The sequence below is a fragment of the Corvus cornix genome, chromosome Z, assembly GCF_000738735.6.
Source record: "Corvus cornix cornix isolate S_Up_H32 chromosome Z, ASM73873v5, whole genome shotgun sequence".
Lineage (NCBI taxonomy): Eukaryota > Metazoa > Chordata > Aves > Passeriformes > Corvidae > Corvus > Corvus cornix.
This window is the reverse complement of record NC_046357.1, coordinates 28731432-29018336: the sequence shown is the minus strand read 5'-3', so window position 1 is coordinate 29018336 and position 286905 is coordinate 28731432. Positions and strand designations below refer to the sequence as shown.

The window sequence follows — 286905 nt, the reverse complement described above, 5'->3', positions numbered from 1 at the left end:
TTTCCTCTCTTTCAGTTTGTACCCATTACTCCTTGCCCTGTCACTACAGTTCCTAACATTGACTCCCTCTCCAGTTTCCCTGTAGTACCCTTCACATACTGGGAGGTTGCACAACCTTCTCTTCTCCAGGATGAACAGACCCAACTTCCTCAGTCTGTCTCTGTAGGGAAGGGGCTACATTCCTCTTACCAACATTGTGGCCTCCTCTGGACTTGCTCCAACAGTTCCATGTCTTTCTTATGCTGAGGGCATCAGAACTGTGTGCAGTAGTCCAGGTGGGGTCTCACATGAGCAGAGATGGGGATGATAATCTCCTTTGACCTGCTGGCCATGCATATAGTTCATTGGCACAGCAGAGAGGAGAGGGGAAAATATTGCTGTAAGAAAGAAGAAAATTATGCTGGCAGCCCTCAAGTTGGTGCAGTTGCTGCAAGAGGTACTTGTTTAATTCTTTTTACATGTTGCCTGTAAGTCTGTGTGTATGTTTCATGAAATATTAGAGGTAATGCCATCCAGGCTTATGTTATAGTCCCAAACAATAGTCAAACTTTTCAGAAGGAGGCCACATTCAGAGGAAAATTTAACTCTGAAGGACAGTTGTTTCCCATGTGAATTTAATGGTGTGAGATAAACCACATGCTGAGTTACACTGTTTTCCCCCCGTCCCTATCATTTGCTAGGAAAAAAAGCACAAGTAAAATCCTGTAGTATGGTAGAGAGCTCCCTTCACCTCATTTAGTCTAATAAAACATGTGCCTAGTTTCTCCTATGAAAACTCAGAATCTGGTATGGCAGGAGGCTAGACTTTCCTGAATTTTGTCTCCCATAGAAACACAGCAAGGTTATTTATTTTACATGATGTCCAGCTGCCATGGAAAAGCTAAAGAACTAAAAATAATAGCAGAAAGCAGGCCCCTAACTCACAACAGGAGACCATAAAAATGAAATGCCATCATGAAGCATATGCCATGCTCTCACAGAAACTTGCTGACTTTGTTCCACAAGTTTTGCTAAAAACACATTCCCATGTTCATTTTCATCATTCTTCTTTCCCTATATGTAAATAAAAGTAATATTTATTGCACTGCTTCCCTTTAACTATGAATAGTGAATTTTGGATGACAGTCTAGCTACTTCCTCTTTTGCTTTTCCACTGCCTCTTAGTCCTCTGGGGGATTTCTGATGACACAAACAGAAGCAGGACATTGTGACTTAAAATGAAAAGCAAATCTGGTTACTTGCTTGTCTAAAAACTGCAGAATGGGGATTAAGGCATTTGAAATATAAGCAGAATTACAGTGTTTTAAATGGTCCAAGAAAATTATTTTCTGTGTTCCATCAGAATGAGTAACTGAATGTTATTTGCTTTAGATGCAAAGGAAAATACAGTGAGCCATTAGATATGTTTTGATGATGCATTCAAAAACTTGTATGTTACCTATAATTCAGATGCACCATGAAGTGCTCTTGCACTGACAAAGCTATTATTACTTTCTTGTTTTCTTACCCTGTGAAAGAAGTCCAGATACCTCCTTTTCTAAAGGCAGGTGTTACTCCTTAGAGAGTAGTACAAAACATAAGAGTAGAATACCCTTTGTTTTTCATCCATTATGGTTTATTGATGGGTCACACTGGGGAGAAGAGTTTATTACAGAAATACTAGATTAATAAACCCTCACGAAAATATGAAAAGGTAATCAGGCTACAAAGGAGCGTCACGATTTTTTCTGTTTCTCTCCATTCTTTGAAAGATGATGACATTTAATTCCAGTTTCTATATGTACTGAGATTTGCTTTAGCAGTAGTTTAAAAATATGTTTTCGAGCATTTATGAAAATATGGGTTTGCAATTCTCCAATTCCAACATTAAGAAAGTCATTGCAACAGGGTAGTGGGATTTCTCTGACTCTTTCACGTTTTTTATTTAAGAAATTAAATAATTAGTAGAACAGATGTTTCTAGAGAAAAAAAATTGAAATGCAAGTCCTTACAACATTCTGTCAGTATGCAAATAATAAAGGCATTGCACAGCTGTCATCTGGAGATGAATCACTTCTCAGGAAATCTCTCTTAACTAGAACCTCCCTGCCCAAGAGCCCGCAGTTAATGGCAAGTAGAAGGCGAGAGAACATAATGGCTCAGTCCAGTTCCATTGAAATCAATTAAGAGGTTTCCTCAAACTCCTGATGGCTAGTGACTTTCAAGCTACAGACAGAAGTTAGAAAAACCTCCCAGCTTTTCTCTTACAAGAACCTAGTATTTATAACTAGACTCCTATATCAGAAAGATGGTCCCTACTTGGGGTCAGATTGCCTCTCCTTCATAAGGTACAAGAGCCAAAAAGAACTGGTTTGAGAGGCACATAACGCTACCAGTATCAGTCTGCTCCACAGCAGCTACCCTGCACATCACTTCACATCAATCTGGAAGCTCCCTCAAAGCAGATTTGTAAAGGTCACTGCACATTCACTGACTTGGGCACTCAGAGCTACAATTAACAGTTCTACTAAATGGGTTTATGAAGACTAAAGCCCACAAAGAAAACATTCGTACACGTCACTGCCATTCAGCTCAAGCCCATCTGCGCTACAGACTCATGCTGCAGCTGTTCACCTTGTTTTGATGGTGCTGGATTTAAAGCTGAGCCACGGTCTATAACTCCTATTGACACTAGCAGCTTAAATAAGCCATCTGCCTCTTCTACCTACCTAGGAAGACCAAAGAACAATTCACCTATTGAGACAATAAAACTGGAGACATGTTTATTGCTACAACCCCCAAGAGAAGTCAGTCTTTAAATATAGGTAGCTCTCATCCCCTGAAGAAAGGCAGTTTTTTCATGAGAGAGGCCTCTTGGGTACATCGAGTTACCAGCTAGGCAAGAGGGTTTGAAGTGGCCCACCCTTACTTCACATGCATATTGACAAACATGTCTTCTTCTACAAGACCTCCAGTACCACAGCAAGACACACTGCTTTCAGTTTATCAAGCTGATTTGCTGCCATGAGAATTTAATTAGATGGGGTAATGAAGAGATGCTGCTGGTAGTGTTCACATTGTCAAACATAAACATCCCAAGATAAGAGGTGCAGCTGCTTTCCCAGGAACACCCAGTAGTAAGTAAAATAAGAAACATACCTACAACTAAAAAACAAGTGGTGCTCTGCTGCTTTTTTGTTGCTCCTACAGCTGTATCTCTAATCATCACAGCTGTGCATGGTATTCAAACAGAATCTGAGTAAGCAGAGCATAGACATTGTTCCCTACTGAAGGGAAGCACAGAACTGCACAAAGATGAAGAGAGTGGAGGGATAGACTGTCAGAGCAGAACAGTAGGAAGTAATATAACAAGAATAGTATAAAGAGGCAGGTGTGCAAATACAGGGCCAATATATTTGAAATTACATGAATTATAGAGTAAGCAATACCATAAAGGTAAAGTCTTGCTAACATTTTCAATGGATAGAGTGGGCCTCTCCTTAATACAAAAGATACTTCAGTCCTTTAATAATCTTTGTTGTCTTGCCCTGGACTCACTCCAGTATGTCCATGTCTTTCTTGTTCTGTGGACCCAAAACCAGATTCAGCATTCCGGATGTGTTGAATGCAGAGGAAGGATCATTTTCTTTCACATGCTGGCAGTGGTCTTCCTAGTGCAGCCCAGGATGCTCTTGGCCTTTTTCACTGTGAGGGCATATGCTGGTAGATAATAACCTTCTTGCTCCCAAAGACCCCAAGGCCCTTTCTTGCCAAGGTATTCTCCAGCTGCTCAGCCCCCAGAATGTACTGATGGCTGGAATTATTCTTACCCCAGTGTAAGACTTCATGTTTCCCATTGTTGAGCTCTATGAGATTCCTCTCTGCCTGATTCTCCAGCCTATCAAGGTCCCTCTGAGTAGCAGCACAACCCTCTGATGTAACAGTCACTCCTCCTGGTTTTGTATAATATGTGAACTTGCTGTACAGCTCTCTGTATAAGTATAATGCTACTGAACTGGCTTCCAGCTTGATTTTGTGCCACATTTCACAAGCTCTGGAGATGATTGTTCAGATAATTTTCAATTCACCTTACTATCCATTTATTTATCCCATACTTTGTCAGCTTGTCTTATTAGAACATTGTGAAAGACAGAATTAAAACCCTATTAGAACCAAGGTAAACGATGTCTCACTGCTCTCCATTCATGCAGCAGGCAAGGCAACTCACTGTGGAAGGTTATCAAGTTGGTTAAGCATGACTTCACCTTCATAAGTGCATGGTGGCTACTTCTGATAACTTTTTGTCCTTCCTGAGATTGGAAACAGTATCCAGGATTAGTTGCTCCATCATCTTCTCAGGGGCTCACCTGAAGCTGGTTGGCCTGTTATTCTGTTGATGTTCTTTCTTGACTTTCTGGAAGATAGGTGTGACACTTGCTCTCTTCCAGTCTTGAGGAACGTTCCCAATTGCCATGGCCTTTCAAAGATTATCAAGGCTGGACTCCCAAAGACATCGGTCATCTTTCTCTTTGGTGGAGTATGTAAGGTCTATTTGTTTATGTGCACCTTAAACTGGTCCTTCTCCACCCAGGGTAAGTTCTTTGCTCCAGAAAATTTCTCTGGTCCAGCCTATTCCTCTGTTGCAGAGCCTTGAGATTCTTGAAGGTTAGGATTATTTTATTGCTACAGACCTAATATGGTGCTCCAAATTTACTCACAATCCAAGCTGCAGAGTTTGACTTAGGTACATACAAATCCAGTATAGAGATAGGTGTCTCTCTGATAGTTGAATCAGTAGTATGTGGCTCCCCATGGATCATTACTTCCTCAGGAACACAAGAAAACTAGAATTAGATTTTTGATGCCTTACAATTTGTTTTCTTAAGAGCATCTGGTGTGCTAAAAGGAATCAGAGGAATGCACAGGGAAAAACTCTTATAGCACGTTGCTTTTCCATAAAGGTGGTGACGTCAACATTTTTATGGTGTTATGAGAGGTGTATGAAATAACAAGGGAGAATGTGCTGGAAGGGTCCCTTTTAGTTCTTGGTACAAAATTCATTCATTATCAGGAATAAAAAGCACTACATAGGGACAGAAGAAAAAATTACCTATTTGCAGGTATGTCTGGAACACATTTGCAAGCCAGGTCATTGATTCCCCTTTTCAGGTTAAAGGCTTATTACCAAGAAGAAAAAAAATGTTACCATGCAGAACTGAGGAAGCCTGCAGGAAGCCTCAAATTCATGCCTTATTAAATTTGCTTAATCTACTTTTGTCTGGCATGAATGCCAACAAGGAAGATGATTGGTGTCATTGTGAGGCCACTCAATCATCTTTGAAATGTCAGTTGGGAGAGTTCCTTAAGCCTGAATATGGGCAATTGCTATTCATATCTTCAAGAACAAGTTCACAAGAAAACATTTTGAATTCCTCACTAGTGAAAGATTAAACAGAATCTCTGATTCCACAAAGCAGTGACATGTATATTTGACTTCAGTTTCTTATTGTTGTAGAATGTCCTGCATGTCAAGTTCTTACATCCAAAGGAAGACTTGTCAGCCTGCCTGAACTGACGTGAGAGAAAAATTGATTTTCCACAGATGATAACTTCCTAGCATGTCTGATCAAACTGATTGCAACTGTGTAGGCAATAAGCATTTTTCTGTTCTATAACATCAACCCTTGACTTCTCTGACATAACTGAAGGGACTTATTTAATTTACAGCAGAAATGGTAAATTCCCTCAACACCATCAGAAGTATTCAGTGTAAAGTTTTTCTTCAGTAGTATATTTGAAAATGTATTGAGTAAATTAGTTTACATCAAGTTGTCTTGGACAATCTCTATTACATCTTTGTTCCACAGTTTGGATTCCTGAGGGTACTTCACAATACATGGTCTTAGTCCTTCAGTATCACTTCTAAATGTGGAACTTTCGCAACTCCTAAGGTAGTAAAATGAATTGAAACATTAGCAAATAATCTACCACTTCTTTCATCCAGAAAAGTCCTGTTGGCTTCCTTAGAAACAATAAAGCAGTGGCCTTTTCTGGATTTGATTTACAGACACAGAGACATTTCATGAGGTGCAGCATGAGCATTTCACCTTGCCCAAACCCAACACAGGTCACAAAAAGTTGAGAAGAGTCTGACTGCATAGAAGCAACTAATGCAAGGATGCACAAATAAAAGTAACTCTTTATTTCTACTGTAAACTGCTTTTCAAAGTGAGATTTTTTTTTTTTTTAATGGTTAAATTGAATCTGAAATAAATTACAGCCACTTGAAATACAGGGATCGTTGAAGTACATGCTGAGTAAAAATCATAACTTACTGCAGACTGTTGCAAGGTAAGAAAGTCAAGTTAAGAAGGCTCTGGTAGAAGGGAAAAGCCGTTCTATATTGACAGGGATTTTTCTTTTTATCTTTTTAATTAATTGCCATTTTTAGAAGAACTTTGAAAGGTAGTTTGGCTATATGGAAAACTGTGTAGTCAAGAGCTTGAAGGATCTGCCAAGATTTTCTCATTTCTCTCCTAAAACAGCAACGGATTTATGATTGAATTCAATACAGAAGGTGAGGTATTTCACCGCTTTCCCCATCTAAGTGTCAAAGTAATCTACATTCTGAACACATAGAAAGCACCCATTCAGCTGACTTGTCACAATATAAATTAACTTGACTTTTTTTCCTGGGTAATCAAGGTAGCAGCATCTATGGGAATGCTTATTTTTCCAGCCAGAGTTCAGTTTTCATTCTAATACTTGCAAGTGTTAGAGATCTATTTCCTTGCAACAGCACACCTAGACTGATCTGTTGGAGGAAAGCAACTGGGTCCAGATGCAAAATGTGCCTCTTACAGTGGGAACTTGTGACTAACACATATATGGGTTTGCCTGTGATGTGACCTCAGCCCACAGATTGTAGTGATGAGCAGGTCAATGATGAACGATGTCAGCCAGGCAGGCCAGGAGGCTGAGATGTAGACTGGCACTCCTACAGAACCACTGAGGCAGGACTGACAGCCCCGAGCTAAGCTGACAAACAAGCATTCTGTTTATTCTCACTGTTATGTGAAAGGGGAATCACAGGTTCCTGCATCACACACTTTTCAACTGTTCCTCTGACAACAGATGTATTATTTCTGTCCTATGGCTCTCCCTTGTGCCTTTTACAATAGTGTGGAGGCTTCTTAAAGTAATAATTTACATTTACACACCTCTCAGAAAACTGAGAGAGTATTATTCCTCTCCCTCTCTGCCCTCAATTTACAGAGTATACTCTCCTCCCTCCTCTGCTCCTACAGAGTGGAACTGAAGTACAACCAGATTAGAGTGGCATTTATTCCAAATGCCAATTTAGAGATGCCAAAGACCTGGTATTTTATATAAATATTGTGTTACTTCAGTGCATTTCTCATACTGATTTGTAGCTGCAAGAATTGAACAGATCTGTCAACTAAACAATAATGCCTTGAATAAGCCAGCTGTAAGAATTCAGTTCAGCAATGAGATGTGAAAAGCTTATTTTTGTGATTAGCCCAGTACCATCCAGCAACTTGGTGGCAAAACCAGTGAATCAGAGCTGGTTGATTTATTTCTCTTCCCTAAAGCTTTGGTCACTGTCTCCCTGCTGTCTTCTAAAACACAGGATATACAGACTAGGACAGTCACCTCCACTATATTTGATATAGTCTGGGGCAAGACTGCTCTCGAGGGGTGTGTTTTACTGACTGTTCATTAAGTATGGAAACGAGGCAAAAATGACAACTGAAAAATCTTTAAACTAGTAGGCCCTCTCCTTTGAGGGTTGTATAGCCCTAAACCTGTGCTTTGTGTCATAGCGCTAATCATGTGTATTGTCAAGTCAAAAATTGCAAGTCAGTGCATCCCAGTGATACACACAGGGTTGGAACATAGAGATCTCTATTCCTTCAGCTCAGGAAATAACTGAAGGAGAGAAGACAGCTCTGCAGAAGGAGGGAGAAAATATACTGATGGTAGGCCTCTAGCTAAATTGTAAATCTTTTTTTGAATTTTGAATATGTTCTAATGGATCATAGTCCTTCACTTGTGATTTTTTTAGGAAAAAAAGATGGTGTTTAACATCATCTGCCTTTTTGTCATGCAGACCCCTTATTTCTAGCTCCATTTGTCTCATATTCCTCATAGCACTAGGGAAAGGCTCTTTTGAGTTTCATGACTCAGTCCCCTCAGCTGCTGTTTCCAGCAGCATTTCTCATGAAACCAGTATCCTTCAAGTTCCCCTATCCCCCAGCTTTCAGTCCAGCTTCTTATGCTCCTCAGCTTTTGGGCTTCACAGCATTCTCAGCAATCCACTGGCCCAGTATCAGCCAGTACCACTTTATTCTGTCACTGTTCCCTAATTTCTCCTTATATCGTTCCCCTTCTGAATCCCTTCCTGCCTCTGTAACTCTTAATCACTGTTTGTCAGTAACAATTGTCTCATTCACATCATCCCAGCCACCCCTCCCAAATATTGTGTGTAATCTTGGCCTCTCACTTCTTCCTGTGGAAGCCATTTAAACAGTTACTTAAACTCCACAAGATCTGGTGAAAGTCAATCCATTACTATAATTTACTGAACAGTTAGCACATGCTGGACTCATTCACAATACACAGGCTTGCTCTCAAAGCTGCATGAGAAAGTTGGTCAGAGCAGAAGGGAAACATGCTGGTCTTCTTAGCTTGTCAGAATCTGTGTGGAAACTAAAATTCATATGCTGGGCTGAAATAAAGAAGATCTGCAGAAATCAAATTCTTGCTGTCACCACCAGGAGATGTACTGCCTGTCACTATTGTCTGGATGGCCCAATAAAAATTATACTGTCATTGCTAATAAGAAACCTAATGCTAGCATTGCAAGGCCATAAGAACTGGTGGGGTGTTAGGTTTGTTATCAGCTTGAGTGAATTTACTCAGTGCAAACTGAAGTTGGGTTCCAGGTGTCTTTTGTTATGATGTGGAGTTTAAGCGTGGGGTAATACTTGAGACCTTGAAAATACGTGCACAGGCTGAAAACAAAGGCCACAAGAGTATAAACATCTCACCGGCGGTCAGCTTCTGGTTCTTGAGGAGTTATAATCTTAAGCGCTGAGAACACTGCTTTAGACATAAAAAGGAGGACAAGGAAAAAATCAAACAGAAGAGTAAGACAAATAAATTGGTGGCCATGGGAAGTTAATACCCCCAGAATTGCAGAGTATATAGTCCCAGGAAAGGAGACCAAAGAATTAAAATTCACTGATAAACTCAAGAATTTTCGAAATGTGCTAGATCTTGATATTTGAAAGGAATTGCTGCTGGCAAATGTTTGTCATTACTGGATCATCATGGAATTTTCTTCCTACAAACTATGTCAAAGCTGCAAGCACATTACCTGTTTCAAGGACCAAGAATCTTAAAACGTCTTTTATCGTGCCAGTCAAGTTTTAGGGCTGTATACAAGTCTATGTCTGAGTGCATAAACTACATGTACTTGTTGTCTCAAGCTGTAATTCCTGAATAAAGCATTATTGCACATAAATTCAGTTTGCCTAGTGTGAAAACTATCAGTGTGACAATCACACAACCATCAACCCTGAAATGGTCAAGCAATTGCACTAAACAATCATTGTAGGTCCCTTCCAGATGGAAGTATTCTATTGTATTCTATGTATACTTCTCATTATTGTCTGTACATACAGCCATTAAATCCTCAGGCTGAGTTGGCTCTCCCACTGAAATAAAAGACAAACCTGCAACAGAACCAGGTTTTTAGGCATCACACAGGAGCACAGAGTTTCTTAGAATACAATGTTGGAATTGGTGTGGCCAGACCTTCATTAGGAAGTGTTAGGGAGTATAAAACTGCCTGGGTTGGAATAGTTCACAGGTTTTGTACTATTATTATTTGTTTCTTACTTCTGCACTTTATGTTAGAAATATATATATATGTATATAAAACTGCATTTCGTCTTATCTTCAGTTCTACTGCTTTAATACCGGATAATTAAAAGCACTGGATAATTAAAAGCACAGGGGCTTGATCTTCTATCATTTTTGGGCTATAATATGCAAAGTGTTATTCTGTCATTGCAAAATTATTCCAGAAGTTAATTACCTGTGTTCTGGAGGCAATTTTTTCCTTCTTCTTTACCTGATGATTGAACAAGGAACTTGCCCCAGGAAAGAAGGGTGTGTCTGTTCTGTGGAGCTGGTGGTAAACAGTTTGTGCAGGAAGAACCTAGAGCACCTAAGGAGCTACAAGGAACAAGCCGGGCATTTGGCCTCAAGCCATGTAGTTTAGTTGGAGAAATGTCTCATAGGGTTGTATACAAAAGTGTAAACTAAACTCCAGTGAGACATAGCTTATTAGAGGCTTGCTTCAAACATTACAATTAAGAAACCCTTAGTGAGCTGCTTTTTCAATCAGCGAATTTTTGGGGTAAACTTTGTTTATAATTACTCTTAGTGTTTGTATGCATGCAGTATTAAGGTTACATTCACAAATTGTTTTGCATAGCCGATATTGAATGTCAGGTGTTTTAATAAATTGTTAGTTAATTTTTAGTATCCTAAAGTTCAACAGATTACAGTATGGCTTTCAACTCTATGCAATTCCTGAAATTATGCTGTTATAGCCCATATGGGGTATATCAGTAATACCTGCAGTATAGTTTTAACCTTTTATTTTTTCTCTGGAAAATTTTCATAAAAACATGAAGTATGTATTACCCATTGCATAAATGCAACCATTTTTATAGGGACTGTATTTTACTCAGATCTCTTTCTGTAACAGTCGTTCAGCACCCCTAAAAAAACTATGCCTGCATTTGTATCCACCTGTGACTCTAGTCAATGTAATTGACCAGTAGAAATTATTGGCATGAATTCTGTTGTCAGGAAAGTTTCTCGTCTATGAGACAGTCTCAGACAACTGACCTATTTCTAGAGAATTGGCTGGGTTTATGCAGATACAAACATTTTATGTGGTCTGCAATTCTTAGTCACACATGCACAAAAAAATATTTATACAGTGTCCTTACCATAATTTACAAAATTCAATCCTTTGTAAAAGACAGCATCCTTTTTGAGAGCCACTGGCATATTTCAGTATGTCGCTCATCAAGGCCATTTCTGATTTGAAATTGAGGCAATTTCTTAGGCTATTTCTCATGTAGTACTACACAGCTTAGAGTCTGCTGGTTGTGTTCAGCCAGTCACTGCAATCTCTCAGAAGGATGCAATTTTCCCTTGGGAGAACAGCCAACACCAGCAAAAAGAATGGCTGTACTGTAACTGCAGTATCTGGTGCTAACATTGTGTGTTGATGAGATGCAAGTCAGTTTCATATCCCTCACCAAAACAAAACTAAACAATCAGATAAAACAAACAAACAAACACCAGACATGTACCACAAAATCCTAACAATTGAAATTACTGATTTTCAGTTCCATTAAAAACCTAACAGATAGGCCCAGAATGTCACAAGTGTATCTTCATGTCTGTCACAGGAGGATTTTGGAGTAAGATAGTCTCAGAAGCGGCCTTAGCCATTGCTTTACATTTTACCATTTTTTCCCATGTATCATTGAAAGTTTTGTCTGAACCAAGTCTCTACAGCTCCTGAAAGGAGGGTGTAGTGTGGTGGGGGTCGGTATCTCCTGCTGCGTCTGCAGTGAGAGGACAAGAGGAAATGGCCTTAAGATGACACAGGGGAGATTCAGATTAGATATTAGAAAAAAAAGTTACCACTGTCAGGATGGTCAGGCACTGGAATAGGTTGCCCAGCGAGGTGGTGGAGTCACCACCCCTGGAAGTTTTCAAGAAGCACCTGGATCTGGTGCATATGATATATCCGTATCAATGCACAGTAAGGGTCTCTCAGGTGGAGCTCCCGGCTGGTGTGTGTTTCCCGGGAAGCCGCTCCCGTGCGGCGGTGGCGATGTCGCCGCGGGGATCGCTCCGCGGCAGGAGCAGCACGGCAGGCGCTGAGGGCGGCAGGCGCTGAGGGCGGGAAGCGCTGAGGGCGCAGTGCCACGGCGCCCCCTGCCGGCCGGGAGGTGGCCCATGGGGCGGGCCAATGGGGGAGGCGCCGATTGGCTGCGGCTGGGAGGGGGCGCGGCGGGGCCGGGAGCGGCGGCGCAGTCGCGGGCGGGCGGTGCTGCTGTCGCCATCTCGCCATGGCTCGGGAGTTCCAGCTGTGCCCCGGGCGGCGCGTCGGCGGCGACCATCCATGCTTCATCATCGCCGAGATCGGGCAGAACCACCAGGGTGACCTGGACATTGCCAAGCGCATGATCCGCATGGCTAAGGTGCGCGCGGGGGGAGGCGGCTGAGCGAGAGCGCCGGGGCGCGGCCGGGGGACGCGCGGGAGGTTTATTCGGAACACAGAGTGTCTGCAGGAAAACCCTTGCATTTCACTCCGGTGAAGGGTCTGGAGCGCTTGTCCTGTGAGGGGCGCCTGAGGGAGCTGGGGTTGTTTAGCCTGGAGAAAAGGAGGCTCACGGGGGAGCCTTATCACTCTCTACAGCTCCCTGAGAGGAAGCTGTAGCCAGGTGGGATTCGGCCTCTTCTACCAGGCAGCCGGTGACAGGGTGAGAGGACATGGCCTCAAGCTGTGCCAGGAGAGGTTCAGGCTGAACAGCAGGAAGAATTTCTTCACAGAAGGGGTGAACAGACATCGGAATGGGCTGCCCAGGAGTCGCTGTCCCTGGAGGTGCTTGAGGAAAGACTGGACGTGGCACTTGGTGCCATGGTCTGTTTTGACAGAGTGGTGTTCGGTCACCTCAAGGACCCGATAATCTCAGAGGTCTTTTCCAACCTAGTTGATTTTGTGATCTTGTGTCATGGCTGCAGCCCCGCAGGTGGGGCCGGAGCTCACGGGGAATTTGGGAAGTATCAGGCAGCTGCTGAACCATCTCTAATTAACCTCCAGTTTGACTTGGTTGACATTAGGGATTTACTACAGTAACACTTGTGTCATTCAGTAAGACAGCCAAGCTCCTGTGAAATTCGATGTTATATCCACTAGATAGAAAACTGCACGTCATCACAGCTCAGGGCATGGTGTATTTAGTTCTGTGACTGGGGTGTAAGTGCAGACTGCTCTAATGAGTATACATCTTCACTGTTTGTGTGACTTCAAATGAATTACTATTCCTGGAGGTGTTCAAGAGGTGTCTGGTGCTGGTGATGTGGTTTAGGGGTTACAGTGGTGGTGCTGGGTGGATAGTTGGACTGGATGATCTTAAAACCAACCTTGATGAGTCTATGAATCAGATTCATACTCCTTGTTCCGCAGAATCCTGTGTCCTTTTTTAATGTAAAATTGTCAGTGACAGCTAATCTGGGAAAAACACCACAGAAGTCAACTCTTGAATAAGCGCTATGCATAGCAAGAGACTAAGTAGTTTTGTAGGTTTACTATGATTTCTCTCCAGACTACTGCTCTATGAAATGTATAGGCACTCTGAAATAAAAGGGTTTGTGTGTGTGTAGGTCCACAGTCACTCTGTGTTCATTACCATTTCTGTGACTGCTGTGATGATAATGTAAAAACTCCACAACAGATGGGCACATCAGTTACTAACTCCTTGCATTCAGACTTAGGATGAGTGCAGTTTCACTTGCACTTCCACTCAGTGTGCACCAGCTTGTCTTGCAGGACTGTGGAGCAGACTGTGCTAAGTTCCAGAAGAGTGAACTGGAGTACAAATTCAACAAGAAAGCCTTAGAAAGGCCCTACACCTCTAAACACTCCTGGGGAAAGACCTATGGGGAGCATAAGCGCCACTTGGAGTTCAGTCATGACCAATATAGAGAGCTAAAGAAGTATGCAGAGGAGATTGGCATTTTCTTCACAGCTTCTGGCATGGATGAGGTATGTAAACCATACTGGAATGACAAGGGGAGTCTGGCTGTTGTGTCCATTGGGTATTACTTAGGTGTGATAGTTCTTACACGAAGAGAATATATGGACAATGAATTTCTAAGAGACCTAGAGTAATTTGCTAGTTCACCTGTGTCTCTGTAATGGTTGAGTAGATGGCTGAATATTTTGGAAGACTTGCCATGTGTGCTGAGATACTTATACACAGTAAGTAATATTAGGGGCAAGGCTTCATTTTGATATTCATAAACAATTGAGGCTTTGAGAGTGTAGATCAAGATGGCAATCAGACTGCGCTCCAGTGTTGGTTTCAAGCATACCAAACTTCCTTCTGTATTTAAACCAGATTCCTTTCTTCTAATCCCTGATATTTCCCTCTTTTTTTTCCTCCTTCCTTGTTGTTTACTAGACCCCTGTGGCGTTTCTAAGCAGCAGAAATGTTTATGCCCCTATTTCTTTTACTAATCTCATGGAGAGGCTCAGCACCTTGCCCTGTTACTCCTGAATCATTTACTCATTTTTGCCAGTGGGCTCTTGAACAGTCAGTCACCAGCTTCACAACTCCATGAAACTCCTGCTGCTGTTTCCCCTTAAGACACGTGTATTTGTAACTGTTGCATGTTGCCTACCTCAGAATGATGGTAGTGACAGTATTAACAAATGCAACATAAAATTGAAATGTGTAAGCTGGAAAGGCCAGGTAACACTTGAACGTCAGTATAAATGAGAGATTGTATAGATTGTTTTACTTTTCTTTGAGGCCTAGAAAATACAAAGAGCCAAACTGAAAGAGACCCTACGAGAAGTAAGCTAGCCACTCTTGCATATGGCCAGCACAGCAATGTCCCTGACTTTCTGCAAGTAGACATATCCAGGATGAGACTAGGATGTGATTTACTTAGTCCTTAAGGTGATCTGTTCATTGTCTCACTCTTGCAATCGGAGAAATTACTGATATATCAGTGTTTTTCTTCTTTTCTTACAATTTATTCTCCCACTTAGTGTGATGATAGACAAATGTGTATGTAGCAATAGCTCAGTGCCATGGATTCTGAAACAGATCTGTGAAAAGAGAGAGTGGTGATGTTTCTTTTAGTGCTATCTTCAAGTCTAGAAGACCTGCTGAGCAACGTGCACTCCTTTAAGAAAGGAGTATATGAACCCAGGAGTCTTGGACTTCTTTATCTGGGATCTTAAAGACCCATGCGCCTTTGGGGAGAAAAAAAAACCCCACGTTCTTTCTTTGATGTTAAAACCTCTGGTTTCTAAAGGCTGTAGTGCAACACAGAACACCTTTCACAGGCAGCAGCTAAGATCACTTTCTGCTGCTGGGATCCCTCTTTTTCTCTGCTGTGCTCCTTTGTACAGCAGATACAGAACTGATACATGTTTGTGCCTTTTTTTTTTGAGCACTAATTACATTACACAGCTCCTAAGATTTCTGGTGGCATTTTTGCAAGACAGGGGTTTGGAACTCAAGGAAAATATTGCATAAATTAACATAATAAATCTTTGAGAATATATTAACTTCAGTAAATTTAATATATCTTTGGAAGTCCAGCTATGTCAAAGAGGTTAAATTTTGCGTTTAACTATATGAGGAAACTAATGAAGTGATGTGTGAAGTAAACACAATGGCTATGAATAACTTCTTTATCTATTCTGTTCCAGTGTGTACTGGAGACAAAGCAGGATCTCACTGAACCACTCCCTTTAATGTCATTCCTGTTACTTGAAATTGCTTCCTGGTTGTTGAATCTCTTAAAGAAAAGCTGCTGGTTTTCAAGAGATATTTACCTAATGAAGAGTGGCCTTAGATACAAGGTCTACCTGTCATATTTAATTTTTTGCCATCTCCTGGGATAAGATCTGTGCCTTTTTAATAGAGAGTACTCACTGTCTTTATGCACAATGCATCTGAATAAACTATGTTAAATAGTTTATTATTAAATTAAAGAGATGTTATACATCTTAGGTACAAGAAATGGAATCTCCATCATACTGATGGTGGAAAAATTAGACTGAATAAGATGTGATTCTCTTCTGGACGTTAGCATTCTTGCTCTGGCACTAAGTAAATTTAACTGTAACAAGGAAAGAGCTGAAGAAATTAAAAGTGTTTGTGGGTGGTTGACAGGGGACAAAGGTAACTATTCCGTTATTTTCCCCAGAGGTGAATGGAGGCTTTAAATAACCTCTTGCCTGTGAAAGGTTTGGAATTTAAATTTTCTTCCAATAAAGTACTAATTTTTAAAAGGCCACTTACTGATGTAATACCCATTTTCAGAGAGCCTCTAATAATTCTTGAATTGTCTTCAATATAGCACACATATTTTTAGACAAAGGCAGAGTTTAACTGGCATTTGAATAAACGGTTTTATAGTCTTTGCTTCGGCATATTTTGTTGTCTAGTATCTCTCCTAAAACCAAACTCATTTTGGACTTCCCTTTTTGGGCACTTTTGGGTTTTTTCCTAGTGCTTATTTAATACACTCGTACAAGTTTTCAGTGTGGCAAATCTATTCTACTGCCTGTAGTTTTAAACACTGTGTGGTTTAATAGTTCTGACCTGCAGGATGTGTGTGGCAGGAAGACAGTGTGCATGCTTGTAGCACATTTCTTTTTCAACAGGCGAACTCCCATCTGCAGGTAGTTGCTCTCTCTGGTAGTGTTTAAAAAAAGGAAAAAAAGCAAGAATGCTATGGTATGCAACTTCGTCTTTAAGCTGAGGTGGAGCTCACTTGAACTAAGCAGCAGAATGTACAGCTGGTGTGACCAGCTGTGGTGGGAGGCCAGAGACTGCCTTGAGACAGTGATCCTAGTCAAAAACCTGCACAAAAATAGAAGTATGAAAGAAGACACCATAATGATACTTCACCTGGAGGGAAGTCAGAAACTGATACTGTCAGGATAGCAAATGTTACTTCAGGAGCAGTGGTTTTTGGGGAGATGTCCATAATATCTACCTGTTTAATCAAGTTTTGGGTATGCTGTTTTGAAAGGTTGTTTATTTCCAAGCACAGTAGTTCTTTATCCCTTGATCCACCTGAAGTGGAGTGTTAAAACACAGTGATTTTTTTTTCCTTGTAGATGGCTGTGGAATTTCTACATGAACTGGATGTTCCATTTTTCAAAGTAGGATCAGGAGATACAAATAATTTTCCATATTTGGAAAAGACTGCAAAGAAAGGTAAGCATTTTATTTGAGCCATCTTGGTGAACATCACCATTTCTCTGTAGCTCAGTTATTAGATTTTTCCTCCAATTGATTTTTGGGAAAAAATCTGAAGTTTCTTTAAAAGAAACTCACCCTCAGACTTTGAAAAAAAAGTGTTTACTCAGCATTCTTTTCTAGTTTTACTAATTTTACTGAATTACTGTACTTAAAGAATTTAATTTAATATTGGGTAGGTTTCTTGTGGACGTAGCACAAAACTTGTGCATATTTTCTAATGGCTAGGTCGCCCAATGGTGATTTCCAGCGGGATGCAGTCGATGAGCACAATGCATCAAGTTTATCAGATTGTGAAGCCCATCAATCCAAACTTCTGCTTCCTGCAGTGTACCAGCGCATACCCGCTTCAGCCAGAGGATGTCAATCTCCGTGTTATATCGGTCAGTGAGTAACCCAGAGCATGCCATGGGTAGGATAGCAGAGAAGGGCTGTGCCCTTTTATGGAGAAACACTTCCAGATCTTAGGCATGCTGGAATTCATTTCTGAGAGTTATGTCTCATGTTCCTCTAAATTACAATGCAAGCATTGAAGTAAAAATATCCACCGGATCTTTTTTTAGTAGAACTCATCTTTGAGGAATAGTTTAAAGGATATTGCTGGAGTATTCACAGTTCGACAGAGGAAAACATGACATGTAGTTAACAGGTTAACCCTGTGCTCTGTTGTGCAAAGAAAAATCATGTAGACTGTTACCGTTAAGAAGGTGCGTGAAGTGAGAACATAGTTCTAAATAGGGAGCTAGACTGGAAACTTCATGTGACTATCAGAGCAGTGAAGAAAATTGGTTATACCCTAGTATAGTTTCCTTCATTGGAAATATTATTTGAATATGCCAAATACTGATGTAAGAAAGTTTTCCCAAACTGACCAGTGTTCAAGCACTATCTTAGATTTATGCACACAGAGTATATTATTTTTAATAGAATGCCGCATAGCTGCCTTTAATTGCCTTTAGAATTTGGTGACTGTCCTCAATGTATGGATTAAAAGATTGCTTCAGATTTTGAATACAATGTTGAAGAAAACTCTTTTGGATTAAGTTCAGCCAATCCACTGGATTGTTGGATGAAAATAGGATACTATTACTTTCACTGATACAGGCTTCAAAGACCTTGAGTAGCAGAACTGAATTTAAAGGAGAAACGTAAGTTGTAGAGGAGGACATGCTTCCTTTTTCTTGTCACTATTGATAATATTAGTCAGATTTGGAACGTGGTGATTGGTAATGCAGTGTGACTTCTTGAATTTACGAAGTTGCACTCTCTGCATAACCAACTGCTTGTTTATGGCACAGTATTTGTCCATTGCAGTTATCACTCTAAAATTTGCTTTGTCTTTGAAACTGCTACCTTGGTAATTCAGACCCACTCTGTCATGATTTAAGGCATATCAGTCAGCTTTTCCTGATATCCCCATTGGCTATTCGGGGCATGAAACTGGCATAGCCATTTCAGTGGCAGCTGTTGCTATGGGTGCTAAAGTACTGGAACGCCACGTGACTCTCGACAAAACATGGAAAGGAAGCGACCACCAAGCATCTCTGGAGCCAAATGAACTGGCGGAGCTAGTGAAAGCCATCCGTACTGTGGAAAAAGCAATGGGTTCTCCAATCAAACAACTCTTGCCCTGTGAAATGGCTTGCAATGAAAAGGTAACTTCTGATTTTGGTTTGTGTAAACCTGCAGCTAATTTAGATCTCTAGCTAATAACTCCATATTCAGAAAAATAGCTTGCAAATTGTTTATTGCAGTAGTGTTTCTGCCTCTGCACTTAAAAAATTTCTCACTGCATAGTGTTGGCCATTTTGATTATAATGGAGTTTTATATTTATCATCCAGTGGTTACCTAAGTTGAGAAGAAACATAGAGTCATTTAGGTTGGAAAAGACCCATAAGGTCATTCAGTCCAACCACTAACCTAACACTGCCAATTCCAACCACTAGTGTATGTTCCTAAGTGCCATGTCTACACATGTTTTAAATAACTCCAGGGATCATAACCACTTCCATGTTCTAGAGTGTTTGAGTGCTTGATAACTTTCTGACAAGAAACTTTTCCTAATATCCAATCTAACCCTCCCCTGGCATAGCTTGGGGCCATTTCCTCTTGTTCTGTCACTTGCCGCATGGGAGAAGAAACCAACTCCCACCTGGCTACAGCCTCCTTTCAGGGAGTTGTAGAGAGTGATAAGGTCCTCTCGGAGCCTCCTTTTTCTCCAAGCTAAACACCCCCAGCTCCCTCAGCCCCTCCTCATAGGACTTGTGCTCCACACCCTTCACCAACTTTGTGGCCCTTCTCTGGATTTGCTCCAGCACCTCAATGTCCTTTGTGTAGCGAGAGACCCAGAACTGAGCACAGGACGACTTGAGCTGTGACCTCACCAGTGCCAGGTATTTGGTAATAGTAGTAGGAACAATATGTCTCCGTGATTGTGTGTGAGCTGCTTTTACACTAAGCTGAAATACCAGTTGTTCTAATCAGATTCTCTCCACTGTGATTTTGAAAAATTTCAGTGAGCCACTGTCCAGTTTCAGGAAACATCTGCATGTTCCCGGCAGCCTGGTTACAGTGAAAGCTTCCATGCTAACTTAATCTTCATTTGGAATAAGTAGTGGAGAGGGCAGTTCTACACATCCTGTTCTCAAATAACTGCAAAATACTTTTTACCTCCTTTTGTTAGACTAATCCTAGCAATGTGTTTAACTTAAACATTTTTTTCCTCCTCCCCTGTAGCTGGGAAAGTCAGTAGTGGCGAAAGTGGCAATTCCTGAAGGTGCAATATTGACACTTGACATGCTGACGGTGAAGGTGGGAGAGCCTAAGGGATTTCCCCCAGAATCCATCTTTGATCTGGTGGGCCAGAAGATTAAAAGAAATATTGAAGAAGATGAAACCATCACTGAGCAAGTAGTGGATAATCATGTAAAAAAAGTGAAGTGCTAAACCAAAGCACTCCATATTTCTCAGTGTAGTACTGCACAACGTATCTAAGTATAGCAGCATGGCAGATTAGAAGAAAGTGGTGTAATTATGAGGATGCAAACAGAATTTTCAGGTTCTTATTAGCAGGACATTTCAGAAACAAGGGGATATAAATTATACAGATTTTATTAGAAACTGTGTAGTATTGTGCCTAGAAAATACCATGATCCTCTCTTCTCCATTTCACTTAACCTGGATCAGTTTGGAGTTTTACCAAATGTAATACCACACTCTGCTGTTTTCCAGTTTCCCTTTTCTGTTAAGAATACAGTAAATCATGAGAATTTTGTCTACACTTTGAATTGTTCTAGCTCTGTATCTTTTGATATTCCTCTCTTTTCTGCCACTTGCCTAACCCCTCTGATAGCAGGACTTCAGTTGGAATTGAATACAGATAAGTGAAAGTTTACATACACTGAACAGAAAATTACAAATGCAACCTGGATGGATTTTTTTTTTTAAGATGAAAGCCTTAAAAGTGTCATGATAAAGCAGTGGTTGCAGGAATCTGCACTCTGTGGGAAAATGGCTTCTTGAGAAAGCTAGGTTCTGAAGAGACAGTACCAGGAAAGGAAGCATACTGGATATTTAGAAAGGTCCCATTTAAGGGGCAAGAGAGCCTTTTGTGAACTGAAAGGCAAAAGGGCAGGCCAGAGAGATTGAGCAGGGAAGAAAAGTAGATCTGAGATGGATCAGAGCTTAACCTATGCTTCAGAAATTGTGAAAAGCATCTATTGCAAGTTGAGTGAAGTCTGGAATATGAAGTCAATTCTGCAGAGCATTTGGATGCCACTGTTTGGACCTGGGGGGCAACTTCTCAGGTAGGAAGCCAAATGCTGGTGAAGTTCGAGCAGCTATTTTTTTTTTTCTAACCAGCAAATCCTCTGCATTGGGGTTTTTCTCTCAACACTGGTGTGTGAGATGGCTGAGGCTGATTGCCTGACTACATCACACCACTATGCTTCAGCATGATGGTCAGTGCACCTTTTGTGTGCTCTACTCTTGCATCCCAGCTTCTCACTTTTCAAGTAAGAAATGCAATCCCACTCCTATCACCTGCTGCTTTTCCTTTGGACCAGTAGGGAACTGTATAGCAGCAGCAGCTGCTGCAGACCAGTCATTCTTCAAATACCTTGCTTAGCACAGAACTGCTTTGGTATAATTCATCTGCTTTTTTTCTGTGGTGGAATCATTTGCTAGTGATGGTTACTTGGAACTTGCTACCTTTGGTCATGAGTTGGTGAAGTATCTTAAATTTGGTGGTGAGTGCTTATGTAACTATGAGCTCTTTCAAAATGTTTACCCTTGTGCAATTCTGAGAAAACTGTATTCATATCTTTAAATGGGGAAGCAGAGGTTGAATCATATACATGATCATATGTGAGCTGTGACTGATGCAGTATGCTTGCTTTACATTAAAAAACTACTCAATTGTTAAAAGATTTTTTTTAAAACTTCAAATTTGAAAAATAAATCTAGCTTATAAAACAAGCTCTTGTTTCTGCATTTCCGGCTATGGTCAGACCTTGCCTTTGTCAGCACTGGTGATGATTCCAGGGCCTTTAGTATTTGAACACTGTAAGATTACCTGGCCAGTTTAAAGTAGCAGTGGTTTTTCACTCTAACAGGGCTGGTCCTGGAGACTGCTGTAAGCAAAGGCTCCAGAAGTTTCTGGGACTTTAATTAAGGTATTGGTGGGGGGAGAAATATCCATATACAGAAACTTGCAAGCTGTGTCTCCTAGTTTTATGTGAATATTGCGGATTGGACACAAAGATAAATGGGGTACAAAAGCACCACTGGCCTAGTGTTTTTATTGCACCTGTGGACCCTGCAGACATTTCATCGTCTATTAGGGGTTGCACACAGCTATTTCTCATGCTTCCACTCAGTGGGAAGAATAGGGCCACCCAGAAGTCCAATTCAGAGTTTCTGTCACATGTAAGACCAGCTAATGGCTGTTAAATGTGACCAAAGAAGTTCCCACTTCAGAAGGGACCTTTCCAACAGTCAATGCCAGTCTGTGATTTTTCCAAAATTACACTTAAATATGAGCTAATTCACTTAGTGCATTTATTATCCAAATCTGATCTTGTTGATGATAACAATATGCAATATATAATCTTGGAGGCTTGAACCAAACTAAACCTGTTGCCATACACAATTGCAGCCTCTACAGGCCGATGAGGGAAGGAAGTTCATTAAAAAAAATCTTTTTTAAAAGTCAATATCCAAGTTCCAGTAAGTTGTAATATCTTTCAACCGGACTTCTTCCATTTTGCAAGTTGAAAAGTATTACATAGAGCACTTTGGGTGGTGCATCAATGCCATTTATAAAAGTCAGATCACCTCCCCCCATTCAAAAATACATATACATTGAAAATTACAGTTGGTTTTCTTGAACTTATTCTTACAAGTTGAAAGAACTACAAAAATAGGACATGTGGCACTTCCAGTGGTACATCAACATCATTTATAAAAGCAAGATCACCTTTCCTTATTGAAAAATACATACACATTAAAAGTCACAGTTGGTTTTCTTGAACTTCTTTTACTTACTAAAAGCATCATAATTACAACTTTGATACAACAGAGATGAATTCGTGTAGATAATTGCTGAAGTGGCATTCACAGAAAAAGCATGAAAGAGTAGGCTTTATTTTGCTTTTTTTCTTATGTTAGTTTGCATGTTCTAATGGACCCTTCCCAGAGTCTCAGGGCTGGATAAACTGGTTCTGTGAACTTGCAGCGGAACGTGTGCAAATGAGACATGCCATCACTAACATTGTAGAAGGAAAGGATTCCTGCTTCGTAATCTAGAAAAATGCCAATGCAATCAGGATCATCCTCTATCAGGATGGGGATTCTCTCTCCCTTGTGAAATGCCCAGTATTCAAAATCAAACTTCTTAAGGCACCAAGATGCTCTGTTCCACCCAAGTCGACAGGCTTCAGAATCTCCTTTCCTGCCAATGGTAGGGTAGGCTGCGCCAATCCACCATCCTGCTCCAGCATGAAGCAGGTCAACTTCCCAGTAATGGCTCCCAGAAAGGAATGCGTCTCTGCTTAGCACTTGCCATAATTGATCGAACCTCTGGGGACCACAGGGGTAAAATATTCTCCTCCAGCTACAGCTTACTTCAAGACGGTCATCAGACAATTTCAGTCTCGGGTGAATGCTGTCATATTCCCAGGTCGGTGATCTTGCATCTGCAGTCAAAGCCGTAAACATAGTTGCTACATTTATCATGACACCTGCAAAGGAGCCCAGAGCCGGCAGTGTCTTGGGACAGTCAGAACGCCTGCAAGTCCCAGGAACGCAGGCTGGAAAAGGCGTGCCAGGGGGATCACAACAGGGTGCTAACATTGCTGCATCCACACCTGGGTCAACCAAGGTGATGGGGACCTCAGCCACAGCACCAAGGTTGCTTTATGCTTAGGGTTAGGGCTCAGACAGAAATCCCAATGTCCAAGGACACTGGGTCTGGAAAAGGCATTCTAGTGTGAGCAAGGTGGGGCCACAACATTGCCAACTCTACACTTTCCAAATCTGGGTCATGTATTGTGATGGGGATGCCAGTTGCAGCACCAATGTTACATTAGGTAGGGATGGAATTCAGCTGGCCACAGAGCCTACAGCTCCAGGGACACCAGGGCTGGAAAATGTATGCCAAGCGCATAAAGCAGTCCGCCAACATTGCTGCCTCCACACCTTTCTAATCTAGGCCACCAGAGTGGTGGGTACCTCAGCTGCAGCACCAAGCTGCCATTTGGGTTAAGGTTAGGATTCAGAGAGCCACAGCCTACACCTCTGGAGACTAGGTAGGGACAGCAAAAGGCAAGCCAAGGGAATCACAGCAGGGCACCAACACTGATGCCTCCACACATTCCTAATCTGGGTCACTCATGGTGATGGGATAAGGAGAGTTATATATAGAGAGTTACGGTCACTTGGTCTGTTCAGCCTGGAGGAGACTGAGGGGAGACCTCATTACAGTTATAGCTTCCTCGTGAGGGGTAGAGGAGGGGCAGGCACTGATCTCTGCTCTGTGGTGACAATGACAGGACTGGAGGGAACAGTCTAAAGTTCTGTCAAGCAAGGTTTAGGATGGATATCAGGAACAGGTTCCCAGAGGGTGGTTGGGCACTGGAACAGGCTCCCCATGGAGGTAGTCACAGCACCAAACCTGACAGATTCCAAGAAGCGCTTGGACAATGCTCTCAGACACATGGTCCTGTGCAGGGCCAGAAGTTGGACAGTAGTGATTTTTGTGGGTCCATTCCAGCTTAGGAGATTCTAGGACTCCAGTATAATCATACTTACGTTTTAAGAAAAGCAGCCGATCAACAGGAGTCATGGTTTTTAGCACTGTCCCAGGCTCCTTCTTTGCAGTGGGATTCAGGCTACTGAAAACATCTGGGCAGAGATGAAAAGGGGCAGTTTAGGGAGTCTGCCAGTTTTTCAACTATCATTTTCCAACTTCATGGACAAACTATGTTACTTTTTTGGGGGAGGGGATACTCACTCTGTATGCTTTTAACGTTATGTTCTTTGGATAGCATGGAGATGCTGGACTAGTGTTGCCAAAGAACTACGCAACTGAAAAGAACTCCAAGTAATCACACCTGATTCCTTAAAAAGTAGCCCCTTTTAGATGAAAATAGTCTGGCAGCTGAAGATAGCTGCAGATGCTTGCTGCAGAGCACCTCCACAATACTTTCTAGCAATCCTACACACATCCCACAGTGGCCTTTCAGATCAGGTCTGACCATTTGCCCCAGAAACCTGCTACTCTCTTCTCAGTGGCAATTCTCAGACAAGGGATTATTAAAAGGCAGCTGGGTGAAATGTGATGGCCAGTGTTGCCTGCTCACTCAAAGAGCAGCAGGGTTTCCCCATGGTTATTTAGCTTTGTGGCTCTGTGTCCCATTTGGAAAAACTCCTTGCCTTAATCATGACAAAGGTCACTTAAGGATGAAATAGCTCAAAGACAAAAGGATTTCTAAATAAAACACGTTAGCTCATCTTTACCAAAAATCATCAATTTTTTTCAGACTGAGGCAGATCACCAGGTACATTAATTAGAAAAGGCTTTAAAATTCTAGAGGTACCCCAGTGCCAGAGCACTTACAATGCCAACAGTAACTCAGAGAATAGATACATTCTGTAAGTGTGATGGACTACAGTAAATTGTATTGAAGTATCTGATAGAACTGGGGGGAAAAAAAGCAGCAGACAAACCAAAGATCGTTTTCAGTGTTGAAGAGAGACCCCTTACATTCGTAAATCACCACTGCTATGGCGGCATTACACCCATGCTGTCAGAAAACAGTACCCATGCCTCAAACACTTCTGTTTCTCCAGATGATTTGGTTAAAAGTCCTGTTCTTACTTTAAAAGCACACTTAATTTGCAAAGAGAGCAAAAGAAAGCAAAATCCAGAGCACTCTCCCAGGTACCTTCTTTAAGCCGGGCTTCCAATGGTTTCTCCAGAATGGACTGAATAACTTTGATGAAGTGTTTATAATGGTTAAGTAAGTGTTCAAACGAGAGAGGTATTGGATGCCACTCTTCTGACAAGTGGCTGGATTCCTTAATTTCCTTCTCAATTGCTGTGTAGTTCTGAGGGCAGAAAGCCAAATGCTGTAATTAGCAGAGGCTGTGACATGAAAGGATTCTTCCCTCCCAGCTCCCATACACCACAGAGCAAGGACAGCTTCATCACTAGGTAAACCTATGGGCCGTAACAGGCAAGCTTTGCTGAGTTCAGCCTGCCTTTTAGCTCATTAGCCTGCCCATTACCACCTCCTGCCGGTGGAGCCAGTGGCCACTCCAGACATGGAGAACCCAACGGCCATGGTTAAAAGAGATCCCTCCAGGATGGAAATGGGTTTAGCCTGGCCAGGGTCCTTTGTGGGAAATCCCATCAGTGGCAAAGTCAAACCACTAAGTTTTAAAAGCATTCTGAAGAATAAAATCCAACCTCCCCCACAAGAAGATCACCACAAAATCATGAAGAGCAGCTCCTGTGTGGAGGTATGTTGCTAGCCCACACAGCAGAATGCCAGGGCCATATCACAGCAATGGATACTCAAGTATACATTGCTGTGAAACTCAAGTCTGCCACATTGTAAGGATGCAAAAATGCACCAGAGGCATCTTTTGGCTTGTATCAGGGCATAACCACCCTTCCAAAGGAAGGTGAAGATACTAGGAGAGAGAAGGAGAGAGAAGCTGATGTTTATCTGTAGGCAAAAAGTAAAGTGCTGCCCCCTCCAGTGAAGTGATGGCTATTGCTTATGATGATTAGGATTTCTTGCAATAAAATAAATTACACATTTTAACTTTCCTCCTCAGGTTTCCTGAGGCCTGCCTTTTCTTAGACCTTCATATTACACTGGACAAGGAAAGACTTGATATAGCATTTGTCTTCAAGATTAAGAGACACATATCTGTCTGTTCCATATTTGTTTAAAATTAACATGAATTTCATACAGACCTGAAATCAATGCTATATCAAGAACACCTCATAGCTCAAAAATCAGGAACCAAATTTGTTTGCCAAAACACCAACACAAAGCAAATTAAAAAACAGTTAGAAAGACGCTGCTTACATACAGAAGGATCTGTAGAAGAGATCATTAGAGAAATTTACCAAGGGCTATCACGGTAAGAGGTAGAAAGAGACCATACAATACCACCTCCAGCAAACGAATAGGATCACTGTCCTGTTGTATTTGTCTGATTTGAAGTGTGAGGGTCTCTAGGGCTGCAAGCTGTTCTTGACAGGACTCCAACTGCTGATCATGTGCTCCCAGGGCTTGCTGAGTCTTTTCATCAATGAAGTTTTTTGCCAAACTCTCTTCTTCCCGAAGAAGTAACTGAAGTTCTGTCACTTTTTCTGACAGCTGCCTTTTGATCCTGTCAGCATGTGCCTATAGATGAAGCAGAAGAGTGTCTCCTCCCTGCTCAACAGACCATAAACATTTCAGACATTTTTCTTTCAGGCTTTCAGTGCTACATTTTGGTTGAATTTTACTGATTTTCTGCATCTCTTCAGAAACATGTGTCTACCACTTAAAAGAGGGCAGACATGGTTTACCTGCTGATGTCTGGATGGAAAAGCTTGAGGGAAGATTCCAAGATGCCTATTTAGGCAGTAAATTCTGTTTTCAGCTGGAATTAACGGGGTACAAATTGCAACAAGAAGCAGATCTGGTCCTTCAGTAGCAAGACTTTGACCCCTTTCAAAGCAAGCTAGAGAGAAGTAGCTGATAGGAAGAGAAAGCCTCCAAAACAAAGAGACATTAAACCAAGTCTCTAAAGGCCCCTCAGGCTCTTACCGACATTTCTGTAAAAGAACTGCTTGCAGATGCTCCTCAGAGCAAAAGTAATTTCATGCTCTATAAATGAGGTGCAGCTTAGCACACATTCCCGTTCTTGAGACATAATCAACAGAGCTCTTCTTGTGTTTAGTCAACTCTGAATCCAGGCAATTCAATAAAGCAGTTCAGTGCAATGCAAGATACATTAGTGAAGCCAGAATAACGTAGGCAGGTGAGGCTACCTGCTATTCCTCTGCACAAAAATTTCAGCCTTGATCTTCCAGAGGTGTTAAACTGATCAAGGAATGAGGACCAGGTCTTTGGAGACTCTCCTCTTCTCTCCCTTTGACAGTGTAACATACTGTGATGGATACAGGGGATACACTCTTTTCCTGAGAAGGAGTAGGTGTCTGGGTCTTTGAATAGCTACAGAGAAAACAAAATGTCACCCCTTGGAAAATTACCATCCAGTGGAAAAGGAAACCACACTTTACCTTCACATCATTTACAGCCTGCACTATGTTCCTTCTGTTGCCAGCTTCTTGCTCTTTTCTCTCTTCTAGATTCTTCAAGCACAATGCCATGAGTTCCTACACAGCAGTGAAACAAAATAAAACACTGTTTCGTAACAACATCTGTAAAAAACAAAAATAAGTATCCAGCTTGTTTTCCATATAGGGGGGTGTATCACTGAAATACTCTGTTTCAGAATCATAGAATAATAGAATATTCTGAGTTGGAAGGTACAACTCTTAAATGAATGGACTTTAATGAGGCTTATTAATGCCAGTATAGTGATGAAACATAAGGATCTCCGCATTTCACCTGGTGGTTATACTGCTAAGGTTTGAGAGCTGTGCAAATTAGCACCATCTTCTTAAGGCACAGAGAAATCCAAAGCAAAAAACCATTTTCATCTTTAAATATGTGGTGCTGTGCATTTCCAGACTACATGCTAATGCATTTAGTAGCTGAAGGGCAGCTAAGTAAGTACTTTTATTTAGAGGATCAGTGGGAGGCTCCATCTAGAATCAAAATTCAGTCAATGTTCAGGATGCTTCCCAGTGTATAAATGACCTATCAGATACCCAACTATCACTACAGTGATGCTGTAGTTTGAATGTCTACAACAGCTAATTGTGTCAGGATGGCTGGTTATCAATCACAGTATCTGTGACACTTGTGGTGTTCCCAGCACAGCATAATCAATGTTCTGCTTATGTCTTGCTCCAGTTTCTCACCTGCAGCCCTCTGAAATTGGCTGCCTTCTGCCCAGCAGGTTGAACAGTCTTGGTGTACCTGCTGATGCATTTTTGTCATTAGTACCATGAAGGATACAGTCAATGCTGCCCTGCAGTCTCCACGCACTGGTGCTAAAACAGAGGCCCGCAGTAAATACCAGGTAAGCTAGCTCCAGCTGTAGCTGCTATCAGTGTCCTCTTCTGCAGCTGAGACCCAGTCAAGAGCATCTGCATGCACATGTACCAGTTCACTGCAACAGCCCCAGGGCAGCACAGCATTTATACTCTGCAGCATGGACAAACAGAGCATAAAGCATTGCTTCATGAGCAACAGTTTGCATTTCTGATGTGTGTCTCCTTAGAAAACACATGCAGTTTGTCATTGGATTATGACAGAGTCAGAAGAAAATGGGCTCCAAGCAAAAGCCAGAGACTCCACATCTGGAAGGCCCTTGGCACAGATACATCCATGCAAGCAGATAAATATTCTTGCATAGAGAAAGACATGCTATTTATTCCAGCCACAATTTTCCAGTCTTGTCCCTGAAGAACCAGAAGAGTTCTACACCACTAGAAGATTCAGGACTTCTACCAGATACCAGCCTTCCTTAGTTTATTTTGCAGCCTACACCTCATTCCCTTCCTAAAAGACTGACAAAGACCACAGAGAAAAAGACAATCTTCCTTCTTTGCTAGTAACAGACATCACTTTGTGCACTCACACCCTCACAACAGTGACCATATGCAAATACTTACATCAATCCCAAGCATTTCTGGTTAAGCATTACCTTCTTTACAGAGGTACATGAAAGAACTCCTTCCTAACGATTGAAGACCCTGCCAGCAACCCATGTCATTCACCCTGAGGAATCAACTCCAAAAATCTTCCTTTAGGGATTGCCTTAACTCATTCAAGTCTAAACACTGTAAAAGCAAGGATTTCTGAGATGACACTCCTAGCTCCAGTCAGGCTCACAGAACACATACCAAGTGCAAAGAATGGTGATCCTGTGTGCTGCATTCAAGAGCACAGGGAGTGTCCTTCTCAACTATATTAAACAACCTCTGCTCCAGGGATGAAGCAGCTGATGGACCTCACACAACAGTTCCCATCTCTTCTCAGCACTCACAGCTAGGATTTGTTGAAAGAGCTGTGGAAGATTCTCAGTGGAAGAACTGCTGCCTGGCTGATGTCACATCACAAGGGCTATACGGAATAACTGCTCCCAGCAAACAAAATCACTAGTCAAAATACCGTCTCTTAGGCTGTAACTATTGATAGTTTGTGCATAAAATCTCTGCATCCCTAAGCCAGTAGATGTCAGCAGAAACCGCCTAGGGATAGAGGGTCACGTGGGAGTACAAGTTTCTACCCTGCTCACTTCCTGATTTCGCGCAGAGACAACTCTTTATCAACAGCACGTGCTTCCCTGTATCCATCAGACCCCCAGGGTAGCAGCACAGCTTGTAGCTCTGTGCACTTTACTTTGCCTCAGATCAGGTTGCCACTGCACAACACCTGTATCATCCACACATTGCCGCTCTGGCCTGAAGGGAAAGCAACACTGTAGTGAGTTCCCACTGCAAGAGGGACACTTTGGATGAAAGCATACCAGCAGGCAGCAGCCATGCTCTGCATCGCTCAGACGTCTTAAATGGTTTTACCTCTGTGCTGCTGTTTGTGGCAGCCTAATGCACAGCCCTCTGCCCTTGTAATGCTCTCTAACATGAAATGCAATAAAATGCTACAAGGGTTTATCGTGACCTGTGTACTGGCTCACAATCTGTGTGAACTTCCAAGCAGGAAGTTCGGTAGGAACTGTTTCTTCCTAGTGTTTTCTGTAGGAAACCTCTAAGTAACTCTGCTCCAAAATATCACAAAAGGAGTAGGAAGGAACTTTCTGAAATTGTAGCTGAAAAAATAAAAATAAATAAATAAATAAATAAAGCTTCTGAACATCAAACCTCTGTGTTACAGCATTTTCAGTCTCCCAAGTTCAGCACCACAGCATGCAGGCCCCAGTGAGCCTCCTGGCAGGGTCTCCAAGTAAAACAAAGCACAAGCAGGAGTATTGGCAAGCTTGCAAATCTTCCTGAGGATATTTGGTGGACAGCTACACTGGGATGAAGAAAAAAATCTTAAAGACCCGCGGGGCTGGTTGCGGCTGGGATGGAGCCAGTTTTCCTCATAGCAGCCCATGTGGTGCCGTGTTTCAGATGTGACTATACTGTGAGTGCACAAAAGGCTAGGAGGGGACACAAGCAGAAGATGGCGCCTACTAACCAAAGAGCTATTCCGTACTATATGACATCATGTTCAGCAATAAAACTGAAAGTGGGGTGTCTAGGTGGGTTTGCTGTCTTTTGCTCAGGAACTGTCTGGTGAGTATCTGCCTTTGTATCAGTTTCATTCTTTTTCTCTTCACTTCTCTTTCTCTTATTAAATTTTTGTCTCAATCCATGAAATTTCTTGGTTTTAGTGTTCCTCTTCTTTTCCCTCGTCCCACTGGGCAAGGGAGGAGAATAAGCAGGCAGCTGTGTTGTGCTTAGCTGCCTACTGATGTTAACCCACAACAACCCCTGCTCCCATCCCAGAGGAGTTATCAGAGAGCTCTGCATAGACAGTCACTGTGATCTAGCAAGCTACAACGGTGGGGGCAGAGGGTAAGCGGAAGTTACCTTTCCCCTGCCCCTGAGGCATCTGTGTTTCTGTCAAAGGTACTTCCAGCCTGGCAATAAAAACACATTTTCTGGGGCAACCACACTCCTCTGATTCCACGTACAAGGTCTGAGGATAAAATGCTGCTGCATGTGACCTAACAGTCAAAGCCACTTCTTCCTTGTCCCCTGATTTATACACCTGTTTTGGGGACGTTTGGGTGTGACTGATTAACTCTTTCTCCTCGTGCATGAACCATATCCTTGTGCAGTAGCATCAGGCTGACCCTGTCTGTATGGGGTCTACAAAGCACTTGCTGAAGTACAGAAAGTACAGAAACTTTGTTCTGCTAGTCAACACAGCCTACAAACCTTGAACTCCACAAGGTGTTTATAAGGCAAGCAAAGCAAGGCTGAAGGCTGAAGATCGGCTTAGTACTGTGGCAATTCACTAATACTCACAGCTACCACCATCACACCCTGGCAAAAGAACACTCAGCGGCACAAGTTTCAGAAACGAGGGGAAAACCGGCAAGATATAAAACCAAACCAGGAAGTTCTTGGCTCAGCTCCCGGTTTATACCCCCTCTCCACGGCTCCCGGCACTCACCTGCGTGCGGCGGACGGCGTGGGGCAGGAGGCAGGCGCGGTGCCCGCGGTGCGCGCCCAGGACCGGGCACAGAGCGCACACGCAGCACCCGCAGTCCTCGCAGAACAGCTCCAGCGGCCGCCCGGCATGGACACCGCACACCCGCGCCCCCGGCGCTGCGGCCCGCGGCGCCCCCTGCGCCATGCCGGAGGCGGCCGGGACGGTGGGGAGGAGAAGGATGCGGGGCAGGCAGGCGCAGGGAGAGGCGGATGCGGGGCAGGCGGGCGCAGGGAGAGGCGGATGCGGGGCCGGCAGATGGAGGGTGTGCGCAGAGGGCGGCAGTGCCACACTGGGCCGGCGAGCCGTGGCTGTGGCCGCGGCTGTGGCGGCGGAGGGCGGCCGCTGCCCCGCCGTGCCTCTTGCCCCCTCAGGGGCGGGCGGGGAGCAGGGCCGGCCCGCGTCACTCGCCGCCGGAGAGGGGACCCGCAGCGGGGGTGTCGGGCAGTCAGTGCCGCAGGAGCTGTGCCTGGGAGCGGGAGAGCCGGGACCGTGGGAGCTGCCTCCGTCCGGCGCCCGGGATGGAAAACGGGCTGATTTGTGGAACTTCAACAGCGTCGATGAGGGGTGGGCTTCAGTGTCGTGGCTGAGCTAAACACTTACCTGATACAAAAATGTGGGGGAAAATTGTCTTCAGGGCATGTTTTGTCGCTTTCTGTTTTTCAATTAGAATTTTGTGCTCTGAGAAGTGTCATTTACAGAAATCAAAATAGACTGCTCGTGCTCTTACAGAGTTTGCACACTTACTTTCATTGGCCAAAACTCCTACCTACATTCAACAAAATTCATTCTTTTTAACGTGCTTGGTTCTTTCTGTGAATAAAAACAATACAGAGTATTCACACACACACACAGAGACGTGATGTGAAAAGATGGGAAGATATTTAAAAACCAAGCATTTTGGTGGAGCATTTGAGAGTCAGAATATGTATTAGTATGTGAGAACATGGAGCACTGAAGAACAAAGGCAGTCATGCTGAAATCAGGCAGAATTTCATGCCTGCAAAAGAGCTGCTGACAAAATCAAGGATTTAGAAAGTGCCCTGTACATAAAAAAGTCATGTTTTTTTCTTGGGAAGTGTTTCATGCAGACCCCACACTACCGTCATAGGAATCTTAGGAATCATTATAGATATCTGTACATTGTTTGCTCTTGTTCTACACACACAAAGAAAAGTACTAATGCCTGCTTTAATAAAATAAGAGTTTCACATCCTCTTTGGGACCCTGTTCTGGTGTTTGACCGTCCTCAGAAAGAAAACTTTTCCTACTGTCAATCAACATTTTTCTCATTACAGCTGGAGCCATGTTGTTTCACTGTGCCTTTCCAAGGGGAGTTTCAGTCTCATCTTCTCAATCTACGCCCATACAGGAGCTGTACAGCACTAAGTTCTCTGACAGAGGCTGAACAATTCCAGTTCCTTCCACATGTGTTTTGAAATGCCCAGCTTCAGCTCCAGTACCGTCTTTGTGGCTTCTGCAGGGGGGTTTGCCTGATAGAGTCAGTCTGTGTCTTGTCCAGAGGAGTGTGTGTGAGTGTGTGTGTTAAGTAAACGTTCCCATCTGACCACTCAGGAGCACTCTGGCAGTCACACCACCAGAGACTGTCACTGCTGGGACTGAAGCCCCTTCACAGTGACAGCTCCAGTGAAGGGTGCCTGCCTGACTCCCTATGCACCCTGCACCCACACGGTAAGACAGGGCTTCCTTTAGCAGTTCAACACCAGGTTTCCCATAGCAGAATCTGAGATCTCTGGATCCCTGAGGAGGTTTATTTACAGTTCAGTAACAGTATCAGCTCCAGCTGGTGCCTCAAGGAGGAACCCTGAACAAAGGATTATGTGGGCTTTTATACCCTCACAATCTGTGTGCCAGAAAGTCTGGAGTCTTCCTGCTGAGTCCTTGGCTTCTGCTGTGTCTCAGTGTCTGCTCCCCTGGCTGGATCACAGGTCCCTGTGCCCTTTGTTGTGCCAAGGGTTGGCAGTTCCTGACCTCTTGCCTCTGGCTCCCACCCAGAGCTCAACCTGCAGCTCCCACTGCAGCTGCACCCTGAGCTACCTGCACTGAGTGTTCGTCCCTTTTCTTGGATTGAGCATATGTGCTAATACATAAAAAGGGAAAAATAAAGCTTTCACAGCATCTTCCACTGCCCTTACGTACAACATTATTATAAGTAACAGAATGAAGGCTAACATTACTGTCATAGGGCAGAAATTATTGTCAAGACAAGATCATGAAAGATCCTTCAAACTCAGTTATTGACCCACTGGTTTATCATTCACTACTTGTTTGATATGAGACTGGTGTATCCAGTTTTCCTAATCCAAAATTTTAACAGCAAAGTAAGAACACAGTAAACCAGCATATGGTCCCTCCCTTTTAGGTCCTAATTTGAATTTTTGTGAGATTATCTTGATTAACACTACAACGGCAGGTTGTATATCATTTACTTGTATTTCAAGTGAGACGAGATGTTATTATTCTGCATACTTTCTCCATTCCTCAAACCCTTTCTATATTTTATATATTAAGTACTGGGTCAGGCATTCATTTCCATCCAAAAATGGGCAGCTCCAGGAATTTATGCCACCACAAAAAGAATAAAAAATGGCTTTCTAACCTATCAGAAGTTCTCAAGCATCAGACCAAGCTCAGAGTTAGGATGACTAACTGTGAACCTACTTCACTTTTCAGCAAATATAAATAGCCTCTGTGGACACCTATGGCTGGGTGTAAGCATTTGCTAGTGATAGGAGATCAGCTATCAGGCTAGGCAGTAGCCTTCCCAACAAAAAAGGAGAAGAAGAAAAGGCCTTGGCTAAAAAAAAGGTATACCTAGATACAGGGTTCCAGAGTCAACTGAGTCAGACATGGGTGCTCATTTTACAGCTAATATAAACAATCAAGTAGTGTAAGTCTTTGAGAATAGAGAGAAAATTACATATAACTGTATCACCCACAATCTTCAGGACAAGTAGAGGGGATGAATAGAACATTAGAAGAAAAAGCAAAAATATGCACATGTCGGAGTCCCTCCCCCCCTGCCATGTAGCCCTGGGAGAGGGGCCCTGGGGGGACAGACACGGGGTTTCCCTGTCCCTGCTCAGCCTCGTTCCCATTGGTTGGTTTGTGTTCCCTGGTGTGGCCAAGGACCCTCGGGTCCTGTGACTGTGAGAGCTCCTCAGCAGAGCCCCGGCCATGTGGCTGGAGAAATAAACATCTCTGAAACATCTAGCAAAAATCAACCTATACATATTTCTTTTCCACGGGCCGCCTTGTTCGATACGTGTTACAGTAATCCCCACTGTAACATGCACATGCACTTATCTGAATGGCCACAAGCCTTAAATTTGTCGCTGCAGAATGCTTGGAATGTTCCATCACAACCCATAGCACTGGCAGAAATTCTCTTTGGAAGGGACTCAGCTATATCAGGAACTTATGTTCCAGCTAAGACCAGCCTTTTGGATGGAAATGAATGCCTAACCCAGTATTTTATCTATAAAATATAGGAATGGTTTGAGAAGTGGCGAAAGATGGTGCCACAGGTCCCTGTGCCCTTTGCTGTGCCAAGGACTGGCAGTTCTTGGACTCTTGCCTTGGGCTCCCACCCAGAGCTCAACCTGCAGCTTCCACTGCACCTGCACCCCGAGCTACCCACACTGAATGTGTTCCTCAACACGTGGCCAGTCTTCATCACCACAAAGCCACACAACACTGATGGAAGACACTCAGCCCAGGACCCTGGTTCCTTTTCTGGCAAAGTCAATCCCCAGCCTGTTTGTGTCCAGACTTAATCGTTGCTGAGTTACCTTATGGTTTGGATAAGCCCAGATGCCTGTCTTGATCTTTGTGAGGTTCATGCTGGTACATTTCTGCAGCACCTCACAGTCCCTCAGAAGACTGACTCTGCCTGCCCCTTAATCTTTCCTCATCCCCTGCTTCATCCAGTCCTTGTTTGTAATGACAGCAAACGCTCTGAGGGAGTATCCCATCCTATTGCTCTGGTTGCTGTTAAGAACATTAAGGCACATTGGGCTCAACATCTGTCCCTGGGGAATGGCACTAGAATCCAGCTGCCACTTGGACTTGGTACATCTAGTGACAGCATGCAGTGTCTAGCAGTTCAGGTGTTCTAGCCTATCTATCCAAACAACGTCATGAGTTTGTCTGTAAGGATATTTCAGGGCCCATTACTTGCAGCATTAAAATTTGCACATTATTAGTACCTAGGGCATTTCCCGTTACAAATGAACTTATTGAGCTAGATTCTCTGTGCTTTCTAGTGTTTTAAATCATTAATTATGGAGAAGAAAGTTGTGATAAAACTAAATAATGCTTGTGTAAATACTACTGGATTACCAGGTGCTGTTGCAATGCACCAATTTAAGATGTAATTTGCCCCCAGGACTTTGCTGTCCAACACTGGAGGGAAGTGCTGCTGTACTGTGGTTGTGAAAGGTCTGAAGATTTTTTTTGCATTCAGCTCCCACATTCCTCTCTCTGGAGGAAACACCTTTTGTCTTTCAAAACAGGTTTTAAATGCCTCAGAGTGTGCCTCAGGCTGTTTTTGCCAAGAATAATTATCCTCCAGCACAGGCAGTGGAGAGAAGAGTTAAATCAAGAAGAAAACAGGAAGTTATAATGTTTTCCTAAATCAGCACAGTCTCAGCATGAAAGCCAGATGAGGAAGACGTGTGGGTGGAGTAATCTGGTAGGGTCAGAATGGGTTTGAGTCTTCATCTGCTAGTTTTGAGGTGAAATGACACTTTCCTTCTCCTGACTTGGATCCAACAAGCGTTCTGCAAAATAGGGTGCATTTCTGCCAAGTTTGTGTGTGAAGCTGTGTCACGATCCGCTAATGCAAGCAGGGGTCGTGATGGTTCGTTTATCAATCTCAGAGTGTAAAAGGACACAAGAGATTTCAGTTTTAATCAAAACAGTGCACCTTTATTAAGTGCCCACAACACAGTAATGCAATAGAAGAGAGTAAGAGAGAGAGAGAGAGAGAGAAAAACAAAGTAGAGAGGGGGAAAAAGAGGGGGCAATAGCTACCAACAGATGAGACGAAGTCCTCGTGGTCTTCCGCCAATAGATTCGTCTTCTTTCCGTGGGGAGATCTCCTACTTGGTTATTTTAGAAGGTCCCTTTATAGTCCTTTTCAGAAGCGAGGGGCAACTGGCCAAGAGGTTGGGAAATCTACAGCCGTTGTTATGGGGCCCGTTGCTTTGGGAAACAGCTACAGGACAGGCGTACAGGACAGGTGTACAGGACAGGTCATTCCTTTCCTCATCAGCGCAGTCCTTCCCGCCTGGGCAGCAAGAACGGCGCAGTCCATTGCGACCTGCACTAATTTCCTCAGGAATGCGTACCAGTTCCCAGTGGGCACACCTGCAGGCAACACTTGGCAGACATCCCACCTCAGCCAGGCCAGGACTGCTGTGTTCAGTCTCTGTCTTCGGCGATGATCGTGAGGCAGATGAGGGATTTTCGGACCGTCTCTTACAAGCTGCCAGCATGCAATACACAGAGACCAGGCTTTTGTTCAGCCATAGCATCCTCTATTTCTTTGTACAGAAAATTCCTAATACAAGTTCTGACTTCATACTTGCGTGTAGGGGTAAAGGAGGGAAGTCTGGTTTAGTGTACAATTTACAGGTTTTGGCACAGTTTTGGACTTCTTTGCAACCATCTACAAAAAACCAGCCAAACAAACAAACAAACAAATCAAAACCAAGTGGAATCACCACTTCAGCAAAGACATTGAGGATTGCAATTTGAATGGCACTGATACACAATGTGTGTGCACTGAACAGCCTTTAGTCCCTGCCACACAAGGGCTGAATGTTAAATACGGCTGAACTCAAGAATCCTGTATCAAAGTGGGTTGTTTTCAATAGACGTCACACTTCTCACTGGCTTAAGAAGATAAATCATTTTTACTGCGGAAGTCAGAGTTCATCTTGGTTTGGTTTGCCTCAGGGTTACCCATTTCCAGAGGGCCATGAAGCGAACACCTATTTTATTCAGAATCAAGAGAACCTTCCGGAAACATGCATATATGTGTGTATTTTAGGTATTTCAATTTTACACTTAGAAAAATGTTTTAGCAGGGCTACATGAGCTCAGTTTTCATGTTCAAGGGTTTTTTTCCTGAAAAACAAATAAAATTTTGAAACTCCTAGTTTTACTGGCACTGAATGCTCGTTCTCTTTTGACATTTTCATTAAGAAACTAAATGAAAGTAGGAATTCTTCTGTGGCTTAGCTACCCACTATTTCATTTTAAAAGATATTTTAGGCTCAAAAAAAGAAATCAGAGTATGTATTTCTTTCTAATTTTTAGAAAAATATGCTTTCAAACACATACTTTTCAAAGTGTACTTTCTGCAGTATTGTGAAAAGATAGTATGCATTAAAGAAGGTCAGAATTATTTCACACTGACATGAAAATTTTGTCTTTCCTTGTAGTGTCACTGAGTTGGCTGTGTACTGGCAAACCCTTTCAACACACACATTTTAAAGCACTGAAAGTACCCCAGACAAATAGGGATAAAGAAGAAGTAAGCATATTTGAAGCTTTTTATGCCTCAGTTTTTACTAGTAACAATAAACCTTGTGTTGCCTGGTCCTCAGAGTTGGGAGGAACATGACAGTGGGAAGTGACTTTCCATTTGTGGTCAATGAAATTGTCAGGGACCAGCTGTAGCAGCTGACTGTTCATAGGTCTTGTGTGGCCAGATGGGTTTCATCCCAGAAGGACAAAGGAGATGGTGGATGTTCCAGCAGGACCCCTCTCAATCACCTACCAAGGTCTTGGGAGTCTGGAGAGGTGCATGTTGACAGGCAGCTAGTCAGTTTTATTCCAGTTTACAAGGCCATGAAGGATGACCCAGGGAAATACAGACCTCTTAGTCTAACCTCAGTACCTGAAAAAGTTTTGGGGAAGATCATACTGGGTGCTGCTGAAAGGCATTTAAAGGATAATGCAATCATCAGCCACAGCCAGCAGAGATTCACATAGGGGGAGTCCTGTTTAATTAATGTGCTGTCCTTCTGTGATGATGTCACCCACCTAGGGGATGAAGAGAAGGCAATGAATGTAGTTTTTCTGTCCCTCACAGCCTCCTGAACAAGTTTTCCAGCTGCAAGATGATCAGATACGTGGTGTTCTGCAGGGGTCAGTGCTGGGAGAAGTGCTGTCCAACATCTTTGTTGGCAACATGGACAGTGGGATTCAGGGCATCCTCAGCAAGCTGGCCACCGACACCAGGCTGTGTGGGGCAGCCGACATGCTGGAGAGAAGGGATGCCACACAGAGGGACAGGCTGGGAATGCACTGCTCTCAGGTTGTTTACTCACCCACCTAATACCTTTGTCTTCCTTCAAGGCTGAGCTCTGACGCTATTACTTTAGGATGGGTTTCTAGAGGAAGACAAATTCTATTTAGGCAGCTCAGACTACAATTGTTTTCCTGGGCTGTAAATGCACATTGCTGGCTCATATCTAATTTTTCATCTACTGATATCCCCTGGTCCTTCTCTTCAGGGCTGGTTGCAGTCCATTCATCCCCCAGCCTGTACTGATAGGAGGGACTGCTTCTTCTTTTTATTTGCTTGTATGTGTGGTTTTTGCTTTCCCTGTTATACCGTCTTTATCTCAACATGAGTTTTCCAGCTTTTACCCTTCTGATTCTCTCCCTGATCCCACTGGTGTGGGAGTGAGCAACTGCGTGGGGCTTTGCTGCTGGCTGGGGTTAAACAAAATGCAGGGTAAGGTGCCCTCTGGGACAAGCCAAAGTGGGCATAAACATGGTTACAGGCCAGGAGAATGTTCTCTCTGGGGTAACCACAGCCTCTAATACTGTACCATGAATGGATGCTGGTTGGACTGCTGTCCTTCCCCAGAGTTTCTCACTAATCCTAGTCCTTCCCTGTCACAGGGGAACTGTGTTCACCTCACGTGTTCACCTTCACATGGCATGCAGAATCAAAGCGGTTTACTGGTTTCTCGATTACATGCAATTAGCTGACAACGAGCTTGCACTTCTAGTCTCCTGAGAGGTCTTGGGCTGCAACTGGGCAGGGCAGTTGGGCAGGCACCACCTTAATTCGGATCCTAGAGTTCTCCCAGAGGGGATCAGAGCTCAAGGCAGAGCAGGAAAAGAAAAAGGAAATGCCATTGCTCCCTGTGGCAGAAAGAGAACAGACTCATGGTCATTCTGACCCAAGTTCAGCTACCCCTTGATAACTAACATAGAGAATAGAAATTTTCAGCTCCTGTGAAGCTGCTGAATAGCGCTTAAAGACTAACTGGCAAAAAAGAGAAAAGGATGTAAAGGTATGCACACAGGATGATAAATGTAGCTGGAACCAGTGGAGAAACAGATAACGAGGTCTACAGTGGTTTTTTAGCAAGTTATGTAACAAGAAGCAACAGCTCATGCCCAAAGAAAAAGTTTGACGAAAGGTCATCTTTAATATTGAAGTATTCAGTGAATATGACCAGCAGAGACCCCTCTTAATGAATCTGCAGGACCATCAAAAGACTTCCAGGAGGAGGTGAATGCATGGAAACTCCTTCTAGGAAAGTGATTTTTGTGTATTAGATAAGAAACAGATTTTAATTGAGATAAAGAAATTCAGCCAATTTAAATTTAATAAAGAAATATATTTTATTCCGTGGCCGAAAGACCGGTCACACAGAAAGCCATGATCGAGGAAATCAGCCCCGAGCCTGGGGTCGGAGCTGGGTGAACACTCATAGATCTGATCTCTATCACACCAGACCTCCCAAGTTCACGACTGCTGCTTCGGCTGGTCCCTTCTTATACAGTTTTTGGGCAGAGTCTGAATTAATTCTATTCTTCTTGCAATTTAGCATATTCATGATGTTTTCTTGTCCCAAAGTTGGGCTGCACAAAAGCCTTTCCTGGGTCTGATGAATTGTCCATCCTGGGTGATGAGTGGGCCATCTCTGATGATGGATGGGCCATCTCTGGTTCCTGGAACAGTTATTTTTAGTTCCCGGAATGTCCGATTCCTTATCAGATGAGATGTAGATATCAGAAGATGGTGATCAAGTCTTCATAGTGTTAATGTCCCAGTGACAAGATCCAGCCCCACCTGGGATGGAATCCTCACCTATTGATTACATCTGTGCTGAAAAAACTTCTTGTTCAACTGCTCTAGTGTTGTGAAATTTTCCTCTCAGCCAGGTTGGTGGGGGGGGGGTGGTTTAAACTCTGCCTCTGCATCGTTTTATTACATTTCAGTTTTATACATAATAGCACGAATTACATACTTTATTTATAACATAATGAATATGTATGATTATGATGGATAAAACCCCTGTTGTGAAGTTTCACAAGATGCACAGAATAAAGAGATATCCTCTGTGTGTCCTGCAGATAAAGAACGTTTACTTTCTAATGCTTCAAATTGTGTTAAAAAATTTATTTTGGCCGATTACAGTATCTGCCTCTGCTCCAGAAGAAGTTGTCTGCTCATGAGGGATGGGAAAGGTTCTTCATGTGTTAGAGGAGCTCCAAATACAGGCTCCTGGGCTCAGGGCAGGCATGCTGGTAATCAGGCTTGGCAACTGCTGGGAGATGTGGGAAGCAGGGACAGGGTGCTCAGCAAGGGCACGAGGGTGGGCGCAAAGGTCTGCTGGGTACAGCGAGAGCAACTGGACTTTTCCTTGCTGTCAGGGCTGGGTCATGTGGCCACTGCAGAGCCCCAGTGAAGTCCCTGGCAGCTGGGAGGTCTGGGAGATGCATGGTGGCCCTGGAGCAAACCCCTAGCATTGGATGCTGAGCTGCAGGTGACCCCTCAGCCAACATGAGAGGCAGCTCTGCACAGCCCCAACAGCACCAAGTTTTGCCTTGCCTTTGGCTCTGTTGGGGCAGGGCTCCTCTGGCTTTGGAGAGACACACAAGGACCTGAGAGCCTGGGGCTCTGCAGGAGGTGCTGTTTTCAGACTTGCTGGTAGGGCTCCCCAGAAGGCAGTGACCCCTGCAGCAGCACGCTGGCCCTAGCTCTGGCCCTGGCTCGGGGACCCTGCAGCTGAGCCCATCTGGAGAACAGGGGGCATTTGTAGCCGGAGCCAGAGCCCTGATGCATACCTCGCAGCAGAAGAGATGTATTGTGCACCACAGCCAGGTACTTGGTGCTTGCAAGCACAAACGGATTTTTGAAATTAAATCTCCTTCCCCTCCTGTTTGCTACCTCCAAATAGGTATTTGCTATGCTGTGGCTCCACAGCAACCACCCTTAGTCATCTTAATGGCCCTTTCTGGACTCTCTCCAGTATGTCCATATCTCCTTTGTACTGGGAAGCCCACAACTCAGCTCATTAACAGCTCATTGAGCCTTTTTGTCCATGTCCAGCGGCCTCACTGAGCTGCTTCTCTGGCCGCTTGTACAGAGACAGGTCAACACCAAAGCCTCCCAGTTTGCTGAATACCATGAGATGGGAAACATTGCTGGAGACTTGAAAACGTTTCCTTTGAAACCTGAAGCCCCAATCCATCAGCTGGTGGGGAAGGAAGGGCAGAAGAGATGGGAGTCTTCCTTCAAGGATGGTATTTCTCCAGAATAACTTCTGGGGAGGTAGTAGCCCTGCCTGCACCTGCAGTCAGCCATCCTGTCTGGGAAAGGGTTCCCCAAATGCACTCTGACATGCCAGCACTTCATGCTCATTCTGGGTGGCTGAGGGCTGAGAGCAGCTCTCTGGCAGCAGACTGGCACCTAGGAAGGCGTTCTTAGGTGTTATGTTCCTTACCAGCTTTCCCTGAAACTATTAAAGGCCGAGGCATTCACAATATTGTCCAACAAGATTTTCTCAGCCCTGTCAACTGTTACTGGCAGCACAGGGACCTCAGACAGAGGACAGGAGATAAAGACAGAAAAGGGGCAGAAAGAGGAGGGCCTGGGATTAGCCCCTACATCCCTTGGGAGGCAGCGCACATGCAGGGAATAGGGGCACACTAGCAGCCTCCACTGCAAACCCCTTCGCTTTCCCTGGTTTGGGGTCTGATTAAAAAAAGCCTTCCCAGCTAAACTTAAGAGGGCTGTGTGTGCTTCAGGTAAGCTCCTCTCCCTGTGGAGTGGTTCCTCTCCCTGCAAGAAGTGGTCTCTTCACCAAGCCACACAGTGCCATTAAAAACAGTATGTTTCAAAGCATTCCTCTAAGCAAAAAGATTTTGCCTGCAGTTCAGGCTGTTACTCAGACAGCAGCAGAGCATGGCCACAAGCAGCCCCTCCAGAGAGTTAACCCATGGCTTTTCACAAACAGGTGCCAGAAAAGGATGCATATGCCTCCCCACCTGCTCCCTAAAATAGTGCTGTAAGTCAAACATAAAAGGAGGGGTGAAGGAACCGTCCTAGGTTTCACTGAAGCAGGGATAGAGATAGCTAAGAGATAGTTCCCAGTTACCCCATCAAGCCAGGCTTTGCTCATGTCCTCCCACTGGTGTCCTCACAGCTGCTCCATCCTGGGCTACCTGTGCCTGCAGGGGTTGGGTTAGCTTTTGGGTATCCCTGAGTGTCCCTAGCCTAATGTGTTCAGCGTCTCAAAAGAGCATCTCTTTGTAACCCTGCTGCTCCTCATCCCTCTTCTTGCATAAGGGACCTCTGTGCTGACAATGGACAAGTGAATATCTCCTCTTGCCCCTGGGCTGCAGTACAAGCCATGGATTTGGCCTTAGAAGCATCTATCAGAGTTTATCCATGGCTTGTGCACTGAAAGCCTTCAGAGCAGGAGGAGCACCATCCCAGACCCCCTGTGAAACAAGGCACTCAATACTTACATAAAATAGACCAATTGTAATTCACTGATTTACTTCAGATTTATTGCTGCAAGCAAAACACTTTTATTACACAGGCTCTCTGGTCTCCAGCCACATTTCAAAGCATGATACCACAACTGAAGACTAGCTGACAGGAGAGAATTAAAGTGCAACTGGCTCCTTCCTCTCCAGTCACATGCTCTTGCTTTCCACATGACACTCCCCCAGCACCCCGGCAGACTTCCTGCTAATTTGCCTTTTGATGACAGGCAGGAGTTTCAGACCCACGGGACCGCCTGCCCACCCCGGTGCAAGGAGTGCTGTGTCAGCCAAGTGCCTCATGTGGGCAACCACGGCCTGGAGCACAGGAAGCAGCACCACTCCACCGACTGATGTGACTTGAGGGCTGAGGAAGATGAGGTTCTGCTAGGGGCAAGTCCCAGGGTCAAGGCAAACAACTCTCAGCAAAGCCCTAGTGATGGTCAGGGGTTACTGCTTTCACAGGCAGGAGAGGGATTCTCTAGTGCCTGGTGTTCTAAGTCCCAGACAGGATCAAGGCTGCATATCCAGCATGGAGATGCTCAGATCAAGCAAGACTGGTTTCATGTGGTTTGCTTGGAAGAAGACAGCTAGGAAGAGACAGCAAGTTTCAATGTAAACACACAGTCTGGATATGCAACTGAGAGAGTGATTGCCATTTGGGGCTAGGAAATGTTGTATTTCTTCTTGGCATTCTTATCTACGCATTTCACATGCCCGCTCTCCCAATTTTGTACTGATTTAATTTTGTTTTCTTCTTTTCTCTCACTGTTGCTGCACTTCAGCCATGGATTCTTTCTGTGGTACGTTCTGCTCACTACAGACAATGCTCTAACTGGCAGTAAGGCAAAGATCTTTTTTTTCTGTATTATCTTTTCCCATCTACCTCTATTTATGACAACATTCTGATTTCACTTTCTGTTTTTCTACTTTGCTTGTCCACGAGGTTATTGATCAACTGTAGCATCAAAAACACTCTCCTAGGACAGCCCAGCAAATGTAGCACTGAAATCAATCTGCACTCATTGGGAACCAAGATTTTCTTAGAATAGTTGTTCTCTGTGTCCTCTGCCCTTTGCTTACCCATGATATTATCCTGGTTATCAGTCCTTTGTAATACTTGCTCAACACTGCCAATCACAGAGCAGGTGGTTCTTGCCTGAGTAACAAACAGATGGTTGCCCTTCAGGGGCCAAAGTACAGCAGCTGAAGTTCCTGCCCAAAAGGCACGTTACACATTTCCAGGGAAATAGAAACTGCCCCACTAAGATGTGGTAGATAACAACCTGCAGAGCAGATTTTTGGAAAAAGAGTCCAGGAATATCAGCAGGTAGGTACCATCTATGTACCACCTGAGGTGTAAGAGGTGAATTACTATGTAATAATGTAATTATTGAGGAGAACACCACTCTGTGTCTCATTCACCTAATAGCAATGTCAGCAATATCTCTGAGGTGGAAAGGTATTACCTAATGTCATGGCTGTGCCACAGAGCTTCAGCAGGACTGTAACAGATTCAACACTTTCTGCAACATTCATAGCACACACAACAGCATCTATGAAAGGGCTTAGAGACCGCTTTCCCCCAGCAGTACCACAAGGCAGCAAGGCTGAGCTGTCTGCACAGCTCACAAGGAGCTTTGTCACATTGGCAGTAATATTGTCCTTAGCTGTGTCTGTTCTGTGCTGTTGTTGTCACAATGGGCAGGAAATTGGTTCAGTTTGGCAATAATCCATGATCCCTCCCACTACTGAAGGGGAAACACGCCATGTGGGGAGGTGGGGGAAGACAAAAGGGAGGAGGAGGGATGGGAGTATGTAGAACTTGCACTGTGTTTGAAGGTTTTGTGTTATAAAACTGCAGCTCTGAGACACAGCGAGATGCACAGGGCAGTGAAGGGAATGCCCCATGCAGAAAGAATTAGTTGTTGAATTGCTGCCATCTGCAGTTCATAGGGAGACTGGAAGCCTTCTGCTGGTTAATGCATTCTGCCTCATCCAACAGGCACAGTGCAGCAGGGGCTTGCTGGGCTTGGCTACAGTCTTCTCAACTCTCCTCGGCTCATTTTTTCCTCCAGGTCCTAAAACAAGAACAAAATGGAAGTGTATCTTTCCATTTCCACTCTCCGATAGAGCCACCTACCTAATAGTCCATGAACTGAGGGCAGTAATTCTAGCCACCAAGCTGTTGTGTATCAGCAACAGACTCAGCAGTTTCTGAAGTTCAGGGACGCTGTGATCTGTAAGACAGTTGATGTTGAGATTCCCCTCGGCATCAGATCCTGCAAAATCCATCAGAACCAAAATTATGGGCTCACTACGACAATCCCCAGGAAGGCCAGAGCCCAGGGGTGTTTGGTATTAATGGATTCCCAAGGAAAAATCTCCTTAGTCAGCGAATAGTCTCCTTAATTGAGCAAATCTTGTCTGTGCTCCAAATTTCTCATACCCTGAGAAAGATTCACCAAAGCTGATCATTGCTTCTTTTCTTAATGGATTCAAACAGATTGCACCTTTTGATTTACCAAAATATGAATATCGATCTAATACCGATATCCAACTGAGACGGACAAAAACTCTCTAACAGTTTAGAGTTAGAAAGTGTATGTTTTATTTGGCGTCAGGCTCTGTGTGGGATAGCTCCCTAAGACTCAGGGCCCTGATCCAAGCAAACACAGAGCTTTTTATTTACAAAAATTATGAATATCCAAAATACAAATGTATATTCATAACATTAACACCTCCCATTCTCCACTTGTATGTAAATGAGCTTACATGTCATTAAGCATGCGTAGTGTGTGTTCTGAATTGAGTCGGTGGTCTTGAATTGGGTCAGTGGTCCTAAAAAAGATGAAGTAACTCATCTTCCTCATTTTGACCTTTTTCCCTTTCTGAGTTTTAACAATCCTAATTACTTTAGTGACCTCTAAGTTTCTTCTTGCGTGACTTTTGGATGGGTTCCCACAAAGGGAGAAATTGGTGATTGCCCTTGTTCCCTACACCAACTTATCAATGTTTCTACTCCTCATTCTAAGCACAGCTAAACAAACATGCAAATGACAGATCATCAGTTATTTGGTAATCAGTTACTAACATCTTAAAACCCATTACAGGTCCAGCTCTCCTAACTATTTTAATTAACTCTCACTGGGCCCAAGTTATTTCCTATTCCAACTAAACACAGCTAGCCTATAACTAAAATCTTCATGTTTCTTCTAAATCTATGTTTCACTTTCACTTCAGGTATGGAGTTCTGTCAAAATAGCACTCCTACCTGCTACCCCAGGATGAATTTAACAGCTAACCATTCCACAGTGACCTTCAGTTAACTTGAAGGTTTGTGCTTCTGGCTCTCATCCCTAATCCCTCCCCTGCGGTAAAGTGAAGTCACACAACAATTCTTTATTTGTTTCACTCTTCTTCTATCAGTAAATTGATGAAACTTGACTGGTTGAGGATGTCACAGAAAAATGAGGGTATGCAGAATGGTATGACCATACAAATTCATTACTGTGATTGTGTTCCCTGTGACTTCCTCAGCATCTGGAATTGATATTCATCAGAAAATGTCAAACCCCATAGAAGTTTTACAGTTTCCTGTCCTTTCGTATGCAGCTAATGATTGTGCATTGTAGAAGCACATTCATTTGTTGAATGAGACCCCCATTTATAACAGACAGATGGTCTGGTGATAGAATTCATTTTAGTATGTGAGTGAGCAATCATCCAAGACTGAAACTTTGACATCTTTATTTTTTTTGATGCTGTGTCACTTGTAGTATTCAACTGCATTTACTCCTTTTGTGTCTAATGGATCATTCTCCATGCTGAAGTCTTAAAGACGAAGCACAATCGCTTCTTTTCATGCTCTGCAATCTCCTTTCCCTGCTCTATTTCCTTAAATCTATCAATACTGGCTCAAGATGCAATGGTGTATGTCCTGGGTTGCAGTGTATTCTATTACCATCCTCAGGAGCTGTTGAAACCAGGTGGGGCAGTGTTTCCTTGCCTCCTCCCTCTGGACTATCTTCTGTTAATGAGCCCATCAACGCCTGGCCTCATGACTCATTACCCCATTGTGAGATGCTCCACCCAGAGGGGAGGAACCAAGCATCCCATCCTGGATATAATCTGAGATTCCAAACACCACAGACACCCTTTCCACTGGATTCCCAGAGGACAGGAGCTACATAGCCACCACTGGACCTTCCGAGGAAGAGCAGACCCTTCTACAGGATCACTGCTTTGACAGAACCACATCCACCACTTCAGGAGGACTGCAGCCACCATCTTACCGGACTGCTAGCACCACCCTGACTAACAGGGTGTCGGGTTGTATCCTGACTCTGTCAGTTTGAACCAGTGTTTTCTGCCTCTTTTTTTAATTTCACTATTAAATTGTTATTCTGACTTGGTGCCTCCCACTGGTTTGTTTTCAAACTAGTACATATTTTGGCGCCCAATGTGCAGCTTGACCTGAGAGAAAGTCATAATTACAATTTTGTTGTAATAGAAACTTATTCACCATGGTGCTCATCTTGTCTATATCGGTACTATATCTTGCTCTCTACATTTTTCCTCACATGGGGAACTACCTGCCTGTTGTGTTACTCCTGTTAAAACCAGGGAATGGTATGAGAATTGCTTTATTGGTTTATTATGTCTATAGCATAATAACGTGAGGCAATGAATACCATTCGGAATATATATGCAATTTTGTTTGGCTGTCCTAGTCTGGGCTTCTACGTCTGGGATCTCCTCAACAATCGCACCCAGCCCCTGGTGGGAAGTGTAGAGAGTGGTTTCTCCCAGTCTTTCAGGCCAGGCACAGCAGTTTTTGAAAATACTGAGCTCCCTCTGGATGTTAACGACAGCATAATCTTCTTGTCTGTTCTATCTTCTTTTTTCTCTATGACCTGCACTGTGTACACCATGCTGAGAAACAGAGCACTACTTGGTGTGGTGCAGCGTCCGCTTAAGAAGGAGGAAAAAAAGAGCAAAGCAACAAACACCATGTCTGTACAGACTGCCACAAAGAAGAAAGGAACCAAAAGCAAAGCAACCGCGTCCATGTCTATGCAGACTGACACAGAGGAGAAAGGAACCAAAATTGCAGTCAGTGTCACCACACAAACTGTCACTGAACCAGAACAGCCTAAACCGATTGCAGTTGCCCCTGTTCAGAAGAAGAAATCAAAAAGCAAATCAGTCCGCATAGTGACTGACGAGGATGCAGCAGGACCTTCGCACCCAGCAGAAGAGGCAGAGCCAGAGATCATCACTCGGTCGCTATCCCTGGGTGAGCTGCGAGACCTGCGGAGGGAATTCACCCGCCAGACGAACGAGTCTATCCTGACCTGGCTGCTCCGCATCTGGGACACTGCAGCCAATGACACCATTCTGGATGGAAGTGAGGCCAGGCAACTGGGATCTCTGTCCCCAGATGTGGTCATTGACCAGGGGATCGGGAGAACCCAAGAAACCCTCAGCCTCTGGCGGCGACTGCTTACAAGTGTAAGGGACAGGTACCTTTGTAAAGAAGACCTCCAGGTGCACCAAGGAAAATGGAGCACAATGGAACAAGGTATCCGGTGCCTGAGGGAATTGGCTGTGCTGGAGATCATTTTCTCAGAAGACGAGAGATTTCCTAAGAGCCCAGATGGTGTCCAGTGCACGTCACAGATGTGGTTGAGGTTCGCACGCCTTGGACCAGAGCTATACTCCCGTTACCTGGCAACGCTGCAATGGAGGGAAGGCGAGGACAGGGTGGGCATCTTGGTGAACAAACTGAGGATTTACGAGGACACCGTCACAGCCCCGTTTCGCACCCATGTCTCATCCGTGGAAACAAGGCTGGCTGAGCAAGTCCGGAGCTTGATTGAAGAAGGCCATCAGAAATTGAAAAAGGAACTTAAGGAAGAGATTTACCACATCTCGCCAGAACCAACAAGAGTCTCTGCCATTAGGAGCCGGCGTCCCCCAACCAGGGAGAGAGGATACACTCCATGAGGTAATCTCTGGTTTTTCTTCAGGAACATGGAGAAGACACGAGCAAGTGGCATGGAAAACCCACCTCCTCCTTAGCAGCCCAGGTACATGAACTAAAAAGTGGGACAACTACCACAAGAAGCGCATCTAGAGTCAACACTGCTCTGGTCTCTCGCACACAGAACTCCAGATGGTATAGGAATGATAGTATGACTGATCCTCTTGAAAAAGGACCTCAGGAACGTATTCACCAGAAGGGAGCAACATGGAACATGACCAGGAATAGAGGGGCCCTGCCTCTAGCCAGGTAGAGGAAAGGGATAATCAGGTCTTTTGGACTGTGTGGGTCCGATGGCCTGGCACATCTGACCCACAAAAATACACGGCTTTGGTTGACACCGGTGCTCAATGTACTCTGATGCCATCAAGGTATGTGGGAGCAGAACCCATTTCTATTTCTGGGGTGACAGGAGTATCCCAGCAGCTGACTGTACTGGAAGCTGAAGTGAGTTTAACTGGGAACGAGTGGCAGAAACACCCCATCGTGACTGGCCCGGAGGCCCCGTGCATCCTCGGCATAGACTATCTCAGAAATGGATATTTCAAAGACCTAAAAGGACATCGTTGGGCTTTTGGGATAGCTGCTGTGGAGACAGAAGATATCAGACAACTGAGTACATTGCCTGGCCTCTCAGATTGACCCCTCTGCTGTGGGACTGCTGAGAGTTGAAGAACAACAGGTGCCAATTGCTGTGGATACAAAAATGCTGTTAGCAAGAAATTTTCCTGCTTCTTTCTAGGCCCATGAGATACTTTTCTCTCTCACAAAGATATTTGCAGAGTTCTGTAAACTATGAACACCTGCAACTTTGTAGAACTACGTTTATGGTACAGTAGAAAAATATTTTGACAATGGATATTTTAGGATTCTAGCCAATCACCCCAGGGGGTGGCTGATCCTTTGTCCAGTTAGACTATGAAGAAAAAGGTCTATAAAAGAGTTTGTAAAATAATTAAATACATCAATCTTGCTGCACAATTCCTGCCTGCTGGAGCTCTCTCCTCCTCCCTACTACTGCAGGATACAGTGATAAATCGCCAGAGCAACAGTGCCCTGCTGGCAGTACCGCACCGACAGAGACTCTGTGGCTCCCATCCATGAGATGATTTGTGAGCTGGAGAGCCAAGGGGTGGTCAGCAAGGCCCATTCACCTTTCAACAGCCCTATATGGCCAGTGCGTAGGTCCAGTGGAGAATGGAGACTGACAGTGGATTACTGTGGCCTGAATGAGGTCACGCCACCCCTGAGTGCTGCGGTGCCGGACATGTTGGAACTTCAGTACGAGCTGGAGTCCAGGGCAGCAAAGTGGTACTCCACCATCTATATTGCCAATGCCTTCTTCTCCATTCCTTTGGCAGCAGAATGCAGGCCCCAGTTTGCTTTCACCTGGAGGGGTGTGCAGTACACCTGGAACCAACTGTCCCAGGGGTGGAAGCACAGTCCCACCATCTGTCATGGACTGATCCAGGCTGCACTAGAAAAGGGTGAGGCCCCAGAACATCTGCAGTACATTGATGACATCATTGTGTGGGGCAACACAGCATCAGAGGTATTTGGGAAAGGAGAGAAGATCATCCAGATTCTCCTGGAAGCTTGTTTCGCCATCAAGAAGAGCAAAGTCAAGGGACCTGCTCAAGAGATCCAGTTCCTGGGAGTAAAGTGGCAAGATGGACAACGTCAGATTCCCACCGAGGTTGTCAATAAGATCACAGCAATGTCTCCACCAACCAACAAGAAGGAAACTCAAGCTTTCCTAGGTGCCATAGGCTTTTGGAGGATGCATACTCCTGAGTACAGCCAGATTGTTACCTGCAAGAAGAATGATTTCCACTGGGGCCCTGAACAGCAACAAGCTTTTGCCCAAATCAAGCACGAAATCACTCATGCGGTAGCCCTTGGCCCAGTCAGGACAGGACCCAAAGTGAAGAACGTGCTCTATTCTGCAGCCGGGAGCCATGGCCTGTCCTGGAGCCTTTGGCAGAAGGTGCCTGGTGAGACTCGAGGTCGACCACTGGGATTCTGGAGCCGAAGCTACAGAGGGTCTGAAGCCAACTACACTCCCACAGAGAAGGAAATCTTGGCAGCCTATGAAGGAGTCCAAGCTGCCTCAGAGGTAATTGGCACGGAGGCATAACTCCTCCTGGCACCCTGACTACTGGTGCTGGGGTGGATGTTCAAGGGAAAGGTTCCCTCCACACATCATGCCACCAATGCCACATGGAGCAAATGGATTGCTCTCATCACACAGCACACCGGTATTGGAAACCTGAGTCGCCCTGGGATTCTGGAAATCATAACAAACTGGCCTGAGGGCGAGACTTTTGGATTCAGCCTCTGAAGAAGAGGAAGAGCAAGTGACCCGTGCTGAGGAAGCCCCACCATATAATGAGCTACCGGAGACTGAAAGACATTATGCCCTCTTCACTGATGGCTCCTGCAAAATTGTAGGTGCTAACCAGAAATGGAAAGCTGCAGTATGGAGACCCACATGACGAGTTGCACAAGCTACCGAGGGACAAGGTGGATCGAGTCAGGTTGCAGAGCTTAAAGCCGTCCAGCTGGCTTTGGATATTGCTGAACGAGAGAAGTGGCCAAGGCTCTATCTCTACACCGACTCATGGATGGTAGCTAATGCTCTGTGGGGATGGCTGGATCGCTGGAGAAAAGCCAACTGGCAGCGCAGAGGGAAGCCCATCTGGGCCGCTGAGATTTGGCAGGACATCGCCGCCCGAGTAGAGAAGCTGACCGTGAAGGTTCGACACGTGGATGCGCACGTACCCAAGAGTCGGGCTAATGAAGAGCATCGCAACAACGAGCAGGTGGACCGAGCTGCCAAGGTGAAAGTATCTCAGGTGGATCTGGACTGGCAGCACAAGGGAAAATTATTCCTAGCTCGTTGGGCCATGATCCCTCTGGCCATGAGGGGAGAGATGGAACATACCGATGGGCCCATGACCAAGGGGTGGACCTTACTATGGACAGGATCTCACAGGTCATCCGCAGTTGTGAGACTGTGACATTTAAGTAAAACCTTACAAAAGGAAGGCCTTGTTGCCTTTGTAAAATTATGGCTCAGGCCTGTTACTTTGGCTAGACAAGGACTGTGAGAAAAGTTCGTGAGAAGAAATACAATTAGTTTTTACCCATGAGACTGGAGTATCAACAGAAGCATGAAAGTTAAACAGTAAAAGGAGAAAACAGCAACATATCTGCACCTGTTATTTGACTGAATGCTTGAATGCTTATGCTATAGGTAGCCAATGGTAGTATATTGAAGTTAATAATAGCCAAGGAGTCTATTGTAGTAGTTTAGCAGCCAGTGAATATGTAACATGAATGATAACATACAAAAGGTGTATAAAAGAGGCTGCTTTGTTTAATAAACGGCTTTTTGGCCCTTGAAAGAGGCACTGTCTGTGTGTGACCCCCCCCAACAGCGACATGAGACCTGTGCTGCAATCAAACAGGCCAAGCGGGTGAAGCCTCTGTGGTACGGTGGGTTATGGTCAAAGTACAGGTATGGGAAGCCTGGCAAGTTGACTACATCACCCTTCCCCAAACCCACCAAGGCAAGCACTACGTGTTGACCATGGTTGAAGCAACCACTGGATGGCTGGAGACCTACCCTGTGCCTCATGCTACAGCCCGGAACATCATCCTGGGCCTGGAAAAGCAAGTCCTGTAGAGACATGGCACCCCTGAGAGAATCGAGTCTGACAATGGGACTCATTTTAAGAACAGCCTCATAAACACCTGGGCCAGAGAACATGGTATCGAATGGATATATCATATTCCTTACCACGCACCAGCTGCTGGAAAAGTTGAACACTGCAATGGACTACTTAAAACCACCCTGAAGGCACTTGGTGGGGGGACCTTCAAAAATTGGGAAGTGAACTTAGCAAAGGCCACCTGGATAGTCAATACCCGAGGGTCCATCAATCGAGCTGGTCCCGCTGAGTCTGAACCCTTGCACACAGCGGATGGAGATAGAGTCCCTGTGGTACACATGAGAGGTATTTTAGGAAAGACTGTTTGGATTAATCCCACCTCAGGCAAAGGCAAACCCATCCGTGGGATTGTCTTTGCTCAAGGACCTGGTTGCACTTGGTGGGTAATGCAGAAAGATGGGGAAACCCGTTGTGTACCACAAGGAGACCTAATCTTAGGTGAGAACTGTGTGTAGGGTTTCATTGTATACATACGTGTGTGTGTGTGTGTGTGTGTGTAGAGTTTAAGGTACTGATTTGGGATGATGCAGATGGTAATAGAATAAGGGGTGGATAATGTCCTGGGTTGCAGTGTATTCTATTACCATCCTCAGGAGCTGTTGAAATCGGGTGGGGCAGTGTTCCCTTGCCTCCTCCCTCTGGACTATCTTCTGTTAATGAGCCCATCAACACCTGGCCTCATGACTCATTACCCCATTGTGAGATGCTCCACCCAGAGGGGAGGAACCAAGCATCCCATCCTGGATATAATCTGAGATTCCAAACACCACAGACACCCTTTCCACTGGATTCCCAGAGGACAGGAGCTACATAGCCACCACTGGACCTTCCGAGGAAGAGCAGACCCTTCTACAGGATCACTGCTTTGACAGAACCACATCCACCACTTCAGGAGGACTGCAGCCACCATCTTACCGGACTGCTAGCACCACCCTGACTAACAGGCTGTCAGGTTGTATCCTGACTCTGTCAGTTTGAACCAGTGTTTTCTGCCTCTTTTTTTAATTTCACTATTAAATTGTTATTCTGACTTGGTGCCTCCCACTGGTTTGTTTTCAAACTAGTACAGTGTCCAGAGGAAGATGACAAGCAGTTTGCAGTAACCATTTTTTTAATTTGGCCTGGCTCTTCAGAAAGAGGAGATAAAGCAAAATGTCATAAGGCCAAGCAAAATGAAATCGTACAGGCCCAAAGTGCTCCTGGCTTTGCATGTTGGACTAGATTTAGGTAGAAAGGAAGCATATGTTGCATAGACTACCAATAACCTCTGTATGCAGAAGGGATATAGTCTATGATCAACCGTAGGTCAGGAAATTGCAGAGCAAGAGCAAGCTGTAAGAGAACCATTACTTTTTGGTATTGCAAAAGCATGTGTTTTAGCAGAACCAGTATGCATAATTACTTCTTTCAATTAGCATGATTAAGAATTTTCACAGAAATAATTTTTAATTACTGTGCAAAACTATCACAGCTACTTGGTAAGGATTTTTAAGATAGTAGACCATATAAACATTATGGTCTGTGTGCCTCATTTTGTTACTAGTCTGTTGCACATGAAAAAAAGATTTCCATTCCTTGTTTTGAGTACAGTTCCTTCTTGTTTCTCTTGTTGAACTCACAGATTTATATTCAGGTTTTGAACAAGACTATATGATGGCCCAAGAACTCAAATGAGCTGTGAATTGCTTCTTAATTTCTCTCTCCATATTCTTCCCTTAACTGCCTCTCAAAAAAAATCAGACATTCTCCAAACCTTAGCAAGCATGGCTTGGTGAACATGATTCTCCTGCAAACACAAATCTATGGGAAGAAACAGTGAGATGGAGGAGCTTTGTCAGGTATCTCCCAGGACATTTATCATGGAGGACTTTGCTGGCTTGGGCATCTGCACAACCATTAACTTCAGACTCTTCTGCTGGTGCCAGGATGAGCCTCTCCAAGATGTCCATTCCAAAATGAAAATTTGCTAAATTTTGTTCTAGGTAGAAGTCTGATGGTACCTGAATCCTTTCACAGCTGGAAACTGCACTTTGGGACATACTGATGTGTTAAGTGGCCCAGTGCAATACACTGCAAAAAGCCAGCATGTGACACTGTTTTGCAGAACTCTGTATTTCAGAACTCATGGCTCACATTTTTATTTGTGTGTTTGAAAAAGCACAGAGCTTTGTGGGTGCAGTAATTCATACACTCAGAGAATTTGCTGAGTTGAAAAGGACCCATCATGATCATTCTGCCCAACTCCTGGCCTAGCATGCCACCATCCCCTAGAATCACACCATGTACCCAGGAGTATTGTCCTAACCCTTCTTGAATTCTGCCAGGCTTGGCATCATGACCACTTCCTTGGAAAGCCCATTCCAGTGGCAAACCACCCTCTGGGTGAAGGACCTTTTCTGATAATCCAACCTAAACCTCCCCTGACTCAGCTTCAGGCCATTTCCTCAAGTCATGTCACTGGTCACGAGGGTGAAGAGATCGGTGTCTGCCGTTCACTTGTGAGGATATTGAAAACCACAATGAGGTCTCCCCTCAGTCTCCTCCAGGCTGAACAGACCAAGTGACCTCAGCCACTCCTCATACGGCTTTCCCTCAAGGCCCTTCACCATCCTTGTGGCCTCCTTTGGACTCTTAACAGCTCAACATCTTTTTTATATTGTAGCACACAGAACTGCCCCCAGCACTCGAGGTGAGGCCACCCCAGTCCAGAGCAGAGCAGGACAACCCCCTCCCTTGCCCGGCTGGTGATGCTGTGCCTGATGCACCCCAGGACACGGGTGGCCCTCCTGGCCGCCAGGGCTCTGTTGGCTCATGTCCAACTTGGCACTAACCAGGACGCCCAACTCTCATTCCATGAGCTGCTCTCCAGCCTCTCGCTCCCCAGTCTATACACGCACCCAGCTGCCCTGTCCCAGGCACAGAATCTGGCACCTTCCCTCATTGAACTCCATACAGTTGGTGACTGCCCAGCTCTCTCATTTGTCCAGGTTTCTCTGCAAGGCCTCTGAGGGAGCAGACAGCTCCTCCCAATTTAGTGTTGTCGGCAAACTTACTTAGTATCCCTTCCAGTCCTGTGTCCAAGTGGTTTATGAAGATGTTGAAGAGCACAGGGCTGAGGATGGAGCCCTGTGAAACCCCAGCAGGGACAGGTCGCCAGTCTGATGTCACCCCATTCACTGTAACCCTTTGCACCTGACCCGTGAGCCAGTTGCTCACCCATCCCATGATGTGTTTTTCCAGCTGTGTTGTTCTGTCCAGAAGGACACTGTGAGAGCCACTATGGAAAACTTTACTGAAACCCAAAAAGATTACATCACCTGGCTTCCCTTGGTCAGCTAGGTGAGTTACCTTGTTGTAGAAGGAAATCGTGTTTGACAAGCAGGACTTTCCCCTCAGGAAGGTGTGCTGGCTGTGACTGATGACTGGGTTGTCCTCCAGATGTTTTTCAGTACTCCCAGAGAAATCTTTTCCACAATTTTACAGCCACCAAAGTGAGACTTCACTGTAGTTTTCGGGGTCTTCCTTGAAAATTAGGATGTCACCAGCTTCCAGTCAGCTGGAACCTCTCCAGATTCCCAAGACTGCTCAAAAAGCATGGAGAGGGGCTTTGTGATGGTATCAGCCAGCTCTTTGAGGATTCCTGGATGAACCCCATCAGGCCCCATAGATCTGCAGGGATCCAGCTGGAGCAGCAGATCCTGCACAATGTGAGGGTCAACTGGGAGCTGATCTTTCTCACAGTCATGGTCCTCCAGCTCACGGCACTGAGACCCCCTTGGTCCATCACCCATGTTGAAGACTGAGTCAAAGAATGCATTAAACACCTCTGCCTTGTCCCTGTCCCTGTTTGTGAGGTGACTTTCCTCATCCTGTAATGGGCTGATGCTATTTCTACACTGCCTTTTGTCATTAATGTATTTGAAAAGACTGTTTTTATTGTCCCTGTTTCCGGCCAGCTTCAACTCTGGGTGAGCTTTGGCCACATAAATTTTCTCCCTACAGTGGAAAGCAGAATCTCTGCATTCTCCTTGTGTTACCTGATCCAATCTCTGATTGGGCAGACACTTTCCTTTTTTGCCTTATTTCCAAGCCAAGTTGGCCTCCTGCCTCACCTGCCTGACTTCCAACATTGAGGAATTGCCTGCTCCTGTGCCCTTAGGAAGTGATGTTTAAAAAGGGACCAGCACTGATGGACCCCAGCATCTGCCCGAACATTTTCCCAGAGATTTTACTTACTAGTTCCCTCAGCAGTCTAGAGCTGAAGTTTTGCTGGCATTTTCCCTCCCATCAACAGAGATTTTAAATTCAACTGCTTCGTGGTCAGTATGGCAAAGACGGATGCCAATCCCTGCTCACGAGATCCTCTCTGCTGACAAGCAGCACAGCAAGGAGTGAATCTTTCCCAACCACTCCCTTAGCTTTGACAAAGCTGTCACCAAGGTTTTTTAAGAATGTTACAACCTGGGCTGTACCAGCTGTGTGATGCTCCGAGTTGATTTCTGGCAAGTTGAACTCCCCCATAAGGACAAGGGCAGTTGAACTGGAAGTGTACCCCAGTTCCTCAAAGAATCATGGATAAGGGAAGATCCTTATGCCATTAAATAAAGCCATCTAAACCTACCAAGGTTAGCAAAGGCTAGAATTGGACAAAAGCTGCAGCAGTGCCACTGCTCCTGAAAAGCCAAGCCCATCTACTGCACATGTAAGACAAAATAAGAAATGAGGAACTCCATCTGTTCTTAAACAAGCTGTCATTCCTGAATCAGTTGATAAGCACTGTGGGCATGCAAATCAAGGATCAGTTGCAAGGAAACACCACACCTGAAAGTCACATGGTCATGCGCACCACACTGTGAGCTGTGGGGGAAGGAGGGTTACAGCAGACACACAAGATGGAGAAACCAGAGCTGTAGCCAGTAGTTGAAAGCAAGACAAGAAAAAAGAACCACAGAAGAGTACATAGGATGCAGTATCTGGTGGCAGTGATATGATTTACTAGAACTTAGCAACAGAAAGCTGATTTGCCAGCTAATTATCGAGAACACCAGGAGACTCACAAGCAGGACCAGCAAAGACAGACACTGCACAGGCTAAGCAAGAGAGTGAGATGCTGTGACACAAAGAGGGTGGGAGCAGAGAGCAGATCAGGAAAGAGGAGGAGGGCAACTCTGCTCTTCAGGCTAGTCATGGCCAAACTACTGATGATCCTGGAAGCTGCTCTGCAATATACTTGAGTGCAAAAAATGTAGCTTTGCAAGTATCCGAGCTCACAGATTGACACCTTTCTCTTTTCCAGTGTCTCCCAAATCCAAAAGTTATGTGTGTGAACCTGCATAAGGATTCTCAAAAGCACAAATGAATCTTCAAATATGTCTGAGTACCAAGAACGCCTGCTATTGATGCAGCTATTAAATGTCCTGTGCAAATGAAAACCTCTTAAGTAACTACACCTGTCAACTTAGTTTGCATTATCTTAAAACCAAAATCACTCAAGTTTTTTGTTTTGTTTTGTTTCACAACCAGTTTCTCATGTGACCCTGGCTAATAAAACCCATTATAACTCAGGATGCATCATTTACTACTGTTAGGGCACTGCAAAAGTTAACACATCTTCAGCTGATACATAGTGCCAATAGTACAGCTAAGGAGAGCCTTCATCCCTGCAAATTTTTTCTGGCAAAGTAGTATCTTTAGAACGCTGTCCTTTTAGGCAAGGCTTTGAGTACTTTGAGTTCTCACATTCTTAAAAATATGGTACAGGATTTCACATCAGTTTCTTATGCTCAACATAAGATTAAAAAAAAAAGTTGTGTGCTACAGTTAAGGGGGCAGAATGTCCCCCTACAACACAAGTGGCTGTTGCCAATAATATTTCAATTTGCATGATCATGCGCAGAAATATGCCCAGTAACAAAAGAAAACAATACATCCCTCAGAGAAAGAACAGGACAAAATTGTGTAAGTGTACATCATACATTTATTACTGAACAACTCTCTCAACTCCAAAATTGGGCACAGGGATTAAAATAAAAATTCATTGCACTACCTAGTAAAGCATTACTAGTAACTCTCATAAAAAATGTACAAATTTTGTTAAAAATTTATCAAGCCTTCAAATGATTTGGTTACAGATATTTATAATACATTTAAAACTACATGTTAAATGATACAATAGCATATGATTTAAAGAAAACACTTAACAAAATGATTCCAACAAAAACCATAAGCTTTCATAATAATTAGCAAGTCTGAAACACAAGTAGCAAAATGAGGTAACAATGTACCAAAGGAAAAAACCACAGCTTTTACAAAGGCCCAAAGATAACTCAGTTGAAACTGTTTTCTACAATTAAAACAGTTGGTAAATCTCATCCCAAGTATTATGCATTGTATTAACAGCTCTGAAGTCACATTCAAGACCCTGTACATAATGACATACAACACATGGCCTTACTTCTTCTTCTAAAGAAAGCCAAAAAATGAGACACTGGAATTATCTGTAGGCCTTGATATCCACTAAGACGTCAAATTAAATTGACAGTTGATGCAAAGAAAACACAGCAGTGCCAATATGATAAAGCAAACATATTAGAGGTTGGATGTTTTTGTTTGTTTTTTGGAGAAAAAAGAATCAGTGGATGGCAGAAAGGCAATGAACATAAAAGAAGTGTTGCTGAATTCAGGTGCTGTCAGGCACCATGGCAGCTGTGCATAAGACATGGCAGTTAAGAGCTGAACAGAAATCCCCTGCCCTTGACAGCCACCACAGACGATGTGGTTGTAGCTTGTCTGAGCTGATTGAGAACATAAGCACGTGTGCTGTTTGTACACACTAACCACGGGAAGCAAGTCCACATTCATCCATGCAAACCAAAGAACCATTCCAGAAGAGATGAGCCATAAGAGTGCAACAATTAATTGCAGGATTCTACCAACTTAGACCCTCAATCTCCTAGATCTCCCACTGTCTCACTGAATTTTAGTAGGGGGAAAAGGGACATTCCTCTAGTTCCAGAAAGAGAACTACTTTCTCTTGGCTTCAGAAGGATGTGTCTTGTTCACTTGTATCAAGTTTAGAAAAAGTACCCTTTTCCATGCTTTGAACTGAATACTAAACACAGAAATGTTAGTCATTTTTAAATCTGTACACAAGGAATTTTTTTTCTTTTGCAGTTATATAAAAGAGGCTAAGTTTTGTAAGACATATGTGGCATATGCTTTTTAAACAACATGATTTATTTGTTAAAAAAATAAATTTTATTAAATGTAATTTAACCTGCTAGGCGCTATTGTGAAAAGCCTATTCTTTAACTCCACTGGAAGAGAGGAGAAAGAAATTCTAATATTTTGAAGTGGATTTTTATTTATTCAGTGTTCCTAAGTAAGGATAGGTATGGAAAGCTTCACTGTTTTTGAGAACTATCTGCATTGATGCCATGAAGATTTTTTTGCCTTTTCTTTTATACCCCTGTTATACCTTTTTACAACTTCTGTATTCTTAGTGCTTTTTGCCTACATTCTTGGACTTGTCTGTCCAGCTAGGAGACTAAACATTTTAGAAGCCTCATAAGTAAGGGTTAGTGTGCCCCAGACCCCAAGGTCCTCTCCAGATCACATTCTGTAAACTAAGATAGAACCATCCAGGGGAAGGTTCCTTGGGGATAGAACCATCCAGGGGAAGGTTCCCTGGGGAGGGGGGCTCATTCAAGCCTCTCATTGGGGAATTTTTGATAGATATGCTAATTAGTAAGACCTATAATGTTATACCTGATCTTTGGGGGGGGCATTGCGGTGTGCATTGCGGTGCATTTGACCTGGATGTGCACTTTCAGCGCACCTAAGGATCCTTAAAATAAATAGCAAGGTAAAATTCCTTCTTCCCTTCTAACCATGTTTGGCTCTTGATTTTAAGACCAGGAAAAGGCATCAGCATAACTAAACAGACGGAAAAACATCTGAAACAGGGCAAAATTGTGCTTTTATTTAGCTGCACAAAGAGCTGTGACTGGTTTCTCAAAGAGAAAAACCAGCATGGAGAACATCTAACACTGTTTGAAATTGTAACTGATACTAAAGCATAGCAGCATACAAAAGCATCAGAAATGATAAAGAAGAAACTTAAAGCTGAGACTGGCAGCAAGTTGTAGCAATACTGGTAATTGTGCCACTTGTGGTGCTGCAACCAAAGTAATGACACTGAATTTATGAAAAGAGTTTAATTGCAAAAAGTGCATCCTTTTAGTAACTGTGGTATATGCAGACCTAAATATTTTGCTAGAATGTATCAGAGATGTTAACAGTGTGAATGTTAAAAAGAAAGCTAATTTTTTTCAATGGCCCAAATAAAATACTATTCAGAGCACTTGAATAGACATTATCCCCTCTATTTCACAGCACTGTTCTGGAAAGTATTCCAAATTTCTCCTATAGTGGAGTACTCTGGAAACTTGATTGCAAAAACCAAGGGAGTCCCTTCTTCCTATTACACTCATCATGAAATAAGGAAGGGAAAGAAGCAGCATCAGGGCAACTGAGTTCTGCGGTTAATGACCAAAACCTACCTCCTCTTGAGATATGGTGAAAAAAATATGAAATTCTACTTCTCTAAGAAAATGCTAAAAATTGTATTTTATTCATGAAGTTGCAGGAATAAAATTGTAACCTTTTACAAGTTATTTTAGTTACATACAAACTTCCTTGTAGATGACAAAGAATGTATGTGATTAAAGCCAGTGTTTATAAGCTAAAAGATGATGTCCTTAGCAAGTACAATGGCCAAAAGTTAAGAGCTGTTTCACAAAACCAGGACACCCTCAGTGTACTTTCTGCTTCCTTTCATGGAAGAAACACACAACTGGTAAACCCAGCTAGAAAAATTTAAAAGGAAAACAGAAAAATATTGATATTCATATTAGCAATTGAAAACATTAATATTGCTAAATGCGATATTGCAACTCTATATTGATAAAATAACTTGGAAATCAGCCATTAAAAAATCCAGACTTTGTAACATATGATAAAACCCCCAAGGTTACTCATGTATGAACAATCAATGCATTCTTTAGTGGTACACACTTAAAGCCTCCAATGAAGGGGAAGCGTAACAGCTGTTTGAGTAGCAGTAGGTAGAAAGGTCTTTACACCTGTAAGTACGTTGGGGAGGAAATACTAAATGTCTGTAATTGCTGCACCCATCGCATTCAGTGTGCAACTGCAAACACAAGGAAAGGAACCAGTGTACAGTACTAGTACTGTTTAAATAACACACAAGATTATACATTGCAGCATAATTATTACTACACACATACGTTCTCAGTACATGCTGGTATATAGGTTCTCAAACACGCACGCACACCCTGTCACAAGCACACTTCACTCACCCTCTCACAGCCTCTCACACTCACACCGTTCATCCCCACTCACAGTATCTGAAGGCTCTATATAAGGTAGATTGCTATATTGTTTGGAGCTACCACTTTTTTTTTTCTTTTTCTTTTATATAAAAGCACATGCTAAAAGATCACATCCACAGTAATCTCGCAGCAATACTCGGAATGATCACACAAAACCCAGGGAATGTTAGTGCACACACAAAATTAAGCTAAAAAAAAAAAAAATCTTTGGAGTTCCACTCACACTTGTTAGTATAACAATCCCATAACTGTGAAGACTAGTTATAAGCTTTATAATTGATTAAGTCACACAGTGCAAAGTAAGGTCCACTGACCCTTTTGTGTAAAGGGTAGGCTGGAAGCCACATGGGTAGATAAGTTCAATAGAGAGTTCATATATACAGGCAACGAGAAACACCCAAACCAGATTTGTGCTCTTAGATCGGTCATTCTGAATCACGATGCACTTCTGAGGCATCAGCTCTACAAATCGGGCAGGTACGATTCGCCTGTAAAACCAGAAAAACAAAAGAGGGTTAAAGAGGGTTAAGACTGACAAATACAATGTAATGTGTATGTGACACTGACATCTGTGACCACTGAAGACCAATTCAAGAGAAGACAGATGTGCTTAGGCCTTTTCTTAGTTTGTTTTGTTATGTTTGGTGTGGTGAGTTTGCCAATTCAAAATTACATTTACAAAAAGTAATTGTGCCTCTTATCTTTTAAGACAAAGCAAGACAACAAATTAGGCTCTAGCTAAGTGATGGTGGTTTTATTAATGCAGATTCACAGTTACAGTATATTGCAGTCAGATGGGTGGAACTAACAACCTGTACTGTATGCTGTAGAGAAAGCCACCAAAACAAATTGAGACATCTTGGGCTGCAAATAAACATCCTGTGTGAAGACGTCATGTTATCACAAACCCTACCGATCAGGAATGACATCATACTTTGTTTATTCCGTTATCGTCACACAAAATCATCATACAGATTTGGTCAAAGCTGAAAGCAAACCAGGGAAAAAGGGAGGGGGTTTTAGTAAAGGGGAAGGGGAATAAAAAAAAGAAATACAAAGAAAGAGAAGATGACCTGACCAAGCAGGTATTCAAGTAACACACACCAGCAGGTCTAGATTTAGCTCTTCACTAAAGCACACACTGAAAATTAAGTCCTGTGACTTGTTTACTTTTATAGCTTCCTTAAAAAGTAAGACAGATAAGAAGTAGTATTTCTTAAGCTACGGGGAAAATATTTCTGCTTTCTCATTCCCCTTTTCAAATAATGGCTAATTTTAGCAAATGATGAGAAAAACCCCCAGACAATTATGTAACATCTGTGAGTCAATACTTCCCTTGTAAGGGGAAGAGTGAAGAGAACTCTTCCCTGTCCCAAATTCTCTATTTCATAGCCACCAAAACTGCAGGACCAACCACTGTCTACAGCAAGTCTTCTAAGGAAACCAGATTTTTCAATGAAAATACAAGCAAAGAGCATCAAGAAATATGACTCTATAGGCCAGAATTCTTTATCAAATATTTTAAATCCAAACAATAACTAATCCAATGAAAGTAATACATTATTTATTACTGAAAAACATTATTCAGTAATGGAAGTTAAAGTGAAGGTTTATTTTTCCTGTCAATTTTCCTGCTGTCAACTGTTACCATTGTCCCTAATTTTTTAATTTTAATTTTTGTAAATCATGGATTGGAGTATAAATTAAGATTTTATTTCTCTCTCTTTCACTAGCAGTTTCAAAATATACTTCAAAATGTCCTTACCTGGTCATTTCATGTGCATGATTTTAAATATAATCTGGCTAATATAATGTTTAAAATAAAAAGGCGTGTTATTCAACATTCAGTGGATTAATGAATCAGGAGCTATTCACTTAGATTGATAATGAAGTAACAACCACTTGCACCACAGAACAGCATTCAGTAGGAGTAATTTCCTGATAGGAACTGCAGAAATAGATCTACTGTGCCAGGATAAAATGAATACTTATGGGCACCACACCACTGCTTTTCAAGGAACTTTTCAAGATCCTACATGAACATGTGCTTTAAATTTAGTCACATTCTTGTGTCTTTCATGAAATTATTTTTCCCTTCCTGGCATTTAACATGACTCTTTCATGCCAAAAGAGGAGTAAGGGGGACATAATATTGTAATATTGACCTTCTAACTTGCCACTCTTCCAGGCAGACTTAATTTTGTACTGTAACTAGAGAGTGCTGCACAATAAATGGATTTACTGTTTTATATTTTTTATAGAAATTTATAGTTAAAATGAACTGCATTTAGAATAATGAAACTATAGGACTACTAGAATCCTCTAAAAACCATTGCACTACTTTGGTGTTAGTCCATCAGAAATAAGCTGAAGTATAGTTACAGTTTGTCTTTTCTCATATATAATACAGCATTTCCTATTAGACTGCTAAATATAAAGGCAAATTGTCCTTTTAAGGTTGTTCTAAGCCTTCAGGCTGAACACAGGTCATGGTGTCAAGCTCTCCTTTGGAATGATGACTTTTGTTTTATAGAAGAACACATTTCTCATGTATTCATATTTGACTAGAGGATATAGGGTAAGAAGCAGCCAAATACTGTGAAATACGAGAATTAGGAATACTACAAAAAATAAAAGGATAACATCCCTCTTTTTAATTCTGTTGTTTCCTCCACTGTATTACATCTTCTCTCCTTAAGACTTCAACCTTGCTTAAACAGGGAAGTATTTTAGCTAAAGTGGGCAACCAAATGCATTGTAATAGAACATTTCCTCTTACTTGCTCAAACTACCTAAGAAGATAGTACTGTCAATTATCCATGCATACAAGCCACAAAACTTTTTTTAGATAGTTTCTTTGCTCCTCCATCATCACCAACAGGCAGCCCAAGAAGAGTATTTTTTAAAGTAATGAGATTGAATCACTAACTTTTTACTTAGATCTTTCACTAAAGTGACATACAATGAAACTTAGAATCAATTTGACTCCATAGTTCTAGAAATAGTCCTAGATAGCAAATACTCTCTTCAAAAAAATGAGATTAAATTGGTAAAAAATAGCAACAAACCAGTAATTTTCTTCTTTTTCTATCTTGTGGAATAACAGTACAAGTGCTGAAAGCCACAATCTTAACCTTCCCTTGCAGAATTTATGAACATGATGTTGACTGGATGAGATGAATTAAGTGGATGTGGACATAATTATACAATCAAGATACATTTAAAAAGGTTTTCAAATTCATAGATGAATGAACAGAAGCAAAACCAAGGCACAGAATACTTCCCAGTTATTATCACTCCCAGATGTTGGCTTATTAACTGTGACCAAGTTTAGGCAGAGGCTTAACTAAAATAGACTGGTGTTACAGGTAATTCGGTACAGCTTGCAAGCAAAATAATCTTTATTTCCATATACCATCTTTGTACCACTGTAACTGAACCCACATGGTGTAAAAGTATTGCCTTATTCATCCTACACTAGGATGGTTTAACCTTGTCTATCTTACTTTGTACTCAGCTCTGGAATAATGATGTCAATGCAAGTTTTAGTAGGTTTAACTGCACCTCCCTAGATTTTCATTGTGTATCTTGCACCTCATTCTGAACACAACCTTTACAAAATACCACATGTGAAGATCTGTTAGAAAATGCAGTTTCTAAAATGGGACAAGAACATCAGCAAAACTATTTCACCGCTAGAATAGTACACTATGATTTTGAAAACAGACTAAACTAAATCTACTTTTTTCACTTTGTGGTTCCAAATGCTATTGCCATTGAAAGGACTAACTCTTAACTTTAAACATACTACACTGAGTCCCAAAAAAGCTTAACTCGACATACTTGTCTGATTCCTGAGTGAGATGTCAGGTAAGAAAGAGCATTAAGAACAAGACAAGCATGCATCATACTTTCCTGACATGTTCTTCTAACTTCCAGAAATCTGCAGATCAGGGGTTCTATGAATCAGAAGTATATTTTTTTTTTTGCATCAATAGCCTGAAAAGAGCTATCTTTAAAAAAGTCCACATAATAAACTTATAGCATCCACTATCTCACAGTCTGGGTCAAATGATATTTTCTTTAGATAATACTATCCCTGGATACTCACTTTCCACACCACAATTGAGTTAGAGAGTTTCATGCAATGACGCTGACACATGCAGTGTGAACGCTGCTCAAGAAGAGGAGGGGATGCTGAAGAACACAACTTTGATACATAAAGAGTCTACTCTTAATTTGTAGTAAGAGAATAAAACTGCATACATCTAGCAGAGAGAAACTGCTAATATTATGTGGGGTGTGTGCATGTGGGTTTTAATATGACGATATAACAACCAGGTATTTAGTTCCTCTTGCTGATTCTTGAGCACGTACGTGAATTCAGATATTTTTGGACCACTTCTACCAAAAATTCTGAGCATTGCTGTAGAAATAGTTTCACTGGCCCTAGATTTTGTAGAAGCTTTAGACATAGACTACCATGGATACTGTAGCCAAACGGCAATTTCATATCCCACCTTTCAAATCCTTCTCGTTATTCTTCATATCTTGTTAGCAAAAAAAATACCATCAATATTAATCTGATTTTTTCATTCTCTGCACATTTCAGCACTTGCCTAAGACATGATGCCATAAAGGCAAGGTGTTTTTATTTCTTTTTTCAAAACAACAAACAGCATCTGTAATTCTCTAAGGACCATATCAACATAGTATCATTGCAGTTTCCAATGTTCTGCACAACAGACTAAATAGATTAAAGCTGAATAGAATAAAATAGTAAAAAAACTGAGGCAAGATGGTAATCAATATCTTGCTGAAAGTAGATCTGGCTAAATGCAGCTGGTAGAAATGTCTGCCATAATTTACTTGTATTTCTTGTTCTTCTCACCTTCTGCACAGCTGCTATTTCACCTATGCTCTTACTGGGCTGCCCTGATTCTTGAGCGTTTCTTTTTTGTTCAGATTCTCTTAGATGGGTAAATAATTTTGAAAAACTGTAATTTCTATTTGTATGTATTACATTTTTGTGTATATGCATACACATAAACATACACATGTAACCCACTTTATTTGCCCCAGAAACTAACATTAATAGCAAAGTGGGGAAGGAAATGTGTCGGTACTCATTCTTGCCAGACAAGCTATGTAATGGTTGAAGCCACCATCATCATCTATGTCATACCTCCTATATTATTTACTTTTTTTCAAGTATTCTCTAATGTCATGTATTACTCTAATGCACAGTTATTGTTTTAAGCAAATGGAAAACACAGCAAGAGCTGTCCATGAAAATAATTGTATTCACATTCATTTTCCCTTGTGCCAAAGATTATGAAGAAACAATCTTTGTCAGTTATTAGAATAATATCCTATCTAAGCAATGCTTCCACTCTGCTGGCATTTCTAAGTATCAGAAACATGAAACAAGGTGAAATGAAGTGCAACAGCAAAATATCCCCACCCTCTCCTATAAAACTACATAATCAATTTCATCTGAGATAGGATTTTTCCTTACCTTCAGCCATTTATCAACACACTTGGCATGGAACTCGTGGTTACAAGGTAAGACTCTAAGTAGCTGCCTTGACTCAAAATCACACATGCACACCACACATCTAAAAAACAGAATGAAGTTTAAATGTATCTGCTATGTAAGAACAACAAATATGCAATTCCATACAAAACTTTACAGGTATGATTGCAACACAGCAGCTATTTTACTCCTTCAGTAGCTACAGTGATTGACATCTGACAATGGAAACTGAGAATTGACTCTGTGGGGTTTTATGGGTGTTTTGTTGCTTTTCTTATTTACTGTGCTTTCACATTGCAAAGCACGTATTCTTGCTCTTCTGACCTAGCTGTGACTGCAATTTAAAGAAACGAAAATCAAACCATCTAAATCACAGATCTTTGAAAGAGACCAATATACTTACAGTGTCTGCTCTGATTGGTGATTGTTTGGATTGAACCTGTAGGATGGAAGCTGCTCAATGTCTGCTTTTGTTAATCCCCGTGGTTTGGCTTCTCCCAGACGTTCCGCCAAATTCAGCAGTGCCTGCAAAACATGGAAACTAGACATTTAAAAATTCACTGATCAAACAGGCTCTGGTTCTGTTGGTGTTGGGACTGCCATCACATCTTACTACCCCAGCTGGTAGTACAAAACACCCTTCTATTAAGAAATATTTAGAACTTTAGTTCTCCCATACAGTACAAGCTCCTTGGAAAGTCCTTCCGAACTTAACCATCTTTGTAATTATTTAACGTATTATCTTTGGGATTTCAAAACCCACTCCAAGGACCCAATTTCCAATTACTACTGTGACTGCATGTATAGCTCAGTAAGTAATTTGCTTCTGAGGGATCCCCTCACCCTGCTATGAAATGAACAAATGCTGGTAAACCAGAAAAAAATTGTCAACTAATTTCCTTCGTAAGAATATTTGAGTCTGGTCTTGTGAGAGAAATCATAAATTTAATGGGACAGTTTATGATTTCCACTCCACATTGAGGGCTAGTTGAATTAAAATATGGAGATTTTATCCTCAATCCGGAAAACAAATGCATACTATCAAACTTTAAGTGCTTTTTTTGGCTGCTAATTTTTATGTTAATTTTCTGTAAGCCAAGCATTGCAACTAAAATCCTTCCATGTATATAATTTGCAGTCTGTCATGTATTTAACTCACACTCCTTCATGAGGGGCCTAAGAAACGTGTGATACAGAATCAATGCACAGAAAAGACCCTGTGAAAGCTGCAAATGGTACTGATTTCTTACACTGCTGAAACTAGGGCCCAAATTCTCAGAAGACATTGCTTCTTCTGAACCACCACAGAAGTTATTACAGAAGTGCTCATTGTTAAACTGAAGATGTACAACTACACAGAGATCTTAAGGGGAGCACAGGCAAAGAGATGCAAAAATCAGGGTTAATGATGACTAACTCAAGAGAAATCAAATGGAATCCATTAGCTTCAGAACCAGCAAAGAAACAACAATTGGAACAGCCCCATAATTATCTAGGGTATTTAAGAGGGTTCTGCATCTCTAGATGTGAATTACCATCCCCTTCTGACGGCAAGAAGAACAGGCAGTAAGGCAGTTTTATAAACATTACATTTAGATTAATTAATCCTATGATATTAAAACTATTCTGAAAGTTACACTCATAAAACCAGTAACTTACCCTTTTTGAAAGTGTTTCACTTCTGTCTGGTATTTAAAATCAATTAAATTTTGAAAGGAGAAGAGTAGCAGGTAGAACATAAAAGTTGAACAATTTAATGATTACTAGCCTGGAAAGGTGAATTCTGGGGAAGAGCAATAGACAAGAAAGAAAGCTAAACACTCTAGTATCCAGTTTTACAAAAAGAATGTGGAAGGACTGTTTTTGGATTCTGTCTTCACAGTCATCACATTTATTTGAAAGACAAACAAGGATTAAAAGCAAAATATAATAAAATTTTATCTATTGCTTGAGCTAACATCTGTTCTTTAAAGGTAGTTGTAGTTCACACACCAACCTCATAGTTTTCTACCTCTCCATCTTCCACATCCAACTCAAAGCTGAAAGCTGGTCCAACTGCCGGTGGAACTGGGAGCATTGATCTACCACGAGAGCAAACAAGGATAAGGTTCAGCATCATGCTGAAGGAAAGCAAAGAAACATCTGGCAGAGGTAAAGTAACCTTTCTGATGCCTCTCTAGTCAACATGTTCTCAGAACTGGCAAAAATGTTACGTTTGAAGTCAAGAACAGACATTTGAAGTGAAAGAGTCACAGAAAAAGCTTTTTCTGCTACTTTCTGATATTGGGAGTGCTGACTTTTTAACTGCATGCACATTTCACTTGGTACTTTTAACCAAGCTTAGCTTTATTACAAAAACTAATGTCTTAATTACCACACACTATGGAGAACTAAAACTGACAAAAAATTGACATTCTGGTTTTAAATGTATTTCTTTAAGTGGATAAAAGACCATCAAAGAGGAATGCTAAGTTCATTTAGGTCTCCAACACAAAAGTCTTTCAAGTTCTGCAAGCCTAAAATACATGATGAAGATAAATAGGATTTGCTACTGGACAAACTTCCATACTGAAGGCAAGCACAAATTCATTTTCTCATGTACTGTGATGTTGGTTAAAGCCGAACCCCTTCAAACTGAGAGATCAGAGAGATGTTTTTCTGCTTGTATTTTTACCCCCCAAGACAGTACAATGGGTCAAAACTTCATCCACACACACGGAAATGACAAATTCAAAGCACTAATATAGTAGAATCAGGAATTACTGTGCCACATCATGTCCACAATGAATAGGCAAGAAGCTATGACATTACTCTCAGACTGCAAGATGCAAAGCTGAACAACTTTGCTGAATCAGATTTCTGGTGCCATTTTCATGCCACGTCTGACACTGCGCACAGAGAAACTACAGATCTGGTGTCAGTGTTTGACCATTTCCTTGTCAATGTCACCTTTGCCACCAGAAACTTAATCTTTGTTTTCCAAACATTTAATTCTTACTTCCAATACAGAACATTAGATGATAATACATCTCATGTCATAGACCCAAACTCTTCCAGAGAGTCTACCATAACACACTACAGATAATTCCTAAATGTTAATTGTTCCACATCTTTTCCAGAAACAGCTAATCAGAAGCAGAACAGAAATGTGACAGCTGTGACAGAGTAGCACTTCAGCCAATAAAGAGTAACACATCACAGAAGCTCCCACCCTTGTATTTTATAAGTAAGAACCAAACCAAATTAATTTATTCCATAAGTGAAGACTCCTACAATGTGATCCTACAGTGTAACCATGCCTCTGTAAGAGTATCACAGAACTATGATTTAAAATCTGTTGAAGACTTTACCAAGAGTTCAGAAACCAGAGGCTACTGTGCCTCAAAATACCTGCAAAACTACACTGGACAAAAACTGTTCACTTGTATTTTATCTTGCTCAGTGGTGTAGGTCATTCAAAACAGGCTGAAAAGTTTACACAGAAATGGAAGTTTTCCTCCGAGACAGGTGAAATATGCCTGGTCTCTGGTAGAGTCCAACCATAGGAAGTGCCAAGATGCTTGCTGCCTTCTTAATAGCCTACATGGAAGCAAATGTACTTTTCACTTACAGCACATAAGGTAATAGGCTGGGATGGTAAGGGTGTGGTGGTATTGGCTGCTGTGATCGGTATCTGCTGCGCCCTGTGAGTCTTCGAGGCATAAAAGGTGGGTAAGGCTGCAAGAAAGAAGAAAATAAGCTTCAACTGAAACTTGTGGAACTGGAACTTGTGTCCAGTTTTGGGCTCCCCAGCACAAGACAGACATGGACATACTGGAGAGAGTCCAACAAAGGGTCACTAAGATGGGTCTGGAGCATCTCACATGTGAGAAAAGGCTGAGAGAGCTGAGCCTGTTCAGCCTGGAGAAGAGAAGGCTTGGGGGGGGATCTTATCAAAGTATATAAATACCTGAAGGGAGGGTGCAAAGAAGATTGAGCCAGGCTCTTTTCAGTGGTGCCCAGTGGCAGGACCAGAGACATTGGGCACAGACTGAAACACAGGAGGCTTCATCTGAACATCAGCAAACACTTCTTTACTCTGAGGGTGACTGAGCACTGGCACAGGTTGCCTAAGGAGATGGTGGAGTCTCCCTTTCTGGAAGATACTCAAAAGCTGGCTGGACGTAGTCCTGGACACACGGTTTTAGGTGGCCCTGCTTGACCAGATGATCACCCTTCCAGCCTTCCAGTCTGTGAGCCCACGATTCAACATTTTCTATCCTTAATCTCCACCCTCAATAATGAAATCCACTTTCAGTAAAGCATTATTTAAAAAATCCAGCCTCTGCTAAAATCCAAAAGAACCTCAGCCTCAATTTGAAATTACTATTCCCATCTATAATACACAATCAGACCAACCTGTGCAAAAAGTAGTAATATACAACAGAACTCCTTGGAAGTTCTTGTGTTTTGGTCTACAGTCAGTATAGTTTGGGAAACAGGACATGAACTGCTGAGCCTGTTGTAAATATAAAAGCCCAAGGGCTATTATGCAAGCTTCCACACAAGCAGTTGAGTAAAGAAGCCCTTAAAAAATTCTTTAAAATGAAAATTTTTTAAAAATATCTTTAAAAAACCTCTAACTTTTAAGCAGTGGTATATATTTACATTTAGGCTTAAAGGCTGGAAGCCTTTCAAGTGTATGTGGAAAGTTTAATCAGTACAGTTTCTGCAGCTGACCACACCTAGAGAGACACTCAAGGTGAGTGTCACTCAAGGTGAGAAGCTTCAATGCATTCATTCCATGGATAAATCAGGGCACTTTCTGTCATCTTTTACTAAAAATTGTTTTGTATTTTCTACAACTGAAATTCATGTATCTCTATTGAATTCATATTTGAGGGCCTTCAGACCTTATTTTTGAAACAAAGACCCTAAGTCTTTACAAACACGTTTTTCTTCTTACATGTTTGAAACTGGAAAGCACCAAACCCCAACAACCCCAATGACTAACCTAAAATTCCCTAATTTTACATTATGATTAGGTAGCCACAGTCACACATAAAATTAACTTATGAATATAAACACAATGCAAAAGAGCCAGGTTCCTTTTGGTTGAAGTCTTAAACTAGGCATAACAAATATTAATTTTACTGCTTTGCGAATTCTGAAATCCAAAAACATAATTAGAAACTGTTGTGTTCACCGAATGAAAAAGAATCAGAAATGCAGCTATTCAATTCTAATGTTAATGCAAATAAAGCTTTATAAAGATTTAGTATTACTTTATAAAAGGCCACGTGGTTACTTGTAGTAAGTCTCTATTCTACTCCTTAGCAGTAAACAACATGGAGCTGAAGCATCAGAGAGGACACATGCTACTACCTGCAGAAAATGGTATTATGTTCCCTACCTATTTTAACAACTGAACTTAAAAATGAGGGAAGTCTGACTCCCAGCAAAACATGTATAATTTGACTAATGCATCGAAGCATACAGAAGCTTTCAAGTGTCCTGGTCTCCAGAGTGTCTCATAGTGACTGAAAACTTCATTGAAAATCTGTGCATCTTTAAATTAACCATAAGTTGACCACTTTTTAAAATGGTGAACACTTACGTGAACCTTTATAAAAACTGCAGCAAGCATTTGATCAGGTTCTGTGATTTCAAGGAGATTAATTAAAGACAGATATCTGTATATTCTGCAGCTGCAGGGTTTAAAATTTAATTCTTATTTAAAATTTAAATAATATGCCTCTAAAACACTGACAACTTGATACACATGTCAAACAATAAATAATATCAGCACCCATACTTGGGATCTAGCTATTTCTCCCAGCATCACACAGGCAGGAGAGGTTTTTTGTTTGTTTGTTTTTAAAAAGTGACCCACACAAAACAACAAGAACAGCAACAACAACAAACCCCTGACCCATTTCAGGACTAATATAATTGCAGATTCAAGTACAAGACAAAGATCCTATAAGTAGCACCACTGGACACACCACAGAAACACACAATTCAACAAAGTTCAACACAGACTATCCTGCACCACTTTTAATTTTATTTTGTACTGCTGCAGCTGAACCGCCTGTAGATCACCTGAAAGCTGACTTAAATCAAGGTTTGTAACATGGCTATCTTTATAGTATGTATAGTATAGTATGGTATGTTGTGGTCTAAATTATGGAAGCACTCTACAACTGCTTCAAGAGAAGAACGGTTTTTAAAGCATTCTGGCTTTCCTGAGCTGTAGAAACTCAACATATGATGAAGAATTAACAAAAGTGACAGCAGTTTTTCTAAACTGCACTAATTACTAATTACTAATTACTCCCTGCAATAGAAATCATGGACTGTGTGACAACATGGAAAGTTTTCTAAGTAAATGCTGCTGCACTCCGCAGATAACGTTACTGGAAATAATTTGCTGGTGTCATTAAATTATCCTTAACTTGATTAACACATGCTTAAAAGAAAATACCACAGTATGCAGCTATTCCAATAACGGAATATGATTGCAAAAGTGTGACTTTTCAACAAAATGTACTACTAGAATAAAGATCAAGAATGTTAATGCAGCATGAAAGAGAACGTAGCATAGAAAACAATACTTACTACCCCAAATGACATCTCCTGGTGTAATGGATCATGGGCTAAGAATTGAAGAGGAGCTGAGGGAGGCAACGTTGGTGGATGGGCTGAGGGAGGGTATGTAAAACCTCCTACAGGAAGGTGTTCTCCAAGCAATTCTACGTCATTTTCTATCCTTTGAAGTGGCTAAAAAAAAACCAGAGATAGCCTTTGTTGCAGTAATAGAGATGAAATTTTTCCCCAATAAAGAACTGCAGTCCCACTTGTATATTCTGTGCTGCTGTGATCAATTTTGTAGTAACTCTGTGAACAATTCCTAGGTCATTAACACTACCCAAAAAAGCAAAGACAACACTACACATTTGATATAAATTCACCTTTTCCAGCTAGCCATGCTTATAGACCAGGAATTTATGAGATCTAGCAAATACAGGAGTGGCTGTAATTTCCTGTATCTTGCATTTTTCAGGAAAAATATTTGCTCTCCTTCTTGCCAGGCTCCTCTCACTGTATAACTATGTGAGAGAAAAAAATAAACCACCATAGACAAGAACTGAAATTGTGCCAGAAAAACTGAAAATCAGGAGAGGAAACATGGTGGTTCCAGTACATGAAACTGATAATGATGTCCAGTAATCAAGCAGAGGTTTTCCTAGGAGGGTCATGCAAGTAGTCCTAACAAGCAGTCCAGAGGTTGCAGAAGCATGAGATTCCAGATTAGTTTTGTAGCTAGTCAAATCTATTACATCAGTCAGGTCCAAAAGCGCCCAAGAAACAACCAGAAATTCTCCCTGTTTCATAAATACATCTTTCTGTTACTGACACTGAATTCCACCATTTCAAGAAATTCAGCTAAGAAAGCCACCTTGTGGAACCAAAGGAATATTCTGTTTTCCTGTTATGCAGAACAAACAAGATATTCTTAAACCACTACAATGCAAGCTTTTTGCCAGAGCTGAAAGTTGACAGACAAGCGTGGGTAAAAACCTAAGTAAGCAACTCAAGCTAAAACCTGAGTCCACACATTTTGTAAAGGAAAGTCTTATAAAGATTACTACCACAGAAAACCACTTTGTTATGATGATGGAAACTGTTTTCCCATGACTGTAATGAAGTGATTACAACCCTATCCACACCTGAGACACAGCATGAAGGAGTCTCAGCAGTGTTTGCAACAATAAAGCTATATCCTATTTCTGCATTACTGAAATATCTGCATCTTCTACTTAGTGGGGCAAACAAATGGTCCAGTACTCAGACAACCACACAGAAAGTGTGGTAGGCCAAAACTGTAAACCTGGCTTCCCCCTAAATCCAAAACAGGGTCACATTTTCCCATGTTTGCATAGTCCCTATCACTAAGCCAAATCTGCTTAAGCAGACAAGATCAGTAACTTTTGTAAGTGTGAAAAAAAGCTCCAGGAAAAGGACTGGTCATTTAAAAATTAATCAAGAAGTAATACAAAAGAAGCATGTAATTAAAGTAACATTCAGTACTTCTTTCTCTGCTGAGCTTTTCTCTGACATGCTTACTATGCTTACACAACCTCCTCTGGATTCTATTCTGCTTCCTGGGAAAAAATACCTGATGGTGAAGAAAATACCCATCTTTCTGAGAGAAGTAAAAGCGTATGGAAAAACAGCACAGACAATGATGAAATCTGAAGCAAAACACTGAACTTCAGAAGTATTTTTTCATCTTTTTCATCAACCAAGTGGTTACAGCTTGGAAGAAAATCCTTGTTTCCTCAATCAGGTATCAGTACTGTGTACCCATCCAGCCCACCAGGTCTACTGAGAGTGGGGTAAGAAGCATTACTTACCGACCGTGACTGCTGTGCTTGGAAAGGAACAAATTGTCCTGGAGGAGGTAAGTGAGGAGGGTGGTGTGTAGAGATATGAGGAGGATGCAAAAGGAATGGGTCACTAGAAATGAGGGGTGGAAATGCTGCATATGGTACAGGTAGGTGCTGGACTGAGCATGCCTGAAGCATCTGAAACAAAATGAAAACAATATATTTTTGTAGCACAAATATTCCCTATACAATGTTCCATATTCTATGTATTTATTACGGAAAGGTATCCTTATAAGAGAACAGTTCTTTTGCCTTGTTGAAAAAGCCTCCAAAATACACATAAATAAAAACTCATTCAAATACCCAAGGAACAGTGATGAGTACAGAACAGGCTCTAGGAAGTAGCATAGTGTGACATCTGCTAGGTGCTCATGAGGTCAGCAGGAGTTTGGATTTTCGATACTCCAGGATTAGACAGGCTCCTAAGTGATGAGAAGATACATTTATCCTAGTTCATTTTATTTTTCCCACATATCACCATCAAAATAATATGCCAGAGCAATCATCTTGCAATCACTTCAAGCTCTAGATGCAGCTGAGGGACTCTCAGCTGTCAGACTGTACCTAAAGACTTCTGCTGCCTCATGTACTATGAATAATTCCTACAGTCTGCTCGGTTTTGCACTTTTGGGTGAGTCCTATGCTCTGAAAGCAGCTCCCTAGTGACAGATACTATGAGAAATAGTTCTTTTTCTCTCCTTCTTTAAAATCCTGACATAAAAGCAACTTTGGGTACTAAAGTTTGAACAATAAAATGATGAAGGCACTGCAGGGCAACTGGAATGTGCTTGATAGCACTGTTCAGTTTTACTTCCACCTTTCTATATGGCAGAGCAAGGAACCTCCAATCTCTTTTTTGTTACGCTTTGATCCATTATGAGAATGTCAGGTGTGTCTTTTACACTTTTAACAATTAAAACAGCATTTAATTAAGATATTCATTATCAAATCTTGAAAAGAAACACTACCCACCCAGTTTTATATCTCACTTTTTTTTTCTTATTAGTCATGTCACACAGCATACATTTGCATATTGACTATAAGAGCACAAAATGGTAAAAGGAACCAACTTAAAATTAGATTTCAGTAGTGGAGGCGGAACTATCATCTCAATTTGCTGTGACCATGACTAAACATAAATCTTCAAATGCACCAAAACAGTAGTAGATTAATTTGATTTGACTACTATTTTTCCTTAAATGCTGACTATTCTTTTCCCTCAGTTACTGCATCATTTTTCTAAAAAACAAATACTGTAGGCAAGTGTTTCTATGGTTAAAACATATTTTTATTGTATTTTATTAAGTTGAAAACTGTCCTCTGAAATAGCTGAAGATAATTTTGCAGCTAGAACATCTCACAGTCCTCCTCAATACATGAGATTCTTTGGGAAACATCAAAATAGGATTTTATGCGGTAAAGAGTACCCTAGTTCCTATATATATTTGAAATGTTTGATTTGTGCTATGCCCATGTCACTTTTTTAAGTTAGAGCAAATGAGGCCACCTAGCTTTCAAGCAGAAAGAAATAAAAATTACCTGTTTATTCATGCAAGCTTTTAAAAGAGTTTTTCTGTTTGGACATATCACGGAATGACAGAATGGGTTAGAAGGCACCTTAAAGATCATTTTGTTCCAAACCCCCTGCCTTGGGCAGGGACAACTTTCACTAGACCAGGTTGCTCAGAGCTTCATCCAATCTTGCCTTGAACACTTTCGGGGATGGGGCATCCATGACTTTTCTGGGCAACTCATTCCAGTGCCCCACCACCCTCATAGTAAAGAATTTTTTTCCTAGTATCTAATCTAAACCTACTCTTTTTTAGTTTAAGGCCATTCCCCACCTTGTTCTGTCACTACATGCACTTGTAAAAGGCCTCTCTTTGCCCTTCTTGTAGGCTGCCTTCAAGTACTGAAATTAGGGTGCCTCAAAGCCTTCTCTTGTCCAGGCTGAACAAACCCAATTCTCTTAGCCTCTCTTTGTATAGGAGATGATCCACCCCTCTGATTACCTTGGTGGCCTCCTCTGGGCTCACTCCAACAGGTCCCTGTCCTTCCTGTGCTGAGACCCCAGAGCTGGATGCAGTGTTCCAGGTGGGGTCTCACCAGAGCAGAGCAGAGGGGCAGAATCCCCTCCCTCCCCTGCTGCCCACGCTGCTTTGGATGCAGCCCAGGGCTCGTTTGGCTCTCTGGGCTGTGAGTGCCCATGGCTGGGTCATGTCCAGCCTCTCATCCCCCAGCACCCCCAGGGCCTTCTCACAGGGCTGCTCTCCATCTGTTCAACCCAGCCTGTGTTGATGTGACCCAGGTGTAGCACTTTGTGTTCAGTCTTGTTAAACCACATGAGATTTCACACAGGCGCACTTCTCAAGCTTGTCCATGTCCCTCTGGATGCCATCCTGTCCTTGGAAGAACTTCTAAAACTGATGAAGGTATTTACTAAATGGCATTTGTTTACTTCATAGCTACACATGCAGTGAGAGAGACAAATATTGTGAAAACAACAAAAGGATACTGGGAAGTTCACAGATTAAGCTGGTGAGCAGGTGACATGCTGGAGGGCACAGGCTACCTTTGAGATGAATTTTTATACGCTGGAGAAATTGGCTGACAGAAACTATGTAAAGTTCAAAGGCAAATGTGAAGTCTGGCACTGGAAGAGAGTAACTCGGTGGAGCAGGACACTCTGAGACTAATTGGTTGCAGTCAGATTTGCAGAAAAAATATTGGGGTTGTGGTGGACATGTACACAATACCCACAGTCAAAAAGGCTTATGGCATGCTGGGTTGCGTTGCTAAGAACGCAACTCGTGAAACCAGTGAAGTGATTCTGCCCCTCCATTCAGAACTTGTGACACTAATCTCAAGTCCTAGGCCCAGTTTTGGGCGTCCCAGTGCAAAACAAAGACAGTGACAACATGATGACCAGGAGCTTGGAGGAAAAACTGCATAGAAGAAGTGTCAGAACTAGACTTGTTCTGCTTTAAAAGAGAAAACTAAGCAAATACCTTACCACTGTGTCTAACTACTTCTCAAGAGTGGACAGGAACAATCCAAATCCTCCTCAAGAAGCAAAGTGAAAAAGCACAAGCACCAATGGGACCAAGATGCAGCAAAGAAAACTCAAGCAGACATACAGAGGAAATTCTTCATTACAGGAACAGTCAAACACTGGAGCAGAAGTTCAGAGGCGTTGTGAAATCTCCATACTTGGAAATTGGTACTGCAGCAGGTGACCACCAGACAATGCCCAGAGTCCCCTCTTAACTTAAAAGTGTTCCTCAGTTTTATGCTCTAACAGAAGAAAGCATAAAGTCTGCTTGCTGATGCTACAGAAATGTAACTGTTTATATCCACTTGTACTGCATCTATTCTCTCAACACACTTATTAGCTGTTGTACATTCAAAATAAAAACTAGAGCTTTAGTCCTATATGTATTAAAAGGACAACTGCATCATTGAATTAGAAAACATTTTATGAATTGCACAGATAATATACCTATTCAAAGCAGAGGGTAAGATTGTTAGTATCCATTGGATGGATTTCCCTAAGGCCCAATATAGTTTCAGATTTTTCTTTGTTGTTGTTTCTTAGGACATGTTGCTTTCTTGCCTTGCTGAATTTACTGTGTAAGTATTGTTCCAGTCTCTGGGTACTCATTCTGAGATTGCTTTGCTACACTAACACCACCACTAAACAGAAGAAAAAGGCTGTCTCTCATGTTGCCTCAGGGATACACAGCAGTTTATGTAACAGATTTTCACCAACTTGGCAGGTAAGGGGAATTGATTCTCACAAATACTCCAGACTAGCCAGCAGTATGCTGCAGACCTTGTTGCCTCTCATGGGGATAAACGGCACTTGGACATGATAAACACAAATTACCTTTACTCTTCAATAAGCAGCTTAAAGAAATAGATGCGTCATATCGAGGGTTTTGTTTCAGCGCCACACAGGCTTATTCATGTCACAGAATGCACCACAGGGAAAGCAAAGTCACACACTGCTGGCAGAGACCAGCATTACACCAACATCAAAAATGTTCACCAGACGCTGTATGAAGTACTGTGCATGACATTATAGATTTATACTAGAAAAAGATTGAAGCAGCTGTAGTTACAGAGACCCACTTACTGGGGGAGGCACACTGCAAACTGGAAGGTGCTGGCCACTGAAAACCACTGAGCACCCTGGGACCTGCTGCGCGCTGCAGGCTGGAATGTGCTGGCCTGTGCAAAGTGGTATCCCATGTGGAGCCACAGTTGTCACTGTGTATGAAACAGGAACTGTGCCCTGATGGATCTGCAGCAAAAGGGGGAAAAAAAAGTATTTAATAACTTACTGCAAAGTCTTAACACTAACACAGCACAGTACGATTAAAAGCTTTTACTTACATTTCAGAAAAATAATATATTCACAAAGAAAGTGTAAAAGAAGGCACACGGTTGTAATTTCTGTTCATTAAAATGTTTTTATCAATGGAACGTTATTTATTGATTGGAAGTTTCTGGGCAAGAGGGATCTCTCAGTTTAAAATGTTAAAATTTCAGTGGCACCTTAGTCACTCAGAAGTATGTCAGACCTGCCCACCCTCCCTTTTTTCCCCCAGGTTAATTTTATGAAATAAGAAGGTAGTAACTCCCACATAAAAGCTAATCTACAAGCAGTTCAAGTTATTTTTTTTATTTCTGAAGGGACTGATTCAGTATTAATTCAAGAGACTTGTATCTTTAAACAACAAAACAATTTTAAAGATTTTCTTTCTTCCAAAGAGACTGCTCTCTTGATTCACTTTCAGGACAACATTTAAGCTAAATTCCTAACCTAAGTAACAGAACAGCTAACCAGGAAGCTGAAAAGGAAAAGTTAACATGACTAAGAGGCAGTAGACCCTAACTATCCAGATTCATATTAGGAAACCATGTAACCCAATTCTCTAACTAGTGGCAATCCCTAAAATTTAATCATCAAACTAAGATTCAAAGATATTCTCAACCAACAAACCACACGGGTTGTTCTGCATGTTTGAAATTTTGTTGTTGGTTTTGTTCTGTTGGATTTTTTAACACTAAACAATCTTTTAACACTAATAAAACTGAAAAGACTTAAGAGTCAGGCAGCACAGATTAATTGAAAGTAATTATTTCAAATCTCTCTCTTCCTTAATGACCAGCCAAAATAGAACCTGCTTGTTTAAAATGGAAGAACAGCTCCTCAGGAAGGTGAGAATGAGTAAAGAGAGCTAAACTATCGAACCGGTAGTGTACAGCCAGACAAACAGAACACAGATCACTGAACAGAGGTTAAAATCTCAACCTGTGTATCAATGACAGAAACCACTCTCAGGAGAGACAATGAACTTGAACCAGTTCTGGCTCTGCAACAAAAGTTGGGTGTAAGTGCAATGCTGTGCATGATCCTGGAATGTTTATTGGTCATAATAATAGTAGAAAATGACTTCTCAAAATATTCATGCCCCTGAACTGTAAAGTAGCACCATGGAAGACCCCATTTAGTCTGGAAATACTGACATCTGAGCACAGATGGTGTGTGGCAGTGGGATGGAAAACTGTTCAGCCAGACTTGTCATGATGTAAGCTTACAACATAAAGCAAGAGCATTATCTGATCTGCAGCAGAAGAACTGTTAAAAATATAAGTTTGTGAGATGGCTAGAATGGCATTGGCTTCCATCCTTGCACTTGGTCCCAAAAGCAAATACTTCCCTGCTGAGAACTGCTCTGCACACATCATATGACACATCAGTGCTATGCAACTGCACAGAATGCAAACCACCATTTAAGCAGGGATGTTAGAGCTGCATTCTGGGCACATGCAGCTTCAGATCTGGACATCCACACAGCCAGGTCTAGTCATGGCTATGTAGCAACTAGTGTACTTGTGCTGCAGCCTGTTAATTTAGCAGACAACAACAAAGGTTACCTCAACAGGATCACAGAATCATTTAGGCTGGAAAAGACCCCTAAGTTCATCAAGTCTAACCACTAACCCAGCACTGCCACTCCTAAATCATGTCTGTAATTGCCACACCTATGTGTCTTTTAAAAACCTCCAGGCATGGTGACTTCACCACTTCCAGCCAGTTCCAACATTTGACAATCCTTTCAGTAATTTTTCCTAATATCCGATCTAAACTATCCCTGTGCAATTTGGCACAATTTCTTCTTGTCCTGTCACTTGCCACGTGGGAGACCAACCCTCATCTGGTTACAACCTCCTTTCAGGTAGTTTTAGAGATTGCTAAGGTCCTCCCAGAGCCTCCTTTTTTCCAGGCTAAACCCACCCAGCTCCCTCAGCCACTCCTCATATGATTTGTGCTCCAGCTCCTTCAAGAGCTCTATTGCTCTTCCAAGGACATGCTCCATCACCACAATGTCCTTTCTGTAGTGAAGGGCCCAGAACTTCTTTTACAGGTCCTCATTACAGAATTCTATACAAAGTGCTGTCACAGAGAGGAATTCTTTACTTTCTGGACCAACTATGTATGTAACTTTTTCATAAAATTTAAGGAGGAATTGACTAGGCTTGAATGGTTAATTTAGTTATGCAACAAAACTGCTGTGAGTTCTGCTGTTATGTAGCCAACCAACAACAGGCATTGTGAATTCTACTTCTAAATAATACATTTTAACAATTTAATGACTCCTAAGCTAAGGTGAGGTATTTCACGTGAAATCGAACACATAATTAGCAAGTACCATCTCACATCCTCATCACAAGAAACTAATTACGAAAGCAAAATAACTGATTTCAAAGGTTTTAGACAGAGACCTAGAGAAATATGCCAATTAATACATTGACAAATTGTTAAGTATGAATTATTAAGTATCAATCTTCTTTATTAGAAGAGTGAACTTTCTTTTTGGTTTTTTTTTTTTATTGCCTACTGCAATGCATCATTCACATAATAGTCAACAAAAACCACCACTCTGTAAGAAGTCAAATAGAATTTAGTGCTCTGTGACCTTCATTGTCAACTATGAGGTGAAGTGAACTATTTAGTGAGGAGAGGGTTCCTGAAGATGTTGGGAAACTCCCCCAAAACCAAACACATCTTGAACAGCCTTCTGTTTGTACTCTAAAAATTTTACCTGATCATGAATGTCAACCATCACTGCATTCTGCTGTGGTGGGTGAGCGGCTGGGTGCAACATACGAGGAGATACATTCGGTGGGCGAAAGGCTCGAGGCTCTTCTATTGCTTGCTGCTGTCCATAGGAGAGATGGTGATAGTTTTCATCCTGGCTAATAGAATTATGTCTAGACAAACGATCTCTCCTTGTTCTCTGACGTCGAACAGGAGGACTGGAAATGCATTAAAAAAATTAGAGGTTATATAAGCGACACAAATCCTTCTTAATAACTAAAACCTCAGACAATAAAATACCAAGAAAATTTTAAACTGGAAAATTTTACTAGAACAAGCTTATTAGATTGGAATAAAACTTTTACTGACGGAACTGTTAGAATCCTTAAAAATGATAGTTTTTTCAGTATGGAAACGCTTAACATTGCATAGCTTAATGCTGTTAGGGAAACCAAGAGAAGAACTCCTATGTAAATATTACCTTGTTAAAAAATATGACACTTGGATTGCCGCAGTTGTGCTCAAAAGTCAAGACAGCAATCTTCATAGTATTTCCATGCCTTTATTCTATCTAGGTAAAAATCCTTCATTAAATGATCACAGATTTCCCCAGGGTCTTTGTTTCAACCATGCCACAGAATGATTGCTTGCTTAGTGACAGCAGAAAAAACAGCAGACTTCTTTGAAGAAACAAATTAATTTTTCAGCTCTCACATGTTCACTACATAACTGAGTGCTTTCTAAAACTCTCTCCAGAAGATCCCAGGAAATCATGATTGCAGTATTTTTTCTTTCTTGGAGTGGAGAACTTCTGTAGATAGACAGATTTAGACCAAAGCACATACCTCTTTTGAGCAAGTGATCTACAGGTGTGTAAGATTTGATTATATATTCTTATATAAATGTGTGTATGTTCTGGGCAGAGCTGCAAATACCTTGAGCTGAAACTTACATAAATCAGAGACCAGTGGCTCAGGTTCAGCACTCAGAAAATGATGCACAAAGAGGTGATAAACTCACTATAAGAAATTTTGAACAAGTCACTTCTCATTTATTTGGAAGGGGAAAGCACTGCAAGCACAAAATGATCTTGCAGTACTTCCAGCACATGCCTTCCAATCTCCATGACACACACAAGTTACAGGTCCCAGAAGCAACAGCAAATTAAAGCTACATGGGGTGAAATGGTTTCCCATTTATGAAACGGGCTAAAGGACCCAAACTGCAGAGAACAGACAAAAATGATCTGTGATCATTATTGGAACACGTCCTCTCCAACAGTGCATGGAACAGAACTTCTGCTATTACTGAATAAAAATCAAATAAACCTGAAACCTGTTGGCAAATCCCAGGTCTTTCTCTGGTTGAGTCCAATTTTCGTGCTGCATGAAACAGACATACTCCGGGGAAGTGAGATCACTTTACCAGCTATCCACATGCTACTGTGAGTATATGATACAATGTCTCAAGCCACTATTTTTCAACCCTACTTCACAGAGATTTTATGACATTATTGCCTCTGGAACTGAAACAAATGCTAATTCTCAAGAGGTCAGATAGAAGGCATAAGGCCAGGCTGTAACACAGCAAAGAAAAACCCAAACAAACTAAAAAATGCATAGCCACCGTTATTTTTATAAACTACCATAGCAGAACATACAAGCTGAGTTTTCTTCTAAGCATCAAGAACCTAAATTTACATTCTTACGAATGTACTTTTCTTAAATCCAGTTTTCTTTCATTAAGTTTTTGCTGCATCCTCTATTGCTATATTACTAATATGATACAACTGCTACATTCTCCTTAGGTAAAATTGGCATATAATTTCTAACCATGGAACTAGTAATGCAGAAGATGTTCCTGTTTGGAGTGCTCAGGTTGTTTTAAATTTGCTATTTCCTGCTATGAAATAGAAATGGTCTGAATATTTTAATATAAAAATGTCTGTGTGAGGATTTTTCTTTGGAAAAGCTCCAAAAATAGAGGAAAGTTACGAAAGCACCAGTGCTTCAGAAGAACAGAAATTCTCTTGACTGCCACCAGCACTTAGACAAGGTGGCTTCTCAGACAAGGTAGTTCTCATAAAACTAGTCTTGCCTCTGTCTTGGTTAAAAGGCCTGGCTTTACTTTTCTATGAACCCAGAATTATGAAAATGCCAATAAAAGCTGGCAAAGTTTCTGGAATGACTTTTTAAATGAAAAAAGAAGTATCATTCTCTGGTAAAAAGCAAAGCTGTATTATTTCCTGTGCAGAATTATAAATTATACTATACTTTCAGTCAGCAAAATTCAGAGCATCAGGATACATAGCTTTATTAGCTTCTGAATTATTGGAAATTACTTCAGAATAATTGTCAAGTCATGGGTCTAAACTATTATTAAACATCAGTAATGAACTTGTGTTTAAAGTCTTTAAAAAACAGCCACCAAAAAAATCCTCTGTTACTACATGCACATTATAAACATGGTAAATGCCAGGTTAAAACCAAGAGACAGGATAAAGTGGTGAAAAAATTGCAGGAATTCCTACCCTCAGGTAAGAACAGTCATCAAAAGGTACCCATAACTGCAGAGTTAGTATGTGCAGATCTTAGTATTTCTAACAAGGGTGATTTCTTTGCAGTAAGACATTCTTGAATCCTTTTAGCTCAGAATTACATTCAAGACAAGGAGGAAAGGAAGCACAGATGAAAGATAAGGCCCAGCAATGCAACAGATCCTCCCATTTCACAATGACTGATAAATTGGAATGGCCTTCTCTGTTTCATATGGGCATACATCATGCTTTTACATTCATAATTTATCTGTACTACATATAAGTATCTAGACAAAAATAATCTTTCTGCAAATTTACACCAGAAGGCTATCTTTCTTAATGCAGTATGTATTTGCTTACAATGAATCAGAATAAAAAACCCACAAAAAATTAGGGCACTGTTATGTTAGGCACAATACAAAATCACTGATACCAAGACGTAAGGTCTAAATAGTAAGCCAGGTAGTTAAAAAAATCCAGGTAATAAAAAAACCCAAAACAATCTGTCCTGACCAATAGGAGCCAACTGGTAGGACGGAAGAGTTAATGCTGATGACATTGGGGCAGTGATGTCCACACTAGACACACTTCATAGGTTTTGTCTGCACTTGCCCTACCTAGCCTGTTTCCTTAAGCTCAATGACCATTTGCAGCTGGAGTGCACCTTTCATCTTATTTTAACCTGAAAACCCGGTGAACTCTTGAAACCACTCTGCAATGAGAAGAGAAAACAAAGCAGGCAAAACAGGAAATTTGCTTCAAAAGCATGTGCATAACCTCACCTAAAGCATTAATAACAGATGTACTCATAATGATCTTAAGAAATCAAACTTTTGTTCCATAAGAATGGCTATTAGTTCTGATATGACTCCAGAGCATTCTTAAGACTCAAAAAGACTCCTGCAAAACAAGAAACACATATGTGGTGTTCTCCCTAAAAATCCTGGTTCCTGAAGAAGAAACTGGGTCCAATGCTATTCTGCAACTGACCTAAAGATAGCTCAAATGCAACACTGCACCCAAGCTAAAAAATGCCCTGGCTCAAGTGCAGGGAAACAAAGTACTGACACATTCAAATGTCTCTGATTAGAGCAAAAACTTGTGTTACTAGCCAGGAGCAGGCGAGCTGGCCCTAGAAAGAGTAACAATTTGTGTCCACAATGCTGCAGCCAACCTAACAGCTCCTGTCAGACTGAAGATGGCTTTGCAATGAGGTGTCTTGCTGTTTGCAAATGGCTTACCTGCAAAAGCCACAGACTACTACCTTAGTGACACTTGACTGCATCTGAATGTCAAGACACTTGTCCCATGCACATTCACCCCTTACACATTTCTGTTCTTATCCTCCATCCCACAGTATATCCAAACTGTTGAGATTCTGCTATCTAGCATTTATCTTGTTAAGCACAGTGCTTAACTCTGCAGATGTTAATGAACACTGCGAAGAAATTTGTGTAAGCTGACTGGACACCAAACAAACATGACCAAATGCAAATATTCTAGGCATCTCAGTTCAAGACATTTGATGTCAAGATAATGTTGTGGACCAAATGCCCCTAACAGAGCATCCTTGTACCAAACTATATAAAATGTCTGATCTTCTGTCTTCACAACAACGCTTTTAAGTTCACAATTCAACCTCTTTCCCAAGTCTGACAAGCTGCATTGAGAGCTGCATATTTTGCATGCCACTGACAGAAAGCTTTCAAAGTCATGAAGCTGAAGCAAAGATACCAAACTAGTAGGTTCTAAAATTCCTTGCTTCAAAATTACTGGCTGATCATTGTTGACAAATCTGATTTGTGCAATCTGAAGAAAAATAGTTAAATATATCTTAAGCCTAAATTTTATATTCATTAAAAAGCATATTCACTTTTTTTTTTAGTACAAACCAAGCCAAAACATTTCTTAGAAGCAAACAGAGACAGTGTGTTTTAACTTGCATAAGATGACTCAGTATTTTTGAGGCAGAATGTGAGGAAATGAAAGCTTCTGTTTTGGATAATTTGCTTAACTGGAATAGCAAAAAAGTTCGTGGTTTTATGCTTTGCTAGACTGTTATCTGTCCAGGCACCAGTTCCAATCTCTCTTCCATGACCACTGGAACTTATTCTGAAAGCTCTGCTTTGAGAAGTTAATGAGCCACAAGGTAAAACCAACATGAAAATCTATATCCTGTTACACGTGAATCACCCACCTCAGCAAACATTTGACACTATGCTAACCTCTTCATCTCCCCAGCTAGTATCTTTCATCTTTATTTTGATTGGTTTTAAGTACAAATATAACTGTGACTTTAATGAAAACGATGGTATTACATGAGCAACTCTTTAACACCTTTAAAAGTACCCAGATGAGAAAGATTTTTCATTGCACTTTTCTACATGCTTTTTGCCTCAGTGCAGAGTAATAGAGAATTAGATTCATAATAAAACACGTTTTGAGCACTCTTTTCCTCAAGTGGACTATTCACATAAATTACATGATGATGCACAAGCCTGAATTACTTCCAGTAACTTTTTAGTCACAAATGCAGTATCTTACAGCCCAGGAAATGTTAACATGTTTACCACATTTAATCTAGTCAGTGCTGCCCAAAATACACCTTCCTTGAGGTAAAATCAGAAAGAATAAGAACTTGTTTCCCAAGCTACACAGCTTGCTTACCTCCTCCTGTTTCGTGCAGGTGTGTTGCATCGTTCCCCTGAGAAGTGGTGTTGGTTGGGTCGAGCCAAAGGAGGCTGCCTATTTGATGTCATCTCCCATGGTCGCATTGGTGGTGATGGGGCTGGTGATGCTGCTGTGTAGTCAAAGACTGAATGGGAAAGGCGTTGTCGCTTGGGACTAGGACTGTCTTCGCTCTATGCCAGTGCAGAGAAAATCAAAACAAAACAAAAACAAAACCCACCTCCAGATGAGTGAATTACAAGCCATACTTCAGTTATTGCTTCACAGCTAGCATTAGGAGTGATTTATTGAAGACTTAAACACCATGAAATTTATCACCTGAAAGTATTCACCTTTATATTGTGTTTATAAACACAGATTTTTGATGGTTCCCTAACCCCTGGAAGAATTACTACTAAATTATACTTTAGTAGCACTAAAATATAAAAACTCCAACATCCACACAAAATCAAAACTCTATCAGAAAAGAGTAACATGAAGAAAATAAGGCATCACCTATTTTACATTCCTCCTGCCTCAGCACTTACAGGCTACAGAAGCATGGAAATATGTACAAACATTTGCACATATGCACAGCAATGGAATCCGTAAGGTCAGTAAGCAGCTGCCACACAGAGCTTGCTCTCTGCATTGCATCCTTCTCCTATCAGGTCTGTACTTAGCTAGTCAGACATTTGCTCTGTACTGTAGCCTATTTTAATTCTGCTATCTCAGCACAGAGATGCTTCATCCATCTAGTTATTTGTGTAATAATAGCCATTCATACACATAACCTGAAAAAAACAAATCATCAATCTCTGGTTAAGTCTGTGTACTTCATTAAAATTCCACAGGTGTGGAATTCCTACATAGTGCCTGAAGTTTCCAGTGCTAGTGATGTGAAGGTCATTCACCTCCAAGGAATGTTTTCCCAGTTGGTTATAAGCACAACTCCTTTTCCTCTTCACTGTGTGTCCATGCTATTGAACAATTCCATAAAGCTGTCATTCTTCTCAGAAGTTCCCACCAATGCCTATGAAGCCATCAGCAAATGCAATAGACATCCCTCCCCTCCACCCCACTATTCTGCCAAAATTAAAACACATCATGCTGTTAACAGGCATGGCAACTGAAAGTATAGAAAAGTACATGTCATACTTCAGAGATCACCAACTGAACAAACAAAAACTAGAAACACATGGAACCATCCTTGAGTCCAAACATCATGTGAACTTCTCTGACAGAGTTGCTTGTGCAAGCAAACTTATAGTATTTAGCTGCTCTCCAGCTTGTCCACTCACTCGAACACTTCTGTTTCAGTCCACCACAGCACTATTTCCATTACATTTGCATGTAATTGCAGATAGCTGAAGCAGAGAAAACAACTTGTCTGCAATGCCTCTGGGTTCCAGAACTGCCTCCTCCCCCTAGATTGTTAAGGGGTCTCATTTCAGACTTAGTTCTAGACTGGACTGTGGACCTCTCCTGGCTCCTAGCTTTACAGGGGCATTTTGTTTTCTGAACTCTATTAAGATGCTTCTTGGTAGGTTTCCACCACCATATAAGTTTATATTCCAGCATTCTTTCCAGTGCAAGGACACTCTTTTTAAGAACTAGAAATTTTGTCCAGACGTTCAAGAGAAAAAAGGTATTTTTCCTCTCTTTGACTTGTGGCCATTTTAAACAAAATTTTAGAGCTTTTCAGTCTCTTGCTTTCAAATGCTTTAACACAGATTGTAGTTTTCCCCTACTGTATCTTACCTAAAGCAATCAGCTTCCCTAGGGAACCAGCTTGATGATGCATCTGTTTGTTGTTCAATCTCTTCTGAACTCCTTAATCAACTGCACTTTAATGTTTTAGAGAAAAATAGGTGAAAAGGCAGGTCTGCACCTGGCAGTTCATGACAGTAGATGTCCAGGCAAAGGGCGACTTTTCCAGAAGGCTGCTTGCCCTCAGAAGCTCAACACAAAAAAAAAAAACCAAACTGGAAGAGCTAGCCAATAAGCACCTTGAGAGCACAGCTTCTGTGAAAACACATATTTTATTAGACTTCAGAGAACACTAACAAAGGACAAATCTTAAAGGAACTATGCTACAAGAATAACAGAAGGATGATTTGTGGCCCAATTTTTTGCACCATGATGACTAAGCCTATTCCCAGAAAAAGACAGGTAATAAAAATGCTGGTAAATTGGTATGCTGGGATTTTGTGAGTGCAAAAGAAAATGTCAAATGGAGGAAGTAAAAAACTGGATTTAGTGAAGCTATCAGAAAACAAAACCTTGAACTAATCAAATAACCACTCCTGTCCTAATACGGTCTACACATACCTGGGTGGGGATCTCCCATTGCTACTGCCCTAATTTAAATGTGACACCTTTCCCAAGCATTAACACTAACATACTCTGCTCTGTAGAAAGCAGTCTACTTTGGAAAAACAGTTCTTTTATTATTAGCAGTAGTATTATTACTATTTTCCTTTTGCTTCAGGAGTGCACCATTTCAAAGACAGTGGAGATGCAAACTGCTAAGTGGTTTGCCTTCATCATCACTCCAGATTACTAGCTCTCACAGATATTTCAAATTCTGTAACTGCTAACTGCCCTCTGCAGTAAGCAACAGTAATTTTAGTCAAAATTGTTTCCCATCAGCAAGAAAATAAAACTAAAATAATTTCTTGGAACTACATGTACAGAGACTTAAAATGTAATAGTGTCTTTTTCTGTACTGAAAGTACAGAAATGACCTAAAGCTAAGTCCAACTTATTTGCAAACAGATATTACAAAAAACCCCAACACAAACCTGAATTCATTGAAGACTTGGTGTTTTGTCTCAGCATTTATTAAGAAACCAATTCTCATGTGAACACTGTATCAAGGTAATACCAGCATGCAGGAAAGTACAAGGAACTAATAACAGACGTAAATCCTGTATAATTTTGTTTTTATGTTATTTTCAATCAGCATGTGGAATAACTATATATTGACAGTATGTTTTTTCATTCTACTCTATTATTGTGGAATACAATACTTTCCACAATGACAGGAGCTCTCCAAATCCCAAATCACTCTAGTTGTTTCTTGTTAGTATTCAAAATATTTTCTGGGACTACTGATACTTTATCCAGCCATATGCTAGTATTTTTCTCATGTCCAACAGGCAACAAGAAGAGACTGGATGACAGTTATCAAGAACACTCTATCTAGCTTTTAACTAACAAGATAAACTCACTGCCCTTCTTTAAATATACACTTAACAAGAAGAGCACGATGAGCAGGAACACAGATTACATCATATTTAAAGGAAGCAGTATCAGGACAAAGTCATCAGGTTTTTAATAGTAAAAGGAGCAGTATATGTCAGACTACTAAAACCTACAGTCTCATCCCTAAAAGTCAGCATTTCACTGACATACCCAGTACAGTTTTGTCTCATTCTCATCTCTGTACCCTATAAACTCTCACAAATGTAATGGTAACAAAAGTGAATAAAGAATATGGCTGCTTGTAAAACAGTGTTTGTTCTATTTCTGTATACATTTCTTGCAGTAATGTTTTATCTAAAATCTCTTCCATTTTATTTGGGAAAAACTACGTATTCTCACCAAGACAACACCCTTTGAGGTGTATCTTTTTCACTGTCCTTTTCCAGTAAAATTATAAATACTGCAGCCACACACTGATTATCAACCATCACAGAAGGGTACTATTACCAAAGTAATTCCTGCAAATATCTGAAAATCACTTTCCAACTCCCTGTATATTCCTACTTAATGGTCCTGGGAAGCACAAGCACCTTCTCCATACTGTCCATCTCAAATTCAGAGAATAAACTACATCTATTCTGTAGCTTGCAAAAGACCTGTATTTGAAAAGTAAACTAATACTTCAGGAGTATTCTCAAGCACAGCCCTTTCCTATAGAAGGCTTTACACAAGGACAATCTGATGGGTATATGCTATCAAACCCTACCAGGCCGACTAGAAATCTGCAGCTGCATGTTTCCTCTTCGTGAGTGCATACTGAAAAGGAAACTATTTTTCCTCATGATATACACTGGTAAGCATCAACATTTATAAGCATTTTCAAATTTAACTACAAGCATCTAATCGGCTAGTAAACTGAGTACTCTGCATATCCTATCTGCTCCAAGAATTCTAACAACTGTAATTTGAATTACATTTCAACACTTCTATTAGTCTGATTGTACCTACAGTAACAGTAAATTCTTGGGCTGAACAGATACTTACATTCAAATGCAGTGGCTTATTCATAATCCAAGACCTTGGCCTAGGTCTAGTAAGCTCTGTAAGAGCTGTGCCCCACAACCCTAAAACCAAGACAAGGGAAATTACTTATGTGACTAGATGGAGCCATTGCAGCCCAGATGGCTTCATGAGCATTACTGCCTTTTTGCATCTCTCCCATTGAAAGCAGCAGAGGCAGAAGTTTAACTTAGGTGTGGCATTACAAGGTACAGTTTATAAGCTCACACAAGTCCCCTGTAGCTAGCACTATAGATACAGACAGCTACAGCCCCCCCAGCTCCTGCAACCAAGAGCCTCACTCCCTTCAACTGCTGTCACTGCAAACCTGGTTGGTGCCAACACCTCCAGTGAGACGCCAGTTGCTGGCCTAGTTTCTACTCAAGCTGGACTCACTTAGCCGCTGCACACACATGGTATAGAAAGTGAAATTACATTGAGAAGTAGTTAAGAAAAGATCTAATAAAACAGGACAGACTGCAGGGATCAGGCACAGGGCTCAGCCAGACAAGTGTAAAGACTGGCCACAGTTTACCTATATTGGCCCTTTTTCTGTCTGGCCCTGTTTTGTTCCTTTCCCAACTCCCTTCCCTTGCCTATCACTTCCTCAGCTAGCACAGTCTCACTGACCTGCCCCAACAACCTGGACCCTCAGGTCTGCATCCTTATCAGTCACAGAATCCTTGTTTGTATGCACTTTTCTGACAGCTCATCAGTTAGTGTGACAGACCAGGTTTTGTTTCTTGTCTTTATCTCCATTGTTTGCTTGGCAGGTTTGTGTCTCTCTCTACATCTTGTTTATGGCTTCCTCCTTTCCCTTATAATACCATTTCATGAGGTCTACGATCAAATAATCTCACTGAAATAAACATTCCCACATTCTACTTACCCTCTTCAGTTAGTGACTGATCAGGTTTGGTCCTTTTATCTGTCTCCCTTACGTTTTGGTTCAACAGATTTGTGCCTCAGAATGTTCCTATTTATTTCTCCTTTTCTTATTATCCTCTTATGGTACTGAAAAGTTCCTTGACCAGACACAACTTACATGAGCTGATGCTCTCTCCTTCCATGTTCCCTTACAGATCACAGAACTCTTCCACTAACAGTATGCCACACAATTGTAAGGACTCTGTTAGATACTACAATCCAGGAAGAGTGAGATGAAGACTACTTCTGAAAACAGTAAAAAGTAACAAGAATATGGGAATAAACAACAGCACTACACCTTGTGCCCTAAACAAGAATATTTAATAGAAATGCAAAGGGTTGGTGTAGGGGATGAGAAGAATTTGTTATGGTAAACCAGGAAAGTTTGTCTCTCCCATCCAGATACACGAAGTCCAAAGGACATTCTATCTCCTTGCCATGATAAGCCAGCATAGTTCACACACCCTAACCTGCAAAAACTTTAGCATCAGTACACATGACAGAGGCCAGCTGCAGATCTTGGAATCCAGACAGCACCTGCACTACATCTGCCAGCTCCCCAATGTGCAAACCAGGACACTACATAAACATCGCATGTTAATAAGCATAGGTTTTATCACCCTTCCCTGCGGTGCTCTCCCCTGAGCTTCACTCCCAATCAGGTCCCCATTTGATTAGCACTGGTGTCTCAGGACTCCCACGGTGGTAACTCTCAGCTTTCACGAGAGCCAAAGCTTTCACATGCTCATTGTCCTGACTTACTCCTGAAGGATCCACACTTGCATTCTGTGTAAGTGGGGAAAAAAACAACAGGATGAAAAAAGTGGGATCATATTAACTTGTAAACTGACAGATGAAAAGCTCTTGGGAACCATGAAGTTTGACATTTCCTTTAAATATATTCTTAACGTTCTAGCTTTAAATAAAACCAGGAAGGAGCTACTTTAAGAAGCAACTATGAGCAGTAAAGTAAAACCCCTGTGCCACAAGTGGCAATAAAGTAACAGATTTTATGAACAAGTGGACTACTTCCAAGCCTAATTGATGTGCTTTTTTCAAGACAAAATAAACAAGGCTTATCCAGTTGGACTCAGAGCTGCAGGACAAAGAACTTGTCCATGTATAAAGATTTGCCAGCAGAATCATACTGCAATGACACACATCTTTCATTGGCAAAAGCTCTTTAGAGGAACTTCAGCTGACAAAATAAACATCAGAAATAAGAATCTTTTGCTAGTATAATTGGATTTGCCCAAAGAATTTTGCTGGCTTAGCTACATTGGCCAACAGAGTGATATTCCTCATCCTGCCAACTGTGTGCCATTCCAAATAGAGCATATAACACTGCTTGTTCAACTTCTGCAGGGTAAGCAGGATTCAGAGCCTTTGCTTCAACTCACCACCATTCACATAATTGTTATACATCTTTTCATGAATAAGAAAACACCTGGAACAGATACAGTGGTTTCTCTGGTAATAACTGCAAACTTGATACACATAATCTTGGTATAACAAAGTGATAGAGTAAAGGTAAATGGGTACATGGTGAGAAAATAAAAATTTTGATATTGATGTCCACACCCTGCATCCTTCCAGGCACTACACATAAATCCTAGAATGCAAAAAATGCTTCATTTTTTGTTTCTGAAGAACGATTTAAATTTTACCTAAAAACCTCATTACCAATAATATTCAGAGCCATTTCTTTCTAGCCAAGCTTTGATTCCAGAGTTGTGACCAGGACATAACTTGGAAATGTGGCTGTCTGGGTGCATACCAGACAACTTCCTGATGAAGGAACACTAAGGAAAATCAGAATTTGTTCTAATAAAAAATTCACAAAGAAATGCAGAGACCTTCACAAAGCTCCAAACTGTTTAAAAAAAAGTAGAGAATGAAAGGAAGGACAAAATGAGCCAATGTGATTCTGCAATTGATTTTCATGAAATGCTAAACGCAAGGCTTTTTGAGCCTTTTTACTGTGAAAGAAGTGCAACTCAAATAGTACTTTGGGGTACTTCAAGACATACCATTGAGACACAAAGTATCCCTGTGAGTGTCTATAGTTCTCAACTGAACATGTGATACATCTGAGTATTCAAAAAGGAAGACCATTTCTTTCAGTGCTTCAGAACTTTTTCTTAATTTTTTTTCTTAATTCTCACACTGCCAGGAATTAAGAAAATGAATCTGTAACTAGTACTTGGGATAAAAATTCTACAAACAGAGATCAAAAACCACTAAGCAGTTAGTAAACTGTTTCCTATAGCCACAACAAAATCTCAAAAAAAAGCAAAACAACAATTAAAAAGCAGTTAAAAACCCCCACCCTCCTCATGACATCTCTGTGGATTTATAAAGAAAGTATTTTGTACTTCAGACAGAAGAGTGCTTAGCAAGGCACATCATTCTGAAATGAAGCCTACAATGTTTCCTTTAACTTGCTTTTGAAATATGATTATATGGTAAGAAAGCTAGCCACTCCATCTTAAAATGGAAACCAATGTTCAACAGCCATGTCAGGTTGCTGGCACAAAATTTGCTGCAGCAGCTTTATATATATATATCAGGTTTCTTAGTAATTTATGTGATTAAAGAGCCCTTCTCACAATGGAACAGTAGAACTTTCCACAGTATTTAGTAAAAGGAACACGATTTGTAAAATAAGAGCAACATTACCAGACATGGTAAAAATATGCAAGTTCATCTCTTTTTTTTTGTCTTTCAAAGCTCTGATGGTATATATCAATTACACTGTTACTATAGCTAACAACTGTACCAAGAACATCCCTCAGTAATCTTTCCGGCCATCCATAATTCACTCATGACTAACAGGATTAATTCATTATTTACTGACCATGGGCACAAAAGCCAGTTTGTTCTTCAGCAACCAGAAATGACAATGAATCCTCCATGCAAAGTTTATTTGTAAAGACCTGAGGCATGCAATAGCAAATCGCACAGCAATAGCATAGAACTGTTTCAAAAAAAGCAGGTGACTGAAAGAAAGGCCAAAATGAGCCAACTCTTGTAAAAGTCCTGGGAGATAGCATCTGGAGTACTGTATGCAGTTCTGGGCTCTTACTACTACAGAAATACTGACATACTGGAGAGTCCAATAGAGAATTTTTTTACTTATGGTCAAACATTAAAAACTTGAATATTTAATTTGTTGCTTATTCTACGTCAGATTGACGTTTATCTCCAGTGCTTTCTCTGTATCAGTTTCTTCTCTGAAATGCACTTCTCACTTAACTGGATGTTTAGGATATACAAAAAAAAAACATTCAGAGACTGCTACATCTAAACTGCTTAAGTTTCACACAGTAAGTACTTGAAACCGTCCTAAGAATTTGATTATTAGGTATCAATTTCTCATTCCAAACACTGCAATATTACTTTGCTGCACATGAATTTAAAATGCACAAAAACATTAGGAAAATGCAAAAATATTAGCATCATATTTAGCACTGCAGGACTCAATAGCATTAAAAAAAGAAGGAAACCGTGTTTCTTATTTTCAAGCTCTACTGCTCATACAAAAGGGACAGTGAATACCATATCACAACTGTAGCACTCCTTTTCTAATACTGCAGCAGGTTTAAGAACTGAGGCAGCACACTGCCATCTCAAAATTCTTCAAATTGAATTTTATGAGTATTTGCTACTGCTTGCAGTACTTGCTGTGTGCAAACGAGAATCCTTTGAAATATGAAAAGCTTTTGCAATCATTTTTTGGAGGAATAAATCAAAGCAACTTAAATGCTCCAAACTCACAAAGACGTTAACAAGTATTTATTTTTGTATCACATCATCGTATTTTTTCTGAATGGGAATCCTTAACTCTCAATATAAAAACACCAACCAAACGTCAATAAGGGAAGAAACCTCAGCTGTACCTCCCTCTCTACTAAAAAAAAACCCCAATCGTTGGAAAAATATTAACTTCACCTTAAAATCCCAACTTATGGTCTCAGTTTTCAACTCAACTTTGTCAGTGGTATGTGTGATAGAAAATGGAAAAAAAATTGTGCTATTTCTGCAGATGCTCCCTGCAATTAGTATGTACTATGACAGTAAACATTTCAAGCTTTCTTAAAACTGAAAATTTAAAGAGTTCTGCAACAAACAGTACTAGTATCCAATAAGAATTTTAAAAAATATTTTCCATTAATCATTTTCTATCAGTCAATCTCCAAAATGCTTACCGAGATCTGAGATAAAATATCTGTGTTTTGACATCAGTACCTCACACAATATAGAAAGTGTCAATTTTCAGGTGATGGTGCTAAAAGCTATCTCTGGGCCTCCACAGAGTCCTGATCTCTTCTTTCATACGTAAACAGAACATAAATTTTTAACTAAAATCACAGAAATAAAGATACAGGAAGAAAACTTATTTTCCTATATGCAAAGCTGAAACACATTAAACTTTGCATGCATACCATTAAAATGCATTCATTACTGTAAAGAAATTTCTTTAAGTGTCATAAAATGTGCTGAAATTGACATACTTAAAATGATGCCAGGGCAAGAGTAAAGTGGTGAAATCAAGACAAGGTGTTCAGATACAAGCACATCTCAAAAAGATTAAGTTTTCAATTTTAAAAATAATTCTGGTCTTTCTGCTTTGTTGGGACAAGGGGTCTGAAGAGAAATCTGGCTCAAAATTGCTTCACAGCAAAGTATTCCCTACAGACAAGTTGCATATTCAGTGTGTATTCACTAATGATTTTGCCATTTAGGCATGTGAAGCTAACAACACAGGCACCTCAGCTGAGACAGGGTAATTACGACAATCATTAAAAGAAAAAAAACAAAATCACACTCTTTCCACTTAAAGATTTTTTTCCCTGTCTTAAACTGCGCATATATAGATGCACCAGGTATGCACACACATATATGAAACACAACATACATAAATGGACAAGCTGTCACTCGAGCACTGAAGACTGAAAACTTTTATTTGTGTGAATGAATGTTATACTGACTGTATCTGTTGACAAAGCATCAAAAGAACATCTGAACACTTATACCAAAAAAACATTACTCACACTACTATAACTGATGTCCATAATGGGCACAAGTGCAAGTCAGCATTTGAAATCTGTTCTCACTCCTCAGTGTAAGTGACAAATTATTTGAAATGGCAAAACTAAGAAAGAATTGGCGTTTTCTGTTAAGTTAACCAAAACAAGGAATAGATGAGAAAATACGGAAGGTTTTCAGCTTCAAGAAACAGCTTCTACTTGTGTAGATCTTTTAATTTACTTTAGAAAACAAGATTATCCTCACACCAAGTCACAGGAAGGTCTGCCAATAAAAAACAAACCACGATACACATTAGATGATATGCGAAGGAACACAAGCCTCACTCCCCCAAACACACTCAAATAACAGTTTGCCGACTCACTTCTTAAACCTCATCTCACCCCTTTGATAAGGAGAAAAAAAAAAGGGCATTAAGAACTTAAACCATTTAAGAAATTAGGTGAGATGTTTCCTTTTTCAAAACATTCTCAAGCTCTGCCCACTGTTGAACAACACAACAGGTAGCCGTAAACATTCACATACAGAAAGCAGAGCCAAAGAATACAAACACTGTATGAGGTCTCCATATTTCAATTTGAGAAAAAGTGTTCTGACTGTTCTCTGATACAGCAAGGAAATTAAATAAAGAGGAAGAAGGCATCACATATGGTCTCTAACCTATGCTCAGTACAGCTTCACATACAAAATGACCAAATGCATACTGGTATTACCAGGTCCTTTGTGTCCACATCTGAATGTTTTTCTCAAAGCCATACTCATCCACTTGAAACTTATTCATCTCCTCAAGTTCCTTTCAGAACACTATTTTAAATGAATTTTCTAGTCTTTCATGTCTCCCATCTCTTCATTTCCCATCTTGCTTTATATTCAGTTCAGATGTTTTCCCAAGACACAAACACAGAAGACAGATGAAAAATGCCCTCCCTCAGTACTTACTAATAAAACAGTCTTTAAATCTCTTTCCAAGAATTAGATTTTGAAAATGCAGCTCATCAAAAATACTCATCACATACCAACTTTTTTAAAGAACAATCCCAACACAGATCATCTAAAGAAATAACGTAAATAAGAAAACTCCTGAATTTTAGTCTAGAATGCCACCTCCTGTAGCCTTCATGAAGACTGCCAGACAGAGCATCTGCTCAGCAGCACCATAAACTGTGCCATGAATGTTCTCATCCCTTCTCACACAATTTACTGTTACTGCAGTGTGACAAAAAAAAAAAAAAATTGACCACCTCTGTCAGAAATTAGCAAAGCTGGCGAAGACAGACCATAAGGCTAAGAGGTTCTAAGGTTCTGTAGAGAGAATGTAGCTGACTTAATGCAATTTCTGAGTTTTTCTAGGATAGAGGTGTTCACAGATTTTTCAACAGGCACAAACCTGCAAGACTGATAGTATGAAAGGGCTACTTAAACTGAAAGTAAGCAAAGCACACCATACATAGTGGTGCTCACATGAAGCACTAGGAATTTTTGTAGTATCTGAGGTAGTAGTGGGAAATACAAAAAAAGCAAAGTTATTGAAAATAAACAGGGAGATAAAAAATTCTGAGACAGCAAACATGGAATGTATTTACTGAAACCAGGAACTGTAGTCATTAAAGAAAGAATGTCACTATTTTCCTGAGAGGAGAAAAGCTACGGAATCAGTCTTTTTACTGCTACAATGCCAACAGAAGGCAAGTCAGATATACGCTGCTTACCTCCTCTTCTACCAGGTGAGGTATAGTTCCAGTGCAATCCAGACAAACTGGTTGGAAGGCAAACAGCAAAATACTTAAGGTGTAAAAGAGCTTCCTTTCCCTCTTTCCGCTTCCCACTGCTCTTAAAAAGCTGCTATTGTTAGCAGTTAGTGATAGTAAAGACCAAACACAGCACCAGTTTTCGATGTTCTGACAAACAGACATCAGCAGAGGGCACCAAAAAGCAGAACAAGTTTCCTTATCTTTAAAGAGTGTAGTAAAAGAGGAACCTACCCGCTCCCAGGAGAAGATAAAGAGTAAAAAAAATGAAAACCATCCAGTTAAATCATAAACGTAGTCAAGTTCCGCCCATAGCAGCATTTAAATATTCTGTATTAGATTATTTAACTTGATATAAATTCTTATATAGGGAAAGAAGCCACAAGTTCTATTTCTGTATGAACTGACTAAGTCAAGCCTGTATCTTCCACAAGTTTCAACAATCAATCCTCCACAGTCAAAACAACTTTCTGACTGAAAATAGGAAAAAAGAAGTTCCACATCTTTCCTCTACCCTTATATCTGCCTTTCAAATCCTTCTGGGGCAAGAGCAGGTGGGGATGGTAAAGCTACGTACAAAGACCGAGAACTTTGCAAATCAAAGACTTGCTCTGTACAAATTCTCATTAGATTCCCTAGCAATTCAGCCCACGGAATTTCTACAAACAAACATGTATGACAGCTTTGACTTACAATGAGACTACAACTTCTTAGTACAAGACTACAGCTCAACAGCAGGTCTGAAGAAGTAACATCCCTTCCTAACTACACCATTTTTACACTTCAGTAAGACTTTGCTTAAAAACCGCCACAAATCTTAAAGACTTTCTTAGCAAAGAGTTGAAGAAGTAACTTGACTTCATCAACAGCATCACTTTAAATCATAAAAGTTATCTCTTATTATAAAGTGAATAAACTGTATCAAAAAATTCATTTAGACAAGCTGACACATAAACTTGACAAATCACAACAGTAACTGATTCAAGTAATACCAGTTTCTGAGTCAAATCCTTGTATTTCAGAAAAAGAAAAGACAATTATATACACCACTACAACTACAAAGCAAGGACTGCTCAACATGCACCTTTAATTTAGTATTTATTACACCTGTATTAATTAAAAAACCCCACGAAGTGAACCAGATGAGAATCAAATTAAGTTTAACCGGCTCTGTAAGTCCGTGAGATAATGAAGCACGATTCACAAAGCAGATTCATGAGACCTTTAGAAGACCCTTTTATTTACATACCACTTTTCACAATTAACACTTTTCACAAAAGTGTATCTCTAGTAACAGTTCCCCGAAAACTTTCTCCCCATGTTACTCTATGTGTGCATAGGTTTCGTTTTTTGCCAGAGATTTGGTGATTAAGGAAGATCAAAAACATTATCAACTATCACTAGCAATGCAATCTGATAAAGAACCTATTTGTTCTTCCATCTTGTACTTAATCCTCTAATGACTGCACCATCCTTTCTCTTACTGCACACATTAGTATCCAAATGCAGGTTTTTTACTCTCAGAACAGTGAGTCTCTATTACCACAGCTGCAATACCCCCTTGAAGGTACAAAAGATAATGTAATACGATGCTGCAAAGCAGTTAAGGAGTCTGTTGGGTCCGCAGATAGCAAGATCCCCGGGATGTGGATAAATATCATAAATTTGGCAAATACAACCAAAGCAGTTGCTTCAGTGAATGACATTTAAGAACAAGAGTATCATCAGCCACACCAAATCAATTGTAATGCAATTGTATTCAGAACCTGAATAACGCAGACTTCTAATAATCCTGTTCATCTTACCATTCCAGCTGCCCCACTGTACATGTGAAGAACTTATCAGGAAATACACATCTGCTTCTAATACTACCTCTAAAAATCTGTTTCAAAATGCAAATGCGATACATTCATAAACATTGTCATGACTTCAAGTTCAATGAACTTCTGTGTAAGTAATAACTAAGCTACTTGCTCTGAACTGTTACAACTTGAAACTGATGTCCTCAGTTAACATCTCAATGCACAGTCAGTTTAAAAACACACTTCTTAAGGAAACAAGATGCAACTTTACGGTTTAAGCATAAAAAAAAGAAATCCCCTTTGTGTCATTTATGAATAGGAATTAACTCATGTGTACTGAAAAACACTGAATGCCCTAACATGTATGCTTGCTAACATCAGTGTTTACTTAAACAGCTGTCCTTTTGACTAATATAAGAAGATTAGAGATACCTAGAGACATCATTTTACTATACGGATGGTAGGACCTTCAGTGCTTCAGAAACACTTGCCACCGCCTTGCACATTGAACCTGCCTGTCTGAGGACAGCACACAGCACTGCAGTTCCGGAAAGTCTGTTAATTTTTAGGTTCCAGTTCTACCTTTTGTCAAGGCAGATAAAGCAACTTTAACAAGATCAGACAATTACACCCCTTCCCTAGCTCTCGTGCACCTCGCGGGCCGCCCCACGTGGAAGAAGCTCGGGCTCGCCGTCGGCCCAGGCCACTGGGCCTCCTCCACCCACTACCTGTGCGGACGGCGTCCCGGCGCCGCCGGGCCCGACGGGAGATCTCCCCTTCCCCTCCCCGGCTGACGAGCCGCGGGCACCAGGCGGCGCCGGCGAGGCCCTGCTCCCCGCGCAAGCCGCCGCTCCCCGCGCCGGTACCTGCGGCCCTGCGGCCCCGCCGCGGCTCCCGCGGGGCTGCCCCGCCTCGACCTCGGGGCCGCCGCGGCCGCCCCGGGCCGGGCCTGACCCTTCCGCGAGCGCTTCCGGGAGCGCGGCCCCCACCCGCGGGCCGGTGACGTCACTCCCCGCGGACCGGTGACGTCACACCACGGCCGGCGCGGGGCGTCCTTTGTCTGCGCCCGCGGCGGCCGAACCCCCAGCGCGCCTGCGCGGCGCGGTGACGGCGCGGCCCCCGCCCGGCCTGGCCTCGTCGGCCTCTGTTTAGTTTCGGTTTCACAGGATCACGCAGCTGACTGCGTCGGGAAACACCTCCGAGATCACCGAGGCCAACCTGGGACCGGTCTCCACCTCGTCAAGCAGACCGTGGCACCGGGTGTCACGTTCAGTCTTTCCTTAAACACCTTGAGCGACGGCGACTCCACCGCGTCCCTGGGCAGCCCGTTCCAGTGTCTAACCACCCGCTGAAGAAATCCTGCCTGATGTCCAACCCGAACCTTCGCTGGCGCAGCTTGAGGCCACGTCCTCTTGTTCTGTCGATTGAGGAGACCGAACCACACCTGGCTCTAACCTCCTTTCGGAGTCACTGGAGAAACAGGATCAGCCTTCTGCTGACAGTGCCACGGGGGGCCGAGCTCTGAGATGCAGCAGTGATCAGCACAGGGAGCAAATGGAGCCTCATACAACTGATGCACTCGAGCTAATCCCCTTCAGTAAGATATTACCGCCTTATTTTTCACCTTTCAAACCTCCCTGCACTCTCTACCTCAGCCTAATTAAAGTTTCCCCCAACTCTGATCCAGGAAAAAAAACCATCTACTGCACATATAAAGAATTAATATTCTAAAGATGATTCAGTAGGTCTGAAAGTGGTTGAAAATTGGTAAATTACATCCTTACAGCTGCCAGAGGTGAAATGAAAAAGGCATAAAGCTGCTCAGTAAACATAGACAGAATGAACTGGGACTAAGAGTCTGAGGGCGTGGGGATGTGACAACAGTACATACCATGAGGAATGAATCTGACCTGTCCTAACTGACAGGAAGATTTTTTTTCTATTTTTGAAATTGGAGGGGGCAAAAGAAATTCTTCCTAATACTCCTGTTTTTCTATGTACTGTCCCTCACACATTCCCCACAAGAGGTGAATATAGTCCTATATTAGACATCACTTATAAATAAATGTGACGGGTCCTTCAAATGTCTGAATTCGTGAATCATTTTTTGTTCAGCTATGTGTGAATTTCGTAGGCTTATGCTACCAGACACTGCACCATCCAAAGTGGAACACAAAGATGATTATTTTTACTTCAGGATTAGAATTTACAAATACTTCCCTTCTTGTGAAAATATCTTTTTAATGAGTTGACAGGCCTCTGTATTACAGACCGAATACCTGATATCCATGATGATGTCCATTAACAGGCAAATCAGAGTTAATTCACAGAAGCACGGAACTGTTCAGGTTGGAAGGGACCTCTGGAGATCATCCCATCCAACCTCCCTGTCAAGGCAGGGTCACCTAAGGCAGGTGACACAAAACGTGTGTGGAAGATGTACTAACTATAGCTGGGAAATTTAAAAGTTAGAAATAGTAAAATAAATTATGTAGCTATGTATTTCAGTCATAAGAACCAAAAAGCAAAAATAAATCCTTTACATACTATGAAAGTAAAATAAATTAAAATAAGCTAAAAAGGAGAAAAGCAAAGTATAATTACCAACCCTTTGGTAGTAGTGAAAAAAATTCCACTGGATTGCCCCATAGTGATTTATTTTTTTCATTACTACTGGATGGTCAATTTAGTTTTTAACTGCACAGAACAGACAACTTGATGAGACCTCTGAAAAGAGATGTCACAACAGTAATTAAGGGTTGCATCTTTGGACTTTCTTTTCAAGATGAATTAGCATTCTTTAATGGAAGCACACCACTGGTGAAACAGCCACCCAAGGGACAAAAAAGTATTTTTAAATCTAAATAAATTTGGTATGATTGAAAGGCTCTGCAGGATGATATACTTGCATTTATCTCTAACACTAATAGGAGTCCACTGCTTGAGCATTAAAGTAATATACCAAGCAATACCAGTTCCTTCTTACAGGTGCCTTTCCCTAAATGCTGTGCTCTATAAAGAAATTTATTCAGTTATTTTATTTAATATTTATACTTCTAAACAAAAATGAAAGCAATTACAAACAAGAGAAAAGGGCGCCCTGACTCATGCACTGAGGTTTAAAAGCTCCCACTTCCAAAGCAGCGATTACTTTAACATAAATCTCAATTCTAATCACTTTGCTACAGCAAGTAAAATGGGAAATGTATTCCATACCTATGCTATATTAGATTTCTTTGTAAGACAAGAAGGACTGCTTTTGGTGCTATAAAATTAAACAAGTTCTTAGCACTACCAGTAATGCTCTCAACAATGATACGTCCCTCTTAATGCAATGAGTCCACACATGAAAAATCTTAAGACTTTGGTTTCCTGCTGATGTCACTCAACATGAATTCAAGATTCTCATGTGCCAAGTCAACAAAATCAAGTAATTGGGGTGGAAGCCTGGGAATTGTTTTCATTAAGATTGCAACATTCCTTTAGCATGTGTGGTGTAGAACTTTTCTCATGCCGTTGCCCAGAAAATGACGATTGGTCTTGTGGAGAAACTACTGTAAAATATATGCAGATTGCCAGTCAAATATTAACCTCTACATTTCTTCTAAAGTGCAAAAACTGGTTACACATGATCAGGCAAAGAGCAGTAAATTATTTTGCTGAAGTATGCCTATTGACTAATCAAAGATATGTCGAACTATTTTAAATGCATGCTTTTCATAGAGTTTCTAGAATAAATACAAAAATGCCCAACAGTTAATAAATTCGTAGACAAATCAATTAAATCCTGCATTTTTTCTTTAAATGGTAATTCATACAAAAAAACCACCAGGTGGTATCTCTCAGTAAGGGCAGAATAGGTCAGAATTTGATTTTCAAAGTAACTCACAGTGGAAACTGTGACGGAAACTGACACAAGAATGTAGGCATATGTGAATACAAGCAAGGAATGATAGGGGATTGCAATTGTACCCTAGTATTGTAGGAAGCTACTTTTAGGAAGCATTACTTATGATTTTAAAAAAGTATATCCATATACAAAAACCCTTTGACAAAAAAATAAAAAAACCCCAGTCAGTGGGCATCCAGAGGGTAGTGGCCAAAAGCTAAGAGTCCCAATGGACATCAGTGACAAGTGGTGTGCCACAGGGGTCTGTACTGGGACCAGTGTTACTCAGTATCTTCATTAGTGACACAGGTGAAGGGATCGAGTGCATCCTCATCAAATCTGCAGATGACGCCAAGCTGAGTGATGTGGTTGACACTCCTGAAGGATAGGATGCCATCCACAGGGACCTGGACAAGGGGACTGTTCATTGTTTTTCCAAATGAGTGGTTATTTTTATCAAGGTATCAACTAGACTTTGTTATAAAATTGAAGTCAAACAGCTTCATGTATTCTTACAGAAAAATCAAAACCCTTACCAAATAAAACTGACCCTGAGGGAAAAACATGTCTTTTAAATAAACCCAAACCCATATTCTTTCTGCTTTTTATACTAGATCTACTTCACTAAACTTTACAGTTGGAAGCTCTTTCTCGGTGCAGAATCAACCCCAGTGAGAAAGATTGTTTCCTTCCACCATCTCTAAATAGGCAAAAAAACAACATTTGGCCCAGTTCCTCTACTAATATGGAGGCAAGTGGTGTGCCAAACAACTGCTCTTCTGAAATTTATACCAGGTAACCTGCCACACCCCTTGCTACTCCCCTACCCCCAAACCAGTGAAGCACCCAACAAAGAGATTTTCCAACAAGATTTAAACCAGTTTTAATTGCCGTGATATGAAATAAAACTAAGGGAAGACAATCAGTGTAACGCAAGAAATGATTTTCCATATAATGGCACACAAAAGGAAGAATGGTTATGTTGGTGCAATAGGATGGCTCTGAAATGAAATTTCCCCCACCCACTCCTCACCCAAGAATCCTCCAGTGCAAAGTGTACAGGCCCAAAAAACAAAGCAGTGAATACTGTTGAATACAGACAACCAAATAATCAAGTGGAAGCTTAAAATAATGTTGGCCATGTTCTGGATAGCATGTTTGATCAGTATCTGTAGGTCGAACCAGTAACCAAATCTAGGGTGGTACCTAAAATAAAATTAAACTAAAAAAACAAACCGCACCAAAAAAACCCAACCCCTCCAAAAAAAAAAAAAAAAACCCAACAGGAAAACAAATACACACACACACAAAAAACCCAAACCAAACAAAGAAAACCCCCCAAAACAACAACAAAGAAACCCAACAACAACCAAAAAACACAAACAAACGAACAAAAAATCCCCACAAAACTGGATGAAAGAGAGTGAGAGAGGAAAAAAAGATAATAAGGCAGTAGATCAGTAAAAGAAAGTTTTTCTGAAAACAAGTCTAGCTCTAGGATAAGGTGAAACAACTATAAAATTAACTTACTCCAGAATTTCAAAACAGAACGATTAGTGCACTTATTAAGGCAGTGCCATGCAGGTTGCATTTCACTTCCCAAGAAAAATTTTATAGAATTTGACCAATACATGCCCCTTTCCAGGCATGTCAGGCCAAAAAGTTAGTTTACTATGAAGTGTCATACTTGAATACAATGTAAGACACATTACATGTTGAACAAAAGTTAATCAATTTGCATTATTTATGGACAATAAAGCTTAAGGTAAAACCATCAACAGCCAGTCAGTCTCACAAACAGTTCAATGTCAAAACTATTCCCGTCTGTGTGCCACAATTACAGTAGTGATCCAAGTATCATTGAACATTTAATATCCAGTATTCTACTGACCCCAAGCAAGCTAATCTGCAAATGTGCAAAAAAAGTTAGGAAAACTCATGCACACGACTAGACAGGTTGCTATTTTAAGGTTGCACCACACAGAAAGTTCCAATCTGTAAAAGCTTCAATTCCCAATTCCAAACCAGGAAAATACAGCTACTGTGGAAAAAAAAAAAGAGGCTTTGAACACTTAGTTAGGCTCTAATCTCTGAAGTCAGGAGAAACAAGACATACTACCTTATCTAGAAATTGGAAAAACCATTGCTGTTGTTTATTAACTGAAGGTGTCAATATGGCAAATCACAAATGTTTAAAACAGCAAAGGAATACAAGAAAAAATAAAAATACAATACTAAAGGAAAATTTCTCATTAACTGTCTAAAAGATTGTCTGGAGAATAATATGTATCTTATTAAGCAAGAGACAGTTCAAAAAGTAACTAAAAACTGACTGCTATATCTACAAAACAATACATCTTTGTGTAGTAAAAGCAATATATAAAAACCCAGCAATGCATATGCACCTTGTGAATGAAGCATTCATGTAAATCTCACCTTGTCACTGTCATCAGTACAAATGTGATCTTGATGGATTGAGTGGCATTGAAACGATGTACCAATACTACCTGGAAAAGAAGGGGGAAAGGCAGAAAAAAAAATTAAAATGATAACCCAATTTCTGTGAACACTAAAAATAAAGATAAATTTAGCAAACTTTCTTTTCTCCAAGATTTAGTTGCCAAACAACTACGACTGATAACAGAATAAGCATCAGAGACATTTTACAAGTGTGCCAATGTCTTCACATGTATTTTTTAAAGACATTTAAGCAGAATAAAATTACAGCTTGTTCATCAATCCAAAATAAACAAATGCAGTGAAGTACATATGCACATATACAAATAAGGAGAAGTTACACAATTCAAATGTATTATTGTACTACAGAACATTTTCCGCACCCTGGGTAACTACTAACCAGCAGTCTCATTGCAGCAATACATTAAGAATAAAAGAGGAACATTTCAAGGTCAAAGTTTTAATTATGTCCAGTTTTCTTGTGATGAAATTTCTGCCTGCTTCATGTCTCTATGCAAGTTACTTTATGCCTAGGAATAAAAGGAACAGTACGCCCCTACAAAGGCTTACCCCAGTCCTGAGACTTCTGTCCAAGGAATATATGAAAATAGTTTACAAATCTTCTTTCTGTCTTATCACTTCAGAAAAAATACTATTTTGCCATAGGAGTCATTGTACTGGCTTGAACACAGTAGAGCATGATCATACTATGTATTTTTTGTAGGAAGGGAAGGCAAAGAAGAAATCACTATACAGTTGAAGTTTCAAGGTGAAAAAGGAAAAAGAGAACCAGTTTTACACTGTTCAAAATATGCAGTGCCCCCTTCCCACTTGATTTAGACTTACACAAGCCACAAGTGTTTCACTACAAACACTCCACAGGTTTTCTTGAAATTGGAATCAATTCAAGCTCAAAAGCAAGCTATAAGACCCAGGAGAACACAGTGCTAAAGAAAAGGCTTGATATCTTTCTGCCCATTAACCAGAGGCAGAATTGAAGTAAAATACAACCTCTTGAATTAGTCTAAGATAAGAAAATAGGTAACAAATGAAAATAGTTAAGTTCTGCTAAATTATAACTAATACATATAAACTTGTTTCAGGCATCTGGATGATGAAAGGAATTTCCAGAGGTGGTGCAGAGCATACCTCTAACCCTAACATCACCTAAGACGTATTCCCGAACAAATTAAAACTCATAAATGTGGACCTTGCATTACAGGCTACATTATATGCTTTACAGATAGGCTTTTCAGTAACAGTGATCACATACACAGTCACAATGATAAGCTGACTTTTTTCTAACTATAACAACCGATACCAGCAGTAGCAACACAGCTCCAATACCAAGGCTTCCAGTTAGTAAATGCAACAAAAGACACCTGGGCAGCTCATCACTTTTCATGATGCCATAGCTTCAATTCTAACAATATCCACATTACCAGGAAAAAAAATCTAGCTTGGGTTTTATCTTCATGTTTCAGTCATACTCAACTGTTGCACAGACAACCAAATGCAGTTAGCAGAGAATATGGCAATGTCGTCCTTTCAATTCTTTTTTTTTCCCTTAACAGGATCATTCATGGCCTTTATGACATATTTGTTTCATTTTCAGTCACCTAATACCCTACAGTAAAATAGCAAGATATAAGACACAATCCCTAACTGCGAGAAGTGAAGGCTTTACTGACATCCTGGCTGTTTTGCACCAGTGAGCTGGCTGACCTCACCAACAGCCTCACCAAAAGCTGCCTTTGGAAAAGGATTTACTTCAAAGACAGCACTGATAATGCAGTCCCTTGAATGGGGCCACCAGAAGTAACAGATCTGAAGACACGGACACAGAGGACTACCAGCTAAAGGCTCTACTTCACAACAATGCAAACTATAATGTTGAGTTACATAGTCAGGAAATCCTGTAGGACTTTCCTGATCTTTAAAATATTTTTTATATATATACACATAAAATATAAAAGCAGTTTTTAGTAACTGAGTTATTGTGTTTTTACAGCATTTTCTTTCTGACAGATTAATCACCTTTCACCCACCTGCAAGGAAGATCAGAGTCAGAATCTCAAAAGATGACCTCAGCAGCTATCTAGTCTTCGTCAAAGACTTTTCAATTGTTGTTTAACCGTTAAAGATGCCAGAGGACAGAAAGGAACAGAAAGGAACAAAAGCCAATTTGCATTGCACTAACTGCAGGGAGTAGGTACCAACTCAGTTAAACTACCTTCATATCCCCAAATTTACAGGGCATTTCAGACCAACTCAAGACTAATTGCACTCCAGGGCTAGCAGATCCTAGGGCTACTACAATCAACTTTTTAATTCTGACTGAAGAATTATCTCTGCGAAGCTGACTGAGAGTGGAGAAAATGCCATAAAGACTCCTACGTAAAGGACAGAATGTGGCATGAGGGCCACTGCCCACAGCACCTTCCAAACACACTTCCTTGCTACTGTGTTCAGGAGATGCAACTATGAGGTCTAATGCCCATCATTTTCTCAAGCAACATCCCATCCTCTCTCCCACAATCCAAAACGATCTCCATTGTCTCCCACAATCCAAAACAATCTCCATGCTGTGCAACTAACAGGGCACTTATAACAGTTGTTTTCTCAGACTCACAGCTGCTAATACCTAGGTGACAAAACAGTAGCCTCAATTTACGCTGAGACACCACCAACAGACAACAGGCATCCATGAAACATCAGATAAGACATCCCTTCACCATTAGCGGTATCAGTCAGGGTAGAGAGCAATGCCCTTCAATTGATGCACTATATATATATATGTGTGTGTGTATATATATATATATATATATATACATATATATCACAGTTATATGCTTTTGCACACCCTTCTTCAAATAAAGTGAGATACCCAGCTTAGTATTACAAGTTGCACTCCAGGAGAAACATCAGTTCTTTTGGAACAGGCAAGAAACAAGGAGTTCTGCGCTCCCCAGCTACCACAGGAAAGGGATTGTTTTTCTTCTAAACCCACACATTAAAACTGAAGAGCAAAAAGAGTCTTATTTCATGGGTTCTGTCTAACTTGTGCATTGTAATAAAAAGAGAATCAGTATCATGTTTGAATGGCCTGTTTCATGCTTGCCAATTTAAACCATCCAAACACACACAATGCTAGTCCAAGGGAAAGAGGTGTGAATTCAAACCTTTTAATTCAGTAATTTCAGAGCTAATGGAAATATCTCATTGCTTAAATGAATGATACTGATTAATATATTCACTGACTGCCCTCTCCAGCACCAGTCTCATTAGGAAATCATTTGTGCATGACACCTGTACTATTAAACCTACTTTATCTAGAGTGAAGCTGTTGAGTTTTACTAACTTGCATGAATCAGGTAAGTTCTGGGCTAAGTGTTTGATTTGCAGACTAGAGTTTGCAAAGTAGGAAATGCACGGAAACAAAGTCTGAATTGGATCAAGTTTAGACTCTTAATTAACTGCTCCCTTTAAAAAACCTGTGAGTTGAACGGAGTGTATATATATATACTCCGGTGAGATACAGCCATGGATGGCTAGTCTACTTGAAAATATACAAGGAAGGGAGGTTAAATTATCTGTGATCTAGGAGCCTCAAGTTCCAACAAAACAATGCAAACCACAACTGCAGATTATTATCATGTGCTAGTCAACAATGTCCCTCTACCTGCAACACATTATTTAGATTTTTAGATGCCCCTTCTAATTCAAGAGCCTTTCAAACTGCAATGAAGAAGTTACTTAATGGGTAAACAGAATACTTTGCTGTTACAACAGAAAGTTAGAGGTGAGCTCAACAAAAGATACAGCTACTCAGGCTGGTCAAGTAAGAGCAAGGCTGCAAATTGACTACATTATAATGCTTTTTAACTTTTTTCCCCGTGTTTGCAAATCTGACCACAAAGAAGAAACATGTTACATTGTATGCTAGCTGCATACAATGTATGCCAGGATTGCCATTCTTCTTTCTTCCACTCCTTTTTTTATGAACTCCAACAAATTGAAATTCCACTGGTTTCCTATAGATTTGCATCCACTTTAACTTAGGTTTTTTGGAAGAATGTATTACACACTAGGAAGAGCCAGTATTTTTCAGTTGCATGGTATGGGGCACTCCATTGATAATTTTAAGCAATTCCTGAGCTTAAATGGAGTACACCTATCTAAGATGCTGAGATAAAACTCTGGAACACATTCTAGCCAGGAAGCAGCCTAAAGTCACTAGAGAAGAAAAAAAAGGTAAAATGCCTCCTGAACTTCTCACCTCCTTTTCCTCCTGCTTCCCCTACTTGTCAAGAAATCCTAGCTCTTGTCAAACTGCAAACAGCATAGGTTTGCTGGTGTTTTCTGAGTTCTGGTGTTCCCTTCCACACCCAGTCAGCCTGACTGGTAAACCTGCCAGCCCCTTTTCCCCACCGCAATGCTCAGCCAAGGAATGCTGTCCACAATTCCACATACCCAGTGAGAACTTATATACAGTAAGCATCAGGAAGCATGGTACACGCTGCAAGGAAAGCTCCCTCAGCTTTTCCTTTTTCTGCAGCTATCAGAGAAGCACACAGCGTGCTTACTAACCTGCAAGAAATGGGATAAAAATGAAACAACTGAGAGTTCAAAATGAAATCTGGGCTTATGTTATGTTCATATAAGCTAACTGTATCTTCCAGTCAAACTTCTGACTGAATGACACCTCTCAAGACATTTTAGGAGAAAAGGAGAGGAACCCAAAAGGAAGACTTTGTATTTTAAAACCTTGAAGTCTGACATATTTTAACAATACCAGAGCTTAAAAAAGGAACAGACACACTTACTTTAATATAGCAAAAAGCCCAAATATGAGGCAGGCCTCAGTTTCATAAACAGAGCTCATCTATAAATCAGTACTGAATAAAGATCTTATTACCCGAGGTTTCTGCTGTGTCTCTACAAGACTACATACTTCTGCTTCAAGGAACATCTTATTTAAATTTACAGGTACAAACTGGACAGCTTACTCCAGGAACTGTTCACAAAATGGCCTTCACAGCAGCCATCTGAATATAACCCCACCTATAAGCTCTTTACCTTTGTGTTGAAAAGTTTATATTATTTGAAGGTAGACAACAGTAACTTGAATTGTTAGGATGCAAGCTGAACTTTACCTGAACTATAAGGCTATGCTGTGTAAGTCAAAGGGGTATTATTGTGAAACCTGGAGCTAACAATCTGAACATCAATAATAGGACAGACAAACCTAGCAACTTAAATATTACTTTAAAATAAATAGCTAGAGTAGACAGCCCATAGATTGTGGTTTATGAACTGTAAGAACCATATTTCAACAGGGACTATAAAACCAACAGAAATTCCCACCAAAACCAGCCTAAGATGGTGTGAAGATGACCACATGGCAGCCACTTGGTAAGAAACAATTAATCAATGCAGAGCAAGAAGACCCCAGACCCTAACATTGCTATATGTCCAGACTGTCACATAAGAGATAGCCAGTAAACCTACCTAATGGAGATGGGAACATATTGTCAAATATTTTAACACTGTGCTTGCAAACAAGCTTATAATAATGGCCCCCTCACCTCATACGACAAAGTACCGTGGCCTAGCTGTTGCCTTCTGCTTTCTGCACTAACATTAGCAGCTACATGTTTTTTAGTGATGAATGAGAACAACTACACTTCAGATGGACTGGTAACCCACAGAGTCAACCATACGGTTTCATCCCCTCCACAGCAGTCTGGGACAAGGAAAGAGGCCACTGCTTTGGCAGCCACCTAAGTTCACCTTGCAAGGTCCAAATTCTGAAAAGACTTGCATATTTTTAAGCTAAGCACATACCTGCTAAAAAACGTGAGTCACTTCCGCACTATAAAGTGTCTGAAGGATTCAACTCATCAGCAACATGATTCCCCACATACCCTACAGTTTCGCAGCTCAAGTCATGTATCAAGTACAACATTGGAAGATTTTTTCCTCAACTAACAATGCGGCATCACTGAATAACCAAAGACTCAATAACCATGAAGTATTCTAAAATTTGTGTTTTCATATCTTTACAGTGCACATACAAAAGGAAGGAATGTTTTCCGTAGGCTTATTGACAGCTATTTGCTTTGCTCTGGGGATCAGTTTTTCCTGTTTATTCAAGGAGCTGTTCAGCAAGAAATTATCCAGTGAACATATTTACAGCATGAATAAACCTTCAGGAAATCAGCTTAATGCAGAAATACTACTACACCCATAAACACAGTACCAGTATTTTACTGGTGCTCTTAACACTCAAAATGTCAAGATGTGAACTGTGACTGAAGAGACTACACAGCCAAGCATCAACAAAATGTTAGCAGGGTGTTAAGTCTGGTTCCTAGTAGTAAGTCACAATCGGAGAAAATGAACTACCTAAACAAGTAAGGTAAAAACACTATTTGTATCATATAAGCTATTTAGACCATTCCCACTCTGTTACCTTTATATCCTCCTATTTCTGATGAACTGAGTTCATAAAAATCACACTGTTTCTGGCTGTCTCATGCAAGTGTCAAACATGGAAAATTGACAATAAATCAGGACCAGGAGATCATTGAAGAACTTTGCAACCAAAAAACCCGCATCAGATGACTGTTCAAGTCCTCTGGGAAAATTCACTGCTCATTCAATAGGGTACAACCTAATTTCAGAGAATCATAGAACCACTTGGATTTTAAGGAACCTTTAAATACCATCTAGTCTACCTATCATTAGATCAGGTTGTGCAAAACACTGTTCAATCTCACCTTTAATACTTTCTGTGATGGAACTTCTACAACTTCTCCACAATATCCACATGAGGGCAACCAGATCCAGTGTTTCTCCAACCTCATTGTTAAAACTTTCTTCCTTATATTCCTAAATCTACCCTAAAACCACAAAGACCCCAGAGCTGGATGCAGTACTGTAGATGGGGGTCTCAACAGTTGAGTGCAGTAGAAGGAGCAGAATCACCTCTCTCGACCTGCTGGCCATGCTTCTCTTTAGAAAGCTGAGGACATGGTCGTGAGCTGTAAATACACACTGCTGGCTCATGTGAATGTTCATCCACAAGTACACCCAAAATCTTTCTTCACAGGACTGCATTCAGTCAATTCATCCACCAGTCTCTATGGAAATGGGGAATTGCACTGTGCCAGGGGGCAGGACCTTGCCCTGTAAAAGCCATGAGGTTCATGTGGGTCCGCTCAATGCCATCTAGTGATGGATGGCAACCCCTTCATCAAGCCTATCAACTGCACCACTCAGCATGGTGTCATCCACAAACTTGCTGAGGTTCTGCTCAATTCTTTTATGCCATTGATTAAGGTATCAAAATGTATTTGTCCCAGTAGAGATCCCTAAGAGACACCAGCTGTTACTAGTTTTCACATGGATGCTGAACTCTTTGGACATGGCCAGCCAGCCAATGTCTTATCCATCAAACAGTACATTCATCAGATCCTTCTCTATTCAATTCAGCAACAAGAATGCTGTGCGGGACCATGTTAAAGGCTTTACAGAAGTCTAGGGAGGTATCTGTAGCTCTTCCCTTGTCCACTGATGCAGTCACTCCAACACAGAAGGCTGTGAGATTAGTCAGGCACAATTTGCCCTTGGCAAAGTGCTGCTGGCTCTCTCTAGGCATCTCCATGGCTTCCTTATGATTTGAAATAGCTACCAGTAGGATCTGTTCCATGATCTTGCTGGGCACAGAGGTGAGGCTGACTGGTCAGTAATTCCCAAGGCCCTTCCTTTTACCCTTTTAAAAAGGGTATGTCCAAAAGAAAGCCAAAAGTGCCTGTGGGATTATTGATTATAGATACATTAATCTCAATCATCTCAACTGCTCTAAGGACAGACAGAAATAACACCTAATATATAAGCCAACCTTTGTGTGAGGAAACAATTTTCCAAAAACTGACATTCCCACAACACGTTCCTGTTTCTTAAGGGGTGATCTACCTGTACACTCTGCAAATAATTTCCATGCTGCTGCAGACAAGATGTACAGGTTTAGAAGAGATTACTCCCATGGAAGTGGCAGTCGGGTGAATGACACAATCACCAGCTCCTTCCCCTCTAAGCAGTCATTCTCTTTAGATCTTCTCTCATAACCAAATAATCCTGAGGTGATTTTCTGAAGAATTAACATAAACTTAAATTGCATCTTGAAACATATGACCTCTGCAGCTAAAGCACAAAAACATACTTCCTCTTAACTGCTGTACTACAGGACTCTTACAAGACCCACCTAACAAAGAATACTTGAGACACAAAGCTTCATGCTTTAAAACACAGAGATTAAAGACAAGTAATGTTTTATTTTCCATTCTATCCTCCCCTGTGTACAGTAAGATTCACAGCTCCTACACTGGAGTTATCTCTGATATGTAACAAAAATAATTCATAGTTTATTAACAAGCTAAAAGGAGACTCCCTTTCTGCATTAAAATTCTGCAAGAGAAGGACACTATTGCTAAGAAACTCTGAACAGCATCTCCAGTTTGTGGTGTCTGGTCCCTGTGGTAGTGCTTAGTAGTTAGTCACAGTTTCCTTGCTGTTCCCTGAAGGTTGTTTCATCAGGATTGCTTCTGTGCAAGTGTAGCCTAGTGAAGGATGCTCGCAACCTTCATATGCACATTTAATGCCATTCCAGAGAGAACATAGTAACATTCATTTATACAGACGAAGAGTGAGGTAAAGCTCACCAGAGAAAATACTACCCAAGGGCCAAAATATAACAGTGCCTTTTCATAAGGAGCCTCTTATCCAGGAAGTTCAGTATCTACTTAGAAAGAAGGAAACTTTTTGCCTGTTCTTATCATCTTTCAAGAGGAGGCTAACAGCAGTACCATAAGCCCAAAAGGCATCCAAACACAGTTACTATAAAGCATATGCAACTGCTAGAAAAGGAGAGAAAACAGGTATTTCAATAACTCAAGGCTGACTTTTGCTGAAAGTAAATCAATCCTAGAACAAAGAATAAAACTGGCAAGCCACAAAGCATTTTAAAAAGATAAAATCTTTTAATCTTGTCCTGGAATTCAGTTTTCATCAACCACTGTGTGGGAGCTGAAGCAAGAGATGCAAATACCAAGCACAACTACATTAAAAGCCTGGTATGAGCAGATAAGATCACACAGATATCCTCTACACTGTTTCCATCTTTATAGGAATTTGAATTACTGGTTTTGAAGATTCAGTTGTCTTGAATTTCTGAGCCTCCTGAATGTAAGTTATTTTTCAAAAGCTACCTGAAATTTCAAGCCGTTTGTTCTTCTCTATTTGTAACTAGATTATCAAACTGATTTTCTTCAAATTAATCTTCTCTTGAGAATCTCATTTAGTCTCAAAAACATCAGACTGCTTATACAAGCTTTCTGTCTGCAATGAATAAAGGGCTTCTCATGGCTTACATTTATTGTTACCAACATAAACCAACCATCATTACCACAAAAAAACCCCAAACAGGCATAGAAACACAACTTTAACTCTAGACCTTAGCTTGTTGTCCCCTGCCTGTTTCTTTTTGGTATCACTCATCAAATGTAACATTAATTTGCACAAAGGCTGGGGTATTTTTTTGGTTAGGGTTTTTGGTTTTGATTGGATTCTTCTAATTAAAGCCTTAAAGCTCCCATCCAGCCTAGCCTGGAGAAGAGAATGCTTCAATGGTAAAACTGGTCCCAATTCTTGTAGTCTTTGACACAGACAGGAAAGAGCAATCCAGTCCAATGTCAGTGAAATCCTGGAAACAAAGTTTTAAATGCACCTCAATTATTTATTCTTTTGTCTTTTATTTTCACTGCATATTCAATCTAACCATAAAGCAAAGGGTAATAAAGAGGTATTTCCTACTTAGGAACTGACCTTGCAAATATCTGTTTGAAACAGAATCAATTCTGAAAACATGGTTAAAGGTGCATGATCAAGCGATCTCTAGGAAGTTGTTTGAAACGAGAGCCCAAGCTCTCTCTAAAAACAACTTATTTGGTAAAATGCAAAAACCCAAACACAATCAAAACTGGTCTAAGAGAGAAACCAGAGAAGTGGGAGTTAGGTAGTGCTCTATTACTGTGTATGAATTCTCCACATCCCTCACCTACGTGTGGCCGATTAAGTGCTTACAACTGCAACCTACATTAATAATCCATAAGGAGTGACTTGCCCCAACAAAATGAAAAAGTTAATTTATATTTGACAGGCCATGAAATAACATTCTCTCTTCCTGTCTTTTTTGGTTTTGTTCCAATTAGTAGGCACTTGTCCCAGTCTTGTTTCAAAGAAAACCATGTTAACAATCAATTTTATGTCTTTTTCTCATATGTACAGAGCTTAAGGCCATCAGCAGCCAGACACACCACACCAACTTCTCAAAACAATCATAGAAAATGTTTAGCAATATTTCTGTCCCCTGAACAAGCCAAGCTATGATGGTAACACGGAAGTTACTTTGGAGGAAAAGAGCAAAAGATTGACAGAACAACTCTTTTAACCCAATGCTGCTTGTAGTAAAAGTTAACAGAGATTTCAATTCCACAATATCAGAGTTTTCCTCCCTTTCTGGATATATCCTGTCTCAAACTGACAAGGCTTTCACAAAGAGAGAAACATTCCAAGGAACCTCAACTTGGTTCATCACAAGCAGCCAGTATCATTATCATCAAGAAGACAAAGCTTCTGAGAAAATAAGAAGAAAATTTGGCATCTACACAGCTGAATGTTTCTCTGAAAAAGCAGGTTCCAAGTTTTTGGAGTAACATTCAGTAAGTAAATTACGTTAAGCTTTACAGAATAACAATTCTGTGCTGATTCTCTCATGGAGAATTCTTTACAACTCCTTTTTTTGTACTCTGGCTTTTAAAATCAAGATGTACTACCGCATACTTTGTCCGATCTTGGTATTCCTTTCCTAAGATGCCTAGGCATCTCCACAGCTCCCAGTCCCTGTCACTTGCTCTTGTCCAATTTTCAAAACCTTTTTCTTCTACACTATCCTGATGAAGGATATCAACTGTTACATAAAGTCCCCAGTTTTAGATCTGGTACAAATATGAGAGACAGTTATTACAGGCATAACTCAGTTAAAACTACAAGTAATTCAGCCAGCAATCAGGTACGCAGAAAGCATCAGGTTTGTTGCTTTCAGTTTCCAGCATTTCAGAAATCTGGTTTCTTTCCTGATGATTTTGAGTTTTAAAGGTTCTTTAATTTAAAAGGATATCCATAAGGAGGGTAAATCAGAAGCCTGGCACAAGAGACCAAGCCTCTGCCAAGTTTCAAATCTGAACAGCGTATTAGGTAACTAGAAATTTTTTTTAATTTAAAACCTTTGCTGCCTGTCCTGTCACTACAAGCTTTGACAGTAAGTCTCTGTCCGTCTTTTAAATCTCCTTTTGAAAGGTCACAATAAGGTCTTTCCAGAGGCTCCTCTTCTCCAGACTGAACAGCCCCAACTCTCAGCCTCTCCTCAAAGGGGGGGTGCTTCAGCCCTCTGACCATTTTTGTGGCCCTCCTCTGGATGCGTTTCAGCAGGTCCATGCCTTCTGTGTACTGAGGTCCCCAGACCTGGGCGCAGTACTCCCACTGGGGTCTCATAAGAGCAGAGGAGAGGGCCAAAATCACTTCCAGGATACAGTTAACTTTCTGACTCAAAATGCATTTCTCTCTGTCCTGGACCCTGGAGATTGCAGAATAGATCTTCTAAAGTCTTCCCAAATTTAACACAGGAAAAATCCCTTAGTTTCTCCAGCAACAACAACAGACAGAAAAACTCTTCTGAAAACAACCACATGCCCTACGATAGAGGTGAAAACCTTCCAGGGTTAAATATGCTTCTTTTTCAGTGGGAGAACACCCACACTGCCCTATTGAGTATTGCAAATAGGGCAACTTTTCAGTACGGTTGTGTCAGTCATCATTTTTGCACACTGTTGTCTTTTCCCTTTTAAAAACAGAAATTGGTCTATCCATATTCCACAGGCTACCAAGTCTTAGCAAGATCATTAAAGGTTAACAGAAGCACTCTTCTGATACATATCCAACACCCAGATTAGAAACCCGTCAGCCATGGAATGAGTTAAGTTTGTAAACAGGAGAAAGTGTTTACATTTATTTTACCTTTGTTAGACATTAATAACTCTAATAAAGGAACTCTGGAAGCTTTGATACTTCAGAACACATAGATAATCTTGTTGCAGTACTGGTCAATAGCAATTCAGCCTGGAGTGAGCACAGAAGATAGCACTGCATTTCTCCTTCTTTTGGCACAGCCTATCTGCTACAACAAACAATAGCTGTGGGACCCTGGATCTTCAGGTTGTATGTGGATGGTGTTGACAAGTGAAGAGTGATGGATCCATCCCCCATGAATTTGTCCAACTATTCTCAGTCCTCTACTTTTCATAACAAATTTAAACTTCATTTAGTTTTTCCCTTCTAATAATCCTTACATTTTCCAAAACTCATCTAAGGTTCTCAACAAAAAAGAAATTTTTTTTTAAAGAGCACATTAACAAAATTAGCTCTAACATCCTGTTCTGAAATCACTGCAGGTAATATCCATCAGAAAGGTAATTTACCCTTCTGTCAAGTATCTATTTAAGCAACACTAGCTGGATTGCACCCATATGTCTATGTTAAAAATTTGGAATCAAATGGCCTAACACTACCAACATCAAAACTAATGGGATAGGTAATACCAAGGGTGAAGTTTAGCTCCCTTTGGTTCTGTAAAATATGCAGCATAATGACAGTTTCTCATTACTTCACAGCATACAGAATACACATACAGAAAGATTCTTCCATCTGGAAGTCTGCTGAGACTCAAACAGCCATACAGCCCCATTTTTTGGACTGTACATTCAACTTGTCAGTATTTTAAAAGATAAGAGTACTGAGTAGTTCTCCAGAGAGCATTTCTATTCCAAACCCTTTCATAACAAAGGACAAAAAAAATGCAGAATAATGAAATGCCATAGTAACACATTGTCCAAGAAAAATCATGATGGACCAATATAAAAATTGTATGGACAACCTTGCTTACAATCCCTGATCCAAAGAAGAGGCTTTGAACACCCGAAACTAGCAGGTAAAAATACTTAAGTTTAAATTAAGACACTGTATTTACACTTAATCAAAGCTATTTTCAAATGTACTTGAAATGGAAACCTAAGTTGTCTACAACAAAAACCAAAAAGTAATAGAATATTTCAGACAGTGAACACTAGTCCTGAACTTTTTGAATCAGTCAAGCCTCTGAAGGAAGTTCTTGGCCAACCAAATGAAGTCAGACATGTTGAGGTTGTTCTTTCAAAAGCTGATGTCTTTTGTTCCTCTTTCCATTGTAAAGAGTTTAATACCTTGCTCATTCAAAGTTAGGAAATTTATTACAAGTTGTAGGAGAAAACAGTCTAAGTTTTACATATTGGAAAAAGAAGGCAAAGTGCAAGTGAATACTAAATCACTAGTTCTACAAATACTACATATCAAGAAAAAAAGGCTAAAATCTGCATTTGCCACAAATAATTTTGTTTCCATTTTCCTGATTTCTCAAAGCTGCTTTATTCTCAGCATACTGACAAAACACACCTGCCTTTCAAGACTGTTTTAACAAGCTTGTTGTCTAATTTAATTTATATTTCTATTCGGTAGAAGCCCATCATGAATTAAGAAATAAAAACTGATCTTATCAAAGAAAACAAAGTAAACCATGCAATTTTTCAAAAGACTAAAACACAGAACATAAGAAGCCAATAAAATGTGCAGCTATATAATTCTTTAAATGTGCCTGTAAGCTACCTTCTTTCCTCACAAAATTTAGCAAATAAGAGTTCAAATGTTATGTTCAATAGGAAATAGACTTATTGACTAGTAAGATTCAAAGTTTCTCTATATGAATGCTCCAAAGTTAAACTGAAAACCATAAATCAAAATAGTACCCTAACTGGCAATTTAAATTAATTAAAACCAACCTTACCCAGTTTCCCTGTGAAGGCATTTTTGTGGTGGCCTATGGGTTGTGCTTCAGGCTTTTTTCCCCAGGTTAAAGGTGAACACAAAGCATGCACAGCCTTTATGAATGCAAAAGAAGCAAGATGTAAGGCACGCTAGCGTAAACATATGCTAAGTAAAACCAACAACAAAGTAAGGGACATCCTATTTTGACTTACAACAGCATTTGTTTTCAAGGTATGAAGTTGCAAAATCTAAGTAGACTGAAACGTAAAGCAACTTGCTAATTTGTTACTGGGGTTGGGTGGTTGATGGAAGCACTACCAGATAAACAAAAGACCTCTGAATGGAACAATTATGAAACCACAATATAACTTATTTTTAAAAACCTACAGGATGATTATTAAAAATGGTCCTGTAAAAATGTTTGAACTGTTAACTGCATCCAATATTTAACCCATAGATACCTGCATTTGAGAGGCCTTCCAATTACCAGCCTCCTCTCCTGTAAGCTTGTCTATGCAGCAGTTTGTATATTCATGCCCAGGCACCACACACGTGCTGAGCCTTTCTTTGCTACTTCGTAATTCCAACAGCCATAAGCACAAGCAGCCTGGGTGGTATACAATGAGGAGAGAGATCTGTGACCAAGAATGTACACAAGAATCTTGCAGCTAGCTAGCTTCCTTGATCGGTCTCCAACAGATCTGCTTAGTGACTCCTGACACAACAGTAGAAATACTCCTCTCTGTGCATCCACAGCCTTCTCAGACATCATTTAACTCCGTGCTCAGCAGTCACCAACTGACCAAGAGAGGCATCACCTGAAAAGCTGGCATAACATTACCAAGCTCAATTGTAAATGGGATTGTCTCATCCGGAGCAACTTTGATTAAAGTTGCCACAGTGCAACTCTGCTATGAACAGAAGTACTTCCCCTTGCTCCTTCCACTATAAACAGAGGAGTAGCATGAGAAGAATAACTTGAATGATTGCTCATTTTTTAAGCATCACAAGTACGATGGATATAAAGAAATTTTTTCTCTCTGTCTTAAAGACTGCATCTACTTTAAGTCTATAACCTAGAGAATTTGACTAACCAAAGTTTCCCAGTGCAGAACCGTCCTTTGATCTAATTAAAACAGTCTTGTAACTTCATTATATTTAGGAAAAATAAAGGAACAGAAAATCAAGAAGCCTCAAATGCTTCATTCACAAAAACATGCAATGCACAGAGTTTGCTTGTGAACCTGTCCCAGTGCTGTTCCACCTGGCATTATAAGATAACTAAAACCCAGTAAAACTAGGAGTAGTGTAGTCTGTACTCAACAGGCTTATCAGATGTTAGGCTGAGAGCAAAGTGCCTTCAGCTACCAAACAAGTGAACTAAAATCCTAAATGATCTACTGGGAGCTCATTTTTTTCTTTCTTTAAATGTGTGTGTGTGTAACTATACCTGCCTGTTCAATAGCTTGTAAAATCTGAGAGTTGCCTCGACACAGTGCACAGTGGCACACAAATTTTAACTTTATTACTTTACCATCAGCTTTAAAAGGCCAATGCAACACACATAAACATGAACATAGTTTAAAAAAAATAATATACTCTACTTCTTTTTAAAAGCAAACCTAGGCTAAAGAGAATTTTTGTATATGAGACTGAGACAGTTTTTCCCAGCAGAATACACTTTTGTCAATATAAACTGCCTCAGTGCTGTAACCTTGGTTTCCTAATCACATCAGTAAACTCATTCTAGCTAAACTCTGTCATACGACACCCCCACAACTCACTACAAAACAAAGTATTGTTTATAGTCCTACTCCAGCTTTCTCTCAACAACCTACACTCTGAAGGCCACTTATGAGTACAAAAGGTTCACCTGCACTTCTCCAAAACTGTAGAAGCTAGCAAAAAAAACTAGAACTTGATGCAGAACTACCTATCATTACACAGTAAACATCTGCTGAATAGGCTTCTCTCAAAAACACCCTCTTGCAAAGTAATTCACAAACAGAGACTTCCTTTTAATCACCTGCTCGAATCACTGTGTCACTGCACAGTGTCTGCAGCAAGAACTGAAAAGAATTAAAAACAATCAGAAAAAAACCAATCATTAAAAACAATCAGATGGCAGGAGATGCAGCCCAGGAAGGCTAAGCTACACTATCAGTCTCACTGCAATCAGTTGAGAGGGCTCACAGGCAAACTGAGGTTGCCGAAGTCATAGCTCTGTTTTTCCAGCTACAGCAGACTGTGTGTGTGCATGGTCTGTTTCTGTGTTTGTAGGGAAGCAATAAAATGTATTCAAATGGGTATAAAAAAACCCCTGATACATTCTTGACATAAGCTTTACTGTTAGTTAACATTAAACATTCAAGTACAATTTTAACACTGCGTACATGTAATGGAAACAAATTAGATCACACTATTAATTACCCAGAAATTTGTATATAAACAGAATATAGCTGCAGGAGCTACAAACACCAGCCAAATCCATAAAACCTCTACTACTCAGGGTCTTTCAAACCAAAATAAAATTATGTTTTTAAATAAAAAAGAAACAAAGAAACCAAAGAGTAGCATTTCCTTGCGCTCTGCCCAGGAGTGCCAAAATCTATTGTCTGCAGTATGTTTTCAGTGCAAAGTAATAAATTCTGCCACGGAAGAGCTTATAGTATAAGCAGCAATTTTTAACACAACCCTAGTAATAAGAACAGCCTTTAACACACTTCATGAAACTGTTAATTCTATCTTAAGATTTGAAGTTGGTAACCAAACTCTCTTCCTTTTCCTCTCTTCCTTTTCTTGAACAGTCTTAAAAAAAAAAAAAAAAAAAATCATTGAATGACCCAAAACCCCACAAACCAACACACAAGATTTTGGCAAGGGAGGTACCAGTGATTGCCATGGGCAGAAGATAGTCATTGTGAATGCTACATATATCCCATAAACCTAATTTTTCTACATCTCTACATATACCGCCCATTGATTTAACTTTTAATTAACACAGCAACAACCTCAGTGTTATCACACAATTTAGGAAGCCTTTCCCAAGGCCTCAGGTCAAATGCAGTGTGCTTCTGAGGATCACTATCTGTCACCACTGAAATTCTCAGAACTCAGGGTTCCAACATGAATGGATATTATGCTTTCCACTTCCCTACACAGCAGCATTAGCCAAGGCAATACATCAATTTTCACCATCTATGTTACTTTCAAACTCAACATCTCCAGCTGGAAAGGGAGACTCACAGATAAGTAAAGAACTGGGGAGCAGTAGTAGAAAAAATAAAGGACCCTGAGTGACAAGAACAAGAGGCACTTCAGGTCCAACATTACAGGCTGAAGGGGGCACCTGTCTGAAATGTACATGCAACATATCCAGTCTGAAAACACACAGGAGGAGAAGTAAGAGCTCTGCATCCAGTCACCACACAACGTGACTGGAATAACTGAGATGTGGCAGGAATGACAGAGCTGTGATGGACCAATAGATGCTCTTCAGGAAATGAATACAGGGAAGGTGAAGGGTGTCTTTATGCAAAAGACTAGTTTGGATATATGGAGCTCTTTCAGGGGAGAACAGGTGGGTGAGGGTTTGTGGATCCACATGAGAAAAGATGTCAGGAAATGTGGCATCATGACAAAAGACTTTTTTACAGACCTCCCACACAGAAGGAGCACCCTAAACAACTTGAGGATTGCTCTTGATCACAGTCTTGGTTCTTGTGAATGATCTTAATCTCCTGGACATCTCCTTGAAAAATCAACAGAGCAGGTGGGGACACACAGTAAAAAGAATAGAATAGAATTTCTATAAAGAATATCTCCTTAAGATTGGTACTGGACGGGCTAACCTGGGCTGGTGTACAGCTAAGTACATCTGCGATTCACTAGCTGGGAAGTACCAATTAAAGATATAAAAATCACTGGCAGCCTCAGTGGTAATGACTATGACATAGGGGAATTCAAACCCCGGGGGCAGAGAGAAAGGTGAGCAGTAGAGTACAGACCATGGACTCTTGGAAAGCAGATTTGGGGATTGGGAGGTATGACCCCACTGAAAGCTGCAATGATGGGTAAAGGACCACAAGAAAGCAAGGAGGTCAAAGGACATTCTCCAAGCACAGGAACAGTCTGGCCCAATACTCAGGAAATCAAGTTCATGTATCAGCCAAAGAACTCATGGTGGAACTCTGCTGCTAAAAGGCAGTATACAAGAGGTGAAAGCAACGTTAGGCTGCAAAGGAGGAGTTTAGAAACATTGCCTGGGCATGCAAGAATGGCATTAGGAAAGGCAAAGCTCAGCTGCAAGTAAGACCTGCAAGCATCAGAAGGATAACAAGAAGAGTTTCTACTGCTCCATGAACAGTAAAAGGCTGACCACTGAAAACACAGGATAGGTACTGAATGGAGTAGGTTATTTAGTGTACCCAGGAACAGATAAGAGAGAGGTACACAATGTCTTCTTTGCCTGTGTTTTTTACCTGCAAAGTCCTCCTGTTCTTATAGGCAGGGTTCAAGGAGGTTCAAAGGACGGCCATCAGCTGACGATGATTTAGTCAGAAATTGTATAACAGAACCTGAGCCTTAGAAATCCATGGGATGAAACCTGCTGAATCCAATGATACTGAGAGACGGGCAATGCCATGACAAGGCCCTCTCTATCTCACATCTAAAGGCATGTAAAAAGCATGGAGATCAGGGAGGCCCCTAATGACTGGGAAAAAACAAATGTTACACCAGCCTGGGGGGGAAGGCCAAAAGGTCATTGGGGAATTGCAGAATGGTCAGATTCACTTCAATCCCTGAGGAAATAATGAAACAAGTGAGTTCTCTGAGCTTTTTTCTGAACATACAACTGGAAGGTGACCGTGAATAGTCAGGATTTGCTCCTGTAGTCCTCACTCTATCACTAGTCAACAGGATGAAGTTAATATGGAATCTCATGCATATCAGTACCTGCAGCTGAAAGCAATTAAAGAACCAACATATGGTGGGATGAGAGAGGAGGATGAACATGAGTCAAAAGCACATGCCTCTAATTGGAAACCTCCACTTAAAAGCTGGCTATTGAAGTATTAATACAGATCCTAAAGCTTACCTTCACTTTAACACCTTTCTTAAGCAAACAGATAAAGCAATGAAATAAATGAGACAAATTTACAGAAAAACTAGTTTTAGAGGAAACAGTTTATCACAATTTTTGCAGTAAAAACAATAGAAAAACCTCCACTGGAAGCTCATAAAAGTCCCAAGTTTTTAGGAAAGAAACTGCTCTTTTAATTGTCAAACTGTCAGTATTATTGCAAGCCAATCTTTGCCACTGAAATCCACCAACATACAAACCCCAACACACCTTCTAAAACAGAAAGAATGGGCTTTCTTTTTCAAAAAGAGGAATGTTTGCAGGTGTTCCTGAAAATTACTATCTCTGGGAGCTGTAGGTAGCTCTGAAGAACTCAGCTGGAACTGAGAGGCCCTCAGCACCAGCATCCTTCCAAGTCTCAAAGCATGAAATGACAGCACTCCTTGTGCTCTCACACAGACCACCCCTCAGAAAGAAGAGGCTTGCATTCTACAAATGCCAGCTGCTCCCTCATTACAATATTATTGTCCAGAAACATTCACTAAAAGCTTTTGAGCTATCTGCAGCTTCACACAGGTCCTCTCTCATTCTACCTCTACACTGTCCTCCTTGTGTATTATACTGGCCTAAAATTACTTACTGAAAACCCATGCTCACGTGACAGCATCTGGGCTACAACATCCCTTCTAAAGTCTCTTCCCTACTCCTACCAAGGCCTCACTGAGGCTTGACTCTGAGAAAGGAGAAACTGAGTATGAATGAAAACAACTGTCTCTTCTCAAAAATATTGTGAGCACATGGTTGCTTATTTTTCATTTGTTTATTGGGGTTTTTCTGCCCCCAGTGTTCAAAGGTTGAATGTAAATGTGAGAGGCAAAGAAACAAAAAAGACCAGAAAAAGTGAAGAGGCTATGTAGTTAAGTTTGGTATTTTGTCGCTCTCACACAGACTTCATGGGACAACGAAGCACACAAAGATGATTTTTCTAGTAACTGTGACATGTGAATATAACCAAGAAATAGCAAGAAAACCCCATAACCCTATGAGAAGGTTATGAATGTGGTAACCCAGGATGGCTCACCTTCCCTGACCAAGTATGCATAGTCAGGAGCACGTATTACATTGTTGTTACAGTCTGCTGGGACAGTTTGCTTCCCAGCATCTCCAGGCTGAGTATACGGAGCCTCAAGCATGTTTTATTTCCTCACAGTAACCCACCATAGCTCACCCACCCCATCTGCACATACCCTTGCACCGGTTCACATGATGGAGGCCAGCTGCAGACCTCAGAATTCAGACAAAAGCATATGCACATCTTGTATCAAGCCCCTCAAGTTCTGAAACCAACTTTGCAATTTTTTTTTGTTGCTGTCAATCAGTAGATGTAGCTAGACAGTTATGATTAAGCAATTGCATTGTGAACATTACATGCTTGGCTAATGTTTGTTTTAAGGAAAAGGGAAGACAATCCCAAGATGAATGGGCTGTCTGGATGAGAGCCACCAGGAGTAAGGTCAGGACTGAGCAGTAACTGGGAGAAAGGTAATTCCAGCAGTGGGAGATCTCGACCACCAACTCAAGGATCACCTCCTCCAAACAGACCCCAGGGCCAGACGGAGGGAAGAACTGTGCCTGCAGACTGATTAGCACGAGGAGCAAGAGACATAATGAGCAAACAGGGTGTTGAGTACTAATTAATGAAAAAGTCATGTAATCTGTAAGCAATGAATGCTGGTGCCTTTGTTAGAATTTACAAATGGTGCAAAGTTTTGATGACTGGGGAGCCAGCCTTCTGTGGGCTACCACCCTGCTGCCTCCTTTGCACAAACCAGAATAAAAGGTAGGAATACCTCGCCTGGGTGTGTGTTGGTGCTGCACACTGGGGAAGGAGGCCGCGGCTGGGACAAGTTTTTGGAACCCAAGTGGGACAGATGCAGTGCCCTGCCCAGATTGACTGGCCACTCCAATCAAACGGGCTCAGTCAGACAAATTCCAGTGCACACCGACTTCCTGACTGGGGACTTCAGAAAACCAACCCCGAAGTCAGGACAACCAGCATGACGCTTTAGAGAGGCATTTCATCAGTAAACGGGGGTGATTGGGAACTGATACAGAGGCAGGAGGATTTTGGGATGGGACTCCGCAGAAGCTGCAGGAGCAAATATTTTGTTTCTACACTTTGGTGATGTGCCTTGGATTTTTTGTATTTTGCACATACTTTTCAGACTTGTTGGTAGTGTGAAAACTTGTTTTAAGGTGTGTGCATTTGGACAGTTTATGAAACATGGAGAATTTCAGTACTGAAATGGGTTCCTCTGCTTCTACAAAAAAATTCCTCTTATTTGCTCTGCCCCTGGATGCATCCTAAAGAATTCGAGTAAAGGTCAGGGTGACCCTATGACTCAAGAGAAATTGAAAAGGTACTGTAATCAATGGTGGCCTTAACATGAAGTAGATGATGGTGGAAAATGGCCAGAAAATGGGGCTCTGAATTAAAATATGGTTTTATAGTTGATGTTATTTTGTAGAAGGCAAACCAAATGAGATTAAGTCTATTATGTAGCTTTGTTTTTTGCTTTAAGAAATAATTGGGATGTAAGAAAACCACATCCCCACCTGCTTTCCATGAGCAAAATTTCAAAAGTAAGTATCTTCATCAGGCTGATAAATTTTCTTAGTTCTTATACCTTATCCTTTTTAACCAAGTGCAAATAATCCTTTCATCATTATAAACGCAAGAAAGGAAGCCCAAGATGAAGGCCCTCATGTTAACATACGTAGCACCAAAGAAAAAGACTAGAAGCACAGTAGATCCAGCATAGAGGTATTAATCAAAGCAATAAACCGCATGTCAAAACACACAACTAAACCTCTGGGTATTCCAGCTTCAGCAGACTAGGTATAATGAACCATTCTTACCATCCTGTCTTACTCAGAAAAGCTGAATGAAACTCAGCTGACATTCAAACTTTAAAATGACACTACTCCTACACACCCCACATGTTAAACCAAATAGAAAAGGAATGACAGAATTATATACTTGTAAAAATAGAAAGGTCTTTCCCAGCAACATACAGAACTTTTGTTAGGCCTTGACTACTACAGTGGATAAATCACATTTTTCAGTGATTAACTGTATGTCAGGAAATCTGACACACACAAATATTGTTGCATGCAGGACATGCTGACCTTTAATATGATTTCTAATTCCAATGTTTGATGCACAGCTATAAAATCACAAACTGAGAGCTGTTGAATGTTTTACTGGGCTTCATAAGGAAGGGAAATCTAACAACCCAACTTTTAGCTAGTGAAAACCACTCTATAAGGAAGCTAGACTATTTTCAAATGATTCCAAATTATTTGGAAAGGCAGAGAATCACTTACAAGAATTAGCTAATATAGTGACTGAAACCAGTATCTGCAATGTTCAAGGACAACACTGTGGATAGTCCTTGGCTGTTTTTAGATGAGGAATTGTGTTTAGCCAGGTATTTCACAGTCTGAACGCTACCAGCATTCAGACTTGTTTTTCAAGGTTTTCACTTCTTCCAAGTTTTCCTTAGCCAAAGAAAATCCAAAGACATTTTCACTGTATAGCTTACCAGTATGCTCCTCAGCAGGAACAGCAAGACTGAAAGCTACACACACACACACGGTACAGCCCAGCTCCCAAGTAAGGGAGGAATCATGGGGACATAGCTAAAATCCAGGACAGAAACACAAATGAATGCAGTACACAAACAAAGGGCAATCAGAGAGATTATGTCAAGATGTAGAAACCCACTGAAAAAGCTACACCTGCACCCTGAAGTAGTTTTGTCTCTCAGGACTAGTCTAAAAGACTATCTAGTGTGTGACAGGAGCCTGAAGAAACATCTGTAATAATAATTTTGTTACCAGCCTTTATTTCTAAGATACTCTCTCCAGGATTCAGTTCTGGAAATTCCTTCCCATGTTAATACATGAAACAGATAAAACAAAGTAGGTGAATGCAGCACCATTACTAAATTACACCCTAATTCCTTCTACCCTCTACAACCAGAACAAAACAGTCACACTTCTTTCTGAAAGGCTGGGAGAATTGGGATTGTTCAGCTGGGAAAGGAGAAGGCTTAGGGGTGACCTATATGCAGTCTTCCAGTACCTGAAGGGAGTCTGCAAGACAGATGGAAAGAGACTACTTACAAAGCCATGTAATGACAGAACAAGGGGCAACACTTTCAAATTGAAAGGCAGCAGGTTTAGATGAGATACTAGGAAGAAATTCTTTACTGAGAGCGTGCTGAGGCACAGGTTGCCCAGAGAAGTTGTGGATGCCCCAACCCTGGAATTGTTCAAGGCCAAGTTGGATGGAGCTCTGAGCAATCTGGTCTAGGGGAAGTTGTCTCTACCCACAGTAGGGTTGGAACTAGATGATCTTTGAGATCCCTTCCAACCCAAGCCATTCTATAATTCTCTCATGCTACACTAGGGATAATCTAAATCAAACTCTCTTTTCTCATCGCAACAGCCTTCAAATAAGTATACGCATAGCCTCCATTTACAATTTTATGCCTCATATTTCTTAAGTCTCCTTGGATGAAAAATGTCCTCCTGCAATTGCCGTTGAAGGGTCTAAGGGCTCACAGCCCTCTCAAAGCTCCCTGCTGTGTACACAAGCAGCAGTCTCTCTGTTGGAAGGCACCTGTTGGCAGGCTGATAACATCAGGAAATGGGCCTGCAGTGACACCCACACTTGACACACAACTCAGGCAGCAAGCACACTGTAGTTCTTTATAACTCCTTTTTCAAACCTAGAAAATGTCAATGAGATCTGTACACTAAGGTCAGGGTCCCTTTTGTTTGAGTTAAGCACAAAGCTACACATTTCACTAGCTCTGTAGGTAAGAAATAGCAAAGAAGTTTGACTCCCTGTCTTCTCAACAGTTAAATGTATTTCAGCTATTAAAATTTACTGATCATACCTCAAGACAGAACATTCAGGCAATTTTAAAAAATCACACCAAATTTGCTATGGAACTAGAGAAAAATGAGTGAAAAACACTATTAGGTTTCATATGGGTATCTACACCAGCTGCTGAGTGGGTTTGTAACTGTACATAAAAGCAGAAAAACATCATTCTCCTTGCTTAACTGATACATGAAAGAAATGCACAAAGTGATCACCAGAAAAGATCTGACAAAGTAGATGGAAGTACTAAAAAATAAGACTCCAGACATCAATTGTCATCACATACTTAAAGTTAACAAATAAGGAAAAACATTCCAAACTCTCTCAAGTGCTTTCTAAACTTGTTAATTTTAAATGTTACACAAAACAGTTCATGATTACAGTTCATAGAAACAGTGCAAATACATACAACTTGTAAAGGTCATAGAAGCAACATCTGCATTCTGTCTATATACCACAACAAAGGATACACATGCTTAAAAACAAATTGGAAGAAGTAAAATAATAAAGACTTAACAGTAGTGCAATTTGGGGAAAAAGCTATCCTTTCTCAGGCTCTCTTCATGAAGAAGTGATGTGTGTATTCAGGACGGGTGTTATTTGGTTGATTTGGGGTGTTTTGTTTGTGTTTTGTTCTGGGGTATTTTTGGTTGTTTGCTTTGGGGGGCATTGTTTCTTTTTTTAGGGGCTTTTTTTTGGTGTGGGATTTTGTTGGGTTGTTGTTTGGTTTTTTTTCATAACAGTGACCGAACTTAATTGGACTACTTGACTCCTAAGTATTTTTTTTCCACATGAGTTGTGTTGTCACAGAGAGCCCTGTCTCCATATTAAAATTCACAGCAGCATCTATCCTGAAATCAGTTTCAGGATCTGGAGATATTAACAAAATCCAAGTGGACACTGTCCTGGGCAACCCGTTCTAGATGACCCTGCCTCAGCAGAGAGGCTGGACTTGATGATCTCAAAATATGCCTTCCAACGTCAACCATTTTCTGATCTGTATACACTGACAGAGCTTACTTTTGCTTAATTAAGGAAGCTCCAGAACAATGTACACTATCTCAAGCAAACATGTGGTATTTTAAAGCTTGCCACGCTCCTTTAAGGACAACACTGTATGAAATGCCATTATTAAAAATAATAACAAATTATTCAAAAAGAGCATGAAAAGCTATTATTAAAAATAGTTTAAGGTATTCACCATACCATCTGATTCAATTCACGAACACTCTCTCATTCTCCTGCTGTATATCCAAGTACAGAGCCAGTATCTGTATTTTAGGGAACTTCTTTATAGATGTAGGCAAATTATTACTACATATCCCTGCTCTATAGTTGTCTTTTCTCCACACCAAATAAGTCCCAGTCCCTCAACCTCTCCTCGCCTCACATTCTGTGGTGCTTCATAATTCTGTACTGAGCTCAGTCCAGTTTTGCATCATTTTTTCTCATACTGGGGCATCAAAAGTGGATGCAGTATTCCAGATGCAATTTAACAAGTGATAAGTAAAGAGGAATCCCTTGGTCTGATTTCCTTGTTACACTCCTGTTAATATAGCCCAGGATGCTGTTGGCCTTCATCAGTTGCAGAGCGCACTCTTTGTTCATGCGTGGCCACTGTTACCCAGGATCACTAAGAGCTTTTCAGGAGGAGCCAGTCAGCTCCTGTCTGAGGGAAACAGCATGTCCTGCTGCCTGTGACTGTTCAATTTCACAACATGCCTGTTGGTCCACTCTTCTAGCCTGTCTAGATTGTTCTGGATGGCAGCCCTTACTTCAAGTGCATAAACTGCAAACCCAGAGCAGAGTCATTCACAGATTTTAATGACATGCATGATCAACAGCTGAACAAGGAGATGTGAAGACATTAAACAGAGTTTAGGACAGACACCCATGATATTACTATCAGGAGCTCAAACATCTAGCCAGTTTTTCATGCACATAATCACAGATCAAAGAATCACAGCATATGCTGATTTGGGAGGAATCAAATCAGGATAATCGAGTCCACCTCCGGGCCCTGCACAGGACACACCCAAGAGTCACTCCACGTGCCCAGGAGCATGGTTGAAATGCTTCTTGAACTCTGTCAGGCTTCGTCCTGTGACCACTTCCCTGGGGACCCTGTTCCATTGCCAAGCCACCCTCTAGGTAAAGAAACTTTTCCTAATATCCAACCTAAACCTCCCCTGACACAATTTCAGGCCATTCCCTTGGGTTCTCTCACAGGGCACCACAGAGAGATCAGTGCCTGCCCCTCCTCTTGCTCTCACAAGGAAGTTGCAGACTGCAATGAAGTCTCCCCTCAGTCTCCTCTTTTTCAGCCTGAACAGACCAAGTGACCTCAGCCATTCTTCACAGGACCTTCCTTCAAGGACCTTCACCATCTTTGTTACCCTCATCTAGCAGTTTTTCATCCATCCAGACTTTACCATCCCAACCTGGATGCAAGGATGCCATGGGAGACCATAGCAAAAGCCTTGCTAAGAATCAAGGCAGATGACAGCCTCTACTCTCCCATCATGCACAGATCTCGTCGTATCATCACAGAAAACAATGTGGTTGGTGAAACCTCCTACTTCATGTACCCAAAAATGGCTTCCAACAGATTATATCCCACTTAGGACAATGTAGTCTACTTCTTTCAAAATAGAGACTACTGTGCTGTTCTGTTTCTTTTCTTAACTAATTAAAGATCCGTATCACAGGGAGAGAATGTACTCATTCTCCAGCCAAGGTGAAAGGAAGGCTGTAAATATTTTAAGACTTGTCTGATCATATAAGTAAAATTGTAATACATAAATAATAGCAAAAAAAATTGCTAAGGAGACTCCCCAACACTGCCTTATAACTTCAAAGTCAGTTCCACTGACAATTTCACAGAATCCATGTTTGCTGGTATTGCAAGGTCTGTATCTTCTCTTGTGTCATGTGTCGTGCAGAGCTCTAATATTATCTTGCTCTGCTTTAGTTTTACCATCTGCATTTAGAGGAGTGAATGCCTGCTTTTGGCCACCAGATATTGCAAGTGAAGGAATTCACTCACAGCACTGGACAACAGGGTTCAGTCATTTAATCCCCTCCTGCACTGCACACATCTAGAATGCACGCTTAAAGTAACGCAAGTTGCTTTATGGAGCACTTTGGGAATATTTAAAACTATCTAATGAAGTACCAGAGCTTACCAACGGTCTACAATCCCAGGTGGGTTGCTTACTTAACTGCTCTGTAATGAGTGAGAACTCCGCGTACAAGCCAAGACTGGTACAATAAACATGCACTTGACCTCTTCTAGTTTTCGGTTTGCATGGTCTCCAAAGGAAAATCAACAGTCCTTTGATTTACACAGCTACTACAGTCAAGCATTCTTAACTTTAAAACAATTTTGAAAAAGACATGTGATTGAGCTTAGTTTCTTCAAACTTCCATGGATCTTTCTTGTAAATGTGTTTTTTCCTTACAGGGCAAACAGATAATAAAAAGCAACACTTCTAATCAATAAGAACAATATACAAACTTATGCCATTCCAGTACTCAAAATTACATATAAACTCATGGGATGGTTACCAGCTTCAGGAGAGTTCACTCAGCTAAGATTTGAATGACAACTAAAAACAATTTTCCTGTCTTCTGCCAAATAGAAAACAGTAAGCTGTTTGGGCTGATAGAAAGCAGAAAGGCATTAAAGACAAGAAAACACAAAGGATAATTGGAGGGTTAGAAGTAGAGCAGGCTACGAAAAACTCAGCATAATTTAAATTATAATCTGCCAATAAGTAAAAATAATTTGGTTTTGACAATGTTTCAGTGAGTTCCATTGGTCCCTCACCATAGCAATCCCCTGCCAGCCAGGTTCTCTAGGAGTCTGGACCACCACTCCCAGGCTGTGTCTCTGGGGCCACCTGCAGGACCTGCCCAAGACTCTTGACTATTCACAAACGCTGCAGTAATCAAATCCTCCATAAAACCCCAGTGTTCTCCTCCCCAACATATCCTGTGCCCTGATTAGGGAGGAAGTAACTACTACCTAAACATGTTTCTATTGTCATCCCTGCTTTTGTGTGCCTCAGAATTAAGAGCAAAAGTAAGGAAATGGGGAAAAAGAATGCATGTTAAACTCCAAAATGTAGTAATACATTTTAGTAAGACAAAATGGAAGGGCAACTCTGAATGAGATATCTGTTAGAAAATCTATCTGACCAGTTAGAGGGTGAGAATGTCTGGGAATGCAAAGGTAGGTCAAAGGAAAAGCAAAGTTTCTAACTGATTTTGGAGAAAGACGAGTTGTTTTTGTAATGAAAGGGGAAATTATTTTAAGGAGTGAAATGCTGTTTCAACTCCTAGCCGTAGCTACCTTTCCCTCTTCAGAAAAAATTTTCCATGCAATGCAAAAAATTCACAAAAACAGTCCAACAGCAGAAATACATTTTACCTTTGGGGAAACACCAAGAATTTCTGTGCTTGTGTCCTAAAGCTAAACTGGCAGCCCCTTGGTTGTTTGGAGCATTAGAAAAGGCTTTTCCCTGACACAGACCAGTATCAGAAACACCTCTACAGTAATGCAACCCATACTGGGTTTTCCACATTCACCAACACTTGGTGTTTCAGATATTAAACTAACATTTTCCAATAAAATGCACAGACTCTTGCATTGAAAGAAATGGGGTCTGTGTAGGTAAAGAGCAATGAAAAACTGTACAAAAATCTGATCTAACTTCAAGTCCCTTTAAGTATAAAAGGACACATGCAGCACTTCACCTGCAGCATTTCTAAAAGCTGCTATACCATGGCAGTAGTCAGTCACTGCACAGCAGCAGCAGTGTACAAACCTGCAGGGCTGCTGGCAATTCCACAGCTTGATAAATCTGTCAGTGATTCTACCCTGCAAAGGAGGACACTGGCCACTAAAAACATAAACTGCTACTGGCAAATCAAACAACCATGTATGTGACATGCCTCTGGTCAGGAAAACTGCAGGGAGCAGTCTAAGTCATCTCAGTCAAGCCTTTGTCACTGCACTTGGCTGGAGTTCCGGTTTATCCAAAAGTCAACTAACAGTCCTTAACTGTTGATGCAGAATTTTGCTAACATGTTGTTAAAGAGCTCAAAGAAAATACCAGTACAACAGAATTACGAACCATTTCAGTCTGCTCGATTTTTGCTGTAGGATGTGAGCAGCTTGATACAAACCTTCAAAAAGCTGTTGCAAAACACGAACATTTGGTTTCTAAAAAGAATAAAATGCTTTAGATTACTTCTGACACAAATTTTACCCTCACCAACATTTGATTACGTAAGTCAGACAACATCAGAAAGTTGGAGAAAAGCAGCAAAAGTCCAACAACACACACACAAACCCTCCTGTTCTTTCCTTTTGTTTTCTGAACAACTTTCAGAGTTGGAGTAGCTGGAATAGCCAGTTACCAAACACAGGACCTCCAGCTAATATTTTTTTGACAGCAATCCACAAAACAGCCAGGTCAGAAGCAACCACTGGATTTCCACAGTACACAAAAAGTGTTCACCTTATTCAGGAACATCATCTTTGCTAACCCAGGATGAATTTGTTACGATCCCCATGACTGGAAATTGTGTAGCTGTTGCAAGGTGTGATGTGGGTAATTTTTCTGAAGAGCTTCACTTTTGTCTAGCCATTCTTTCACCAGTGTCCTCTGCAAAAATGTCCAGAGTTCATTCCTGTATGAAAGCTCTGGTGAACAGGCTGCTCATACCACCTCCAGATGGCAAACTGCTTCACAGACTGCCAGCCCACCCCCATACCCCCAATCATTTTTGCTGCTAAAACCTAAAATTCATATTCATGATACTTAACAAAAGCTATGTGGATAAGTGACAGTTTGTAAAAGCGGCCCAACAGATCTTTTTGTCTTGTACATTACTCTGGAATGACATGAGCGTTTTTTTCTGGCATCTCTTCTTTCATATTGAAGGAGGAAAGTTCTTTCAAGGTAAAGCACTACCTCAGCACTTAATTAAAGAATACATGAACAGATTTTCTTCAATGATAAGCAATTTTCACTGCTGACACAACTGAATGTGTGCCTTGGTTGGACCACCTCATCTATTTGGCACTCCAGAGGCAGAATATGCATTTTCACTTTATAGATTCATCAGAAATATCTCATTTTTCAAGTAAATTCTTTTCTTCTTTCCTAAAATCTGCTTTTATCCACACATAAAACTAAAGAGCTTTAAGACCTTATCATCTCAATGTGAAAACAAGCATATGACCTTGCCTTCAAAAAGACTGTCATAACACAACAAGATGTTTCTGCAATGAAGCCAGCTGGTTTGTTTTGTTTTGGGTTTGTTTTGGTTTGTTGGTTTTTTTTTTTTTGAGCCAGCTAAATCTTGGAAGGTTTCTGTTGTCCCCAGATAAGTAGTTTGTCGCTGTTGGGGCGGTCATAACATACACAGACAGTGCCTCAGATAAAGTGCAAAAAGCCATTTATTAAACAAATCAGCCTCTTTTATACACCTTTTGTATGTTATCATTCATGTTACATATTCACTGGCTGCTAAACTACCACAATAGACTTCATTGGCTACCTATAGCATAAGCATTCAAGCATTCAGTCAAATAACAGGTGCAGATATGTTGCTGTTTTTCTCCTTCTACTGTTTAACTTTCTTGCTTCTGTTGATACTCCATTCTCATGGGTAAAAACTAACTGCTTTTCTTCTCACGGGCTTTTCTCACAAATAGAAGTTAACCATGTCCAAATTAAGGTCTATGATGCCTCTGGACCTGCTGTCGGCCTCAACAGTAGTTCTCACTATCACTGTAGGAAACCTTGTGTCACTTCTTTTCTTTTCATGGAATGGGAATTCTTCCGGTGGGTTACAAGTTAGACCACACTTGTTAACTGAGAAAGCTTTCAAGGGCTTATGCTTCTCAGCAACATGAAAAGTTATGAACAGGATGAGAAATTCAAATCAAAGCCATTAAGTCAAAGCATACCTCTCACCTTCCTTCATAAAATTCATCTGATATGGTACAAAAGACAGTCAGAAGAAAGTATTTTTCGTCTCTGAAAAGCTGTCAATTCTTACTTAAATTCCAAATTAAAGCACCAGTTGACATTCTGGAAAAAAATTAAAGTTTAAATTTGCCAAATATATTATTAAGGGGCGAATGCTTTAGCACAAATATGTATTTGCTTCAGGTGTCCCTCTCCTCCAAAGAGCTTACTATGGGAAGATGCCTTCTCCAAAACAGAAGCCGGGATACTCTACGTAAACTGACCTTCATCTATAGGCCCTCAGCTGAAACTTAACAACATTTGATTTTGACCTTCTGAAGTTAGTATAAATCAATTTCTGGTAAATTTTTTTTATTTGAAATGCCTCAAAAGTCACTTCCAAGTATTAGAAAAGAAAGCAGTTCTGGAAGAAAGAGAACATTTTTTGGAGGTAGGAACTTCCCATTTCATGCTTCAAATAAAAATGTTGACAGCTTTTTTAACGTGGAAGAAATAATCCGCCATCATTGCCGATTACTATGGAAACAAGTCTGCTGTGAAAAAGACAAAGAATCACAGAATCACAGAAGAGCTGAGGTTGGAAAAGGAAGGTCATCTTGTCCAAGCCCTTTGCTCAAGCCAGACGACCCAGAGCAGGTTGCTCAGCACAATGTCCAGATGAGTTGTTATCTCCAAGGTGGGAGACTCCCAAATCTCCCTGGGCAACCTGTGTCTAAGTGCAGTCCCTTTCACCTTTTCTTGATGTTCAGAAGGAAGTTCCTGTGTTTCAGTTCATGCTCACTACCTCTAATCCTCAATCCCACAACCACAGTTGTCATAACAGAAGGAAATAAAATCACTACTTTTTCCTCCAAATTTCAGCTGTTTTGGCCACTTCTCAAGATAGCATGTAACCCACAAATGAGGATGCAAGAGCATAATATACTGTCCACTTGATTTACAGAGAGACTATATTGAGGCAGAAGAAAATGAAATTACTCCAAAATCATACTGCTGTCTGCCTACTTGGAGAACAAGGAAGAAAATCCATCCATTCTTTTTCTTTTTTTTCCCAACATGCATTTGCAACCTTCTCAGTTGCAACATCAAAATATAAAAAGGCATTTTTGTCCTCAGTAGGAGGTAGTATACCAGAGGAAAGGAAATGTATAGTAAAAGAACAGTTAGTTCCCCAACTACACACATTCAGACAATCAAAAGCCATGCATTTAGAAAGCACGCTCAATTTAAAAGCTAACTAAACTTAGAAAAGTTCAGTGCAAGAACTAGAAATGACTGTGCCCTAATTCTTTTTTCCTTCTAAAAAAGGTGTAATTTGGGAGAAACTTGCTGAGCTTACTGGATTGTAGTAGAAGTTCTGATTCCACAATTTTAACAATGCACAAATATTAATTCCAGCATGTATGTGACAAGAAATAGGAAGGGCTACAAGCCTTGAACAACAATTGTTTATTAGAACCTGGAAACCTTATAAAAGCCTTCCCCCAAATGCTCCCTTTTATCAGCTTGCTGTTTTCTATGAAGTTTAAATAAAAGCACTACAGTTACCAAGTAGAGGGCCCTACATAACTGCCTGCAAAACAAACTGAATGTAATGCCAAATATGTAATCATGGTCAACACAGAATTTACAGACTTATCCAAATGCTCTTCCAGCAGAGTGATAAAGCCCATGGCACAATTTATTTGTATTAAGGAAATTCATTACAACACTGTTCACTATGTGTGCTATCTCATCTGAAAAAGCTGTAATTCAATACAGTGATCGAAACTAAGGACTAAGTACTGGAAATAACCAAATTAAGTTTTTTGAATTAAAAATGCTTCTCTTCCTAAAAACCAGCTATATATATTGGTGGTCTCTTGCAAAGATTCTGTTTCTCACAAACTTAAAAGTCCAACTAACTTCAAAGAAAAAACCTGAAGATACCATGTGCTGAGAGAAGACAAAAGATTAAGTTTCAGTAGTGCTCAAAGAAGGGAGTCAAGTGCTATTTATTGCACATACCAATTGCTAGTTCAGACTGTCAAAACTTTGTTGTGAGGTCACACATGAATAACAGAGACCTTAATTTATTACTAGGCAAAACAAAGAAAGAATTCAAAGACATTTTAAGTAAAATGTGAATTTTGCTTACAGTCAGGAAAGTCTTTATACCCTCCAAATGACTATATTTGATATGGAAATGAAGAAACAGAGAACCCAACTGTACAAGCTTTCCAGATTTAATATGCTTTCTGAATACACGAAAAAACTGCACACTCAATGAAGCTGATTATCAAAGTATTGGGATGCGTACTTGTATTTGTAACAGGTTATTTGTCTAGTGTTCAGTGCAGCATACCTATGCTAGACAAAGTCTACTAGCTGAGGCCAGGCTAGCTGAGGGTAACATAGCTTATCACATTCACTAGGAGGCTACAAAGACCATGCCAGAACAAGGCTTAAAAAGTTAGGAGAGAGTAAGTTAGGAGGTAGCAGCAACACACTCACAGCATATTTCAGTTCCACATTAATATACTTCTCTCCTTCACCAGCTTTCAGTGACAGAGGTGTGAAGATTACAAGAGAGCTGAATTTGTCAAGGAGGCAGATGCAGGGCAGCAAGAATCAAAGGCATACACGTCAGGTTATGCTCAAACCTGGCAGACAGCACAGTGACATGGAGCAAGAATGATCACGACATGAAGAGATCATAAAAAGACCAGTACATTTTAACTTGGAGAAAACGTAACTAAAAGACACTACACTTAACCCTAAAAACATGAAGTCATAGGTTTACATAACAGTATGAAAGTCAGTGATCATACAGGGAAGAGTATCTCTGAAGACGACAGGAAAGACACACCAAAAGAGAAAGCAAAAGGTCAAGGGGCATAATGTATGTTAAGGAGGGCAATTTTGCAAAAGGTCTAAAAGAAATTACCCAGAAGGAGCTTTTATACAGGAGGAACTGGAAAAAGTCCTAAGTGTATCTGGTATGAGATAAAGATCGTAAGAACGATACTGTTCACTAATACTACATAGTAAGTATTATAATAATTTTTGGGATAATCACACATCAGAATATTTAACTTGCAGTTTCCTAACTTAAAGAAGATGTTTTAAAACTTAAGACTTTACAGGGACAAGAAACTGCAGACGTTGCTCACAGGAGAAAAACAGCAGTGGAAAAACTTCAGGTAACTGCCTGAATACTGAGGAGCTGAACTTTGACCATTAAACAGTCTCTTCTAACTCAGAATGGAGAAACAAGGAAGTTATCCTATGTTTTCATGGCTACAGCAGAAATTAAACCACAGGACACGACTTTTTTGAGTACTCTTGGAAGTTCATCCTTTAAGCATGTATGGTTCCGTATCCCACCATTGCTTTAACTGTTCATTTTTCTTTCTCTCTTAACCCCAAATGTGTAACAATTCTTTGCTAGTATGACTAGATCTGCTATACCATTGTACAGAAATATCAAAATATCCATTTCTCTCACTGCAGCAATTAAAAGAAATTATTTCGCTCATCCTCCTTTGTACCTGAGCATATTGCCAAATAATAAAAGAGTGACAACATGAAGTTAAACACCTAGCCAGTAACCTAGACTAACTAGCATGCTAATGATAATGCACATCTCACCTAAGACTTCTTTTAAATAGAAAGTGTTAATGCCATCTAGAGAGAACACTTCAGCTTCCTCATCCATCAGAAGACTCAAATATTCACCCATTTCTTAAGTTGGACAGCAAGCAGATGTTATGTATCAGAAAGCTTAGAACTCCAGCCAAAGCTTATTTGGAAAAAATTAAGGATGTGGCTGCCACATTAAGTACAGCAACTCCCCAGGGTGAATCCTTTTGCCTTTTCTTTTCCCACCAGCTCAACTGCAGATGCAAGATATGAATCCTGCCTCCAGCACTTCCACTACTGCAAAAGTCCACATGAGCTTAGTTCATCCTTTTGTGACACTTACCTCAATGAGAAGTGAATATATTTACAAGAACATTGTCAGAACATGGTTTACTTTGCCTCTGAAAAACAAAGTTCTAAGAACAGGGAGACTGTCCTAGGCGTACTACTAACTGGTAGTAGGACTAGTAGTAATACTACTAGTAGTCAGTTACATTCAGGAGATTTCTCCTCAATAGCATTGTTTAAATCTTATTTAAGAAATTTACAGTTGTTTACCCTGCAGTGTAATTACCACCTGCCTTTTGTTCTCTGTTTAGAACACAAACAAAGCAGACACGAGACATACTTTTTGGTATTGCTAATTTCAAGGAAGCAACAAATTGATTTAGCTAGTGAACAGAACCCAGACTTCTCAAGCAGGTGCAAAAACACAATCTAAAATTGGAGTAGAGCAAACCGCTGGAAGCACTCCTCAAAGAAAACCACAAGATTTGTGGGGTTTTGTGAGATCTTCCAATCTCCATCCCACTCTAGTGCAATTACAGCTTTGTACGCTCCAGCTTAACAGCAAGATTTTCTATTAAGATATCTCTTAGGAATGATATGGAAAAGAGGCAATCCCAGCAGTGGAATGTGGAGTGAACACGTTCCCAGAAAGCAGGGGAAGGAGAGATCAGTAGATTCACTAAGTCATCTTGAAGAAGCACTGATGGGTTACTACAAAAGCTTCCTAATTATTCATAGCAATTAAATATCAAGGCTGTTGACCCAGTTACTTATCATTTTAAAGAGGAAAAATCATTTAAGTAACTTCATAAGTAAAAGCAGGGAGAGGGCCAAAAAATACCTTCAAAGAGATGAAAGGAGGAGTAAGAAGACAAAATCATTATTGAAATCAGAGGAAGTTACTCTGCGCAACCTTTGTTCCCATTGCCAGGGCACAGCCTTCACATTTCCAGAATATCCTCAGGACACGCTCTATTCAGGAGCAGGGAGAGCTGCACACTGCCAGCAAAGTAAATGTGAAGACATGACCCAGCCAGTTGCACAGACAGGCAAATATGCTTGATTAAGCGTAGGCAGAATTGTTCAACTAAGGAGTGTTTATCCTCATCTGTCTAACACGGTTCTGTAATTAATGGACAAAGCCTTCAAAGTTTCAAAGCAATCCATTTCAAAGCAATCCACGTTTTCTAATCTATTAAAATCAGCAGCAGGCACAACCTGGGGTCAAATAGAAGAAAAATACAACAGAATTATGACAGGATTTAACAATAGCAAGTGAGGGGCAAATAAAGTGACTGATGAAATCCAGTGCCAGTAACTACAAAAAAGTCCACGCAAGGAGAAAAATCACCCCAGCTACACTTGTGGACCAAAAACTTCCTTTTGCCTCCTCCCCTTAAATGAAAACATTCTATTTGTTCATCTGTTAATTTTATCAGAAGTTCTGCATTGAGAATTATCAGAAAAAGACTACAGCACAAGACTGAGAAATACCTCAGGGTGTTCCAGTACCTTGAAAACTGCATTCTTAAGAACCTCTAATTAGTCACAGAACACTGATAAAATAGATGGGTGTGGGGAAAAGCAGGAAGACAGCATACAGACCTGGACTCTTCAGCTTTTAAATTGATTGAGCCAGTATAATACCACCAAAAAGAACATTGATGAAAAACACTCACTGTGCCTCAAAAAAAGTCCAGCCCACTGAACAAAATATTCCTGGTAGAACTTCCCCCTCAGGAAGTCCCTGACCAGGACTTCCTGAAGCTTGGTAATATGATGGGACAGGTTCAATCCAGCCTGTCTTAGGACTAGCTGGTATCTGAAAAAACAAGAACAATTTGCTCCAAAAGCCATTGTTCACCTTCTACAAACATTCCTCCAGACTTTTAAGTCCATTTGTAGACAAGCTCCAGGTTCTGGAAAACTCTTCAGTACTCTGTGTGGTATCAATAAAGCTGCAACACAGAACAGGGCACCATCAACAGTACTGACAGCAGTCCTCTTCAGGACAAGAAACCCCTTAATAGACACTGTGTGGTTACTGGGGACAAGCAGTTTTCCACAGCCCTAGTAGTCCTATCAGACTGGTAAGTGCCTGAACAGGACAAAAGAACATTCCCGACCCCAGGTCAGGTAAAATCTATATGACACTTTCTCCCCACTATGAAAGTAGTCTGCTTGATTACAGTTTTTCTTTTTTGCACCATCTATTTGCAGCACTTTGCAAAATACAGCCTCTCCAAGCACAAGAGCAATGTAAGTAAAAGGATTCTGCCCCATGAAGAAAAAAGCGTCGCATGTTGTTTCCTGGTTCAGAAGCCCAATACCAAGCCTGTGATTTTCCTGGAACATGACCAAGCATCAGCTGTCAATTTCTAGCAGTACACAAGCACTGAGGGAAGGCTGAATTTCTTTAGATTGCTCAACACTTAGTACACGACAGAACCTTCTGGGCTCAGGTGCCTGGAAACTGAAATCAGAGGAAAGAACAGCAGGTTGACATAAGGGCTACAGAAATCAAAAGAGAAGAAAGAATTTCCAGAGGAAATGAGGTCTTTATTTCTCTTCTTACTCAAGACACCCAGAGGTGATGGATGGCAAGACAAGTCGGAACACAGGGAACATTATTCAGAATGAGGATCTGAATATCAAGGAAATAAGCAAGAGTATGTGTGGCCAAGACTCAACAGTGGGAAAAAAGGAACTGGAGAGAACTCCCAGACGACGCAAGCTCAACCTGCCTAATACGAAAAGATTTCCACTTCTGCCAATAATGGGATGTTATAACATCTTCAAATCATCCTTTCAAGAGAGCTGAACACAGAGCAGCAACTAAAGTAAGTGCTCTCAGTACAATCGCTCAGAAAGACTGAAAGCCTTGCTTAGTGCTCCTAATAGACCTAGGTCCAGATCTTCTTTCAAGAGCCACTTTGAGAGAGAAAAGCACAATTCAGATTATGTAACTCAAGAATCAGCAGTTTGCCTCAATAAACCATTTAATTTAATGTTATTTCTCCTAGAATCAAATGACTAAGCTATGCTCTGGATTTCTAGACACAGATCCTCACTTGTCTAACTGCCAATGCGTCTACATTATTTTCATAACAGAAGCAACATCTTATGATGGGAAACTCGCTCAGTTTTTACAGGAAATTGTTTCTCTCCAAAAATGTCAACCATACTAAAAAGCTTATGAGAATGAACACTAAGTTGAAAAGAACTGTGATGCTAAAATGTTTTTAATGAACAGTTTAGCGGGGGAAAGAAGTGCAATGAAACACTCGGTTTTGTATGACAGGGTTAATACATTTCTGTGAAATGATAGCATGCTTCTGATAAGGGCAATACAGGTTTTCTGCTTTTCACTTGATATGAAAGAAAAGCTGTCTAATATTCATTATATGACTTGTACATGGTTTACATCGTATTTGTTTGTGTGTATCAAGTACCAGACAAACGGCACCAAGCCTGTACTACTACTGTACAGGAGGAAAGCACTGGGGCTACATGAGCAAACCATACAGCAGGGTCTGGTAAAAATTTCATTCAGCAGCTGAGGTTGGCATTTACCAGCCTGCAAGCTTATGCTTTGCAATATTATTTGAGGTCGGGCAGGAAGGATCAGTACCTCAAAGTGAGAGGTCTCTAGCTTCAGTCCCCTGATTTATGAGGATTACTTAAAACTGCAGTTACAGAGTGCCTAAGTTTTTCTCTTTGATTCATGAACAATCTGAACCACGTAAATGAAGGTTAAGTTCAAAGAAATATCTGCACATTGAGGCCACTGTGTGTGAGAAATTTTTCATTCACTTCACACTACTGTAGAACTGTACTCAATGGAAAAAAAACTTTTCTTCCTGAAAAAAACAAGTTTACTCTCTTTTTATCTTCCTCCCAAGTTCCCAAGTATATGTACCTTCATCACCGATGCCATCTCTATCACTATTTCCACATGGGGAATTTTTTTAAGAGCCAAAAATATAAAAAAAATCAATGCCGTCACTATTTACTTACTCTTACAAAGCACTTCTTTATTGTGTTTATTGTATATCCTAATAGCCCTCTAAAGACTATCAAAATAGATTGCAATAGGTACAATGGATGACAAAAGGAGGAAGCAAATATCACCTGGAAGTTACTACACAGACAGAAAATAAGTGGTTGCAATCTCTTTGCTTTAATTTCTTGATCCCACATTAGAGCAGCACTACCAATGAGAGAAACACTTCCAGATTTCCCACATACTGTAGGCATACATCTGTAAGAACACCCAGTGAACCTGCACAGGTGGTTTACCTCAGTTAATACCTACTGCTAGTGTTAAACTGGAGCAGTACATTCAGCCACTTTAGCAGTAAGGTGGTCAGAAACCAGGTGATAATGCGCAGCTACTTCTGCTGCTCCAGCTGCAGCTTAAGAGCACATGAAGTTATTACCCTAGAAACACAGTTTTTGGCATATTCCTTATACTGTTTCTGCATAACTAATAAAAGGGTGGATGCCCGATTCAGAGCTTCATTGCATGAATCAGAGAAAATACACACACACACGAGCCAAATGATTTATGAACTCTGAAAAGAGCAAAGCTACCCTTATCTCCTTTAAACAACCAATGCCAGCCTAACACTCGAAAAACCACCACAAACCAAACCAGCTCTTGCAGCATGTCTTGATTTCACCTTCTTCCTCAGTATTGTCACAAAGGTCCACAATATCACACTCAATAAAAAGAAACATTGAAACACTTCTAGTAGTTGATTCAGATGGTGTTCTTTAAAGAGACTGTACATCACCACAGTGAAAACTTCACAGAGGGACAACCTACCCAAGAGTTCATAAAAAGGCCCCACACCCACTCATTCCAGTGAAAAGCAGATCCCTTCAAACACAAATCAGAAAATTTTCTTCAAACAATACAGATGTATTTGATCACTTTGGAAAGGCTACAAATGGGCAAATTTTCAACACTGTACAAAATACAAGATGGGTCACCTACAGCAACACCGACTGATCCTTACAAACACAAGAGTTTTTCCTTGGTATGCAAACCAAGTGCTACTCAGAAAGAAGCACTTCTATATAAGCATGAGGACAGAAGTCATTTCCCTTTTCTCCTTACTCATAAACCCATGCACTCTTCCAGAAACGTGGTTTCACTGCTGAGTAAAGTTTATTACTGTCTATTTCTGTCAACAACCTTGCTGACCCCTGTCCTTACATGAAAATGTGTTATTGAAGCTCCCTCTGTCCTTGTGATGGATGTGACTGCTTTCTGAAGTTTACTCTGAACATCACAGACACTGACATTTTACCAGATGATGGGTATTAGATAGACATAATCCACTTAAAAGATTGTTGCAAAAACACGCTCAAAAATCTAGGTACTGTATTTACAAAGACAACAGAAAAAGTGCAGAAATTTCAATCAAATGACAAAGCAGCAGGTCAGTCATAAGTAGATTTTACTAAAAATCAGAGATTAGTCTGAACACTGTTTCCATCCCATTTATATTGCTGGATTATTTCTGCATCTTTGTTAGTCCTGCAGTTGCTTTCTCTCTGATGTGTGAGGGAGAAAAAAAAAAACCCAAAACCCAGAAAAAAACCCCAAACAAACACCACCACCACAAAACCCCCACAACTTTCTGAAAGCCTTCAAGGTAAAGTTGAAAACCTGAAATCCCTGAAAATCTAAGCAAAATACATGATACACTAATCTATATCTACATCAAAAAGTTTCAGTTTAGCATTTCACTTTGAATTTCATTCTTTTATTTTTTTTGTAATTCCAGACCTCTCCCCAATGGCAAACTTACAAGTATATACAGCATTTTTATTTCTGACAAGTGAGTAATCTAGTAGGATTCATAGCCTTTATCTGGATTCTTCTGTATATACATATTTATTTTTTCAATATAATGGCTGCAGTGCAGTCCATTTTCAATTTTGGATGCAAGCTATAGGATGAGAAACCCAGAAAACCCTTCCTTTAGGGTCAACTACATTACCCTTTTCAGCCGTAGAACTTTTCTAGGCAGCAAACTGTTTAAGTCATAAGCAATCACAAACCAAAAAATACAACATGCTGAATTCACTCTACTTCCCTGCGTTAGCTTTTCCACCCAGTTCATCATACAACTCGTCTTGCTCCAGGACACCCTATGGAAAGAAGCTGTGTTTCCTTCTTCAAGCAACTGTCTTGGAGCTGTGACAAAATCATGACATCACAATCTTTGCGTAGCCAAAGGTCAGATAACACATACATACAGGTAATGTTTGTCTGCACTGGTTACCTATGCGGATAATTAGAGATTTTTTTCAAGCCATCCTGTGTGGCAAGGTTTCAGTAGCTGGCTACAGGGATAACTTCTGACAGATGATGACAGAAGCTTCCTCTAAGTACAAGAGCTAGTGCAGCCAGCTCCAAAACAGAACCACCATGGCCAAGGCTAAGCCCATCAGTGACAGTGATTGCATCTCTAAGAGAATATATTTAAGAAGGGGGAAAGACTGCTGCACAACAGCAACAAAGCAGACCCCAAGGTCAGTGAAAAAGGTGGGAGAGGAGATACTCTTAGGCACTGGAGCAGAAATTCTTTTGCAGGCTGTGGTGAAGACTATGATGAGGCAGGCTATTCCCCTGAAGCCCACTGAGATCCACGGTGCAGCAGAGATCACCTGCAGCCCACGGAGGACTCCACATCTGAGCAGGTGCCTGAAGGAGGCTGTGACCATGCTGGAAGACATACTAGGGCAGCTCATGAAGAACTGCAGCCCATGGGAAGGTCTCATGCTGGAAAAGTTGGGAGGGACCTCACGCTGGAGTAGGGGAAGAATGTGAGGAGGGAGGAGCAGCAGAGACAAGTGTGATAAACTGACCACAGCCCCCATCCCCCATTTTCTTGAGCCACTCAGCCAGAAGAGGAAGAGAAGGCTGGAGCTGAAGTTGAACCTGGGAAGAAGGGAGGGGTGGGGGAAAGATGTTTCAAGGTTTGTTTTTATTTCTCATTATCCTTCTCTGACTTTTCATTGACAATGACTTAAACCAATTTCTCCAAACCAAGTCTGGTTTGCCTGTGACCGTACTTCCTGAACCTTGTGTTATACCTTTTCTTCCCCATCCAGATGAGGAGGGTGAGTGGTAAGAGTGCCTTTGGTAGGCACCTTGTGTTCAGCCAAAGTTATCCCATCACAACATAACCTCCTTTCTCCACTGAATTTTATTTTAGTTTCCATATTGTCTCATTTTTTTTGTTCTGCACAAATGAACTATACTCCGGAATTTGCTTCATGTCTCCTAATTCAGTGACAGGCTACAGAGGTAATAGTGGATTTAGTATTTCCTTCTCTGTAGTTGCCAATTCTCAGCTTGTGATATACTCTTTGACTTAGTAAAGAATCTCATTGCTTGGTGATCTTGCCTGGCTAGGTATCACCCATTCTCACTCTGTTCCATCAGGAATTCCCACAACCCCATCACACTCTTACCTTTCTCAAGTAAACAAGACCCAGCTCTCCCAAACACTCCTACTACCATAGCTCCTTGTGCTCCAACTGATACTCATGGTAACATCTGAAAGCAAAAGCAGCAACACAGATGCACGTCAGCCAATACCTGTGACACATCCACATAGCTCAGCAGTTTTCAGTTGTTTGTCTAGCAGCTTAGCAGCCAAAATACCCCTTTGACATGAAAACTTTGAGAAAGAGAACACAAGTTACTACAGTTACATCCAGGCTATATGGTCATTTTAAGAGACTAACTTCTGTTGATGGGGATTGTTATTACCAGTATTTTTAAACAACTGAACAAACTACCACTGTTGCTCTTAATGAAGGCATACCTCTCTCCAGCCCAGAACACAGGGCTCCCACATTTACACAAAAAGTATATACACAGATTTAAAGACACATATATAGTCCAGTTTTCTTTTAGGTGTATTTCAGCTGAAGCCAAGATCTCAGTAAGGAGCATACAGAACTGGAAGAGAAGTGTCAAAGTCGCTGGGCCATCCAGTCACATAGCAAACCATTAGCTATACAACTGCATAATGTAGACAAGTTTCACAAAAAACCCCCTCTAAGTTTACAATGCATTCAACACACATAATTCTAGGAAACCATAGAGCCAGTTTCAGCAAACCTTTTTTTTTATACCTTACATAATGCACTGAGGCACAATTAGAAGTGAAGGACTGTGGCCACTGCCAAATGGCGGATCTTTTTAAGAGACAGAGAGATGACTGTTTATATATCTGAGGTATCTAAGTTTGTGTGTCTGTCTGTGAGCATTTCCACATGCATGTGCTCTTTGTCTCTAGATGCAAACAAACTCCAAGTATGTATGTCAAAACAAAAAAGGTTAGAACTTAAGACACTGGATTTAACACTAGTCATCTCATCACCAGTGTTGAACTCTCAAGCACTCTTTAAGGTCACCAGCATGTTAATAACAGTAATAGCCAGTGGAAAAATAGAGGATAGTCAACAGAAATGTGTATGTAAAGGAGACTTTGAATGACTAACAACCTTGTGACCAGAGAGATATCCAGTTTTTGTTTCAGCACACTACCCTTTTCAACTTCAACAGCTTCTGTGTCATCTTCAAAGCAAAACAAAGCTTTCTAACAGCCTCTCCATAGTAATGAAGATCAGCCATTGGACTTGTGGAAGAAAGTCTCTTGCCCTCCTCTTTACAAATACAGATTTCAGAGTACAATAACACATTACTCGTTAAACGTAGGCATAAAGAGTGAAATCTACACAGACCAGTAAATCACACGTTAATTCTGTCTTCATGATACTTGATTTACAAAGTTCAAGTATGACTATTTGTGGTTGATGGTGAGAATTGTCTACACTTCTGAAGATAGTAGAGTAATTCTGCTCCTCAAAACCTGCCTCCATCTGCTCTGTTTCACAACGCTTTCTGGAAAGGAACATCTGCAGTGCTTGGGTGAGTAAATTTAGAATTCAAGCTCTCACTACCTAAGTTTTTCCAAAACAAAATATGCTATAGCCAGAGCAAAACTCCACAAGTTCAGACTTAACCAGAGATCAGACTGCCACATTTCTTTTTAATATATACAACAACCAAAGTCCACTTCCCCTTCTTTCATAAGTAGTACATTCATAACAATAGCAGGTTGCTTCATGTGCAAAAGTCTTTCTTGGTAACACCGTAAAAAAAAGTTCTGAGCCCAGTTTTGCAGATCATACAAAATCCTCACAAGGAATCCAAGCAGTTGAAGCAAGACAGCATTTTGTTTACTGGTGCTGAGAATCACTTTCACATCCCAGAAATGCGTCTCCCAGGACATGATTCTTCACCCTCAGCCTGCTAGCTGTATCTTCCATTGAGCACTCTGGACAGCCCTGGAGAACACATGACCTGGTTTCCCCTCTCCTAAGACTTTGTAATAGCGCTCCCATCTTGATGTCGCTGCTCCAGTGATAACATAAAAAGCTTCAATGGTCACAAGAATGCTGAACATAATAATCTGCAAGAGGCGCAATTCAGCCCAGCAAAGGATTTTTACTACACTTTGAAATTTGTTCCTTCAGCAATAGCCTTGAAAAGGACAAGCTTAATTGGCCTGGGAGGTAGCAAAAGCAAGGAAAAAGCCTGGAAAGCCATGAGAACAATCCAGGAGGTTCCAGCATGACTCCTCAAATGAGCTGAGGGGAGCACAAAATTTTTAAACACAAGGAGCGGCAAACCCAAGACAACAAGAGTTAGGCAGAGCAAGGTAAAAGCTTAAAATACAAATGTTTTATAGGAAATGACCTCTGAATTTCACCACATGGACTGACTGCAAGGAAGAGGCAGCTGACACACACACTCCAAAAAAGGTACCACATGGGCCCCAATGTGGCTGAAAATTTCTTTTCCGTACCACACATAGCTGCTAGGAACTTCAAATTTCAAGCATCTATAAGCTGGTGCTCTACATAAGAGAACAGGCAAGTGTATTTGTAAGCCACAATTCTCCAGATGCACTGTGTCTATAATCCAAGAACAATGGGGTTATCAGACTGAAATACTCATACTGACGAGTTACCCTGTTTCTCAAAATCGGACAAACTCTCCCAGAATGAGCATTTCAAAGGCACTTTTATGTCTGAGAAGACCATCCTTGCCCCTTTGGATATAGTGACTAAGTTAGCATAGCATAACTTTCTAGCACAGACAATCCCTAAGCAGTAACTCCAAAAGTACTGCATAATAAATATCAAAGCATGTCAGTGTACAGATATTTAACAATACTCATAACAAATGTACTATGCAGTTTTGAAGTATGCTCATCTATTGCTCTCTAGAGAGTTCATAAGACCTTTCATGGTTATTGTAGACCTTCCTCCTAAAGAGATTCAACAAACCTTAGACAACATTTCTTCTTCAAATTGTGTAAAATCTTTAATTTTGATCTTTAGAAGATCAAAATTAAAACCAGTCCAGGTGGCAATCATTCAGGTATCTCTTTGCTGGACAATCAACCCTATTTTGAAAATCCATAGGGACATAAAAGGCCATATACTAGACATGGTGCATTGAAAAAAGAGCTCTTGTACAGTGTTGTACAGTGGTAGAATGGTATCTTATGTCTTGTCTTCTAATTGCAAACTATTATACTGCTCCTTTATCTGTGTTGCTACTTGAGACCAAAAAAACCCAAAGGGCTAAACCAGCAGAAAATGGAGAAACATAAAGGTACAGAAGAGCTAAGTTGCTAGAAACAGATACCTCTCTATGACATCAGTCGCAAACAGAAAATGCAGCATCCAAGAAATAACTGATAGGAAACAAAAACTTGATGTAATGCAGAAATGTAACACTACTACAGAATAATAAATGAAACAAATGGCACAACTCTTTGTTTTAAAATGCTTTAAATCCACTTTTGCCCCAACCTAGCTGAAGACTCAGTAACTCCAGAACACTCTGGCATCGTTTGGCTTCACTACCCACCCTGCCACATAGCCTCCACGCAGCCCATAAACAAGAAATACAGATGATGCTTCACTTAATTCACAGTAAACAAGTCCATAAGAACATGGACAACTCACTTACTTTGAAAATTCTCTTTTATGGCACAGACTTTTTAAGAGTGATCCTCAAAGAAATCAGTTGTTACATGAACATCAGAAATAATGAAAATCTGTGTTCATGGACTCTTGTTCTGTACTTTTATGTTTTCTCCCTTCAATAACCCAGTTTGCCTTCAAATCCTTACAATTCCCATTCCCTGCAATTCCTTCGGTTTTCCTACTCCTCGAGATCCTCCATTATTTCCTATGTCCTTGTAAGACAGACCGTACACTGCAACTGTTTGGAAACAAAATACTGTCTAACTGCCCAACAACTACCTATGTCCATGGATCAATATGTCAAATGGAACAGCATCAGATCCCTTTAAGCTGTTTGCTTCAGAGAGCAGACTATCCACTACTTAACCAGTGATTTACTAGAAGTCTTTTTAAAAACCTAAAAAGCCTCCCTCAAGTTTGAAGCTATTTACAGAGAAACAGGACTAAGTTAACAAGTATGACAGCTTTACTTAAGAATGCCAATTTCACTTTTATGTGGAAAGGCAGCCTGAGGAGGTCAAATACCACAGTTTTTCACTCTTCTCCTACTTTCTGCTGTGTTCATATTTTATATTATTGACTGAATTCTTGTTTGGACCATTCTCTCTTAAAAACACTACAGAAAATTTATACACTAGTAGAGTCATCATATCAGAAAGACTGGTTTGGTAAAGACTAACAAAAAAGGATAAAAATACATCAGTGAACATATTCTTGTATTTTTTAGACACCCTCCAAGCTTGGAAACCCCTCCTCCCCCCATTGCTGAACACATCTCTCAATTACTTTATCTGGCATTTTCTGAGAGTGTACCAAGCATGACAGCAAAGACAGGACCCAACATGCCCTATACCTCTAGGACTGAAAAATAATAAAAATTAAAGTGCATACTTTTGTCTGTCAGATGAAAAACAGACTGTTTTTCATAAACCAGCAAGTAAGTTAGGAAGAAGGGCTGAGAGGCAGAAATGTAGCTCTGCTTTAAATACAAAGAGCTATTGATGCTTTACCCAGAAACATTCATACATTAAATACGCATCACAAAAGGTACTGTTGGGTGTGTGGGGAAGAAGCATATGAAAAAATCAGAGTTAAAAAGCAGTCTCACAGGACTGAGGTGACATTTGTACGCCAAAGCAAATTCATCACTTCTGACCATGTGCAACTAAACCAGTCCCAAATTGCTGTTCCTTCTCTATTTACAATGCCTGAAGCAGGCATCCCCAGGCTAAAAGTAACACGCTCACTACAGAGTCATAGAGGGTTATTCAGGCTGCAAGAGACTGCTGGATACCCCGTAATTCAATCCCCCTGCTCCGACCAGGCCAGTTTAGAGCTGTGCCTTGCCTGGCTAAGTTCTGAATCTCTCCAAAGTTGTAAGGTCCCTAATGTCCACAGTTCTCTGCTTCAGAGCGAAGAAAGGTTCTTCCTAATAACATCACATATTCAGGTGTTTCACATATTCAAGTGTTTCAGCCTGAGCCCTCTTCCCAGTCTCTTGCCCTACCAGCAAGCAAAAGTCTGGCTCTATCTTTACTTCATTTGCCATAAGAGGAGGACAGACGCCATTGGGATCTCTCAGTCAGGATCTCCTCTGGGCCATCTCTTCAACCAGGCTGTCCAATCTACCTCTCCTCAACGGTGCCATGATGCAGCCCCTACATAAGCTTGCTGCCCTCGAGCGAGCTCACTCCACTAGGTCAGTACCTGCCTTTTCCGCAGAGCTGCTACCCACCCCTTCCACCCGCTCGTGGCACAGAGCTGTTCTGCCCCCATGCAAGACTCAGCCTTTGCTGAATGCCACAGGGTCGCCAACTCTCCAGGCTGTCAAGGTCCCTCTGAATAGCACACGGGCGCCCCAACATACTGACAGGTCCTCACCATATAATGCAATCTGTGAGAGAGCTGAGGATCACTATCCCACCAGAGAGATATGTTGTTCCATAAAAGGGTTTTTTCCAGGTTTGAAAGGTGACACAATCCTAGTCACTATTTGTAATTTTTACCATATTTACCACTTTCATAGGTCTTCCCCTTCATATTCAGAATGCCTTATGAAATAAAAAGCTGCCAAAATGCAACAAACTCTTTAAGTTATTTTTCCTCAGTGTCCAAATTATTCATTAGTAATATTTTTTTTGTATCTCATTGCATAAAAGCAGAATCAATACCCTAAGGGCACAAGAGATTGACAGTGTTTTAAAAATTGAATTAAGTTTTAATAAAGAAAATAATATTTTTCTATCTCATCCACTTTTTTCAGTCCAACTCAACAGGCCCCTATGAAGAACAACATCAAACACATCTTGAGTCTCACTTTCTTGAAATATGTCCCTGCCGTATGTACCCCAGTTCACTGATCTTTACAAGGATAATCACATATTTCTTAAGTTTGAAGACACTTGTCACACTGGTGGCTAAAAGCCTTCACTCCCAAGCCTCCAAAAATCAAAACGCATTTCTGAAACAACTCAGAAGACTAACCCGTACCCAACCTCCAAAATAATCTGCAAAAGCAATTTTCAGATAATATCATAAACACTTTATGTAAACTTGCTCAAAAACACACACGAACCACAATGATCACAGACTCACAGGGTTTCTGTGCCAAAAGGCTCAATATCCTACTACTAAATCTGCATGATAATTCTTTCCAAAAACTACTGCTTACTCTGCTTGGCTTTGGGCCATTTCAACTTACAAAAAGGAAAAAAGTGATGCCATGGAAAAGATCTATACAGAAAGCCTGCACACACCAAAAAAACACAGATAAACACATTTTTAATGGAAATTCAAAAAATCACTTCAAAATGTCGACTTGTAGGCAGGGAGGAAAAAAAAACCACCACAATTCAGATCCCTCAAACATTTGCACAGGCTCTTAATAAAACTGGAAGTATCCATGTGCCTAAAAAACAAAACTTCACAGAGCAAGAACCCAAGCAGAGAGTAAACACAAATCTCTAATATTTTCACTCTGGAACCTGAATATAGTTTAGGTGCCAAGCAGCAAAAGATAAAGAGGTGATAACTTTCAGCTGTGCTGTAAAAACAGGCAGCAAATGTTTTCAAACTGTATGTTGCTGTTCCGTGGTGCAGGTTCAATCATACGGCACAGGAGCTGTTCCAAGTATCCTCCGACAGACCGAACTGTTCCATATACACAGCTAATGTTTCTAGCCATACTTTGTGGTTTAATAGCCATTGCTCAGGCTCTTACACAACTAGAAGTCATGCAAACAAATAAACTATTTAAGGGTAGTCTTCCTAACAGGGAATTTTCCAGGCACGCAGATTATGAAGTATTTTAATAAGATTCACAGAATTCATACTTTACTCCTCCACAAGCTGGCAGAGAATTTATAACGTAACAATCTTCCTCATACCCTCCTTCCAGAAAAATGTGCACAAGCACAAATCACATTTTTTCGAAGCAGAGATCAGTAGTATTACAGGAAGAAGTGCAATTCCACCATTCATAAAGGGTATCAGAAACAATCATAAACACCTCAGTTTAAGCAATGTTCTTAACTGATACTGGCTGCACACCCTTGTGCTACAGTTGTGTTCCTTACACAGAAGAACAGAAATTCAGTTAAAGACTTAGGTAAGTTTTTCAGGGGGTTATTTTGCTGGAATTTTGTGGGGTTTTGGTTATTTGGTGGTTTTTAGGCTTGGTTTGATTTTTGTAATTGAAATGCTAGAGTATGTTTCCTTTAATATTTTAATTTCCCATTTGGGATTGTCCTAGAAGCTGGTGACCAAGTCCAATTAGAGATGTGAGCTTTGAAATACTACAATGTTGCATTGAAGGCTGGTTATTATGACAGCCCATGTTCAAGAAAACCACACCAGCTGCCAGACAATGCAGCAAGCAACACAGATTATTTGTGTAGATGCAGAACTTCAGTCATTACAAAAGACATTAGAGAAACATCTTGACATACCTTCCCACCAAGAGACTGATAACAGATGTTACTTTTTCATGCATCATGGTGGCAAAGGGCTTGCATGACACATGATGCAGAGACCCAACCTAAACACAGTGCCAGGGATAATGGGAACAGCAACTCAGGAGCATAGAGCTGTGATGCCAGGCTCTTCACTGAGAAAATCTAAGGAAAATTGTTTTAAGAATGAACATTTGGAGCATGTGTGTGCATTTCAGAAGCTCAGAAAACACAGTATATCATACTTGCTTAAAATAGTTGTGAAAATACCTATGACTTACTGTTTAAAAAACTTCCTGCATCTTTCCTTAAGTGAAGTACGCATTCTTTGCCCTACATTACACATCAAGCAACTTCCTGAAGGAAGCTTTATTTTAAGTCATCAAAGCACAAGAACAGTATTTTTCCCATCAAGAATGGAGGGTCTTTTCTTTATGCAAGGAATTTCACCAAGCATTTACTGTACTTCACGTACACAAACAATAAAAAAATGGTTTAGAACAAGCATAGAAGAACGCAACCAGAAGGTGTTAAAAAAAAGGCATTAAAAAAGCCATAACATAAAATAAACAAAACCAAGTAAAACAAAGGTGGGGGAAAGCAGTACTATCGTATTAAAATATTCATGTAAAGGGAGCTCCCGGTGTGCCATGGTTCAACCCTGACTAAGCACCAGCAGCAGCCCTCCATCACTCTCCCCCTTTGCCACTGGGAGGTGAGCGGGAATCAGGAAAGGTAAAACTCGTGGACTGAGATAAGAACAGCTCAGTAATTGAAATAAAGTAAAACCAAAACAGCAATAATGATACAGTATTATAATTATAATTAAAAGGGAGATGAGGGGGTGGGGGGAAAGGGGTGACCCAGGACTAAAACCCAAGAGAAACAAGTGATGCACAATACCATCACTCATCACATGCTGACTGATGCCCAGAGTGCCTGCAAGGAAGAAAATTAACTCTATTCCACCCAAAACCAGAACAAATTTGTGCAAAATTCATAACACTCTCTCTTATTCTGGTACCCTACCTTCCTGTTAACCCGTCCACATCTTGCATCACATGAACACTGACAACCCTTACATTTAGATGACACATCTCCATTTGAACTTCTAATATGAAGCAGATGGCATACAAGACCATTTAAAATACCTAAGGTGCAAGACCTAACAGAAAAGGTGCAAAGCTATTGGTTGAAAAAGGTTTAAAGCCTATCTTTTTCATGGAAAAAAAGAAGAAAGAAAAAAAATTGGTCAGAAATATTTTGTCTGCATGTGGATTTCATTTTGCCAAGATAATTTGTGGGGGAAAAAAGGGCTGTATAAGCAACAAAATTAAATATAAAAAGGCAGAGAAAAAACACCTGAACCCCACCATTACTTTTTAATTGAACACAGCTTTTCCAAGAATTTACAATGTTATCAATCATGCTTATTAATATTCTTTAAAGCAGTTTCCCATTTTAACCTTTCTGTGACAAGGCAAACATATTTCTCAAACTCATTAGCATGATGGCTTAGACCAAAAGGATAATTCTGATTATTTCATAAGCAGATGTTGCAAAGCAGAGCATGCATTTCCAAATTAAAGACATATCTATGGTCTTCTTGCTATTATAAACTGAAATTTGTACTTTAGAGAATATTCTGGATTTTTTATTTCCATGCTTTTGTATATTTTACATCTAATATATGGCAGATTAGGAAAGGATCAAGTTGTTCATACTCTATGAATTACAATTAAAAGAACTGTATATTAATTTTATATTATGTATTTTACTTAAAATAGATTTATTTCAGTCTCACACTATCCTTAAATACTTATGTTGGGGGTGGGGGGTGGCCGTATATCAACACTTGCTAGCATCCACTTGAGCTGCCTTGATGCTGGCACCCAAAAGGCACACCTCCAAAGAACAATTTCAGGCCATAAAATTATAATTTCCAGTTCCTATAAACACTACAAAGTAAAAATGAAATAAAAATATAGAAGTGATAGTCACAGAGCATGGCTAAAAATAAATGCATATTATCTGAAAATAATTGTTAAGGAAGTACATTTGCATTTATTTCCCAAATTAATCCTATAAATATGCAACTCATATCTCTTATAACCAACTTCTTGAAACAAACATTTATTATATGTCTGTTAACATTAATTCTGCAATTACTACAATCTATTCAAAGTACAACTAATTTATGTAAAAAACAAAGCCTCCTATCTTCCTTTATAATTCAAAAGTAGCAAAACTAACATACCAACATTATAATGAATAATTCTGATATACTAAAGGTAATTGCAATCTCATGTCCAAAACAGATCATGTTCAAACATGCAAAGTAATAGATTTACAATATTGTGGTAATTCTAACCAAGAAGTACCATCAAGCCATTTCTTTACATCACCCTTTGACCAAATTAAGATGGAGATGCTCCAATGATAGTTTCTGGTTTTGGTGGGGCTTTTTTTTGTTTGTTTATTTTCTCTTTAATCTATCAAAATCAATTGTTACTCTTGAAAAGTCTCCACATATTGAACACACTTCACTTGTTCCTACCAAGAAGCTATCTTTCCATCTCACTTTATTTTATATGGTTATAAAGCTGTGAAGGCATCACCATGTCATAAATAAAAAAACTAGCATCTATCTCCAAGCATGCCAGAATTAAATATGACTCTCACTGTAAAGCCACATTAACTGCTCTCCAGTTCAAGAATAAAACCACAAATACCACACAGAGATGGTATAACTATGCACAACTACTAAAAGCACAGAAGTTTGTATGTGTCAATATGAACACACAATTCTATTACAGCTGCTCAGCATATACAGCATTAAGCTGTGTATTAATTCAGATTTCTACTGCACTTTACTGATTCATACAATCTTTACAAGAAGTCCAACTTCCCACGTTCTACAATCAACTATGTTTGAAAACTGGCACTAATCCTTTTGGCAGAAGTTTCAGCTTCTCCAAACTGAAAGACTTAGCAAATGCATAGCTATCTGCCAAAATAAGCACCTTCCATTACCCCTCTTAATATAGGACTTAACCTCGTGTGCACCTTAAAAAACAACTAAACTAACTAAAGACTTAGCAACAGAAGGAGAAAAAGCAATATTAAATAAACTATCAAAGCTCATCAGGTGACATCCAAAGAGCTGATATGAGTAACAAAGATGTTTAAGAGCAAAGCTGTTTTCGCCAGTTATGGACATAACACTGTATCTTAAATAGAGCAAAAAACATTCAAAAGCTATCTTTCCTTTCCAGATGTTGCAAAACCTGAGAACACCAATACAGACCTTAAAAACAAATAAACAAAAAACAAATAAACAAAAAACCCCAAACCAAAATAAAATGCAAAAACACTAAGAATTTCCACTACAGACACCCTTTTCCTAGCTGACAAGTCCTCCTCTAGGCGAATTACTCTTTTTCACCAAGGAGATGTAGGTATCCCAGGAGAGGCAAAAAAACTTTATGGACAGTGAAATGCCTTTTAAGATCAGGATCAATTTTCTGAATGAAGCAAAGAATCAGCAGCATTTCTAGTCCAATATCCTTTCACATTTGATAGTCACGAATGGCGACTTTCTATTCTGTTGACACATACTGGAAAAAAACACAAAAGAAACAACAGCAGAAGAGACCCAACCATCACTGAACATTTTTCTGCTGGGAGAAAAGACATAGCAAACATTCTCTTAACCTTGCATGTAAACTACAGCAATTTCATTACCCCTCGATGTTTTAAGATTAGATCACAATACAGGTTTTTATTGAAAGTCAATATATTATGATCAAGAGTACGACTAAGAGGATGCTCAGCAAAACAATCCAAGTTTGGCCCTGATGCCTGAGTTTAGTGCATCATTCTTTTCCCTGGTGACAAATATTTGACTGAAAAAGGTAGACCTTCACGAAAAGACTTTCCCTTTGGAGAAAAGGAAGGAAACAAGCAAGGAAACACTTCTCATGCCCAATCTAGAAATCTCCTGGCTTTGTCTGAAAATTATGACACTATTTCAAAATTAGAAGAGGATTTACATATCATACTATTTGAAAATGCTTCATGTATTTTTGAATGATGACTGGCCACAAACATTCACCTGCTACTGTGACCTAAGTATACTGTAAAACTTAACCTTTCAATCTGGGTGTCTGCAAGAGCTCTTTTGAGCAAAATCGTTACAGCTATTGCAATTACCATTAAACGCGGGACTTTTAAGGGCTTTTAAACTAGTGCTAGTGAATACCAAAACTTCAGCACAAACCCAAAAAAGGCCCTTTTGGAAGAATAAAAAGTCCACCATTCCCTAATCTAACACTAAGGTCTTTGTACACTAGGCCTGTGAAGAATTCATTAAATGATAAAAATTATAGTTCTTTCTCCACCATGACTTTCCAAATCACAGAAAATACAAAAGCTTTTATCTCCCAACAGTAGCATACTAGGTCAATTTGTTTATAGGATTGCTAAGAGCTTAAGAAGATTAGGAGAGGTTTTGAGATCAGGCTTTAAGATAAGTTTATCATCTACACCAGGAATGTCCAGGCAATTTTAAAACAAAAAGTTGAAATAGATCTTCATCAGGTAAAACCTCCTTTTCCAAATAACCTATACTGGAAAAATATTTTTCTTCAATGTATTTTATTTGGAAGGCCTGGGAGAGACTAATCTGCCCCGTGTACTGTGTGGTCTCAGGACACCGAAAAAGCTGCTTTTGAACTATGTAACACAATGCAAAGGTAAAAATTCAAGTTCTCCCTCAACTGTCTGCATTGTAATCCTTTACTATGTTGTCAATCACGAATTTCAAGAGGAGCTTGTCTATAAAACCTACTTCATTTCAGAGCAAGATTTCTATCAGTATAAACACCCATACCATAGACTCTGGTAAATCACCCAACTAAGTGCCCAAGACATAAGCACCACTAAAATACATTCTAAGAAAAGACTTAATTAGACACCCCGTTTCTTCACCCTCCAGGCCCAAAGAATGATGTCTTGTTTTCTGACCTTCTCCCATACCACTTCCTAATTAGTAACTTCATATATGCATAAACAACTTCATTCTGGCTGCCATTCACAAAGAACAGCTTAGGAAAACATCTAAGGCCCTGATCCCAAAACCACACAGACACGCGTTTAAATATAAGCATGTGGGAAACTCTAGCACAGCCTTGGAAGCGGCTCTTGTGTTTGACTGTAAACAAGCACACCAACCCATATGTTGGGACCATAGTCCTGAAAACATCGAAGCTTCAGGATGAATGAACCACATGTGCAAAACCAGCTCCTGAGAGGGACCCTCCTGTGGGGGCGGTTTCTAAGAGGAAATCCAAGAACATGTCTATAGGATTGACGATGAGAGCCCCGAAGACACTCAAGAAGGGTCTCACAAGGCAAGAACCTGACTTGCAAATAGCATTTTGGAGCTCCACGCAGGAACTTGATATGACCGGTCACTGTGCTCCGTGAATTCCCGCAGTTACCGGCAGCCCGCTGCGAGGGGCGGAGCCTGGCTCCGGGCACGGACACGGACACGGACACATCGCCCCCTCTCTCTCTCTCACACACACACACACACAAAAATCCTTCCAGGAGCGGGGCACAGCCGGCAGGCTGCAGCAGGCCGGCGGCCGCTGCGCAGAGGAAGGAGGGCGGCAGAGCCGGCGAGGCCCCAGCGCTGCCCAGGGCACATCAAAGTGTGATGAGGCGCAGGAGAGAGGACGAGCGCGCACGATGCCCCGCACGGCGCAACCCCTGCGGCTGCGCCGGCGGGCAGGGGCGCGGGGCTGGGGAGCGCTGGCGGCAGCAGCGCGCAGCCGGAGGCGCCCGCCCGAGCGCCAGCACTGCGGGCCGCCCGCGCTTCGCACCGCCGCATCCCGACCGACCGTCGGGGAAAGAGCCGTCGCTGCGCCGGCCACCGGCGCAAAGGCGGCCCCGAGCACTTCGCTGCCGGCCAGGCGACACATGGCCTGCCGCCAGTCGCCGCCGCGATTCGCCACGCCGTGCTCAGAACAGCGGGAGTTTGCCCTCCATCCCATCCCGTCCCGTCCCGCCCCGCCTGTGGCCCCCACCCGGGGACGGACCCCGGGCGCTGCGGAGGGCAAGTCCGCGGCCCTGCGGGCCGGCTGCGCTGCCAGCCGGGGGTGGGACGCCCGGACCCAGTCCCCGTCCCCCGGGGCCCCTCTCCCGCTCACCTGGTGGCGGGGCTCTGACGCCCGGGGCGCCGCGGGGTGCGCCGTGCCCGGCGGGGCTGCCCCGGCCCTGGCTTCGCGCTCCCGCCTCCGGCAAGCTCGGCCCGTGGAGGGGCGGCGGCGGGCAGAGGGCGGCGGGCGGCGGTAAGCGACCGGAACCGCCGCTCATGGCGAGTCCCGGGAAGCCGGAGCGGGAGCGGACACGGGCGCGGGTCCGGGGGAGTGCCGGGAGAAGGGAGGCAGCCGAGGGGGAGGTGGAGGCGGCGACGGCGGCCCCAGCAGCGGGGGAGGAGGCAACGGAGGAGGCGGGGGGCGGCGGAGGGGAGGAGGAGAAGGCAGGCAGGAAGGGGGCGGCGGAAGAAGCCACCCATCTGCCGCGCCGGCCCGCCTCGCCGGCCTGACGGAGGTGCCGCTCGCCGCCGCTCTCCTCGCCGCGCGGAGCGGCGCCGCGGTCTCGCCGGCGGGCAGGGGCAAGGAACCCGGCGTCGGGCTGCGCCCCGGGGGCTGCCGAGCGGGCGGCCACCGGCATCGCTTCCCGCTCTGGCCGGCCGGCGGCAGCCGCCGCCCCGGGAGCAGCCCCACCGCGGGCACGGCGGAGCGGTCAGCGCCAGCGGGGACGCGTGGGTGGCTTGGGCGGCGTGGGGAGACTCCGGCCGGGGCGCAGCTCACCGCCGGGCGGGGGGAGACGGTGCCCAGTCGTGCCGGCCGCTCCAGCGGAGATGCTGCTTACTGCTGCCGCTGAGGAGGAGGAGGAAGTCTCCCCGCCTGCTTCCTCCCTCCCTGCCTCCCTCCTTCTCTCCCTGCCTCCAGCCCCAGCGGCCCGCCGGCAGCCCGGCGCCTCCCCAAGGCCTCTCGCCGCTCGCAGCAGCGCTGCCGCAGGGCGTGACGACCCGCGGGGCGCGCACAGGCGCGGCCGCCCCGCACTGCGGTGGTGCCTCCTCGGGACAGAGGGAGCGGGGTCCGTTCAGGGGCCCCCGGCGGGCCGCGGCCCTCCCGAGCAACCCCTGCGCACAGAGCCTGGAACCATCCTCGCCCTGTCCCGCGTTCCGTCTCCGCGGGCACGGGCACCGCCGCGGGCCCTTCGCCCTCGCTGTCCGGTTCCGCGCCCACCGAGGCGGAACGGCGCTGCGGGGACGGGGGCGACAGCCGGCGGGCAGGGGGCAAAGGTCGCGATCGACGGGCGAGCCGGCCCCCACAGGCACATGTAGGGAGCGGGGACCGCCCCATCCAGGCGTCAGCGGGGGGCGGTGGGTACTGGTCCCTCACAGGGACACACCGCGCCTGCCGGTGTATGCAGCAAAGTCAAGGATGTCGGTAAAGGGATAGGTTAAGGACGGGGATATCCTTAAGCTGTCACGATGACGCCGGTTTATTCCTTCGTTGTCAAATGAACAACATTCTAACAAATGCGTTTACATGAGAAGTCACCAGGAACGCAACTAAGAGTTTCTCTGGAAGTGAGGGAAATGCCTCTGTGCGTGCGTCCGTGTGTCCCTGAGATGCGGAGATACAGCTGCGTGTGCAGTGAGCCCAGCGGGTTTGGTTCTTCGGAAGAGTAGAATAGTGGGGAAAAAACCACATGCATTAACCAAGAAAATTCACAGCGAAGTTTACTACTTAGAGGGGTGTACTTGCTGTCCTCAGCTGTACAGCAGTAATTCTCTGAGATCTAAATGTGCCGACAGAGAATTCATTTCATTTTGCACATCACAGCAGTGCTGCCTTCTCCTGTGCAGTGCTGTGACTGGGAAATGTTTCTGCAAATCCTGCGTTTGCCAGCATTGCCCCACTGTGCCAGTCTTTTCCCTCATTCCATGTCATTTGGTTGAGGTTTTCATCCAGTGTGGGAGCAGGTGACCGTGACTCCCCAGAGGATTAACAACTCTGGGGTTTGTAGCAGGCTATTGATATGATTCTTGTGTCCCAACAATTTAAGGTCATTCAAAACCTTTCAAGATTTTTTTGCTTAAGCGTCATGGAGTGTTAGTTCTCCAGCCCTGAAACAGGAAACAACTTGAACAGCTCCTATCTCCTGATTCTATGGAACATGAGGGTCTGAAGTATCTTCCACTTCACCTTTCCGAGGTGTCTGCACCTCTTTCAGATTGCTGCTCTCTGGCATGCACATGCAGCCTGCATGAAGCTCCTGGCAGTGGACAGCTGGCAGAAAATGATGAACAGAGCCATTATTGCTTTTATGATGATTCATTTTTCACTCACTTCCTGGGGGGAAGTTGCTTTAAAACTACTCCCATGCTGAAGGTAATGCCTAAAAGTGCGCTGTCGCACAGACTTCCTTTTTTGTGAGCCCTCCAAAACCAGCAAATTTGAATACTAATTTTACACTACAGGAAAGGTGTGAAAATAGCACAGGTCCTTCAGCTAAGACAATCTTTTTAATCTTCCTGTATGTAGATTGTTTTCCAGAAATAAGCGAAGCTATTTCTTGCAGTATGAAGCTACTTTAACTATCAGTCTAGCACACACTCCAGGCTACCGGCTGTCTGGAAGTTCAGGAAGGCTGTTTTCTGTGCAATTTGGGGCAGGAGTCTTGCAGCCGTAACCTGACAGTGGTGGTGCGCTGCACTTCATTTTCTTCTGGAGCTTTGGTGTTCCATTTTCCTGTTGGTTCTAAATTTAAATAAAGCCTTTTCAAGGTAACACCATTGCAAAAGCTAGATCCAGATTTTTTTTTCTGGAGTGTCATTTTACTCAAGTAGGATAAGAGATACTACCTTTAGTCTAATGCCCTATTAGGGTAAGTAACACATTTGGAGAACAGGCAAACTTTTAGCAATGTACAAATATCCTTTTTCAGATCTACTTAAGGTCTTCAGGTACTTAAAGACAAGGTTTTATCTAAGGTTTCAAACAACTGTTAACTCATTTTTCTAAACAGAAACATACTGATGGATATCCAGAGTTACTCCTTGGTAATTTATATCAAACAGATCCAGGGAAAAGTTACAAGAAGCTTTTTTTCCCCCCCTTTGTTGTAATTTTTGTTTTAAAGTTTACAAATTTGAAATGCTGCAATGATCAGAGAGCCACCACACTCAGTATTTTAGGCTTCTTCTTGCTTCAGGTGAATTCAGATTTCACTGGTTTGAGTTAGATCATTACAAGAAATCTGACACTGATGCAAGCTCTTTGCAGAACAGGAATGCTTTTCTCCCAACCTCATAACCAATTCTGCCTAAAAAACAATACAAAATTGGAGTCTAGGTTTCCATACCTCTCCCAATGATCTGGAAGAATCAGTTACATGTATGATTTTCAGGGTTCTTACTGTGATACAATGTTGAAAACTCTGAGATTAGATATATTGTTTCACTAAAAATTGACAAAGTTAAACATCCACTGTGCCCAGAGTATCTCTTAGATGCTGGTAGCAGCTGGAGTGGTGTAAGCCAGACTTAGCAATGGGATGATTTCTATCAAGAATCCTTCATTATCTCTGTTTTGTTTCTATTGGTGCTGCTGAAGTGCCTGATTGTTAGACAGACATATAGAAAAAAATTTACTGCAAGTAAGTCTGGCAAGATTGAAAAAACTCATTATGGACCTTGAAAATTGATATGATAACTGACCTGTGGGATCCCTCAAAGGCACTGGGGAGTAGTCACCTCAATAGGTGAAACAACCTGTAACTCAGGTGGACATCATCCTCATGGTTGATGTTTACTACAGGCCACCAGGTCTAGGGGAGGATGTTAATGAAGTGGTTTTACTTCAGCGACAGGAAGATTCACACTCCAAGCTCTGATCCTGATGGGGAGGCTTCAACCACTCTGAATTTGCTGGGAAGGCAGCACAGCAAGCTGTAAGCAGGCCAGGAGACTCCTGGAGTGCCTTGAGGTCTTAATCCAGGTGATAGAAAGCCCAACCAGAGGAGAAACTTTACTACAGTAATAAGAATAATAAGAAGGACTTCTGCAAGTATGTGGTCAGAAAAGGAGACCAAAGAAAATGTAAGCCCCCAATAAATAAGACAGGATAACTGGTCTGATACAGAAAAGGCTGAGGCACTTAACATTTTTTTGCCTCAGTTTTCAGTGGTTAACTCTCTTCCCACATCTCTCAAGCCCCTTGCACCTAATCTAAATTAACCCTTCTTTGATTTAGAGTAACTCTTCTCCAATAAGTTTTGATTTGTACGGAAAAAATTTGCAGTTCAAATGAGTATGAGAAATACAGTGTGGAAGGCACAGTGCAGGCAAAAGGATAGGTGGTTTCATCGTGCATTTTACTTTATCACTGGCAGGATGTTTCTCATCCTTTCAGTTGGTGCTCTGGATTAAGGCTGATAGTCAGGCTCTATGTAGAGTACAAGAGTTTTGCCCTGTGGTCACACAGGTTTCTCACAAGAAACCCGGGTAAAACAACTTCAGTCTTCTGAATTTCTTATACTCTAGTCTTCAGTTATATTAAAATGCACGTCAAAGGGGGATGTTGTGAAGTCCTTCCGTGTTACAATGGAGAGTATGGTGTTGTTTGTAGTAGATATTGCAGCTTTATCCCACACTGTAAAACACCATGCATGCATCCCTCTGTTTCTGAACAAGTAGTAGCAGAAATATGGGCCAGCTTTTTCAAATGACTATTACACATGGTGGCTAATATTTAAACCCCATATGATGTTACATGATTGTCATAGCTACTGAGTAATGGTTGCAGAGTATAGCCAGACTGAGCAGAACATCAAACTGAAGAAAAGTAGACCCACTATTGCAGTGTTGAAGTGCAGATGTAAAAGCTAACCTTTAGGGAGTTAGACTCCTGGACTGTGTTCACTCACCTCCTGCTCAGATTTTGGCTAGCATGTATTGAAGGGACAGTCATGGGTGGTCTCATGGGGAAAGTGGGAAAAGGTGCACCACACCATTTGGCCCACAGTTTACCTCATGCAAATACATCCCTGGCTGTCAATCTGTTGCAAACAGCTGCTCCTTTATCCCATAGCAATCTAGTTGATACTTCACATTACAAGTTACCTTCTAACGCTATCTGTCCTGTGGATTGATGAAAGAATTAGATAATTGAATTGATATGATTTTGCATTGATATTGATAGAAGAACTGCTATCATGAATATTATCCTGAATTGATAAAAGGAGTAGAGGAGTGGGGAATTGTTATCAAGTCTCATTCTCCCTGTGTAGCTGCCAGTAAAAGAAATGTCATGGCACATGGCAACTGACAGTAGATTACAGAGCCTTGAACAGTGTCCCTGAACCACCCACTGCAGCTGTTCCCAGGAAAAGTGATATAGTTAATATTCTTAATGAATAAGATGCATGTACTGAACAACACTAGCAGTATACTTTAAATACCTTGTTGTGGTATCCAGGAAATCAGGAGAGGATTCAACGCCTATCACTGAAAAAACACTGAGTCACTTTGCTGGACTTTCAAGGGAAAAGAATAAGGGAGACTGTGGATACTGTGAGAATGAAACTAGTCATTACTGAGGCTTGGATACAATCCAAGACTTAGTCTTCTTTCTCCTCCACTAGGAACTGATAAATGAACAAGTGAAAGCTGTCATTCAACCTGCATACCACAGAAAGTAACTATCTAGAAAGTGTACTAAGCATTCCCTGGAACTTTATGAATACACAGATGATGAGGTGCTGTAACTGGAGACAATGTTGACAACATCTAAAAAGGTAGGATGCTTCATGTATCCGGCAGTGGTAACCCTTGCATTGAGAAATCTTGTGTTCTATCATGTAAACCCACAGAAATTGTTAAACTCTGCAGTAATTTTGACCATGAGGTGCAAATATCAAAAATCTCACATCAATGCCAGTAGAATTCTGGACTTTAAGTTGGCCTGTACTCTTAGGACCAATATGGAACGCAGCATACTCTCAAATTGAAGAACTAGGAACCTTAAAAACTAGATATGGAAAGGCTATTATGTAACAAAAACAAGTGACTGTTGCAATCAACCATGATACCTGCTGGAACTTTTCTAATCGCAGCAGAAATTCAACAAACTGCTGGATATCATTGGTGTGATATTTTTGTGGGATTCACACCACCTGCATCCGGCATGTTACATTTTATATTACATCCTATGATCATTGTATTATTGTGTTCTATTTTATTAGCTTTTTTATTCTTATGCTGATGTGTTTGCTTATTGCTTTTCTCTCCATGTTGAAATTATCTCACATTTAACGCATCGGTTGTTAAATGATTGCCTGCCAGTGAGAATATTATGTCCTTCCAGATGTTGCATCATAGGGTATTAGAAATATATTTATAATCAACAGAAGACCTGCAAGGACTACTTGAAAGCTAGGTTTATCTTTGCTTATTCACTGGCAGGGCTACAGAGCCTGGCTAGAAGGAATAATCAGTATGCAGTCCTGAACTGTGGTCAAATGTCAATTTTTAATTTTTTTTTCCACAAAATGCCTTTAAATATCATGGTACCTTCCCTAAAGACTAGAGAGGTCCAGGAATGGAACAAGCAGATGTTTGATTCAGAGCAGAAGGATTATCAGTCATAGTGAATGGAGTTTAGTTACAGAGTGAGAGGAGGACAGGCTAGAGTAATACACCTTGAGCTAGAGCTTTGACAGAACATTAGAACTGGTGGTTTTGTTTAGGTGACAGAATTTATTGTCTGCCTTGTTTAATGTTTCACTGGTTTTGTGTGTACATTCCCATCAAATACACACGGAAGTAATTTCTCGTATCCCAGGCTGAAGTTTCCTGAAGAAATAAAACTAGAAATTTAAAAAACAGGTTTGAATGACAGAAACCATCATTAGTGGCTGTGTGGGTCTGAGGCACAAAGAGAATTTACAAGATGTCTACATTCAGAATTGACAGGCTCTGACTCTCAGTGCCTCTGGAGGCTGCATTTCACTCTTAGGCATATTTAACAAGTAGTAGAGAAATTTCCCATTCATCCACCAAAACCAGAAAACACACCTACAGAGGGACTAATTATACTGTGACATTTATCTCCTTGCTTGACAGAGCTACATATTTCATTGATGCACGTGCTTTTTTTTTTTTTTTTTTTTTTTGCTTTCACATGCTGTATCACTTCAGTGAAAAGAAAGGATTCTGCCAAGAGAGCAGTAGAACATCTGTCTCTGTTAATGGAGAACCTGGACTGAGTTTCCTTCTTTTCTCCAGTTAGACCCCAACAAGTGAATTAGCATTTCCATGTGAATGTCCATGTGTACAGAGAAGCAAATCAAGGATGAGGTGGCAAAGATTGACGTTGCTTGTTTTGACTACTAGTCTTTGAAGGCTTTGTTATTTACAAATCAGAAAATACTGACTAGAAAATTATCAAATTCAGATATTGTCACCAATATGTGCATATACATACATATATATACATACATACATACATATGTATATGTATATACACTTATATTTATATATGCATCTACTATGAAGTTGACTGAGGACTGAGACAGAGTCAGAGGCATTTGTACTTAAGCCTTTAAAAACTTTTGAAATCTTGATGGAGTTAAGACGACCTCACCACCTTCTGGAATTAGTGTGAGATTCTCTAAGCCAATTCATTTTCGTGGGTTGATTTAGGTTCAGGCTAAGGCTCCCGCTGGTGTTTGGTGAATGGCTATAATGGGGGGACGGGGTGTTTGTGTGTGTGCATGAGCACATGTGGATGTCCATGTGTACAGTCTGTATAACCATTTTCCATCCAGAGTGAGTTTATGAAAAAACAAACCTGGATGCAGAAGGAAAAAACCCCAGGCAATTCCAGAGTCTATTTGTCAAGGTATACAATGGAAGAAACTAAAAGAAGACTTTGTGGTAAAGTGTTGGCTGACATATGAGCAAAGAAGATGGTAATTGATCGTCGTTGTGTTTAGGCAAGTAAGACTATATTACTGAAGAATGCACAGCTAATGACTGCTTCATTGTACTCCTTGGGGTGAATTAAACATGTGTTTTTACTTAAGTATAAAGAGATCTAATGGGAAGAGCCTTGGACACAGTCCTGCTGTCACTGATGGTTCTCCAAGGAGTCTACAAAGATGCAGCATGAGCTGAATCTGAATGTACATTTGCACCTGCAGCCACCATGTGATGGTTGGCATGGAGCACCTCAGCCCAGCATTGGGTTAATTCTCCAGCAACTGTTCCACCTACCAGAGTGGCCCTTGACCATTTGAATTACATGGTCCCGCAACATCGCACTGGAGCATTTCTGTTCTCATCAGCAAGGGAACCTTCACTCCTTTACATGGTGGTTGATCTGTTTTTTGGCATTCCTGCTTCCAGTCATTTTAACCAGTTCTGCAGTTAAGTCTTCTTGTGAACTACGCCAGGTAATTCCTCTGTCACAAATTGCTATTGCTGAGCAGTTGCCATTTGAATTTTTCCTTCATGACAAAAGTCCCTTTTGGTTTGATCAGGGCAAATCATCCACGTGTCCCCAGACTGGCTGTTTTAAGACTAAGGCTATAGAAGTGTTGTACATATGCAACCATGAGGAATGTACATAGTTCTGTGGGGTGGTAGAATTTATTGTCTGCTATTACTTTCAGATGTATGAGACAGAAAGACCCCTCAGGTGCATTCAGTCAACATGTGGAGACAGTTAAGCAGTGAAGTGTGCGATAGTTTAAGTGTGCTCTGTCTTACCCAATTTCTTAATGATCTCTCTGTGGAGAGCCCTATTTCTTCTGTAAAATCATCTCCAGAGCATGGTGCTGCTTATGGTTTGGTTGAAGGAGGCAGGACAAGGCTCTAAAAGGAGGCTCCCTCACTGGATGATATGCTTGATATATAATGAATATTTTAATTTCTCTTTGACTGAGATGTCTTTCCCTCCTGATCAGTACAATCCTGCCATATCTCAGGATAGTAGATTTTCTGGAGGAGTTTGGCCAAACCAATGCTGTTATATTACTGTCAGCATGTTATTGATCTGCTCTTCCACTGAGCCCTTTTAAAGCCACTTGGCTAACCAGATGAAAGGGACACACTGGGGGACCACAACTCTTTGATTAATACCTAAAACAAAATGTCATTTGTGGCTTTATCAGTATGGTTTATGAGTAACATAATACAACAGTGGCTGGTGCTGAAACAGATTGAACAGCTCACATCCCTCAGATGTTTGTGAGAAGATGTTTGTTTGCTGGCATTTGATTTGCACCAGCCTAGAGTGACTGATAGTGCAGGGCAAGGTATTATTGTAACAGATAGCAGATAGATCATAAGTCTGCATGTAGCAGAATTGGGAGTATGCAAGTTTCTGAGAGGGTTTTGTGACAGAACACACAATATATCCAGACAGTGAGGGACAAATACTCCCAAGCATCAGCTTTCACTTGTGTATCAATAAGAATACAAATCTTCCAGGGTCTCCAAAGGTCAATTTCTTGTTTCAGTGGTCAATAAGATATCAAAAGAGAGTCCAGAATCACTGTGTCAGGCATGGATATAGGAACATACATATGCACTAACATGTACAAATACAGCCAGAGGCATAAAAGGATGAAACAGAGTCAGGATATGTAGAAACGTCATAATCTCTGAAAACTCCTCTGTAAATAAGATGTCAGTCCTTTTTTTTTTTTTTTTTGAAAAAGAAAGAAATCCAAAAATGCTTTTGCCAATAAGTAGTCATGATCGCTGCTAAGTGGGACACAAATGCCACTCTGCTTATTGCTGCTTCTTAGCTCGTCACTAAAAATGGCCAAGCAGATGAGTGCTGCTCTCTGCAAAATGCAAATTCCAAATCTGCACTGCTGGCTATAGCTTAATGCTAGGAACTCTAGTGTTCTTCATGCTTTCAGCACATAGAAGAACATCAGCTGTGTGAGGGACTACTGTTACAGTCTTCATTTTGAAGATGTGGGCTGATTAATGCAGTGAAAGCTGCTTACTCCCCCTCCTTCTCCTGTCCTCCATTCAGGCCAAGCAAGATCATGTTCTGATGAGAAACTGGAAGTCATTGGACAACTCTCCTCACATGAGAAGCTTATTAGTCTTCCAAACATTAGAAGACAGACTGCATTTTAGTTGATTAAGCATTAGAGGAGTAAAGAAGTCCAGATAGATGGAAAAGATTTATGAAAGAAATTTTTTGTTTTGTACATTGGTGATGATTGTAGATGAAAGACGCATGATGGAGCCCTGTTTTGCTGGAGCCTGCTAATGGGAAGTGGTGAATGGATACTTTGGTTTTCTCTGCTTGCCTGAGCAGATTTTGCTTTACCTGTTAAACTGTTTTTATCACAACGCATGATTTTTCTGCCTTTAAGTTTTCTGATTCTCTTCTCCATCCCACTGGATGGGAGTGGTTATGTGGGGTTTGGCTGCCTGCCGGGGTCAGCCCATCACAATCTGCCAACAGTAGGCTAACTGCCATGGTATCTGAAGTGGAGGGCTTTCAAACAAAGTAGAAGAGCCATAAGACATGGATATATGCTCTTTTTTTCTGATATTGCTAATTTTAACTTTTCATGCAGCTCTGTAACCTCTGAGCAGAAACTGTGACTTTTGTCTGCAGACACTTGTGCAACTACAGTGACATTCTGGCAAACCACTGGTTCCAGATTCTTCAAACAACTTCAAAGCTGTTTTCCTAGGTAAAAACACAGACCCAGACCACAAAGTAGCATCTCCTCTTGCTTTTTGTGGTGAACAATGGCACATGCTCTTCACATTTTCTTCATCAGTCTTATTAGTTCAATTCCGTCACATGTGCAGGGGACCCCTGAAATCTGGCACTTGCGGCTCAATGGTCTGTTGAGCCTTGAGGCTCAGTGTGAGTGCTAAAGAAATAATTCCACAAGTAGCCTCATATACCTAGTGGGATTACCTACTCAGGACTCACCAAGAGGGAGCTTTATAGGCCTGCCTACCTCTCTCAAAAGTAAAAGATTTAGCTGGAAATGCTTAAATGCCTGCATGATTCAGGCATCAAAGATGTTCAGAGATGTTAAGGTCCAGATCTTCAATGGCAGTCATGTGCCAAGCTGAGATTTGAGTAGTCTTTGTGCCAAGCAGGAGTTCACACTGGCTAGATGAACGCACAGCATTAAAATTATGACCTTCAGGAATCCCACAAGACTTTGTGAAAATGGCATTTTCAAAGTTAAAAAAAAGTAACTTTCTGCTACTTCTTTTCATGGTTAACTATTAGTTTTCAGTATTTTATAAATCTATACAGAACATCCATTTAGCAGAATGCAGTTAAATGTTTACCATCTTCAGAAATCATGCTTTAAGGAGCTATAACAAATGGAATTAATAATGTTAATTAAAAATTTAATGCCTTGAAACAGACTGAAAATTCAAGGCATGATTAGACTATTAATGACAAAATCCTGCAAAAATGAACAGTGCTAAAATTTGGAAACTGGTCTTTGCCAGACTCAGCATTACCATGGAATTGTATAGTGGTGTGGGTTGGAAGGGACTTTAAAGATCATCTAGTTCCAACCCTGTCCACCCTGGGCAGCAATGTCACCCATTAGATTAAGATGTTCAAGGCCACATCCAACCTGGCCTTGGGATGGGGCATCCACAACTTTTCTGGGCAATCTGTTCCAGTACCACACCACCCTCTGAATAAAGAATTTCTTCCTACCATCTAATCTAAATTTCCCCCACACCATTTTTTTTTAAATTATTTTTTAAGCTTGAAACCATTTCCCCTTCTCCTATCACTATCTGCCCATGTAAATTGCCATTAGAAGTGTGGTCTGCCCACCACTGACCTTTCCTTTGGCCCTGTACAGAAGTAAATTTCAGCTTTGTCTGTCACCATGAGATGAGTTTTTCCCTCATAACCATTAACCTTCTTCATCTTATATGATGGACTTGCTCTGGGCATGAACAGTGGTTTCCCCACCCCTCTACCTTTTTTGAAAAAAAAACTTATGGCAGCATGTTTGTTGGCTTTTACCGCTGTTACACAAAACCTCTGTTCTTTTATTAAAAATATTAACTATACAAGGCAAAACATTTGCATTGTCTAAATCAGCAGAGGTACTTTTACATTTTCAATGAACAGAGAATATCTTTGAGGCAAAGAAATACAGTGACATTTATATGTACCTGCTCAGCTGGCACTGGAAGCTCTGCAAAACATTTTTCATTTCCTCTCCATCACCTACACACTCCTTACTAAGGATGAGTATTGGTTGTGCTGGTACAATTTCCCTGCCTTTTTCCTGTTTCCTTCTGTTTCTGGCTTCTGATATTTTTTTTTAATACGTGATGGTGATTACAGAACAACATTATGTGGCCCTTCAACATATAAAAAACTCTTGTGGGTGCCTTCAGTGGAGCTGTTATCTTCCCTTACACTGGAGTCCAGAGATCAGTTAATGAAATGGTACTAAATAGGAGGCTGAATCAGAAATATTATTGAGCATGAACACACCTATATACAGAAGTATGTAAAGCCCTTATATACTTTCCTCTATAGTGGTCAGACTTTACCTAACCCATTAAACATTTATGGCTACATTTTCTTCAGCAGCAGAGTAGAAATGCCTTAGACTGTGGATTACACCTTACAGGAGGCTTTTGAAGCCACCCTTTTTTGGATGCTGTAGTAATAGAAAGGAGGATCTTCAGTGCATGGCAGTTCACAACCCCTTGCGGTTTATGATAAACAGGACCAATCAGCAAATCAAAGACTGGAATAAACCACAAACTTCTCTACAATCTGTGCTTGGTAGGCTGAAAGTTTGCTTCGAGCAACAAAGAGTGGTGAACTGCCAGTGTTAGACAAGAGATCAGTTCTTAGAAGATGTTTCCAAAACAGGTCTGTGTGTTGGATGTAGCACCACAGAATGCAACAGTAAGTGGCAAAGAGAGGAGAGGAGCTTACTGGTTGGAGCAGCATTCTACCTAAGCCTAACACTGACTACAAGACAGATTCTTCACTTTAATAATAGCTACGTTTATTCTACTAACAGCATTCATGGGGAAATGGGATATTTGGCTCAAATTTTAAACAGTTGGTAATTTCATTAGTATATTAGAGTATTTCTCTATCAATAGCTACACGGCAGTATTTTCACAGAAGTGTTTCAGCATAAGAGAAAACTGCAACAAATTCTTGCACAAACTAGGCATGCAGCAACACTTCTAGATCACTGAAAATGCAGGTTCAGCACATTGTCTGCAACCTGAGATTCTTAAAGCAAAAGAAGTGAAAACGAGTAGCTAATGATATTAACTAATTGCCATTGTTCTTGTATTCCCACTGCCCGCTATGCTGTTTAACATTAGATGTGCACACAGCAGTCAGCCAGACATGACTGAAAGTCTGGTCCCTTTTTAAAAAGATACAAAATCTACAGTATCCACACTGACATTATAGACCTGGGTAAGCCATCTGCCAAATGTACTAACTTGAAAGTTAGCAGTTTTAACTCCCATGGCTGGTGTTTGCCTTGACAGAACAATGGTTTGATATTTTTTTGCTCCCAGCCTGAGGGCTTAGCACCTTGCTAGACCACATTCCTATCTTGCTGTAAAGAAGAGGAGATGCAAAACACCTTCTTCTGGCAGCAACTGCACTGCGCTCCATAAACGGGAGACAAATAAAGCCTGGAAACCACGGGTTTAAAACCAGGCATAAAAAAAATGTGTGTCACAAACACCTCTGGGCAGGTCCAGTGTCACAGGCAGGACTGGTATCTGCTCACAATCCTGGAGCAGATGCTGTCACATGCACGGAGTGGAGACTTTGCAGGAAATCGTGCAGGCTGCCCTGAGCACTGGACTGATAACTGATTCTGCATGGTGCAGAGGGTTCCAGCTTCTCTATCAGTTCTTGGATGCCTTGGGATCTGAATGTCCCATTTCTCAAAAATGTGTCTGCTTTTTCAAAGTGGACCTGATTTTTTTCATCAGGCACTGGAGTCTCAGCATTTCACAGAGTTATAGAATGGTTTGGGTTGGAAATACTTAAAGATTGGCTAATTTCAACACCCTGGCATGGGCAGGGACACCTCCCAGGTTTCTCAAAGCCTCATCCAATTTCGCCTTGAACACTTCCAGAAATGAGGCATCCACAACATCTCCGGGCAGCCTGTTCCAGTGCCTAACCACCCTCATGGTAAAGAATTTCTTCCTAATATTTAATCTAAACTTATTCTCTCTAAATTTGGAGCCATTCTCCTTTGTCCTGTCACTACATGACGTAAAATGTCCCTCTCCAGCTTTCCTATAGGGCACTTTTAGGTACTGGAAAATTCTGTAAGATCTCCCTGAAGACTTCTCCAGGTGTAAGATATGCAGCCCTCTCAGCCTGTCTTCATAGAGAAGGTGCCCCATCTCTCTGATCATCTTTGTGCCTTTGCTGGACTCATTCCAACAGGTCCAATTCTTTCTTGTGTTTGGGGTCTTGTGTTGGACATGTGTAATGGTTGTCTGGCAGTTTGCTGCTAGCTAAACCAATCTGTGTTCTTCTGCCCAATAGCTCAGAATAATAAATTTGAATCCACAGTCAGATCTTGTAAGAAGTCAGCTGGGAAGCAACTCCAGGAGCTATCTTTCAGTTAGGGATTAATGATTCACTCCACCTTCTCTCTGTAGGCCACATCACTGAGAGGGTTATTCTTCCAGCAAGAAAAGTATATTTTAGACTTTGGAAATAACAAGCTCTTAGACAACACATAGTTTCAGACCCAGGATTCATTTGTTAGAGAACTGAGTTGTTAGGAAACTGAATAGTTTGCAAATGTTTCACTCATTACTTGTATAAAGCCTTTCTAGTAGAGAAGAAGTGGAACTCTTTGCAAGTTGTTTCATTACCTGCCTCTTAAAAACACATATGACACCACCTATTTAAATGCTTATCTTTCAGAGGAAGAAAGCCTGAAAAAAGAGAGATAATCCTATTTAGGACTGTATTGCTAGTTTGAATTGTGCATTACGGGTTTTGGAAGAGTATGGCTTAGATGTTCAAGAGATGAGACATGTTAGACTGAGTTTTAAGACAAATGGAGAGTTTTACCTGTTGGCATCCTTGTGGGAATTTTCGGCATGCAGGAGCAGGCTGTCTTCAGAGAGTAATGATGATCAACAATCACCTTGGTATTTTTTTGTTAATTTGGTCCTTCCTGAGTTATTGTCCACCATTATCTGAACTTCTATCAACAAGATAGAGTCCTTTTTTATAGATGCTTCAGTCTGCTCTTACTCCAGGATATGTTTTTCAGCTGGCCATAATTTCCATTGGGGCATCATTTCAGTATGTCAACCAAAAAATTTATTTGACATTTTCATCTTTTTGTGTCATTCTGATTACCCCTACAGACTGTTTTTACACCTGGGCTTTTTCTCCTTGAGTACAAGTCAGTCAGAGACCCTCCTGCAATATTATAGTAGCTAAAGAAGAAACTGATATATGCAGTGATACATACAGTACACATAAGAAGCTTTACCTGTTGAGTCTTGAAGAAACTCTTGTGCTAGATCTATGTGTGCAAGGAGCAACGCAGAGATGTTCCCCAAAATTCAGAGTTTGGCCAAAACAGCTCCTTCTCATTTCTGCATGAGCTGATGTGATTATCTAATTGCAGCAAAATGCAGCACTGTTAGTCAACTTACCTACACCAGGAGTTAGTGTTTTCTCTTGCTCTGAATAAATCTGATTGGTTTGTTCACCACTTGCAGAGGAAGTGGCTTTATAGCTGGAGTGAGGGCTATCAGTACTTTTGTCCAGAATAAAAAAGGAGAAGAAGGTACCCTGGCAATTACTCATGAATCTTGTTCCATGAGTTACACTTGCATAGAATTGAGTGTGGTATTAGAGACTGTAAATTACAGGTAGCAAATGAGACTGAATGAGGCTGATTAGAAACATCTGTTTGCATACAGATACCACTTTCTGGTAATGAGCAACGAAAGAAGTAATAAGCTGAGTGAGGTTTGGTAGCTGTTTGCCTGCTTGTGGTACTGGATCTCCTTTTGTGCTCAGATGCTTATGTTCCAACTTTGAATAAATATTTAAATTCTCTGTCTAGATATAAGAGAAAAAGCTAGATAGAAAGTGGCACAATATCCATGATTTTTCATATTGATACTTAGGACAGACCTGCAAGCTGCACAGTCTTTTAGAGAAAACAGGAAATAGTACCAGTCACTTAGGAATGAGAAATACATGTTGTTGAAACCACCCATTGTCTGGCACAAAACCTGCAGTGCCGTTCCTTTTTTAATGTGAATACCATTGAAAAGGATAAGCCAAGTCAATTTTGCAATACTGCTCTGTTTTAACACAGCCGTGCAAAGTGTAGAACAAAACCTTCAATCACACAACAGTACTCCAGCTTTCCTCAGGTGGTTGTCATTTTGCTTAGAACCTCTTACTCATTTCTCCTAGAAAAATAGAAGGTTCTTGTGAGAATATTAAAATTTTGTTTCTCCTTCTAGAGCATTGGCTATTAAATGCTACATACATTCCAGGTGGGATTTTTTTTTTCTCCATCTATATGAACAATAAATCTTTTTCCTAGTACTTTAGCAAAACCCTGTCAACATGATCAGTCAAATACTGCTGCTCTAGATAACTTGAAGCAGTAAGAAGTTAGAACTTTTGTATTTCATCTTCTCAATGAAAATACCCTGCTTTCAAGTATCAAATCCCTCACTTTCACATTTGGAAAGTCCTCAGTAAGGTAACATCCTAGTCTCAGATGAGTGGTGAAAGTTTCCTATTTCAGTTTTCCCCCTTTTCCCTAGAAAAGGAAAATTGGAACTTCACCTTTTTCTTTTTTCCCTCTTAATTATGATCTGCTGGTTCTATCTTGAAATATTCAAACAGAATAATCAGTCTTACAATTGAGAAATTATATTGCTAAGTTCTATATGTGAGAGTGTGATTGCTGATCTAGTCAAGATATTTACCAATTACTGCCATGGAAACCAGCATAGCTCTGCAAGGACCACCTAAGGACTATAGCTGTTATTTGATTTTGGAAATAGTTTAATTTTTTTTCCATCATTCCAGATGGTGGGAGAAACTGTGATTGCTTCAGGGCTGCCAAAAAATTAAAGTGGAAAAAATGTGAGCAATTCTTTGGTGTCAGCCTTTGCCCTGCACATTCTAGTTGCATTACTTCTGCTTGGGGTGGGTAAGTCTAGTAGTGGTCACTTTGATCTGGCAAGCTGGAGATTTTTCTCTTAAATGTGAGATTAATTTAGAAACTTCTTACATAAAAGTTTACCTTCATCTGTTCTGCTAGCCTGGTTTTCACCGAGGTTCATGTAAACCCTTTCATGAGTATGAGGACGGAGCTTTCCAATGTGAGTCTTCTTAGCCAGTAAGTTTCTCATTAGACATTACAGGTCTGTTAGGAGAAACAAGTTAAGGAGAGCAAGTTTGGGAGTAGAAAATTAACATTTCCCCTTCTGTCTTCTGGGATGAGAAAACAACTATGATTACTCAGTCAGGGCTCGCAGAAAGAGCACAGTGCCTGAGGAAGTGAAAAGTGTTGAGGCCACAAGCAGTCAGACTGAGGGAAAGAAACTTGGAGCTTCTCCAAGCAGTCTGTAAACTGCTGTTTTGCCAAGACCAGACCTTAGGCTGGCACAGCCTAAGGACCCAGGACTTGGTTCCTCCCTGAGGTAAGCACAATTCCTGAGTGGGGCCACCTGGTACTCTAAGGACACAGTTTTCCTCTCAGACTCATACAGCCATCCTGAGGACCTGTAGTCCTCACACATCACCTGTGAGAAAAAGTTTTTAAATGCAGAGTTTTTTGTGGAAAGCTCTCTTTTAGAACATGATGATAAGCCAGCACCATGAAAGGGAGTGTGAGATGAGCCGTACCCTGTTGTGCTCATATTGCTGCAGAGAAGAGAGGTAGACGTCGGCTGCACACCAATCAGTGTCACTTGCTTTTTTAATACCAAAAATTCTGAGTGGTGCCATGCTCACATGGGCATAACAAACACTTCTCCACTCATAATGCTGAAAGAAATGTGTCCTTTTACCCAGGGAGGTTTCAAAGCCTACATCAGAGAAATCCTGTCATGCTTCTTCTGTTTTTTTCCCATACAAATTGATGGTGTGAATTCTGTAGCTACTCTGACAGTAGATTTGCAAAATAACAGTGAAGACACGAGGATAAACACGTCTCTGTGACAGAAAATATATTCACTGCTTGTCCTTTAGTGATGTCAGCTGCCATCATTGCCTCATGGCTGATCACAGTAGTTGGACAGACTACAGGCAGTAAAAGTCAGAGGTCTGCAATTCAGACTTTTATTAATAATACAACCTAGGAAAAACCATGTGTGAAAATCTCTTGTATGTGTCATTTCCAGTTAATAATTCCTGGAAAATAAATATATTATTTCAAGTGCTCAGATTATGACAAGGTTATAGTGTCTCACCTCCACTTTAAGTAAGGTATTCTGAATGTAGGAATTGCCATATATCAGAGTGCCAAGCAAATGATTTATAGTCAAGAGATGCCTTTGCTGATAAGCTTTGAGGTAAAGAACCCAGACTGGCACTGGTTCCTGGCTTTGGAGGCCTCATTCCTTCTGGCACCTCATCAAACTGCCCTCTGAAAGATTCAGCTATGCTTCTCTCAAAAGCCAGACTGGCAGCCTGTCTCTATCAGTCCTGGGGGCAGGCACTGCTGGAACCTCCCTGCTCCAGTGACCTTCCTAAATTTCTATTCTAAACTTATTAATAGCAAGTCTGTACTCATTTTTCTTATGCCGACATCAGGTTTTAGCTCAAAAAGTTCCTTACCCAACACAGCATTTTGTAATCTGATGTTTTTACAGAAGGTAATCAAGTGCCTTCAAGCCTTCTCTTAACTGGGAGAAACAACCGTGCTCTTTCTGTATTCTTTCAGAAGATCTGTGAGTCTGCCCAGAACCCTGACTGGTAACACTGGACAGTACAGGAGGTATTAGGACTTGTTTGACACCAGGTTTTCTTCAACCTGTGAGCTGAGATTTCTGAACCTCATACTGTGTCTTTCAATTTTCTAACTGCTTTTTCCTTTATTGAATTTTTCTGTTTAATCTCATATTTTAGTATCCAGGATACTCTGAGGTCTGTGAGTGGCATGAAGAAACAGTTATATCTCCATATAACAGTTATATCATGTTTTGAATAAGATGATTTCTTTCAATGATGTCACAAATGAGTGATTTTGGTCATTTAAAGAATCACCTTTGAAGGTATTGACAAAAGCACATTCACTATAAATTTGTGAAACCGTGACTTAACAGTTTGGTAGCAAGGTTCACTCTATTACCTACTGTATAGATGAAGCATACAGAGGATAATCAGATTATGAAGCATACTTAAAACAGTTGGATTAGAGTCAGTTTAGAATGATTCACACATTGACTGAGGATGCAAAAGGATAAGGATGCAAAATGGTAAGGGAGACCCTCCTGTTGAGCCACGAAGTTCAGTGAGGACCCCCTTGCTTTCTAAACTCCTGATGGAGCCTAGGTGCAGCTCCTAGAGCACAATCTTAGTCCCAGCCCCCTGGTCAACGGTTTATGTCTAAAAGATTTGACAGTGCATGATCATTGACAAATTTAACATTTAGAAAGAGAAGCAACAGGATTTACTACAATTACAACAGTGACATGATGATAGATTCAAGATGGCAGGCTCATACTGTACTTGATAGAGGGTACTTGAATCAATTCAGACACACACAAACACAGATGCGTATACGGATATAGACGTTAAAAGGTACCTGTTAAGATTGACGCCAAATGTCTTTGCATCTCTGTGGGTGAAGGGTTGAGCCTCAAGGAGCTGGGTACCAGCACAAACCCCACTTTCAGTTTTCAGTGACTGTCCTGAGTCTTCAAACCTGTGAATTGGTGAGCTCCAAGAGACCCTGGGCAAGATGCTGGTGCAGCCACTGCAGCCCAGGGGAGCTCCAAGGGCCTCACTTGGGACTGTTGTTCATAGAGCTGCAAGTTGCTTGGCTTTAGTCATCAGTCAGTCTCCATCCTGGCCTCAATCCAGATCAGTAATTTTCCTCAGAATTTCAGTAACAATAATATTGTTCCACTTGGGCTATGATTCAGGCAAGTAATGTTCCAAGGCTTTCAGAGTTATCTCTTGTCCCCTTCCTTGGTTAGGTAACAGAATTTCCTGCTATGGACCAGGATAAGATGTTTCTGATAAGTTGAAGGGGAGATTCATCACCCCAGTACAATTAATCCAGGACCAAGCCTAACAAGAATTCCTCAGATCTCAGAGCAGTCTAGGAGATAGCAGGAATGCACCACCACATGTGCTACAAGTCTCTTCTAAAATGGTGAATTTAAATGAGCTACAGATTAGCTGATCTGAAAGTAGACTGTAAAACTAAATTACAGTGCTTCACACCTGGATATGTATTTTGCACTAGTAATCTCGTATATTGGCTAATAACCTTATTCATATGTCCTGGTTTTTATTCATCATTCTCTCTTGTAACTCTTTTTCCTTTCCCCTCTGAGGCTGTCCTGGTTCCATGCTGGCCATGATGTTTCTTGTCTGGCTGGTTCAATGCTTCTTGCACTGTGGACATGGAATAAATAGAATGAAAATAAGGAAAAACAAATAAAATAGTTTATCACTGTAGTATAAATTCCATGGTATTACAGATCTTCCATTCCTCACTAAGTCTTGTTTTGGAAAACAGTATCTTCTCTCTTACTCAAGCAATTGCAATAAAAATAAACAATAACCCAAAGATACATTGACATCCAGATTTTAAAAATCCTGGCCATTATCATATCCCATTTTCTTCTCCTGAGACTGGGTGATGAAGGAAGAATTTCCATTGTTTTGAGTGGGAGGTGCTAGGTTGTGAGTTAAACACTGTGGTGTGAGTTGAGTTCTGTAAAACTGAGAGCTCTCATTTATGAGTGAGAATGCCTGGGAGCTGACTCCCTGGCCCTGCAAATATATCCACTAAATTATCCCAAAGCTTTTGTGATCCAGCAAATGCTATTAGTGCATGCCTCTGCTGGAAAGTTTGCCGACTGAACAGGTCATTCAGACTGCTCTAACAAAGGGGCCAAGAGGCGATAAGAAAAGTTCACCATAAATGAGGTGTCCTGGGCAGGAAAGCTGCCCTTTTGATGCTGTCCTGGAGTGGAGTTTCATTTGCACCTTTCTGTAACATAGCTCCTATTTAGTCTTCAGACTGCATTATCCAAGGTCAGGTTCATGTCCATAGCAAAGGCAAACGTCGAGAGGAAGCACCACCACTACAAGCAGTGCCTCAACCTCTCCAGCTGGCTCTCATGCTTCTCCATGGCATGAAGACAGTAAACAGCTCACACAAGTGTTGACTGGCTCCAGTGCTTTTGTTAAGGTTGTGCCAGGATTTTTGCTTTCCTAGGAAAGTTGGAACATAAAATACCATTAAATGAGTGGAAACTTGAGAGTAGGAATGCAGGAGCCGAACTAAGAATTTTCACATGGATTTTTTGCTGGGGAAACTCACTCTCTTTGACCTGTTTCCTGGTTTTCCATATTATTTCAGGACAAGCAACAGTTACTTGGGCTTTGTCAGATATTTGCAAGGCTTTGTTGCTACACTAAATTTCATCTTCTGTATTTTCTTGTTCCATAGATAGGTTTTCCACTATGTTATCCAGTCCTATTGTATTAGACCATTAAAGCAAGAATTATAAATTTTTTTTAGTTTTATAGAGCACAACAACATTCTGGAGTCTGACCAGGCATCCAAGAAACAAGTGATAGCAGCAGACAGAAATTTAGATTAAAAACAGAAGTGGTAAATGTCAATGATGCCTAACTAATTATGTTCACATTCCTCATTCTATCCTACAGCTGGGATCTTATTCTACAGCTGTATGCTTAGGTAAACTCAAGACGTATTCAGGAACATGGAATGGGCCACTGTAGTGATCCTGAACAGAAGATTATTGTTCAGAGCTAATGATCCACCAAACAGCTCTCCTGAGTAGATCCTGGACAGTGCTATGCTGCACTGTGCAGAACGGATGCCTTGGCCTTCAGTCCTTAATCGGTTTGACTTTTGCACTTTGCCTTTCTGCCCAGAACTGCATCTGTTACATCCTCACTGATTTTGGCAGCCTGTAGTGAAGGTACAGCCCAAGTCATAGGATTCTCCTGTGAAGCTGGATAAAAAAATCATCTCCACTCAAACTTTTCCATATATTAGCCTCTGCAAACTGACTCTCCCCTTCATCCTTTTCTTCCTCAGAATAACAAAAGACAGAGTCCTTGGCCAGTGCTGCAGGTCTGCAGTGCTAAGGTCTGAGTGCTCGGGTGATTTTTAAAGAAATTTTTTAGTTAGCATGGGAAACATAATTTGCGGCCTATTGAAAGCAAAATTCGAATCTTAAAGCACTGAGTGCTTTAAGAACTCGGTCATGTCATATGGGTAGTAAGTAGGAAATCCTGTTTTCACTGTTTTTCCTTTCCCCTCTGAGGCTGTCCTGGTTCCATGCTGGCCATGATGTTTCTTGTCTGGCTGAGAATTTTGAACTTAGAAGACAACAAAGATTGTTGTGTTCCCAACATTTAAATAATCTTAGGTCAAGAAAAGGCCTGAAGAAAAAACATGTCATTTTTAAGTGGATGTGCAAAACAAGTTGTGCAAATGGAAATTAACCTGAGAGAATAAATTCATCTCTGGGTTTTCCAGCTGATAAAATATACTTCTCTGGGCTCTAAATGTCATTGAAGTCTTTGGTTCAATTAAATATAAATTATTCTAGTTTTCAAGTAACTTAGTAATTGTTTAGTGCTATTGGTCACACGACTTACAACTTTCAGTTTCATGCCTGTTCACTTCGCAAATTGCTTGTTCTCAAGCTGAGTCAGCTTCCAACGTGCAGCATGCCATGCAGCAATGGCCCATTGCAGACATGATCCCTTTTTTGGACTTCCAAGCAGTTACAGGTTTTCTTGCAAGGAACACCTTTATTATCACTTATTTCTGTAGTCAAAACTGTAACGAAGTGCACTTGAAATCACCTTTCTGCACCATTAAAGGCAGGAGTTGCAATCGCTACTTCCAATTGGGATGAGCAGGACTCTGTGTTGTATGGAACTGCCTGGGTTTATGCTGCAGCCAAGAGATTTCCACATGTGTGGGGCAGTGCCTATGTACAGACCAAAAAGGGATAACAGTTTGGGTTATCTCTGCCTTAGGCATAGGCAAACCCATCTGTGGGATGTCTTTTGCTTAAGATCCTGGGTGCACCTGATGGGTAGTGCAGGAGTATGGGGAAGTCCAGTGTGTACCTCAAGGGGGTGTACCTCATCTTGGGTGAGAATAGCCGATTAAGTAAACTGTATGATGTTATTTGCTACATGCATATAAAGGTATACATACTGTTTATCATCATTTCTATGCTGCTATACACCCTTCATCACACAGTGTGCTTCACAGTATCCATCTCCTCAACTCCAGATTTTCAATCTCCGCATTAATGAACTTTGATGAAACTGCATGAGAGCAGTAGTGATGGAATCAGAATTGTCTACAGCGTGCCACAATCAGACACTACACACCATCTTTTCTGCCTGACTGTTACGACAGTCCGGGGTCATGAACTAAATGAATGCAACAGACTCTTATAAGGAGGGTCTATAGACTTAGGGAATGACAGCAGTGGGTATATAAATCAAAAGATAGGGAGGGATGCTGGGGAGCATGGGACCTGGCATGACAAAAAGGGTATGGGATAAGAGGCGGGTCCTCGCCTGGATTTTGCTGGGATAGAGTTAATTTTTGTCTTAATGGCTGGTACAGTGCTGTGGTTTTGATTCAGTAGGAGAATAATGTTGATAACACACTGATGTTTTAGCTGTTGCTAAGTAGTACTTGCTCTAAATCAAAGACTTTTTGGTTTCCTGTGTTCTGCCACATGAGCAGGTGCACAAGAAATTGAGAGGGGACACAGCCAGGACAGCTGATGCGAACTGGACAAAGGGATTTTCCATCACACGGAGTGTCATGCTCAGTGTATAAACTGGGGGGAGCTGGCCAGGTGTCACCAGTCACTGCTCAGGGACAGGCTGGGCACCAACCAGCAGGTGGTGTGCAGTTGTATTGTGCATCACTTGTTTTCCTTCAGTTGTATTATTTTTTTTCTCTCCTATTTATTACTGTTGTTGTTATTGTTGTAGTTGTTGTTGTTGCTATTTTATTACTGTTGTTGTTGTTGTTATCTTTACTTTGTTTCAATTATTAAACTATTCTTATCTCAGTCCACAGGTTTCGCCTCTTTCCTCCAATTCCTATTGCCATCCCACCATGGGGACGGGTGTGAGGGAACAGCTGCATGGTACTTAGTTGACTGCTAGGGTTAAACCATTACACCTGGTTTACACATGTTGCACCTGCTTAACTGAAATTATCTCATCACAGAAAGATCAAGTGCATGCTGCAGACATGGTGTTGGTTCATCAGTGAACCTAGTGCAGGCAGACAGAGCCAGAAGCTTGCAGAAAATGAACTTGGAAGATAGGTTCCTTTGATTGTAACAAAGGCAAAGTGAAACAGAACATTCAGGGTATTCTGAAATATTAGAAATAGGTTTAAATAAATTGTATGCATATTCATCCCTCCAGAATTAGTAAAAAATTTGCAGTGTAAACTCTGACTTCTAGAAATATTCAGGGGAAAAAAAAATCAAAACAGGAAATAAGAATATCTGGGAAAAAAGAAAAAAGGCAAATAATCCAGGAATGTAACAATTAGTGCTAGTAACCCATAAAAATGCATATAAAGGCATCCACTCAGTCGTTATTGGAGTAAAAACATTTATCTCTAGGACATGCCATACTGTTTCAAATAATCAAAACTGTCCAGAGAATTTTGAATGCTAAATGAGGTCCACTTCAACCAATGTAGAGGATAAATACCTCACCACTGCTATCTGGGTGACAAGATATATGGCATGAGCAGTTTCATGGAATTCCTCAACAATTTTTTCAACAATAACAAAAAATCTAAGTCAATCAAATAACTTACTCTTCTTCCAATCTCATCTCCATGCCCCAGTTCTGCAAAATGTATAATCATTGTTTAAATCTGACCCACATACTAAGACTCAGCTTTAATCTGGGCAAAAGCCACCCCAAGAAAGACAGATCAAAAAGTTGTGCTGAAGCTGTTCTGAGCAGAAGCAGGTGCTGAGTCAGTGGTGGTGATTCTATTTTCACTCTTTGTTTCTCCTGCCTCTTACTGCCCTAATGATGCTGTGTGTTGTTCACAGCCTGGGAGGTTCAGAGGATAGCTCTTTTTGAAAACACTCTGTGACAGAGACTTTCAGATGCTATTGCTAGAGGACATGTGAAAATGCTATTCATGCAAATAATTAGCCTTGTGCTTCCTGAAGCCTTCTCTCACAGCTGGCCTCTGGGGGAGCAGAGGGGCATGAATATGAAATAGTTGATAGAAGTATTGGGTCAACTATAATAACATGACTAATTTTACCTGGAAGATAATTTCTTTCACAGCTTTCATGCATTTCAGAGAATACTACCATTTGGCCTCTAGTGGCTTTGGGAATATTTTATTCTCAATTTCCTATTATTCTGGATCTCTCCCAGATGAAGAAATATCTTTCCTTAGTAAAGACATGGGCACATTCATTTGCACCTGTACTGCTTGTTTTACAGCCAGTTAGACTGGCTGCGTGATACGACATAGGAAAAATAATGAAAATGAGATAATATAAGATAACTTATGCAGAAATCCAGCATCAACATTGTTTTCCATTGGAGAGACATGGCAGACCAGATTCAGATATTGTCAAGAAATGAAAAATGCTTGTGAACTTTCCCTGGCCGATCCAAGGTGTTGTATTGCATTTTATGCGACTAAAACAGTAACAATGATAACAACAAACAAGCATGCCTGTCAGGCACATGTTAATGCAAGTTGAAATGACTGCTGTATGCCTCTCTCCCTGTTAGAAAAGTGTGGATAACTCACTGAAAAAGTTTTCTGATGGTAGTACTGATCTGGGAGAAAGAATGTGGTAAATTGAAAAGCTGAGATTTTGGATTATGGCTGAGCACAGTTATAAGTGTAGCAACTACCTGGATTGGTTCACTGTCTTCTGGCTAGGTAATTTCTGTGTTTTCTCAAGGTGTTATGTTTCTAATTGCAGGATATCTGAATGCTGTACAAGGGTAACAAATTTTATCATTCTTCGCAGAGCTCTGAAAGGTGGCAGTTGTGCACTACTTTTTAGAGTAGCTGCCTAAAGATTCATTGCATCTGATGATATATTATTCCTCATTCTTTGCTCTTCTTGAGTTAAAAACCCCAAAGAGACACAGATTTCTGGTTAAATTTAGTGCTGAGATATTTCCCCATTTGTTTTCATTAAAAATTCCCTGATCCTTTTCTGACCCACTCAGAATATGAGCTCAGTGGAAATGTTGGTGAACCCAGACTGATCACTAATGAGCTGGAGCTGACCTCTGCACTTCATGGAGATGAATTTTATCTTGCATTTATTCAATTATAACCAGAACCTTGAAAAAAAATGGGGTCTAGTCCACAGATAACTGAAGGCAATAAAACTTTTAAACATATTTTGAAAGTCCTTGGATGAATTTTTTGTTTATGCCCCTTGCATGTGGATTCTCACTGAAATCTGAAATTCAAGCCCTAGAAATAAAAGGTCAGTATTCTAAAAAGAAAAGAAAGACATAATTATTATGTGCAATTGAAGAAAAAGTATTTTGAATGGGTAAAGGTTATATCTGGGCTTATAACAGATCCATTTTTCACTGTTTATCTAGACCTGCCAGTGTAACCTGAAACACTCCTGTGAGATCATCCGACGGAAGATTTATAGCTAGCTGGGATTCATTTAATCTGACTGAAGAAAACCAAAGTCTACGAGAACTTCTACAGAAGATCTGGTTCTTACTGGTATCAGTGTCCTGGTTTCTGTGTGATTGAAGCTGCCCTGATTATATACCATACTAGGGAGGTAACTCTCAGATGCCACCAGCCCCATCACCGTTACCTGGGAAGCTTACATGGGCCGTGCTGGTCTTGCTCAGTCCAGAAGATGGTATCTGTCCTGAACAGCTTTGACAGAAACTGACAGCTTAGCAAACAGATGAGAAGCCCATGTGACAAGAATTCGGCATGAAAAAACACCCTAAGAAGGCAGACACAGCATTGTGCTGTGTGGAGCTGAGATGCAGTTAACACAGGCTGCCCCCTCTTGATGGCAGCATGAATGCACTTTGCTGTCAATGGTGGTTTTACTGCATAACGATAAAAAATTGGGAGCAGCGTCCCCTGCACTGAGAGTGTGATTCCCCTCTGGAAGGGATAATTATGCATGGGCTGTTTACTCCTGGTAAAACAGTTAAGTGATATCCATGCCACTTGCAGAAAAGCCTAGATTACGTGGGCTTTCCCTGTAAAAGCATGCAGTAATCAGGCAGATCCACATACCTTTTCTCCTTCACAACCGGGCATGAAAGGACTAGATGGCTAGAAGCTGTATTTATCTTCTTCAGCTGCTTTCTCTTCAGCTGCCTGTGCAGTTCCTGCAGTGCGATGGGGTTTGATGAAATTACAAGGATGTAAATTTGACAAGGTATTCCCATGTCTGTTGGGATGCAGACAGTTTTATGAGTTTTCCAGACTTGCAAGGCATTTAATTGGGCAGGCATAGCTCCCAGGAGAAGGTATTTTTAGTTCTGTTGAGTAATATACTACCTCCACTGGTCAGATTTATACCATACTCAAGCTATCTGAACTGTCATGCTTTTCTCTTGCGTTATTGTTAACTGCATGACAGATCACACTGCATTTGTCTGAAGTATAGCAGCACATGTGCATCACCTTGGCATCCGTCTCTGGCTTATTATTGTACATCTGTTGGTTGTCATTCAGAGCTCTTTCACACTTAAATGCATGTACTCACCAGGAGCTAATCACCAAAGCTTGCCCACAGTGCCATTCTAAAGATGGAAATCTTTGGATGGGATACCCTTCCAAACAGATTATTGGCCATATTGCCATGAGGACAATCTCACAAGGAAAACGTCTCCTTTGAGTACTCTGCATGACTTCCCCTTCAACGCAATTTTTAACTGTCATTTTCAAACTTTTTTGCACCTCTTCCTGTAACATCCCATCTTTGACATTTTTCTCCAAGCACCAAATCTTGTAAAGGTCTCACAACATCTGAACTTCTCTGTTACATCATGGAAGTACATGCTTTAAAGAAGCCATTCATAATTAAACCCTGCTTTTTCACATCTTCTGTACATACAACTGTAACAGTTCTTAGTTCCTAGTTCCTAGTTTTCTAGGTGGATTCTAGAGTCTGGGTTTTTAAACTAATATAATGCTGGATCCTTCCTAAATTCACAAAGGTCTCTGCCAAACAGGGAGACGTTGTAACAATCCTTCCTTAATCCACTCCTCCTACCTAGCATTTTCAGATGTGTATTTTTTATTCAGACTACCTTCCAAATTTTAAAAACTCATGATTAGATTTTTTAATGCCTGATTCATCTATTTTGAGAGAAAATCCTAAGCTGAATACTTCTTTATGAATTGCAAATAACATTTTCATTGACTTTTTTTCACCCATGATGCTTACAATTCTTTTAACTGGAATAAATATTCTAGCAGAAAATGAACTGCAAGAAACAGATTTTTTGATGTAAAATGAAAGGATCTATTGCTTCATGGAAGTTTCTTCTTGAAAACAGAATGTGAAAATGAAGACAGTTGCTTTTCCATAAAGAAAGGCAACCTTCACTGTCTGAACTTAATCACAGTCTTCAGTTTGGAATATATTCTTCATTCCATGTTTTTTAAATCAATTCACAGCATCATAAAGCTTCCCTAATATATTGACATTCCCTCCAATATTTTACTCAGTCAGATGACCAAATTCCACTTAAATTAATAGCAGCTCAAAGCCAATCAAATACAGTAGATTTTCTTTCTACATGTGATTACACTATGGGAGTCAGGAGATAATTGACTGCAAAAAAATACAAAATTTTGAAAGAATTTTCCAACTTTAGGTACAATTGAACTTGGAACAACTATTCTAAATATTTATGCTATGCTTGAAGTTATCTGGAATGCTACTGAAGAGTTTCTAAAAGATTTTCAGTCTGACATTGACTCCCTTTATGTAGTAATAAAGACCTAATTTTAATTATAACATTGTGACTCATTCTGGTTGGGCAAAGGATCCTTAAAAGAGCCTGTCCCCATTGCATTGGGTAGCATTAGGTAACAAGGACCACAGGGTGAAATGCCCAACAAAGCAGCTCCAGGACTGGAAAACATTTCTTTCTGGTGCAGGAAGTGCTGTCACTATTTCATTCAGTTGGGACTGTGAGGTGGGTGATGGAGTCAACACTGGCACCAGGGCTCAGGGGTTTGTGTTGGGATCCAGGCCCTGAGCCCACAGCACACCCAGGGCTGGATTCTAGGTGAATCACAACTTTGGAAGGCCCAGCTAGCTCTGTAGTATCCCAAAGCAGCTGGACAGTGGCTCAGGTCAAGGAGGGATTCCTGTTGGGCTCTCATTGTGTTCCTGGGGAAACGCTGCCTTCACAGGCCTGGTGGCAAAGCTCCTAGAAGAGAACAGAGAGTGGAGACAGGAGCCCACCGAGGCAGGGCTGAGGTCTGAGCTTCAGGGCATTGCCTGGCTGAGCACCCTCCCCTGTGCTTCCTTCCTCAAAGGAAGCCCAAGGTTGCAGAGTATTCCCTGGCGCTGGGAGGACGCAGATGCAGGTTGCCTAAGTGGAAGCGTCTTCATCAAAGAAGAGATGTCAGGATCTGACTGAGGCAGGTAAGCCAGCCCACAGCAGGCTCACAAACAGCTGCTGGCTGTACCTCAGCAAAGGGCAACGGAGCCTGGGGAGAAAAAAGCTGCCACTTTGCTCTGCAACCTGGCAGCTGCTCCAAGACACAGCTCTGCTGAAAGCCTGGCCGGCTGTACACTGTGTTTCCCTGGAGCAGATACAAAACCTGTAACCCAGTTCTCACTGCTACAGTTGCTGGCAACCATGAGGACTGACCTGCTGTGGCCAGTTAAGAGAGCCAGATCCCATCCCTGCAGCAGTCTTTGCATCTTTCCAAAAATGGCCTAGGGACAGAAGGCTCTGGGGCAAGCAGACCTCTGATGAAGGCAACTCTAGGCCCATTAGGAAGCAGAGGAACAAACCTTCATGGCTGGGACAGGCAGGTCCTAGTGGGTTTCTGCCCTGCTTCCTGGGCTTGTGGAGGAAAGCCCAGTGGAGAGTGGCCAGCAATGTCAATTGTCAGCTGTGTGGAGGAAGGAGGTTCCAATGCCTCCTCTGCTTTGGGGCAAGGGAAGGTTCTGTGTGAAGGTCAGCCTGGAGAGGCAGAGGACAGGGCTTTCCCTAACATTGCAGGGGTGAAGTGGAGGAAGATGGGGTTCTGATTGCATCTGGGTGACACTGGACTCACAGACGAGCATGGTGAACGTACTGGGTCTGGCTAGGATGGAGTTAAATTTCCTGGTAGCAAACATTATAGAGATGTTTTTTGTACTTGTAGCTACAATGGTGTTGATAGCAGACCAATGCTTTGGTCATGCTGAACAGGCCTCACACAGCAACAAGGCTGTTTATTCATACTCTATCTGATGGCCAGTAGGCTGGAGGTGGGAAAGAGTGTGGGAGCACACATAGCCAGGACAGCTGACTCAAAATAATCAAAGGGGATATTTCATACTATATGATGTTGTACTTGGCAGCAAAATAGAAGTGAAGGATCATGGGAGGGATTTGTTATTAAGGTGTTTGTCTTCCAAAGTAATCACTACACATACTGAGGCCCTACTTCCCAGGACACCACCTGATGATGAGAAAGAGAGAACAAATATTTTTACTTTGCTTCCATGCATAGCCTTCGGTTTTCTTCATTGAACTGCCTTTATCTTGACTCACAAGCTTTTTCATCTTATTTTCTCCCCTGTCCTGTTGAGTGATAGAGCTGTTCGTGGCCACTTGGCATCCAGCTGAGGTCAACCCACCACAGTCCTTTTTGGCATCCAGTATGTGGATTGAGACAATGGGAGTTTTGAATTGAGCATGCTATAGCTATAGCAGTTAGGAACTGGCAGGTTTCTGTGTCTTTGAAGTTGGCTTGCTGCACTGAATACCTCTTTATTTTGTTGAGCTTTGGAACATGTTAATACATTGACAACACCAACAAGTAGAATTAAAAAGTGTGCTAGGTGGGCAGCAGGGTTTATAGGGGTGGGAGTCTGTGATTTGATTTCTAATGAATTAAATCACAGAGTCTCTAGAATCTGGTGAAGAAGTCAAGCCTGAGTTCTTTTGGTATTGAGAAAACATTTGGGGCTAGCAGTTAGAGCAAAGCAGGGCTAGTGAGCAGCAGGGCACCTGGGCTTCCTGGAAAACAACAGGATCTAGCGCTCCTTTCCCCATCCTCACCTCTTACAGGATGCATCTTCTGCCAGTTGTACCTGTGCTGAGGGTTGATGGTTATGTCTGCTTCCTTGGTGTTGCAGGTAGTTTTGCATCTATGTCCCATTACTTAGCTGAACCTGGAGCCTCAAAAGGCCCGGCTGAAGTCTGCCTTATGAGGGAGCTGTGTTCCCAGGAAAAGAGAGTGAGTTGATTTCCCCCAGGATATCAGTCCTAGAGACCCAGAACGGGGTTGAAGGAAATCTCCCTTCCCTCTTCCCGTACTCCCTGTCGAAGGAGTGTCTCTACACAGCCCCCAGTGGTGTCCCATAGAGACACAGGAGCAGAGAACATGAGGATTTAAGGCTGTGGGGGACAGGATACGGGGAAAACAGGATGACTGCCTACCTGTAGGAGGGATCCACTTCTGGAGGAGTTTCCTTATGCTTAGTCTCTATATTGAACAGGGCCCCACCTCAGGCCAAGCTGGGGGGTGTTCAGTCCTCACAAGGCTGGAGGACCTTCCTTGTAACCCAGTATTGGTGCATTGAGGTTAGGAGAGTGTTGGCAGTTCTGGGCACAGAGAATACAGAGCCCTACCCCCTTCAGCCCCTTCAGGGTCCTGAGGACTGCACTGACTGGCTGCATCAGGACCAAATATGCTGGGAGTGGCCACAAAATTTCAGTTGGCATAAAAATGTTCATAATTTTTTTAAATTTTCCAAGACTCAAACCAAAATACTTGACAGATAGATTTCAGCTTTTCAAGTAGGTAGGCAAAAGGAGGAGGAATGGGAGATTAAGATGAAGGAAGGAAAGAAGAAACGCATCTGGAGAGACAAATATAAAAAGTGAAATGAGCAGAAGCAAGCCAAACACAACTGCAATTTTCATTGCTGTTGTTGAAATAACCAAAATTCTGGGATTCAATAACAAGAAAATTTAATGTGGAGAAAAATAATGATATGATGAACATTAAGCTAGGATTTAGCATAGATGAAAGAAAAAAACTTTAAGAAATTGTAATAGTCCCTGCTATAAATGCTCTGGGTTTGGTTAACATGTCATTTTTTTAAAAGCAAGACAATTCTGTTTTGCCCACAAACCAGCCTCCTTCTCCAGCCACTGGGTGGCCACAGCTGTAAATGGAAGACATAAAAACTGAAGGGTAGATGCACATGCAAGCACTCAGCGCCTCAGTGGGTAAAAATCAGAGCAGTTCAGCAGCTTTGGCCATCCCAGAATAATATCTCTTGCTGTCAAGCTCCATTTTCACATAACTTCTATAGAAACTAAACCTACAAATGGAACAGGATGCAGAGTTATTTTTTGTTTATCTCTTTGTTTGTATTTTCAGGCATGATTCTGAGCCAGCAAGCCAATCTCAATCCAGTAGTAAAATAGCAGGTGCATAGGGACATAGAAAGTCTGAGGCTAAGCCTGAAAACCAAGGTGATGTGTCAGGATTAGGGCAGAGTCAAGGAGATACAAGGCAATGAGTTACCTTAGTGAAGATACTACAGAGTAGCACAGGTAGGGGTCAGCAGTAAAGTCTGAGCGTAAAAGCAGCTTCCAAGTGCAAGAGGGGCACACTCTCACCTTTAGTTTTCCTCACAAGAGCTCCTGTTAGTGACAGAGCAGACCCTGGACTCTGCAACTCAAACTCTTTAACTCAGCCAATACTCAACACCTTGAAATCAGAATTATTCCAGCAGTCACATGGTGACAGCAAAAAAAGATAAGTAAGGGAAGGGGCTGTTTTTTTTTGTTTAACAGAGGTGAAGAATAGCCTTAATAGCTGTAAAACTGGTGCAGCTAATGGCTGGAGGATGTCTGGGCTGTAGTAATTATGAAATGATAGCGTTTTTGAGTTTCAGAGAATTAAGGAATGTGGTAAGGAGAACTACTAGCTTGGACTTCCATAGAGAAAACTTTGGCCCAGTTGAGAGAGTCTCTTTGGAGGCACTTCAAAGAAGGTATTGAGGTGCTGGGGTGAGTCCAGAGAAGGGCAGTGAAGTTGGTGAAAGGTCTAGAGGATAAGTCCTATTAGGAGAAGCTGAGGGACCTGGAGTTTGTTTAGTCTGAAGAAAAGGAGGCTCAGGGGTGACCTTCCTGCTCTAAAACTCCCTGAGAGAAGGTCGTAGCTAACTGGGGGTTGGCCTCCTCTCCCAGGCAATTAGTGACAGGATGAGTTGGATATCAGGAGGAATGTCTTGATGGAAAGGATTGTTAAAAATGGGCAAGGGCTGCCCAGGGAAGTGGTGAAGTCACCATCCCTGCAGGTGTTCAAGAAAGGACTGGACATAGCATGACCTAGCTGACAAAGTGGTGATCAACCAAAGATTGGACTCGATAGTCCAGAGGTCTTTCCCAGCCTAAATGATTCTGTGATTCTGTGCAGAAGTACCATCCCTGTATGCCAAAAGACAAGTGCTGGAGGCAGTGGGTGGGGGGGTTGGGGGGAAGAAAACCAGTCTGAACAAGAGAGTTTTGCCTGTGACTCAGTAAAGAAAAGAGTTTATGACCTTTGGAAGAAGTGGAACTCCACTCAGGAAGACTACCAAGACTACCAAGATGCAAGTTTGTATGGAGAGAAAACTTAAAGAGCCAAAGCCCACCTAGAACTTAATTTGGCTACTGCAGTAGCCAGCAAAACGTTTCTATCAATACATCTGGTGAGCTAGAAGACATAGATGGGGAACAGAATGATGGCCTGATAATCCAAGGAAAAAAATTAGCAATTGATACACCACTTAGACACACACAGGTCTATGGGGGCAAATGGGATCCTCCCAAGGGTACATGGTTTAGTGGTTGATTTGAAGCATAAGGTTAAATGTTGGATTTGATCACCTATATGATTCTATGTTGATATGTTTATATGGAAATAAAAATAGTCTTAATGTGTAGACACAGCAGACAGATGACAAGATCTTAGAGGCTGTCCTCTCTATAAATGGATCTAATTACTGGAGGTAAATAATAAGACAATTTCAGAGGAAAGTTTACTACATTTGTGCAGAAAGGAGATTATGAACGAACAACAAAAATCAAAGACATTGTTTACATGGCCCTTATTTTTACAGAACTGGTAATAGGTTGAAACCATGGTCCATCCTGGCCCTACAAAGTTACTAACTGGAATCCTTTTATTATAATAATGTAATACAATTGTATCACATAAGTTTGTATTTGAAAATAATGAACAATAATTAATTAATAAGAAAATAGGGAGTGCAGGGCTGGTTTTTGCAATTAAAGACCAGACCAAAAGTGCAGAGTCTAAATGAAGCCAGATCCAAAAACGTTTTAGACATGGATGAGCATGTGATGCCAACCATGAGCAACATGACCTTCCTGTTCCACAGAACAGTCTCAGAAGAAAAGTTGGTTTGATCAGTGTAGTGGCTCCTAATGTAACTTCTTTGTCCTATGTGGGAGACCACACAGTCTGAGAGAGAAGTCAGGAGGGTCAGTGTAGTAGTTCCAGCCTTACTGTGTGTAGTCTCTAAGGATGTAGGTTCCCTGCATTTCTCCCAAGATATTAATGAATTCTCCCCTTTTCCTCCCCAGGGTTTTGTTTAAGCTCTCTTCTCAGTCTCTCTGGATGCTCATCAAGTTTCTTTAGTCTTTCCTCATAATCTCTTCAACTGGGTTACCTCTTGCAGGTCTCTTCTGTGTCTCTCTTGAGGCACCCTGGACAATATCTGCTACAGACTGGTAGAGAATGCCCAATTCCTGACAGACTTACTCAAATTCTGTGTCTCACATTTGGCTCTTGCCTCACTGGCATTCACAGTCTGCCCTTTCTGAAAGCATCTCCACACTTTCTCCATGACACTTTTACAACTCTCATAGCAGTTAACAAGCTGCTTACCTGTAAACCGTTCCCTTATTCTTCTCTATTCTTTCATACTAAATTTCAGCCAGGCCCAGCCCATACCACCTGACACAATCTAGCCCTTATTCTATAAACAGTCCTGTAACTCTTTCTATATATTAATTTCATATAATCATCATGTTTCAGTCATCCCCATGGCTTATGAAACTCAGTAGATTTCCAACCATGCTGTTGATATTTCTACTGTAGTTAGAACCATTGTTTCTTGGAGGCAGACTTGGGGAATGGGTTAATATAATCAACTTGCCAACAACCTTCACCAAGCTTTTGTCTTGGAATTGTCATCAGCAATAAATGCAATTCAGGGACCCTGAAAGCAAAGGCAAGGTTTGGTCTAATCTTATCACTGAACTAAATTCAAGGTGCAGAGCACTGAAGTCGCCACAGCATCTCTAGACTGTGCATACCTGGTTCTCAGAGAAAGCTCAAGGCTCAAGACAGGTAATCACAAGCTGCAGAAAATTGGATTGTTCATCCCTTGCAACATATGAACATTTTTTTTTCAGTAGGGCCTCTACTGGCTTCATTTCAGATCAACGGCTTTGTTCGGCTGCTGTTATTTCCTTACTTACTTTTCTGTGATTACCTTCTTACTGGGGACTCCAGAAATATGTAATAAAAGAAAGCAATATGCAGTATTTTATGTGGGCTCATTGCAGGTCATTAAAAAAAATGTATGATAACCAGTTGAATCCCCTTATTTCCTTCACCCCTTGCTGAGACCAGGAGTACAGACAGTTCTGTTTCATCTTTGTTTTGTTTTACCCCCTCTACAGGGAGATAGTAGAGTAGTGTGTGGGGTGATGTCTTTGTTTATTTGAACTTCTGTTAAGACCTTGCTTGTTCTGCTCAAGCACCACTTGAGGTACGACCTGAGGAGAGTATGAGTAACTTACAGCAGCAGAGGACCGAGTCCACCAGGGTATAGCTTAGCAGTGTAGCAGTGTCAAAATGGAATCAGAGCCTGGTTAAAAGATGTCATTTGTAGACTCCACCAACATTGCCACAGGGTGTTTGTGGCCAGCTTGAGCCATGACATCAAGATAAAATGCAAAACCCTTTGGGACGGTGAGGAGAAGCACACAAATGTGTCATCCTCCAAGCAGTAACCAGTTTTCTTCAGAGTACAGATCCAGGCCATGTTCTTTGAGAAGCTGAACATGACTGTTTTGTACCTTGGCACTCAAGACAGCCCTGCAATTTGCATCCTGCCTCTGAAGACTTAATTTCAAAGTAAGAGAATAATCTGTTAACAAGTACAGAAACCATGGTGATGACTGTACTTCCACAAACCTAAATTATTTTTCCAATTATGGAAGGAGCTGTGAAATGCAATCTCAGCCACTAAAGCTCTCCTACACATCATACAGATGTTCACAGCTTTCCTCATGCTGTGAAATAATCATCAAAATAGAAGCCTAATTAACACCTCTTATAAAGTCTGCAAAAAGTGACTCACCAGAGTTATGCTGTGAGCAGCAAAAACTGGATTCCTTGGACATCACCAGCAATATCATTCACACATGTACCCATGTCAGCCCTTGTAAAGGTGCACATGATCAAGAGAATTAGTCAGGGTAGAACTGAGACATATGATTTTCCAGACTCCAAATTATAACCAAATGATTACTTTCACAACACAGTTAAGACAAAGAAACACAAGTTGTTCTAAAAGGCTGCTTCAATTATTAGCTGTTTATGACAATCTGAGTACACAAGGACAATCAGAGGAAGAAAAGGGAGAGGTTTATATTTCTTTTTAAAATAAACTTTTAATGTGCTATATAGGCATGATCACTACAAGATCTTCCACCTATACGCAATACTACACACTGTTAACACACTGCATTTTCACTGTACATTAAAAAATCTGGGAAGAATATTCCTTCACTGGAAAAATATCATACAATCACTTAAATAAACAAAGACAACATTACAGTGCAAACAAAATCCTGGTTTTATTTATTCTGCAATTACTGAATACTTTCTAAAAGTCTTTTAGAAAAATAATAAAAAAACCTTCCCATGGACAACCAATACTTTCTGAGATGATTTCCTCTTGCTGAACCAAGAACCTTGATCTGATCCTTGAAGCTGTAATAAGCTGTATACACATTTGTATGATGCATATTCCCATGATTTGTATGAAGCAATGAATCCCAACCCAAAATCTGCAGACAGCAATAAAATGGCACTTGCTGGCTTCATCTGACTTTTGATCAGACCCATGACAAGAAAGGTCTGGTACAATAGTTATCCCCATGAATTAAAGACAAAGTGCTTAAGGAAGCCAGACAAGGCCTTGGTTAATGATGCTGCTGTTGGTTTCTACTGGTAATTGCTGTTAGACAGAGTAGAGACATACATTTTTTTTCCTTTAAAGAAGAAAAACAGGCCATGGAACAGCAACCATGCCAGATTCAACATGCAAAAGAAGAAACATGACATATTTCTGTCCCAAAGAGCATGATAGTGTCGCTTGAACCCGCAAAGGCCAAGATTCAGACAGAGCAGGTATCACCTGATTCCTAATCTGTGTGAGCTCTGCCACCTTCATAAACTCCTACTCTGGTGAGAGAATATACTAATTTAAAAGTGCCTGTATGCTCTTGTCAGTTGGGTGATGTTAAGAGAGTAAAGAGTTATGCAAAGACTTTAGGGAAATAAAAAAAGCAGGTAGGTGAGTACATGAAAAAGGGGATGGTTGTTTTCACTTGGAGAGGAATGTTGTCTCTTTGTCCTCCACTGTGCCACCCTTCTCGGAAAACTGGAAAACCTATTGCAACACAGCTTCCGATTCTGGGTGAGACAGAGACAGTTTGACCCGCTACCGTTGCTGCACAGAATGACACTGGGCTCTTCACATACATATGATCCACTTCTGTTCAATCTGCATTGGATGTCATATAAAGGATAAGGCAGGCTTAAAAAGAAACAGAATATTTAGCACCAGTGACAGTATATGGGTCATCCTTGAGGTTCTTATCAGAGTAGACAATACAATGAAGCACTACTTTTACAGGCAGTAAGTGGTTATTCCATTACAATTTTCAGATCTGCACTTCTTTCTAAGCATACATAAAAAAATAGTAGTAGCTAAGAAAGCTGAATTAAATAGCACACAATTTCACAGTCCTATTGCTGTCTGTAAAATACATAACCTGCATAAAACCAGTTTGCTACTATACCAGCTGATGGGTTAATGCACAACATTCTAGACGTATGTGGGAGATGGCACAACACGAGGACTATAAGGCTATAGATTCCCCAGTTCCAGCCTGTGTACAATTATAACTTTTCACTTACCTCACTGAATGAGCACACAGAGCATTTAGAAAATATGTCCCAAATGGATGGGCACTGAGTTGGCAGGACTAAGATACAGAACGGCTTCTATAGTGCTTCTGGCTGTCAGTGACTGAAATACACAGCAGGAGGCAGGCTTCTGCTCATGGTGAAAAAGAACACTGGCCAGAAGGTATGTGCCAACGGGGCTGTGCTTTAAGAATGCCTTGGCAGACGTGAAAAACAAATTCTGCTCTGCTATATACCACAGTTCTCACAGCTGCAAAAGCCATCTTGTGGAAAGGCAGTGTGACACACATGCTAGCCTGCTACATCAGTAGGACAGCTGTTTGATCCAGATGAATGAGCAAGTGAAGATTTTGCCTATTAAAGCTTTATAAAAGCCTTTGAACACCCTCATGCATAAATACTAACCCACATATCAAAATTACTTATCCTAACTACTTAAAACATCATGGTGTAACTGCCCCAAACAGAATTAGCTGCCTGTACCTACAAATGAAACTTGCAAATGAAGACAGTAAACATTAAGAGATTATTGTACCAAAAAAGGATAAAAATATATAACAAACTACTGTTTAATTACATCCCCTATTTGTAAGTAATTGACCGTGATTCACTCTCACAAAATTATTTTAAGTTTGTGTGTCTAACAGAAGTTCAATATTTGACTACCCTGAGAAACTGCATTAAAAAATCCCAAACCCATCAAGCTATGTGACCAGAGCTAGAGACTTGCCTGTTAAGCAGCTCCTTCTCAGGTCTATCAAGAACACCCTAGGGTCCCTCAGAGTAAGGTTACTCTTTCTCCTGGAGAAGTTTCTCAGGGTAGCAAGAGAATAAAAGTTGTTGGTTTTTTACTGCTGAGAAGAACTTGTTGGTTCTTCTCAAAACATGAAGGAAGAACTTTTGTTGGGAAGCACTTTCATTCACATAGAAGGTCTGGGAAGGTTATCTGCTCTCCTTGCACTAAAATAAGTGTTCTTTCTCTTACGCAGCAATACAGTTCTAGAGGCATGCTGCAGCACAAGTCTATCACACACACAGTCCCACAGACAACTCTGCAGAGAGCCCACATTCACAAGACTAAAGGCTGCCTCTCCCCATCATAGACTCAAGCTCTGAATTCTGGCAACGAATTTTGTGCAACCCAGCTTATCTCTCACCTCCCATCCACAGGAAGGGGTGAGACCAGGTTGTTAGAGAGTCCGTACAGCCACGGGGTAGAGCAAGGACAAGTGTTCTGCTCCTTTGATAGGCAACTTTTTTGTGGTGTAGTAGTGGATGACTTCAGGAACACTGTCGAAGGGAGGGCTGTTCTGACCCAGGATGTATTTCTCTTTGGTTTTCATCAGCTTCATATGCATAAAACCTTGACTGCTCCTGCAAGGAAAGCAAAGTGTAAGTTCATGCTTGTGCATAGAGAGGAGGGGTGCAGCACCGTAACAGGCTCTCCTCATGGAGGGGAATGCAGAACAAAATGCCAGTAGTTGCTGGGTGACAGCCTGAGACAGTGGCCAGACTTGACAGAGTGACTGCTAGTTGCAAACCCATGGACAGTCCACCACAAAGGCAGCCTAAGGTAGTATTTTGTTTTCAGCACCTGTGCTGCCTAGATCCACGTGCAAGGCTGTCTCACTCAGAAGGTAATCCCGAGGTGTGCCAGAGGACAATCCATTTCCTTCCCATGGCCCCTCCCTCCAGCCCCTTCAATATTTTCCTATGACCACTTAGTTTTCATTATAGCAAGTCATTACTTCTGGACCCAAAGATATTTGTGGTGCTGGTCTGTCAGAGGCCTTAGGGTCCCTTTACAGGCATGAGTGGGCCATAAACCTTGCTCAGCTAGGCAAGATGTCCTGTTCTACCCTGTGGATGCCTCTGAACAGACCTTACCTATGCCACCCTGGCAGTAAACGTCCAGAACATATTTCTGTGTAATCTGGTGGCTTCAGGTGGGAAAACTTCTCCAGATGAGCATGTTCCCAAGGTTCATGGTATAATACTGCACTATACTGAGCACTATAATGAGCAAGGGCTGCTATCCTGTGGTCTTTTTGCAGGCAGAATCCACAGTGTGACTTCCACAGCAGAAGCATTCTGACCGGTCTGCACAATACACTGCCTCTTTGAGAGAAGGCTCGTGATTACACAGGCAGGAGAAGAGTGTCATGGAACTGACCTGCCTGCTCTTGGCAAAGCAGCCTGTCCAACATCATGCCATTCTCATGGGTAGCACCCACACTGCCATACAGCACCAGAGGTAAAGCTGGCCTCAGCTCTTCCCAAAAGTGACCCTTCAGTGTCTGCTGTCTTAACATAACATTATAGGCTACTTAAAAAGTGTAGAGTTCAGCTAGGACAACACAAGCGCAAAGAACAGCTCCTACATGTGAAGATGTTAAATGAGGCTTAGAAGGTTTTTACAGCTTGTTTGATGTCCCAATCCCTAACCTTCTGGCTCCAAGCCATTGCATCTTCTAGGTGTGTCCAGGGGCAGAGACAATAGCGTTAAAGCGCTGGTCTGTGTCAGCAAAGAAACCCAATTCAAGATGACACAGAAAGCTGCAGCAGGAAAACAAATTATGTTAAAACCAGCTTCTCTAAAATCTGCCATATTCTAGCTGGCAGGTGCAGCATTCCATTTGTAAGTGTCTGTATCATAATCAAGCTCATGTCTTTCAGATGTATTCAACAATTCTCTGATGAAGAGAACCTTTCTGGTGGGCAGAAACCACTGCAGGCACTGTAATTATGGCTCTACGTGCTTAAAATCTTGCTTTAAAGATCAATTTCTTAGTGGGAAAATATATCTTTCAAGTCATAATTAATCTCTAAATTATTTCCCTTAAATAAGAGCGACATCTTTAAATACTTATGAGGACAGATGTATTGCTCTCTTTCTTCAGTTCACTATGAATCTACTTTGCCACAACATGACTTGAAAGTGTGCAGATAAATTAAGGTGCATGCTAATTTCAGAAGTACAGCAAGGTTTGGAGAACAATCTGTTAAGTGCACTTTAGTGAAGAAAAGGAAAAGACACAAGCCCTTTTTAGAACAGAAAGACAACGCACACAGTAGGAACTAACTGCTACAAGCCATGTATTCATGACAGACAGCTGTTGCTTCCCCAAAAAGGCCCTATGTATGTACTCAGGTTTCAGTAGCACATAGTCATTGAGCTTACACAAAAAGAATCTCTACTATATCATGACAGCTGAGCCTTCTGGAAGGTCACACTGAAGGTGAGGGAAAAGAATGTGAGCTAGAAGTCATGAATAGCAGGCTAATGGAATGTAGCCCAAGCAAATCTACAGCTTCTGCCCTTAGGATGGAACAAACCTAAGCAGCAGTGCAAGCTGGGGCACAATGGGCCAGAAAAGGAACTATGGTAGGGAGGACACATGGTGGGAAGGAGAATGATTCAAAGGACTGCCCATGAAGGCCTACTGCAGCCCGGGCTGCATAGCAAAGTGCAGCCAGCTGCTGGAAGAGAGTGACTACTACTCTACAGAGCTCTTGGGAGGCTGCATCTGTAACTGGTGAGAGGGGTGTCCTGTAATAAGAGACGTCAATACTGGAGCATATCCAGAGCAGGACCACTAAATGTGGTCTGGGAGCGGGAGTACACGATGTACGAGGATGGACTTGAGGGAATTGTGTCTGTTTAGTCTCCAGGAGGAGAAAAGGTGAAATGGAGGGTGTCAGGTTGCAATCACCCAACTGCTTAAAAGGGAGAGTTAGAGAGAAAACAGAAGTTTCTCAGTCAACAAGCACAGGCTGCAAGGGAGTTCCCACTGGACATAGGGGCTTCTTCCTCACAAGAGTGCTAGAGCCCAGGGACCAGGATCAGGCAGGTCAGGAGGGTTTCATCCGCACAAGTTTCCAAAGCATTCAGCAACCTGGTAAGTATGTACTGCTTGGAGCAGGGGATTGGACTAGACTCCTCCAGAGGTCCATTCAAGATTAGATCTCTCTAGGTAACTGGAAGGTGTGTGAAACTGTCTTCAAAGCTTTGCAGTGTCTCACACACAAATTTTCTGTTCATAAAGGAGTAGAACGGAGAGGCAAAAACCTTAAGTTAATGAACTGGTTTTACTTACTGCTAGTGTTTGCAGCCAATATCACATTGGATAGACCTGATTTCTATCCTGGCTACTTTTCTGGGTGTCCAGAACTCTTTAAACTGAGCCCTATTTCAGGCTTACTGGTAGATGAAAGCAAAGATTATGTTTTCAAATATTTTTCTCCTTCACTCCCTTTCTGCCGTCTTTACGTTTCAAATGAACTGTCACTGGTAGCAAGTAAACATAACAAACCAGACAATTCTCATCTTCTATAATGTAGAACAAATTAAGTAGGAAGAGAGTCAACTTAGCACCTTGAAATCATGCCCTTGAATTAAACACTTTCAACTGTAAACTATTCTGTGAAACTATTCACATCTATTCCAAGGATCCTTCTGTGCTGGTCTCATCTTCTCTATTTGTCCTTGAAATCTGTCTCACAGTCTCCCCTCTTCTGGTATGCCTGGACTCAGAGAATCAGTGCCTTTAGAAACAGGTAAGGGCAGAATGCATCTGCACTTGATTAACAGCATTATTGCTGCTAGCCCAGTGACTAGAATTACAGAGACCATGTCAAAAAGGAACCTGGAAGTCATACTCGCTCTTCCTCTCCTCCAAACTCTTTCAATCTAAGCTCCGAATTTAGTATGAAAAGAAATGACTGAAATTTCATGGTAATGATGGGGAAAAAAGCTTCATGGTTGAAGTGGTTGTAAATAAGTTTCTGCTTAGTTTTTGAAGCACTTTTGGAGTCTACCTGAACAAGTGCCTGACTGAGCAGTCCTGGTTTTGGAATGCGTGTTTTTCAGCTCTTTCAACAGCAATAACTATTGGAACCTGCCAGGCGCAAGGGTTTCAAAGAAAAGAACCAAAACAGTGATCCCAAATTCACATATGTGAGCACTGATGAAAGCCAGTGGCTTGAAGAGGTAAGACATACACATTTTGCAAGAGAAGGTGTTGGGACCAGAACTAAGGCATGTGATACTGTTACAATGTGAATTCTGCATGTCATGGTGGTTTTTCAAGAGTTGAAATAACTCTTCCCCACATCTTCATTCAATTGAGGGAAAACAGTGCTACTAGAGACAATATTCTATCCTTTCTTTCCTTTTTGGAACCATTCCCATGAGTTTCAAATACAGAAGAAAATTGCTAATTGCTAATCCTTTCATCAAAGTTCTTTGGAACTCCTAAGCACAGATGTTTACACAGACACAATTCTTGATACATGACTAATAGTCAGTCACACCTTGTTTAAAATGTTTGGCAACACAACCACAACACCAAGACACTTTGAATTACAGTTTCCCCTCATATTTTCTTTCAGTCTTCAAAACCCAGTGAGGATGGGAAAGGAATTGGGCAGACAGTTGATTGGAATGTGTTTTTTTGATCTTACACATGAAGTGTGATAAAAGAAGGTTTAATAAATATTAATTAGATATTAAACCTAGTATTTTTTTTTCCAGGGAATATTAATGGCTTTGAAACCTCATTCAGTGTTCACAATCAAAGTTTGGCCAAGTCTTCTGAATACTATTTTTGCAGAAGAAAGCACTGTTTTGTCACAACAGATTTTCTGCATTCATTTTGATGAAATGTCACTTGCACAAGGAAAAAAGTAACAGCTTTTTAGTAACATCAGAAAAAAAAAATCTAGCAATGTAGGAAATACATGTTGTGCTCTTTTTCCATCCAGAAATGCTTTTCCAATTGGGTTGATCTACATTCCATAATTTTAACTTATATTACATGCTGTTACTTTGAACAAAACCTATAATGTTTCATGTCAATGTATAACAACAAGAAAAGAAAATAAAACCTCTTCTGAAAAATAAAAACCACTACTTAACCTCAGACAAAAAAGTAAAAAATTGAAAAAATCATTTACTGGAGACATTCAGAGGCTGGCCTATGAACTGGTTTTCCTGTTTCAGTTTTTCTTTTTCAAGCACATTATACACAACACTGTCATTCTACACCTGACAGACACTGTCTCCACGATAAAATAAACAATGTTTCTTCCCCTACAAACAAGGTCTAGAAGTGTTCATTCGCACCCAATGTGTGAAGATCACTACTGAGTCCAGGCTCCATTCTCTATAACCAGTTCCCATCTACTGCTTTGAAGGTAGTGAGAATGTTTAGCTTGCTGGATTTTCTGTAGAAGTGACAGAATCCGTGCTTTCTGCTAACAGCCGGGACCCATTATGGTTTAGGCTAGCAGCAGACTAGTAATACACTTTTACATATTTTTATTCAATTGCTAATTTAGAGACATCAAAAATCCCACTACCTCTTTGTAAATTATACTGACAGGAAGAAACTTGTAACCTTTACAATATGACAAGGGTTACTTCCAAGAACAAAAATCAGCAGAAAGGTGCAAGTCCAGCATTCATCCAAACCCCAGAACTACCCAAAGTTTATATACTCAGCTTTGGAAATCAGGACCACTTCTACAGACTGTGATGACAAAAAAAACATAGCTTGCAGTTTCCTTTGCTATTCAGGGAAACCACATGCCTGTTTATTAGTCCACGGGATCAGGATGTCAATAGGCACCACCCTCTCTGAACTCAGCTCTGTACTTCCAGTGGCTATGATTGTGCAGGAACTATCCGACAGAACAGAAAGTAATGCCTGTTACTGTTTTTACTCACAGACCGCACATTTAGTTAACTTGTGAGATAATCCTAATCTAAAAATAAGAACAGTCACTTCCCGAAACTGAAATGTGAATCACGAGATGAAGTGGTGTGGGCAGGGTGCACACTGCTGCAAGAGCCTTGGGAAGGGGAAATCCCAACTGAAAGGTTTAGCTAGTAGAGCTCAGTTGATGCCTGGTCTTCACTGAGCAAGACTGAAAGATGACAACCCTATCCTGAGATCCTGTTCCTTGGTTACATCAGGAAGGCATCTCTGGTGAGCCTGATGTGCACTGAAGTAATTGCTGAACACCTAAAACATTTACAAGTAAGAAATGGCTCTCCCTCTTTAATTTGCACATCTACTTCTACCTTTTTCACCAGTCTGCTTGTTAGTAAAGAACAGGTCTCAGACAATAATTTTGAAACTAGGCGTTTCAATAGCAGCCAGGAATTCCTGGTCACAGCACAGTTACCAGGAGTATGGATCTCCAATTTTTACCCAGCCTTGTGCAATTATAACTGGGTTTAAGGAGAGAGTGGGTGGGTATGAGTGAGCCAAATATCTACAATCCTGAAGGAATACAGAGAAGAGGAAACACAGGGAACAATCCAGGGCTGAGAGGAGATTCAAGAGAATGTACAGCTGCTCCTCATGCCTTTGGGATCATTTTGTTCTGGGAAGGTAGATCATACTCCTTCCCTCTTCTGCTGTGGAGAATTTAAACAGTGCTGACGAGGAGGCTTAGCTCTTTAGATCACAATCCATAGAAAGATGCTTTTAGCTTCAAACACTTGTCACCAACAATAACAATTCCTTGTTTCTAACTGAGATAAGCAACATAAATGTGTACTTCAGTAAGACCTTCTTTGATGCCCCCAGAGATAGCTAATCCACATGCAATTAAATTTGACTGGGTAAACTACACCATCTCAAAGTGACAGGCATTGATATGAGCAACTTAAACTACCTCAATGACTGTTCTATACACATATGCACTTTAATTTAGCAATGAAGCTATTTTCAAGCTCATTTCATTATATTTGGAATGAAAATTTTTGGAATTTAAATCAGACAAATATCTCACACAAATTCCGCATGCAAGTTAAGCCTGTCTGGCCCTCTCATATCCACAGAACACAAAAAGGTTTCCTGCTATTGGAAAAATATGGTCCTCAGAGACGTCTCCATAGTGCAATATTCAGTTATTTTAAATGAAAATAAGCAAGTTCTACCATCTTTTCACTTTTTAAATACAGGTAATATTTGGGTAGATTCTCATTGATGTGTTTTGGGAAACAATATTTTGTTACTAGAGAAAAGAAAACTCAAAAACCAGAGTGAAGTGGTTTGGTTTTGCTTTTTGCTTTCCATTTTGTTTTTAGAAAAAGCTTGTCACATGAAACTGAAGAATAGATTTTAAATCACTGTTACTTAATCTCAGTACAAAATCAGGGTGTGATTCTTTTTCCCTGCAGCAGAAGTGAAACATTTACCTGAAAAAAAAATGCTGACTCACACATGGTAGTAAAGGTCCCTGAGGAGCATAAACACACCTAACAGACAACAGCGAACCTTGTAGTTCCATGCAAAGAGACTACAAAAGGATACAAAAGGTGTGAACTCAGCGGTCCAAAATAGCAAAATATAAATTTAACTGTCACCTTTTCCTCTGGAAGTTGTGCTCTGGTTGAGTAACAAAATTCACTGGGCTGATGCAAGAATTAAGTTAAATACTTTAAAAACAAGGTCATAGTCCAAGACTCTAAATTTAAGGGAAAATTTAAACCTGAGGGAAAATTTATTGCAAAGACTGTGCCATTAATGCTTCAATGTTTGAAAATATCTAGAGGACATCTATATTGGCAAATACACAAATCAAATGACAAGAGACAACAGGAACTGAACCACAATTCTAAAGCAGACGTGTTCCAGCTCAAGGCAAACCTCTGTATTACAGAGAGATCCCCAAAATAATAGCAAAGGAATAATGACTTAAAATATCCTACAAAATATTTTTCTTCTCAAGTCCTAGAATGGAATCTTAAACTAGTTTAACAGATGCACTTTCTCCCAACCCAAACTGGGGATATAATACCAGTCTGAAATGTACTGTTTAGACTATAAGACCAACCAAGGTAGAGTAGATGAGGGCCTATGTTTCTAATGAACCTATGAATGTGAAAAGAAGGATCAGCTTTGGTGCTGTTTATAAAACTGCTTGTTACCACCAGGTATCACCATCATTCCCAGCAGCAAAATGTATCTCCAGAACAGACTTGTGAAAAAACGGCATAAAAGCCAAACTGGCAGGAGCAATGCTAGTGAAAAGGGCAAGTTGGCCTGTGTCCCAGACCTACTTGGAAGGTTAGGTTCCACATCAGACCCTATCCTGCAAGAAGGAAAGAAAGGAAACATTTTTCTTTGCACCTGTACATCCTATACCAAGCTCAAGGGGCTTCTTTTTCTCCTGCACAGAAAATCCTGACAATCTTCCTCAGCTAGAAAATGAAGTGCACTCATGGTCCTGTCATGGGCAGGAGAGCTGGGTTAGATGGTTTTTAATTATCCCTTCCATCCCCAAATGTTCTATGACTCTATTTTATGATATTTTGAAGACAACATCTGTAACATACCCAGCTCAGCCTAAGCTAGATAAAGCAAATTCAGAGCAGCAGTAAGACTGGAACACTGCTCATTTCCTAATTCTGTAGATCTTTCATCCTCAATCCGGGGCTTTTTACTTTAAAGAACTTTACTTTGTACGGCTTTGCTCCAGTAAAGCACACAAAACAAAAGGAATAAAATCCCCAAACAATACAGTTCCTTATTCAGCCTAAAGCAGAAGCAGCAGGAACATTTCAAATTAGAACCAGAAAAAAAATTAATCCAAGTTTATTTAGTTAAGTGGACACCAAATGAAAACTAAAAATCTCTTAACATCCCCAGGCAGGAAGGTACTAATTCAGTGACTGTAACTGTACATCATGCAGGCTGACAGTCCCAAACTCTCTGGGACCCCTTCAGAGCTAAACCAGTGCAGCAATAAACTGGATAATTTTCTCATCTTGCCCCAGAGAAGTTAGGGCTTAAAAATACATTCACCATGTTTTACCGACAAGTACTTACTTCAGTGAAAGGGAATAGTCATGCTTGCTTGTTTGACTATTTCTTACAAGGTAACTACATTCCTTACATAAACGTAACAGGTTTTCTGCATCTGTCCGACTGATTGCTCCATGATACCATCTAGAAAAAAAGCAAAGAGGTTAATACACACACAAATATTCCCACTCATACTGCTTTCACTACTTAATTTTTTAAGGTATGAATGGTTATCAATAGCATATGGATACCTTTAAATTCTAATATGTTACAGATAAAAAGCACTAGATGAAGTTATTATAAATTGTGGAGGCTTGTATTTCCTGTCAGCTGAGGGGAAAAACTCAGATCAGGAGACCACACAATAAGACTGGTGTACATTTACGTAAGAAATTCCCATTTAGAGCAACACATTATAATCTGTCTTGCAAACAGTAGATCCATCTGCTCTATTTCATCCCTGGGATACATCAGTTTTTAAACTAATATACGAGATAAAAAGACAACAAAAGCAAAGAAATAGAAAATCACATGTGGAGAATATGAACAGTTAACAGCGGAAGAGATTTGCTAAAATAAATTTTTGAAAAAGGAGAAGAGTGATAAAGTGTGGAGATCTATCAAAAAGACACATCCTAAACAAAGCTGTGGCAACTCTGAGAGTGTTATATAAATCTCTGATGGATCTGTGGAGTGGGTGTGAACAATTCAGGGAAAAAAGGAAACTGGGAGAGGAGAGGTGGATCCTTCATTAAACTAGCCCCTGCAAACAAGGAAGCTTCTCAGCACATGCTGCTCTGTATCAGCTTTCAAAATCTCAAGACTCCACAAGTAAGCACTTTGACCCTTCCCCTAAGTTTCCAGAGCAATATAGCGTGTCTTGCCCTGTACTGGGTCAAACACGTCCCTGAGGAAGGTCTCTCCCTCCCTGCAATTGCCAGGTGCCCTTTGAAACGCTGTGTGACACTACCACATCTGCCTAAGCAAGCCAATGCACACATCAGAAGTGCTCTCTGTCTGTTCTTGCCAGGAACTGTTGTTTGCTTTGTGTAAAAGAGTTTTATTCCATTTGTTCTTACTCTAAGATGCTCCAACTAAAAGAGAAATGAATAAAGACCAGATAAATCTCTTTTACAGAAATCATGCTCTTAACTACTTTGTGCTGGTGTCTCCATTGTCAAATCTGATGAGTGTGTTAAAAAAACAAGTTGGTATTCAAATTAAAAATTCATTGTGTGCTTGATTAGAACAAAACTCTTTATTAGAGGGAACTAAAAAGAGGTTATACTTTGTATAGTCAAGACAGACTAGAAAGGGAGGTCCTGATGGCTTCATCACTTCACAAATAAGATGGAGACACAGATGCAAATGATTTCAGGCAGTGTCTTCCTCTTCATGTCCCATTAGATATTTACTGGTGAAGGATATTTCTCAATAAGCAATTTAAAAACTAGACTGCCTTCTGAGTGTGAGGGAATAATACTAACACAAGTGTGAATCAGAAAATGGATTTGGGAGAGTTTAAAAACTATTCTTATTAAGCTAAAATTATCTTTATTTTCTTTTCTCCCCAAAGGGCCAAATTAAACAAAAGTGAAGTACTATGTTACCAAAATCGGGGAGATATCCTGGACTCTGATATTCAGAGAGAAATGGAAAAAGAACACAGGGCTGGTTTGAGGAAGAAACACCTGCTTTTAAGAGTTGAAAGTAAAACAGTTGATAAGAGAACATCTGATTCAGATGTGACGTCTGGAAGCTGTTTTGGCTACAGCTGAGAGTGAACAGCAGTATCCAGAAGTGTAATTGCTTGTGAGTCATACGCCCATGTAAATGGGACACTCAGATTGCTCCTGTTCCAGCTACCTAGAGTGGCAATCATAGTGTTGATAATTAACTTTAAGTTCCTGAGTGATTTGCTGTTCAACTGTATTGGGTCTGTTGGTCCTGGGTGTGCTTATTTTTTTAAATGTCAGCATATAGGCATTTGTGAAGAAAGGTCAAAGATTCAAACATCAGTTGTGTGGTCTTTAAAAAGTGCAATGACAGCTTGTGAAAGACACCAGTGCAAAAGCATGGAACAACCTGAATGTCTTCTAAGTATCCTGGAAAACACAAGCACACAATGCAAACCTGAAAGCAAAATCCCAACATAATCGCAGTTTGACCCTTATCAGGATCTCCCAAGTTTTAAGTATCCTGATTGTGGTTTACAGAATGTTCTTCCTGATGTCCCTTACTTTGTCAATGGTCAGGTGTCAGCCACTAAGGGGCCACAGCTCCACTGAAGACAGGAGAGCAGCATCAGTTATACAGTAAATATAGTAAGTTATTACAGCTTACATAATGCACAGCACTACTCTGTTTCTGAGTTAGAGCAAAACAGGAAACTACCAGATCTTGATTATAAGGCTGGGAGGGATTCACTTTCAGTAAGACAATGGAAACAGCAGAACACACTTTTTCTTTACACTGTTATTGAGGAAATAGAACAAATTACTTTGATTCCCTTGGGTCCATGAGTTACTAAGTTCATAGTCACAGATTCCTCAGTCACAAGTAACTAAAAATATTTTCTTGATATACTAACACACCTTGGTATTTCTGCCTGTGTGGGGAATATCCTAACCTACCTATCCACCTGCCAATTTGTGTGCTGCCTTTCCTTTAGATCTTGTACTCCTTTCTGCAAAAACAGAGTCCACTTCTGCAGAAAAAGAAGGAAGGGTTTGGCATGTCCTGTGGAGATGTCTCACACTACTAAAGCTTGAGGAATTTGAATTATTATGAATAATCTATGGTACAATAAATGTAAACTCTTCCACTTTCTGACACATTATTGTTAACCGTGCATTCAATTTAGGTTTGATCTATCATAAAAATCAAAAATACCTAATGTCACTGGCATTTGAATAGTTAAAGAAGGAAAAACTAGACCTGCACTTTTCAGTTGTTACATGTAACTGTAGTTACACTAAAAGACAGATGAACACAACAACATATTTATGAGTCAAAAATTAGGTAACAGAAACTTACCTTCCTGCAGTTATTTTAAATGTATTTGGGGGTGGGAGTGACCTTGGCGAGCTGAAACTGCCCAAATTGGAGGACCAAATTTACAGTTAAATTTATAGCCTTTTAGTCATTTACCTAACAATATCAGTGACTGATTTCACAATAATGGTTGCTACTTCCTCTACTGAAGATAAGCAATCTGTCAATGGGCAGATGGTTCAAAGGCTGAGGTTGATTAGATGGAACATGACAACATGCAGATGATATTATTATCTGTTTCAAACTTAAGCTTCCAAATACTGCCTAGAAAAATAGACTGTCAAGGAAAAGCAATTTCTGGAACTACCTCCTCTCAAACATTAGGAGAGGATTCCCTCCTACTGAGGATTCAAAGTGCAAAAGGATTGTTAATTCTCTTAATACCACTAGCATTAAGAAACAAAGTATTCTCAAAAAGGGCACACTCACATCCATGCTAAATTATGCCCTCCCTTCTCCAGTGCAAAGAAATTCTGCCTCTAACTCAGAATGACAGTTTCTGGAGTGGACTGCCTTCAGGGATTCAAGACACATCATCTTCACTTTACTGCATGAATCCACTGGCTTCTCAGTGCCCAGAATTATCAGTCTAACCTTTTTAAATTGCTCCACATGGAGATTTTTCTCTGTGTAGCAGGAATTCTGGCCCCTTCTCTGAGGCTGCACCTTTGGTATGATACAGGACAGTGGGTTGTTCCATCACACAATCCAGTCTGGCCAAATTGTTCAAGGAAGGGCAACAGTGAGGCAGGACAGGGGCCACTCTTGTGGATACCAGACTTTTACTACAAGGAATTCACCCAGAACCTGAATTTGGAGCTGATAGAAGTGCATCTAAATACCACTCTCAAGTCTGATACCAGAAGAGTAGAAATAACACTCTCTTTTCTGAAAGCTCTTTAAGTGGTCTTATCATTCTCTTCCTGAAGGAGAGATGCAGGGCACATCTGATGTGTTAGAAACATGCAGACACAAATATATGGAATTCATGCAGCTTTTAAGCAGAATTTGGTTATATGTGATATACAGCTTTTTTTCCCTAATGCAGTATAAACAACAAGGTTGAAAATGGAATAACTGCACATACTTGACAGATAAAATTCACTGATCCTGAGACGAGTTTCCTGTTTAACACTATTTTTTTCCCCTACAAAAATTACTTACACTTTGCAGGACTAATAAGAGTAGGTCTCTGGGGCTTTGGGGACACTGAGGAGGGAAGCTCGACACTAGGATCTGGGCACTTGGTGCTCCTGTAAGTGGGGAGGCAAAGAGCTAGAGAGCAATTACTGTGCTTACTTACATCTGTTTTTCCAGTTGAATAGTTGGATCTATTCTCTCTCCCAGGATCCCACAAAATTCTGGACTGCCATGTTTGATGGGTTTAAAGCCTCCTCCAGGTGCTCTTAATTGCCTGTGCTGGTCATTTGAGGGAGAAGGAGATGCTTGCCGTTTCCCACTTCCATTAAACTGGGCTGCAAGATACACAACAATTACCTCTCCAGGCAAGGTTAGCAAAGACCAAAAGAGTTGCAGCACTTAGAGAGGTTTTCACACCCTACAGAGAATAAACATATACCCACTAGCTTTAAGATGCTTTATCTACAAAGTTATATGTATCATGTAAAGTGTTTCTTACTATGCAAAGTACAGTCCTAAAACTCTCTTGCTTTTCCAGTAACAAAATTCACACTCTTCTAAACCTTGTTACAATAACTAGTGCTTATCTTAACACTTGATACTTTGATCCTCCAGAGATGATGCTGTTAAGTAAGAGTAACAAGCCTTCAGTCACCTGCCATAATTCCAAAAGCAAGTATGTGAGAACATCAATTTGCCCCAGTTTATGTGGTATCATTGTAACAGTGATCCGGGTGCAAATCAGGCAGATAACACCCATCTATCCATATCAGAAATACTGTCAAGTAGGAAAGAATTGACAGTGCATTCACTTACACACTGCTGGCACAAAGCTTTTGCCTTCAAAGTCTAGGAAAGTGAGGAAAAAAGAAAAATAGCCTTCCATCATTTCTCTCGCTAACTGTACTATTCCAAGAAAAGCAATTCAACTTATTTTGCAAAGCTACAACTTATTAGAGCACTGCAACACCTGTATCCAAGCACATGCTAATGATGTCAGCATTCTACACTTACAGATTCCATATATTTACAATTTAAAAAAAAAAAAAAATCAAAGGACAGAATGTTGACAGGAACAGTGAAAGAATCTACCCACACCCTACTCCTGACTCTCATTGCCTCTTATGGTTTGCTGCTTCATCAAAAACTAACACTCCCAGCTGCAGATTTTATTTTAAGGTCATCTAGTGAGGACCAGGCAGAGAACCTTCACTGTGTCAGGAGGTAAAAATAAGTGGCCACAAGCACAAACAGCTCAGTCAGCCCCCCTATGTGAGCTCCTGTCCTGGGGTGATGCTACGAAGCCGCTTTATTCCTTACCCATCCGCTCAATGCCCAAGGATGCTGCTGCTTTAAGATGGACCCGGGGCCGGGGCCACAGGACCGAGTGCAGGGCCGATGAATGGCCGGGCCCAGCGGCTCGGGGGCTCTGGAGGGAGTGTGCCGGGAGCGCTGTGCTGTTTTTCTGGGTTTCCTTTGTGTTCCAGCTAGCTGGGAACTGGTCCGGTTGGGTTTTTTTCTTGTTCTTTTTTCCCTTTCCTTCCCCTTGCCTCACTGCCTCCCTTCCCTCCTTGCCAGTCCGGGGAGCCTGCGGGGGTGGCCCCGGCTGGTCCGAGGCCGGGTGTTTGTTCCCTCTCCGGGAATTTGTTGTACGTTGAGGGTTTTTTTTATCCCGTTCTGCCCTGTTTTGCTCATGTGTTAATAAACAGTTTGGTTTCTTTTTCCCACTTTCACTCCTTGTGACCCATTTGTCTCATTGACAGAGGAAAGGGGGAGGCCCTTTTCCCTTCCAAGGAGACACTCACTCCGGAGTGTTTCCTCCTGAAGTTTCGTCTCCAAAACCGAGACAGTTTCAACAGCAATAGCGGGGGAAAAAATGTTACAAGAAAAACTGAAGGGACTCCCTCCAAAACTTACAGGCCTTACATGCATTTAGAAGTAAACTTACTATAACACACAACCAATTATGTATATAGGTGGTAGTATTTACTGTTTTGAAGCACTCTTTTAAAGCAGACAGCTGCAATGTTCAAAAAGTTCAAAAAGATAATACACAGAGATATGCTGGATGAGGAAAATGTTCTGGAGCTGCTTAAAATTTTTTTTTTTATTGCAAAATAAATTTTATTGCAAAATTTGGGCAAATGCATTCAATCATGTTCCTAAGTATGCATGGCAGAAATATGCTGATTTTTTTCTTAATATAAACTCAGATTTAACCTCATTACTGGATAATGAGAGCTGATTAGTATAACAAGGAGAAACATTGCATGTGTATACTTGTCCATGACATATATGAGCAGTATTGTTATTTTAACTTGGGGACTCTCTGAAAACCAGTGAGCTTAACGTCACCTTCTGAACAAGGAACATGTTAGACACCAAAAAATTCAGTTCACAAAACAAACTCAGTTCTGACTGTTACCAGCTATTTTTACAACTCAGAATCATAGAATGGCTTGGGCTGGAAGCAACATTAATGATTATCTAGTTGCAACCCCCTAATGGCAGGGAGATGCCACAATAGGCAGTGATTTCATCCGCTAGACCACATTGTTCAGAACCCCATCCAACCTGGCCTTGAACAGTTCCAGGGATAGGCCATCCACAATGTCACACAGAGCAACATGTTCCAGTGCTTCACCACCTCTGACTAAACAATTTCTTCCTAGCATCTTATCTCAATCTCTCCTTTTTTTAGTTTAAAAACACTCCCTCTTTTGTTATCTCTATATGCTTGTGTAAAAAGTCACTAACATGATGGTTAAAGGTAGGAACTGTTCTCCAAAAATAGGACAAAGTTAAATTTCAGATGCCTTTGAATGTTGGGGTTTTTTTCTCTGAAAAGTTCAGTTATGTCTCTGGACTTCTGGCTTTTTCTCTTTTTTTGTTTGGTTGGTTGGTTGGCTCTTTTTGTTTTCCTCTTCTTTGTGAATTAATTTGTCAGGAAGAAGCAGTCTTGAAGGGATATCCAGGCAGATTAAAGTGAGAAGTGTGATACCCAGTTAGGTACCCACCCACCCAACGTTGTAATCAGGTCTGAGTTTTGGCTGCTATGAATCCTCTCCTTAACAAAGCTACAGTGTATTCAGCCACTGTGGTTATGGAACTGACTGCAATACCTGACTTTCGCACCCTCCATACAGCCTCTCTTCCGCTGCCCTGTAACTCCTGCCATAGCCCTGTGAAAGTGGCATGCCAGAACTTCCTTGCTTTAAGTCTCTCAGGGTCCTAGGCACCACCTTTCTGTGCAACAGCAGTAGAAGCCAGCAAAAGTCTGGCATTTATAAAACCTCCTTCCAAGACTCCATGACCATTGCTGGAAACTATTACCAAATGGCCCTCTTGATCACTGAGACCTGCTTTGTAACAGAGGGCCATATATTTTGTAAAGCAATACAAAGAAGGGCTTTACAGACTTCACAGGCGCTTCCTTTACTGAAAGGTTTTCTGTGCCTGCACGACAGTCTGAAGAGGACAGATTTCTCATAAACTCAGTGGAAGCCAGTGTCAGAGTGACATTCTTGAATGGGCCCTCTGATGCCCACGCTATCTTCTATCCAGTGGGCTCTCCCTGGTGTTATCCCCTTTTCTAGCCAGACTTGTGTACCTGAAAGCTACTTTGTCAACCTCCACTCCTCTGGGCAAACCAGTTTGCCCAGCTCAGCAGGAGTTCTAACAAGACCTGCTCACTTCCCAAAAAAGCCATCAAAAACACATTTTAGCATCAGCTGTACAGCCTCCCATAAAACAAACGCAAATTTGATTGAGAAAGAACTTCAGCTGCAGACAGTCAAAATGCTGCATTCCAGTTCTGCTACACAGAGATGCATCTTTTAACACAGCAAAATCTGTAGGCTATGTACAGCTTGTTCCATCCACAATGCCAGCATGACACCAGCCCCAGCCTCATGCTTAGGAGTCAGAGCACAGACACACTCCCCTCAGCCTCAGCACATTTCATAGCTTGTCCACACTTTCTTTCTGACAAATCTCAAAGTCCAGGTTGGATATACACAGGTTTTAGCTATGCTTCAGCAACAAATCCTGAAATCATGGCATAAGAACAAATTTTTTCCTTCAAAGACTTGAATGAGTAATTAGGTTCATGATAATTCTAGTGTTGCTTGCCTTTTTGGTTTGTTTCTATGGTCTACCACCTGACAAATCAAAAATATTTCCTGTACAAGTCTCTGTATCTGCAATTCACATCACAAATATCTGCTGTTCCCTTCAGATGAATTTCTCAAAATAGGAAAGTTTCAGCAGAGGGGTCCTTCAGGATCTCTACAGTTCCATGTAATTGGGAGACGGTAATTGTGGGCCTATAAAGTGGGACTTACTCATTGCTAGAATTTTTAATACCAGTTAGACCAACACTGCAATTTTCAGAAAAATCCACCTCTGCTAAGAACTGAAAAAACCCTTTCCTGGAGAACCACCGAACAATAGAACCACCGAGTAAGTCAGAAAAGCACTTCAGACATCTCAGCAGAAAGTCAACACTACTCCATTCCAAACTTTCCACCATTTCAAACTTCAAAGTTGGACCTCTTCCTTCCTTATTCTAAACATTTACAACTCCTTGGACTAAGATGAAGTCTAGAGACACCAGATGAAACAACAGCTTGCAACTGTGCTTGAAGCCAGTCCTTAGACATTTCTTTGTGACAAATAAGCTTTTACCTAAAACAAACTTATCTATAATGAACGGCAGATGTAATCAGAGAAATCTAATTAATCTCAAAAAGTGTTTACTCTTCTTATTTTAAATAAGAATTCTCCATGGTGAACCTGTAAGTAATCCAACTATATCATAATACCATTTAATTAAATCTCTCTTTAGTCTATTAGTTCTGTAAAGCAATATTTTGCTCTGCGCATTTTCATAACTACATAGAACTTTAAAGAATATTCACACATAAACCAATTGTAAAATCTTGTATTGGGCTGACCTTGTTAATTTACAGTTATATGTAAAAACTGAAAAGTAGATATAAAGAAAAAATTGACAAACCTAAGATTCTTTTTTTTTTTAATAACTCAAAAAAACCCTATTTCAGAATTTACCTGATAAAAACCAAAAAAGTGGGCATGAAGATGAACACAGAGCTTATGACAAAATCCAAATGAAGTAAATCTCATCAATTTCATATAATATGACCAATACATGAAGAATAATGTCTATGATTTACATATGCACACATATGACTCTTAAGACTTAACTTCTAAAACTAATAATCCAGTTTCTGTGGCTGCTGTAATACTATTTGAAAATTTGTGAAATGTGATCTCACTGAAGACAGATGTATACTGGTCCCACAGGTGGTATCTCAGCATTGTTCAACAATAAAGTTGCTGGTTTTTGAAAGAAAAACTACTTCTGGGTAGCACACAATCACCGTCCTTGCGTGGGAAACGACGTGATCAGATCAGGTTGTTTATCCCATCATTTCTTCACACAGGATGAAAAAAATCTGAAGATGGAGACTGCAAGAGCTCATTGAACAATTGTTTCCAATGCTTAACTGTTCTTGCAGACAAAAAACCAACTTCCTATATTGAGTCAGAACCTCTCCTGATTCATCTTATATCTCATCTTCCCATCACACACCTGCTCATTTGTGAAGAAACTGGCTCCATCTTATTGAGGATCTCCTCACAGGCATTAGAAAGTTCCCATTATGTCGCACCCAAAGTTTTCTCTTCTCCAGGCTAAGCAAGCCCAGTTCTCTCAGCATATCTTCACATGTGCTGTCATGTGCTGCACTTTCTTGCCATTTTGTTGGCTCTGTGCTGACAACATTTATCAACATCCTTCTTATATCAGAAACCTGCCACAGGATTATGCATAGTCCAAGAAATGTGAAGTAAAGAGGAACAGTCACGTTGCTTCATCCACTGGCTTGCTCCTATTCACACAGGCTACCATGGTGAGGAGCACTGCTACCCACATTTAGTCCACTTTCCTCCAGGACTCCTTAAGCCTCTTCTAGCAAAGCTGTGTCCCAGCAAGTCAACCAGATCTAGGTCTGTATAATTGCAGGGGGTGAGTTTCCTCCAGATGCAAGTCTTTGGGTCTATTCTCATCAGATTTTGTATGCTTGTTGTCAGTCCATTTCTCCAGCCTGTTCAGGTCCCTCAGAAGGGCAGCTTTGCACACATCCTCCCCTCTCTTGGCTGTTATTCCAAGCTTCATAAGGGGCATTTCCTCTCCTTCTGCTTTGGGTATCTAATAAGTACACTAAACAGGAAGGGTTCCAGAACATATCCTCAGAGGAATCACACTTGTAACCAGATTCCAGGAAGAGCATGAATCACTAACACTACCCTTTGAGGTCAATGACCCTGATAGGCTTTTTCCTAAATCTACTAGTCCACCCATGTCAGCTACAACAAATTCCAAACACAGCTGATGCCACAGCATGGCATGCTGAAAGCTAAAGTCAACATAGATGACACCAACTGCTCTCTTTCCATTAAGAGATCTAGAGTTTTAACAAAGAAAGCAAACAGGTTTGTCAAGCAGGATTTACCTAGGGTAAATGCACGCTGACTACTTAGTAATCATGTCTCTCAGGCTTCTTCCACAGTCACTCCCAGAGCCACATCTCTTTACTTTCCTCCTCATCCCCAACACTTCATCACAGTCACTTTGAGAATGGCTCCACAATTTCAGGACCCTGCAAAGCAACTTCCTCATCATAGAGATGGTCAACAATAAACACTATCTACATCCCGTCCATTAAAATGGGGGTATGGACAAGAAGTGGTAGAAGCATAAGTTTTAGTAATATGAAACAAGTGCTAAGATGATTGACAACAGGTTGGCTGAAGTACCAAACAAAAAGTGCAGTGTTCCATAATTCTGCAGCATGTCAAGATTTGAGATGACCCACATTTACTTTTCAGACATTTCTTCACACACACATACACATCAAAAGAGGGTAAGTGCATATGCTATAACTGTGAGAGAAAATTTTGAGGCTGGGATCTAGGAATCCTACCTGCCAAAGCTGGGATGGTGACTTTGTTCCACTCCCACGGCTGATCATACTCATCAGCAGGCCTGTCATCATCCTGTGGCAATTTGCTTTCTTGTAAATGGTGACTCACCACACTTTCAGAATCGGATTCCACACCACTGCCTTCTGGTTCATAGGGTGTGTCATAGAGCTGCATGCTTTTCTGATGGGTCTTCATGCCTTCCTGCTGTTGAAACTCTGTTGGCAAGGAGGAAAATTGCATCAGAATCAGTACTAACCATGTCTTATCATTACAGTCTATAATTTTAGAGCATTCAACTTCCACCCATTTCTTAATAGCCACATAATTATAGAGATGACAAGCTTGTACAAGACTTCTAAATTCTACCTCTACCTTGGTAACTGGCTGGAAGCAAAAGTTTGCTCCAGTTAACAACCACAGCTTCATGCCTCCACCAACATTTCCCAGCTTGTGCAATGCCAGATTGCAGGAACCACACAATCCCTGTCAGCCGGTATAAAGCACACTTAAAAAAACTGTACATAAATTCCCAAGAACACTGAAATTTGTGTATAGTTAACTCTTCAGGAGGAGATTGTTCTGAAGTGCAATTTGAAGACACAAAGAACATAAAAAAATAAATCCCACAGCATAATTTTATATGCTGATAAAAAAAAATTGTCTGCATTTACGCCTACAGAGTATCAGCAAAAAATGAACTAGGACTAGAGTAAGAACACTAAACAAAAGCATTGGTAACTAGAGCTTAGCTCACATCAAGGGGGTTGTAAGAGTACCTCTTAGCTGCCTGAAAAGCAGTAAGAACCAAACCCTCTTGGGCAGAATCAGAAGAAGCAGTAAGGAGAAACAGGCACAAGAGGTAGCTCAGGAGATCCAAGTGGTACATTGGGGGTACCTTCTTCCCCTGGTGTGTGGTGCAGCCCCGGGACAGGTTGCCAGGTAGGTCATAGGAGGTGTCTCCATTATTTGGAGTTCACAGAGCCTTGGTTAGGCAAAGCTACTGTGTCTACTGACACAAAAATTCGTGGAGTGAGTGATAGACCAGGCGGCTGTGCTGCCATTCAAAGGGACCCAGAGATGCTGGCAAACAGCAGGCTTACAGGCTGGGAAGCTGCTCAGCAGAGAAGGACATTGCGGTCCTGTATGACAGCAAGTTAAGCATGTGGCAGCAATGCACCCTCAGAGTAATGAGGGACAACCTAACCTGGGCTGCATTAGGAGTGCTGAACGTAGACCAAGAGATGTGATTCTTACCCTCTACTCAGCCATGGTGAGACCCCATCTGGACTGCTGGGTCCAGTTCTCACCTACCCAGCACAAGACAGACAATACTGCAGGAAGTTTCAGCAGAGGCCATGAAGCTCAATAATGGGACTGGAGCACTTTTCATATGAGGAGAGGCTGTGAGAGCTGAGACTTGTTAGCTGGGAGAAAATAAGTTTTAGTGGGGACATTATTAATGCATATAAATACCTGATGGAAGAGACTGAAGATGGAGACAGACTTTTATTGACAGTGCCCAGTGACAGGCCAAGATGTAATAGGCACAAAGCAAAATATATGCAATTCCATCTGAACCCAAGAAAACACTTTTTGACTGTGATAACAGTCAAACATTGAAATAGGTTGCCTGGAGAGGCTGTGAAGTATCCATCTTTGGAAATATTCAAGATCTGACTGGACACAATCATGGGCAACCTATTCTAGGTGGTCCTGCTTGAACAGGTTTTATTAGATGATATCAAGAGGTCCCTTCCAACTTCAGATGTTGTGTGATTATACTGACCACCGCAATGACAAAATAAGAATGTCAATAATTGCAGCAAAGTGCAAAGTTACTAAAAGACTCAGCGAGAGAACTTTTCAAGCTACAAATAAAGCAAGGATTTAGAGCAGTTCTCTCCATTACTATAACAAAAGTCATAAATCAATTCATACATCAACAAGAATATTATAATCAAGTAATTTCTGCAGACCACTTCAAAGTACGGTGAAAAGTCCGCAAAATGAGAGTGCCCTTACTCCTTGAAAGGAATTCTTTAATTTATACATTAAAAACACAGTAAATTTGAAGAAATATACGCCAGAATCGATGAAGATGTACATACAAGCAAGATATGTTCTGATAATTTCTAGTTATGAACAACTACATCAAGAAAAAATGCTGCATTGACAAAAAACTGTAATATAAAGAATACACAGCTCTCCTAAACACTCTGGATCAAAAATATAAACATTTTTTTTTCTTCTAAAGTCAGAAAAGTGGTATGTATCTGTCTTTCAGTACTGTGGAGCCAGTCAACGCTACACCAAGAAATGTGCACTTCTGAGGAACAGAAGCCATGATTCACCCAAATCAGTTTTAAGTGCCAAACACAATTTGTGTGCCAAATACAGACACGCAATTGGCTCCTTGTGTGTGAGCGTGTTTGAGTACAAGAACTCTTGACTGACATTTTTCTTTTACACAGAAGACCAAAGCATTAGACCATACAGAAAAGTTTACTAGTAAATAGAAGGTGGTTCATGTTCACAGACCACTATTAGAAAAATTATGAATATTTGATCCTAAAGCAGAAAAGTTTTTCTAGGAAAAGCTAAAACCTAGAGGGAGTGAAGTGCAGAGGCAGGAGTTTGACTTAATGATCCTTGTGGATCTCTTCCAACTCAGCATATCCTGTGAATCTGTGATATATAAAAACATACGTGCGTACGAATATACACTTACACGTTTACAATCTCTTTTGTAAAGCTTTCTATTAATGTGCTTGAAAATTTATTTACAAATACTCTTAAAGATGAAAGTAATTTTACTAGAAGTTGAATCAGAAAAAGTTCATTTCAATAAATGACAGAACAGCTGAATCTGTACCATAAGCAGTATTAGCATTATACACACTGCTAGCTCAATGCAATCTTGATATTCAAGAATCAGGTAGTAGAAGACAACAGAACATTTACATTTGTGATGAAGCACTTCTCATGGTAATTTTACAGCCTCTACTAGTGATAGCTCTAAGGGTTAAAACAGTCATTGGAATGACTAGGAAGTCCAAAACTGTGTTAATTTAACGTATTCTTTAGAAAAATCACTTTTATGAATTTGAAATCCTATCGCTGATAAAAAGTACATTTTTACACAGTTCAGCATTAATTTAATAGCTAACAGAAGAGGTAACAATTGAAGTTTTGAAAGCACTAATTTTCCTAGCAGTCTGTAAGACTCCCACAAAAAATTCTTGGTCTCACAGATCAGTGGTTATAACTGAATCAGGCTCCAGAAGTTTGGGCTCCTGTGTAGAACCAAGAACCTGACCAGGAGAGGTATAGAAACTGAGACAAGACTATGAGATACAAGATTCAACGTGGTATTGTTCTTCCCACTTGGTGAATAATTCTGATACTCACGTACAGAACAGAGCTCCACAGGACAAGCAGCCACATCAGCCACACTAAACACCTTAATAGCCCTAAATAATTCAACAGCATTACACATAGATGCACTGTATTCCTGAAAAGAGTTTGAAGAGGATTAGGGCATATATCATCAGGGAAGTGGAACCGCTATAAAGCCAGCAAAAGGAAACATTCAAAACATTACTACTTGCTTACAGAACCCAACACGTGAACTTCTACAGCTTGTCTTCCAAAAGGATGCAACAGACTGAAAAATAATCAGATCATTCTATAATGGCCAGATGCCAATAGATAATTCCTTCATCTCAAACTAAAGCATGCAGTAACAAGAGGCCAAACAATGTAATTGCACTATTAAAAAAAGTTCTGATAACACAAAAACACATTTTCCCAAATAAAGCACATCTGTAAATGTCACCAGGGAGTAATAAACTCAATGCCATTTTACAGCTCCTTTGTAACATTTCTTTCGATGAAACACCAGACCAGCAAAATGCAGAAGTCCTACTGCCACAATTGTCTAAGGAATGTCAGATACAGAGAGATTCCCTGAAGTTAAGTGCTTGCAAGAGTTTTTGTTCTCCTGTGTGGTGAAAGACAATGAACAAGACTCTCTGGGCAGGTTGGGAAGCAAAGACAGGTTCCTGCATCACAGTAGCAGCACATTTTGCTTGTCTACATCTAATATGCAGGAAGAGTCTTAACCTGCAAGAGACAGAAGCACAAAGTTTTATAAATGCCCTGATTTTTTCAACCTCTGCTATTCTGTTGGAAAACCTTTTAAACAAATCACGGCATTAGTGGTAAGACAGACATATGTGCTTCTTTATCGGTCTGACAGCAAACAGTAATTTATGCACGCTCCACTGGAAACCAGGGAAAACTATAAAGCAATTGGATACAGTCACATTAAATTACAGATTAATCAACAGCAGCACAATAAAGGTGTTTTGACTAGCCAGTATGTCAGATTTCAAAGTGTACTGGCCCACACATATCAGGTGCAAAAGCGATAAACCAGACCCATCTCTACGTCAGCTACAGCTTTCAAGACTGGTGCCAAATTAAAATGACAGTCCTACCAGTTCCTCAGCTGTTTTCTCTAGCCAAAAGCCCTGTCTTAGTGAGACAAATCTGACTATGAAGGTATAATGCTGGAAACAGTACTAAGATGCAAGGTCAACTTTTGAAAAGCTAGCACTGAAACTGACTTTTAAGCAAAGTATAGGGGTTATCTACACCCTTTGCATCTGACAAGCCTAAGAGCAATATTCAGGACAGAGAACAGAATTCTACTGATTGGATTTTACAGGGGACATTTAGCTGCATTCATCTCCATTCAACAGTACAGAACTCACAGAGTTTATCTGGCCACATTGCTGAATAAAGCTTCATCCTATTTCAGAAAGCATGACACAAAATACTTGGAAATATTCCTAACCCCAGCAAGCAGCTGTTGCTAGAAACCCTTTAATGTAAGTATAATGACTTCCAAGGTCATTTTTGCATACACTTAAATTTGTTCAGATACAGAGTTATTTGCAGGAAGCCCAGCAGATTTTTCATTCATTTATTTAACACACATTAACATGTAAACACTATGCTGGAATAAGGTTGTACAGAGTACAGCTGTCAAGCTGTCAGCTTTAAGAATTTCTGTCCTCCTACCGCTGGATTCAGACTACAGGTCTCCTCCAGATGGTTGCTTCTCTTCTGCTCTCTTTCCAGAAGTCAGCATTTAAACAACTTCAATCCTACTGACCTGGATTTAGTTTCCCACTAACCAAATAAAATACACAGCCTGCTGTTAACTCCATGCAAAACTGTAACCAGCCTGCAGTGAACACCAAATACTGTGCTTCTATTCTCATTGAGTACAGTTGTGTCACTCAAATCTACCAGATAATTCCAGTGATGAGGATCTCAACATTGAAGAGACTTTATCTGGAACTCACAAAACTTTTCAAGGCACACAGACAGACCAAACATTTATCATCAGAAAGATATGGATATTTAATTAAAGCAAGCAAAAAACTATACTCTGAATAGAGTCCTCTTCTTGCATTTTGTCCTCCTGTATACACAAAATTCGCCATAAGGAGAATGAGAGAACTCTGCAATGAGAGAACAGGCTAACCTGTCTTCAACTAGGATAGTCAGAACAGAATTATGAACAGCACAACTTTTGGAATGTGGATTTGAACATTTTATACTCAAAAACCCTAGAAGGGTAGTCCGCAAAGTGTTTGCAGGACTTGCCATAAGCTGGCTTTCTATGGATACACCTGGGAAAAATAAAATACCATATATATATATAAAAATATGTGAGAACATAACTCAGGAACAAGGCCTGTTTGTGGACACCAGCCAATTACATTCCTTGTATTCTCACCTGTCGCTGAAAACTGGAAGTTACCAGTGAGAGCAGAAAGAAACTTGAAAATGCTCAGGTTCCCACTGAGAGGTAGTGGTGAGTATCTGATGCATTTCCCCCAACATTATTCTGACAGTCTGGCAATCTCAAGCAGGTGAAGGTCACATCAGAGCCAGATCTCATCAGAGAAAACCAAGCTTCATCTGCAAGACTTATTATCAAGGAACAAGTTTTTCTGAAATGGCTCAAACCTCTGCTTTATACATGTTCTGCTCTTGAGGCTTCTAATGGAAAATCACTGAACTGGCAAGTAATCACACTGAAGGGCAGTGAGCTGTTTGCTCCAGGTGTACGGGTAGGCAACACATCAACCAGTAACTTGCCAGTTTGCCAGAGGCATAAGACAGATCATTAATGCAAAGATCACCCTGATATGAACATTTGCTTCCATTGAATTAATTCCCAGATAAACATGTCAAAATACTTAGCCAACTGCTTACTTAATCCAAGCCTTACCATTAATGTTTCTTTTCACATCCATTTTGGAAAGACAATCTGAAAGTATTTCAGGAGTTTTGATGCAGAATTCTCATTTTATTACTGCAAAGTGTGTTCACTAGAGAAGTTAAGTTTTACCACTGTTCAAATTTCGCATCAAGTCACCAGAAATCAAACTGCTTTTTACTCTGCTTCCAGATCCAGATGGATGCCTCCAATTGCTGGGGCATAAGGCAACACCAATTATATTCCAATGGCAGGGAGGGCTGTTTTGCTTTGAGACTGCAGCAACTGCCACCCAATGGTAATTATTCCAGATTTTGCTGCAGGAAAAGCTGGATATTAGAAGATCTTCCTTCCCTCATCTTTTTTTCTGAACAGAAGCCAAGTGACTCAGAAATGAGCCACTTTCCAGGAATGAACAGACATTTGTTCCCCTGCCTTAATGTGAGAGCTTGGCATTACCCCATGATGTGAAAACCAATGTCTTCACACTGCCTGCATCATGCCGGAAATACTAATAAAGTCCAAGTATGACTCATTACCCCAGGAAGAAGCATTCAAAGCAACCTTACATTCCAACAATCCCGATAAAGTAGTTAGGCCAGTCAGAGCAGGGACAGGCAGGGAGAAGACCGTTTATGATAAGTATCAATAAAACAGCTAAAAAACCCATTAATATTTTCCACAGAAGGTATGTACCAAATTAAAACAAGCAACCATTACCCTGCCCAAGAAGACAGGAAGCACACGTTTGTCTTTGTGGGTGGGAAGGGGTGAGGAAGAGGAGGGGTGAGTGTTGGTGGAATCGAAGGAGGCTGATTAAAAAAACAAAACACGTGGGAAGAAAACCTAAATCCTGGTGGCTTGGAAGAACAGCAGTACTGCTTCTAAAGGACATGAAAATGATCCTTGGAGATGTATTTCTCTTTTGGCAGAGGCAAAGAAATAAAAAATTAAACCTCTTCAGTTCCCTGGAGGCAGAAGTTTATTATACAAAGCCTTCCCCCTCAACACCTTATCTTCTGATAAGTAAGCAGTGATTAAACTCTCTGTAAGTTTAAAACTCTTGATTTCTGCAGACTTTGCCTCTTTGGAGGTGCTTTGATGCTGCTTACCTACTTACTCCTTGCACATTTTTCAGTAAGACACAGAAGAAGAGTATGGATGCCCTTTTTATTTAGATGAGAGGACAAAGAATCCAAAAAACTCCACGAGTCTGTACATTTACTGCTGCTTGACCAAGAGCTAACTCCAGGTGCTGCTACAGCCAGTTACACTGCAGTGCTATATTCCTGGCTTGTTCATAGGTTTTCTTGACCTGTCTGGAGTACTGACCTTTGGGATTCAAGGATCATTGTTTCATGGCCAAACGGAGCAATCCAAGAGGTAACAGTGCAAACCACAAAATTTAAGATCCTCATTCCATACTCCAAAACGTCTAAGCTGTGTAAAAGAGCATTCATTACTTGTGGTAAGAGGGAGTGGAAGCCCACTGGGAAAGAGAGTGCTGTTCTGGGGCTTCCGTGTACACCAGTTAGTACAAGGGTTCCCATCAGCCCAGGACACAAACTGTAGTGTCTCAAAAAATTTGCTTTAAGATTAGCACAAACACAATAAATTCTCCTTGAAAGCCATCCTAACAACCAAAGTCTAAATGCCTATTTTAAACAATCTAAAACTGTCCCATGTCACGACAGAGAAGTTTGTAGTGAATATGACTGTTTCCTGCAAGTTAGGTCAGTCTCACTGCTCATGACTGCTACTGATGCCCCTCAAGCCCTTGTCAGTGCTCTTCATGAACACAATATCTTACCTTCACAGGAATCACCTTGAGAGCAGAAAGGGGTGGAAGAAGAAACCATTCATAATTTAAATGCCCTTCAACACTCACATAGAAGGAAGACATTTTCTTGCATCATGTCTGCCTGTGAGGGTCTCTGTTTGCTGAAAGCTTACTCAAAAGAATCAAATGAGATAAGCACTGATCAAAAAAATTTTTTTAGTGAGTATAAATATATATATTTATATACTCAGGATGATATTGCAAGGAATAACCAGATGTGAGCAAAAGGGAGTTTATACAGACAAGACAAAATTTTTCCTGATAGCTGGAGGTTTAATTCTATGAGAATTACGCAGAAAAGACTTATCTATTCTGCATGTAACTGACTTTGAGCGCAGAACCTACCAGGGATGTGGGAGAGGCCAGAGAAGGGTAAGTAGATAGAGGCCTCACTCCAGACTTCCTCCCTGCTATGCCCTGTGATACAAATAGTGGGAAGAAGTTCCCTACAGGTACAACTTACATGGCACAGTATGGTGGTAGACTTACGTAGCCAGAAGAAATGCCGCATCTGATTTAACAAAGTCAGATGAGATGTATTCTCAGCCAGGTGAGACATGTTATATTCCTTCAGCCACCGACTAGCATTTGCCTTAGAGAGTACAAGGCAGGGAGAAGAACTGATACTTAATAACTCCTAGAACGGATTTATTCCATAGACCTGGTAGCTACGACGTTAAAAGGAACACAGAAGTGTGAACTGTTTTCATCCAGCCTATGAATGACTGTGTTGCTATGATTAAAAAACTGAAAACCAAATGCCAGCTGAAAACATAGCCTGAAACCTCCCTGATGACGAACGCCCATTATTTTATCTTTATTAGTAATTTTTAAAAAGAAAAATGCTAAGAAAACAAAGAGAAGTCAAAGCTTTGGAAGCAGTATCTGATGCATTTACAAGAGCTCTTTCCCTCCTCTCTCCCCAACCAGCATTCCAGGAAGAGCAGGCACTATCAGTACTGTTTCCTCCTTTGGCAGGACTTAAAAGCCACACTGCATCTGCATGCTAAACCATCTGGTTTTTTTCCTGTTCACTGCAAGGAACAGCCACAGTGATTATTTGCCACAGTGATAATTTGCCATTTTGCAACCAGCAAGTTTCAAGAAGCAGAGATCAGCCACCGTGGCTCATCAAACCCTTTTCTGCAATTTTCCCCACTTTTACGTGCTTTCCCCAAGGGAATTGTCATCCTAGTTGCGATCTTTCTGTTCTGTCATTCACGCTGAGTTCCTGGTACAATCTAGGAACTCTGATCAGCACCTTAGCATGTAATAAAGATGAATCACCACCTCTTGGACATAAAAGCTTTCAGATATAACTCCAAATGCTAACCTCCAATGTAAACTTAAAAGTCCAGCACGGTTCTGCACATGCATACAGTAAGGATCAATAATGTAGACATAAAAAATTGTCTACATTTGCTGTTTAGCCCTGGAGAAAAAAAGGTTTAATTTAGAATTCTACCTTCCCATGATTAGACAAAGAAAGCTGTTCGGTTGTCATTACATGCAATCACAGATTTTACTCATCACAATCCAAGGCCTTGCATGCATTAAATGACAGCTGACAGCACAGAAAGAGTGACAGGGATATGAACACTGAAATTACTGGGAAAATATTTCAACTCATCCTCTTTGGCCTATGACCTCTTTACTCATTGCATCAAGTAGGTCAGCAAATGATGGAAAGAGAAATGTGTCTAGTATTTGTAGGATTTCAATAGTCTGCACTGAGCTGTGCAGCTGCCAATATTCAGCAGCCCGTGTTTGCAGATTTATCTGTAGTTACTATACTACTCAGGTAAACCCTGACTGGATGTCCATTCCCAGTTAAAAGCCCAATTGCAGAGTAATCTGTCAGTTACAGGGTGTTGGTTTTCCCCTGGGACAAGACTTATATAACAGTACAGAACACGAAGCAGTGTTTGAATGTATGCAGTATACAGTCTATCACATCATCACTCAAGAGCATTTGTGCTTACACAGATATGTAACAACAGCAAATAAATCTGGTTAGCACTCAGCACAGATCATTAGGAACAGGTGCTTTAAGAAAGCAAATATCAGTCATGTGCAAACATTGCAAAACAGTACTTTTTTTCACCTCTTGCAATGGAAACACCACAAATCCAGAAGAGCAATATTTGGTATTTCCCACTTAGGTCAACGTCGTATTACAAAAATTCATTGCAATCATGATCCTGATGCATACAACTGAGTCAACACTTTCTGGTAGTTTTTCCAGTTACACTCTTATATTCCAATATGCATCTCTAAACCACTAACCACTGTGCATGTAAATGTTTACAATGGACAAAACCACACCCATGGAGACAATTGTTGAAGTCTGTATTTTTTGCTGGGTTTTTTGTTATTTAAGAGAAGGATACAGAAAGATCCTTTAAAAAATGGTTAGGAGAGGCTGTCTTTTGGTACGCTCTATATTCTACCAAGTTCTCAGTGACGGTGCATCTCACAGCCAAAGGAAAGTATGTGCTACTCAGCAAAAATACCATACAAAATCAAGGGTACATATGAAAGACGGCACCTTTTTTTTAACTTCATCTCACTCTTCCCTTTCTATTTCAACTGAGGCATCAGCACAGACACCTAGACAATCTCAGGCTGCATTAGAGCCATAAATGCTGCTGCAGGACTTGCTTAGGAAAAGATCACACTTTTCTGTCTTGTAGCCCATCCCAGACAAGTGCAGCTGTTGTTAGATTGCACAAAAGACAAGAGCCAGAACAGAACAAAATGCATTGCTTCATCACAGGGAATTTCAAGTTATTCACTCCACAGAAAATGAATGCAGAACTGAAAGCAAGCCAAGTTCCTTCAGGCAAGTCTAATTTCCCCCAGGTTTACCTGTGTTTCTCTTAATTGTTACTGTAACCTGCAACAGCATTGGCTTTGCATGCCTACATCCTGCTCCATAAAAACAAGATGTATGTGGACTCTCCCACCTTAGGGCACCAACACACGAAGCTGAACAATGCACAGCCTTGTTCAAACCCAGATGAAGACTGAATATTCCCATTTTCTATCTGCACATCGATATTATTCAACAAATTTAGTCAGAGTAGCACAACACAGTCCATCAGCAAGCAGAAACACACTGAAGGCTTCCTAGGTCTATACCCAACTAGGGATAACAGAAATTAATGCACATATCAGCATGCCAACAGACACCAAAACCAGATGAGGCTTACCTGACCCCAGCCAGAAAGAACAGGCTGCTCCTGCAGACAATTGCCTCTAATCATTTTAGCAGCCAGAATGGTAATGAACAGCTGAGTTTGCATAGATATTTGAGCTCCTCCAAAGGAGCACTTTCAAGCAGAGATCTTCATAGCCAGAAATCTGGCTGTATGAAGCTGTATGTTTTTGCCAACCTACATAAAATGAACAGAGTGCAAAAGCTGTGTTTCTCACCACCAACTGAAGTTTTAAGTTCATTTTATGACGCTGCTGTGACACCACATTAAACTGTCGGTAAACTGATGTGGCAAGAAGTTCAGATTCTGTGGCAAAAGAAGTTACAGAACTAACTGGTTGAATCTTCAACTCTTGTTTATTTTTAAGGATAGGAAAACATTCACTTTGTTTGGGTTCCCAAACTGAAAAAGGCACAAGAGAAACTGTAGCTACTACATTACAGAGGATGACAGAAACAGACTTCATTTACTGAAGATTTCACTCATATTTTGACACTAGGGACTTTCAGAGTCTGGATGCAAAACCAGCAGGCAAAAATTTTATTCATTTACCAGCAAGCTAAGCACAGCAAAGATGACAAAATATCAGAGCTGAAAAGGTTTATTGTTCCTTCAAAGAACTACTCTGTTTTACCACAGGCTTAACTAATACTACCTGTACCAGCTTTTCTGAGCTTGCTTAACTCTTCTGTACAGTGCAGATAAAAAACCCAAAGTGATTTGAGCAACTGAGAATATAATACAAAAGAATGATTGAGAAAGCTCTTCTGAGAAAAAAATCCTCACTAGTTTAGGGGGAAAAAAAGGACCCCCAAGCAGGACTTTCGAGTTGAGCACAGCTAGCTAGGGAAAGGGTAGAAATTCCTTCTGACTTACAGCACATGTAATGCCCACTAGTTTTCTTAAAAAAAAAAAAAAAAAAAATCCAGGTTCAGCTAGAAATATCTATTCCCAGGATTGTCACCCTGACACTAGCTTGTTTATTAAAAGGCTGTTCTTAAGCATTTTCAAATTTCCTTTGGCTAAAAGCCTCTTTGCAAAAGAATAAGAGGAAAAAGAAAACATAATTTTGAAGATACATACAAATGTATGTATCTTCAAGGGATACAAGGGGGTTTTTTGTATCACTTTTTGTCCCAAGTGCAAATCTCATTTTTTCTTCTAGTATCACTAGTCCAGCTCCATATAATAAATCCCTGTAAAACTCATGAGCAACAGCCTACATCTCCCATACGCTGCTGATTCTTCATATAACAAATTCTCTGCATCCTGCTTTTGAGCAATGTTGCAGGATGCAATAGAGCTGGCACCAGAGTTTGAGAAGATTGAGAGCTGAAGTGATAAACTGGCAAGACGTGTCCCTGATGTTCCCCTGCCTAATAAAAAAACACTCCTCCTAGTCAGACCCAAAAAGGAATTTACAGTGTTCCCTTCCTTTGCTATGGCAGACCACAATGGTATCAGTCACCTATGCTTCCATCACACCTGCACCTGGAAAGCACCCAGAATTCCTGCCAACAGAGACCAGAAGTGCACATACAGGCCGAGTCCAGTCTGGAAGCCCATATGTTTAGCCTCTGCTCCTTCCCCCCCAAGAAGTGATAGTGAACACAGCTGTCAGGAATCATACTCCCTTGCTGCAACAGCATGCTTTCAGCATGGATTCTACCCATCTAGGGTTACCTCCACAAAACTGGAATATTTGTGGATAAGCCCCTGCTCAAGCCACATTTCAGCAGACTGTTTCCTTATGCCTCACAGTCACCTGTCCAGTCTTCCCAGAGATAAAGTTTGAAAGGACCTGTATGGGGAACATACTGTCATGGTAGGAAAGCTGGAAATCAAGTGAGACTAAACAAACGGGTTCCAGCAACCTAGTCTGGGATATGCTGACTCTCACAGCCACTTCTCACTTTCACAAATCAGTTGCAGGATCATAAAATAAGCTAGGTTAAACAAAGTCTCAGGAAGTCTTCTTGTTCAATGTCCTGCTCAAAGCAGGTTTTAGCTATGAGGTCAGACAAGATTACTCAGATTCTGGTTTCTTAGTCCAGTCTTGAAAAATTCCAAGGATGGAGACTACACAATCTCACTAGGCAACCTTCTCCACAACTTGACTGTCCTCATAGTGAGATTATTTTTTACACTGTATTCAATGAACCTCTTACTTCAGTTTATGTTTACCGCCTCTAAGCCTTTCCAGGCACAGAAAGGACAGATGGAACACTGATTAAATCAGAAGGAATTGCAGTCTACAGAGGTCTGCTTACAAGGGAAGATGCAAAACACTTTCATTTTTTTACTTTATCCAATTTAAGGATTTACACAACTCACACAAATCTCTACAGGACAGTCAGAGGATCCCTTAATGGCCATATATCTTCATGTTCAGGCATGTTCTAGCTAAGAGAATCCTTTGCACCAAGATGAAGTACATCTTTTCTATCCCACTAGACGACCAGAGAAGTGAGGCATCTTCAAATTCAACACACCTGGTACTAGAGGGTAGGGGCTGGGGGTAGGAGGGTAGAAGTGAGGGAGATTAAAAGGACTTGATCAGATGAGCAAGACACAAAATGAGGAAACAAGTAGCTCTTTCATCTTGGTAGCCAAAAGAATACCACTGTTCCAGTGAATACTTCACTGAATTCTTTTCACTCTAGAATCTATTCTCTTTTTTGTACTTCTCAAGAGACAGCTGCTGGAGTTCTAAAATTACAGATCCTCTTGGACCACACAGGCCTCAGTGCTACTCAAACTGCTGCCAGAAACATCGCTGTCTTGAAGGGACAAGCAATTCACATCCAATATTAAAAGCACCACCATTCTTAAGAAAAGCAGCCCAAAATGTGGAAACTTATCGGGGGGTGAGGGGGATGGAGTAGAGGGAAGACATGTGATAACTGGCAGGTGAAAACAGACACAGAATCAAAGCAGCATATTAAGAAACACAACTATAACTCCCTATGCCACAGGCAACGCTGCATGTAAAGCACACGTAGGCACCAAGGAAAAAGCACCTGCACACATTACACATTTTGCTTGCATTAGGAAAGCAGACAGATTTTGTCAAACTAACCGTCTTGATCAAAAGTGGCCTGAAACTACTGCTTCTTTGCCAACACAAGTCCTCCAGACTGCAGGCGAGGGTTAAACAGCATTTTGAGCTCATTGGTTTCTCCTTCCCAAACATCCAAGCATCCATTCCTTCACTTTGCTTTTTGTGGAAGTACCTAGGCCAGATTCATCAGACAGTGAGCAAGAAAATTGAATGAATGAAGTTACAGTCCTTCAATATGCACCCTTAACTAGTCTACTACAATTCTGATGTACCTTTCCAAAGTTCTGGACATCTTGCTTCCATTATTTTGGGTGTAAAGTTTGTCTTAATGAGAACAAGTGTCAAGAAACTGTGAAAAACTCAATTTATATTCAGGCTTGTGATTCAAGTTTCACATTTAGTCCATTTCCAGACTACATCAAATCATAAGAGCAAGATGAAGGCGTTGAAACAGGGAAAAAAACCCACAAACAAAACCAACATTAAATTAAACATGTAGTATTAAACATTAGAGAGAACATTTTAAATCTTTCTACAGGAGGAGACACCTTTAAACATAGAGAAATTGTATTAATTTTATGCACAGCTGCTTTCCAGCCCAGTTATGCACCTAGTTATAGCAATCACAACACACCACAGTCACTCCCAACATAAGAAACTAGGCTCTATCCTTTCTGGGCTTATCTTCTCACAATCATCAATGGGGTATGAAGTGCTCATGAAGACAGGAAGAGAAGTACTGATGATCCTGGCAACTGGACATGCTTCTAAACTGGTACAGTTTCACAGTACATGTGAGATTGATTGCTTTGCTCAGAGAAGGTAAGGACTTGTGCTGAAGCAGATCCAGCACTATTTCAAACATTTCTCAATTCATGCACATTAGACCTAATGCCAATGAAGAACTTCTCTTCTGTAATTGCTCCTAGACAATTTCTTTCCTTTGAATCATTGCCCAATGGAATCTCTGTCCAAATTCCAAATGAAGTAAGAAACAACTTGAAATAGATGCTGAAGACCAGGAGGTTTCTAATTAACACTACCTCTAGTACGCTTTAAAGAAGGAGCACAGCTGTTCAGACCGTATGTCCTCACTTCTCACGGGCTGCAGGGAATTTTGCACTACAGGATAGCAGCAGGTGACAGTAAAACTAGCACAATTCTCCAAATGATGGGAATGCTCGGAACACATCAGACATCCCTTCTTTGTCACTTCTAGGAAGAGCTCCTCAAGATTTTCAGTGCTGCTCTATAGGAAACTCCCAACATGTAAACAAAACCATCTTCTTACCAGACACAAGCTTACTTTCGTGTGCTACTGATGTTCTTCAAATCTTACTCAGTGGCTCTCCACATTGCAAATGTTGAGATGAGAGCACATACACATCAAATTTCAAGAGTGAAGAGTTACCTCGCACTTTTCCACACTTTTAAAAGAAGTTCTTTTTTTACTAGAATGACCAGCATGTGGTCTATTCACATCTGGAAACAGGACAATAAACATAGTGCTAGTGAGGAATTCACAATACCACATGAGGTAGATTGACAATGGATCGATTCTCATTTTGGGTTGATTTTCAGTCATGGCTAGCCTATTGTTGGACTCTCAAAGAGAATTAGAATTGAAACACACAAATGTAGGAACAAGAGAAGGAGCTTAAAGCGTTTTGAAAACTATGCCAGCTGTTGAGCTTAGTGGACAAACACACTGCCTCTTCTGTGTTGGCTACAGCTGTCTGCCATGTTCAAATATAGTCAGACAGCAAATCTTACACAGAGCCACTACAGTGCTTTGAGATCCGGTTAGCTTGCTAGGCTCAGTGACTTTCAACAGGACAGAAATATTCTTCCTAAACTTCCCATGCTGTACGTGCTCATCTAGACATACTAACCAAAGCCTTTATCAAAGTAGTTATCATGGCTCTTTTTGTATTGCAGTTTGTAAACTCAGTGCCAACAAGCAACATGCCAGAGGACAGCTGGTAAAGAATTTTACAAGATCTGACTCACCACCAATGTGCTGTAGTGACTATTCAGATGAAGTTACATGTCTGAACAAAAAAACAGCCTTTCTAGTTACAAGGGAAACTGACACCCAAGACCTTTTGAAGTAGGTGCAGGTTCATGGGAATGCTGTTTTCTCCATACTCCCAGCATTTCTGTGCATGAAGACGGAGCTACTTCTCCCAGCATGTCCATGGGAAGCTCACAGTTAAGGCAGGTGTACTGTTTTTGCTAGGCTGCCTGTCATGCATAAAGAGATTCCAATGTGATGCAGCCACAGACTCTTACCTCAGTCCCTAGAAAGAAGCAGTGAAGTGCAGGAAGGCATTTACTCTTCTAGCACTGTCTGCACCTGGAGAGGAGTCTTAGCTTTTGCATCCACAGGGAAAGAAGGCCAAGCACAAAATCTCTAAGTGTGAGCTAGTTAGACTTGCTCACTGCTGTTCTACTGCACAGTCAGGATGATGCATACAGAGACAGGATGATAAATACATAGAAAAAGAAGAAAGGAAGAGGATGCTAATGCTGTGAGCCTATGAAAAAAGCTGCGATTTTTCCTTTGGAATTCTCTCTAATATCCCCTCATTTAATTTTTAAAAAGCTCCTGTTGGCAAAATGCTCACACTCATTAAAGCCCCTCTAGATGAAAACCCTGCCCTTCCTCATCACACATTTCCCTTAGTTTATGTTCACTTCTGCCGGTACTGCAAAGGTGTCATTGCTCAGGTTGATGAACACATTGAACAACACAGGCAAGAAAACAAGTATCTCTGTACCATGATCCTAATGCTCTAGAGCATCCCTAGGAATAGATTCCAGCTCTTCAGGTCCAGTACACAGATGCTTCTGCCATATCATTCACCTAGCCTTGGAGCATGCACACAAATTCAACTATTCAGTTTGAAACTTGAACTCAGCTTTCTATTTATGGCCAGAAGTCTTCTTGTGACTTATTTAGATATTCCAGTCTTCAAGTAGTAGTGGCATCATGCTTCTGTGTTGATTTGGGACTCACCAAATGCACATTGAGTACTTTCCCTGATGTCATGGGTTAGCACATCCCACCTGCAAGATCCAACATGCCCAGCCCCTAGGACAAATGTGTGACTAGACTGCTGTGAGAAACGCATCAATAACAAATTTAATTTCTTCTTACTGAAACACCTACTTTGGCTGTCCAAAAAGAGATATTTTATGCCCTGATTAACCTCTAAAGTTACCCTGATCAGAACAGAGGCATAGCGTATATCTTACCAATAGAGCTATGACTATTAGCCTTCTTAAGTCTGTACATAACACAGGATTTGTTCCATAAGGATACCACATGGTATGTTACATCTCAGGGAAAGTAACTGTTTTCAGAAATGCTACCCATTTAATTCTTCAGAATTCTGAGACACAAGAGGAGGGTTTTCTCCCTGGCTACCACATCCTTGAGGCAGGTGCATGAACTAGAGGCCAGAACCCCATAATGTCTCTGGCTGATGTCCCTGGCACAGTCCTAGGTCATAAAAGCAAAGGAAAAACATGAGGTACATCAAAACAGCCAGGGCACAGACCTGAGGCATCCCTAGGTCTCCAAGAAATCAAGGCACTGATGCACCACATGCTTAACTCAACTTTCAAATCATTCTCCTAACTCAAGGGCTTAGCCTTCCCTATCTCTCCTTCCCTAACCATTCTAGAGAACAGAAGATACAATTCGTGATCCAGAAAAGATAGAAGTGATTTTGCCAACACACATTTGTCATGGTAGGCATCATATCCCAACAATGTGTTCTACTTCCTCTCTCACCAAACAGCCTCACCTCCCCTGCCCCTTACCCAGCCATTTTTGATGATGTAGTTCCAAATTATTTTGAGACTTAAAATGACCTTAATTTTATTGTTGTTTAAGTAAGCTGAATTTTACCTTATAGTATGTATCATGCTCAGCACCTCACACTCAAGAGATAATAAGCTGTTCTGATCAGGGTAACTTCAGAGCTTACTCAGGGCACAAAATATCTCCTTTTGGAAGCAAGGGGCTCTCTTCAAATCCAAGCACCAAGAAGGATAACAGATGCACTTTGTTATCTTGTTCTTGGAGCCAGTATTCCTTATCATACCTTAAAATGACACAGTTCTTTGTGCAACAACTTGCCTGACAGCATATCTCCAAATCTGAATGATGATCCAAAATGCAATCCTTCTCCAAGGGCAAGCTTTAGATGCACTCTATGATGCAGCACACAGAAGGCTGTGGTATAGACAACCTTGATCTGGCATTTGACTGCAAATGTTTGATGCAATCTGAGGACTGGTGTTAATTCCTTCTGAAATGCAGAGATGCCTGGAAGAGCTGTGTCAACACGCACAGCTGTCAGGAGAAAGAGGAAAGGCATGCCAGTAAGGCTATGGCGAGAATAGGGCCTTATTACTTTTAAGGGATTTTAAAGGCAAAAAATTGCACACATTTTCCCGAACCATAGCCATAGTCATATCCATGAACTGAGGAAACCTTTTCTCCTCTCAGGAAAGGTCTTACCACAGAAAAAAACCAGACCCATCTCCAGGATTTGACATTCAGTGCAGGCTGATGGCAGTAAATACTCAGGTGGAACCTAACTTCTCTTCCCCATATATTCCTTGAGAGCAATGCATGACAGAGAAGCCTGGATGCTATGGTCACCAGCAGTCTGACCCGACAGTGTCTCAGCCATTCACTTCTGTTCAAATGCAGCATCTCCAACCACTGCTTCTCTGGTGAACTCCCTCTCAAGCAAGAACAACCTCCTACATCTGATTCAGTCATGCTTGTTTACAGTATAGGCAAAGCAGCACAGGTTTCTTTCTGTGACAGGCCACATGTCACTGCAGCAGCTACAGGCCGACACCAGGGGAATAGTAAGGTCCACCTACTACTCAGGATCCTGAGAAATCAGCATCTTAGCTATCTCTATTGGTGTCATGCATGCATGATAGCGGCCAGTCCAGAATCTCACTCCATGCATACTCCAGGATACTTTATGTCAGATATGAAGATCGCAGAGAACTTCCTTTATACATATGTAGTTACTCTGCGACATCAAATCTCCAAACAGATCGTGGACAAGGCAAAGATGAAACCACTGTCGCTGTGACTTTGGGTGCACACCCAGCCAAGTTGAGACTCTCACCACACAGCACTTCAGGAACTGGACTGCCAGGGATTCTCTGTGAACCTTTGGCATGGACTTCTTGAAGATAGAATAGACACTTATGAATATCAATACCACAGCAGATGTGTTTGGCTGACAAGAGATGATAGCTTCTTATCAACATGCATTCATTATCAACACACTCTACCTTAGCCTCAGGTCAAGTCTTTCTCTGAGAAGTCTTTCCAAACCGTGTCACAGAGGTTGCTATTTTTCAGTCATCACGACTACAAATCTGGGGAGACAGTATTTTTGGGGGGCACTATCAGCAGAAGACACTTCAAGCCTGACTTAACCCAATTCTAACCACAGACAACATGAAAACAGATAGACCATTTAATAATTAATTGAAATAAATCAACTCAGGGACTCCCTTTTTTTTTAAACTAAACATCAGCTCAGAACAAGTTGCCTGACAACTGCAAAAACACAGAACTTTTAGGGAGAAAGGACAAGCTCTGAATAAAAATATTAGTTATTTCAGACACCATGCATTTCTAAGCATACTTTCTCATATTGAAATCATAGGGTCTTATTTCATATGGACACCTGCTTTTGTCTAATCCTCCACTAACTGAAGGAGCATGTAGTATGCACAAAAGTTTCAGGGTCCTATTTCAACTACCCTTACACTGTGTTCCCAGAGTACAAGAGTTAGGGTACAGCAGTAAACACAGAATAAGTGGTAAAAGGCTGTTTTATTTTCTGGCTCTCCTACAGTGCATTCCACTGGAGTATGCAAATTCCCTCTCTTTAGGATTAAGCCATGTTAAATGCAATCAGAAGGACTTAATCAGATTAGTCAGGCTAAACAGCCATCTCATGTGCTTCTATTCATCAGCCAACAAAACTAACAAACACAACAAAGCAGTAAATATTTTGAGGCAAGTCAACCTTCAGTCAAAAGGTCTTCTTCAGAAGCAGCAGGTAGATAATAGAACTCATTCAGTAAATACAAACGGAACCTTTAAAAACTCTCCAACAAGATGCCTTTGGATTTTCATTTATCAAGTAAAGTGCAAAGGCAACACCTGAGCAATAAAAAAATCCCCACACATAAAACTACATGCTTGCATATACTCAACATAACCTGATGTCATGGAGGTTTATGGGGAGACCTTCTCTAACCACATTAGGGCAAGATAGCTGGAAACTAAATACCTGGATCTCAAAACACTAAACATCTTCACAGGTATATCAACCATCTTCTATTAGCTCAGTCACATGCATATTCAGAACACTTACTCTATCACTATAATCAATTAAACCCTATTTTCAAAAGTGCCTTTATAAAGCATCTTTGAGAGCTCCTCATGTTTCCTTTATAATAACATGGAACAGATATAACAACTTATCAGTTGCACCAAGCACCAATTAGGCAAACGGGTATCTTGTAATTGCAATGGCTCACAAACCTACTGTCCCATACTGCAGCTAAGCCATCCAGTATTGTCCACTAAATCATCTCATTTGTTATGGCTAATCTGGAAACGGAGAAAGAACAAACTCCAGTCCTAAATGCAGGAAGAAACAAGCCAATGCACTATAAACTTCACAATTGAAATTACAAATGCTCATCACTGCTGTATATAGAGCAAGAAATTATTTGGACTAATTTGTTTTTCTGACTAATTCCTCAACTTAAAATGAACAGATTTACACTAATGAGAAATAAAAACTCCCAGCCCTTCCAGAAGGTACTGAAAACTTCCCAAGAACAGTTTCCATGTAATTTCCCGTGTCTCTCTTCAGAAAAGCTTTAAGAGAAGAAAAATAGGAACACTTGCATGAAAAAAGGATCTTTGCATCCAACAGCCTCATCTTCCCCCACTGACTAATCTTTCCTGAGGGCCCAAAACAGGAACTGGCAATACAAAATGAAAGCATACAATCAACTTAACTGGGCACAAGAATGACTTTTACCCCAAAATGAGAAAAAGAGGACCTGCTGTACAAATCCAAGAAATGTACAATTAATCTGCACAAAATGTGTGTTGACTGGTCAAATCGTCACAAATTAAAAAATATATGGCCCCATACCTCAGAACATTTTACAGACTACACAGCCAGCAAGTAGGATATTGATCCTGATAAGGAAAATACATGGAAAATAGAGTTGCATAATGCCAGTAAAAGGGATTCAAATAGTCCAAAGGCATACAACGTCACCACTAACCACTTCCCTACATGACAGAAAAGGAAGGACACTACCCAGAAGAGCAGTTAAAGGCTCACAGGCATCCTATAGTGTCTCATTTTAATTATTGGTAAAAAAACATCAGAGAAGCAAAGAAGGAAATAAGGAAGCTACAGAAAGATGTAGCTCTGCAGCCCTCCTGACACCAAGAAGTCTAAATGTGATTGAGGAAAAAGTCCATAAGCAAATTGATCAACTGGTTTTTAGTGAAATAACACAATGTCATGCTTTGGCCATCCCTACCACATACACAGACAACAGCCTTCACACTGCCGAGATGAGCAATGCACACTCCAACTACCATGACTGACTTTTTTCATCTTATCACATGACAGTGAAAAACATCTATATTTAAAAGTGAGGTACAGAGCAGTATTTTTAGGTATAAAGCACATGCAGGAAAATGTAAGGCTTCCACAGCGTTTGCTGTTGCCCACCTAAGCATCTTCAGAAACACGGTTTTCCATGCCAGAGACATTTCTGGTTCATAGCAGCTATAATATACATGTGAAATGCCATACAACTGGAGCTCACACGTGCAACCATCTTTTCTTACCAGCCATTATTCTCTGGGCTTCATACGGTTCCATATAGCCAGTGTTCTCCCCTTTTCCCATTCTGTTCAACTCACTTTTGGCATCAAATGGATCCGAGTAGTCATCAGCTATCAATACCTGAAAGACAGGAAAGTAACTGTTACTGGAGTCTCCACTCAGATACGCAAAGCAGAAGGCAATGACATCCTATCAGCAAATAAAACCAGCTTCACATGGCTGCATCCTATGCTGTCTTCAAAGCACAGTCTCGGTTCAGAGGACAAATACACAATTGCCACAGATCAGATACTAAACGGCACTGAAAGAGAAATGTGCTCCTATTTATACCGGAAACCTCACAAGGGCAGACTCCATGTCAAAAAGATTTCTGACTAGCACAAGCAATGGAATAATTGGGATGGACAAATTAGAAAGAGCCAACCAGTCAGCAAATTCAATCCAGTGCAAATCTTACCAGAGAAGTCTTCTAATAGTCAGAAAAAAAAAAAAAAGCACACTTTCCCTTGCACATACTCATCTCCTCTGCTTTTAAGGTTTATCAGCTACAACTGAAAATATTGCTAGAAACTTTAAAAATAAATATTCTAAGGCTACTCTTTTCACTGCATTAATAAGAAGCCTTATAATTTTAAGTCTCACCTGAAAAAAAAACAAGACACAAAAACTTTTTGACTAAGCTTAGATCTTCATGCCATTCTTTCTCTCAAAGGAACATTATATTTACTTATATTTTGTGAGATGAGACAAAAGGCAGCAAAAAGAAATTATCTGTCAGAATATGTTTTCTTCTTCCACTAGGAGACTAAAAAAATCTGAAGGTTAGAAAATCTCACACTTGACTTTACATTGCTATGCTCTCCTGACCACTGCAAAACCATTGCATGCTGTGTAGATCCCAATTAAAGTCACAGGAACCATTTCTCCCTATAATTGAAGGGGTAGAGCTAATCTTTGTTTCTGGGATGTCACAAGGAAACTGAGGCAAAGGCAAAAATACTCATATGAGAATTATTGCAGAGCACAGAGATGTAATGTACAGCAGGCAAGAATCTGAAGCAAACAAAGCAGACCGAGGCAGGCTTCAGCACCAGAACTGCCACAAAATCATAAAATTATTCAGGTGGGAAAGAACCACAAGAGATCACCCTGTCCAACTCACCACTCAAAGCAGGGCAAGCCTAAAGGGTTCTGCCCTGAAAGCTTACTCTATTTAAGAGGGGTTTTTCAGCTGCGTTACTTTACATTTTTAAGACCAGCACTAGTAAGACTTACAGCACAGTGCTATTCCAACAGCTTCAATCTTTTCAACAAAGAACCAGGAGTACACTGCCAGCTAAGAGACTGAAGCTGCATCTGCTTCTGTCTCCTGCTGCCAGCTTACCCCACCAGACAGAGAAGAAAAACAGGACACACAAGTATTCACAGATCAAACACCTGCACAAGTGCCACGGAATAAATGAACACTGTGTTAGGAAAGGCAGAGATCTCCCTCAAGATTAGGAAACAAAACATCTAACACACTTCAGAGTCATTACTCAGGCCCTGTAACACTGGCACATTGCAATATTATACTACTTATTTGGCTTATTTTACTACCAAGACTGATGTTTTAATTATATTTTTTGTATTTTCCTCCCCTCCGAGTTTAAATTGACTGGAAGCTTGTTCTGGACCATAAATCACCAGACTGACATGGATCATAGAGAGAGTAAAACATAATTCTTTCTTTCACTTGGTGTTCAAAATTACTCCCTCATTATTTTGAAAAACAGTTAACACAAAGGGAAAAAGTCCCCTCCCCCCGGTCTGGCAACGTATGCCCAAGCAGCAAATCAAGTGACAGCAGCTGCACACACTTGAGACAAAGACGACAATGTGTATCATGCAGCAGTAATTTCTTCTAGTCACAAGGGCAGATTTATTTCCAGAAGTGGTGCAGTTGAAATGCCATCCATGTTGTCTCCTGATCTGATCCTGTCAAGAGCTGCTGGGTGGTAGCATGTGCTCTGTGCTGCTCTCCTTTGCAAATGTTGACACATAATGCTCGCCAATCCTTAGCATAACTGTACTAGAAACAGAAAGCAGACTTACCACAGCTGTTTGACATTTCTTTTCCATTTGACCAAAGTATGCTTGGTGGAAAATTATACATAAAAGATGCTGTCAAACAAGACCGCCCCCCAAAAAAGCCACCCAAAAACTCCAACTTAAACAACTCTCTCCCACAGCAAATCCCAAACCCACTTTTCAGCACTCAAGTCAGGCAGAAAGGACAGTCTGCTCCACCTTTCCTGGAACTGTATATCTCATTACAAGCGGATTTACAGTGCTGAGTTGTCAGAGGACTCCCCAGCTGACTGTTACTGTTTCCATATATACTAAAATTCAGTAATTTTCAGCCTAGAGGTAGCGGCTGGCCAGTGGCAGAATTTGATTTCTTCTATACTTGCTAACAGCTATACATTCTCCACTAGAAAGTCTCAAGCATTTCTACTTCTTTCAAAACAAACCCAAGGCTTGACAACCTCAAATGAGCATGACTGCTAGTTCTATTATAACATACTTACTGTAAATGTCTGAACTCTTTTGGCAATCCTATTTCAGAGGATTATTTCTCCTGTTTTCAGAGATCTCAACCAGAAAAAGAGCTCCTACTCTGCAAGTCTTTTTGCCATCTCCACAAAAATTGCTTTTACCTTAATGAGCTCACCTTCTAAGCTTCTATGCAGTAGGTCAGACAAAAAACAGAAAACAAAAGCTTCTGATGAAATAGATGGTACTGAGTACATTAATTTTCTAGTCATGTACCAATAAACAAAAACACTTGCTTCATGATAGATGTCATTAATACACTGTCCTCATACCCCTTCATGCTATCCTCAGAAAGCAAAAGCTTGCCAATATTACACGAGTTCTCTTTGCTGATATCACAGGTACATGCCTTGTATGTGTAGCAGGGTTCTGCAAATCATGATCTTAATCACCTCAATGCCACACAGGGAAGATGCACTGTGAGAACACCATGCTGTCACCTCTTCCCCACAGGCATGTAGGAGCAGGTCCTTCTGTATGATAATCAAAGTGCCCTTGTGTTCACCAGAGCTCGTTAGCTTTCCAGAAATGGTGTGCATTTTGTTTGTTTATATTTCTCCCAACAATCTTTCAGCCTCTGCCCAGCAAACTGGTCTCAGTCAGCCATTTGTTTTCTACAGTCCAGGGGCCAAGGCCAGCGCAGGAGATCCCAGGTTGGGGCCTGCATGCAGTGCCCCTTCCACACCTTTGATTTAGTGTACTTCAAGGCAAATGGCTAAACTCATTCAAATGGTCTACAAATTGACCTTTCATGTTACTGACTGACAAATACTGGACAGAAAGTAGAAGATAATGGATGGCACCCATTGTCTACCAATGCATCCTTCCTAAAAGTCTCAGCTAGTCAGATTATCCAGGATCTAATGCTGTACTTGCCACATCTACCCTGGACACAATAAGAGGAATGGCAACATGTTGAAGTATTGTAAGCACAGCTAAGGACAGCATTCATACACAAAATCTGACCTTTGGAGCGGGACACATTTAACTTGGCTCCCTGCTCTGCCAAGTCCTGCCTCCTTCCTCATGAGTCCTATCTCTCAAAATGAAAACACGGCAATCAGGAATGCCCAGAAGACAGTCATTCAGATTTCAAATTAATGTCTAAATCAGCTGCATTTGTAAGGGTTATTGTCAAAGACCTGTGGCTTACCTCTTAACAGAATGCAAGACCTACATTCTGAGAGTGGACTGTGAGCTCCTACAAGTACTGACTCCTGTTCTACACAAGCCTGTTCTATAGCATCCCATACATATATTATACTATTTTCTATTTTAATACGTGTAATACGTAGTAGTAGTAGTTTGAGGCATCAGTAATATCAAGCAAAAGAAACTCAAACACATAAATAGAAGTGCAGTGACCAAAAGAAGTCAATAAGGATTTAGAGAACACTCATAGGGGCTCTTCCTAGCAGGTTGCCAGTTAGAAGTCACAGAAAAAGAGTACAGCTCAGTTATCAAAAAAGTTGACAAATTAAACACCGTAACTCTAGCTAAAGAGTTAATCAGCAGATACAAGATCAAAATACAAATAATCACTCCACCCCCCAGAAAATTAAATACAAGCTGAGATCGTGGTTGGTTTATCCCTCTATTATATATTAACTAAGTTGCAAGCTTCACCGTTGATGCATAGTCTTTGTTCTTCTACAGTCTTTAAAAAACAGTCTGACAAATATTATCATATTAAATACAAGTTTAAATGGGTATTTGCATATACAAAAGCATTATTTGCATAAGCAGGCACAGGAAGAAACCAAAGAACACACCTAAATGCATAATTTCACAGGTATCTCTCTCTGACTAAACCCAACATTTTAAAGGGAATGAAAAAGAAGGAAACAAATGAGAACCTACCGCACTGAAAAAGTAGGTATAATCCCTTTTTTTAATTGAAAGGAAATGCAGAAGATCAAGCTATCTTTAAAGCAGCAACATCAGCACAGAACTGTTAGCTACTTCACTAATTTAGCAGCTGTTGTGATTAAGGACACACTATTCTAGAAGAATCCAAGAGGAATTATGATAAACAGCATGTAGCAAAAAATCTAAAAGACCTCTCCTGCCCACCAGGCCTTTGAGGAATTTATTAGGGGGGACTTTTTTGTAAAGATTTATTATTATTAAATAATATATATTATTATATTATCAATATTTAGATCACAGAATGGTTTGGGTTGGAAGGGACCTTGCCAACCACCTTGCCATGGGTAGCCACATACTTAAATAACTATATAAAGGCAGACCATATATTCCTCTTTCAACTTTTGTGAGTTGCAATTAAGTCCACCAATACCACAGATGAGAGCATGTGTCTGTCACCAGAGATACAGAATGCAAGGGCACTTAGCAACCATGAATGTTTCTGAGAACACCACAGTTAACACATTTAAAACAATGTAATGAAAATTCTTCATAATCTCTGAGAATTTGTATTCACAAAAGACCAGTCACTAGCTACAGTAGACGTCACTCTATATTATCACAGAATGGCCTGCTTTGGAAAGGACCTTGAAGATCATCTTGTTCCAACACCCCTGCCATAGGCAGGGACGCCTTCACCTCAGAGCCCCATCCAACCTGGCACTTCCAGGGACGAGGTATCCACAGCTTCTTTGGGAAAGCTGTGCCAGTGCCTCACCACCCTTACAGAAAAGAGCTTCTTCCTAAAATCTAATGTAAATCTACTCTCTGTGTGAAGCCATTCCCTCTTGCCCTGTCACTACATGCCCTTGTAAAAAGTCCCTTTCCATTTTTCTTGCAGGCTCCCTTCAGGTACTGGAAGGCTTCATTTAGGTGACCCCAAAACCTCCTCTTCTCCAAGCTGAACAATCCTAGTTCTCTCAGCCTTTCCTCATACAAGAGGTGCTCTATCCATCTGATCATCATGGTGTTCAACAATGATTAACAATATTACATGGGGGCGGGTTTGGTGAATGTTATTTTGTTTGGTTGCTCTTGCGTTGCATTGGTTGGGGGGTTTTTGTGGGGGTATATTTGGGGGTTTTTTTACAACAACCACATAAAATTTTTGGCAAATGCCAAATTTCTCTCTTTGCCCCCAAGAAGCCTCCAGGTCTCCCATCCCAAACATGCCCTAAGCAGATGTTTCCCTAAAAATAATATTTTCTTGTAATATTCAGGCAACTACACATCAGAAACATCTCTAATACTGAATCCTGGACAAAGCTCAGCCTGCATACAGCAGGACTGTGAAGTTTAGTCTTGATTTGTTTTCCATATTAATAAAGACTTCCACTTAAATTTTCTTCCATGAAGCACTGAATTCAGGAACCTGTTGGATAATCCTCCCTGTAACCTAAGTACCACTTTTTAGTCAAAATAAATTTCACAGTCTTGGAAAACTTGCTAATAGAGTGATCTGTGCATGGTCAGATTCCCAAAAGAATCAGGAAAAATAAAGATTTTTAATATCTTGCTAACAAGTCAGAAATTTAGGGTATGATTCCAGGGAACTAGTCTACAGACAAAGTGTGCATAGAGCCTTTCCTTCTAGTCCCAAATTTGAGGATTGGAAAGACCAGCACTAGCTCTGCCCCTGGAAGGAATCACAGGCCTCATTCACAGTGGTGACTTCCAGAGACTGACACATCTCTCCTAAAAGATAATTGAAACACAATTTAGGAAATGTATCGCCTAAATTTCTCAGAGAGTTGTGAACTAATAGTGAGGTGCTGGGGAAAAAAACACAAAACAGTATTTAATAACAGGATTTCAAGAACTACTCCCCCACACACAAGGTTTAGTGCTCAGTGAAGGTGAATTGCTCTTCAGTTTTTACAAGTCCACACACCCACAGGGACAGAACTGAACTGCTAACAAGCTGATACAAATAACAGTTCTTGCCTTCTTGCCCCTTGATTTCTCTCCTATATTCTCAGGCAGAAACTGGGGTCCCCTGCTATCCCACGTGTCACTGCTTCACATCGGGCAATGCAGACCACTCTTCACACAGGGCAGGCAATGCAGCACTTCCAGCTCCTGCCCAAAGTTAAAAATGCAGTTCTACCCGCTTTCCTCTCAGTAAGAAACAGGTGCTTCCTTGACCCATCTACGCAACTATTTTAAATTTGAAAATACACCGTCAAGGATTTTTCAGTAGATCCAAGAGTTACTGAAGGAAGGATGGACAGAACAATCACCAGGTATTGTTCCCTTTGGAAAACAAAGTTTAAAAAAAAAAAAAAAAAGTTTAAAAAAAATCATATCCCATGTACTGTCATTAGCAGAATATGTTTTGTAAAACAATTTACCACACTTCCTGGACAATGCACAACTATTTCAAAACCACACCTTATGTCTGTTTCCTTGTAAATAGACTGTTTAATAGTAACATTTACAGAAACAGTGACATATCCAGGAAGATCTGCACCACAGTCTTTTCCTATCTGTTGCCAGAATCCACCATTATGCTGTTTCAGCTGCTAGGTCTCATATTACTTCCTACACTTCCAAACAGTGCCTAGCACACTGTTAGTTAAGGATACAACTACACTGACACAGGGCAGCAAAGAAGTGAAAAGTCAAACCATTTCCTTTGCCATGGGGTAGTGCTCAGCACAAGCAAAGACATATACAAAAGTGTTTAGAGACACAAACATCTCTCCTATCCCATTGCCAGTGAGCCTGGGGAGCAAAGAATCTTGTAAAAAACAGACATTTCTTCAGTGATCCAAGCAAATACAGTGGTAAACTGGCCACAAGATCAGATTGCAAACTTGGAGATTACACGCAAACTTGATGTTTAAAAAGAGAAACACAGCTTCATCTTCTTCCTTTCTAGATCCTTTCTCCTCATTAATCAGGCTAAAATACTTACATGAGTTCCCATACAGTTATTGCTGTGCCTAATTTCTTATTTATAATTAGAATACACTTTGAATCATAACAAATTGCATAACCTTATTCAGACTATAAAAGGTTTCACTTTCATATATACATTACAACAGTCCTAATGCTAACAGTTGGATTGCAAGTTACCTAAAGTTGGATATGTAAAATAGTGTAATACACGCCTCTTTCCTCACCTGGACAGTTTTGAAGAAAATCTGCAGGTAATACATGTGCTATCATGCAGTAGCAAGAAAGCTGCGTTTATGGTGGCCCCACTGTTGTAACAGAACCGTGTAGTGCTGTTTTGGATATGCTTGGAGTCTTGGTACTTCCATGTTCACATGCAAACTCCCCTAAACCAGCTCCTGTACATACACATGTGAAAAATCAGAGGACAATCTACAGAAGCAAGTACAATTCATTCCTCTTGCTGATCATCATCAGTACTCAGCCCTGTTTTTGTGTCCTCAGAGTATCTCTCCAAGTGACAACTCTTGATCAGCCATGCCCAGCTGTGTTCACATGCGCTTGATCTGAACAGAGCCCTACTCATTCTTTCATGCTGCTGCAGAACATCCTTCTATGCCTTAGTCTATCATCAGACTAACTCCACATTCACTTACTGAACAAATTCAGGGGGAAAAGCACTTCAGCTTGAGAGACCGAGATCCTGCACCTACATCCTGCACAATTGTCCTTACTGAAATGTGCTATTTTCACATAGTGTAAGTCTGTTGCCAACACTCACACTTCACAGCAGTTTTTGAACATCAGTTACATGAAGACTTAGGATCCATGAGATCTCTGAGGACCTGCAGGAACTTGGGTCAGGGGAGGTTTAGGTTGGATATTAGATTAAGATTCTTTCCCCAGAGGGTGTTTGGGCACTGGAACAGGCTCCCCAGGGAAGCGGTCACAGACCAAGCATTACAGAGTCCAAGAAGCATTTGGACAATGCTCTCAGACACATGGTGTGACTCTAGGAGATGGTGCTGTACAGCACCGGGAGTTGGGCTCGATGATCTTTGTGGGTCCCTTCCAGCTCAGCATTTTCTGTGGAACTGTGAATTAAACCACTCTTCTGCACAAAGCAGGGGTAATAACAAAGCTAGACCAAGTTGTTCAGGACCTTGCCCACACAAGTTTTGAAAGTCTCCAGAAACAGAATGTCCACAACCTCTTTCTCAGTAATACAGACATTTATGCATATGAAATAACAAATAATAATGATAACTAAATGTTATGTATTTATCATATTTTATCTATGTATGTTTGTATATACATATAATGTAGATTTCAGAACTTTACAAATACTTTCAACATATGTACCAAGAAAACCTAAATTCACTTAAATAAACTTGTAGACTACCATAGCAATAGTTTGAGATCAGACAGCAGATGTGTACACCAGAGAGATGTAAGACACAGAGATCCGAGAATGTAATTAAGTAGGCATTTGGAATCCATTCGTGGATATTATGGTTCCCATGAAGATGGAAGACACGGTAAGTGCTACACTGATGGACTGCTCCAGACTCAGTTCAATAATTTAGAAAAATCCTTTCACAGACAATACATGGTATCCACCATACAGTTTTTGCTTTTATTTAAACTCAGAACCTGTAAGACAATAAACTTACTGTTGGCATTTTGACTCTTTTCACCTGTCTTCTTTTGCCACCCACGAAAACTTCAAAACTACATTCATTTTTAGTTAAGTTTTTTTGTTTCATGATCCAATTTAGCCATATCCAGATTGTTACTACCTTTTGAGGTTAAACAATATAAACAATATATATGCTCCTTGTCTCCTACCCTTACTGGTTTTATCATTCTGAATACATTAAGATAAAAACACAATGACAAAAGAAGTGTCATTATAGGAACACAGCTCACTGCTACTATGAATATTATTTGTTCTTTTAACACTTTTGGTAAGCTACTGCTTGTTCACAGATGAAAAGTTAACTTCTATGAGGAATCCTCCAGAGTCTTCTTATGCGGCATAGCAATCCACAGATGAAAGAGTGATGCAGTAATGTTCTTGCTCACTGGGGGCCAAGTGGAAGTGATTCCCAGAGATTAGATATACAAGTTGCATGGAAAGGGGTGGAAACTGGACACAGGTCCACCACCCTGCCACATTCCCTTACAGTCATTTGCGCTTAGGTATTAGCCTTTTTACAGAATAAGGCCACATGAAAGGTGCTCAGTTACACTCTGCCAGTAAATAGTTCAACAAGCATATTTTAGTTCAGAACAGGCAAGTCAGTCCCCTTGTTTGAACCCAGCAGCCGAGGTACTTTCTAACAATGGGGTTGATATGCTTACTGCAAAGATATACACATGATAGACCCTTCAAGAACTCCACCACTCCCTCCTTTAATCTCCACGTCTTCCAACTGCTTCATACTCCTTCCTGATAGTCTCTTTCTGCTTGGACCTCTCTTTGCGTAGAAGTCTGACAATTTGGACGGCTTCCAAAGCTGAGAGTGTTCCAAGCTGTGCACACAGTGCAGACGCCAGGCATACTTTGTAACTGAAGAGCCTACCACATCATTCCGAAAAGCCCTGAAGTCACCAAGACTCCAAAAGCTCAGGTCATATCTGAGTATCTTCTGTTCACAAGACTGCTCTAGTCCCTTAATCATGAGACTGACATATCTGAAAAAAATTGCATTTCTAGATGCATTACAGTTGCCTTATAACAGTATAGATACACACAAAAAATATAACTTGCTGCCTTTATGTGTGGCCTTCCCCAAACAATTTATGCAAGACCAGCAGCCACAAGTATTTTCTTTCTTCTTTTACGCAAAGACAGAGCCATATACCAATGGGAGCCACCCGCAGAGAGGAAGACTGTTTCAGAGTAGAACCAATTGTATGGAGAGGCAGCTTGACACTCTGCTGCAATGGATTAAACATGTAAATAAGACACGGAGATACATTTGTAGTTTAGGATTTCTAAATTCTAGAAATTCTATATTCTCTGATATAAGTAATCCCAGCACTGCTTAGACATCTTTGAAGTGTTTTCTCAGTGCACCTTGAAATACCAGCTGCAAGATTCAGTTAAATGCACATGACTTTTTCTCAGTTTAAAGATCAAATATAACATAGACCTTCCATATACAGAAATAAGACAAGCATCTTCTCAACCTTAAAACAATATTTTAATTATATAAAGGTATTAATAATGTTCTATGGAGTCTAATCACTCTTATGCAAGATGTTAGAAGTTCAAAACGCTAGACTACTTTGCTAGTCCAGTGCAAAAGTACTTGTTTCTCACACATAGATAGTGTTTTCAGAACTTTGTACATCAAGTCAGCAACGCTGCTGTCCTGAACAGTCGCCTGGTTGGTTGAACAGTTGCCTGCTTGATTGCTGCTACAACACAACATTCATGTTATTTTGTACTAGGTCCACTCTGACTGTGCAGAATCAAGTTACTCTCTACTGTATCAGATATGTCCTGTCTCATTGTTGAAAATTTTGTACTATTTGAAAGCAGCCAAGTGCTTGCTTGACAAAAGTAGCTAGAATTGTTAGGCTGTAGGTTGAACTTTATTTGAACTATAAGGCTATGTTGTGTAAGTTGAACAGAGATTACAGTACAACCTGAAGCTAACAGTATGTACATTAATAATAATTAAACCAGACAAAGCTAGCATTTTCAGTATTACTTAAAAAATAATAGATCAGAGTTTATGGACTGCAACAACCGTATTACAACATGGACTGCAGTACCAACACGGCAACCAGTTGGTGACAAAAAAGCAAACCAGAAGTAAGACAACCCCAGACCCTAATGTTGCTGTTTATCCAGACTGTCATGTGGGGGATAGGGAGTTTGGATTTTAAGTGTGTAACTGCCGAGGGATTTATTTGTTCAGAGCCCCTGTCTTGAGGCATGACCAGATATCGTAATCAACCTGTGCCAACAAACCTATCTCCTGGAGAAGAGAAATTAGTGTCAAAAATGTCTTTAACACCTGTGGAAATGGATCTTGCGACTTGCAGTGTCTTCTGCATTCAATATGCAGAACTGTTGCATTGTTCTGTCTCCACTGAACAGACATAGCACAAAATGCTGTTCATTATGAAATAAATGTCTTTAAAGGACAATATATTACGAACACAGCTTTTAAACCTTAAGAACTTCCTGCAAGGAAGTATGATACAGCTTGTCTTTGAAAAGTGTCCCAGGTTTTTCAGCTGCAAAACCAGGCAGAGAAATCATTAGGTTCAAATAAGTGATATGTGAAAACATACATGAAGTATCCTTTCACACAGACACTTCCCCCTCAGTTATTACTTCATGGATTTACGTACACCACAATGCCAGATAGAGGACAATCACTCAGGAAGACTTCAGCTCATTTATTTTGATCTCCATTTCACAAGTGGTTTGCCTATTGAGTTGGTCTTAAACCAACTTGTGTTTATTCTTATACAAATACAGGAGATGCCAGATTGATCCAGTATACAACCACATGTTGTTTCAACTTGCCCACACTCCCTAGCTCCTCTGTGGCAAGCAAATAAGTTAAGTTTTCACAAGCCAGCACTAAAGACAGAAGCCAATAATTTTTTTACCCACCATACTGGAGGATCTGAGCTGCTTCAGCCATGATTTCTAGCATAGCCTGCTCTCCCTCGTCTGAAGGTAAACATCACATTTCAAGTCCCCAAACCCACTTAATTGTATTACCCAATAAAAAAAATCCACCCAACAATTTGAATTCAAAGACATCTAGAAATGATGAATCTCATTGGGCATCTGTTGCAGAGGTTAGTCACCTCGCTATTAAAAGGTGCATGGCAATTTGGGTTTGTCTGCTTCAGCTTTAGCTGGTATTTCTACTGTTACACATCAAAACTTCCTGAATCCCAGATACATTAAATGTCTGTAGTTCCTTTACCAGCCTTTGTCTAAAATCTTGCAAAATATAATCATGTCCGCCACTGCTTTAAATCTTCATCTCCTTTATTCTCTGAATCAGCTAGTTTACAATTTTTCTTTTCCTCTGGGTGTTTCAGCTAACCAGCCTGCCACTATCCATACCTCGCCATTTGCCCTTTGTAAGTAATCACACGAAACAAGCATCTTCCTGAATCTCCTTCCCATTCCAGTAGCTCTTTCAAGTATGACACACAACTGAGCTTTTCAGCCAACTCTTTACTGATGACAAACCACAGAAGATAAAAAATTGCTCACTGAATTTGCTGGAATCCCTACTTCTCACTTCTCCACTACCACATAAAGGAAAACAGCACTCTATCCTTATAAATGAAATCAGAAAAAAAAAAAAAACCACTGAAACAGATGCTGGAACGAAACACAAGCATTTACCAGACATTATTGGATCATTAAACACTAACATACTTCTAGGAAGACAGAACTACATGGCACTTAGATTTTTTTTTTCATTCCTAATGTGTTTACCAGCTTATGCTATGTTACACACAGATTTTCTAATGTTTTTAGCATGTTTATGAATTCTTCTGAACAGTGGACCTCTAGATTCGGGGGATTTTATTCCATCTTTACTGTCTTCCTTATTGTCTCTTTCTTAGGGAAATTTACTTTCACTTGCTTTGTTCGCTATTGAACTACAGACACACTGTTTACTAAATTCCTTAATTTTCTTCCTCAGTGAATCACAGGTGTAGAAGAGAACCAGTTCCCTGCCTGCCCACTACGACCACTGCTTACCAAGTTAACCTGTCAAACTCTACATTTCAGGGCCGTGAAATAAGAGAGATTTCACATCCATTGCTGGGAGAAAACACAATTGAACAAAAGGCAAGCTACGTTGCCTCTCACATCTAAATGCTGTTGAGGCAGGCACAGTCGGCTCTTTGAGGCACACGGACAATTCTGTTTCTCAGACATATTCAGATTTTCTGGTTGTCACCTATAGTTCTCTCAATAATTGAAAAAAACACTAACATGACTGAGAATTTTTGCCTACAAGTTTTAAAACCTGCAATAAGGGTGGGGGAGCAGCACACAGATTTATGACCATACAAAGCAGCAGGTTACCTAGCAACAAATATGTATTTTCTATTTGAAAATTGCTTCAGTAGGCTCTAAAATTGAACAATGATTTTAAAAAAAGAAAAAGAAAGAAACATTTCGCCCCAAGCAGGTTTTTTTGCTGAAAGTGGTTTCCTAAGAGAAGATACCTAGTATCAATGTAGGAAATTTAAAGAAGACTGGATAGATTGTAATATACACTGTAAAATGTTAACTTTGAATCAATCACCTCCACAAAAGAAGTTGCTTCCAGTCAGAAACTATACCTACTAAGACAATAGAACAAATCCTAGACTTTTCTCCTTGTATCGTCACTGTCACAACCAGATTTCTTTGGAATTCCACCTGGACAGATATAACTTCTCAAGTTGTCATGTAAGTGTGGCAATGCAATCGTGTTACATATTTAAACATGTACACACAGACCATTTAGACTGATAACATTCAGCAGATACTTGAAATTCCTGTGATGCGACTGTTATCCTGGAGTTGAAAATGCCAATCAACAAAATAGAGAAACATTTATTTCCAATATATGAGAAAAACTAAACTATATTCACAAGAACAACACAGGTAAGGGAATATGCTTTGCTTAAAAAAAAAAGAAATTAACTCTATTTCCCTCTGTAACTTGAGTTCCCAAGTCCTGCACTTTCCAGTGTTGTGTCTACAATATTTTGTAAAAAATTTGTAGAGAATGACCAGTAAAAGGATAACAGTTGGAACTGGGCAAGTATCTATGGAGCTTGCTTCAGCTCCATGCCAGATGGAAACACATTATCATGGAAGTTGCCATGCTGTTGTAACACAGGACTTTGAACTACCTCACCTTTGACACTGAACTAGGAAGCAAAAAGTTTATAAATAAACAAACGACAAATTGTCTCCTTAAAAACAGACAGTACGGCATGGGACAGCATCACTCTTTCTCCCTCCCCCCCCCCCAGTTTATTTTTTATATATGAGTGCTCCATACCACATGCAGTGGGGCTGAGGCCTCAACTTGGGGTTACAAGCAGAAGGCTTTTCAAGGGACTCTAGCGCTCCCCAAGCACCCCCCTAACGACTCACATCCTGTTCTGCAGAAGCATACCAACCCAAAAGCCTTGGTACCCATCTTGAGGTTGGCAGCGCGCCGTGCCTCAAAGCAGGGCTAGACACACCTGTGAACCTGCCCCATCAGAAGGAAGGTGAGCTTGAAGCCAACAGGGTACCATCACTTCACGTGCTACTCCTGCACATGCCCTGCATGCCCATAGATAATAAAAAAGGCCAGGCCGCCCACTGAAGGATGGCTGAGAACAGCGGCAACTCCAGATGTGCAGGAGCTAGTCCCCTCGCCAAAAATCCTTCCAGGGGCCCAGCCCTACTACCTAGCTTACAGGGGCGGGAACAGGAGCACAACACTTACTTTATCTTTCACGGCAGAGTGGGCAGCAATCGTGGGCTGCTTGGAGCCCTTGTTGAGCTTCTTGCCCGCGCCGTCGCTGCCTCCACCGCCGCTCTCCACCTTGATCAGCCGGTGCTTGGGGGAGATGTACTTCACGTCGGGTGGCGTCGCCGGGCGGCGCTCGCTGTGGCTGCGGAAGAGGTGCGGGGAGCCGGTGGTGGGAGGCGTGGCGCAGCACGACGAGGAGGAGGAGGAGGAGGACGCCTTGAGGGCTGCCTCACCCAGGTCCTCGGGCGCCGAGTAGTCCGGGCGGCACATGGCGCGCAGCTTGCGCAGGGACGAGCCGGGCCCGCTGTAGGGGTCTTCGAAGTCGCGGTCCTTCTGGGCGCGGTAGGCGCGGAGCAGGTCGCTGGTGTCGTCGCGCAGGCGGCGGCGCGAAAAGCCGGGCGAGGTGTGGTGGTGGAGGTGGAGGTGCGGCGGCCCCTCGGGGCGGGGCGCGCTGCCGGCACCGTTGCGCTTCTCCCGGTAGTCGGGCCGCGGGGGCTGCGGAGGGCTCTTGGTCTTGCTATTGCCCAGGCTGAAGTACTTGTTCAGCCATTTGGCCATCGTCTCTCCCGGTCGCGGCCTCAGCACCGCTGCGTGCTGCCCAGGCGCCCCGCGCCCCAGCCCCGCTCGCCGCCCGCATGGAGGAGCGGGGCGGCGGGGCGGGCCGGGCGCCCCGCTCCGCGCACTCGCCGCTCTCCCTCCGCCAGCGGCTGGAAGGGCCCCGCCGAGCCCCCCGGCTTCCCCGGCGGGAGGGAACCGCTCCCGGCCCGAGCCAGGCGCTCTCCGTAGCTCCGCACCCGCCCCCGCGGCTCCGGGTCTGCCGCGACCTCAGCCCCGCTGCTCCGCGCTGGCAGCGCAGCCCAGCCTGACCTCAGCACGCACCGGAGAGGCGGGGGACGCATCTGCATGCGGGACCCGCCCACCGCCGCGGCCGGGCGGGGCCGCGCCAGGTGCTGGCGGGGCGGTGCGGAGGGGCCCGCCCTGCGCGGGGCGGTGTCGGTGTCGGTGCAGTCGCGGTTCGCGTTCCGGCGTGGCGGGATCTGCCGGGGCTTCCCCGCTGCGCCCTCGAACGGGCGGGGGAGCAGAGCTGCCTCCGTGAGGAGGCCGGAGGTGCCTTTCCGTTCCTTTCCTAGGTGCCCCCGCCTGTCGTCTGGAGTGGCCCGGACACCTGCAGCCACTACCTGCACAGTTTGATCTCTGAATTCTCTACTGCCGCTACATGTGTGTCCCCGTTCCCATCCGTGGTGGGGTCGGAGGATTCCAGCTGGCGCCTAAAAAAGGAAGCAAACCCTGTTTTTGGCTAGGGCTGATGGTACACAAAGCGGGTGTTGCATATTTTTTTGGTAGGTACATTTCCCATTCGTGTTCCTAGGTAAGGGCTACAGTAAATCAAATGCAGAGGTGATACTTGTGTGAATCATGCTGCTCAGTTTGTGTGTTGCCAGAAGGATTTGTCATCTGGGCCACCACAGATGCAAACACTTAGTATTGCTCTTTTAATCTTTCTCCATCTGCCCAAAGGTAAACATATACTACAGCAGGTTTCCCCAAGTTCTGCCTGCCCAGCTGTGATAGTCTCACCTGTATCTTTAGTTCTCATCCCAGTGTTGATTTGGTCTGGTCTTAGGGAATGCTGGAGGCATTGAATGGATGTTCAACTGGGGATAGGAATACCTGCAGGCTGATGTCTCCAGGCCCATCTCTGGCATCTGCCACAATGAAAAATTAAGCAAACAGAAGAACTACACAGGTGATAGCTTTACCTGCGGTGCTTCAGTTGTGCATTCTGATCTATGACAGGAGAGGTTTGTTGCAGCTTTGTTCTGTCTACGCTCCATAGTGGAATGCGGTTTCAAATGAAGAGTTAGAGAATGCCTCACAATTGCATTTTCAGGAGTCTTCCACTAATCAGAATTCAGACCTATCAATAAAAGCAATAAAAAGTTTTTCATTCCCCCAGTGCAAATCTGTGACAGAGTTTTCCAGAGCTATACCTTCATGTGAAGCACCATTTCTCCATTGCTTAATCAAGTCCATCAATGCAGAGAGATGAGCAAGAAGGGGACCCCTTTTCATACAGTTCAAAAATCTGCACAAGAACATCACAGTTTTGCTAGGAGCTGTGGACATGTTCCTAATATGATGTGCTGGTTTTGGATGGGGTACAATTAATTTTGTTCACAATAGCTATTATGGGGCTGTGTTTTGGATTTGTGATGAAAACAGCATTATTAATACAAGAATTTTTTTTGTTACTGATGAGCAATGCTTACACAGAGCCAAGGCCTTGTCTTCTCACACCACCCCAGAGGCAAGCAGACCGGCGGTGCACAAAAGCTTGGGATGGGACAAGCCAGGACAGCTGACCTCAACCAACCGGACGGATATTTCATATCATATGGTGTCATGCTCAGCATATAAAAGGGGGGGGGGGGGGGGAGAAGAGGGAAGGGGGGTATGCTCAGAGTGCTATCGTCTGTCTTCCCTAACATGTTTTCTGCACAGAAGGGTGGCCCAAAATTAGACTTGAGATGCAACCCTTTTTTGAAGATGAGAAAGGCAATGTCATGCCGTGTTTGGAGAGGGTGCAAAGATGTCAGGGGCTAGTCATGTTTTGCACAGTTGTTTTTAATCATTTGGGAGTTGGAGCCCTTTTAACCTTTTTATAATCAGAACAGTGGGAGGGAAGAGAAGAGGAATCCTTTACCTATTTACCATTACAAGTCATCTGTGTATTCCTGTTGCATTTTGGCAAACATCTATATAGCTCCCTGTTGGCATTGTTGAAGCCCAATGTCAGACACATACCTGTACTGTATTTACACACCCACCTCCAGTCATTAATTATGAGGACAAAATGGACTCATTTATACTAATGAGTTAATTATCTTTATGAAATAAAGAGGGACTGGATTTACATATGTTTTATCTAGTTTAATGGACCTTTTTAACCTTCCTCTTTGCTGCATATTCTCTATAAGAAGCCTCATTCTCTCTGAGTTTGGGCACTATCGTTGCAGCTTGCTCAGTGTAAGCATGTCTGTATGTTTTAGTGAGCTCCTGAGAACAAACCTCCATGGTGAGCACAGGATTCAGTTGTAATTCCTTCCTGCAGCATTTTCATCAGCTTGTGTTGAAAGGAGGATTGCATGCTCCCTATACTGTCGTCAGCAAATGAAAACATTTTTCTTCTTACATCCATAGTGCTAGTCTCCTGTTTCTGCTCAGCATATTTATTCTGTCTGACTATCATTTTTTTCTTAGAGCAACTTCTCAGCCTGATCCTGAGTAGTGTCCTATTCTTGACTGGCTAGTACCTGGGTCTCTTAGGGGGTTGCAAGACTCCCAGTAGTTGCTGATTCAGGAATGGTATATTCTAGGCCCTTTGTATGAGAGAAAATTTTTGCCTTGAAGCAAGATGAGTCTCAATTTCTTTAAAACTCATAGGATCTCATTACCCAGAAGTCTAGCAGCTCCCTAATTCCTGTTCTGCCAGTCATGGGAGAGGCAAGAAAGCCCCAGGAGAGCTCCAAACTCAGCCTGATACTGTCCCTTGTGGCTCAGTCAGGAACCACGTTCTCTTCTCTGCACTGACAGGCAGCTTGTGAGGTGACAAGTGAGCAAAAGCACATCGATGCAGGGCAGCTTCCCTAATACTTCAGAATTTCTCTTACGTTGCCTCCCAGCAGCGTGAGAGGATAGGAACTATGGGTCTACTGGATAACCCTAGGAAAACCCAAACCTGGATAAATACCTACGAAGGAGGACAGAATAATCTGCAAGACAGGCATAGCAGAGAAGTAAAACCAAGGATTCCATGTCTAATCTCAGAGGTTGTTCCAATCTAAGTATGCAAGGCCCACAACACTTTTGCATATGCACAAGATGCTTTCCAATCCCCATCTGCTCATGCAGGGTACATCCGCACCTGCAGGACTCCTAGCCCATGCTCTGACTCATTTTCATATGAATTTTTGGAGGAAACAGGCTTCATCTTTTTCAGAACTTTGACCACATTTTTGAGTTGTGTTTGGCAAGTTTCCAGCATATTTTTTACCAAACATGAGGATAAAGGGGTTATGGTGAAAGTGAACTTTTTCTGTGAAATAACAAATCCTAAAATGTTATGATCTCAATAGAATATCTACTTCTTCTCAGATTTGTGTCTCTTGAAGTAGAAATAATTTACAATTTGTTTCAACTTAGGGAATTAGTAAAAAAGAGGCATTTTGATACAGGCATATCATTTCACACAAGTGACTAATTTGTGCTAAGCATGTGCCCTCCTAATCACATTATTTTAATTAAATAATGAAGTTAAGTAGCATCGACTCTGGAATTTATAAGGTCTTGTTTCCTCTCATACTTCTGATTGCCATGTGTAATAAGAGTTGCAGTACATGCAGTGCATTTCAAACTAAGATAAAGAATAAAAAGTAGCAAGTATCATGCAAAGTACTTTCTGTATTAATAAACACTCAAGCATTGCTGCTAAGTCTATCTTTACTGTTATCTTGCATGAAAACAGGTCCAAAATTTCTAGAATTGATCAACTCTTCACATTGAAATATCCACAAGAAAGATAGAAAGCAGAAAATCCTTCTGCTACTATGGCTTTAGGCTAGGCAAAAAAATATCACATACATTCACCATGTTAGGAACAGCCATCACAAAACAGAGAAATGTTCTCACTCTTGAGGCACTTCTTTCTTGCTGACTAATGTCAGAGAGTTCAGAAAGAGTGTGTAGCATACATAACACATCTGGATTACTCCTATTTGTGTATGTTGCATCACACAAATCATAACCAGGTAATGATTAGAGATCAGTTTGTTATCCACAGGCTATCCAAATGCCGGATGTTTTCCTTTTCGTGCATATGTATGACTAAATATAGGATTTTTAGAAAGTTCTGATTTTTCTACTTTCCAGGCTGACATCTTCCTGCAATTAGTTTATTCCCAAGTAAGGAGAAAGTCTTCTACTGTGAGTGTGTCTTAGTTGTTTAAGTCAAACCAATTTGTCCCATATTCTCATGCTGCAGGAGAAAAACCCAATCAGATACTCCTCTTGAATTCTACTTTTGTGATGATCTCTTTGCCTCCAAGAACAAGTTCACATTCAATCATCTTTAGTTTTCTTAAATCACAGGGGCTGTTCAAAGTGAGATTTTGAAGAGTTTTGTCACCTACAGATATCCTGCAGAATCTTCACAAGCAGCTTCATAAAGCCAGCTGGATTTAGAGTATAGGGTGCTTGTAGATGTTCCACTTGTCATTTTCTTGCATCTTTAGGTGCCTCTCTGGAAAGCTCTGGCTCAAGTGACCACTATGATCTGGGTCACAGATTTGCTTCGAGCACAGGCAGCCTGGAGTCATTGGAATTGTGTCCTTCAATCCCAGCTACCCTTCAGACAACGACAATTCCTGGCAAAGATATGGCTGTAACAGCACAAGGTTCTCCATGGATTGCAGAATTTGGCTGGGACCTTGAATTAGCCTGAACTCAACTGGATAAATGGGAGCTCTGTCATTTTAGTGCAAGCACTTTTCCTTGTTGGTTTCGTTTTTTTCTTTCTGCAACTTCACATTGCAATGTGCAATTATCTCAGGTTTCTGACTTCACTGCTCTGAGTTCCAGTGCAACACAGAACCAAGGTAGTAACAGGACCTCTGGCACAGTCAGAAGTTGAGCACTGGTACAGAGTGGTAATGAGATCTCTCAAGGAAATTGAGGCCTCAGATAGAGAGGGCCCTGAATACACAGGTTTAGACTGGCCCAGCTTTCAGCAAGACAGTGGTCCAGAGATATCTGGAGGTTCTGTTCAGCCTAAAATGAAGCTGATCTCCTATCCATATTCTTTCCAGTTCTTGTGTTCCTATGCTGCATAAGGCAGGACACTGACGAAAACCCTGCACCGGCACAACAGGACAATTTTCCATACAGATATGCCTGATTGCTATCCTACTGAGATGTCACTATTCAACCTTAAACTGAAAACTGTTGTTCTACTTATCAACTGCAACTGCAAGGACAAACTGATTGTTTTGGAGAACCTCAGCAGAATGATGGCACTAGATTGTAGTTACAATTAAAGATTTATTTTTCAAAAACATCATTTTATGATCAGTATATCATTTTATGACCACAGTAGCACAGGAATTTTTTTTGTAACTGGTATCAGTGTAGCACAATTTTATAAGTAGCATAGCACCAAATTTAAAATCACATCTTAACTGATGTTTCTTAATCACCTTGACTCTCTGCAGGGTGGTTGGCTTGCAGTATAAATAAAATAATCATAATCAGGATCACAGGAGTGGGGCAGCAGAAACTGTGCAGGGAAAGAACAGACCCCTAGATTCAATAATGAGGGAAATTTTTGATACAGCACAGGAAAAGATGCAAGATCCTGCTGGCAGTGGTACTGCTGCATTGCTTTAGGTCCATTGTTCAGGATGCATAATTTAAAAATCATTACAGTTAAATTCCAGAGCCTTCTGATAACAAAATTTAAATAATTTATTAAAAATTTCCCCATTCCTGTGAACTTATTTGTTGTTTCTGTGGCCTAAATAGGTTCTTGAATTAGGAAATACCTGTGGTTTAAAGGGTTTCACATCACATTGTTGGAATATGTGGAAGTAGCAATTTGGAGACTCACAAAGAGCTCCCAGATTTGCTGAAAAATTGGAAAAAATTCTCCATTCCTTTTAACTCCTGTTCACATCAGGCTCGGAATACCCAATTACTTTTTCAATACGATAATGAAGAAGAAATAGTACTTTACAGGCATCAACTTGTGTATGTCTTAAGAAAATTATCAGAATAATATCAGAACATCTGGATAATTCCTCTTCATAATTTATTAATGACCAATTTTCACTGATCAGAGATTGAAAATGAACTTTCTTCATAATGAGCTTCTCAGCAGAGCATTAGAACAGAAGCATAGACAGTTCTGCATGCTAAAAAACATTTAACTGCCTTGATCAGTTGCAGGGAATTGAGGTATAGCTCAAGTACAGAGACTCCAGGAAATTAACACATGCACCCATAAACATTCCTCTGAAAGGCTGAAGCAGACACTGCAGCACAGTGAGTACAGCCTCAGCAACTGGGCAAGTAATCATACTTCTGAAATACATTAGTGGCAACTACTGGGACAAGAGATAAGAGAAATGTCATAATCTTATTTTCAAATTGGTCAGTATGAAGCAAGAAAGGAAGGTAATATTGAACATGGGCTTCCAACAAGCAATCCGTCCAGCTGGTGCAGTAATTGAGTCTGGATTCTATGAAAACATGAAGCATAATTCTGTAATTAAAGGCTAAATCATAACAACTGCAAGTAAGATATTGAATTAAGTTTCTGCATGCAACTTTGACTCTAACATTTCCAAATCTACAGCGCAAACAGAGGATCTGTTATGTTATCGGCTGTACTTTAACATTTCCCTAGTTCAAGCAGAACAGTAAATTAATGATGACTCTCAGAAGTCTTGTGCTACCTGATTTTCATGAGGTTTCAGTTATCATAGAAAGAGGAACAGTTCTGCAGTTCAGTTTTTCAGATTGGCCATACATGTACCCTCATACTACTATTGGAAGATGGGCCTGCAGATTTTGCTGTTGATTTCTTGCTCTTTGTGGATCTCATGAAAAAGAACACTATTCCAGATAATCCATGTCAAGTGTTGCTTTATGCCTCTGAGAATCAGCAGTAGTTATTTACAACATGTTTGTCTGTCTTGGTGCTCTCCTGTGCAGTAAACAGCTCCTATAATCCTTCTCTGGTTCCCAAGTTCCTGGACTCACAGCTTTCCTGTCAGGTTCTGAATATCCAGCAGGAATATTGCACTGATTGCACTGTGTTGACAAAAAGGACTTGGCCCCTCAACACCTGCCTTGTCCTACAGCAACATTTTATAGGTTGTTTTTCTTCTGTAGCTTGTACAAAAGAGGAGAATGATCTGTAACCAAACCAAATACTAAGGAGTTTCATAATAATCAAGCTCCTACAATGGAAACATACACACAATAGTTACCGAAGCCTGAAATTCTGCTTCTATAGAGGGAAATAATTTGGTGACTTGTACACTGGCACATGCTGCAAGGCAAAGAAGACAGCTCTGATTCTTTAATAAATTACTCCTATGCCTTGAGTCACTGTCCTCTTCTCTGACATTTCATTACATTGGACTCAATATAAGGTTAATTGCTCCCATTTATCAAGTGTCTGCTGGCTTATAGATGTCCAAACATGGCCATTTTACATAATGAGAGATTTTTCAATTGCCTTGCAAGTAATCCAGAGACAGATTTGCATTTTAGCATGCTTGGAAACCATAAAAGGAGCTTTACACAGAATCAGATTGTTCAAATGCAGTCAAATGGCTGAATCCTCAGTTAGGATAATGTAACTCGCAATAATAATATAGCTCACCCAAATGTCAGGGGTTTTTCTGCACAGATCTATTACAGCCTTTGCACTTGTATTGGGTCTGGCAGAGGTGGATTTCATTTTCACACAGCAGCCCTCACGGTGCTGTGCTTTGCATTAGTGGCTGGAAAGGTGTTGACAACACAGCAGTGCCTTGGCTGCTGCCGAGCAGTGCTGGCACAGCACCAGCCTCTCTCTCCAGTTTCCACCCCACACAGGCCAGGAGGCTGGGGGTGGGCAGGATCGTGGGAGGGGACACGGCTGGGACAGCCAACCCAAACTCACCAAAGGGGTATTCCACATCACAGGATGTCTGTCCAGGTACAAAACCTAAGGGAAAGGGGGAGGAAGGTGTGGCATTCATTGCTCATGGTGTTTGCCTTTTGGAGCATCTGCTAACATGTATTGAAACCCTGCTTCCCAGGAAGTGGCCAGACATCGCTTGCTGGTGGGAAGTAGAAAATAAAATCTTTCTAGGTTTTTTTTCCCCTTTGCTTGCACATGTGCAACATTCTCTTTTGCTTTATCAAACTGCCTTTATCTCAACCCATGAGAGATTTTTTTCCCATGTTATTTTCCTTCTGCTCCCACCCTGCTGAGGAGAGTCATAGGGAAGATTGGTGGGGTTCTGGGTCCCAAAGTCAATCCACCATATCACTGTCCCCTTGAAGCCCCAAAGTTCACCAAGTTTTTGAAGAATATTCTTAGTTTGAACCACGACGAGAGAAGTGGCTGCTGATTATCCACTGAGGACTTCATAACAGTCCATCTTTGGCAAAGAAACCTTTTTTTTTCTTTTTTTTTGAGAAAAAGTGTTGGTGATCCTTGGTATCTCCCTTTAAAACATTCATTGCAAATTCAAGGGGAGGATTTCTGTCAGCTGGTGTCTGTGATCACTTTTAAGGAATGGTGAAATGCAGTAGCCTTTTAAATATAAAAAAATATTTTTAGGGTGTTGTATACTTTTCTCCTGAAACATAAATGATACTTTGGAAGAATTAAGATTAGACTCTCTTCTTCAACAACACGAGAGATTGAATCATTTGAATAGTTAAGGTTGGAAGGAACATTTAAAAGTCATCTAGTTCAACTCACCCCTGGAACACACCTGAGCAGGGACATTCTTCAACTAGATCAAGCTGCTCAGAGCTCTGTCCAACCTGATGACTTCTGAAATGGGCCAAAGCAAAAAAAACAGGGTTCAGATTTTTGCCAGGAGAAAAAAGGAGGCGAATGGGACTTCATGCTTCTCAATCCCCAGAGAGGTGTTTATTAATTCTTATCTAAGGAGTACAAGCCACTGGAGTGGCCTAGACATAGCACAGAGCTGAGAATGCAGCAAGAAGACAACTTATCAAGATTTCACAGCCTTTTTAAAGGTAAATTACCCAATGAAAACTTAAAACACAAGGTATTTTCACTTTTTTACCAATGTCCAACAAGTTCCTAAATCACGTAGACAGGAACTGTGGAATTCTGTATCCAATCATCCCAAACCACTATTGCTGCAAAATATGGAGTTAGTGAAGAAGGAGAAAGAAGCTTTTAACTACAACTTATCCTCCATTTTGAGGTTTTCTACTTTTATCTATTTACTATGCAAATAGACCTAAAACCACTAAATTTTTCACCCTGTGATAATCTCACATAGTATTCTATCACCTAATTCACACCATTGTAGATGCAAATTCTTCCCAGAGGCTAGGTAAATTTTCCCATGGACAAAGGTCAAAACCAGTACTATCCAGGGGGGTAAAACTCTTCAAAACAGGCAGAGAAATATTCTCTGCATTCCAGATTCCCACAAAGCAGTATTTGCGAAAATTTTACTGAGGACTGCATCTCTTTAACTGTCCCAATCCCGTATAAAATATTATGTAGTGGAACAGTAAGCAATGAGTATTAGGTCATCTATTATAATTTCGCAAAATTCCATCTGTCAGTGCCAACAGTCACCTGTTTTGAAGGCACAGACCTTCCAGAACCAGAGTTATATCTACCTGTTGCTAGCCATGAGACATAATGCTTTGTGGAGAGAAGCTGTGAGATAAGAGTGTACATGCACCCTGCATAGCTCTAAAGCAGCAAATAATTTACTTGCTCTTGCTTTCTCAAACAATCAGTCATTCATCTTCTTGAAGTGGGGAGTAGGTGCAAAAGAAACATTTGAAGTTAACTGACAGAGAAACTTTCTCTGCAGGCTGTAAATCTCATGGAGACTAATCTGTGGCACCAGTTCTGACGTTGCTAGATGTCTGCTGGCAAAAAGCAATAAAGAAGAATAGACTTCGCTACTATTCCCACATGAACAGACATAAGAAATGTGCCATTTGTTGCCCAGAGGAGAAAATGTCACAACTATGGCCATAATGCAGCTGCCTGGAAGAGTAGATCTCAAGTGTATACAGATGCTTCCACACTTGTCAGTTGCCAGTGTGGTGGGTTGATCCTGGCTGGATGCCAGGAGCCCACCCAAGCCACTCTATTACTTCCCTCCTCAAATGAAAAGGGGAGAGAAAGCAGAACCAAAGGCTCATGAGTCAAGATAAGGACAGGGAGAGAATCACTCACTAATTACCATCAGAGATAAAAGGCTTGAATTGGGGAAATTTGTTTAACTGATTGCCAATCAAACCAGAGTAAGATAATGAAAAATAAACTCAAATTTTAAACACCTTACCCCTATCCTTCCTTCCTTTCTGGGCTTAATTTCACTCCCTATTTTCTCCACCTCCTCCACTTCCTGGAAGCGCAAGAGGATGAAGAATGTAGGCTGAGGTCAGTTCTCCCCATCTCTTCCACTTCCTCCTCCTAACAGGAAGGACTTCTCACACTTGTTCACTGCTCCAGTGTAGGGTACCTCCCAAAGGAGACAGTTCTTCATGAATGTCTCACATGCTGCAGTTCATCATGAACTGTTCCAGTATGGGTCCTTTCCATGGGGTGCAGTCCTTCAGGAACAGATTGCCCCAGCATGGTTCCACCACAGGGTCACAAGTTCTGCCAGCAAACCTGCTCCAGCATGGGCTCCTTTCTCCACAGGGCCCCAGGCCCTGCCTGGAGCCTGCTCCACTGCTGACTTTCCACAGGCTCACAGCCTCCTTCAGGCACATCCACCTGCTCCAGCATGGATCTGCTGTAGTCTAGCACGAGGATGAAACAGCATTGCTAAAGGGAAGGCATGTTCTGCATCCACACTGCACCTTTCTTCTCCTCAACAACTCTTCTACCCACAGGCCACTAGAAAGCTGACTGACCACATGCACAGCAGCACAACAGTAGTGGCTGGGATTATGAATCTGCTTTCTGTCTGTCACAAAGAAGATTTTGAGAGGATTTTAGAGTGTGGCTGGATTGTGGACTACTACAGAGGTTCCTGGCACAGACTTTTCTACTGCTGACATAAGCATCATATGTGCAAGTCTCCGATGACTGAATCCAGCTTTGAGGAATAACTCTTGCCATAAAAATGAACTAGAAAGCATAGATATACTTATTTTTCAAAACTGCAACTTGTAAACTTCTTTAACACATTAACCAATTTGTTTATTATCACTCTTTCACTCATGAAATTACATTCCCTTATGAGCTGCCACTGCCTTTTACACTGATTTAATTAAAAAGTTAGTTTTTCAGTAAGTAGATTGGAAATTGTGGAAAATAAGGCCTTTGACTAGGTGGTTTAGTTTTCAAGCAGTTGTAAAAATATGTTACTAGGAAACTAGTGCGAAATATTTGTGTGTGTGTGTTAATTACGATTGGATCAAAACATCATATATTATTATCAAATACTTTTTAGCAATTTCCCTCTTTCCATTAATAATGTTTTTTCTTTCCTGCTTTCCAGTGTGCTGGAAAACTTTTCCAGATTATTTGGAGTACTTGACTGGAAAGTGACTACACAGACATCACATGTGATTCTTTAGGGTTGAACCAAGACCTGCTACCTCAGGTCTGTATATGTAAACTGCAGCTGCATCTTAGAAGTCATGCATTCTTGTACTTCTCCTCCTAAGTATTCTTTCTATGGCTTGTGGATTTCCTTTAAGGTAAAGTACATAGATTTTAACTGTATTTCAACTCTGCTCATTAGTACACTATGAATTATGTAACAAATGCCTGGCAAAATGATCACAAAAGGCAAAGCAAGTAGAAAATTACTTGTTAGTAAGAAACTTAAAAGAGAAAAGAGAAAAATTAACATCTGCTCATCTAGGCAAGGAAATAACTGGCCTTCTGTTAGACAGTAAACAGAACTTTGCCAGAGTGGTTACAGTACAAAGAAGTGACATTTTGGTTAATATTTAATAACAGCATGTCCTTAGGTATAGTCTTATTCTGTCCCATCTGCTGCTTGTCAGTTGTAATAATGTCAAACAAGGCCACTTCCAATGTAACACATCTCTCTGATTTGCATTTCTTACGCTTGCCATGTAATATAGGAATGCAAATGCCTCCATTGACCTTTCTTATTCTTTGATTCTGCCAGCTGGTAGATTTATATAGTACAGTGTAGCAGTTCTGCTCCTTGGTGAGTGACAAAATCTCCTCAGGTATTTTCTTCTGCCCATGTTCCGGTTTGGCCAAATTTAGAAATATATCCTCTGAGAGAAGGCATAACCACCCCTCCCCCCACCAGGTTCTGGAAAAAATAAATTTTCCTCGAAGGAAAGTGAAGAAGATAAAACTATTTATTTAACAAACACCCGGGAAAGGAAAATAATGTTAAATGGTAAAATCTTTCACTGTGGAGGAAAAACCTGGGAAAGTGTTAGAGTCCTCCCTTTGGTCTCCTCGGAGCTGGGGCTTGGCCCAGGGCCAGGCCCTCTGTGCCCAGTGGAAATTCCTCCCGATGTGCTCTGAGGTTGAAAGCAGTCCAGTAGAAAAGGGAGAAAATCCGGAATTCCAGAGAAGGAAAAAAAGCAAAGTCCAACTCTCAGTCTCTCTCCGGAGAACGAGAAACTGAAAACAACTGGCCAAAAGCTGACTGGAAAACAGCAAGCCAGGTGCTTCCTCGCTCCCCTGCCGCAGCTGGGGGGGAAAAAACCTGCTATCTTTATATGACCTTGAACGAGCTGCAAACTGCTTTGAGAAAGTTTTGCTCAGTTTTTTCCTCTTCCCCCTCTCAGGCTCAGTTTAGAGGCATAGAATGGCATAAAAATTAATTTCTGGGCATAGGCAGCGATATGGGATACACATCATAACGTCACCCCAAGACAGCCCACCATTCTGTTTATGGACCAGAACACTGTTTCTTGCCTTTGTGATCGCATGTACTGCGTGGCTTTAGCTCATGTGTTAATATAAGCTACCCCAGCTCAGCAGTGAGTGCCATAGTTGGCTAACAATTAGCTCGCTCAGGAAGGACAGACTGTCAGAGAGGCAGAGAGATAAACAGCCAGTGAAATCATCTCTGTCCTGTATATTGGGCAGATTTCCAGCTGCTTGAAAAATGCAGCATGTGTGTTCATCCAGCTGATAACTTGAACTGGAATAATTCGCTTCTAAAATGAAAACCTGGCTGCCTTTTGTATTAGTCAAGTGTAAATTAATTGGAGGATTAATAATGAATGAAAATATGACCTCGTTATATATATGTGAAATATTTACATCGCAGATTTAAAATTCTGAGTATTTTCTTTAGTTTTTAATCAAACTCATATTTTTTTCTGAAAAAATTCCACAAAATCATAGACAGTCATCTCACTGCCAGCTATCTTCTGAATGCAAGCACAAACTTTTACAATACTTTACCACTAAGTCAGCATGAGAGAAAAATAGCAAGTACATTGAAATGCATTAAATAAAATCACAGTAAATATTATGTAAAATAAGCATTGATCTTGTGGTTGTGACAGACACACTTGACCCCCAGCCATGCCTTTGACTAAGGAGCAACAGGCCTCATGCCCTGAGGTGAATCTGCATGCTGTTAAGCTCCTGGCTCATGTATAAAGGAGTGAAAATGCCTCAGAAAAATATTTCCAGACATGGCTTCAAAACCCAAAAGTACAAGATAAGTAAAGCACAGAACAAGATGGTACAGCTGAAATGAAGACATCTGTCTTGTCTTTTTTACTGACTAGCAGCCAACTACTTCACTCTGTAAATGTTACCATCAGGATGGGCCCAATTTGAGCTCTCCCTGAACTGCAGCTGAACTGCAGCTGAACTGCATGCCAAGTGACTCCCCTCTTCAGTAGGGATGCCTCATGAGGTTTGAAAGTCCTTGCCTGAGACTAGGATATCCTTTCTTACCCATGGTGGAGAGATCCCTTACATTTGACAGATCCCTGGTAAGTGACGGAAATAATGCTGATTTAATAGTAATGAAACGCTACTAATCCATGTAGCTACTCAGTATTATTACTGGTATTATAAACATTGCATAGGTTAATTCCACTGCGCATAAACCCAACACTAAGACTGGACTTAGCCATCCCTAGGATTCATAAGGAGTTTAGAAAGGAAGGTGGCCTGTTCTGTACCTTGTGGCTTAACAAGGGGGTCTCCCTTATTCTTTGTGTCTCTGGTCTCTGTGTGACCTGTTCTTACTCAATTCACTTATATTTTAGTAAAAACATTTTTTTGCTTCCTGATAGATGTTCTAGTGTAATACTGTATGCTTCTTGTTCCTTCAGCTCAGCAGTGTTAAAAATGCTGGAGATGACTAGTACCAACAAGCAGCCTGTACTTTGAACTGCTCAGTAAATAGTCCTCAGTGGCATTTGTTCTCCCCTGATTTAAGTGATTTGCAGCTCTTTGAACCATCAAAGGAAAAATACACTTGCAAATACAGATTTCTAAAATGATGTCAAATCTCTAAAATCCTGTCAACATGATAGTTCTCTGATTATCACAGATGGTGTTCATCTCTCCCACGAAACTCTGAGGAAGTTGTAGGTGCTTCTCTTCTCCTTAGATTACCTCTGATGAGCAGTGTAGTGTTATCCAAGTTGCATCAGCCCTCTGGGATAGCCAGATAGCTACTGACATAGCTACTAGCCAGATTTACTACTGAGAACTGCTTTTCAATGCGATTCTAGCTATTTTTTTGGTCCAAAGTCAGGTTTTAATAAATGGTATTTTCTTCTTTTTTTTTCTTTTGCACTTTTTAAAATATCACTTATTCATACATAATGTAGATAGCTGTAAGGACCAAGGAACTGTCTCTACCACAGAGGCAGAGAGAAATAAAATAGAAAATACTGGTGAGTATCTACCGCAACTGTAGAAGAAACTTAAGCATTCGATCCATACATTCTTGTAGGAAATGAACAATGAACTAGATAAAGGCAACAGTTTTAACTTAATTTATAGGGAGATTAATGTAATATAGAGTCATTCCTCTAATAGTAACAAAAAAATTAATTTTTGAAAAATTTTGTTTAACAAGTCACTCTTACTGGATGTCATGGTAAAGAAGTGCTTTTAATTGGAATTATGTTGCTGTACATAAAAGGAAATTAAAAATAAACTCAATTGTGAGAATTACAGCATTCTAATTATTGCTGAAATAGATTCATATTCATCTTCACAGATTTTAATCAGCTTTTTTCCCTGTTAGAACTAATTTTTCTGGGAGAACATTTTACTCTTTTGGGGGGTGAGTTAGAAGATGTTTAGACATATCAACAAACTAAAAGCATAGAATACCACAATTAATCTCATTAAACTTGTGTCTTAGAGTATTGGAGCATGACTGGATGATTAAAGGAAAGAAGATGAGGTAAAGTTTGGATATTTATCTAATCAAGGGTAACCGTTTAGCCCAATGTCTGTGTTAGTTCAGTCTTTATGTAGTATGATAAGAGTTAGTGTCCTCCAAATGTATTGCTACAGGCAATATTTCTTATTACTGTAGTATGTGTAACCCCTCTTAAATTGTACAGAAAGAGATTTAATCTTCTGATAACTGTGTTTGTATTCAGGCTTTATTTTGGAAAACATACATAGCTCACAAAACAAACATGCATATGATCAATAATCACTGTCACACAAGTTTTCTGGAGGCTGAAAAGGTGTGTTTGTTCCTTTGTTTCCTACACTTATTTATTAAGCACTGGAAATGGGCTACTTTTAGAGACCACATACTGGGCCAAAGGATTTAATACCAAATGCAGTTCTTACAATAATAAACTCTTATTAAAATCAAAGTTTATTTCTTATTGAGAAGACTGCCCTAGAAGTCTTTATTCACTATTTTTATCACTATTAAAAAGTTCTGCAAAATTCAGTAAGTGTTCTAGTGCATGATAGGATAACTTACTCTCTTCCTTGATATAAAACCTATCTCAAGAAAGATGTAGTCAAAAGACATGAGCAGGATTTATTATAAATTAGAGTCATAATGGGCATTGCTTTGCAGGAAAACAAACTCACCTTGCTCCTGTGATCTTAAAAATTTTCACAAGTCATTTGGTTAGGAAGATGCAGCCTCTCATGCACAGCCTTAGAAGTCAGGCTAAGGAAAAATCACAACTCACTAGTATAGTTACATATTTTAAAGTCATGATTTACCTTGTCTACTGTATTTGATAGAAAATGGTCTTCTGGTAGAGGTGCTTGACTAAAGCTGACTCAAATTAGGCACTGATTGACATTTCTTTATTTAGTTGTCTGTAAGCCTCCGGAGAACCACGGACTGTGGCTGTAAACCAATGAGATTGTGTCAGATACCATCACTAGGAGCATCAGACAGCTGGTGAAAATTCTCAACAGGCTCAGACCAGCTGCTGAATCCAGGTTAAAAAGGATTGGTATGATGTCTGATACATATGATCAAAGTGAGAAAGGATGTAAGTGTTTCTGTTCTCTGCTGGTGGTCGTGATTTGGATATAGTGTTCATTCAGAAAGAAAATCTCAGGGCAAATAGTCAAACCTGGTGAAGCTGGCAAGAGCAAAGGTATACATGTAAGCTGGCAGGAATCTTGAGAGGTTTTCCCTGTTTCAAAACGGGCCAGTATGTTTGGAAAGGGCACCTGCTCTAAAAAAAACAAAGGGCTGTGAACACATTAGTGTTGTCATGATACAATGCTGCAAATATCACCTTTTAAGAGTTAAGTTTAAGAGTAGAAGAGTAGCTATTTTTTCCTATTTCCTTCTATTCCTCTCTTCAAGTTTATTATTATTTTTGCCTTTTACAGTTTTGGTAACAGAAAAAAAATGAATGTGGTACTGCTAAAAGCTTTTGGGTGCAGGCTGAATTGACTCAACTGGAAGGATGTAGGACAGAGAAAATAGATTTATTAGATATTTATTAAATTTCTTTACAGGTGCTTCCAGAACTTGCTACAGAGAATTAGTCCAGTAGAAATATGATGATGTGTTAGAGGATTTCATTCCACTTTTGGCTCTGTCAGTGAGCTGCTATATGACTTTAAATCAAATTATTTCTTCAATTTTTCTCACTCCAAACTCTCTCATCTCCTTCTGCTAAGATTCCACATTTTATTGAAACTTTCTCTTGAAAGCTTTCTTTGCAACAGTGGTCTCAAATGGAGTCTCCTCTCAGTGGTAGTCTGAAAAATTCTCTAGAATAAAGTCAGAAACCTGGGAGAAGAGTGTCCTGGTTTCAGCTAGTTTCCTACATGGCAAGTTCTTAATTCAGTTTCTCCCCTAGCCGAAAGTGTTTATTCACTTTGTTATTTTAGAACTTTCAAAAGAGCTAAGGCACTAATAGGTGAAATAAATGGTGTACAATATTACACTCTGTTTTCCCCCACTCCCATGTTCCCCAGATCAGTGAGCAATATGTAAAAGCACAAAAAGACAGCAGGCTCATTTAAAAACCTATAGCACAATGTTCTAGAGGGAGCTTATTGGTATGTTGCCTTAAAGGCATTTAGCCAACAAAATACACTATACAAACCATTCAAGTTAGTCAGCACCCACAACGATTTGACTCTTACTTCTAAGATTGTTAAAATTATTAAATTGACATTTTGGATGGAAAAAAGTTCATTTATTCCTGAGGAAGCAGACTCCCAGGAAGCATCCAGCTGCCTCATACAATGGAAGGCTAAGACTGTGCAGCTAGGTTTCCAAAGTGACTAAGAATTTTACAAGGCCTGGATGATCAACTTGAAACACTTTGGCCCAAGCCCTGAACGCTGCATCCCAGTCTGCAATTTCTGGGAGCTGAGAGATTCTGTATCTGACAACTGATCACACCGTTATCTCTAGTTGGTTTTTACGTCATTATATATAGTTCATCTTTCATATTCATTTTGGCTAAATGCATTCCCTCTCTGAGATTTGTTTTAGCCACATCCAGCACAGAAACAGAAGTCCTTTAGATGCTTTGAAAGTTGATCTGCCTTTAGCTTACCTGACATTTCCAGGACTGGGTGGAAAGAGGTGAGAATCAGCTACTCTTCAGTGGCTACATGTGATCACAGTCCCTTTCTTCTCTTGGAGAATTGCTCTGCCAATAGAAAGTAAAGGTAGGTAACTCGTGTAAACTCTCACAGCTAGTTATTATAGCTAGAAATCATTTGTATGCCCCAGAGAAAGCAAATTGATAACGAAGTGGGGAGCTGCTCCCTGACAGTATCTGATATCTTCCACTTCCTGTAAAGTTCAGGGTCCCAGATGATGAGAAATACTACTGTATACAGTGAGATTTTTCTTTACATTTAAGAAGATGAAAATTGCACAACTAATTGAATTCTGCTAATAGCCCTAATAATCCTCTGTGAAAGAACTCGAAAATATATTACTCAATGCCTATACAAATTGGCTTGTTGGGAGCTGTTCTTTCTGCTTGACCACTGCTACTTTGGTCTAGCAATTCTTTCAAAACCAGAGGGCTTGTTATTAGCAATGGCCAGCCATTGCTGTTAGGTAATTTCCCTTAATTTTCTATACTTGCTTTGTTCCATTATATACTCCATATTTTCCTCATGTTAAGTAATTTTGCACAAAATAACTGTAGAGTGATGTGTGAATATGAAGATGATGAATTCAATTTCAGAAGAAAATACTGTCACAGACAGTAGTATACCTGGCTACTCTGAAGTTGTAGAGAGAAGAGATCAAGCATGAGATAAAGTTACAATGGTGTAATGAACTACTGCTGGAATCATTGGGTACACTACAAATGACTGTGTGCAGACACACAGTCTGATGAACAAAATTTATTAAGTGAATCTACTCTGAAGTTAGGTTATTACTCCACTCTGACATTTCTGATTTAATTGCTTTACTGCTGGTGAACTTCTCCTGTTCACTTTCTGCCCAACAAACTACTAATAAATTTTTACTAAATGTGTAATTCAGGACTGAAAGGAACGAAGTTGGAATGACTGCTTATCGGAAAACAATACCGAGGTTTATGTGAAAATGAATTTAGGAATGTTTCTGAGGAAATTTTCTACCTGCAGAAAAGCAAACAAACAAAAAATCCCAAAACAAAACAAAAACCCCTAAAACCTCAAACCAACCAATCAACCAACCAAGCAAAAACCAAAACCAAAACCAAACCAAACAAAAAACAAACAAACAAACAAACGAAATAACAACAAGACAAAGCTTTGTATTGTTCAGTTGCAAGTAGTCAGGACACTTACCTAAGGCTTGGCTGCTCAGATTACAGTTCTAACTTTACCTGACTTAGAGGTGATGAGTGGTCAGGCCTGCAGAATCACACCATCTGTCTCACTAAGGACCTTAGCAACTCATCTGTTAGGGACAGATTTTGACCTTAATACTGTCTCAGCTGTAATACATACTGTGCATAAGACTGCAAGAATTAGTATGTTAACTAGGACACAGCGACCTAAAATCAAGTCCTTGCTATTTTCAAGTTCCCTCCAACATTTCAGGACGTGTAATTGATCTTTACTATATCCCAGTAACACTTTGGCAGATCAGATGACTCTTCAGATTTAGGATGAGCTACTTTCTTGTGTGTATTTTACAGGCATGTGCTAAGCCAGAGAACATGGCTGATCCAAGTTCTACGATTCTCTGTCTCTAGTCATCTTCCTCTCCAGCTTCTGCCCCTAGTGATATGACAGAAAGAAGAACAGAGTGGACAGCCTAATGGGGACAGAACAAGAAATCATTGGTACTTCTATTCAGCACAGGCAAGGATTACCTTCTTCAGGCTGAGTTAAATATCAAATGCTGACATATCCAAAGACACCTGCATTATAGAAGACTACTACAATTGCCAGGTAATTCATTAGATTAATCTCTCTTTAAAACCAACTAGGAATTCCACATCTGATGTAAAAAATCTTTGCCAACTAACATTTTATTAGCAACAGCACATTTCTGGGGAAAAAATGCAGGTTGGCAAGCAATGCTTTTCCAAAACTACTCTGAAAAGCTCTCAACTCATTCTAGGAAGTGCCTGAGCTTTCGTCGAAGATTTTGCTATTTATCACTCTCAGTATTTCCAAGCATAAACATACAAGACATATATCAGTGTACCTCCAAGTTTGAGCAGCTGAAGACATTATTTTTTCTGTAGCTTAAATACATTGTCCGTAAGATGAAATATACCAAATAACTGGATCTCAAAAGTAGTTAGGCAAGTAGGAATATTTCAATATTATCAGCCACATGACACCTTAAATTTGGTCTAAGAATATTGTACTTCTGGCCTGTGATTCATCAGCTGGCACTTGAAAGGGGGATTTAAAAAAACCTCCATGTGACATCATGTCATCTTGCTGGTATAACCACAAGGGGTTTTTTTAAGGTTTTTTACTTTAATTTTTGCTAGTATCTTTTCACAACTGAACGAATAAAAAAGTTATTTTCCTTAGTTTGGCACCTGTTTTTTGGTAGGATATTATTTTCTGGTGCTTATAGGAACAGTAACTGAAGCAAAATTAAATAAAGCTAAATATAAACCCTTTCATCATACATAGAGAGTTTAGACTTTTCTATGTGCCTTTTTGTCTTTCTAGTTGATTTCTTTTTCACTTGGAAGTGAAAGTAAGAAGCTAAGCATCTGAGTTTGCAAGTCAAGGGGAATCTGGACGCAATAAAGTTCCTTTGCCGAAGACTCCAGTGTCTTCTGAGGAATTCAGTCCAAGTGTTTCACGAAGCTCAGGTGTTGCAGTGTGTCATCAACACCAGTGGGCCAGCTGGCCCAGGGACAAAACAGGTCTGCTGGTGGGACAGCCCCTAAGTCCTGAACCGCCCCCAACGTTGTGGTGACCACAAGGAGCCTTCCCACAATGTTTTATTATGTTAATGTATGCTGTTTCTGTACTCTGGATTGGCCTGTTGGTCCCCACCCCTTTATACCTTGTGTGGTCCCCCTCTAGAAAGTTCTTCCCTCTGGGTTGTCCCAATGGTTTCTGTTCTCCTGCCCACCCCTCCTACTTCCCCATTGGTTGTTTTACCTTTGTTCCACCCTCACTCTGCCTCCTTGCCCTCAAACCATTGGTTCTAATGTTTCCCTGCTGCTACCGGCCCCGTATATAAACCTACATCTCCTCCTCTACTTTGTCTTTTGTTCCTGGGCCCTCTATCTGTGGAATTAACTCTTGTTGCTGGAACCCCATGCAAAAGACCCTTTTCACCTCTGTTCCACTGATCGCCGCCTTTTGGACGTGTGATTGAGTGGCTGGATCACCAAGGGTGCATGTGCCTGTGCCTGCATTTGGCCTCAGAGCCAAAGCGGCTCCCTCTTTCTGGGGACGCTTTTGGGAAGGTCGTGGCACTTCACCACCTCTGCACACTGCGGCGCTCAGGTGCCACATTAGTGCCATAGAGCTGACTGTCTTGGGGAGGCATATGCTCCGGCTGCTTCCCAGCCCCAGCCTTGCTTGTTTATGATCAGCTCAGATTTCTCTTCAAGTGGGTGTGCCCAGAAACCTTTGCCATAGAAAGAGCTTGTGTGAGGCAATGCTATTATTGGATACCAGCGTCCGTCAGGCACACACTCGTCTCACACAATTTTTAGTTAAATATGGAAGCAACATCTTGTCGGCTGCCTATGGAGATGTTCTTTCTTTTAGTAGCCTTCTCATATTAGTGTGACTGGTTTTGTTTGCAGCTTGTATTCTCATTTGGCAGTTGTACAGCATTATCTATGCTTGAAACATACTGCTGTGAATCAGCACTAAGTGATTCAAGGCAGTTGTTGGATGTTCAGTTGACTACCCCTGACATTGTTATGTGCTGATTATATTGCATATTCCTAGTATTATATTCTCTCATAGAACATTGATGTTTCAAAAGGCATGCTCTGCATTCCAGACAGACATCCTATCAAGCATCATTCAGTTCTAACAGTGTGTGCATCTCCTGGTGTTCATGACGGTTTTGTAAGATTCCCTCCAGACATGAAAAGTACTTTGAAAGTTTCACCTACAGCATAGTCTTACAAGCCTTCTTTATAGCCTCTACACCTCTCTTCCTTCAAGACACTGATCCTTTTCCAAGGTAGTATTGATGAGTGCTAAACTTCTCAGAACAGCAAGCACAAACAAGCTGCTGTACACACAATCCAAGTCACATGAATTCCTCAGGAACAGGACTGCAAGACTCTTGGATGTTATTCACAACCAACTATTTTATTTTCACTAGATCAGCACTTCCTAAGACTGTTGAAGTAACTCTAACATTCCTGGCATCATGCTATTTGGTCACTGTTTTTGCTGTGTCACTGAGGATAACTCGGGGTTAGTGTGAAAAGTTCAAAGTTGTAGGGTTCAAGTGAGCTGTTCTCCATATCCCATTCTTAGGAGCTTGGTTACTAAACAGTGGCTTAGGTTTTCTGCATAGGTTTCCTATACTATTGAGGTTAATGAAGTGGGTGGAGAGAGTAGGATAGAAAGAATGGTGTTTTAATTATGATAGGGACTGATAAGTGCAGACATGCTGTGGGTATTTTGGAAAACAAGCTAGGATGTTGCAACACCAGGCTAGTAATTGCATAAGCACACTTGCAGTTAGTTGTTTTAGAGAATTGTATCTTCCCCTTCCCTCTCCTTTCCCCTTCCCCTTCCCTTCCCCTTTCCCTTTCCCTTGCACTTCCCTTTCCCCTTCCCTTTCCAGATAAAATGTCATTATCCAGTACTATGTCTTATGTCTAGAAACAGTTTCGTGCAGTGCTGCTGCTTTCATTACTGGTAATTATTCCCTGCATTTGGAGGCAGAGGTGGGAGGATTATGAATTTCTAATCCATACCAAGTTTTGCTAACTGCTAGTGATACCTGTCCGGTAAATTATGTGCTTTTCAGCTATTTGGATTGTCTATCATTTCACATCTATATAATATTCTGGGTCAAAGTTAGCCTGACCAAATGGCCAGTGGATTTTAAATTAATGTTTTTGTACACTACCCAGAGCTATCTTTCCTATCTGCCATCAGCTGCAAAGTTCACACACCTCTGTGTGTGTGATCATATATCTTACCCACAAGTATTCACTGCACTGTTTTGTGACTCAGACAGCATTTACTTTCTCTGCAGAAGTCTTGTAAACATACTGCTACTCTAATAAGAAGAATCACACAAAATCGGTATTTCTTAATGTGGTTGTGGAAAAAATGTATGAACAGAGACTTTTCAAAGGACAGATGTAGACTATAATTTTAATATCAGCAACAATTCTATAGCTAGTTTCTCAAAATAGCACATAACTAGCATCAAGCAGCAGCACAAAAACCCCATTAAGTTCAATCCACTGCTTAGAATGGATAACAGGAATAAAAAGGGGCTAAAAGCATTAAGATTGAAGCATTAGCATTTAGAATTAAAGCATTACCATTTAAGCATTATTCCTTAAAAGAGAGAAAATAAAAGGATTGTATTAATATCTGAAATTGTTTCCACTTTTTATTTAAAAACTTAGTAACGTAATTACAATGTTTAATTAGAAACAATGATATGTCTCTTCAACACGGTGTTACCAGGTCATTTGCTACCTGCCTTTCTCAAAGATTTGTTTTTAAAGGAACACTGCCAACACGTGGATATACTTTC

The 286905-nt window shown here is 41.0% G+C and overlaps 4 protein-coding genes and 2 long non-coding RNA genes across 13 annotated transcripts; 3 read left to right on the top strand and 3 right to left on the bottom strand.

Moving 5' to 3' along the window:
- Positions 1 to 12092: 12092 nt before the first annotated feature.
- Positions 12093 to 21583, top strand: NANS (N-acetylneuraminate synthase). The gene is made up of 6 exons (XM_039567129.1): positions 12093 to 12296; positions 13649 to 13864; positions 16964 to 17063; positions 17334 to 17488; positions 18494 to 18760; positions 19843 to 21583. The coding sequence occupies exons 1-6, from the start codon at positions 12165 to 12167 to the stop codon at positions 20050 to 20052; spliced, it is 1080 nt and encodes a 359-aa protein (XP_039423063.1). The 5' UTR covers positions 12093 to 12164; the 3' UTR covers positions 20053 to 21583.
- Positions 21584 to 22140: 557 nt separating this feature from the next.
- On the bottom strand, positions 22141 to 32311 carry TRIM14 (tripartite motif containing 14). Its single transcript, XM_039567128.1, has 6 exons — positions 31926 to 32311; positions 27911 to 28006; positions 26793 to 27026; positions 25551 to 25713; positions 24415 to 24507; positions 22141 to 23300 (listed from the first exon to the last, which is right to left on the bottom strand). The coding sequence occupies exons 1-6, from the start codon at positions 32106 to 32108 to the stop codon at positions 22765 to 22767; spliced, it is 1305 nt and encodes a 434-aa protein (XP_039423062.1). The 5' UTR covers positions 32109 to 32311; the 3' UTR covers positions 22141 to 22764.
- Positions 32312 to 61526: 29215 nt separating this feature from the next.
- Positions 61527 to 165875, bottom strand: RNF38 (ring finger protein 38). Of its 7 annotated transcripts, XM_039567112.1 has the most exons (13): positions 165575 to 165632; positions 151813 to 151897; positions 109374 to 109444; positions 89257 to 89450; positions 84058 to 84271; positions 81081 to 81248; positions 76913 to 77083; positions 75114 to 75275; positions 72127 to 72233; positions 70513 to 70597; positions 68920 to 69041; positions 68499 to 68598; positions 61527 to 63468 (listed from the first exon to the last, which is right to left on the bottom strand). In XM_039567112.1, the coding sequence occupies exons 2-13, from the start codon at positions 151859 to 151861 to the stop codon at positions 63406 to 63408; spliced, it is 1506 nt and encodes a 501-aa protein (XP_039423046.1). In that variant the 5' UTR covers positions 151862 to 151897; positions 165575 to 165632; the 3' UTR covers positions 61527 to 63405. The 7 variants fall into 7 exon arrangements, with proteins under 7 accessions (XP_039423046.1, XP_039423044.1, XP_010398381.1 ...); XM_039567110.1 differs by lacking the exon at positions 151813 to 151897 and having other exon boundaries at positions 165575 to 165873; XM_010400079.4 differs by lacking the exons at positions 151813 to 151897; positions 165575 to 165632 and adding an exon at positions 123391 to 123411.
- On the top strand, positions 104145 to 112488 carry LOC109144657. The gene is made up of 2 exons (XR_002045537.1): positions 104145 to 104645; positions 111406 to 112488. It is a non-coding gene; the product is annotated as an uncharacterized LOC109144657 (long non-coding RNA).
- A 219-nt stretch (positions 165876 to 166094) lies between the features above and the next one.
- LOC109144656 lies at positions 166095 to 195158 on the top strand. The gene is made up of 3 exons (XR_005603840.1): positions 166095 to 166171; positions 171087 to 171239; positions 189797 to 195158. It is a non-coding gene; the product is annotated as an uncharacterized LOC109144656 (long non-coding RNA).
- SHB (SH2 domain containing adaptor protein B) lies at positions 183902 to 263167 on the bottom strand. Of its 2 annotated transcripts, XM_039567116.1 has the most exons (7): positions 262487 to 263167; positions 247580 to 247697; positions 225229 to 225444; positions 218385 to 218556; positions 214052 to 214171; positions 205367 to 205583; positions 183902 to 186100 (listed from the first exon to the last, which is right to left on the bottom strand). In XM_039567116.1, the coding sequence occupies exons 1-6, from the start codon at positions 263069 to 263071 to the stop codon at positions 205400 to 205402; spliced, it is 1395 nt and encodes a 464-aa protein (XP_039423050.1). In that variant the 5' UTR covers positions 263072 to 263167; the 3' UTR covers positions 183902 to 186100; positions 205367 to 205399. The 2 variants fall into 2 exon arrangements, with proteins under 2 accessions (XP_039423050.1, XP_039423049.1); XM_039567115.1 differs by lacking the exon at positions 183902 to 186100 and having other exon boundaries at positions 202651 to 205583.
- Between the last annotated feature and the right edge of the window lie 23738 nt (positions 263168 to 286905).

Coding starts and splice junctions, on each gene's coding strand:
- NANS (XM_039567129.1), top strand. CDS start 12,165: ATGGCTCGGGAGTTCCAGCTGTGCCCCGGGCGGCGCGTCGGCGGCGAC. Junction 13,865..16,963: donor CAGCTTCTGGCATGGATGAG/GTATGTAAACCA, acceptor TTTTCCTTGTAG/ATGGCTGTGGAATTTCTACA. Junction 18,761..19,842: donor AAATGGCTTGCAATGAAAAG/GTAACTTCTGAT, acceptor CCTCCCCTGTAG/CTGGGAAAGTCAGTAGTGGC.
- TRIM14 (XM_039567128.1), bottom strand. CDS start 32,108: ATGGCGCAGGGGGCGCCGCGGGCCGCAGCGCCGGGGGCGCGGGTGTGC. Junction 27,027..27,910: donor AGGCTGTAAATGATGTGAAG/GTAAAGTGTGGT, acceptor CTTCATCTATAG/GCACATGCTGACAGGATCAA. Junction 25,714..26,792: donor ATCCTATTCGTTTGCTGGAG/GTGGTATTGTAT, acceptor TTCTGCCCTCAG/AACTACACAGCAATTGAGAA.
- RNF38 (XM_039567110.1), bottom strand. CDS start 165,740: ATGAGCGGCGGTTCCGGTCGCTTACCGCCGCCCGCCGCCCTCTGCCCG. Junction 84,272..89,256: donor CCTGCACGAAACAGGAGGAG/GTAAGCAAGCTG, acceptor ATGCATTTCCAG/TCCTCCTGTTCGACGTCAGA. Junction 72,234..75,113: donor AGGAGATGTCATTTGGGGTA/GTAAGTATTGTT, acceptor TCTTTCTTGCAG/CCTTACCCACCTTTTATGCC.
- SHB (XM_039567116.1), bottom strand. CDS start 263,071: ATGGCCAAATGGCTGAACAAGTACTTCAGCCTGGGCAATAGCAAGACC. Junction 225,445..247,579: donor AGCCCAGAGAATAATGGCTG/GTAAGAAAAGAT, acceptor CCTTGCCAACAG/AGTTTCAACAGCAGGAAGGC. Junction 218,557..225,228: donor CACCATCCCAGCTTTGGCAG/GTAGGATTCCTA, acceptor TGTATCTTGCAG/CCCAGTTTAATGGAAGTGGG.